General features: G+C 44.0%; 12 protein-coding genes and 1 long non-coding RNA gene across 20 annotated transcripts; 10 read left to right on the forward strand and 3 right to left on the reverse strand.

The window, feature by feature from the left end:
• Window positions 1-24,621: 24,621 nt before the first annotated feature.
• On the reverse strand, window positions 24,622-76,524 carry ntrk2a (neurotrophic tyrosine kinase, receptor, type 2a). Of its 2 annotated transcripts, XM_018759435.2 has the most exons (18): window positions 76,049-76,524; window positions 73,913-73,987; window positions 73,745-73,816; window positions 73,391-73,459; window positions 72,718-72,866; window positions 69,710-69,846; window positions 68,785-68,917; window positions 68,068-68,367; window positions 67,857-67,883; window positions 67,188-67,199; window positions 66,330-66,370; window positions 65,582-65,681; window positions 43,422-43,610; window positions 34,492-34,622; window positions 32,699-32,871; window positions 31,572-31,812; window positions 26,793-26,951; window positions 24,623-26,533 (listed from the first exon to the last, which is right to left on the reverse strand). In XM_018759435.2, exons 1-18 carry the CDS (start codon window positions 76,249-76,251, stop codon window positions 26,348-26,350), a joined length of 2,397 nt encoding a protein of 798 aa, XP_018614951.1. In that variant the 5' UTR covers window positions 76,252-76,524; the 3' UTR covers window positions 24,623-26,347. The 2 variants fall into 2 exon arrangements, with proteins under 2 accessions (XP_018614952.1, XP_018614951.1); XM_018759436.2 differs by lacking the exon at window positions 67,188-67,199 and having other exon boundaries at window positions 24,622-26,533.
• A 226-nt stretch (window positions 76,525-76,750) lies between these two features.
• Window positions 76,751-91,143, forward strand: LOC108938534 (uncharacterized). The gene is made up of 4 exons (XR_001966424.2): window positions 76,751-76,937; window positions 88,987-89,205; window positions 90,540-90,663; window positions 91,049-91,143. It is a non-coding gene; the product is annotated as an uncharacterized LOC108938534 (long non-coding RNA).
• A 26,720-nt stretch (window positions 91,144-117,863) lies between these two features.
• Window positions 117,864-120,457, reverse strand: rmi1 (RMI1, RecQ mediated genome instability 1, homolog (S. cerevisiae)). Its single transcript, XM_018758994.1, has 2 exons — window positions 120,423-120,457; window positions 117,864-119,675 (listed from the first exon to the last, which is right to left on the reverse strand). The coding sequence occupies exon 2, from the start codon at window positions 119,634-119,636 to the stop codon at window positions 117,864-117,866; it is 1,773 nt and encodes a 590-aa protein (XP_018614510.1). The 5' UTR covers window positions 119,637-119,675; window positions 120,423-120,457.
• A 166-nt stretch (window positions 120,458-120,623) lies between these two features.
• On the forward strand, window positions 120,624-132,672 carry hnrnpk (heterogeneous nuclear ribonucleoprotein K). 2 transcript variants are annotated; one of them, XM_018759142.1, is made up of 17 exons: window positions 120,624-120,686; window positions 121,532-121,612; window positions 121,699-121,810; window positions 123,036-123,133; window positions 123,227-123,283; window positions 124,330-124,373; window positions 125,397-125,469; window positions 125,635-125,748; window positions 126,468-126,596; window positions 128,006-128,307; window positions 128,631-128,684; window positions 129,160-129,202; window positions 130,375-130,387; window positions 130,627-130,659; window positions 130,783-130,850; window positions 130,941-131,110; window positions 131,715-132,672. In XM_018759142.1, exons 3-17 carry the CDS (start codon window positions 121,750-121,752, stop codon window positions 131,743-131,745), a joined length of 1,290 nt encoding a protein of 429 aa, XP_018614658.1. In that variant the 5' UTR covers window positions 120,624-120,686; window positions 121,532-121,612; window positions 121,699-121,749; the 3' UTR covers window positions 131,746-132,672. The 2 variants fall into 2 exon arrangements, with proteins under 2 accessions (XP_018614658.1, XP_018614659.1); XM_018759143.1 differs by having other exon boundaries at window positions 120,678-120,755.
• Window positions 132,673-132,858: 186 nt separating this feature from the next.
• qng1 (Q-nucleotide N-glycosylase 1) lies at window positions 132,859-136,490 on the forward strand. 2 transcript variants are annotated; one of them, XM_018759148.2, is made up of 6 exons: window positions 132,859-133,243; window positions 133,774-133,823; window positions 134,560-134,916; window positions 135,018-135,274; window positions 135,634-135,829; window positions 136,239-136,490. In XM_018759148.2, the coding sequence occupies exons 3-6, from the start codon at window positions 134,580-134,582 to the stop codon at window positions 136,469-136,471; spliced, it is 1,023 nt and encodes a 340-aa protein (XP_018614664.1). In that variant the 5' UTR covers window positions 132,859-133,243; window positions 133,774-133,823; window positions 134,560-134,579; the 3' UTR covers window positions 136,472-136,490. The 2 variants fall into 2 exon arrangements, with proteins under 2 accessions (XP_018614664.1, XP_018614663.1); XM_018759147.2 differs by lacking the exon at window positions 133,774-133,823 and having other exon boundaries at window positions 132,861-133,243.
• A 1,286-nt stretch (window positions 136,491-137,776) lies between these two features.
• Window positions 137,777-157,277, forward strand: LOC108938547 (kinesin-like protein KIF27). The gene is made up of 17 exons (XM_018759141.1): window positions 137,777-137,830; window positions 138,447-138,781; window positions 138,988-139,185; window positions 140,108-141,027; window positions 141,344-141,487; window positions 142,893-143,087; window positions 143,901-144,076; window positions 144,232-144,350; window positions 144,774-144,977; window positions 145,320-145,453; window positions 146,154-146,339; window positions 146,789-146,890; window positions 148,414-148,590; window positions 148,796-149,011; window positions 150,031-150,231; window positions 155,955-156,153; window positions 156,445-157,277. The coding sequence occupies exons 2-17, from the start codon at window positions 138,493-138,495 to the stop codon at window positions 156,819-156,821; spliced, it is 3,837 nt and encodes a 1,278-aa protein (XP_018614657.1). The 5' UTR covers window positions 137,777-137,830; window positions 138,447-138,492; the 3' UTR covers window positions 156,822-157,277.
• A 1,056-nt stretch (window positions 157,278-158,333) lies between these two features.
• gkap1 (G kinase anchoring protein 1) lies at window positions 158,334-167,398 on the forward strand. 2 transcript variants are annotated; one of them, XM_018759145.2, is made up of 14 exons: window positions 158,334-158,575; window positions 158,716-158,781; window positions 159,594-159,621; window positions 160,722-160,951; window positions 161,610-161,768; window positions 162,042-162,119; window positions 163,275-163,407; window positions 163,533-163,558; window positions 163,715-163,867; window positions 165,556-165,642; window positions 166,084-166,147; window positions 166,309-166,379; window positions 166,492-166,572; window positions 166,980-167,398. In XM_018759145.2, the coding sequence occupies exons 4-14, from the start codon at window positions 160,730-160,732 to the stop codon at window positions 167,019-167,021; spliced, it is 1,116 nt and encodes a 371-aa protein (XP_018614661.2). In that variant the 5' UTR covers window positions 158,334-158,575; window positions 158,716-158,781; window positions 159,594-159,621; window positions 160,722-160,729; the 3' UTR covers window positions 167,022-167,398. The 2 variants fall into 2 exon arrangements, with proteins under 2 accessions (XP_018614661.2, XP_018614660.2); XM_018759144.2 differs by lacking the exon at window positions 159,594-159,621 and having other exon boundaries at window positions 158,335-158,575.
• A 1,884-nt stretch (window positions 167,399-169,282) lies between these two features.
• On the forward strand, window positions 169,283-180,464 carry LOC108938641 (ubiquilin-1-like). Of its 2 annotated transcripts, none has more exons than XM_018759429.2 (11): window positions 169,283-169,566; window positions 173,029-173,180; window positions 174,424-174,536; window positions 174,965-175,227; window positions 175,338-175,496; window positions 175,582-175,780; window positions 175,936-176,078; window positions 177,477-177,560; window positions 177,735-177,850; window positions 178,907-179,093; window positions 179,383-180,464. In XM_018759429.2, exons 1-11 carry the CDS (start codon window positions 169,447-169,449, stop codon window positions 179,533-179,535), a joined length of 1,689 nt encoding a protein of 562 aa, XP_018614945.1. In that variant the 5' UTR covers window positions 169,283-169,446; the 3' UTR covers window positions 179,536-180,464. The 2 variants fall into 2 exon arrangements, with proteins under 2 accessions (XP_018614945.1, XP_018614946.1); XM_018759430.2 differs by having other exon boundaries at window positions 175,939-176,078.
• A 497-nt stretch (window positions 180,465-180,961) lies between these two features.
• Window positions 180,962-184,222, reverse strand: LOC108938642 (probable gluconokinase). Its single transcript, XM_018759432.2, has 5 exons — window positions 184,114-184,222; window positions 183,652-183,682; window positions 183,468-183,554; window positions 182,958-183,001; window positions 180,962-181,686 (listed from the first exon to the last, which is right to left on the reverse strand). Exons 1-5 carry the CDS (start codon window positions 184,149-184,151, stop codon window positions 181,350-181,352), a joined length of 537 nt encoding a protein of 178 aa, XP_018614948.1. The 5' UTR covers window positions 184,152-184,222; the 3' UTR covers window positions 180,962-181,349.
• A 599-nt stretch (window positions 184,223-184,821) lies between these two features.
• Window positions 184,822-239,697, forward strand: frmd3 (FERM domain containing 3). 2 transcript variants are annotated; one of them, XM_018759420.2, is made up of 14 exons: window positions 184,822-184,879; window positions 212,298-212,402; window positions 214,847-214,889; window positions 217,100-217,178; window positions 223,552-223,649; window positions 223,949-224,072; window positions 225,005-225,092; window positions 226,313-226,401; window positions 226,762-226,825; window positions 229,011-229,099; window positions 230,825-230,899; window positions 231,371-231,439; window positions 231,694-231,818; window positions 236,504-239,697. In XM_018759420.2, the coding sequence occupies exons 3-14, from the start codon at window positions 214,883-214,885 to the stop codon at window positions 237,169-237,171; spliced, it is 1,575 nt and encodes a 524-aa protein (XP_018614936.1). In that variant the 5' UTR covers window positions 184,822-184,879; window positions 212,298-212,402; window positions 214,847-214,882; the 3' UTR covers window positions 237,172-239,697. The 2 variants fall into 2 exon arrangements, with proteins under 2 accessions (XP_018614936.1, XP_018614933.2); XM_018759417.2 differs by lacking the exon at window positions 184,822-184,879 and adding an exon at window positions 185,381-185,641.
• A 1,581-nt stretch (window positions 239,698-241,278) lies between these two features.
• On the forward strand, window positions 241,279-249,995 carry LOC108938437 (uncharacterized). Its single transcript, XM_018758992.2, has 6 exons — window positions 241,279-241,326; window positions 241,884-244,308; window positions 244,986-245,100; window positions 247,379-247,443; window positions 249,661-249,729; window positions 249,916-249,995. The coding sequence occupies exons 1-6, from the start codon at window positions 241,300-241,302 to the stop codon at window positions 249,993-249,995; spliced, it is 2,781 nt and encodes a 926-aa protein (XP_018614508.2). The 5' UTR covers window positions 241,279-241,299.
• A 9,324-nt stretch (window positions 249,996-259,319) lies between these two features.
• LOC108938436 (F-box/LRR-repeat protein 2-like) lies at window positions 259,320-260,798 on the forward strand. The gene is made up of 5 exons (XM_018758991.1): window positions 259,320-259,451; window positions 259,603-259,730; window positions 259,922-260,038; window positions 260,236-260,343; window positions 260,684-260,798. The coding sequence occupies exons 1-5, from the start codon at window positions 259,320-259,322 to the stop codon at window positions 260,796-260,798; spliced, it is 600 nt and encodes a 199-aa protein (XP_018614507.1).
• A 1,119-nt stretch (window positions 260,799-261,917) lies between these two features.
• Window positions 261,918-280,594, forward strand: rasef (RAS and EF-hand domain containing). Of its 2 annotated transcripts, none has more exons than XM_018758876.2 (17): window positions 261,918-262,546; window positions 267,789-267,935; window positions 268,090-268,180; window positions 270,741-270,836; window positions 270,923-271,000; window positions 271,116-271,231; window positions 271,762-271,830; window positions 272,178-272,262; window positions 273,450-273,532; window positions 273,924-274,140; window positions 275,063-275,191; window positions 275,679-275,829; window positions 277,210-277,291; window positions 277,628-277,742; window positions 279,026-279,145; window positions 279,544-279,620; window positions 280,011-280,594. In XM_018758876.2, exons 1-17 carry the CDS (start codon window positions 262,200-262,202, stop codon window positions 280,114-280,116), a joined length of 2,109 nt encoding a protein of 702 aa, XP_018614392.1. In that variant the 5' UTR covers window positions 261,918-262,199; the 3' UTR covers window positions 280,117-280,594. The 2 variants fall into 2 exon arrangements, with proteins under 2 accessions (XP_018614392.1, XP_018614394.1); XM_018758878.2 differs by having other exon boundaries at window positions 275,682-275,829.
• Window positions 280,595-286,162: the final 5,568 nt, after the last annotated feature.

The raw sequence follows: 286,162 nt of genomic DNA on the forward strand, positions 1-286,162 counted from the left end.
GCCTGCACTTCTGCTAGCACAAGGGAAGCACATTTTACAGGACTTTGTTGATCATTAAGGAAACTAAACGCTCTGATTGGGGGGCAAGTGGATGTTTGTGTGAATAGGGAGCATTTTGTGCCTGAATAGTAATCTTTGCTTATAAGTGTGTGTCTCCTGCTTGGGCACCGTAAATGCAATAAAAGCAGATCTCTAGGAATCACTCGCCATTATTTGGAAAATGGGGGATTGACTTGAAGCACGTTGCCATGGTAATGGCAGACTGTTTTCCAAAGGATATTTTGCCGGGACAGAAAGGAGAAACAAGAAATGATTTCTGTTAGCCTCCAGATATCTGTCCTTCTGTGTTTTCGCTGATGACTTTGCTAATGTACATCTGATCTTCCCTTAATCCGCATGTTTATCTGTTTCCTTTCGTAAATCGTACGGGATCCGTTCATCTAATCCATGTCCAGCCGAGCCTTCCTGCCTGCATGCGAGAGCGATCCTTCGCACCACGGTCATTTAAATACCTCGCTGAAGGACTGGATTCAGGTCTTTTTATCGCCAGTTGTCATGGCTCGGCTGACGTCACACGTGAGGCCGGTGGAGAGAGTGGGCGGGTCTCCGAGCGCCGCTTCTGCGTAAAGAGCTGCAGTAGAGGCTCTTGTTGGGGAGCAGCGGACTCTGAAAGCTTGCACTCCTTTTCACCCTCAGAAATGCAGCTCTTCCAGCCCGTCCATAAGTACTGGCCAAGAACTGAGGTTAGGGACAATAGAGGGAAGGAGCTGCTCCTCCTTGCGCTGCTTGTGGGAGTGGAAAGCAGTCACAGAGCCAGCAGGTTTGGGGTAGCTGGGGAAGAGAGTCAGTCCTCCTTCCGATTCTCTCATCGTACGATATCCATTTCACATAATGACAAACCCAGCCAACATTTATTCATTTTGCTGACACTTCCCCCCCCCCCCCAAAGCAGCTTGCAATTATTTAGCCATTTAAACAGCTGGGTAGGTTTACTGGAGCAGTTTAGTGTTGGAGGGCACAGTGGCGCAGCAGGTTTGACTGGGTCCTGCTCTCTGGTGGGTCTAGGGTTCAAGGCCCACTTGCGGTCCCTTGTGGTGGGTGGACTGCATCCTGTTCTGGGTGCGTCCCCTCCCCCTCCAGCCTTATGCCATATGCTGCCAGGTTAGGCTCCAGCTCACTGAGACCCTGCCTAGGGCAAGCAGCTTCAGTCCATGTGTGTGAGTGCCTTGCTCAAAGGGACTACAGCTGGAGGTGGGATTTGAACCTGTAACCTTCAGGTACAGAAGCAGTAGCTTTGAACACTCCACTACCAACTGCCTTGCTGAACCACGTACCCATTGTAGCTCTTGAATCATTAGCAGACTCCACAGTCTATAATTGGCACCTGGGAAAGTGCTCTTGTTCTCAAGACTGAAGAAATAAACTGGATTCTCCAAAGAGGAAACTTATGGTCTAAAAATAAAGTGTGTATGTTTTGAGGATTTAATCCGTTTTTAAGCATAGATGTAGTGATTGTCATTTGAACAGTCCTGCCACGGGGGTTTACACGGACACACCGACCTACTACGCGTCACTTAGGCCCTTTTAGAGTAATGGGTCATTTCAAGGAAAACGTCTTCGGTGAGACCCTTGTCTTCGGTGCGGAAAAGGTTAAATGAAAAATCCACAAGTGGAAGCAGCGGTGTGTCTCAGGCCAGTGGGGTTTCTCAAATGTCCTCTGGTATTCTGTGGAAAGTACTCGGGCCCCTCCGGCTAGGTTCTCTTTTCCAGACCTACAGGACAACTTTGGGAGAAAATATTCCCTCGTCTAACTTCCAACTCAGGGTGATTTCGGTAATAATTTCATGTGTGTGTGTGTGCTCTAAAATGACTTTGCAAAGAAGTAGCAAGGCCATTTGTAGCTCTGTGCAGGTACAATTCAGTATCAACAGGCAGACTAACCCTGACCTGCCGTTGAACTGTAAAGCAGCCCCTCCGCATTCCTGAACTGTAGACTCGTGCCCATCGTGTTGGGGATATTTTTATTCCCATTTAACGGAAACGTAATTCCATCCTGATTTTGATGTAGTTCATCTTACATTTCAACAGAACTTTTGCGTTTCCTTTCCATGCCTACTTCTACGCAACGAATTTGTGCCAGAAGAGTGGACTCAGCCACCGTTTCCACACACCGTCATTGACTGGATGACACCACCGAATGCTTTGGCCTTAATTGCGCTTGTAGATATTTTTAAAAGTCTGTTTGATAGTCCAGGAGTGCACTGCAAGCTCTTTTCTTTTCTTTTAATCACACAGAGTGCTTGTGATGTGTTTTTGTCCCTAAATTACAGGTTTCGTGTTTAAGGGAAGTGATTTAAATCACAGCTCCGCTCTTCTCTTATCCCCAACTCCATGTTCTCATCATCTGACTCACACTTGAATGAATGCATCTTCCCTCTGTCTCTCTCTTTCTCACACACACACACACACACACACATTTTGCACTTTCAACTACTTCCCAGTAACGCTGACGAAACACGGCGCACGGATACACACAGAAACTCACGCAGACGTGAGTTACGCTAAACTGAAAGGACTGCAGTTTCAGGGGTTGGTTCCGCTTGAGATCTTAACCAACGAATGTGTAACATGGTAGAAACTGATAGAAATTTTCAATCTTCGGACAGCGAGTTACTCATTTACCAGTGCAGAAATATATCTCTCAGCACTGCCTGTAATTTACTTGTTACGATGAAAGACTGCAATGATTCCCCACTCCCAGGCAATGACAGTGGCTCCATGTCCACCTTTTCATCTTTAAACAAAGAATGTTGATCTCATCTTTTACCGTCACTCTTTTTAAGCCGCGGAAGAAGGGTATCGAGCTACACGGAGCGGAATGTACACTTTTGGAAAACGGGACAGGTGTTCGACTGGGAAGAGGTTGCCGACTGATGCGTACATACTGAAGCTTGTATAGAAGTGGAAATGGATAGCAGCAGAATGCAGAAACACATTTACATTTACACACACACACATTTTCGGAACCGCTTGTCCCATACGGGGTCGCGGGGAACCGGAGCCTACCCGGCAACACAGGGCGTAAGGCCGGAGGGGGAGGGGACACACCCAGGACGGGACGCCAGTCCGTCGCAAGGCACCCCAAGCGGGACTCGAACCCCAGACCCACTGGAGAGCAGGACCCGGTCCAACCCACTGCGCCCCCTTCATTTACATTTACAATTTCATCTATTCGTTTCGCAGATGCTTTTCTCCAAAGCGACGCGTCTCTGACAACGATTCGAAAAGTTCAGTACGTTGGCAGAAGGAGCGATTTGGACGCCGATGTTCACGGTGCGAGTCGCTGTACAACATACACAGCGGTCAAAATAATCAGCAGAACCATAAAATGTGCACAAAGACACACGTGCGGTAGCACAGGTCCGGCAAGCGAGACATTTCTTCTGAAGAGAGACGTGAAGGGCACAGCCGGACGCCAAAAGCGGTTAGTAACTGTCCCGCAGAGCTCACACAAATGAGGGGTGGAGGAAGAGAAGAGGAGCCGATGGTCCCCTCTCTTTGCCTTACAACAGCGAGCTGAAGATGTTTGACAGCAGCATCAATTTATTGGGCCCCAGTTAAAACCTGGTGGCTGCTGTTGCGCGCTTGGACACCGAATAAAAGAGACTGAAAAACTTATTCTACGAGCTACATCGTAGCTTGTCATGTTTGTGCTACCGCGTCTCTGCCTAATATCCACGTAATATCCTTCTGTTGATGGAATGCACGCGTTGTGTTTTTCTCTAGGTACGTTGCTTTGGAGAAAAGCGTCTGCTAAACGAATAAATATAAATGCGGGGACAGTTGGTGGCGTAGCGGCTAGAGCGCTGCCTTTGGATCCGAAGGATGCAGAGTCCCTGAGCGAGGTACTTACCCTGAATTGCTCCAGTAAAATTATCCAGCTGCATAAGTAGGTAAATAATTATAATCTTAACATTTTTAGTTGCTTTCGAGAACAGAATTAGGCAAAATAAGTGTATACTACTGACAAACACATGCACCCAAAGTCACACACACGATGAAAAATAAACACACCCTTCCATGGCTCCTTCTTAACAGGATGTTAAGCTTTCCAGATTGTCCCCCCGAACTACTCAGCTGTGTTTCTGGGGCAGGGGACGTGTTTTGCTCGACTGTGTTTATTTTTCATAGCCAGATGATGTCTTGTTCTTGGGTGAGGTGCAGACAGAGAGGGGTGCGCTGTGTGGTTCCGCAGGCTACAGCATATTGCTGCCTGGGGTATAAGGCACTCCTAATGGCGAGGTCAGACAGGTCAGCCGTGATGAACCCTTTAGTGGTCATTTGAGGAAACCTGGCAAGGAAACGACTGGGTACAGCTGGACCATTTATCACTAAGGGTCTGCTGAAAATCAGCTACCCCCCACACCCCGACGACCCCTTCTGCCTCTCATCTCTTTGCCAGAGCTCAGCATTCCTGTTTGAAAGCCCTTCGTTGAGAGATTGCAGTTCAAGTGGGGTTCTGAGAGACAAAAAAAGAAACGTGGTTAAGTATGATGGACCGTCATCAAAAATGACTGATGTAAGCCAAAAATAAAGCATGGGGACCAAAACAATAAAACTGAATTCGGTTTTCGTTCCGGTCAATTCAGACAAGCCAGATAAGTAACGTTAATAGGGGTGCCGTTTGGCCGGTACCTGCAGTGTGGTGGGTCTGGGGTTCGAGCCCCGCTTGGGGTGTCATGCGACCAACTGGCATCCCATCCTGGGTGTGTGTCCCTTTGGCCTTACGCCTTGTGTTGCCGGGTTAGGCAACGATTCGCCGCGACCCTCCTCGGGGCCAGCAGTTGGTTGGCGTGCTGATCAATTCAGCATTATATGTATTAATGTTTGTGTACCTGTCCCACACCTTTCAGAATTATGGGGAAAAAAATATATTTATGCTGCATGTTACTTATAGCCTGCCGTGAAACAGTGCCGCCTCATCATTTTGTCACATGACTAATTCTATATGGTTTTACAATGTAGAGGCTGGATTTAATTCCAGCCAGGTACAAGTTATTCGAACTCGTTCCAGTTTTCGGAAGCCTTCCTGTTGTCATCGTAAGGCAGGTGTTGGATAGAACCCCAAGAAGTGGAAATGATGGTGGCGATCACATCCTACAGCCCCTGCACCGGGCGGGACCGGACAGCCTTTTATGTTTCCCTCTGCGGGACCCAAATTTTCAGCTGGACCCTGGTCTGTCATACATACACCCGCTAATTGCATAAGGGTTTAACCAGCGCAGGAATAACAGGCTATTTTTCTCAGCTCAACATGCCCAACTTCCCATAACGAACCTTAGGGGCTTTCACAGGCTCACCAGAGTGCAGAAAGGTCTGCCTTGGATTTGTGAATTATTAAGCTGTCTAACCCCTTAAGAAAAAGCAGTATCGATTGGTCATCAATAGGATTAATAATTTAGATGCATAATGCTTCAGGAGAAAGCGGACCGGCACGCTGCAAGCCTTGCGGGGAACCGCCGTAAGAACTGGCCCGCTCCGTCTGCTGCGGGATCGGCGCGGTCGGGGCATTTCTAGGTACGTCGCGATTCGCAGACGGCGCGGTCGCCAGGGATAGTGAACAGAAACAGTTCGGCTTCATGTCAACGAGACCATTTCGACCTTGAAAGGTGAGACTGGAGACAAAACAGCCGTATCAGCATAATACCTTCGAAGCGCAGCGCTCCCGTTCGAGGCGACACAAAAAACTAGATCTTATTTTAGTCGCACGTTTCGGCTCCGTTCGCCTTGATGGCGCGCGGCAGCCTGCGCCGCCGTGCTTTAAGAGTGACATAATGCAAGCGATTGCTTTATACAAGAGGCAAATTAACAGGATCCAAATGGAGCAAACGCTTAAAAACACAGGTGCTTCTATTTATACTTTAACAGGCTATTAATGACGTCTTCAGTTCCTGATCTAAAGTGTCTTTCTCATTAAGGACAGCTGCTCACTCTAACAAAATACATATGTAACTTGTACTACATGCCAACATTATTAAGAAAATTTTCTTTTTACTGAACGTATGTTGTGCAGCTTGGATAAATGTAACGTATTTCAAAACACGGGTTTTAGTTGTTGGAACGAGACTTTGCCCACTAATATCGCGAATAATTTTTGGGTGCGTCTCGGGACAGGCGGTACAGCTAATTTTGGTACGGCTGCTGACTCCTTTCACCCGTGGGCGGAGCTGTGTTTTGTGCTCTGGGCTCAGATTGCAGGGTTTCGGAGGATGCCGCGCTGGTCCTTCTTCCGGACAATCTCTCCTTGGATGGATGGGGAGTGTGTTTCGCAGCAGATCTGGCTCCTGGAGGCGAAGGTACAATGCACGCACAGAATTATTTTAACCACACATAATAATACTTTCGCGCTGAACCTTCCCATAATGCGCTGCTAATTGCCCACGAGCCCAAACCACCACCGAGGTCGAATCCTAGGAGGGATGGTGAAGGCCTGGAATGTGACACCCGGAGGCAGAGCAGGTGCCAAACAACACGAGGGTCCTAATGAATACACTGCGGCTCCAGTGGTTTACTGTAAGTCCCTCTGCCCAATAAATTCCATCATCCGTCACTACTTGGGGATGCTGCTGACCACAGAGCGGTGGGGCAGGATAGGTCAAACCTCCCAGAGAACGGCTTCATAACCAGTCAGGAAGCCCATTTTGGAACGCGGCGCTGAGCACGTCACGTGACTTGGGATCATATTTTGTTGTACTGCGACGACCTTTTATGGTTTCTTTGGATTTGCTTTAAAAAATGCATGAGCGCAAAGAAACTGAAAGAGGATCCATCAGTTCTCCAGCGCCGGTGCAGTAGGCTTAAAAATTCATGACATCATGATTTTTTTTTTTTTTGTTGCAAAGTCAAGCCTGTGAGGAATTTTTGGCAGCGAGAATCAGCACTGACCTCATACATCTCCAATTTTAACGTGGAAACTTTTAAACATTATGAACTTGCAGGAAATATTTCTTTAAGCCACATAAACACCTGATGGATGTATGAAATATCAATTTAAATAATCAATACAAAGGAATATTTATGGAACTGAACTGATTTTTTTTCCTTTAGAAATTCACAAGCTGTTCTCATAGAATTTGTGGAACTAGCAGCCTAAGGTTTGTATGATATTTTTTACACATCCTCACCGCAACGGCATACAAGATGAACTGTCACTGACCGCCAGCACCATCCCTTCCCGACGCACGCACGTGTTCTCCGCTCCTCACCTACCGTACGTCTCTTCGCATCTTTCTGTGCATTAGTATTCCTTCCTGCTGAAAACAAATTTACTGCATTATCGATTCCCAGGAACTGTTTTAAAAAAGCATTTGCCAATCATGCAATTAGTTACTGCTTAATGTACAATGTCAAAACAGACCCTTTGATCCATTAATTGATCGATTGATTTGCCATTTTTTTTTCCTGGTGTGCAGCTCAGCCCGAATGAAACTCCATGTGTATGTGGGGGAGGGGGGGCGAGAGCGAGCTTTTCTCTCATTTAGGAGATTTGTGCCCCCCACCCCCCCCCCACTTTTGCTGCAGAACAGAGGGAGAATGCGAAGAGCTCCGCATCACCAGTGTTCGGTGGTATTGCCTTTCTCAGGAAGGCTGAAATATGAGACATTGACAGTAAATATGCCTGCACTTAATGCTGTCATCCTACTTACGTTATTGCATTTGCGTGAAAGACGGCGCTAACAATATTGTATGGTGTGGACAGACTTGTAACTGTATTGGACAGAGAGCGTCTGTGTACCGTATTACACCGGCCTGCGTGTAACAATCTAAGTGACTCCCGGCATCGTTGAACCGCAATTGTTCACTTCAGTCTTGTTTATTTTTCTGTCTCACACCGTCGGTCTAGAGAGTTTAACGCAAGAAATGGCACCGACTGGCAAAATTGTGATGTGATGAAAATGGGAAGTGCGAAAGTGGACAAAGTGAAAAGGGCATGAAAGGGAGTTGAAACATGGATGTGGAAACACAAGAAAACAAGAATATTCCTGAATACTTCGCAGGATTTTAGTGAAAGAGTGAATAGGACATTACGTTTTTGCTCACATAAGTTATGAGTCATGTTATGGGTTAACTGAGTTCTAAATACACTAACATATTTCACACCAATGAGACTAATATCAGTTTCTGATTATCATTCGCAAAACATGTTATTTATTCAATGATTTATTAGTTCATTCACTTTAAGTAATAAAATATGAAGGACTCACCCAAAAACACAGGCAAATTTAACTCGTACAATTCAATTCTCACAATGCAAAAAGTAGAGCTAGCATGGTAAATTTACCGTACTGCTACCCACCTCTGAGTTTTACTGAGTAATTATTGGAGGAAACTGTCATGTTATGTTGTTTGATAGCAAATTTAAGTATTGAACTAATTGTATCAATTTCAATTTAATTAGTGATTTTTAACATATTTACATTTACATTTATTTATTTAGCAGATGCTTTTCTCCAAAGCAACTTCCAATGGATACTATGTAGTGTTACCAGCCCACACACCTTATTCACCGCGGTGACTTACACTGCTAGATGCACTACTTACACTGGGTCACTCATCCATGCATCGGTGTAAATTTTTGAGAAAAAGTGTTGCTGTGGAAACTAGTGATAATTATGTCATCAATTTACATGAATTCCCCCGATGTAGGTGCAATATTACTACACAGAATACTATGTTTGGGAAGAACAGAAGTGAATAAATGTAAGTGAAGGGTTTTTGAGGAACACAATCCTTTTGTAACACGGAGGAAAACTGTTATATTGTGCAAAAGTGAATAGTCTGAACATTTAAAGAGAAGTACAGAATATAATTTTAAGTAGTTAAATACTGTATCTCGAGCTGTTACTAGTGTAAACTGTGTGTGCATTTCTTTTTGTAAACCAAAGTGAAAAGGAGGCCTGTGAGTAAAGAACTGATGCTTCCTCTCTATTGCTTGTCTGTTCTCCGCAACTGCTTGATTCTTTGTTGTAATATTGCGTTCGTATTCATTTTGTGCTTAACAGAATCTGACGTTGAGTTTATTGTGGAATTGTGTTAAAAGAAAAGTATCCGTTCTAGTTCTTTTCTGTACTTCAGCCTTTAGATGGCCGAGGGAAGCCGGTGTGTAAAGATGTCGTTTCTCTTCTGCTGCTCCCACTGAACGGTCCCAGCTCAATGAGTGTTGTTGCTCTGCTCTTTCCGGGCAGTTCAGTGTGTGACTGGAAACCCTCTACAGAAACCGGCGCCACGATTTGGATCACGAAGATCCGGGCAGCAGAATTCAGGAGAGGTGCTCGCCGCAGAGAAGGGCTCCGACACAATCATTCTGGACACTTTGGGAACAAACTGCATCCATTTGTTGCAGTTGGGACATGTGGACATTCACATTCCAGCGGTGAGAACGGTACTGAATGAGGAACGGATTTCGTTTCGAATTATCGACGAATTTCGGTTGAGGTCATCGCTCTGCTCTTTCTTGGGGTTCCAGGTGTGAACGGAAATCTGCCGCGCTGAGGAAAACGAGACGTTATAGATATGGTTCATAATGACAAGCTCATGAATTCTGTCCGGATGGAGGGATTTTAACTACAGCCGCTTCTGCTCCGATTTTCGGAGCACCAACTGGCTCATGCGCCATTGGTAAACAAGGGAACGATGTCAGTAGAACGCGAAACCCTTGTCAGCTTACATGCGGCGTTTACACTCATGTCACTGAGTAAATGAGCTGGACACGGCGGCTCGTGGAGAAACACACGTGATGTGCTTTTTTTCCCAGATGCTTTGTTTCGGAAGTGCTGACCGCAAGCATCTCCTCAATTTTCCTGTTATTTTCACAAAATCTTTTCTGTTACCGAAAGAATGAGTAAGCAGGGTGACCAGAATGTGCCGAAGAAGTGTGATGGTGATAAAACTTCAGATGCAAACGTGAAAGGAAGGCTTCGACACTTCAGGATAAGTTTCATGTTAAGTATTTTGAAGGAAGGGAAAGAAGACGTGATATGGCTCGCACGACTGGCCTAAGAGTCAATGTTCCGTTGAAGCCGTCTTCACTTTTTTCAAGGTAAAGTCTTAAATTTGCTGTAGTTTTTCTTTGAATTTCCTAACGAATTTAAGATGTTTTAAACTGTGCTGACTTTTTTAGCGTTGTTATTAAAATCTGTAATGCCTTGGTTATGAAATTGTTAGGTTTTAGTGGTCCGCCCCAACCCGATTTTGCCCACTAGACCCCGTTATTTTGATGGCATGATTTTCCATAACACAAAGTTTAACATTACACATCTGTCACATTATACCAGAAATTACTGCATTTGTCATTTGTTCAAAACAATTACTGTTGTTTGTATTGGTGCTGCTGGAAAATTAAATGTGGCTTCCACAGCTAAACGAGTTATTTTCGGACGCAAGTCCTTTCGAACCACTTCCAAAACCAACACCAAGGGTGACACGTCCTTAGCCCTTATATTACAGGATAGGTATCAAACATCCCTGTAGAGAAGAGCAGGAAGAAAGAGAGACGGGAGAAGGCGGAACCAGGAATATTTGACTCAACACGCCGTCTCGCAGCTCGTGCAGGCTTTACGTTCCACGGAGCATGACGGCGTTTCAACACTCTAACAAGCACCTTGACAGCTCAGCCATGGGCCAGGAACGCCCTGGAACCGACAGCCCGGGAATTCCTTCCTTCCCTCTCTTTTTCCCATAACCCTGACTCTGTTGCTTTTGTTTCTACATACAGCAGCCCAGTCTACTCAATCTTACAGACGAGCACTATTATTTTCAAAATCATACTCCAAAGTGTTTCGAAACCCCCCCCAAATTTCAGTCTGCTTCGGTACATTAGTTGGGCATGGATAATCGACGGTGTAGTTGCCCTGCCCTTCAGTACATTATTTCACTTTCTCCATGGGTTCCCCCTGTATCCTGTTACATGCACTTACAGCCAAAACATCCTGAGCGCACAGAACAGCTCAGGGCTTCCAAATAAGAGCCTTTCGCAGCATGTCCCAGCTGCTTCAGCGCTAAGAAAATGTGGCGGATATTATGATCCGCAGATTAATCCCAGTAATCCCAGCCTTGACACGGCAATGACTGCAAAGGTTCCTTTTCTGTATTTATCCATAAAGTGCATTCAAATGCATTAGATGCACAGAGTACTTTGTTATATATGTATTCACTTGTGTCTTTTGTGTATATACTCAGTCTTAAATTAGGCAAATGGGGCATAGAGTTTCCATTAAAGGTATTTGAAAATCTGTCAGTTAATGACAGCAACCATAATTCAGCGACGGCGGATATGTTGCAAAACATGCCGAGACTGGGGGAAGACTTTTTTTCCGTCTGTCAAAGTAGCGTTCGTGGCAGCAATGAAAACAATGTTTAAACTGTCATGTAGGTTCCTCAATAAATCTTCTTTTCAAGCTAAGTTGACTTGCAAAAAAACAGATATGTCTTGTAGTTGTGGAAAGCAGGACGACAAAGATACCAGAGTACAGATTCCACAGATATAAAAGAAAAAATAATTGGTCGTTTATGTCAAATCGATGAGTCTGAATTTTTTTTTTTTTTCCCCAGTAGGTCTGGATCCTGGATCTGCCATTATGTCCCATCCTAAAGCTTGCCTTGATATACTCTCTACATGCAGATTTACCAGAATAAAATCCGTCTGAACATGCATATGTGTATGAGCTGTACAAAATTAACCGTAGTAAACCTGCAGTTCATCGCAGAAAGCACCGGCAAAAAACTGACCTTTAATTTTAATTCAATTAAAGGAACCTGCTGTGCTGTATATGCCAGTGCAGTATGTTTTATGAGCACAAATGCATGCATAGTCATACAGTTCGCTGCAATGTAAAGCGAGATCACTTTTGTACATCTTTTTTACCTTTCCATGCATCCAGGTTTTGGGGTTCAGAGAGCCAAAAGGTTTGCTCCAGATGGTACCAGCATCATACAGCATAAACTGCTACAGCTGGGTTCTGGTGCCAACACGTTGGCATATGCACATGAACACACCCTCACATTCACTCGCACATATGACTTTTCAACAGGCAGGTGCAGCTGCTGGTGGTTTGGCTATGATTAATTGTTAATGTATAAATGTCAGAAGTGTATACCAATCGCTGATATTCTGGGAACGTCTCTCTCTCTCCAGCTATCGATCCGCCTTCTTCCTCGTTCCCCGGGAATTTAATTGTAGACATCAGGAGGACCCACACTGGAGCCCTGCTTCTTTTTTTGTGCCCTGCGAGACAAAAGAATCTCAATAAAATCGGTCTAATTTCCATATCAGTCTTCACACTGTTTTACACCTCTCTGCATGGCAGTTTTCAGTACACCGAAAGTATCCTGCTGTAAAGAATGGAAGCTCCCCTCTTGTCTGGAAAACAATTAACATCACAGCTGAAAGATCGGAAAGGTTTTATGCCTTTTAAAAACAGTTCTGAGCATGCATAGCTTTTAATATATTATATTCGGATATAATTTCTCGACAAAGGTAAATCTTGTTTTACACAACCTTAGTATTTCAGTGACTTAGCTGCTCCTTGTCTCCCCACTCCACGATGGCCATCTGTATGAAAAAAGTATGCTATCTTATAACGTTCCAAATGTAAAAATGTTGACTATTATGACCCCTAAGACTAATGAAAGGATATTTGATACTCAAATATCTTGATGATGTGTCACTGGAGATTGAAATTAAATTTAATAATGCAATAATAATACAAAATAGCATATACATTTTGTTTAATCTTATATGCAAAATGGATATTTCTAATAACATTTCAAAAGGAATCTTGAAAAGAAAATATTTTTGGGGGGGAGGTGCTATATGCATATTAAAAACAATGTTTTCAGTCAAGTCAAACTTTTTAAAGTCTGATAGTGTTCTAAACCAAAGAAATCAAACGGAATAACATGAATCCTCAAAGTCTGTTCTCACTTTCATTTGAAAACAGGCTTATTTATAGTCATTTCTTGCCAGCAAGTAAACAGTTAAAGCACTAATGGAGTTTTATTGCCGTTATCGTTTATTCTTTTTCCTGTTATTTTATCTCTAAACCTATGCAAATCAGTATAGTTTTAAATAAACAGAAGGACGTGTGTGTTGTCACATTTAAAAGAAAATTAAAGGTATTAATTATACAGCATAAACAAACACATATCAAAATATTATAAATGACAAAATAACGTAAGACAGATCATTTATAGCCAAAAAATTCAGTTCGAATTTTTCAGACCCCTTGTTGTAAATTTTTAAAAGGTTGGTCAAATTCAACTTGAGTGCAAATGCCTACCTGGTTATTGCAAGAGGTGACTGACTTGTGAATGCACTATTCCACTTTCTTATTTTCTCCTCAGTACTGTACATCTTCTTCTTATATATGCTGCCCCCCATAAAAATCTTCAGTATCCGGACACTTAAATAGAGTACAAATCAGTCTCCATTGAGCGCACAATTTCATTACAAAGAAATTCTAAAAAATAATTTGCAATAGCGCCCAGAAGTATTGATGCAATTGCAAACAGAAAGATTAAATATAAAAATTTTTTTGTGTTTGCAATTACATCAGTGCTATCCATCTATCTATATAGATATATAGATATAGATATATGTATATATATATATACATATAGATAGATAGATAGATAGACAGATCGATCTATGGAAGAATATAGAAGATTGAACTGAAGACAAGATTTTGGCAACAAAAAATTTTGACTGCAACAAGATATATATAGATATATGTATATATACATACGGAGGGGGGTGTGGTGGCGCAGCGGGTTTGGCCAGGTCCTGCTCCCGGGTGGGTCTGGGGTTCGAGTCCTGCTTAGGGTGCCTTGTGATGGACTGGTGTCTTGTCCTGGGTGTGTCCCCTCCCCTTCCAGCTTTACGCACTGTGTTGTTGGATTAGGCTCCGGCTTGCCGCGACCCCGCTTGGGACAAGTGGCTTCAGACAATGTGTGTGTGTGTGTGTGTGATATATATATAGAAGATTGAACTGAAGAGAAGATTTCGGCAACAGAAAATTTTGACTCTGACAATTTGGACAATTTCTGACTTCGACCAGCAGGTGTCTCCTGTCCCTTTCTGCCCCCAACAGACAGACCTCACCTGCCTGTCTACAGCACTCAGGTTAAAAATAAGAGCCCCACATTTCAAAGCCAGTTCCACCTGAAAGAAATACCGAGAAGCTTGAAGGCCAGAAAGTTTCGTGTCATTTTACAGCGCTAAAGGATTCCGAGAGACTTGCACACTTGTGCATCGCCAAAGGTTGCGTCTGTCTTCCGGTCAAAAATCTGTTCTCTTACTCTGCCAAGTTCTGTCCCCCCCCACACTGTCATTCTAAAATGATCCGAATTCTCATGCGGAAAAGGTCAGTGTCGCACGATGGTGATTTTAAGTCTGCTTTTCACGGTAATGAAGCTGCATGCAAAAAGTGGCGAACTTCATCTTCTGTGGCAAAACCGAGTTTTAGTCGTGCTCTTCGGAATATTTCACCTGAAATAAAAAATAAAATATGAAACCGACCGCATTCTGCAGACTGCCGATAATAAGATTGCCGTGAACATTAATGGCGGAGCTGGAAAAAAAAATAACCAACTGCTGTAATGTCTATGTGTCACAAGTCAATTAGGGCATCATAATATGGTCCATTCATGGTCCTTAAGGAAGGTGACTAAGAAGATTTAATTCTGTTCCATTTCCTTTCTTTCCACTGAAACTCCAAACCAGAAGGCCTGATGTCGCCATTGCCGCACGGTGACATACGCAACGCGCGATCCGAAAGCAGCGCAGGTGTCGGCATTGTCCGTCAACCGGAACGCCGATCTAAACGCACGACTCCGAAGCATTCTCCGTCCCTCCGCTCGGAGCGCAGCCCAGCTGCGACGGGGACAAAGCGCGCAAGCCGAACACAGGGCGGCGTGGCCGCGGACATTGTGCGCGTTCCTGGAGCGCACGCTGGAATGTGGCCCCGTGAGCCCCACGCTGCATTCTTGCGCCTGCGGAACCGCGCTGCCACGGGTCGGGGGTGGAACCGGGCCACCGGGCAAGAGTCCCTGCTTAAAACAAAGCCCTCCTTAATGCGCGGAGGAGGACGGGCCCGCTTAGATGTCGTTCGAATCGGCTCATTGCTGCGCCGTAGTAGTGCGTTTCCAATATGCGCGTGCCCATGTGAAGCTTTTGCGCTGAGACTGATTGGGATCTTTTCTCGGGGGGATTTTGGGGGAGTTGTGTCATGGGTTCATTCAGGATGTTTCCGTGACATAACAGTATACGAATGAGGGCAGGGTAATCCCGTGGATCCGTCTATGAATGTGCTTTTCCACTCATGTAAAACGGCCCTCTGCAGCTACGCAAGGAAATCGGGGAGGGAACTGCTGGTAGCGTAGCGCATGGAGCTACTGCCTGCAGACCCAGAGGTTGCAGGTTTTATTCCCACCTTTGGTTGTAGTACCCTTGAGCAAGGTCATCTGAACCACTTGTCCCATACAGGGTCATGGGGAGCCAGAGCCTAACCCAGGAACACAGGGCGTAAGGCTGGAGGGGGAGGGAACACAGCCAGGATGGGACGCCAGTCCGTCGCAAGGCACCCCAAGCAGGGCTCGAACCCCAGACCAACCAGAGAGCAGGACCTGGTTCAACCCACTACGCCACCGTGCCCCCCTTGAGCAAGGTACTTATCCTAAATTGCTCCAGTAAAATTACCCAGCTGTGTAAATGGGTAAATAATTGCAAGTTGCTTTGGAAAAAAAAAAAGCATCAGCTACGTGAATAAATGTGGTACACAGGACCAGCGTGTTTACTTCTGTCCCCATGTGTGTCCCCGGCGTGTTTGAGAATGAGCGTGTGCGTCCACATCTGTATGAAGTGGAGAAGAAGATACGTTTGGTGTGTGTCCCGGTGTACGGCAGAGACAGCGTCTCATGCGCTCGGCTTGCATGCCCTGAGGTTGGGATTTGTTTTCCTTCCAAGATCCTGCTCCCTCATTTTCTCTTCACTTTGAGCCTCTCACTCACTCTGGGAGTTATTCATTCATTCATTCATTCATCAGGACCTTTGTCCCACTCTGGGAGTCCTTCATTCATCTATCAAAGTCTTTGTATCTTTACTGATCCATCTGGAGGCTTTTTCTTTGTTCATCATGTTTCTGCAGCGGGGGGCGCGGTGGTGCAGTGGGTTGGACCACAGTCCTGCTCTTTAGTGGGTCTAGGGTTCAAGTCCTGCTTGGGGTGCCTTGCGATGGACTGGCGTCCCATCCTGGGTGTGTTCCCTCCCCCTCCAGCCTTGTGCTCTGAGTTGCCGGGTTAGGCTCCGGCTCCCCGCGACCCCGTATGGGACAAGCGGTTCAGAAACTGTGTGTGTGTTTCTGCAGTGGAATGTGATTCCTGTCTGTGTGCGATGCAGTCTGTTTTCCGCAAGTCATGGGCTCTGACATGCTTCTACAATCTGTGGATGCTGACATGACAAGTGAAGCTCTCGCAGGTCGTATAGGAACCCTCTGGATATTTCTGTATCAGGAGCAATAATAAGTAAAGCTTGAGTTGCTCTTCTTTTTTAATCAGTCAGTAAATCATCCAGCATCTTTTCAGCCATCAGTGACACAGGTGATGAGTTTGGCTGAAATTAGCAGGAGTGCACAAGCAGACATATATATGAACAGAAAACATTCATACAGTATGCGCGCACACACACACACACATAAAGAGCCCAAACTACAAATTCTTTGGCCTGAAAGCACTGGGCAAATGTTACCATGGAAATCAATTAAGCTTTTGCCAAGCAGTTTCAGTGAAATTAAAGTTGATCCAAAGTGGCTTCACTGGTATGACAAATAAAACATCCGCATCGCCAAGGCACTTGTACACATGCACGTTACATAAAACAAATGAAACACACTAGTACATCACTAATGGGGCATGTGGTGGTGCAGCGGGTTTTACTGGTGCCTCGCTGTTTGGTGAGCACGGGGTTCAAGTCCTGGTCGGGGTGCGTGGTGGTTCTGTGTCTCTCCCTGCGTGTGCCTCCCCCCAACAGACCGAAGAAGGCGCTGGCAACCCGTTTCTGTTCCTCCCTTGCCATGAAAATCACGTGAGTGGTTGCTGTGTATCAGGTTTGACTCAATGGCATCAACAACAACATCACTAATCCACTATAGGCAACAGTTGGACCTGCTAAAGAATCTTTTCTCCTCTATGTTTTTATTAGAGAGCTGCATCCGTACTCATCTACTCATAGGAAGTTTAAAAAGGGGCATTTAGTGTGAATTTACATGTAGAAATGCACATTACACCCAGGTGTGGCGGTAGCACAGTAGGCCCCTTTAAGCTCGTAACACCTCCTAGATGACAGTGCAAATCCGACATGTCCTGTCTGTCCAGCCGGGTCTGTCCGGGCCACCTGGTGCCAACAGCAGGTTACTGCTCGCTCACAGGCTCATGCATCCTCTTTACCTTTGTTCTCATCTACAACGGCAAGACCAACTTTATGGGTGCAGACCGATCGTTCAACAACGACGCTGGAAAATTCATTAAAATTTGCCAGTTTAGTGTGTCCTACTGCGAACTGCTGACCACAACATCATTTTAAACACCTGGACACATGTTTCATTTTCAATTTTCAAAATAAATCCGATCGACGATACGAAAACCGTTACTATAACAGATAACGGTAACGATGATTTCTTCGTTCAGCTTGCAGCCTCGTGCAGCGCTCTTCGAAAGGGAAACGCGACCTTGCTACATCAGCAGCTATGACAGCGCCGAGGTCGCGGGAAAAAAAGGGAGCCGACCAGTTGCACAAGGCAGGACTCAAGCGGGACAACCGAGGAGAACCCAGCTCAGTTCCGGAAGGAATGTCGCCGGGTGAGATTTCCAGCGCGGGAAACAAAGGTCCGCTTCAGCACCGGGACTGGGATGCTGCACAGAAAGAGGTGTCTTTACGCGAGACTGAAAAGCTGAATTACTGTCACGCTGCTTGGACGACTGAATCTGATTAAGGTTTTCAAAGCAACGAACGTTTGGCTTTTATGAGGATCTTGTCTCAGAAGAAGGTGTCATTTATATTACGCGAATCTACAGCCATAAATACTGATAAGCTTGCTACAGGATATGGCTTAGTATTTAATGGGACACTGTAAGCCAAGAACACAGAGAACAGCATTTAATCCTTTTCTTCTAGTTCCTGCAACTTATTGAACTTGTAACTATACTGCAAAACACACTCCTATTTTACAGTGTACTTCACACAGCACGTGCATTTTATTAATTCGACAATCCTTATCTAATCGGACGACTGCATTACGCGTCTCCTTTCTTACTTGCAGCCTTGTTGGAATGTGTCGATCGCATAAATCACAGGAGTTAAGTAAATATGCATTATGTGCTATGTTTTGGTGGCGTAAATCGACCAGATCGACTGCCTCAGCCCCTGCTCTTCCTCGGCCCAGCTGCTGTCACTCCTCCGGCTGCTGCTTCGCTCGCTTCCTGGGGCGAAACGCAACCCTGTCCGTAATTAAATGGAAAGCGAACCGTTGTGGCTTCTCCGCGATTTACAGCCTGGCGAAGGCTGAATACTGCCTTGTGCGGACAGAAAGCCCTTCCTGTATTTATTGTACGGGTATTGATGGGCTGCTCCTTCGATTGGCCTTTTCTTTACGGCAGCACCGCGACAGAATGTAAATGTTCGCAAATGGCAGGGCCCCCGTGGCCACGCGGAGCCGAACGGGGTCGTCTCATCAGTTCGTACGGAGCTGCAGCGGCGTGTCTGCGTCTCAGCCCTAAACTGAAGGGAACACAGCTTGCGTTCGCCATGCGTCATGTCGCGTGCGCCGCCTGTCCCCGTGCTTGACGTGCCGCGCTGCCGCGCTTTAAAAAGAAAGAAAAACAGGGTTAACGGGGGTGGCGGGCCGTTCTGCAGAAACACCTACTTCTCCCCACAGTCCCTTCTGTACAGAACTGATGACGGACTGACATGTGATTGGGAGGGGCATGGAAATTTCGTTTAATTTTGTTCTTTACCTGTTTTCATCAAAGTGTCCCGAAACCTGGAGAACACCTGTCCGGGGAAGTGCCGCTGCGCCGTGGAATGGGGACGTTCGCTAAGGACTCTAGGCGATCGTGCCGCATCCGCTTGGGCTTTCAATCCACGCAAGCACATGGATTTAGGCCACCGAGCAGCCTTATGAAATCCGCAGTCATTTCTTGCCTACCTCCACATACCACGCGTGCATTCGTCCATTCAGAACAACGCAGAGCTTCAGATCCTTGGCTGCGCAGAATGCCTCTTTTCAAAATCTCCGCGTTACGAATACAGCGTCTGCAGGTTATGGAATGGTTACGCACGCGGTCTTGAAGGTATGCAGTCCGAGTCCAAACACGAGCCCTACTCTTCTACTCTTCGTACTCGACCGGCAGTACTCCAGCAGAACCCCTAGCTGGATATGTAGTAAGTCGATTTGCACGACGGCCCTGGCAAAGTAAGAGAACGTAAAGAACTGCCAAGAATATGAATATGTAGGTAGCTGTACACGGGAGAATACCAGTCATCATTTTTAGCACTCAACACTGCTCTGCTCCTTCTCTCCTATTTGTTGCAAAGCCCTCACCCTCCTTTCCTCCCCGTGCTCTCTAAGATACCCCAAACCACCATATCCCTCTGTTGGACTCCATTGCTCTTGGGCTCCTATGACCGCTTTAAGACCCCATGGCTTCCTGTCACTGGCTGTGGTGGAGAACAAGTTATCCTGATAAGGGTAAACACAGATGGCTTGAAGAATGGTCTTGGTTGAATGGATCATTTCAGCACTTCCTTCCTACACAAACCACCCATATAAGTATGGGACCTGCTGGCAGCCTGACGCACACTGCAGAACTGTGCTTGACACGCACACACACACACACACACACACACACACACACACACACACACACACACACACACACAATGTGGACATTTAAACATTGAAATCTGATGTGAAAAATCACATCACAGTAGTCAAAGGTGCAAGAAAAAAGGCCATAAACACCAATCACTATAAAAGAGATTAAAATGCAATTGTTCTTTTGTACTGTATGACTGGAATGCCCATGATCACTCTTTATATTGTCTGAATATGTTAGAACAGACAGGAAATTTTGGGACTGAATGTTGAGTAACCTATAGCCAAGCTCTACAGACCTGTCAGTCATTGCAGCTCAAATTCTCTTAAAGGAGTTGTGAAGGAAGTTACCGCTAAAGCAAAGAGGAGACAACCAGAAATGCTTATTACAGTAGGCCACTTTTTATTCTGATTTTTCAGCTTTGTGGAGAGCCTCTAGAACTCTTACATTCCTTAAGTATAATGAAGAGACCACCTAGATTACTTATTCATTAACCTGATGATTTCCTACAAAAGAAATGAATACATGGAGGCACTGATTACAATTATTTACCCATGTATGTAACTAGGTAATTTTTACTGGAGCATTTCAGGGTCATTCAACTCCAAGGCATCTAACCACTACACCTCCTGCTTTCCCCTATATATAGTATAAATCACCCTTTTCCCAATAGTTAACATATATACGTAATTAAGTTATTTTGTACTTTTGCATTTTATAATAAAATATTTTGTATTTTGCATGCATATTAAAGAACTTGTTGTAGTGTACCATGGTCAAGGCATATGCATAAGCTGCATTTGCATTTATTTATTTAACAGACACCTTCTGCAAAGCAACTTCCAATGAACTCTATGTAGCATTATGAGCCCACATACCTTATTCACCGCGGTGACTTACACTACTAGATACACTACTTACACTGGGTCACTCATCCATACATCAGTGGAACACACTCTCTGTCACTCACACACTATGGGGGAACCTGAACAGCATGTCTTTGGACTGTGGGAGGAAACCAGAGTACCCGGAGGAAACCCACACAGACACAGGGAGAACATGGAAACACCTCATAGACTGAGCGGGGATCAAACCCAAGTTCTCTCGCACCACCCAGGCGCTGTGCCAACGTGTCACCCGAACTGTAACTTCTCAGAATAGCATGCACCCTCTTGTGTAATAATGGCTTTTTAAATATGTTGGACAGCAAGAGAAATACAGAACCTGATCGACCCCTACACCCCAGGAAGAATATTATAGTCTTCCACATCAGGGCTCCTGCTTATCCCTCTCACAAGGTATTCAAAATCTAAAGCCCATGGCTTCCCTTCCCTTGCCTTGATGTGGTGGATTGAACTCCCCCTGTGGCTCAGAACTGCCGAATCCCTTCTATCACTCAAAAATGGTCTCATAACTCATCTGTTTCAGATCCATTTCTACCCCAAGCTCCTGACACTCTCATTGGATTGTCCTTCACCGCCTCTTACTTTATCCCCTATTTTCTTCATTTGTACGCCACTCCTACAGGTAGCTAATGGAACATGTGTGCTATGAAAACGGTGGTATCAGACAAACAAGATGTGCCTCAATATTTGTGTGCCGGAAACAAAGCGTATTTTTGCTTACTGGGTTGTATGTCATTTTGGAGAACAGCTTCTGCCAAATGCAAAAATGTAATGCAAAGGTAAAAGTGCCTTAGTTATTGGTTATTCACACACTTTTGTCCAGTGCTGCTTTGCCGTACCAGGTTACCACCGTTTTATCATTTGACAAACACTTCATTTCCAGAAAAGCACCTTATGGTGTTTTGCTGAGAGTCACAATAGTGCTTCTTGTTCTCATTTTACTTACGCGTGTGGATTGGATACACCTCTTTGTACAGCATATAAGACATATACTGTACTTTCATTCACTGGGAAAACCAAGGCGAACTTCATACCAAACAAGGCAGCAAAGTTGACATCTAAGTTGTAGTCAACCCAATGTGTACTTGCTGTGGAAATGAGCATTCCCTGTGTATTGTAAGACATAACACTTTTATTAAATACACTGTATTACAAGAGACTTTTCCATTTCATTAGAGAAGCTGACACATGATACACAAATAATCATCATCATTATATACTGCCACTGTGGCGTATGAATCAGCCTGCCACACACCAAACAGTGACAAAAAAGCCGGCACAAAGACATCGCACAGCTAAGAGTACAGCGCTTGGAACCCTCTATGGATGGAATAGTAATGCCTTTCAAATTCGGATTTTTTTCCGTAGTTATTAAAAAAGAATCAGAGAACACAATATACATGTACATTCAAAAAGAAGAGATTGTTCATTATGCTGAGTCACAGTTTTTTTTTTCTTTCACTTCAACATAAACAAATATATTTAAAAAAAACCATCTGCCCCTTTGAGGGTGTGGCCATCAGTCTTCCCTGACCCCCCCCCGCCCCGCAGGGCCCATACCTCGCTCAGACAGCGTGGGCGCTGGAAATACAGTCGGTCACGCCCAAATCATGGCAACACAATCATGGCTACGATCCAGCTAAACACCTCGTGGTGCCCCGGGCCTAGGCTACGGGGGCAGCAACATCAGTATTGGGGGTTTCCCTCTACTTCATCTTAAAAGAAAAAAAATCATTCATTTTTTTAACCACAGGCAACCCTGACCTCCTTTAACACACTGATAGTTCCACATTTTGAATTGCAAATCATAACCTTTTTTGTGTTTTTTTTTTTTTTTTTTTTTTCCTCCATTCATTTTGCAAATGCAGTTGATGACCTCACTCAGGCACTTGCTTGCTTGTGGTCCAGATCTGTGGTCTGTCAGCGGTACGACCGCACTCAGTCTGATCAAGAAGTGTTGTAAGCCAGCGGTTTTTCGCTTACTGACAATACCTTGACTGCTGATGAAAGTTATAACTGCAGGTTTAAATACTGTACATCAGAAGCTGAACCTAGAGGCGGTGCGTGTTGTTCAAATGCTGTAGGATCCTCAGTACCACAAGGCCGGCGATAATACTGTGGCAGAGCCCCAACCCTAACCCTTGGCCTGGCGAAGAAAAAGTGCTAAATACTCATTAAAAATGGGATACATTTCTTTTGTCAGATGTTCGGTCTCATTAGCAATCAATATCCCACAGTAACAACATCAATTCCATTCATGATCATTAATCATGATCGCATTAAACAAAAATTAAAAATGCATTAACCCAAAACGAAGTCTGGTGTCCGCTTGGTAAAGATTCAGCTCATCTCTGGACATGTAGGCACCGATACTTAAGACCATAATGGGTAACATTATCGTAATCGTGGATGGATGCGGCTCCCTCTATGAAAATATGAGTTGGAAAGATGAGATGCACAGAGACGGGACTGTATTCAGTGTAGCGGCGTTGAACCAGTGGGGTCACCACTAGAAGTGGAAGACTCACTGAGGGCGGAAAACGACTAGAACTGTACCAAGCAGCAACAGAAGCATGAGCCACGATGAGTTCTGCAGAGACGCCCTTTTCGGCGTTGTGGATTCCCTGTTCTCTGGCAGAACTCGGGGAAGTTGAGTTCCGCTTGCTTCCTGGCGACTCAGCGAGGCAGCCTTGCTCCCGCCCCGTCCTCCGCGGAGAAGGGGAACTATCTCGGGTACCACGTCGCGGGGCTCCGCTGCGCTCAACGAGGCCGGCGAATACTTTCACGCGTCTCGCTCTAGGTTGGATGAATGGCAATAGAAAAAAAAAAAAAAAAAAAAAAACTGCCCACATGTCCAAGATTTCCTTTTCTTACATGGGAACGATTTAAAATGGTGAAGCAGACCCCTTGCATGGCCCCCTCAGATCCTGAGGGAACTGGTTTGTTTTTCTCCGGACGCAAACCGCTTGAGATTATCGCAGTCTCCACATTATTACACAATCTCGAGAAACAACGCGAGTCTGTCATCTTTCTGTTCCGAGGTCATCCGCGTTGGACAGGTACTACTCCGTTCCCAGCATTCCTCGGAACGAAGGCTTCCCTCCCGACATGCTGTAGCGCACGGGAGGGTTTCTTTTAATTCCTCTAACGTACAGGTCAATGCTGAAAAAACAAAACAAAAAGGCTTTGATTGTCGTCTCTTGTCATCTCCGTGACAGCCGCTCGCCGTCTCCGAGGAGGCTCGATTCCCTCCGCCGGCTCGCAGGAGCTTCTGAGGGAGAGGGCCGTGTTTCGTCTTTGCTGCGACTGAGTCAACGAGGCAGCGCCGGTAACGTCTCTCACCCCGCCGGGAGCCGCGATGTGCCGCGACGGTCGCTTCCTGCTCTCACAGCACAGGTACTTTCAGGTGTCTTTTGAACAATCGCATCGAAACGCATTGTTTGAAGCTGCCGGAGCAGTCGACTGTGGTGGCGACTCTCGCTGTGACTGGACTTGGCGAGAACCGAGAAACACACAGCGGGTTCAAACCGCATCTAAGATTCTGGAATGTCGCTTATTGTGGATTTACGTGAAGCCCTGGATTAAGTCGAGAGTAAAGCAACTGAAAAAGTTAGTAAGATAAATGTTCGCTTGTATGTTTTTGTTCAAGAAAGACCAATATTAATCGAGAAAACAAATTTAAAAGTGCTTCAAGTCAAATAAATTAAGTATAAAAATATACTTTTAAAAAAGAACTGCTGAAAAAAACAGTTTACTAGGACTACACTGCCACACAGGCAAAAAGTTGTAAAGGAAGAAAATTAAAGGATGATATAAAACTATGTTACAATGGCAATAACATCCAGAAAATAAATTCTACCGTTTGGTTTTTTTTCCACACAACTCATTCCGTCAGTTTTCATTTCAGTCTCTCAATGGCCCAATAAAATTTCAGCAAGAGATGTTTGCGTGTCGTGTGTGTGTTATGTGGTTATTTGTGTGTGTGTGTGTGTGTGTGTGTGTGTGTTGCCACAGCTGTTTGGTGTATGCTGCAGGCCACTGAGATTTCCCGACTATGGAAAACCAAAAGCATTGATGGCTGAAGTGTAAAAAAAAAAGGGAGGGGGAGGGGGGGGGGTTCCAAACAGTATAAATCAAACACTAATAAATCCCATCTCCCAGTCTCCGGAGAGATCCAGTCCCGTTTCTTTTCCCATAAAACAATAAATCTTAAACGTCCATGTTGCAGAGTTTCTATCACCCCATCAAATCTGCGCTCGGCTAATGGTCTGCATTAGCCTCCTTAATGAAATATACATTACACCATTACAGAGAGCTTGCTCTGTTCTTAAACGGCTACATTACTCAAGTAGTGGACAAAAAAACATGCGGAATTTAATTTTAAGCCCACAAAATACTGCAAGGGTCATTAAGCAACTAAAAGTCGCACTGTGATAAGGACGCGATTTGGGTAATTTCTCGGGACATTTACATCCCTACCGTATGGAGGTCCCTCAGTCTTGTAGCGAACCCTGAAATAAATATGTGCATTAGAGGCCCGTAATTCACACCGTGATTGTCAGCGAATGTGAGGCCTCCCCACCCTCGTACATGTATAATGACAGTGCTTCAAAACATAATGACTCGACGATTTTCTCCTGCTTCGGTCATTTACATTTGATTTCGCACGAGATTGCTTCAGGGCAAGAGCACCCAAGGCTGGAAAAGAAAGAACAGAACCAACCAACTAATACCGAAGCTCCGGGTGGCTTTCGGCGAAGCCCCGCCCTCGCAATCCTGGACGCGAAGCTAAGCGATGCTCCTCTCCTCCTGCGAGGCATCGCGGCATTCGCTCGCTTCCGTCTTTGTTACATCGCACGAAAACATGAGAGCTTCACCAAGTCCTCTGTAACCGGAGGTGAAAAAAACAGGGCTGAGCTTTGAACGACACTCTGTGACAGAGGGTATTTACAGCAGATTGCGAAAGTCTGTTTCCCTTTGTTCATCCTGGCAAGGACAGAAGAGGGTCATCTTCATTTAAAAGGAGGGATAGGAACGTCTTCAAAGGAAGGAAGCGAGTAGAAACGAAGAAAAGAAAGCACAGTCAGACATACAGGTAAGGCGTTTAGTCTATGGCAATCCATAATGTACAAAAGCAAGAGGGATACCGAACACAGAGAGGTGGAGAGAGGGAATACTGAATACAGGGACAGACCGATAGAGAGCGAGGATCCCGAACGCGGAGGGACGGAGACAGGAAGTAGGGGTGAGCGGGGGTCAGAAATGTGCTGGGGTGGGCTGTGTGTGGCTCCAACCTTCTCGTCGTCTTCCTCGACAGTACCGTCAGAGTCGAGAGCGGGATCGCGGTGACGCACACATGCACTCTCACGCATGCAACACGCAAACACACACACGGCCCTTATTCTTGTACGCACACACAGCTTCTAGCATACGCCGCTCTCATACACGCAGGGAGGGGCGAGCGCGCACGCCTGTACACGCACGTGGCGCGCGCGCCGGGGGTGGCGACTGCAAGGTCAACCCAAGATGTCCAAGTAGACGGGAGATGCCTTTGCCAGGTTCTGCAGCATAGTGTGGATCTCCTTGATATTGAGCCTCACGTGGGGCTCCCTCTGCCAGCAGCCCAGCATCAGGTCATAGACCTCCTTGGGGCAGGTGCGTGGTCGCTGAAGGACTCGACCCTGGGTGATGCACTCAATCACCTGTAGGAGGCAGGATATCGGACGGAGGTCAACTCGGTCGCCCTTTCGGTCTGATACACGTGCATGAGACGCGAGTTCCGCTTCACACCGGTAAAACTTGGTTCACGTTCCTCTTGAACCATGCTTAAGTGAGGATAGCGGGCATTATTACAACGCAACGATGATGATAACACAAACCTTTGATATAGCTTATGTGTGGAGTTATTTAAAGGAAGAGTTTCATACTTTGAGGTTGTTGGAGGTTTGAGGTGGCACTGACCTCATTGTTGGAGAGCTGGTACCAGGGCTGTTTCCCATAGGTGAAGATCTCCCAGAGGACCACACCCAGACTCCATACATCACTCTCAGTGGTGAACTTTCTGTACATGATACTCTCCGGGGGCATCCAGCGAATGGGCAGCATGGTATGTCCTCCCACCTGGAAAGATGAGCATGAACAAGGCTAGAGTCGTGCGGTCACGTGCAGCCTGCCGCCAAACACATGCTTTACACCCGCTTTGTATCCAGAGTGCAAAAACGCAAGTGAAAATGCTAAATATCATTGTTTGTTTTGGCATTATAATACCAATAATACCAACAAAATAAGCGTAATTGAGAACAATATTTTAAGACATTGGTGCGGGGACCAGTGGACGTGCATGATTCCATTAATGACAATAAGCAAATGCATTTTACAGTTGCGGTTAGAGATGGACCTCCCTTCCGTGGAAGTGAGGTTCCCCCAAGAGAAAGTCTGGTGTCTCAGATGTTTAGTATGCAATTGGAAGGATCCAGCTTATTCCAAATGGACTGACTCTTTCTTAATCCACAAAAAGTGCCTCTCACCATTTCCCGGAATGGAATGCAAATATTCGGATAAATATTTATTTGGCGTAAGCGCAGCCCACCGCATTTTGGAATATTACTCATGTTTTTCGTTATCCAAATCATTATTCTTTAGCCACTCAGCAGAAAGAGAGACGGGTTGCGAGTCAAAGCCGCAGAGTGAGTTAACTGATTATTTTCTCTTTTAAAAGAATCTAATTTGTTTTAAATATTGATGTTTCAATTTCAAGCAAAGGGCTACATCTTCTCAAAACTCATAAGGGAGGTAGGGAACTCGTGATTAATTGTTATAATGTTTTGGTCTCATAAAATATTAAAAGCCAGGCTTTTAGGCCTGTTTGTAAGGACCCTGATTGTTAGAATTACTTGTTTTAATTGAGAAAAAATACTGAAAGCCTCCATATCTCGCGGGAGAGACACCGTCCATAAATATCCATAAATATTAAACCAGCAATTCCATTTTTACCACAGGCCACTTTGAAGACAAGTGAGGGTGTTTTGTGGTGAGTTTTGAGGTGTCACGCAGAGCGCAGCCCGAAGAAACCGCAGCTTGAGCCAAAGTCTACTTTAACCAGGGAGCTGGTCTTCGGGGAGCCTGGGTCCGCAGGTACCGCGGCCTCTTTCGACTTTAAACAAACTAGAGCGCCATCCGACGCGGTCGGAGGGAAGGAAGGCGCACGACGAGGGAGGTCACTGTAGCGTGTCCATCTCCTGCCTCTCTCTACCACAACAAAGTCTTTTCCATATTGTACTCCGCTGCCCTCAGTTTCTATGGGAACAGCAGCTCTATGGAGGGATTACAGAATTTGCATTCAAATGGCAGCGAAAACAGAATACTCTGCTTTCTAAAGAAAACAGACTTTTTATTTATGCATTATTATTATTTCCCGTTTAAAAGGATGAGGAATAAGCGATAATTGTGCTGCCGCTTTAAGTCTCATCTTAACAAAGGCCGCACGACGTGCGTCGTTTAAAAAATCCTCTAACGTTCGCTGCTCTGGATCCTTGGCGGTGCCTATCAGCGGGGTCCTAATAAAAATCATTTGTTGAAAAATGTTTTCTAGTGTGATTAAAAAGATTTATGTTTGACACTGGGCGGCACGGTGTAACGGGTGCCACGGCGGCAGCGTCCCACGGTTCGGGAAATTGGATGACCTAGTTGAACGCTCTGACATGACGTGACATCACTCTCAGACATTCGATGAAAAGTTGGCGTCCTCAGCCAAGCCCCAGCGCGAGCCACGAGACCAGACGTTGCTGGAAGCTTCCTTAGGCACAGATCCTTATGGGTGACCGCTGAGGGGATGGGTAATGCAAGCAGCACTTCTGTCTTTGGTAAACACCTCTCTGTCTCTTTGACACATCTCCTCATTTCCATCACTAACTCATCTTGTGTTTCATTCCCTTCAGAGTCATTTGATTCTCAGATTTTCAGTTCATTTTGCTTTCTTGGTCCGACAAACCGACATTTAAAATAACTGTAAACGGCTTACGGGGGGGCGGTGGTGCAGCGGGTTTGGCCAATGCCTGCTATCCGGTGGGTCTGGGGTTCGAGTCCCCGCTTGGGGTGCCTTTTGACAGACAGGCGTCTCCCTCCAGCCTTGCACCCTACGTTTCTGGGTTAGGCTCCGGTTTGCTGTGACCCCACTCGGGACAAGCGGTTTCAGACAGCGTGTGTGTAAGTAAATGGATTTTTAAGAGACAGTGTACCATCTCTTTCACCTAAGTGGTTTGCTAAATCCAGTACAACATCAGTGTCTCTTGCCTCGTTGTTCCGTCTTTCTCTGCCTCTTCCCCTCCATATTTCTCTTTCTCTCCCTCCCTCATTCACTCTCTCAGATTGAAAATCTGGCACTAAGAAGGTCAGCCCATGCTTCCTCTCTCTTCTCTTCTCTTCTCTTCTCTTCTCTTCTCTTCTCTTCTCTTCTCACCTTCCGTTCTCTCCGAGTGAGTGCGTGACGTGGAGCGCCCGTCGCAGCCGCCTTGCTCACTCCCGGAGTGAGCGGTGGAGCCGCATACTAATCACTCCACTTTAATGACTTTTTTTCTGGGAATTGTCTGATATATTCCCAGCTCCGCACAGCCCATGTCCGCTGCCATGGAAACAAGGCCTGTGAGCACAAAGTCCCCCTTTCCTCCCCCTGCCAACTCACTCTTACAGTGGTGAGCACAGAGAAGGGAGGGTTCAACACGCTTGTCACACACTCACAAAATTCTGCCATATCAGAGAGCCCATATCCTGATCCTGTTATATACGGAAGGAAGGTCGAATTCTGATAGCCACGCCATATTTTATGCTTAAGCAAGGTGCTTGGCGGTCCTTGCCTGTCCTCGGATATAGGACCGATTGACAGGTCAGCAACGTGCCGGTCTCTGTCACTGGGTCACAACAGTGATCTGCATACTGTTAGCCGGTAGTGTGCGATATTTGGAACCCCTTTGGATGGAAAATGCTGTGCAGCTCAGGCTGTCGGATGCCGGGGGATGCTGGGGGGGCTTCCTTAAGACTGACCAGAGAGAAGAGCTGCCAAAAACAGTACTGTCTATCATCTCCGTGTTCTGGTTCATAGTGGGGTGAGAGGCACGATGCATTTCAGTGCAACGTACTATAATAATATATAAAAAGATTACGCAATTTAAAAAGATTAAAAATAGGACCACTGAGATTTGAGCTGGAGGAGCACAGTGAAATTCTGGGAAAAGTGTTAAGCTCAAGAAGCAGAATTGGACGTGCATAGAATTTAGTCTATTTACAATTGTCAGGAGCTCTGGGAAACAATACTCCAGGTGACCATAAGAGATGCCCCACTAGACAAGTCTCAGTACATTCCAATTACCTGTACCTCACCAAACACTCTTTAAAAGAACAACTTTCCACCGAAATAGTTGCGGAATCTCTTTTGACACAACACGCCTTTCCTCGCCATCTTGCTAGTCCCTTGTTCTGTGATCGTCACCTTTTGAATTACGTCCTCCCGCCCTTCGAATATCGACCACGGCTCTTTGGATCTCGACCTTCTCCTTTCGGACCACGAACCTTTTCACGACGAACTTCCTCGCTTCGGGCCACAGCTCTTTGGGTCACGTCCCCAAACTTCGACCTGCAACTCGGACCTCGACTAGCCCTTCGGATCAAGATCTTTCTCCCTCGGACCTTTAAGCCACTCCCACAACGACATCTCCTACCTCCCGTGCGTCATTCCCAGTGTCGGACTCCTGAAACCCCTGTCCTGTGTGTTTCCCTCTCTGCGTTCTCCCACATGGCCACAGCTCCCTGATGTGCTCCAACTCTGCCTCACCAAACACTCTCTGCACTCGTGTCCTGATAACAAATAACCCACAGAAAACCGTGACAACAAGACACCATGTCCTCTTAACACAGAGAGGGGGTAGTAGTCAGGCTGTGGCAACCCTTCAATCAGATCATCATTCTTCGAGACTGAAAAATAAACATGAATATCCGGGGAAATGCCTTTCGGTTTTCGCTTTTGTTTCCTTCCACCGGTTATGGAAGCAATGCACACAACAAAATATTTCCTGATGGCTGGTGTGTTATCGAGGATGCTCATTTAAAACAAACTGTATTTACAGTTCCGTAACAACAAGGTTCAGCCACAATTCTACACTGTTGAACTGCATGTTTTTCACCCCTTTTTTATAGGATGGAGGAAAGATCTGAAAGAGCTTCACTTGTACCAAAAGTTTCCCAGGACCAATTCCAGCAGGACAACTGCCTTTGGTCCCATGAGTACTACAAAAACCTAAATATCCTTTAGTAATATATTCAGTGGAAACATGGTCATACGTATGTAAAACTGTCCTAGATAAAAGTGTCCATAAATGAATCATGCCTGCTGCTGTGTAAGTGCCTTGGGGTTAAATCTGACCTTTTGTATTACTAAGCTAATTGATAATAAATAAGGGATATGCTGGGCACTGGGTATTCACAGGGTTAATCCTGGTTTGGGTGAAGGGGCGCAACGTAGCTGGTGGTTGTGATGCCAAGCTGTGGCTTTGCTGGTGCCCAGGTGGCCTGGTCAGAGATGTAATATTAGTAACTGAGCCACCTTCCTCGTCTTAGTCCCTTGCCACAATGTCTCCTTTCTGCCTTCCGTCCCCCTGGCCCTCGCAAAGCTCCCATTCCACCCCACGAGGGGCGCGGGGCCCACATGCCCATGCAGAGAGGGAGAAAGGCTATGACACATACACTTACCCGGTAGTAGTCAGTGCTGTACACGTCCCGGGACATGCCGAAGTCTCCGATCTTCACCAGCAGGTTCTCGCCCACCAGGCAGTTGCGTGTGGCGAGGTCGCGGTGAACAAAGTGCTGCGAGGCAAGGTATACCATGCCTGCCGCAATCTGCTGGGCGATGTGGAGCATCTGGGACAGTGTGAGTTCCACTGGCCGGTTGTTCTGGCCGTCCGCCATCAACACTGCATCCGGGCCATGAGCCCTGCGGGGATCATTCAAACGTTCAAAGTGCTGGATGGCTGCATGCAGGGAACATGGACCTTCTCCAACAATCATACACAAACACACACTCATCCTTTTCAAGCAGAGGCATCACGACACCCACTATACACATACACACGACATACGCACTTCTCACATAAAGACATCGTAACAAAACAGACAGGAAGCCTTTACGCTATAAACCAGTAGCAAACACTGACCGGTAAAAACCGCAGCTCACATATGGTCACCTATGATCACCTTTGACAATCTCATAGGCAGGCAAGAGAAAAAAGCCACATAGATGGGATCCTCATAGAGCCTCTTTTATCCAAGTGTATTTACTGGTGATTCATATTTTATTCCATATATTTCCATTCATGTTTTTTTGTTAATTAGAATCTGTTCCTTTGGTACAGCGCTGACGCACATGTTTTCGTCTGAACCCTGATTCCTAGAATACCTTTATGAGGACATCCAAGTGGCTGATAATGAAAGTACATTCTAGACATATGGCTTGAGTCTTCCATGACGGGTTTGTCCCTCAGCGTTTGTGAAGGAAAGCAGAAAAACAACTTTGATTTCTTGCTGCAACTACATTGTCGTTCGGATTTCTACAAAGCTCAGCAGATAGCATTAATTGCCAGCAAACAGGACCACGGTTATTGTGCAACAGAACTTATCAACAAGGAAGTACATCTGATAGCCTGTAAGGCTCATAATCTGCAAACAGGAGGCTATGATAGTATGAACGAACACCAGACACAGACTTTCTTTCACTTTTCAAATCAAGAGATCGACATCGGGTGAATTTACACACACACACACACACACACACACACACAGTACACATATAATTGCACAGATCTGTTGATGCTGATAGTCACCTAAGGAACTTATTGAGGTCTCCGTGCTTCATGTACTCGAACACCATTATGAGGGGTTCTCCCTCCACACATACGCCATAGAAGGTGACAATGTGTTCGTGCTGCAGGTTGGTTAAGAGCTCTGCCTCACGGTGGAAGTCCTTGCGGGCGTTCTCACTGGCCTCCTTCAGTGTCTGCATCATAACACACACAGCACATGCTTTTAGTCAACACACATTATAAAGTTGAAAATGTGCACCAAGGCAGAAGGTCCAGTCCAGATTGCTGGGGCAGAATAACACTGAAATCAGAAATGCTATTATTATTATTATTATTATTATTATTATTATCTGACTCAATTTCAGCTGTTTATACAGAAAGAAATTTTAAAGGATGATTTTAAATACCTTGTTATACTATCAATTTCCACAGTTTGGTGGCAAAATCCCAATATGACATTATTATTAATGTTTTGTAATAAACAAAACAAATTTCATCCACAGGAAAACACACTCATTAACATTAAACTATTGTAAAATACTGGATGTATGAAAAATGAATGTTTATTATACACTGTGCTATTTTTAATAAAGATCAGCTCATTCCAAAATCTCTGTCATTTCCGTTGTAATATCTCCTCTTAAACCCGTAAGAATTTATGGGAAAATGTTAAGCAAGGTCTTCCGACAATGCAAAAACCCAAGAGAACATGTCCTTTTCCAGGATAAATAATCCTCTAATAAATACATTTTTGTGTGAGTGAGAAACATTGTCTCCCTGCGGTGTGGCTTCTAAGACTTTTTTACAGTGCAGTCCAAACAACCTCTGAGCAAGGTCACACTCCTCTGTTTCCGGTGCAGTTGCAGAGAAAACGAGATCTGTTCGAAGAGTTCTGCTTCCAGGGGGTCAATCCCCCACCCAGGGACAGTGTTTTAAAGCTCACCACACACCCTCTGCTGCACACCAGCGTAGGTAAGTAAGTTTGCAGGGTGTATTATACAACGAATTAGGTTGCTAAATGTTGGATTCATAAATAAGTCATATTATAACTGTAAATGGTGACACCTTTTACACGATAACCGAAACAACAGGATATATAACACAGGAACGTGCTGTATTTTTTGTAGTATTGCTTTTTAAAATATCCCGATAGATTAAACCCCTTGGATCAATTTTCAGTGCATTTCATATAATGTCATTCCAAGCACTGACTGGCTCCTCTTTCAGAGGTTGCCAAGGTTGCCACACCGAGAGCTGCAGTAGCCCTGCGTGCAACCCAACCCTCTATGAAATATTGAGATATGTCGAGATGGGGAAATTTGAGGCATTCACCATGCGCAAATAAATAAATGGCTAAATGCGATACCAAGGGCAAGTGCAGGTTTGGTGAAGGAGCACAGCGCAAGGCCATTAGCGTGTGGGACGGAAGAATCCAAGTGGTGGGCAGCGAAGTCTCACGAGCAGCTCTGGCTACAGGGCAGGTTAGATGCACGCTTTTCGATCGCCTCACTTCACGTGGAGCGTACGTTACCATTTGCGGGACCAGTCTGATTGTGCATGTATTTTTAATGAAACTTTAATCTTTACTGATATTCCATTTCATGTCCCTGCTATGCTTCCCCCTATGGGCTCTGAAGGTCACCTGCAGTGAGGTCATGCAGCTGTCTGTCTATTGCCAGCGGTCCACTGGCCTTAAGCCTCTCCACTTGCCTTCCTACCCAGACTCATTCAATGTGCAATACAAATAGGAGAGCATGCCGAAATTCACCGGAAAGCAGGTGCTGATATCACAAGCATAGTGCTGAGCTCAGTACCTTCACAGCCACTAGGATCTTGTCCTGGTCCGGAGACAGGTTGTAACACTCGGCTAGGAAGACCTTCCCAAAGGCCCCCTCCCCAAGCTCCCGCTTCAAGACAATGTTGTGGCGCTTGATGTGCTGAACAACTGTGGAATGGAAACGGGAGAAGATCTCAGTGCTCCTTGATCCAGCAGCGGCACACGCAGCCACCGCTGGACACACAAAGCCCCGAACATGTAGCAACGCTGAACAGTTTAAAGGGTTCTACATCAACAGTTAATTATAGCGCTTCTGGTTACAGGTAACACACTCATTGCTGGGAAGGCTCTCAACTCATCGTGAGATAGATCTATGTGGTCATTCTATGCCACAAAGTGCAGAAAGAAATTAAGTTACTTTGTGGAACAGAGATGCACGCTCTGCTTATTCCGCGGCACCAAATTGTGGGAGTTCACAGAGGCGTAGAAGCAACGTGTGATTCGACCACAGACCCGGGAAAGCTGTGTGGGCTGCACGAGTTTGCACGCGGAAAAAAAAAAGAGACCTGAAAAGGTGAAGACCGTAGCTGTTGTAACAGGAGAAGCATGGATCGCAGATCAGATCAGAGAGGAACTGACCTGCAGATCATCGATCAGAAAAGGACAAACCACATAGTGCTCTTACAGGGAGGCTATGGATTATCAAGCAGGAAGGAGAAATTCACGGATACCACAGGACTCCTCGCCTTTGAAAATCAAATAATTTCCACGTCTATGAACTTTTGAAATGGCCAGCAATTCACATCGTAACGCTGCCTAAATAGAACAGATTTATGTGAGTACTTTGGTCCACATGCTTCTCAGGGCAGAGAAACAGAATCTCAAATATTTGTTGACAAAGACACACAAATCTCACTACTCTCAAGCCCCTTTCTCTCGGAGTTTCAATCCAACAGGACACTCAGCTGCTTCAAAGAGTGCATTAAAAAGGACAAAACGTTGACGAAATGGGCGTATGGAAACCGTTGTATACGTTGTAATAGTGCAAGTCTGCAAGTTTTTCCGTTGAATCGAAAAATGGATTAACTTGATTTTGTCTCAGAATCCATCGGGCCATAAGGAGAAGAGAAGGCAGCATAATGTTACAGAGACTGCAGTGTCAAATATGGAGACAGCGAGGTCCTCCGGGTGAGTTTATAGATACCAACCATTCGACTTCAGGACTAGCAATAAGCCACAGGCAGTCTAGATGCCCACCGTTTGCATGATTTCACACGGTGACTCGAATGCTTCCGACAGTATGAGAGCGCTGACAGTTAAGGGCTTACCTACAGACCTTGCGGACGGTAAAGTACATGGATAAAACAATCCTTGTGACAGCACACTTAGTGGTGAAGGCTGGCAAAAGCCACAACTCTGACAACTCTGATGTAACCATGGCGACGGTTTACAGAAGGAGACTGCAGCTCTGAATTGCGATGGCCTTCTCTGTCTCTGCGGTCAATCTCCATCCTGGGTAAGTGGCTCATCTAAGGACATGCTGCTGACAGCAAGATCAATCTGAGGTCACAGGTCAAGTAAAGTGCAGGCACCTCTGACATCGTAGCACATGGCATGCGGCCATTTGGCCCCCTGGCAATGGTAGAGAAGGGGGATGGGTGTCACTGCTTCCACGGTCACTGCTGCCCTTTGACACAGCAACAGCTTGTGAAACATAGGACGTGGCGGGTCGGCGGGCTACCCGGCCCGATACTAACACCCTGACAGAAAAAGATTACATTTAGATTTGATGCGATTAAGAAATGCATTTGAAGAGAGAGCTACCTCTCAGCCTATTGCATTACACGCAGTCTACGCCGGCATTGATCTGCGCTGACTGACCGGGCGACATAACCCAATATTACAGAGATGGGGAAGCGAAGCGCTTGATGCTCCCCCCCCCCTACCCTACCTTCTCACAAAACCAGCTGAGATAAAGGGGACTTACAGGCTGAGGTCACAGGTCCTGGGGTAAAAACATGCTCTCCAGCGCAGCTCGGTGAGAAACTATGAGCCCAGGGGTCAAACTCATCCCAGTGGCACAATTTATGCGGTCAATAAACAGACCTCTACTAGCACAGCAGTCACATCAGCAGCTACACTGCAGCATCAAGCCGTTTCCTGTTACCTTTACGCACAATTCTCTATTGTGCGACCAGGATTGAGGAGACATTACCATCTATTCCCTTCGTTGCATTTGACTTCCACTCCACTTATACGCAGTCAATAGATGTTCCACAAAGGAGGACAGGTATGAGTGAGCATAGCCGTATGATGACAGCTGTAAGGTGTCACATGATGTTCTCATCACCACATACTTCACATGGCCCTGTTCCCAAGACCTCGTTCTTCAGTAGACATGTTCTGAAATCATCCTTCATCCTGACTGATATTTTTCAGGGTGATGGCCAGCCAGTAATCCCGTTTAGGCTTAAGTCTGTTCTTTCAGCGCTTCCCTACACGTTAACAGTTTGGAATTTAGCTATTTTAAATCCAAGGCGAGTGAGTAAAAGTCTTTTCCCAACAGTGCAGTAGAACAAACTGGAGAGAAAGAGAAAAGCATGTGGAGACATTTTCCATTCACCTTGCACCAAGGGATCAGAGTACATTTATTTTTTTTCCACGTAATTGCATTTGGATAATATTTTTGTAAAACATGGAAAATATGATTGCATTACTCTTTCCTCAGAACATGTGAACATTTTCAATGTAAAACAGATGAAACTGTTCAATATAATCACAAGAATATTCCCTGACTGACCCAGCAACTGACTTCAGCTGATGCATCAGCCTGGTTTTAATAAGTGCTGACCACTTAAAGAGCAACATCTTCTTTCTAGCTAATGGAAATAATTGATTTGTTTTTTAAAATATTTCCCCCTGTCAGAGAGGTCTTCAACTCCCACCTCCGACAGAGTTTCAACCAGGTCCCGAGGGAGGTGGGGGACATTGAGTCCGAATGGACTATGTTCCGCTCCTCCATTGTCGGTGCGGCGGTTCGGAGCTGCGGCCATAAGGTCTCCGGTGCCTGTCGCGGCGGCAATCCCCGAACACGGTGGTGGACACCGGAAGTAAGGGATGCCGTCAAGCTGAAGAAGGAGTTCTATCGGGCCTGGCTGGCTCATGGGACTCCTGAAGCAGCTGACAGGTACCGACGGGCCAAACGGAGCGCGGCTCTGGCAGTCGCCGCGGCAAAAACTCGGGCTTGGGAGGAGTTCGGTGAGGCCATGGAGGAAGACTTTCGGTCGGCCTCAAAGAGATTCTGGCAAACCGTCCGGCGACTCAGAGGGGGGAAGCGGTGTTCCACGAACACTGTTTACAGTGGAAGTGGTGCGCTGCTGACCTCAGCTGAGGATGTTCTCGGGCGGTGGAAGGAGTACTTTGAGGATCTCCTCAATCCCTCCGACACGCCTTCCGTAGAGGAAGCTGAGGCTGGGGACTCGGAGGGGGACTCGTCCATTACCCTGGCTGAAGTTGCTGAGGTAGTCAAAAAACTCCTCGGTGGCAAGGCTCCGGGGGTGGATGAGATCCGCCCCGAGTTTCTCAAGTCTCTGGATGTTGTGGGGCTGTCTTGGCTGACACGCCTCTGCAGCATCGCGTGGAGTTCGGGAACGGTGCCTCTGGACTGGCAGACCGGGGTGGTGGTCCCTCTTTTTAAGAAGGGGGACCGGAGATTGTGTTCCAACTACAGGGGGATCACACTCCTTAGCCTCCCTGGGAAAGTCTATGCCAGGGTACTGGAAAGGAGAATCCGACCGATAGTCGAACCTCGGATTCAGGAGGAGCAATGCGGTTTTCGCCCTGGCCGTGGAACACTGGACCAGCTCTATACCCTCACTAGGGTGTTGGAGGGTTCGTGGGAGTTTGCCCAACCAGTCCATATGTGTTTTGTGGACCTGGAGAAGGCATTCGACCGTGTCCCTCGTGGCATCCTGTGGGGGGTGCTTCGGGATTATGGGGTTCGGGGCTCGTTGCTACGGGCTGTTCGTTCCCTGTATGACCGGAGCAGGAGCTTGGTTCGCATTGCCGGCAGTAAGTCAGACCTGTTCCCGGTGCATGTTGGACTCCGCCAGGGCTGCCCTTTGTCACCGATTCTGTTCATTATTTTTATGGACAGAATTTCTAGGCGCAGTCAGGGAACGGAGGGTGTCTGTTTTGGTGGCCGCGAGATCTCGTCTCTGCTTTTTGCGGACGATGTGGTCCTGTTGGCTTCATCAAGTCAAGACTTGCAGCGTGCACTGGGGAGGTTTGCAGCCGTGTGCGAAGCGGCGGGGATGAGAATCAGCACCTCCAAATCCGAGGCCATGGTTCTCAGTCGGAAAAAGGTGGATTGCTCCCTCCGGGTTAGGGGGGAGTTGCTCCCTCAAGTGGAGGAGTTTAAGTATCTCGGGGTCTTGTTCACGAGTGAGGGAAAAATGGAGCGGCAGGTCGACAGACGGATCGGTGCGGCATCTGCAGTAATGCGGTCATTGTACCGGTCTGTTGTGGTGAAGAGGGAGCTGAGTCGTAAGGCGAAGCTCTCAATTTACCGGTCAATCTACGTTCCTACCCTCACCTATGGTCATGAACTCTGGATCATGACCAAAAGAATGAGATCGCGGATACAAGCGGCAGAAATGAGTTTCCTCCGCAGAGTGGCTGGGCGCACCCTTAGGGATAGGGTGAGGAGCTCAGTCACCCGGGAGGAGCTCGGAGTAGAGCCGCTGCTCCTCCGCATCGAGAGGAGCCAGTTGAGGTGGCTCGGGCATCTGTTCCGGATGCCTCCTGGACGCCTCCCTGGGGAGGTGCTCCGGGCTTGTCCCACTGGGAGGAGGCCTCGGGGCAGACCCAGGACACGTTGGAGAGACTATGTCTCCCGGCTGGCCTGGGAACGCCTTGGGGTTCCCCCAGAGGAACTGGAGGAGGTGTGCGGGGAGAGGGAGGTCTGGAGTACTCTGCTCGGACTGCTGCCCCCGCGACCCGGCCCCGGATAAAAGCGGAGGAAGATGGATGGATGGATGGATTAAAATATTACAGTGTCACAAGGGCTTTTAACAGTCCCATCACCTTAGACCTGACATGCGATGGATGTCTTTATGTTCTCATCATCAACAGTGGCACAAACACACAGAAACACGGGCACTGGCATATGTGCGCACACAACCACTCCGTTCTCTCCTAACTCATTACCAAACCCATCACCTCTGGGATGCTATTATTGACAGGTGGTAAAAGAGGTTCGAGTAAGAACCGCTTCAGTAAATTATTTACCTGCTTGGTCACCTAACAGACACATGGTTTTGAACAAATAATCTTCCATGCAGCAGAAGTCATGTTAGAAATGCACTGAATTAGTAGATCCTAAAAGTCAATGAGAATAACCGCATCTTGGCCACTGTGTTGAGTTGCTGAGAAACACATTTTCAGGTGAGAGAGAATGCACTCTGAGATGTAACGCACTCCTTGTGTTGTTCTCGGAAGTACGTCACTTCGGAAAAAAAGTGTCCGCAAAATGACTAAACGTAAATGTACATTTATGAGGAACCACTAAAGAAAGGAACACAAAGCGAATGCTTTCCCTCCCAAAAATCGTTTATCGGCGAATTGTCATTAGAGAGATTGTTGGACGTATAAGAAATATTGGAAGTGGTGCATCTGAATCTCGGAGAATCTCTAAAGCAGCGCTGAATCCTCTGCAGCTCCACATTCTCTGTAATCTTCTGCCAGTTTTCCACTCTTCACCAGTTCTCCTTCCCTTCAAACCACAGTCTAATGGGCTAATTCCCTCTCCTATGGCGTCGGCCTCAAAAACTCTTCTTTTTCAAGGCACACAGAGTGGGACTGCCCTTGTCTGGCCCCGCCTCATGCGAGCCATCTTGGCCTATTTTCTTGCTCTCTGGTGACAGGGACTCTCCTGTCTGTAGTACAGCTGTGTGCTGGTCAGCCCTTGTCCGAGACAGTCGAGAGCATCTCTGCGTCACGTTCCACCCAAACCCATTACCATGACATTTGTTCAGTTCAGCCCAAAATGAACACAGACTGTCATGTGCTCCGAATATTTCTTCTTTAAACATTATAACGAGACCTAGAAAATCTCACTGCATTTGGGGCAATCCACATTTCTAAAAATATGGTTGATCGTAACCCATTCTGTGTCACTGTAGGACAGAATATACGTTCTGCTACTTCAGCAACCAGCTTTACGAAGTAGACACTAAATGATGGGTCATGCTCTTAACCAATCCCAGTTCTACAGTTCTAACAAACTGATCTCAACAGCTAGCAGACTTTTGTTTCTAACTTTTTTTTTTATTCTATTTCAATCAGACATGGAATTTTAACCTACCCACAATACATTACAACAATCTGTTGCCTAATGACGGGGGGGGTGCGGCGCTGCAGCAGTGGAGCGGGCTTGGCCGGGTCCTGCTCTCTGGCGGGTCTGGAGTTCGAGTCCCGCTTGGGGTGCCTTGCGACGGACTGGGGTCCCGTCCTGGGTGTGTCCCCTCCCCCTCCAGCCTTGTGAAAATACACCCTGTATTGCTGGGTTAGGCTCCGGTTTGCCGCAACCCCACTTGGGACAAGCAGTTTCAGACAGTGTGTGTGTTTCCTAATGCTTAGTTGAAAGATGCCCATGGCGTTCTCACATTTGCTACTATGATTATTTTTTTAAAAAAAAAAACGTAAGGAAAAGCAGCAAAGCTGAAAGACAGCACAAATGCGCCTAGAGGAGATCCAGAGGGACAGTTGCTTTGGTCACATTCATAGCAAGGAGCGGTGCACATGAGGCCCCAGTATTCAGCAAAGAACAAATGATTATACACAAATTTCCAAAAGGCGTTTCTTATAATGTATGTGTAAGGTGACATCTTTGTCCATGCCATAAAACCAAAACAGATTCTTCCTTCGTTCACCTCCGTCTTCTGAAGAGCAACACAAGGGTTGCATGCATCTCAAAAGGGTTGGATGAGGTGTTTCTTGGGGCCCCCAAGACTGAGAGCAAGCAGTGGATAGTGGACTTAATGGGGTTTTGGCATAATGTACGCTTCACTCCAGAGTAGCTGATGGTTGTATTCCGGTCTCTAATGCTTGCAGTAAGTGATGGCTACGGTCCACTCTCCAATATTCCCAGTGTCTAATGGTCATGCTCAGGTCTCTGTAGTGGTCATTTTTCTCATTCCGCAGTGCATGCAATAACTGTTAAATATGAGCTGAAGGATTATTTACGTTACAGGAGCTCTTGTGTAGATATTATTGCATTAAACTTCTACATATACAAGTGTTTAGAAGAAGTTTGAAGACAACTAAAGTGTCTTGTCTAAGTATTCAGGACTCAGCAGTCACATCTAAAGCTGCAGCAGTGTCTATTTTTTGTTCTGCTCCACTCCTTCTGAGAGCATGTTCCACAGCACGTCAGCAGATCCCAATTCTCATTTACGAGGTTCTCATCAGTCATTAATTTGTCCATACTGCAGGTTAAACAGCTTACAGGCATTAGGGTCTGCTGTCATACAGAGCAAGTTCTTCATAACTGTCCCAGCCAGTGTCCCTTTACTACGACATATTGATTTTTATAACAAGATCAGAGCTCACGTCTGTCCAAATAACCAGCGGTCTTTGTCAGTAAAAACGAAGCATTTAAAACGCAACATTGAAAATTACATTTTCAATGTCACGAAGGGGACAATATGCATGTATTCAAAGAACATGAAGCACTAAAATCACTCCGAGCTGAAAATGGACTGACTCTGGGGGAGCTGTTTTTCGGGCCTGGCAACAGTGCAAGAGCGCAAAATTTGCAAAACAGTCAATAATGATTAAGTAAGAAACGCTGATAAAATGCTCTTTTACACGAGGAAGTTTGCTATAAAAAATGACAGTATTCCCATTATCTCTTTAGGTTCTTACTGGAATTTGATGGTATTTGACATTTCTGTAAGGGTGACCTTCTGAGAAAGTACAGTGACAGATTCTCACTTCCTCCCACAGAAAGATTAGCATATCCAGGATCTGTGCTGCCGGAGACTCCGCTTTCAGACAGCGCTGTGTGGATGTTGGCGCGGAGCAGCCAATTAAGGAGGAAGCGATTCCTCTAGGGCGAAGCCACCGCGGTGCGCGCACACAAATGTGTACGTGCACACGAACGCAAGCACGCTCACAAGAATGTGCACCATCGCTTACGTGAACACAGGGACACACACTTGTATGCAGACACACACACACACTGACTTATTCACACGACCACACATGCTCTGGCATTCCACGTTCTAGGAAAGCCGCATCTTTGTGCCACGACTGCGCCTCCCTCTGCCGCGCAGAGGTTTAGTCTGCTGGAATTTCTACATACAGCTCATCAAGACAACAAGCCAGGCGCAGCCGCCATCCAATGTCATCACCATGGCAGTGGCAAGAAAGTCGCCATGGCAACGACCACGTGGGAACGGAGACGGCAGTTAAAATGGCGCCTGCAGAACCTCAGAGTAAGGACATCACAGTTTCAGATAAAGCTCCGCCGTGAACCATCTACTGCAGGTTCACGCAGCTCTTACACAACAGAGCAGGTAAAAACGGCGCAAATTCACGAGCTGAATAAATCCCGGAGAAAGCTGCCCAGCTGTTTCAGCACAACAATGGAGAAGTGCACTGCGCAGTGTTATAGTGTAGAAGACACACCCTCCTCGCTCATATCGACAGACACACCCCCATAACCTCCTCTACATCACCAAGTCACACCCTCCTCGCATCGACGAAATCCTTTCCCTTTTCCGAAACGCCGACCTCCGTTACATAACGTTCAAGTCGTTCTTCCATGACTCACAGGAGTCCGTTACTTTCAAATTATTTATAACAAGGAACTTTCCAACTTTGTCATTATTACTCTCCCAGTACTCGCAGGTATGCGATACACCTCCGTTGAAGAAAGGTGTAAGTCACGCGTTGTGGACTTACAAGTGTCAGACTTGAGCAGGCTGCTGGTGCTGCGGAAGTACTGTGGGTTCTCGATGACGGGGATCTTGGTCATTCCGATAATGACCGCATCGGGGCCCATCTCTGAAGAAGAGGGCGTGTTGCTGCCGTTGGACACGTGATGAAGAGGGCTCGCGGAGTCGTCGTCATTGCTGATAACTGAAGAGGGCCCTGAAATAGAAATCACAGTCCTATGAGTGCGGGACCAACAGAGAGACACGGAAAGGTGCTATAAGGGAGTCGCGAAGGAAGCAGGAGTAGGGCAGCGAGAGAGAAGGAGCGATGGACTTCCAGGACAGTCTCAGCGAGACCTAAAAGAGAGACCGCAGACAGACATACAGAACCCAACAGAGAGGAATAATTAGTAGCCGATCGGAGAAACACGCAAGAGAGGAGAAAACAGAGACAGGCAGCATGAGAGCAGAGCACAATGACGGACGTTTACCGAAACGCAGCACTGAAGGAGCGAGAAAAACAATTACAGAAGGAGAGTCCAGGGAGCGAGAGACAGTCAGAGAAGGGGAGCACAGCGGCAGACAGACAGCGTCGGGCCGAGGACTGAAAGAGAGACAGTTCACAAGCCGTCGGTTCCTCGCGGCGGGAAGTTGGTCTAAGTCACAAAGACGTTAAAACAAAACGGAACTTGGATCTCTCCAAAAGCACAGAATGGTAAAGGTTAGTACTGATGACAGCAGGCATGGCCAGCACTGCACACTGAGTGTGTTGTCCTCGAAGAGAGCGGCGGTAAATTGAGCCCGAGAACAGAGTGGCCGGAAGGAGCTTGGCCACAATAGAGCAGTTGTCTCTCGCGCCTCTCGAGTCACCGAGGCCTGGGCCCTCCTGCTAGTGAGCAAGGTCGCGATGGCGCGCCTCCAGATCGCATCATCACAGCATCGCTCCGAGAGCTGTTTAAACTCGTACCGCAACACTGACGACAGCTAACCATGCGGCAAAGAGATCTCTCCAAAGCCAAAGCGGGCTCGGGGTCTCTGTGATGCGGGTGCTTTTTTCCCTACTCCAAGAGCCCGGGATCTCCTCTCGCAAAAATCGGCCGAGAACTGAAGCTGTTGCGGACTTCGGCACGTTCCGTATCGGCTCCGGAAGGACCGAGTCAAACTGCTAGGACTGCCGCGCAATTCTCCCCCTGTCTGTGGAGCGGAGGAGGAATTTAAATGTGGCACGTGGCAGAAAAGCACATTCATGCCGCTCTGTCCTTTTCACATTTTGGTTTGATCGTGGGTAAACATACTATACCAACAACAAGCTGGTGCTGAGAACGGGTTTAATTGTTGCATGCGGTTTCAAACGTTTACATATGTCTTACAAGTAAGCTTCCTGTCATAGGTCCCGTGCCTCAAGAACCCACAAACTCCTTTGAATGGCAATCTCAGCTCTGAGCCACGTGACCTGCGTATTTCAGATTGCATGCCATGGCTGCTTCGTACCTCAGACTTATCACGATGTCTTCAATGCAGCAATCTTAAACTTCTGTGCACTAGATATTTATCTAAATGTACACACGGTGAGTGTGTTTTGTTGTCATTTTAAGTGCAATCTTAAATGATTGCAGTTCTAAAAAAATTTCAAAGGGAGCTATGTATTATTGCTTTACTTTTCCAGTTTGTGCTCTCGATAACTTGACGTTATCAGTTTGTGGGATTCTCTTCAGCTGCTCTAGGTGCATGTATCCACATTTCATCCCCTAAAGACAGGTTATTTTTAAGAGCAAAACAGGTTGTTACAAATGCTAAATACCATGATTACTTGTTGCTATGTAATATAGAAATAAAATTATTTGATTTTACGACATCCTCTAAAGGGAGGTGTGGTGGCGCAGTGGGTTTGACCAGGTCCTGCTCTCTGGCAGGCCTGGGGTTCGAATCCTGCTTGGGGTGCCCTGTGATGGACTGGCGTCCTGTCCTGGGTGTGTCCCCTCTCCTCCAGCCTTATGCCCTGTGTTGCCGGGTTAGGCTCCAGCTTGCTGCAACCCCTCTTGGGACAAGCGGTTTCTGTGTGTGTGTGTGTGTGTGTGTGTGTGTGTATACATTAACATTTCTCTAATAAATTTGTACATATATGTGGTCTATGTACACTAAGATATAATAATCTGATGAACAGTACATGACAGAACAATGTGAGCATGTATTGACTACAGTAAGGTATACAGTACACAGGGGTCAAGGGTTAACCCTAATAGTACACCTAAAAGTTTTTCTGAATCTCTCTCATGTTTCTCAGTCTTACAACCCATTTATTTTAGAATCACTTCTCCGTTGATCTCCAGTGTTCTCTATAAATTTAATTACATTATCTGTTTAAAAAAATAAATCAATTCTACATACAGCTATTCGCGTAACGTATGCTCGGAAAAATTATCTTATTGGACCAACAGGCTGTACTTCATGAACTGCATGTCTGCATTTTTACCTCTCTATCTGTTAGTGAAATGCACTTTTGTTTACTCTTGAGTTGTATGTCGCTTTGGAGAAAAGCATTTGCCAAACGAATACATGTAAATATAAATGTAAAGTCAGTCTTGCAGCGTAAGCCCAGCCCAGCATTAGCTCAGAGCGCAAGATAACCCAATAAGAAAAGAAAATTAAATAGATGGTGACAGACGGCCCGTTATCACTCAGACGGGATAATTCCTCTTTTTTAAAACGTTACCGCCATTACTCCTGCTTGAGTACAGGCCATTTTGTTCCTGCATCGATACACAATTATGGATTTTCTCCAGCCATACAAAACCCAGGACAGACTAATCTGATTTGTTAATAAAAGTGTCAACTAAAGCATGCATCAGGATTCCATCAAAACAAATCCCTGGATCGTTTGATGCACCTTCACCTCTGAGTGTGTTACATCAGACGGCAAGAAATAGCCTTGTAGTAGCATGTGCGATAAATTAGTGGCTGCCTTCTGGGCTGAGGAAGACTCCCACAGCAAAGATACCTTCCCCATTTGGATTGAGACTCCTACAGTTCCAAAACTTGTCTTTCATTAGAAAGAATCATAACTGCGACAGCACAGTTGACCATTTCTATATCTAGTACATACACAACGACATACGTTTTCGATTACTTGGCAAAATAAATTCTGGAACTACTCGACAAATCAAGCAATCCTAAAGGCGTTCACTGCATCTTGATAAATGGGAGGTTCATGTTCGTCAAATACTGGATATCTATTAGCTGAAACTCTGAGCAGACATCAGGGAATCTTTCTCTAATATCTGTTTAAATCACAAAGACGTGCTACGCAGGTGCCAAGAGAGAACTTCTGGGAAGAAGAGAAACCCACCTGAGCTTTTTCTTTGGACAAGGTATGGCACCTGATCCTTTAAGCATGTAATAAAGCGTTTTTGATTGAACTTTCATTGGAATCTGATTATTATGTGTTTTTAACTGAACCCATTAATGATTAGTTTTGTTACCTGTTTGGAAAAAACTTTGCTCAGAGTCTAATGTCAACGTACTGCAACTACAAATGGTTAAATTCTGTACATTTTGCAAGATACGGGTGCATGGGTGTTCCAACATTCCAACATTTGTTAGAAACACACATACACCCATGCCTGCATGCCCTATAACCTTCTGCACTGCAACTCCACAATTCTGCCACTTATTTACCAAGTCCAACGCAGTCACCTCAGTCCTCATCTTACATCTGGATGCAACCTTTGTTGCTTGATCCAGCTATATATCTCACCATCACTATTCAAAGGGGTCTCCCCAGTGCACCAATCCATCCAAACAATGCCTGAGCAGAAGAAATGGGGAAAAGGCCAGGGTAAATCTGGACTGGAGAACAGGTCACTAACAACGTTCATGGTCAATGGACATTGTCATAAACTGTGTTAAGAAAAGGGGTGAATACAGTCTGTCTTTTTCAAGTGTAAGGAAGACTTTTTGTTGGATTTTTCATATGGTTTGACCTTATTTGGGGCTATTTTGGGGTTACATTTACAACCTCATTATCTGGGGTTACTTATTGTAGCTGAAATGAAAAATAGTGAGGACTCTGTGTCACATCATATTGATTTTAGCCCTCCTTATAATCATCAAGGAGAGGATAATGACTGATGTTTTACAATTTCTATGTCTATATGAGGTATTGAAGCAAGAGGGTCTTACACAGGACTGGATATAGATGTGGTGTTGTGCTCAAGTGACAAACAGGTTTGCTTTTGGTGATTCAACACTTTTTTCTTTTCTACTTTCAGGACAGCAAAATATAAACTAAAACAGAAACACACACACACTGACTGAAACCACTTGTCCTGAGCGGGTTCGAGGCGAACCAGAGCCTAACCCAGCAACACAGGGCGCCAGGCCAGAGGGGGAGGGGACACACCCAGCACGGGATGCCACCCTGCAGCAAGCCACCCCAAGCAGGACTCGAACCCCAGTCCCACACACTGGGACTAAAACAAAAAGAGAGGACAAGAAATTGTGTGTTCTGATTTCTGCATGTGACTCTTAAAATCCAAGCTGAGCTCTGATCAGCGTCTGCAGCCAATGCCTTGTGAAGTGTCTTGTATTTTATACGCCTACTCCACTGTAATTATTAAAGAAAGCCAAAAAGCAGTATTAACAGTTAACAATTAACAGTGACAAAAGGGGCAAACAGTAAAAATGCCACACAGAAATAAATTCTGTGCAGCTCTATGTGCTCCACGAGATTTTATTTCATATGACTGGGTTTCTAACAGCAGAAAAAACACAAATCCTTAAATTAAGAGAAAAAGCCACAGCCTGATGCGAGATTGATGGGATCTTGGAATTTTGCATGCCAGAGAAAGGCTTGGTTGTTGAAGAAATCAAGGTCTAACCAAACTAATTATTGACTGTAAAGCCACAATGAGGCTTACAAAACATTTCTCAATCATTTTGAAATTACCACCTGGCTGTGTGAACTATACTATGATTCAGAGGCCAAAAATGGTGCTGCAATACATTTTTGTTTCCTTTGGATTAGTTCAGTACTAATTCAGTTTTCCCAGAGAGCAGACTGATGATCTGCAGTCGATCATCACACAAACACTCTCCTTGCAAACAGCTCCACCCAACTCCTGAGAGGGTAACTCAAGCCTTCTGGTATTTTAAACACTGTGGAGATCTTCAGAAGTGAAAGGAGAAGAGGATGTGATCTATTGATTTCTTAAAGAGTAACAAATGAGAGCTGAGTGTTGGAAAGAGGACCTTGTGATGGGAGCATGAAGGAAACTGAATCCACATCCTGATAGGATTTCAATTACACAGCGATATACACTAGCCTAGGACCACTGAAACTGCACAGCAGCAGAAGATAGTATTCCTATCATAATAACCGCCACACAAAAATAGATTTTTTTCTATTTATATAAAACCAGATTTACCTTCAGACACACAGAAGCTTCTTTCCTACTTTTTCTACGAAGCAGAATGCAAATGTTGAAACGAGAGTATTTCTTTTCACCCTTTGCAGTTTACCATTTTATACTTTAATGTGGCATTGTTAAAGGGGGGGGGGTACCAATGCCATGAGGAAAATGATGGCACAGCATGTAAAGGCAGTGCCTCCCAGCTTCTGGACCGCTCAGTGAGCGTGTGTTTGAGTCCAGCTCAGGATGTGTGGAGTTTGCATGTTATTCCCTATGTTTACATCCCGCAGACATGCACAGAAGAAAGCACTTTTGTTTGTTTTGTTTTGGTTGCTATTAGTTGGACTCAGCTCAATGGCACTTCCACACTCCATTGCTGCCGGTAATGAAAGAATCTATCAGGTAACATTGCGCAATCTCTAAGCAAGACTGTCCCAAACTATCCAAAACACCAGATAGAAAAATCTACGTTGACAGTTTACATAATGCTGCAGAAATAACACAAATGCTTCAAAACAGTCCTTAACCCATGTTACACACAAAAAAGACAAGTAACGGAAGCTGTTACTTATACATACACATGATAAACACACATAAATGCCATATGCCAAAAAAATGTCTTATACAACACTGTATGCCATATATTACTTATGCAGTCGAGTCTCACCTCAATGATAACATATGAAGACACACACACACACACACACACACACACACACACACACACACTGTCTGAAACTGCTTGTCCCATGCAGGGTCACGGGGATCCGGAGCCTAACCCAGCAACACAGGGCGCAAGGCTAGATGGGGAGGGGACACACCCAGGATGGGACGCCAGTATGTCGCAAGGCACCCCAATCGGGACTCGCACTGGAGAGCAGGACTCGGTCAAACACACTGAGCCACCACGCCCCACCAACATATGAAGAAAAAAGGGCTAAATGACAAGACTGCCTAAACAACACTAGCAGAAATACAAATAATGGTGATCTGAATCCAAATGCCACATTAGCCTGCTGCAGAAACCTTGCCTCATAGTCCACATGCCCCAGAAACCCCTAGTAAGAATAGATGTCAAAAACAGAGATGTGTGATGGACAGTCGTACACTGATGGTAATCTTGAGGTTGTGATCCTGACGCTCTGAAGGTCTTTTTTGATCATCTATCAGATCTACGACTGTCATGGTACACAGTGCTGTTAGAAACGTGGGGCACTCCTCACGCCACAACGAAAACTCCCCACCCACGGGTCCTCTTTACGCTTTCAGCCAAACTCCTTGATTTTCCATGCTTCCTCTAATCCTGAAGGCTGTGTTTGTGCTCCCATTACTGTGAGCAAAGCCCACACCTTTCCCAGGTAAGGACAGGGGTTTCCAGTCTGCTCTTGCTTTTCTTTAGGATTATCAAGAATTGTCACCTGTTAAAACACTTGTGAAAATTCCCTAAATTTGTGGATTGACTGATTTTTCACATTTTCTGTTACCTGTCATATACATTCAAAATCAAACAACAAATGTACAAAGTATTAGGTGAAACAAAATATCAATGTGTCCTTTAACTTAAATGCTGGCATTGCTGTGTCTTACACGTGGTGTTCGGAAGGATACTGGTTGGTGGTAAACAAACTGTTGAGTGCTAACCTATGACTTTGATGAAATTTAGCATGTAGAACATAAGTTAGAAAAGCATACAAGTAGAAGGACCATTCATTTAAAATGACAAATAGTTATAGTGTGCATTCTTCTTATATACGTATAGTAATATTAAGTCTATAAAATGGGTCTATGTTAAGGATTTAAACATGCTTACATTTGTGTTACATTTTGACTATAACCTCAGTAGAATTGTTACATCATGTATAGGATTATGACAAATGCCAAACCATCATATTCACAGGATTACAGCAAGTGAGACATCATCTTCTGTCTTCTGTGTCTCACAGACTTAAGGGATCAGATGCTGGAAGTCAGAGCAGCAGCACATCATGTTTTTGGCATTTGGCCCAAAACACAGAGGACCGGGTGCTCAGAGTAGTGAAGGGAGTTATAAAGTAGAGAGCGAGGTAAGGAGACCCTACAAGAAGGGAAGGAGCTAGAACATGGGGAAAAAATAAATAAAGTCAAAAGAAAAACAAATATAAAATTCCCTACCGTCTTTTGAACGGCTCCACAAGGCAATGTTTTTTTTGGTTAGTTTTTTCGTAAAAAGAGGAACGCCGACATCCGTGACAGATTTTAGCAGTCAAAGTGGCAAGAGAATGTTTACTTTTCTACAAATTTTAAATTAAACCTTGCCTTCATAGTTGATGCTTGGGAAGTCCACCTACCCTGGAAGTATAAATCTGTCTCATGGAGTTAACCGGGCATTTATTTTGTGTAGTCACAAGGTTTATTTGAAGCTGCAAGCACTGTAATTAGATGGACCGATATATCCAGGCCATGTTCTCCTACTTTAAAAAGCATTGGTGATTTAATTTGCAAAGCGGGCCTGAACCTGGTCAAAGCTGCACTTGGACTCTTTATGAAGGGTGCTGACAGTGATCAGAGGGAAAGCATGTCCCACGTAAGACAGTAAGGACCTCATCTCATTAGCAGTGGCTTCAAGCTGGAAATTCACCCCATCATGTGGTTTTCTGCAGAATTTTGGGCTTAGAATTTTGAAATCCAGCCCATGGTTTGCTTACAAAGAAAACAAACAGCGGAGGAATAGACAGAGGTCTGACCCAACCAATATGACAGATATGTGCTCTTTGGTCATTCAGATGAAACCTGTACTGTAGCAAAGTGGTTCAGTTCCATTCTCAGGAACTAGTGAGACTTAAGGATAAGCCCTTGGAGCCTATGAATTAAATTAAATTTCTGAGGCCTCAGACAAGCACTGAGCACCGCTTTTCTCCACAGAAGACAGCTTGATCCGTCAACATTTAGGCTACTCCATCCCTCAAAACCTAGACTAACTGTGAAACCTGTGTGAAGACGTGGCTGGGTATATGCAGAACCTGCTGACTTTGCTATTTATAGAGGATATACAACAACATTCATTATATTAATACAAAATACGGATAATCAGGTAGCTTGTGTAGACGTCCTATTTCGGCACAAAATCTCTAAGAAAGGTCGGACGGTTAATATTAGATTAGCATGTAAACCATATATAAAATAGTATTGCTATATATTGGCACCAAAGTGGATTTCAGTGTTTGTACACCACAGCCCATGCCAATAAGTAAATATATCTTTATTATTATTTATTTATTTCAGTTATATCTTTCTACAAGATTGCGAACAATGGTGTGCGTTCTGTTTATAGATTTTGTAGATGTTCTCGAAAAGGCTAACTAAAAGTAAAACACACAAGGCCACACAGCAAAACTATATTTCTTTCCTTTATTGCTTTAATATTAATAGATGATGCTTACAAACTTTTTGCTTATTTAAACCTACATTTAAATGTACCACATAGTCAGAGCTAAGCAGCAGGTAAACACAATATTTCACGTTCACTGAAAGGATACCTTAATGCGACATTAGTTTGCTTAACACTGGAAATAAAAATAAAGAAAATAAAAAGTAGCCTCTTATACCAGTTAAAGCAGATCTATACATTTAACTTTCCAAAATACTATTTTCTAAAAATACCTTCTCTAATGAAGTAAATATGTACGACTTTGCTTATCTAAAATAGAGTTTCATTCCGTAAGGTACAAAATCAATCCTTTCAGTGCTAATGTTATGATGCAATAAACATTCATATTTGCATTTCATTCCCAAGTATCCCTACGTCTGAAGGTGGTAACTTTCTCAATGCTATCATTAAAACTCAAGTTGACATGTAAAGGTAGTGCCTTATTTTTTTTAAAAAAAAAATCCAGGCTATTTTGAAAAGATTGTTAAATGATGCAAACTATATCTTTGTTTCCAATGATGGATATGTAAGGATTTATCACCCAGGAAAGCTATATACTAAATTCCACTGACAAACTCCAAAGCAACTCCAGAATGTTACAAACAGAACATGTCTAAGACAATGAAATATAAATTGTATTTTATATGTGTGCATACCAGTGCATTTAAAAAAAAAATTAAAAAAAAAAAACAGTCAGCTTTTCGTAAACCTTTCAGGTATTTCAGTCAGTGCACATATAATCAGCTGGGCAAAACAATATAGAAAAAATAACACCAGTGATATGAAAACTTACAGATAACATTAAATGAATGGACAAACTTGACAACAGCAATGAAACGTTGAAATTAAAAAAATGCGAGGGTTCGATTCAAGCAAGATCTATACGTGTGTTTATATGGAGAAACAAATGTAGGCAGAAGAATCCTTGCACATGTGAGATGAATGTGCACTCGCATAGAAACATGGCGCTTTCTTGCAGGTGAATCTCACTGCCCACACAAGACGATTCCTCAGCACACCACAGGAGGTCTGGGTTAATTGGATGCGGTGTCTCTTGGCATCACTAAATAATTCATCCCCAGACCAGACTCTTACATGTGGATGCACGGTACAGGCCACTGAACAAGCGGAAAGGATTTGGCAACTACCTTTCTCTTCAACACTGAAAAAACAGCTCTTTTTTATATTTCACATTTATACCTCGGTAAAATGGAGAGAAAATCTGCTAAGGTTGGTCTAAGTCCCAAGTGAGAACCTTTTCTAAATTGCAAGGATTAAAAAACACAAAGGCAGGATGTGAAATCTAGAGGAGGGTTTCACTGCAAAACTTTTAAGACATAATAAGGGCTATATGTGCTATGAGGGCAGCAGGGTGTCCGAGGAATGACACAGTAATCCAATCCACTCCCAGGATGGGGCCAGTGGCGTCTTGCCGATTCCTCTCTGAGACCCCCCACTAAGACAATGTCTGGTCTAATCCATTGACTTGAATTCTTCTTCTGCTGCAGTGTGCAAGAGTCCTGCGCTCAAAGGGTTTGCATCCACCACCTGATTATTTTTATGATTGTCTTCACTCAAGCGAAGAATTTATATTCAATTGATTTTGTACAGCTTGGTTCAATAAACCCAAGTTTGTAAAGAGAAGGTGATGTCCACACACCTGTATTGTCAAACATGACGGAATACTTTCATTGATAACGGCAGCTGCCCCACGTTGTGTGTCGCTTGGCCACCAGTGTGCATGATGGAAGGGATGACATGAGCTTCCACCATGTCCTTGAGCAGCGTACATGAACAACAGAAAGCAAGTTCCAAAGGGTGAAAGCAAAAAAATTAAGGGGTCATGACTGGTGTTTAAAACATCCCTTCCCCTCACTCCTCTCTTTCTCTCTCACACTCTCTCTCTTTTATAGCGATGGTTGGTTGGCGCGTTGCTTGTCTCCTATCTGCTCAACACCTCCACCGGGATATTATGAAATAAAACAAACCCTGGGGGGAAGGAGACACACAGACAACACAACAGAACAGGGGTGAACAAAGTAAATATGCACAAACATGTCAAATAAAGAAAATGCAAAGAAACGGCGGGGAGGGGGGTTAACGCATGGATGCTGTAAGTGTCTAGTTCATTCTTAGCGTCGAGTGCTTTGATTTCATTCAAAGGGTGCTGGTGCTGTTCTGAATCAGGCAACGCTTTGCAGGGTTAGAGACACACACAGAGACAGCGGTGTGCTGTAGCATACTGTGCACACTAAGGCCCTTTAGTACGATTCATTACAATCCCACCTCCTACAAGGTAAGCCATGTGCTCAGGAAGCTGGAAAACAGAGACCGAAACAACAGGCAAACTATTTTTTTAAATCATTCCAAGCAGTGAGAATTAGTCATAGCCATGCAGGCTGAAACAAAGCGGAGCAAGATATGGCGAGCCAAAGCCCTTCTCGTCGTGAGCCCTGAATGCTCTCACTCTTTCCAGACGGTTTCGTGGGAAGAGGTGTGCATCGTGACGGGGAAAACCTTAGTGAAGGAGGGGATCAACGGCGTGGGCGCACCCAGCACAACACGGGGCACCCAAGCATGTCATCTCAGATTTACTGCAAAGTATGCTGGGAAAGCCTTCAGAGTGTAAAGCACCGTGTCAGCCTGAGACTGCACTGCGAGCCTCAGACTGGTGACTGACCCGGTGCGACGCAGAGCGAGTGATCAGACGCTGCAGTTCAGGAGGGCAAACAACTCCCCAGCAGTACCTGAGCTCAGTCATCTCGAAGGGCACCGATATGCCGTGTACTGTTAATTTATGAACATCGGTTGCATTATTACGATCTGACAGGAAGCCGGGGCAGATCGAGGGAAAACTGGTCTGATGTCTGTAGTGTTCATGTAATGTGTCCTGTACACCCCTCACTGTGGCTGCTTTTTTTTCAGCTGGGAAATAATTCTGTTGTTAGCACAGATGCTTTTATAGAGCTCTGAAATACATTTCTATTTTGCATGACAAGCAACTAAATACGGAGTTGAGCTTGTTTTTTCAATTTTTTTTTTTTTTTTCATTTTATCAGCAGTTAGTAATGTTAGAGGTGCTATACCAAGTCATTAGTTGCATCCTGTGGGTCTAGTGTACTTTATAATTAAATCATTGTCCACAGGGGTACCTGCTAAATAAAATAAGCTATAAACGAACAAATTACCATTTTGACTAGATAAACAGCTAAATTTATGCAGATTAGCCACTACAGATTTGGGTTTTCCAGGACATGCCACAAAAGCTGAAGAGAACACACACCTACTCATCCTGAAGCACTTCCTCAACTTGTACCGACTTGAATTGATTCTGAAGAAAGTCGAAATTCAAATCTTATACCTGTCCAAGTACTATCTGCTCACTTAGTCCTTCCAAGATCAAAGTAAGTGAACATACTTCAAATAAGAGAATAATAGTACTGTTTTTATGAAACTCACAACAAACATGCTAAACACACTTCAGATTATTATGTGCTCATGGATACTGCTTTCCAATCTCCCGGACATTCTCTTTCATTAGGGTTTTGAACACCCAGACGTGAACTAAACAGAGCATTGTAGTTAAGAACGTCAGATATCCTACTATTACAGAATACCCTGGAGTAGAGGTTGACTATGATGAGACTGAGCATTCTCGAAGATCTCCTACATCAACTGTTTGTGCACTGCATGCACGAAAATAAACGTAAGTTAATTTTGTTATTCAGAACATACATCAAATTCAACAGAGGTGTTCTTTGATCTTCACTCTCCACGCATCAAAATCAAATTCAATTGGGGTGATTTTTGCTTATTATACTCCATTCAACAAAATCAGCTGGAGTGACATTTGGATCTTTGTCACAGTCAAACAGGGTAAACTTCTAACACTAAAAATCACAAAACTCCAAGTTGTCCCTTGAGTGTTTCAGGAGCAACGTTTGTTGAGCAACAGAAGATCTTAAACGGAGGGATAAGGATGAGCTCCTGTAATTCATGAGAATTAGATGTTTCACTGAATCATCAAATCAGACTAAACTACATTCCACCATAATGTGGCTCAGCACTTCTGCAGCACAATGTATACTCATTGTCAGATGACTATTATGGGCTGCTAACACTATGAAAAGGAGACATGAGGGACTGAGCAGTGCTTTTGTTGTTCCATGGTTCCACATGGAATCCAGCAAGCAAAACGCAAAGAACAACTTGCGAAGATGAGCAAATGATTTAACAGCTAGCCTAATCTGTTGTTGTTTTCATTTTTACAATGATCTTTGTGATTAAAACAAGTTTCCACTTGATGAAAAACACAACTAAACCACATTGCTTATGTTAAAGCATGCCCAGGCCCAGTTTTTTGTGCAGAAATTAAATCGGGAAGCAAAATTGACAGTCAGAAATGTGGCTCATTAAAATACGCCATGCTCTCAACATCTTGTCTAAACACAATGGTCTATCAGTTTTATGGGTGTGTTAACAGCACATCATCTGAGTGAAGACCAAGCCAACAACAACAAAAGCCTTGATTTAATTAAAAATGGAATGTGGCCACCTTTATTTCCATTTATATCCAGGCGAAACTTGCCATCTTCTCACGCCTGTCTTAGATCAGATCTGATATGGTTCATCTCATTTCACCTCGGTCCACTTAAGCCAACAGACTATCAATAAAATGTACATGTAAGCATAAAACATTGTGTACATAGGTACATACAGTACATGGTTTTATTGTCGTGCTCTTAATGTTTCTCCTGTGTGTATAAATTGTGAATAAATCCTGACAAGAATACGTAAGTACAGTAGCATTACCTGTGTATTTTTCTGTTAGAATTCCTGCTTTCTAATAGTTATGGTTCATATTCTGAGCTACAGTGTAGTACAGAACACTAAAACCATGGCAACAGCATGGAGTAGGGAGGGGGCACCCTTCTTCCCCTTCCCACACAGTGCATCGCTGATGGAGAAGCTGGCACCCCACTGTTTCACACACTTTTTACCACTGAATTCTGAGCAGCGATGCTCTACACAGTGAACACGGAACAGATCACCACTGTTCACACTGAAGGGTCAAAACTGCCAAACTGTTCACTAAATGCTCAAAACTGTCATACACAGGTCACTCAGCACTGCAATGCAATGCTATGATGTGAGAGCTGTCAACACACAAATTAAACATTGATACAAAAAATACGCTAATTCCAGCACTTTGAAATTCAGTATTCCAAGAAAAGGACCTTCTACCAGGTTCCACTAAGTACTTCCCCAAATTGTATCTGCATTACTTAAGAGAGAAATACAAAAAGGCACTGCCATACTGACTCCGCATAAAACTAAAATGTCTCTTTCACACACACACACACTCACTCACAAAAACATGCTGGCTGAAACTGCTTGTCTGCAGCGGGGTCACGGCAAGCCAGTGTCACGGAGTCAAAACTCACAGGTCACAGGAAAAGTTGTGCATTTATCAATAAAACACACACACACACACACACACACACACACACACACAGAGACACTCACACACAGAGACACTGGCTGAAATCACTTGTCCCGAGTATGGTCACGGCGAACTGGACCCTAACCCGGCAACACAGGACTCAAGCCTGGAGTGGGAGGGGACACACGCAGGACGGGACACAAGTTCGAGAGAAGGCATGCCAAGCAGGGCTCAAACCCCAGAGCCACCAATAAAAAAAGCATTTTACTTAAATTTACTTTTGCGTTTGTTCATTTAGTAGACTTTTTCTCCAAAACAACACACAACTCAAGAGCAAATAAAAGTGCACTTTGCAACAGGCAAAAAGCATTAGATGCAGACACACAATTGCCAAAGCAAAATTGGTTTGTCCAGCACCACAGCTGTGGTGGCACACATCACATTAGTACCTGTTTGTAAAATTAAGGGATAGGAATGCAAATGCAGATTTATAGAGCTATTAGCAGGAAAGGAGAGAAGTGGGCTCAAAAAAGAATTCAAAATTCATAAATTCTCGAAAATCTGAGAGAAACCTTTTTTGATTGAAAGGGATTCAGCAATACTGAGGGTCGGGGAGGAGCGTTCATTACACCACACTGGAGCCAAAACTGAGAACCCTCGGGCTTTCCGTTTTGCACATTTCAGGAGTGAAACCACTAAGCAACCAGAGTTGGAAGAAAGTAGCGCTCTTGCTAGGGTATAGACAGTGATTGGTTTTGTACGCATCCAGGTGGAAATCCTTTAACCATCTTAAAAGCTGTAACCAGTCTTATTTAGACAGACAGCTACAGGAAGCCAATGGAAAGAGAAAGGGTGAGAAGATACACCGGAACACATCTGAAGGTCAAAGTCTGCTTATGTGGGAGCATTCTGGATCAACTGGAGAGGCTTGATGCCACAGGCCAGAAGGCCAGACAAAAAGGAGTTGCAGTAGTCCAGGCAGGATATCACCATGGCCTGGAGGACCAGGAGCTGCATAGAGTTGTGACATATATAGATGTCATACAAGAGTTAGCTTCAGGATCAAGTTATGGCTTCAATGTGTTGGGAGAAGCAGAGCCTTGAGTAGATTGTTAATGCCAGGCTCTTGATCAATGAAGCCAGACTGATAGAGATTTCATAGGGAATTCCCAACAGGTGAATCCACATGCTTGGTGATGGAGGATCTTGGGAAAGACAGAGTTGTAGATGGTGATCAGTCATCCAAAAAGAAATATCTAAGAGACAGGGTGCAGCACGAGAGAATACATCTGCGGCAGTTGGAGGGAAAAGAGAAGAAGGGCTAAGTATTATCAGTGCAGCTGGTAAAGGAGAATCAGTGTGAAACAATGACAAAGCCAAGGGAAGAAGTGAAGATGGACAAGGGTATGGGGTGAAGCGCCAAACCTTGTGAAATACCACTTCAGAGATACTGAGGGGAAGATAGGGGGCCATACTAAACTACGTGGACAGATCTCCCACATAGGTAAGACTGAAACCTTTTCAATTAAATGCTGCAGGGAGGTCAAGAAGAATCAGCCCCAAAAGGGGGGAACCGGCTCTAACTGACTGGAGAGCTTCTGGCACAAGGAGGGCAGTCTCAGTGGAATGGCTGATCTTAAACCTGGATATCCATCAAGGAAATCTTTCTGGACAAGAAATGATGATAACTGGCTTCCAGCTGTACGTTCACAAGTTTTGGAAAGAAAAGGGAAAAGAGAGATTGGCCTGTAATTTAACTTATAGCTTAAAAACTGAGTGGAGATCTATTAACCAACTCTCTGTTAACCAAAATCCTGTTTAAGACCCTTCTGTACATATCTCTGTAAAGGCAGCGTTATCGCTGACAGCAGAGTGCTTCAGATCATTCTCATTAACAGGAAGACATTGATCTACCCTCATCTGAGATGCTGAAGAGGAGCTGTTGACATGTCACCCGTTTTCAGCGTGCTGGAACAAAGATCCACAATTAGCCCAGTTTGGGGTTTTTTTGTTGGGAAATGTTTAAAAGTCATTATACAAAAATGTGATCAACGGAATGAACACGAATACAAGCATACAATGAGGGAAGTGGAACCTGCTCGTAATATGTATGGGAAATCCTCAAAAAAATATATGATGTAACAACTTAGCATATTTACATACAATCCTGCAATAATTTTACATTATATTACTATTTCATACAATATGATGATAATGTAGGCATTAGAGCAAAATAACAAACTGTGACCTTTGATTCAATTACTGGTGCCAAAGCCCTTACATACCTTAGCTTTTGCATTTATTCTAAAAGAATATTTTAAGTTAAATAGTATGTGATGTGGAGGAGATTCATTTTATTCTTGGGATAAAGTAAGAATACTAGTTCGGGGACAAGCTGAGGTATGCGTTGATTAAAGGGGGTATTTAGTCCAATTCTTTACAATTGCGAAAATCTGGTAAAAAGGTGAAACATCAGAGTGACCCAAAAAGCACAATGATGTTATGCACACACACACACATTTTCAGAACCGCTTGTCCCATACGGGGTCACGGGGAACCGGAGCCTACCCGGCAACACAGGGCGTAAGGCCGGAGGGGGAAGGGGACACACCCAGGACGGGACGCCAGTCCGTCGCAAGGCACCCTAAGCGGGACTCGAACCCCAGACCCACCGGACAGCAGGACCGTGGTCCAACCCACTGCGCCACCGCACCCCCATTATGATGTTATGCAAAATGCATAAATGCATAAAAATAATACCACAAATTTAGAGTAAGGAGGAGCCTTATCTGGTCTGCTGCTCTTGTTTTTTCGGGTTTTTTTGCCAACAGCAGCCCCCTTGAAGGAACAGCAAGCCAGTGTGCTGAGCGCAAGGAGTGCGTCTGTAACCCAGTATGTTCTACCAGGCCCTGCACTTCCCGGAAGGTTCCTAGGAGTCTAAAGCCACTGAGTGAAACAAATGCCATTCGCTTAATCAGACAGTGAAAACGCCATCGAGGTAAATCCACTCGTAATTCAGCGAACCTCCGACGTGAAACACCTCAGAGACTTGCTGACCGTGGAAAACTATGACAAAGCAGGCCTATTTTGGCCTGTGCGGACCAAGCCGATATACGAGCGCAGGAACGCGACCGTCAGGAATCCGCATCTTTTCAGATACAACCGACGATACAAACTCAAATCCTTCTTAGCACAAAGCAGCAACGAATTCGCTTCGGGCCAGCAATATCCCAGACGTTAGCTACAAATGATCTGAGAATGACCGCTGCTTTCTGTTTTTACAGGGCAAGGCTGTTCTTGGTATTTCTCCAGACTGCGATGAAATGCAAGCAATAAGCTAACAGATAAGCAAAATAATGAGCAGCGCTGCTATCAACCGCTGAAAATTTCCCACAAAGCTAATTAGAGAAGCGACCCCCCCCCCTCCTTCCCGCCCTCCGCTGGTATCCTGACCTCTGAACAGCTGAGCGGGTCGCTACTTTCCCGCACGTCTCCATAGCCGCAACCTTTCAAAGAGGAAGTAACCCGTCCCACATAAAGAGTCGGAACAGTAGCGGGGCTCTGCGAAAGAGATCTGGAACGCAGCGTCCTGCGAGAGAGACGCGGATCGGCGAGAAAACGCTGTCGGAGAGATCTGGAACGCAGCGAGGCCCGAGAGAAGATCCGAAACGCAGAACCCCGAGAAAGATCGGCAACGCCGAGAGAGCTCCGAGAGGGGTCTGCGAGCGTGAGCAAGCTCTGCGAGGGAGCTGTGCGCAAGGAAGCTATTGTTTTTGACCTTGAGGGTGATTTATTGATCGCCCGTTCCCCCTTCATACTGACGAAAGCTGAGACCTGCGCTCCTGAATCATTGATAAGCATATAGTTTCGGTCTTCCCCTTACGCACGCAGTGACACACTAGTGTATTTCCAGAAAAATGGCTGACAGGCAGACAAATTCACACAGACACAACTATGCACACAAAAGGTATTCGGTCTCCCTATTACACACGCTCTCAGATGTACATACGCAAACAGATGCTGCGTATACACACAAACATTCCACTGCATTTCCAGAAACATACAACGCGCATTCATCTCCACACAGAGACACGCAGGAGAGCCATCAAATAGCAGAGAGAGACGCAATAAAAGAAAAATTACAGACCTGCCGGATCCGTCACCAAGGGGCACGCAGAGAGCTACCTCTGCCTCCATTCCGGCATGTGACGACGTAAATGTATCTCCGCTACGGTGCGTTTCGTTTACCGTCTGCAACAATAACCCCTGGTCATCATGTCTTATTTATGCTGCTGGCTCAATGCTGCATGGTCAGTATGAATAATGCAACCTTCGACAGCGTTTACAAGAGGATGCCTGGGTGCGGGCCTGACGAGGCCTTGTTTTTCTCACTCTCAGTCACTCCCTGCTGACCGTCGCACATGTTCCTCAGCACACCATCAGGGCTGAATGAGCACAGCCTCTTGCTCCGAACCGGACCTTTGGTTCTTACCGTAGCTGCTGCTCACGATAACAATTGTAAGCTGCTTTGGAGGAAAGCGCCAGCTAAATTAATGAATGTAAATGTGGCAATTTCTGCGATAAACACTGGAGCCATACTGATTATTACAAGAAACTTTCGAATAATGAATTATGGATAAGCGGAATACAGAAAGTCTGAGAGTTTTCTAAGCAAGTCTACCTTTACGTGTCAGCACATCTTTGTGTGTCATTGCTGAGGCATTCAGTACCTCCAGGTGATCACCAAAGGTCCTGCTCCAGTTCACCAGACAAAACACAACACACCTGTGCTCCATCACGCAGGTCTGTATAAGAGAGAAGCGAACCCACAAAGGGAGTGTAATCTCAATGAGTATAGACTTTGACTAGTTTCTACTAGTTTCTAGATTAAGACCCTTGATTTTTCAACCGCATCTCTTTGGATCATGACCGAATATTAGGATCTAGACCCCAGCTCTTCAGACCACAACCCCCTGTGACGACCCTTACCTTGTCTGTGTCTAACTCTCCAAAGAGCCATCTTGTGTCTTCACTTTCCCGAATTCTCACCAAAAGCAACAGTGGTGTGGTGTGTGTGTATCTGTGTGCATGCACACGAGCGCACCTGCTTCATCTTTAGTTAACTCTGCTCTTGCATTCCCAACATGATCCAAGAGAAAACATGAGTGTATTTAGGACTCATAAGGTACACAGAATATAAGCTACTTGGTGGATGAAAAATCCCTAAAACATCATTATAACAGACTAAAAGATGGAGTAAGTTTCCTTAATTCAAAAGCCACGGTCAACCACTTCCAGCATCAACCATAAACTGAGAACGCCTAACGCCAAAATGATTGTGGGAAGAGAGGTGAGCCAAAGCCATTGTCTCCTTGCTCATTAGACAGGAAGCGGGAGTTGGGTTAATGTGGTGGCTCAAGGTGAAAATTCCCCGGGCTGTGCTGAAATCCTATCCCCCCCGCCCCCCCAGCCGCAACGGAGGGACTCGGTGGCCCTAACTGCATTGAGGGAAGCCGATAAGTGGTTTGTGAGGAGCCTGCCGCCCCCGCGGAATCTCATCCCCTACTTCCTCTTTCGCACCAGCGCGCCCAGGGAAGATCAGTCAATCAATCATCCCAAAATTAGTGACCGCACTTCCAGAGAGCTCACCTCTCAGCCCCTTCCTCCGTGTTTAAGCAAGCAGAATTCTTTCCGTGCATTAATCTTCTTCATCATCTGTGCCCCAAGGGAGGTCGCATACTATGAGATGCATACTATAAATTCATAAAACTGCAAAAAATTGCTCATCCAAGGCTCCTGAAACACATGCAGAACATGTTTTTCATTTTCAGATCATTCGACACGTTCCCGCTTTACTTATTAACTGGGTCTCCACTCTACTTGCCAGGTTTTTGTGGAAGCATGAAGACCCTTAAAGTCATACGCAGCACACAAGAAACTTCCGGGAGAAAAAAACATAACCGACCAAGGGAGACTGGTAACACAACTGCCAGCCCACTGTGACAGAAACACAGCACAGTCAGCTCATTCTGACTGTGGTCTAAAACCTTCTACTGAAACTTTGGAAGTTTTCAAAATTATTTATTTAAGAAACAGTAGCCATAATCTGTTTGTATTGATCTAAAGCAATTAAAATGGATAAACACAACTTCCCATTAAAGGAGCACACCACGAAGGCACTTAGAACAGCAGTGTCTGACATCTTATGCACTTCGTGTTCTCATCATAAACTAGGATTAAATGCAAAACACGTTTTGTCAGCAAAATTAAAAAGATATAAATACAACAAAGAACAAAGACAACATTATTTCATTGCACACAGAATTGAAAGGCAATTTTAGAAAACAACGGATGAATCTGATTGATGGAACATCCAAATGACCTCTGCTCTCTGCTTCTTAAAAGTCTTTCAGACGAACACTTCAGATTTCACCCAAGAATTGACCCAAATGTTCTGCTAATCGTATTTAACCCTCACCCAGGGGAGTGATCCAAACACTCCTCACCACAAACCTATAAATCTTTAGATTCTGGAGATTAACACAGAGCAGTTTTGTATCCAACATGATTAATGAGGGTGAAAACCATAATAGAAGGAAAGAAATGATACTTTTAAGGTGTCATCTGTAGTTTTATTAACAAGTTCCATGTTACTCATTCCGCATAAAATACTGTGTCGAGGCGAGTAGTACTGTACTATACAGTACACCAGCATACTGTACTGCCTTCCACCAACCCATGTCACACAACCAACCGACCAATTTCAATAACCACTTTGTCCCGAGTGGGGTCGCGGTGAGCCGGAGCCTATCCCGAAGACACTGGACATAAGGTTGAAGGAGTGCACCCAGGACGGGATGCCAGTCCATCACAGGGCCACAACTAGGTACCCAGGCACACAGCCGGGCGAAGGTATTGGAGCAATTGCAGGGCAAGCACCTTGCTCAAGGACACTAGAGCTGGAGCCAAAGGCAGTTGCTCCAACTACGCCACCAACCGCCCCCTTGTCACACAACCCGATCACCTAATTAGCACCACATTTTGGAGTGGGCATTACACTGTTCAAAACTCCATCACAATAAACATCCTCAACTTCCGCTGACCTACACCCCTAAATACGACGTTTCGGTCCACGTCTTCCGTGCCAAATTCCATTTCCCTGACCCTCCGTTCATTTTCACACTACAGTTTACAAACTTACATTCATTTTTGTGTGACCAGCTTTCTCACCGGCTGCTCACTCAGCACAAATCGATAACTTTTAGAGGTTCGGTGGCTTTCGCGTGATTTTGCTTCCCTTCAGCGCCGGGTCCCAGTAATTCACTTCATCAGATCCTACAAAGCCTAAGCCGATCCCTGCGTGTCTCCTCACAGTCATGAATATAACAGCTTAATAAAGGAAAAAACTAACTGATACACACAGGTGTGGTGGCTGCTGTGTGCTACTATGAGAAGCTAAGCATTATGTGCAGTGCTCTTGTAAGTGCTTATAAGAAGCCCCAGAACAGATTAATAGCCTGTTAGTACATACAGGGTTAAAGAGAAGTTTGCAAAGAGAAGAGGAAGACTTTTTAAGGACACATGAAATCAGACTGTGGTGTTTGTGAAGTCAGCTATGTTTCAGAAAGGCACTGAAAACACACACCGCGCATGCAAAGGATTAACCTACATTCGCTTAAATGGCACAAGACGCAGACTCCTTCGGCGCAGTAGTCCTCGACAAGAGAATGTACCTCACTTTTGGAAATGCGGTCGAGCTGCGTCTCACACGAAACGACTCACGATATAGTTCAGTTTGGCTTCCTTCCTCGCTCACTTTTTCATCTTAACGTACTCTATACTCACCTTTTTGCACTGCTGTTCTGACAAATCTCTAAACGTTATCCCGATCTCTTGAAGAACCGCACAGCATTCAAGACAAAGGAGCTTACCTTTGATTCCAAACTTTGAATTTCTCCCAAATTTGAGGAGGACCAGCATCAGGATGAACCCGGTGAAGGCCACGGCCGCAATTCCAACGACCACGTACACCTGTGAGGAGAGAGGCGGCTTTTTGCTTAACAGCGCAGCAATGAACCTTTAGTGTCAAATCATAACAGCAGCGTTTGCGCTGGGATCCTCCATCTCAGTGTTACTCTGCCCCAACCTCACAGCTTGAACAGTGGTGTGTGAACCACAGTGATTTCTCCTGATTTTCACGAGGGGCTAATTTAGGCCTTACGGTAATAAACGAACACGTAGGTATGATTTCCGTCTTTTTGTGAAAAGGATCATCAGTTTGCAGTTAGAAAAAAAACATTCACTGAACTAATGGAAATGTTATTGCACCATTACTACTGTCAAATCACTTAGCTGCTGTTGTATAACTCTGAAATACATTAACACACAAATACCAGTGTGAATGTAATCCTCCAGCATTGTGGAGAAATTCCTTGATTCTCTAGTGTCAACTGTTGCAATTCAACTTTATTTCCACAACACTTTAGGCATGAAGACATACCCACTTTATATAAATATGATGGGAGTGTCCAGAGCAGTGCATTCTGGGAAGCTCAACAGAACCACCCCCCACAACCACCCATCACAAACTTTAACGAATCCCCAATACTGTACTTGTTTCAGGGCATCGTTTGTCAGCTATGACTATTAACTTTACAGGACACTGAAAGCATCACTTACAGCAACGCTGTCTTCATTTTCTGGATCAACAGGCGTATCTTCTGTTTTCAAAAGGAGAAAAACACTGGTTGGAATTCAGTGCCTTGATTTAGTTTTAGGAGACAGGTCATGCCATTTAATGTGGTGCATCTGCAGCAAATGCAGGCTTTATCAGAATACATCAATGGTACGAATATCACATTTTACTGTCACCATTACTCTTAAGGTTTATGTATCTGAAACTGGCTACATGTATTAGTTTAAATTTCAGCTGAACAATAGCATTAATGAAGTGTGCTTCATTAAATAGAAAGCTGCAAGTAAAGCGTCTGTCAAACCAGGAGTTCACAAACTTTACTTACTTAGCATGATACATGCTATGACACTGTTCAGTTGCTTAACTGGCTCTTTATCCAAAGCAACCAACACAGTGTAACGTGTAACTCATTGATCGATACAGATTTAACTAAAGCTAATCAGATGAAGGGTACAACAGCAGTTTCACCTCCTGGGACGTAAATCTACGATATTTTGATTGAAAGCCTATTTTCTATGCTATCCTAAGACCAATCATAATTAGTTCATTCCTACTTTAGTGTTACATTTTTTCATAATCATTATGAAAGCTATACTCCTCCCTCTCACTGACTTACTGTTACGTTGTATTTATCCCTCGCTAATAGCCGCTATCGTGCATTTTCTGGTTAAGAACACCTGTATTCACTAATTGCTCGACCGTAAGTGTCCTTTGCAGTGAAAGGAAGGATCTTAGCCAGACATCCACAACCCAAGCAGGGCAATGTGGAAGGGCACACTAACTGCATGACTTGGTCTTTAGCTTCCCCTGAGTCAAGGAAGTGAAACTGCAGAGGCACGTACCCGTGGTCGGATCTGCGGGACATTACACCAGCAGCCAGCATGGAAAAAGGTAAATCCACAGAAAACAAAAAAAGAGACAGGTTGGTTAATCGTTGTCACAAGGAGAAGCCACGGAAGACGTTTAACTCATGGGATAATCCATATAGGGGCTGTTTACAGACTGCCCACATATAGCAGTAATGTTCTCAGGTGGTGTAATGTCCTCAGGGCACCCTGAGGCAGAACCTTCGCGGTAAAACCAAGTAAAACTAGTTGCTGGATAACTCGCCTTCCTGCAATAACAAATTCTCCCAACTAATTCAGGCCAGACCAATTAAAAAGCTTATGTTTGTAAACCAGGGCAAGAAATCCCCTTCCTTTAAAGAGCCAAGCCAAGCAACCCAGGTGGAGGAAGCTCACGTCAAAAAAGGGCAAGCATGAGTCACGGAAACACAGCAAAATGGCATTTATGGTGGATAATGTGTTATTCATTATTTACTAATGAATATAAAGCACAAAACACTTCAGACCATTCAAAACATATTCAGCTTGTTTAAAACAATACGTGAAGTATGTTTTAATGAGAGTAGACACGTGCCACGGAACCACACGTACACACGATGGCCAAACGCAATGCAGTCTTCTCTTTCGTGCCACCAAACTCTGATGGTAAATTAATTGATAACTCACCATAGTAGACGGGTTCAGTCACCAGTCCTAGAGATTAAGAAACACATTTGACAACGTAAATACTGTCTTCTTTTCGAAAATATATGCATTCGCTCTTAAATGAAAAAATAAAAACAAAAAGTGGTTCGAACAAAGTTAATTCGGAGACCAGTGGACGTCACGAACAGCCAAACCAAATCCGGTCACTTAAGCGAGAAATCGGCACGCTCACCATCCCACGGCCTACGCATGAAATGTGCGTCGATGGACATCTTGTCTTCGCCAAACTTGTTTTGGGCCACCAGGGTGTACTGGCCGTTGTTGAGATGTGTCGGGTTGTCCAGCTGCAGGCATCCGTGGAACTCGCCATCGGCATACTCGTGGATCATGGTTTGGATATATTCGTCTTCTGCCAGCTCCACCCCGTTAAACAGCCAGCGCAGCTCCGGCTGCGGGTTCCCGGCCACGCTGAAGGGGATGCACCAGTGGTGGTCCGATACTGCGTCCATAAGCTTGGTTATATTCGGAGCAACTGAGAAACGGGAAGGGAAGTGGAGAAATGGAACGTGTTTTCTAAGAACATCAAGAAACAAAATCTATTTGATATTGCAGTTTTGCAAAATCAGACACAAATCACCACAGAAATACAGTACATGAGACACAGCAAAAATGCTTTAATTACGGAGAAACAAAGCCTTGAATGGCATAACTCAAACTGGACTAGACCAGGTTCGCAAAGATTAAGGGGCTGCTCAAATACCACCGTTTCTCCTTTATCGTGCCTGTGGGGGTATTTAAAGGAGCTCCTTGTGTCCTGCTTGGTGTAGTTTTTACTGTGGTACACTTCCGAGGAACAAAACATCAACGTGCACATCTAGTGACAGTTTACCACCACTATTCCTCCTCATCTCCGGCCACAAGTGCAACATTAACATAAACACGAACTCACAGAAAATGTTCAGCAGTACAGAGGACTCATTTTCCCCAACAATGTTCTCGACGCTGCAGGTTATCTTATGGCCATTGTCGAGAGGAGAGACGTTGTACAGATGTAATTGCGAGCGCTGCTCAAAGTCGTTCACCTACCGGGTCACACAAACAAACGTTACTTTCGGATGCTTAAATACAAAACCTACACGTGAAACCAACCTGCGCTGATGTCACTCTTCTCTATACCCTTAGAATAATTCTTCTAAATAATATGAGAGACTCATAAAAGAGCTGGGGTCACCAGGGGTGCTGCCCAAGCAAAGCAACCACACGTGTAATTTCCGTTGGGTGTACGGAACAAGTAGAGCTCTCTAATACGGGATGGGGATAGCTCCGAACATTCAAAATTCAACATACTTCGGCAGCAAAATAAACGGAAAGCACTTTACTTTTTGTTTCGGAGAACCGGCAACGGTTATGTTGCATTCATGATGTGACGACCTGCGTTACTGTGTTTGAGCGGGAAATGTGTTTATTGAAATTGGTTGGATTTGGGTGACGTAGGAGGAATATAAGGGGTGATTGCGTCGGCCCAGGGGAAAAAGAGAAGAGAGCTTGAGGGCGCTAAGCAGGCTGGCTTGAGGCGCAGGTCCTGGAGGAAACGAGGTCCTCGGACCGAGAGCGTTATTTCAATTAAACGTCCGAGATGAACGCTGCCTGCGTGTCCTTCTTCGCCCCATCCAAACCCACAGCGCTGCGTGCCACAATAATAAGAGCGCCGCGGTGCATCACACGTTACACAACGGTGCTGCGGATGGATGGCTCATCTCTCATCAGTGTGGTTGGTAATCTCGATTATAAACCAGTGTCGCCGGTGGAAAGTAGTCAGAGAATATTGTAATTGCCCTTCTTGTTCCACGAAATGGCTTTGCTGCCAGTTTTACCTTTTTAATGGAAACTATGCTGCTGAAATTCCAAACAAGCTCGGGAGGGGGCGCTCCGGAGGCATTGCACTCCAGCACCACGTCTTCACCCTTGATTACTGTTACTTTTGAAGGGCTCAGGGTTGCCATGGGAGCCACTGTGAGAAAGAACAACAGAAAGAAGAGGGGGATGAAGCCAGGTGAACACACACACACACACACAACCATTTCAAATATAACTTGAGCTGAAGCATAATGAGCTGGAGTTTAAACACCGCAACGCCGCTCTTCGAGCAGCGATGCAAATCTGTGCAAACATGCTGCACCGCACATATTAATATAACTAAACACTAAATAATTAGTGAAAATGTAATGTAAGCAAATCTAGAGATTTTTCCATTCACACACAATCTAGTGCTTTAAAGATGAGGGGAGAGTGACTGCCAGTTATCATAAGGTGCTGGATTCATTTAAGTTACATTATTCACTTGGCAGACATATGTATTTATTTGTATACCTTAAAGCTGTACATACATTCAAAAACTGAGGTCACGGTCACTTGATTCCGGTCACAAGTTTGTATTTATAGGCAGTACATTGTTTTCTGCAGCATAGCCCCATCACTTACAATCCAGTTAAAACCATTAACAGGAATAAAACCAAAAAAATAGGATGGCAATTCTGGACATGGTACATTTTTCAGATATTCATAAAGTTGATGGACTCTATCCCCATATGAATCAACTGCTGGCTCAGTTATCAACTGTATCTTCCATCACTCGCCAAAGATTGCCGGAGTGCATCAGAAACCTCTTCAAATCACTTCTTCGCTGTACCACAAGGCGTTTAAATATGGCTCATTATAGCGTGGAGATCTCCCATATTAACTCTTACCTCAAGGAGAACTTTGATGTCATCTCTCAAAGATGTCAAATGAATAATATAAGCATTTAAAAGTTGAGGACTTTGCATATAACCTTTTACAGAATTAAGATTTTCAGTATAATGTTCTATTATAACAGCTCACCTCATAACACAAAAGGTTTCAGCAACAGTCCTTACAGTATGAAGAGCATCAGTACGAACACGGACCTACATGCTACCACCTACCAGCCAGAAGAGAACCTAAAAATCCAAAAAGAGCTTCTGTGACATTAGCTATAGCACAAAGAGCTTCGCTAATCCTGCCAATTACAGCTACCTAATTTATACCACAGAGAGCATCAATAACACCATCCCTTGGAACCTCCGGCGTGAAAAGCTTCAGTAACACTCCCAGCAACATTACGTGCTTCCTCCTTCATCGCTTAAACCATAAACAGCTCTGCTACGAGCGCATCTGCACAATCCTTGAGAAAGGTTGACCGGAGGGCCGGAGGCAATCACCGCTGTGGCAGTGCTGAGATCAGCCATGTAATAGTCCAAAAACACAGGGCCCACCTTGGCTCTAGTAGCACAATCAAAGGCGTGCGCTTGCGACTGAGCTTTTCCATAGGAATCCCCGATTTCATAAACGCATTCCCACTAGCATTCATTTTCCAGGAGAAAATCTCGTCCACGCCGTGTTCTCACAAACACCCGCTGGCAGGGCTTCCCTCTGCATTATAGATAAGTGCTAATGTCTGTTAGCATGTGCACCGAGCAGAAGGGGAGTCTCCACAGTCCTGCTGATGGGAGGCCGGCTGCACAGTGCTGCCAGGGGGAAAGCCATTAAACAACGACATATCAACTGACCACATCAACAACACGGTGAAATGATGCATCCAGCAATCTATTTTTATTAGTCAGATGCTGATTTCCAATGCGGGAGATAAAGGTCTATCGATCTACCACCTGAAGTTCTCTCTACGTGGTGGTTAAAAAAGACATGGACGCATGAAATCTGTGCCAGTTTACTGGGCTGGAGCTGACGACCAACGGTTGGCTCTAAGTCTCTGTTTGCGTGCGTGCATTTGGTCATAATTTCCACCCGAGACCAAAACAATAAGCAATCAAAGAGCCTGTGAAAACTTACACCTATCTGGAAATAAATATTTTATTCATATTTACTCATGGGTCTATGGCCAGTTTGCATGTTCTCTCCATGTTCACATGGGTTTTCTGCAAGTACACTGTGTTGCTTCCACAGTCCAGTGACATGCAGTTTGGGTGAACTCATACATACACACTGGCTAAAATCGCTTGTCCCAAGTAGGGTCGCGGTGAAAGGGAGCCTAGCCCGGTAACACAGGGTGTAAAGCTGGAGGGAGAGGGGACACACTCAGGACGGGACACCAGTCTGTCTCAAGGCACCCCAAGCAGGACTCGAACCCCTCGAACCCCAGACCCGCCAGAGGGCAGGACCCAGCCAAGCCAGCCGCACCTCCGGGTTGAACTGTTGAATGTAAATAGTCCTGCGTATGTATGTGTGCGTGTCCAACAGTGGACTGACATCCCACCCATCCTGTACACCGCCTTGTGCCCTGAGCTTCCTTGGATTGGCTCCAAATTGCCGCAAACCCTCTTCGGACAAGCCTGCTCCCGTTCACAACAACGAACGGATAAATGAACGGCCCCTGTGTTTTTTAAACATAACCTCGCTTAATAAACTGCTTGATACTAATGACAGGCTCGCTACTAGCGCAGACAGACTATCACCATTTAGGAATTGCTAAACCTCAATTGTTTCATTGTATATTCATATTTCCTCAAATGCAGGAGTCAGCGTAGTATCTGTTTTGTTTGAGAGCAGGGATACGCAGCTCCGGTGCTCATAGTTAAGCTCTCGTTCCACCGAACCTTACTTAATTACTCTATTGAAATAATTATTTGGATAATAAGTCACCACACCAGGTGTTTCCGGTGTAAGTCACACCCTCATTAAAATGTGTTTCTCTAAAACCTACAGAAGTCCAGCCCTCAAGGAGTGGAGATCCGCCCTCCTCCCCGGGTTATAGCGACACTCTGGCCGAGAGAGGCCATCGTCCCCTTGCAGATTGTGGGGTCAGCAGAAGGAATGAGCAGAAGGGTCTGGATGGGGGGTGACTTACTGCAGTTGGGTGGGGAGAACTGCAAGAGGGGCTTCTCTCCCCCACTGTCTTCCAGGCATCGCAGCTCCTGGCTGTCGGCCTCGTCCCCCAGCCACAGACGGATCCACATGTTTTCACAAGAGCACCGCAGGCGGTTCCCTGTCAGGATGCTGGGGCACAGTGCAGATGCCCGCCGTGAGCGAACACTCTCTGGCACACACACTACGCACAAGCTCACGCGTACCTTCACAAAGAGAAGGTACGCCTTGTAAAAACTCTTAGTGCACAGTTGAAATTTCCCCAAACTCTGATTTATGAAATTTCAACATAGCAGCTGTACTGTTTGGAAACACAATATGAAAAGTGGGAAAATATATAAAGTGTTTTTTTTTCTTCATAAATTGAAGTTTTTTTTTAACGAAACAGCCGGTGTTTCAAAGCATCATGAAGTCAAGCCGCCACTTGCTGTGTATAAGAGTAGGATAAAATCCCCAAAATGCACTTAAATGGATAAACAAATATTCACCTCAAACACCTTTCATTCTATTTGTTTTATAAATTCTAAGGGCTGCTTTCTTGATTGATGTAAAATCTACATTTCACGTTGCGAAGACGTGCTGCAGGAGCATCTCCTTAAAAAGTCTATGTCTACACAGAGGGTACAGAAACAAAGGCTTCTGATAAAATTACTTACAGATATGATATGTTCAAATGGCGAAAAATCTTCCATGACAGCGTGGACAGCTTGTTGTCTTTTAGATTCCTGGAAGTCAAAACAATCAGACATTACACTACCGTTGCATCAGTCCAAAGTCACACTATGTTATACGTACAACATCAATTATTTCTTGATCCATTAATTGAAAACCTATAGTCCTACTGTACTTTAGATACTAGCTCAAAGGTAAATTACTTCTACCATAAACAATATGCTATGTCAAGCTACCGATATGGTTTAAGAAAATACATTGAAATTAATATAGTAATTACAGAGAGCCATGGGAAGTATTAAAATGATGACGTTTGAACTGACTGCTGAAAAACTTACAGATATTGCAGTTTGGCGTTGTTGTGAAAGGCCAGGCGAGACACATGGGTCAAACTAGTATTTGTCACAGTTCTGCAAGGGAGAAATAACACATACTATGTTACTTTCAGCCTTTACAATGGTGTGCCATTGATTCCATCATAAAGCAAAAAATTGGCTTTCACTTACAAATTCCGAAGGTTCCTATAGAACTTCAAGTCCATATCGTTGATGGATTGGAAGTTACTTTGATTTGCAATATATCTGTCAAAAATTTAAGCAAAATTAGCCGAATGTTAAAGCTCATAAGATGCAGGCAGTCACTTTAACACATCATCTTAATGTTCTTTACATGTATTTGCATATATGTAAAATTAGTTCCTCTGCGAAGGATTAAAATGCTCCCTATCTATTCAGGTCTTGACATTGACACACTGTTGGACATTATAATCACACACACACACACATTGGCTGAAACCACTTATGTTATTTTAATCTTCATGCTCATGAAGTGTTGATATATGGATGCTTAAACGCCTTATCATAATCATCTTTCCATATATGCCCATACAATTAAAATTGGTTTATGGAGGGGGGGATTAAAAATGAACCCAACTTCTTAGTTTAGGTCGTGTCATCGCCGTTGGGCATTACGATGGCCTTTTTACTGCAACCACTTGACTGTCTTTATTAAAATTGAGGCTAAGCCACAGCACACTGCGATCCAGACGTGTGTTTAACCCTTGCTGCGGCGGCAGGAATTCACAAGCTGTCACTCACTGCCTGTCAACGACACTCGGCTGTGTTTGTACGTCGCCCGGCGTGTGACCGTGTCACTGCAGAGAAAGATGAGTCAGTGGGGGTCCGTGCACAGGGTCAGGGGGGTGTCAAGTGTCGAGTCCCCGTGCGATGTACAGCAGATTTCGGTCTCCACTGTCCTCCACCCTGCTGGCCCCTGTCCGCCATGCAGTATCTGAGTTACGTCTCGGTGTCAGGAGAGCGCGATTATTGAAAATTGGAGGTGACTGTCACACACGAAACACAGGCGAACCCGCAGCCGACGAAACCGCTCGCTCGCTGCCCGCGATCTGTGGCGGATGGACACGCGACGGAAGGAGACATTCGATCACATGATCGGTTTTATTATGTAATCGCAGTCTGAGCCGCGGCGTTGGACGTGACGCCACATCAGACACAAACGGTGTCGCCGTCTGCGCGCGACACCTCTGAAGGCTCTCGGAAGGCGCGCGCGTGTGAGTGTGCGTGCGTGTGCGTGCGTGTGCGTGTGCGTCCTCCGGCTGAGCGGCATCACCTCCCCGTTTCCGCGGTGCGCGCAGATCTACACGGTCAACACTGTGATCATCATCGATTCCGCAGTCCGGTTTCACAGCACCGGCTCTATCCAACTTGCTCTGCTTTTGTCGTGCATTTTTATTACCGATAAAAACGGTTTCAGGGTAAAACAAAAATCACAGGTGGTGCTGCTGAGCGGGTGTGTCGTGTGATGTGTGTGTCGCGCTGCTGCGTGTTCGGGCTCCCGCTTACTTGACGTCGCCTTTTCGAGAGACTGTCGGTGCCCTGCGCCAAAAGCCCAAAAGCCAGCGATCGATCCTCAGCGATCCTCACCTTGAGCGCCCCACACACTAGGCTCCCGTTCGAACCCGCATCACAGCACACGGAGCCATGCCTCCTACATGTGATCCTATGGATCCACATGGGCCATGGGTGCGAAGGTCTCAACCTCAAAAATAAATAATTGCGATTTGTATTTTTTTTTTTTTTGTAACGTTGCGTTTATTTATTTATTTATTTATTCCGCGCAGGCTGGTCGAACAGTCGAGAGCCGTCACCTCGCAGCATCAATCTCCCCCCCTGATGTGTGAAATACCAACATTTAAAGATCAATACAGACCATGTACCTCAAAACATAACCGAAGGGTCATTTACAATCCGCACTGTATTCCTTCTGACTCTATATTTCTGTTGAATCCAAGCCAAGGTATATTTAAAATAAGACAACGTCACGTTTATTATCAAGACTTGTGTTAATTGCTAAATGTTACACGTAAATCGTAATCCGTTGTTATGGATACAAACAGGAACGACTGCTACACTTTGATCTGTATGATTGCGCCTATTTATAGTGAGCCCGAGAAATGACTCAAAAGCGACCATCCGTAAATATTGCTCTTAATTAGTTTTTGAGCTGCGATTTCAGTACAAGAAATTCAAATTGTAGCTGCTTTATTCGTCGCGTAGAGCGAGGCGCGGGTGTGCGCTGTCGAAAGCGTTTCATTCAAAGCCCATGTAATGTATCGCACTCACATTTCTGTGATGTTCTCCATGTCACTCGCGGGCTGCATAACGGGAAAAGCGACGATTCCTCCTCGCTCTTGGCCCACGCACGAAATCCTCGCGCTGCTGCACGAGCAGAACGCGGGGCACGCGCCGCCGAGCCTCCAAAGCGCGAGGAAAAGGCAGCAGAGCCCCCACGGAGCCATGCCATGCCGCCTCCAGACGGAGATCATCGCAGATCCCTCGGTGCCCAATCCAGGACTGCCTAAGTGATCCTAATTCCCTCGGAAATCCCGTGGACCGTGTGTCGGGAATGCAGCAGCCGCAAATGCACGTGAGGAGCCCTTCTTCGGCGCGAGAAGGGAGCTGCTGGAATCGTGTTGCCCGCTGTCTCCACAGAAAACCAGTCACACAGCATCACACTTAGACTGTAAAGTGTGTGACAGGCGCTCCTTCTCCCCCCTCCTCCCTCCCCCTCTCTCTCTCTCTCTCTCTCTCTCTTTTTTTTCTCTCTCTCTCTCTCTCTCTCTCTCTCTCTCTCTCTACCCCCCCCCTCCCCCCCAAGAGGAGCGGAGTCCGGCTGCTAATTCTCACTGCCGTATGAAACGCTGCTGTACCTCTTGCTGTGTTGCAGCGCTGGTCTGTGTATGTGTGTAAAACAAGGCAGATGCTCAAGTGCGTGTATGTGTGAGTGAGAGAGAGAGAGAGAGAGAGAGAGAGAGAGAGAGGTGATGCAGTGACTCAAGCGCGTGCGTAGCGATGCACGGGTACCAGTCACCGCTGATCCCGCACCGGCGTCGCGAGAGCGGAGCGTTAAGTCATTGTTTTAATTGCGATAACGCTGATATCGTTGAAGGTGTCCGCGGGGAGAGTTTCTCTCGTTTCCCGACAGCCCTCGGTGATGCAAATTCAGAGCAAGGTGCGTGGCTGTCACGCGACAAACAGGATCGATCTGTCATCCACGAACGAGGGCGCGCGCGCACACACTGGCGCTGAGATATGGCGAGGTTAATTCGCGGATGGGTGACGCGCGATAAGCATGTACGTAGTCGTTCAGAGCACAACGGAAAGTGGAAGCAAGATTTTTATTTATTTTTTATTAATTTTTCTTTCAGTGAGTGAGGAGGGGTGGGGGGGGGCAGTGGTTAATAATTTGAAGCGGACTCAGTCCGCCACCCTGTTGTCCACGTTACGAGCAGCACACTGTGTGTGAAAAGCACATCCTTGTCAATGTGTATTACCGCACCCATTACAGATGCGGTTAGCAGTCACCAAATCCCACCAGAGAACCCAGCACACTCGTGTGGTGTCGTGCGCGGACACGCTCGCCCCCGACCCGCTCTCTGTGTCTCTCTCTCCCGCTCGCGCGCGCGCGCTTCAGCGCTGCTGTGTGACGTACGTACTGACGCACGCGGCGAGGAGCTGAATCCACGAAAAACAAATATTATCCGGGGGGAAGATGCCCAAAGTGTCGCTTTTAAATTTAAATAAAAGAGAACAGCTGAAGCACCGGCTGTGAGATTTATTACATGTTTAGTGAATAAATTTAAACAATGGGAGAAAAAAGCCCAAACAAGTTAGTGTTGTGACACAATTTTTCTCACACCTGTCTCTCTCTCTCTGTCCTCGTCGTGTCTGTGGGACGGACACGCGGACGGTGCGTTAACTCATATCCTGAGAGACAGCAGGATATACCATTTATCATTTACTTGCACAACTGTATTGACAGTGTAACTGATAATTGTGTTTTCGCTCCAGATCTCGTCATTTCGCTTCCAATTCTCGTCCGTGCGCCACATGATTCCTGTCTGTTCCCCGTGGCGTTTTCTCGAACGCGGGTTTATCCGTGGGCTCTTGCTGAGTAACTGGCAAACCGCACGGCCTCACTGGGAAAATAAAGTGCCCCTGTCGATTACAGCGGTGCCGCTTGCCAAAGGGTGAGGGGGATGCATTTTCTGGGAACTGGTCGTTTCATTAGTGCCCCCAGACAGCGTTACCGCAGCGTCTGAAGGAGCGGAGGGCGACGCGATGAACGAACTCTGCCACCTAGTGGCGCCTCACGCACCTGCAACTCCTGTGCGCTCGAAGGGCGCCTCGGTCTGTTCATCGGGCACCTGTGTTATCCAAGGCGACTTAGTGCGTTGGGTACACAGCGGGTTTTTATTATGTAAATTCATGACACGTACTTGAGCAAAGTATTACAGCAGGAGTGGGATTCGAACCAGCAACCTACACCGAGGTCTGCCAGCTTGCAAGATGTCTCTTGTAACTGTAATCACTGTGCAACCTACTTGTACCCACGTTAACTTCATATTTATCGCATTTACATTTGCGTTTATTCATTTAGCAGATGCTTTTCTCCAAAGCGATGTACATCTCAAAGAATACAGTTTGTGTGTTACATTAGGAGAAAGGCAGGCATAGCTGCAGACGTGTGATTCTTAAGTTAAAGTTATTTTGACCACCATGGCCTGGACAAGTAGTTGGGCACGGTCAGTTGTGAGGTAAGGACGGCTCCAAACAGATCTCCTCACTTATTATGAACACCGTTTTCAGTAAACTTTAATACTGCTTTGCCCCGTCTTACAATTAGAACTCTCCTGGTCCAGGTCATTGTGATATCCTGCCTGGACTACTGCAACTCTCTCCTGTCTGGCTTTCCGACCTCTGCCATCAGTCATCTAGCTGCTGTAGGAGTTGTAGGAGTGTTTGACTTGCCGAAGCGTTCCCATGTATCACCCCTTCTTGTCTGTCTGCACTGGCTTCCTATAGCTGCCCGGATCAAATTCAAGACTCTGGTTACGGCCTACAAAACCATCAACAGATCTGCTCCCCGACATCTACAAGACCTGATCAATCGCTATACCCTAACCAGACTGCTACGCTCCTCCACCTTAGCCCACTTGATGGTCCCATGCACAAAAGGTCCCAAATCAAAAGCACAAATGTTTTTGGTTCTGGCTCCAATATGGTGAAATGACCCCCCCCCCAGAACTGCTGAATCTCCTTCTACATTTAAGAAGGTCTCAGAACTCACCTCTTCTGAACTCACTTTTCCCATGATCTCTTAAGTGCATGATAAACGTGTAGGTGTTTATGTTTCGGGGGCATGGTGGCGCAGTGGGTTGGACCGGGTCTTGCTCTCTAGTGGGTCTGGGGTTCAAGTCCCGCTTAGGGTGCCTTGTAACAGACTGGCATCCCATCCTGGGTGTGTCCTCTCCCCCTCCTGTGTTGCCAGGTTAGGCTCTGGCTCCCCGTGACCCTGTATGGGACAAGCGGTTCAGATGATGTGTGTTTATGTTTAATTGCTTTTGATAACAGTTTGTTTAATAATGGAAAAGCCTTTATGCAGCTACTCTCATAATGTACACTGATTTATATGGTGGAATATGACAAATTGACTGTACACAAGAATCACGTGTCTCCATCCAAATCTCTTCTTCTGTTGATATAGTGCACTTTTTGTATTGTTCTCGGAGATGTACGTCGCTTTGGAGAAAAACACCTGCTAAATCAATAAATGTAAATGTAAGAACTTTAAAAAGCAGGTCAGTGATGTGTTGTCATCATGTGTCTAATTTACACACACACTGCAATAATGAGCTTTGTAAATGAGAAGTGCCCGTGCTGTCAAAAGCATTTACTCATTGACTTGCGTAGAGATGTGTGGTTGTTAGTTGTTTGTCATGAATGTGACTCATGGGTTGTGTTAGTTCAACAGGTCCTCCTCTTTGAGCGCATGAAGAATAGCTTCATACCATACAGTTCCATTTAATAAATGTACATCAGCTGGAGCAGTGTCATCACAGTTCAGTTAGTAATGTGCTCGTGGCTGGATTATCCAGGAACAGCAAGGATGAAACAATAGGAGCTGCATGTCGCCCGACCCCCGTAAGTCCTTTGTAATTACCACTTGCTTTATTGAAATATTGAATGTAACATGTTAACAGAATTTATGAAGTCAGCAAAACTGGTTTCAGTTTATTGTCCATGGAGTTTGTTTTCTTCTTTAAGTCTAGAGTCCTGTTTTGTATCCAATCACAGACTCCAGATCTGGACCCCTAATATGACTAATATGACTTGCAGGGTAACTTGCTGCAGGAGACATGAATGGCGAGATCAGGCAATTTGAAGTGTGGCTTGGGGGTATATTGTAACGGGGGAGCAAAGGATTGAAAGGGAATGTGGAAAAATGCATGACTATAAGATCCAAAAGAAAAGTGAACAAGTTTCAGATGATAAAATTACAAAGCCAAAATGAAAACAATTTTCAAGGAAAGGTCCAAAGATGATACACATGAATCCGAAATACATTTGGTTCCATGTGAGATTCTGACCCGCCACAGGAGGGGGAATGACTTTATAGCATGCCCTTGGTGAACTGTCGAAATATGGCAAATTTTACAGCCACTGGCAGAAAAAAGGAACAAAAAACAACAGTATGTCAGGCATTTTTAAAATAAGCACAGAGAAAGGGAGCCAATCCAGTGTTTGTGTAACAATACATATGTTTATAAATACAGTGCATTTCTAGTGGAGATAGTTTGGATATCAATAAATTCTTGACAAGCTACACTAAAAATCCAGATTTTTGTAATATTTGCTAGTTTATATTTCATTGTAGCTTGCTGCAGCTGGAGAACTTGCTTGTTTCCTGACCTGGCATTATAACTGGCCAGCTGTGTATGTGAGGCAAGTTGTTGAGTCATTTCACAAGTAACTGCACAGGAAAACCCTTTATATATTAAAACTTAAAAAAAAACCTTTCAAATGGGAGAAAGATCAGTTTGCACAGGGTCACTTTTTTTTTCCAAAAACTTATCTTTCAAAATTGACGTGGGCTGTTCCTTGTCTGGGAGGGGGTGCGGTGGCGCAGTGGGTTGGACCACGGCCCTGCTTTCCGGTGGGTCTGGGGTTCGAGTCCTTCTTGGGGTACCTTGCGACGGACTGGCATCCCGTCCTGGGTGTGTCCCCTTCCCCCTCCAGCCTTGCGCCCTGTGTTGCCGGGTAGGCTCCGGTTCCCCGTGACCCCATATGGGACAAGCGGTTCAGAAAGTGTGTGTGTGTTCCTTGTCTGGGGGGTGCAGCGGTGCAGCAGGTTTGGCCGGGGCCTGCTGTGTGGCGGGTCTGGGGTTCGAGCCCTGGTGAGGGGTGCCTTGCAGCAGACCACTGTCCTGGCCAAGGTGTGTCACCTCCCCCATCCAGCCTTGTGACCTGTGCTTCTGGGTTGGGCTCCAGTTTGCTGCGACCCCACTTGGGACAAGTGGTTGTAGACATTGTGTGTGTGTGTGTTTTGCTTGTCTTGCTCTGGGTTCACACCCATTTATACTGGTTTTTGTCTTTACTGCTTTGCATTTTATTAAGACTTGAATGGGTTGTTCATTGGATGAATCACTTTAATTGTCTGTTCTTTTAAATGTAATTTGTGTTGAGAGATACACTTTATAGTGAGGATATAAAATGGTCACAGGTGCATTTTTGCTAATAAAATGTTGCATTTTGTTCATTATTTGTCTAGCTAAACAAAGGATAACAAAATCTGACAAAAGAAGGAAGGAATTCATTGGGTATTACTTAGCTAACTAAAATGTTTTTTTAATTCATTTATTTGTAGGAGTTACGTATATATTATTAACTGTTATAGGAAATTGTGGGCTAAATTAAAGAGTAATTTAAAAAGCTTTTAATTTAAGACCTCACTTGCTATACAATAAAGCCCAAAGCTCAGCCTAAAATGGAAACACTACATGAAGAAGGATGTAGTAGATAGGTAAGTACATCGATAATTAGCAAACGCAGTATGAGTTTGTAAAGGACCTCTCATAGTATCTCTCAGATCCTCATTTTTAAGGTGAATACTTCTCCTGTTAAGTTGAATCACCAATACTGTGAAGCTGTGTGACAGGTGCTGGGTCATCTGCACCACGTTACAGTCAAAGCTGCAGGTGCTGAGTCAGTCACTGCAGTAGGGATAGTAGGAGGAGCTGAAGCATGGCATGGTAGGGATATGTGAAGGGGCTGAGAAGAGGTATGGGAGGGGTGGCACAGTAAGTAGTGCTGCTGTCTTACAGCCCCTGGGTGGTGTGAGAAGATGTGGGTTCGACCCCTAACTTGGCCTGTGTGGAGTTTACATTTTCTGCCTGTGTCCTCCCACAGTCTAAAGATCTGCTGTTCAGGTTCACCCATAGTGTGTGAGTGACAGAGAGAGTGTGTTCCACTGATGTATGGATGAGTGACCCAGTGTAAGCAGTGTATCTAGCAGTGTAAGTCACCGCGGTGAATAAGGGGTGTGGGCTCATAACACTACATAGTATCCATTGGAAGCTGCTTTAGAGAAAAGTATCTGCTTAAATAGATGGAAATGGGCTGAGGAGGAAGATGAGAGGGAGGAGGAGTATCTGTTATTACTGTATCATCATATTTCCTGTCTGGACTGAGTTTGGTGATTATATATTGAATTCAAGTAAGAATTGAGTTTCTTTAAAAAATTAGGTGCAATTTTTCCTGAACATGATTTCAACAGAACATTTTTACAGATCAGACAATTTCCAGCGTGTTTTGCAATTAAAGTAACAAGGCTGCTGTTATTACTGTTATTATTACTATTATTATTAGTAGTAGTGTAGTAGTACTAATAATAAAAAAATTATACAATTTTTTCCGAGACATTTTACCAAAAATAATATTCTAAAATTAAATTTAGGACAGCATTCTGGCATGTACTAAACCCGTTCTGAACTGTAAAAGATGAAATCGCTTCAATTTCCCCATGAAAAGGCGGAGTAATCTTGGGGTAATCATCAGTGTCCCCATAGAGAGGTGTAATGGTAGTCTGAGTGTTATCATCAGTGTCCCCATGCAGATTTTGAGGGACAGTAAACAAAGCTCAATTACAAAGGCAGATTTGGGCAAGTCAGATTAAGTTCACTGAATTTTTTGTCCAGCGTAAAAGCAAGCTGTCAGCCAGTAAATTAAATTAGGGTATTTCCAGGGCATGGGGGATGCGGTGGCGCAGTGGGTTGGACCACAGTCCTGCTCTCCAGTAGGTCTGGGGTTCAAGTCCTGCTTGGGGTGCCTTGCGGCGGACTGGCGTCCCGTCCTGGGTGTGTACCCTCCCTCTCTGGCCTTCCGCCCTGTGTTACCGGGTAGGCTCCGGTTCCCCGTGACCCCGTAAGGGACAAGCGGTTCTGAAAATGTGTGTGTGTGTGTGTGTGTGTGTGTGTGTGTGTGTGTGTGTGTGTGTGTATTTCCAGGGCAACAGAGGTGGAAAGAGGCTTAAAGCTGGTGGTGGAACTGCAGGTGTATCGGTCACAAAAAGTCCAGAATGATTTAATGCGACAAAATGAGTGTCAAAAATCATGCCAGCATATGCCAAACAAGGAAAATTTTCACTGTCTGAAAGAGCTTAATTGCAAATATTTTGCATTCTGAAGTTTACACAGCTGATGGTAGGTTTGCCGTTTGAAAACAGCTTCAGTCCAAAGCTAATCTGCAAGAATGCATGACCTGAAGTAGCGTGGACACAACCTTGGAATAATGAAGAGTACTGAGCAGTGGAAAGGTCATATGGCTTGATAGTCTCTCTTTGACTATCTGGACAAGTTAATGCCTTTCAACTTTACATCAGCTGTTATCAACTGTAAAACATGGTGAAGGATCTGTGATGTTATGGACAGATATCTCATGGAAGTCCTTTTATCTGATGATCGCCGTGCCTGATCATGTAACGCTCCATGAATATGAAGGCATTTTAGGCAACCAGATGCGTTTAATGGTTTCTGCATAATGTTCTCACATTCCAAGATTATAGTATCTCCAGACACATTGGTAAACATACAAAAATGGTCTCATGAACACCAAGATGAGCTAAAATGCCTTCCCTGGCCTTCCTAAATAGCAAATTTAATAACTGTTATTGGAAGTTCTGGATCACAAAGTTGGAGGATAGATTTGCACATCTGTCCAAACTCAAAGAACTTGAGGGTTCTTTCTTCATGTAGAATTCCACCTCCTGCTCCTGGTCATTTTGCAACTTTTTTTTTTTTTTTTATCAAAATGCAAATTGTTCACATTCATTCATCTGACGGTTTTTCTCCAAAGCAGTTTACAGTGTTAATTAACTGAGAACTACTTATCCATTTGTACAGCTGGGTAATTTTACCAGAGCAATTTAGGGTAAGAATCTCACTCAAGGGTACTACACCCCAGAGGTTAGATTTAAACCTGTGACCATTAGGTCCAAAGGCAGCAGCGCTAACAACTACACCATCAGCTGTCTTCCACTTTGTTTGAATATCATTCTATCTGTGTGGGACTGCCTTAATTCGACTCAGTAACACAGTGTTTACAGTTCCTGTGTGTAACCAGTAGCTAGATGACATGATTGATTGGTGATTAATTGGAACTCAATTAGATGTTTGTGCACGCACTGCAGCGTATTTTCTATTGTTCCTTTCTCTTTGTCCTGGTCAGCGTTGTGGTTTTCAGTAGTATTGAATTAACAACCATTTCAATGTAGTCAGGCGAATAAACTTGTATTAAAGTGAAATGTTTGACAGTGTACAGTTACGTATGAGACGTACTGAACGGTTCCTACCCGGAAATCAACCAGCGAATGTCGACATTATTCGTCTTTTGTGGAATGTTTCCCTACACAAACCAGCACCTTGTGATGGCATTTTCATAAACTAACTGGACTACATCTGATCTGTCAGTGTATTAATGTTTCAGCTGGTAATTCTGGAAGCAAATATGTTTACAAGAATGGCTAATCGTGTTTTTTGTGCCAAACCAGCGAAAACAGTGCTTACACACACACACACACACACAACCTCAATTTGCGCTACCTTCTTTAACACTCTTTCACTAGCGCTCTGTCAGTTTACTCCTGAGGAATTAATCGTAATTTACCATGTTTAAAAAAACTAAATGACTGCAGTCTTAATATAGCGCTGTCGTCGTAGCAGTTCTGACGAACACATCTACAGTCAGTCAGTGGCACTTTACGGGGTTTTACTCTAAGCGGTGGCATGATGACACAAAAAAAGAACTAAACAGCACCACGTAAGCGAGAAAGAGGACGAAGAGACTGGATGTGTAAGAAAGAGACAGTACGTGTGTCGTGTGACCATTTTGGAAAGTTCTCGTTCTTTTCCGCTCTCTAGACTACTAGAGACAAACTGGACTGTCAGGGAAGGAATTTTCCCTTCTGTGTTTTCTTGTAGCGTGAACATCTTACCATTGTTGTTTTATTTCATTTATGGAATACATTTAAAAAAAAAAACTGTTTAACAGAAGACTATAGTAATTCATCTTGATATGCCGATTAGTGAGAGCGATTATCGTCAATGTGCGAGATGAGGCAGCAGGGGGCGCTGCAGCAGTTCGTTTTCGCGGTGCCCCTGGAGCGGCCCTGGGGAGCGGGGGCACAGGAGGGGGAGGTGACTCCTTTATTTTAATCAAATAGAAGTTCAGGAAGAAAAAGTTATACGTCTTTTAAAGCAAACTGAGCGCAAGGGTTATTTTTTGGTTCCGCTGAGTCACCGGTGCTTGTGCGTTCTACATGGTGGATAGTTGACAAGGCGAGTAGTTACCAAGTGACATCTCCATCTGATCTGACCATTTTTTACTAGGTTTTTCGAAGGAGGAAAATAGAGTGGAATGACACTATCTCGAAGTCCACCTGTTTTTGAAGTGTTTGTGATGTATGTCATTTCTTTCAATTTCCAGTGTATAATTTGTTTTTCGCTTTAGGGCCAGCGGGTGGTGTAGCAGTTAGAACTGCTGCCTCGCATTGAAAAGACGCAGATTCCAATCCCACCTCCTGCTGTAGTAGGGTTAGGCAAGGTACCTGGAGGTAAATCATTGTGAATGTCTTCGCATCGTGAGCAATTTTAGAGAAAAGCACCAGGTAAAAAAAGTACATGTAAATACCCGCAGCGACCCATTTGTCAACCGAGCTGTTTTAGAACAGATGATCCCTGAATGAGGAGCTGGATGAACAGTTGTATGATGAGAGCAGCGGTCCAGGAAATAAAGCAACATGTAATATTCAGAGCAGTTCTCTGTTAGGTGTATTAGTAGTGCTACGAAGGGTGCGGAAACTGGCTTTGGTTCTCCTCAGATGTCCTTTCCGTTTTTTGTCTTTGCCTGGCTGTCTAAGGCTACATCGCCATGGTGATTTTAGCTTGCGAGCTGAACTTCCGGCAAGCCTCGGTGCGCTTCGTCCTCAAGCTGGCACCCATCTGCCTCCTGGCTGAGATGTTAGTATGAGGATCGGGTTCATGTTGCCTTGTGACTGGTGAGGAGGAAAGATGTGCAGCAGCAGTTTTGGATGAGATAGTTAGATTTTGATGAAATAACTATGAAAATCAAGTCATTTCAGAGTATTTTGTCTACCTTTATTCATTTATCTGATACTTCTCTCCAAAGCAACTTATGATGTTAATCTGACTCCAATTATTTAACCAGCTGCTTTATTTTACTAGAATAATTTAGGGAAAGTAGCTTGCTGAAAAGTACTACAGCTAGAGGGGAGATTTAAACTTGTGACCTGTAGGCCCAAAGGCAAGAGCTCTAACCATCATGCTACTAGCTGCCCCAGCTGCCTACTCTGTAATACTTTCAATAGTCAGTAATCATTATTTACCAACCTCACCATTAATCTATATAATGTTGCCGTCAATAAAACTGTTACCATACCATAGCAAGTAATGTTCAAAGGCATAACTGTCATGGTTGATGAAAGGATGAGTGTATTCCTGTGTTGCCTGGCTGATGTGACACTGTCAGAAGAAGCACTGAGCAGCTGCTTTCTCTTTAGGGGTGATCACATTTCATCTCACGCACTGATGGTCCTCTTCAGGGTAGGTCTCCAGTCAAGAAGCTTTATTGCCTTGTACACATTCAGTGCACTGGAAATCCCACACAGCTTCTCAGAGCCAGAACAGTAAACATCACAAGGAAGAGCAGAAAGTGCACAGGCTGTAGATGCATGACCATTAACTATACACAGTACAGCATATACTTAATCAAACTACACAAATTAAGAATGAATTGTGGGAGAAGGATTGCACATAACCAGGAACAGTTATTGCACATACCATTTTGAGATTTCAGACTGCACACAGCAGGGAACAGTAATTGCACAGAGTGTTTTTAAGAGGCAATAAATGTGGGTGTAGAGATATTCAGGTTTTTTTTGTTGTTGTTGTGCTGGCCTGCATGTCTTTGGCGATGAGACCCACTATCCTGAAGAAAAAAGCTCTTTATAAGCCTGCTCCTTTGGGTCATGATGCTCTCAGCCCCGCAACATCGATAGTTGCATTAGGAGTCTTGCCAGGTGAACAGACTGTGAGCAGGGTGATGTGAGTCTTTGAGAACAGTGTGCGCCTTACTCCTGCATTGCGCTGTGTCGAGGTGCTCTGTTAACGGCAGTTCTGTTCCAGTAATGCATTTGGCTTCTCTAACTGCTCTCTCGAGGGTGCATTTGTCCTTTTGGGTGGCACTACCAAACCGCTCCGTAATGCCTCCAATCAGGATACTCTCAGTGGCACCGCAGTAGAAACCGGCCACTGCTTTTTTTGTGGATGCCATTGTTCTGTAGGCACTGGAAACGGTACATATCAACGTTGCAGTTTGGGTCAGTTCTGCAAGGTTGCTCAGCAGTGGAGGGTCATAGTGTCTGTGGACCATACTTTGGACAGTCTAGTAATGAAGCGTCAATGAGTACAGCTTAAAAAAACAACCTGTAATACATCTATTTATTATGGTGATTAGCAGAACCCAAGATAAATATTTAACAGAATGATTCTGCCCTGCAATTTTTTTCTGCTTGGGAAATTTAAACATGCCAGATCTCTTTATTTATTATATTTATTCATTAGAATGATTTTTAAGGGTTCAAAATATATAATCAGTTTATGATTCTAGAGAATGAAGTTTCTTAAGGTTGAACTCCATCTGACTGGCCAAAAGGTGCTCTGGAACATGGGCTGAAGTTTGACATTCTACTCCCGACCCATGGTTGTCTTTGAAACTTTGGATGACTGAGAAGGAAAGCGGAAGAAAAACAAAAACCATACTGTTGGCCCTTTGTGTGGAACCAGAAGGACAGGAAAGGCAAAAACATCTCCTACTCTAACATCCCTGAGGTATTCCTGGCCTACACAGATGCTGACTCACAGTTTGTTCAATGACACATTTGGAGACCATTTCTTGGCATTGAAGGTAGGCTTTGTGGGAGGCCAAGAGATGTTCTGCTGCCTTAGCCTGAGCTCTGGGCCTTTCTGAGGGTGAAGATGTTCTTTTTGGTCGATGCTGTTTGCTGTGCACTTTTCCAGCATGGTCATCTTGATGCTCTACTACTTGGGCTTCGTACCATGCTGTGTCCAGAAAGTCCCTCCATCACCGTGGAGTTCGACAGTCTCAATGCAACAGTGGAAACTGCACTGGGCATGGCATAAAAGTGTTACCAAAATAATACAATTGTGATGAACCATTCGCTGACATAATTAGTTTAACATTTTCAGAATAGTTACGTAGGTATTTTATTACTAAATCTGTTTTTAGGTCAGTGTCCTCATGCATGTCACATCTAAAAATCTACACCTGCAATGGTTGTAAGCAGGTGGAAAACCAAACAGGGATAATTTGTATTGCTCTACTCTTTACCCTGAATAAATTCACTGATAAATATGCTTTTGAAAACTATGTTGAACGTAAATTATTCTTTCTAGTTTAAATCCCGACTCCAAATCTGAAGTGTCCAAGCGTGCAACAAGGGGAGATTAATGCTGTTATGATGGCAGCTTTGACAACCATTGCAGGTTCCTTCATGGGAGGGTTACATTTTGCCTGAAGAAACCTCACAGTCCGTGACTCGATGATTTCATCTCAGTCTAAGGAAAGTAAGGTTGTAATATCAGTGTGATTTTTTTTTTTTTTTTTTTTTCCCCCTTCTTTTTCAGCCAGCAAAATAAAGGATAACTTTTTTTATGGAAATGGTTCTGCCAGATGACTCCCCTCCCCCCACCGCCAAGTGCATTTTCCACACAGATCCCAGCGTCCCCCCTGCTAACCGACTCAGCGATGCCTGCACCCGCCTCACTTGCCATCGCCAAAATATTCTGGCCCAAAACAGAGACACAGAGGAAACCAGCCAAGAAGGACTTCAAACTGGAGAAAGGGTAGGATGCTAAGCACATACAACATGCCACATTTGCATCAGGCCTAACGTGCCTGCTGTGGTGTTGGGAAATTCTCCACAGAGCATTGGAGATCATGTATAACAGACAGATGGAAGCACATTAGCATCAAATCTGAATAATGGCAAAAGCTAAAATATTTACCAATGTAAATGAAGTTTTAGTCACGATATTATGTATGCAACTGTACGTATGATTCTGCGGAAGTAATATATTTAACCATTGTCTTTGTCCAAGGCGACTTACAGAACGTACATCGTAATACACAAGGAGCTGGATTATTATGTGAGGAAGACTGCTTGTTGCACTGACTGCTGAAATGATGCCATGGTCTTTCCTTCTGTTCTTGGATTTGACTGAGAAATAATTACAGACAAGTTCATGCAACGCTTTGTGTTTTTCGTGCAGTTTAACGAAAAGATCCAGGAGGACTGTTTTCAGCAGTGTGTTTTGTATGTGTGTGTGTTGGATCACTGGGCTCTGGTGGTCTCCTTTCCTGCTAGACATCACCTCTGCCATTGATGAGCCCCGGAGGTGAATATGGCTGTAAACCACTTTGCATTTCTGACCCTCAGATCCTTCCTTTCTGATCTCTCCTTGCCTGGGTACAAGTTTGCTGTAAGGAGCAGGGGAAAAGGCGGAGATTTTGGTACTTATATCCGTAAACATACATGGCTTACAAATTGAATACATGTTACCGAAAGTGACTTTTTCTTAATGAAACAGTTAGCAATCAGTACTTTTCAATACATGCAGCACCTTCATTATATATTACAATTAAACATTTTAGGTGGATTTTTATTTTACATATCGCTTCACAAAGACTGGCATGGGCTGGATTGCCTTTCTTAGGTTTCCAAGGTATACTTTGAAACCGTAGTAACTTATGAGCCATATGGCTTTTTTAAGGATCACTTAGGGTGATTGCTGGAGACTTGTCGAAGTAACACCCACTTGAATGTTAACATTTACAGTAGGTGAACGGCACTCAAAGTAATTACAATTCCAAAAGTGTGTTTGGAGAACTACTTGCCGCCCTGTCATAATTCAGGCGTCTAATTTCCATTTTTTTGGGAAAATGAAATTCTGACGGATGTTTTAGTGGCATTTTCTGTAAATGTCAGACTAAAGATTATTAGAACTTTCACATGCTGTTGTCGTTCCGAAATGAAGGACAGCTCTGCAGCTGCTTTTTAAATTGCAGCGGTACAGGCGTGTTATCCAGCAGGTGGCACTGGTCTGGCCTGTTATTATTTTAACGTTTCTCTAAGGTTGTCTGTTCTGCAGTTCCGACTGTTGTCATGTTGTTCTCACAGGGCTGCACCGCCACGTCGTTTTTAAAGTCGCAATGGTCCCCGAGAGCTGAGGCGACATTTCAGGTCTGCGATCAGAGCTCGTCTCTCTGGGAGACTGTCTGCTTCGGGGAAGCGTGCACAGCAGGTACACAGCACGTGGGATGTTTGCGTGCGAGTGTGTGTGTGACAGATAAGTACAAGGCACAGTGTGTGAGAGTGTGCATGTATGTAGCAGGAATGTAGAGAATAAAGTTTATAGTACAGCGTGTGTATATGTGGCTGATCTGCACAGAATGAAGTGTGTGTGGCTGTATAGCAGGTGTGTACAGAGTGCGAAACTGCGAGTTTGTAGGTTGCGTGCATGGTACTTTCATACTTTATTAATACACTTACTTTCCCGTAACTCATGGAGTACACAATTATTTTATGCAACTTTTTTTCTTTAATTAAGTATCTGCAGTGTTTTAATGACCATGGCTCTTTTTCTGGAATCTTGAACATACCGTAACCAGAGCATCATTTGTTCCTAGAATCAGTGTTCAGCATCACCTCAGTGACGATCAGCACACAGCTAATGAGCTGCTCCTCAGATGTCTGCGCCACGTACGGACAGCTGACATTTCACCTTCCAGCATTTCAGTATATTTCTGATTCAGTCTTAACAAAATGCTGCAAAGGAGTAATAATTGAACATGCTGATTTTGTACTCAATACTTCCTAAGACTCGGATATCGGATGTGTAGTGGTTAAGTGTCACTCATATTACACTAGGTCATCAATCATTGTTATTTGTACCTGTGTGAAAGTACAGATGATGTTTTTGCGGTAAGAATGTTTAAGATGATGTGTAAGATGTATTAAGAAATTTAAGCAGTTATATTTGGATTCACCAGTTTTTATAATTTCAGCACTATAAACTGAGTTACTCAATTTGAACAAATAAATGACATAACAAAGTAATTCCAAAGTCCCTGTGCTGTTGTTTTCATCTTACACCACCTTACTGAAAACATAGTTACTTGTCAAATGCAAGTTGAGGTTAATTTTTTAAAATTCCACCACATATTAACAAATATTTTGCTGTAAAGCCATCCCATATAACTGTGTATTACTAACATCCCTGAGCCTTTTTTTCAATTGCTTAAACCATTTACTCGTGATAGAACAATTGTGTTTCACCTAAGCTTTTAACAAATACTCTCTCCTGCTGCGTTTTTAGGGAATGTTCTGTTACTGAGAATGTTATAAGAAATAATTACTGTGTGTTTGGAAGGGGGTGCGGTGGCGCAGTGGGTTGGACCGCAGTCCTGCTCTCCGGTGGGTCTGGGGTTTGAGTCCCGCTTGGGGTGCCTTGTGACGGACTGGCGTCCCGTCCTGGGTATGTCCCCTCCCCCTCCGGCCTTACGCCCTGTGTTGCCGGGTAGGCTCCGGTTCCCCGTGACCCCGTATGGGACAAGCGGTTCTGGAAATGTGTGTGTGTGTGTGTGTACTGTGTGTTTGCACCTGTGTTGTTGTTATTACTCTGCTGCAATTTTTGGCAAAAACTTTCCCAATTTAACACATTCACGGGTAATATTCACATAGATGGGTTCTCTTCAAAATTAATTAGAAACACAACGGTGTATGTCAGGACATTTACTAATGATGCCAAATGATATTTACATTTATTAGGTAACCGAAGGAAACTTCCTTTTCAATCTATGTTTGTCTTTGTGTGTGCAAATTTTCTATATGCATATGCATGGGGTTTTGAGTTGCAGAATGTGGACAGGGAAATTAAAATAAAGTTCTAATAAGATTTTTTTGAAGAGGATAAGGTAATTATAACACTGTTGTTTAAAGATACTTAAAAATCAGCCGATAACCTGCTAAAATTAAAGGAAGTGAACCAAAACAGATTGTGGCGGAAGACAACAGACCACAGCATACTCTATTATGGTTAACAGGTTGAGGAAGTTTTTAGACCTACTCTAAAATGCATCAACCAAAACACATCTACATGAAACATAAAAGTATTGTGTTTTCTAAACCTTCTAAATGTAAGAAAATTCAGTTTTCTATAAAGGTAAACAAATCTTGCACAGAATTACTAAGCTGATTATTATGCCTAGCCTTTACACTATCATAGGGTTATTATTCAAATCAGAATAGAACTGGTAGAGGGATCAGAAGTACAGTAATTTTGGTTCTGTTGCAGACACATTAATTGATTAACAATCCCAAACCACGATCTATTATTCTTTTCTTTCAAAATTTTATGGAGGCTCTTAATAGCTTTCTGGCCCATAAACCTTAATAAACAGTAAAGTAATTGACTACACTTCAGTTCTCTATCGTAAACACAACTTGGGAACATGTAAGATAAATTGAAAATCAGAAAGATATTAAGTTAATTAAGCGGAATGAAATTCTCAGTTAACAAACTGAGTCCATAATTTCCTCATCTCAGTAGAATAATACTGTAACAATCCACATTACTGAGGAGTGTTGTGTTCAAGCGGGAAAAGACGTTTATTGTAAATTGTTGAGAATTGTGGAGAAAACGTGAAATAGTTGTTCAGGGGCTCACGGGGATTATGAGTGAGTGTCAGCTGGGCAGCGTGGAAGGAGAAGGAAAGCTTGAGAAAGGCTAAGCAGGCTGCGAAGGCTGGCTTGAGAGGCAGGTCCTTGAAGAAAAGGGCTCCTCGGACCGAGAGCATTATTTCCTTGTGTTTGCGCTTATACCTCCCACTGTGTCGGCGTTCCAATAAACGTTCATCATGAATACTGCCTGTGCCTCCTTCTTCACCCCATCCGAACCCAGAGCACAGCGCCACAGTACCACTGGCAAAACACCCTTATTATTCCCCGTTTTTAAAGCTGATGTATGCCTAATGCTGTAACGTTGCAGTAACCATTTGAAATAATAATGGTGAATAAGCAATGGCAAGATGAGCGACGCTGAAATGACCCTGTATTCCACATGACACGAAAGCTGTTTCATGCCAGATTTTTTTTTTTTTTTTTTGGCCTGTACATTTATTTAAATGAGTTTTTGAATTAATGTCATGGCCTGGTCACCTGTCGTCTTTTTTAAACTCTCTCCGGAAATTATGGATTAATTCTTGCTGAAGAGCAGGAGAATTAAGACGTGGGCCTTCTCCAGCAGAGGTTGCTCAGCGAGAGCCGTGTCATGTGTTTATTCTGTTCTCTCACCAGGCGCCCTCAGAGCGTTCCTGTTCAGCCAGTTCAGGATCAGTTCTGTTTCTGTTCTGTAGGAAACGCCACATCGTTCCCTGATGAAGAGAAGATGACCACTAAAAGAACCTCTCACACGCTGTAAGGGCCTAGTTTGTACCGCAGCCCCGTTCGACTCATCTCTTTACGTTTATCCAATCCCTATTAATTAACATGTGGCTTTCTTGAAAAAAAATCAAACAAATAAAAGACAGGAAGTTTATGGTATGTCAAGTGCACATTCTGCTTGACTTTTTGTTTGGGAGAACTTCTCCCAAAAACTACAGACTTGTGCCGTTATAATTAGAATTTGTGGTCTCAGGTGAGAGATCCTTTTCTTTCATGTTCACCCATGATAAAGGTCTGAGTGGTTGCAATGTATGGCTTTGTCTTGAGCAAATGAACTAACTGTTCAGTTAATTTTCGGGAGCTGATTTTCTGCACTTTAATGCTTACATATATTACATTTTGTTATATTGGTTGCTAAGAGCAACAGTGGAGTGGCGGGTTTGGCCAGGTCCTGCTTTCTGGTGGATCTGGGGTTTGAGTCCTGCTTGGGGTGCCTTGCGATGGACTGGCGTCCCATCCTGGGTGTGTCCCCTCCCTCTCCAGCCCTGCGCCCTGTGTTGTCGGTGTAGGCTCCGGGTCACCGCAACCACACTCAGGACAAGTGGTTTCAGTCAATGTGTGTGGTTGCTCAGATAAGCGTATCAGACTTCAGGTGTATTTCTTGACCATGGCGACAGTTTTTCAGGGTATGCTTTAGACAGGTATTGAATGAACTGATGAACCTGCCTGTGAAATAAGATGTGCTTAAATATAAAGTTGATGTATTTTTTAATCTACTCTACTATACTTGTAGCATTTTTGTCATAGCAATATTGCATGAATCACCAGTACAGAAATGTTCTTGTGTGATTGGAACTTGTTGATAAAACTTTTGAATTTTTAATTCTGTGAATTGGATAAAATATCTTTTTCTGTTTGTGCTGTCTTTCAAGAATAATGTTCAGCATACAAATTCAACATTAAAATTAAAATGCAAAATGAACTTGCCAGACCTGATTAATGTGCTTTAAACCTACAAACAATTTGATGATCCAACACTACTATTGTTTATTTTTAAGCACAGGACGGTACGTGAGAATTCAAGTCAAGTAGCTAAAAACAAAAGAGTGTCTCTTTAGCTGGTTTTCATTTATGCTCTGGAAAGGTACTTTTATTCCAACTTCGTTCCATTGCATTTTCTTCACAGATCTTCTCTTACCACAGTCAATTTCCCAAGAGGAGTGGGCAGCCACTACAACTTGAAACCCCCCTCTTCCTTGTAGTTTGAAGAGTTTTTTGTTTCTTCTCCTGCCTGCCCAGATGGCTCTGTCTATTAGTTATCTATCTGTCATTGTGCTCTGTGTGTGTACATGTCTAAGTGTATTACCATTGAACTATATAGCAATCTGTACAGCTCTCCGTGTCACCCTGGTAAGAAAAGCCCTCTATGGAAAATAAATTGAATTGAGCTGAATCAATCATAAATGTCCTTTATTCTATCTCTGGCCACCAAGGGGCATTGTTGTTTGGTGTAACGTTACACGTTTGCTCTGCCAACTTAATATGTAGGTTCAACAGGTAGTTGCATTCTTACTACCTGTCCTTGGAGATCCGAGTCTCCAGCTCAAAAGAGCCCAACCAAGACCGCCACATATCCTGGATCCTGAGACCTGCTGGTCCACAAACAGTTACCCCATTGCCCTAGTGGCCCTCGTTCTGGATGAGCCTTTTGTGCCTGTAGACAAAGAATTGCTGCAGGGGGTCTAGTCCATCCTTACAGAATTCAGGATTTTCGCTGAAGATCTGCAGAAGATCCAAGCTGGCTGAGCTCCACACCCAGCCCCAAAGAGACCCTTCAATGTTTCTCTACTTTTTTTTTATTTCATAGAAAAAAAAGCAGAAATAGCTGTTAGTCTAAGAACATGAATCCTGTAACATTTTTCCAAGAGGCTGAGAGTGGTAACTAAAAGTGCTGATCAAAAATACCAATTTTTGCAAATATATTAATGGGATTGCTAAACCTGTAAGTATTAGACGATTAACCCACAAAACAAACTGGACTGGACTTCTCGCAGGGTTTGATCTTACAGGGATGAGAAGAGGTTTGATTGCGGTGTATGCCCTGGCTACATTTAAATACAATCCTCCACTATCCTGCAACAGGTTAGAGAAGTAATTATATTAATGGAGAGTTTAACTTAATCTTTTTCTTAATCGTGTCTTGAACTGTTTATTGTTTTATTTTCTTCTACTTTTTTGAATAATTCTGCTGTCTTCCTAGCCATGGTTGACTTGGAAAAGATGGAAATGTGATGATGTTGTGATGATGTCCTGTTTGAACATAGGTGGATATGGTGAAAGAAATAAACTAACTGTACTTCAGAATCACACGTCTGCAGCATTGTCTCTTTCTCCTAATGTGATGCACAAATTGTATTTTCCATGAGACATACGTCACTTTGGAGAAAAGTGTCTGCTAAATGAATGAATGTAAATGTAAATGATGTGTATTCTAATTAAATAACAGTTAAGAAGCATCCAAGACCAGAATTTAAAAACATTTAGTCTGATATTCAGTGACATTGTAAAATCAGATTGAACCACAATACAAAATGAACATTTACTGTTTCTCTGGCGTTTATCAAGATCGTTGAAGAGATACTCGCTTAAATTTGATTTTTTTTTAAGCTTACACTCCCTTTTGTGTACATTGAAACAAAAAATGATGTGTATTCTATCACATTTATGGCCTTTCTTATCACATGAGCTATCTGAAAACTGTTGAAAATCTACTACAAAATCAAGTTATTGGTGAAAATCTGGCTGTGGCACTGTCTAATCTCCTGTAAAAGATATTCTGATATTCTGATGAGAATCTAATTAAAACCGAAGAATAATCATATAATTGTACTTCCTCTGAAGTGGTTGTCTGAGACTTCAATGGTAAATTAAAGTGAAGGCTGAATTTCTAGATTTAATTAAATAACAAAGATGAGCCCATCAGGAATCTATTGTATTTTAATAATTCAGCCTATTCTGTGAATTTATATTCGGATGAAAATGTACCGGGGAGCGAATTTCCCGTGAGAAGCTCACGCTCAGAGATACAGGTTGATCACAATGAACAGGCAGAGTGAAGGCAAAGCAGGCAGTGTACAGGTGGAAAGACATATGGACAAGTGTTGGGGAAGCCCTGCTATTCTTGAAAAGGTAAATGATCTTAATTACTGCAGTAGACAAACCCAGTTGTATAAAGGGGTAAAATTACAAACTGGCTTTGGTAGCGGTGTGACCAAAGCAGAAGAATAATAACTACTGAGGTCCATGCAGTTGCTGGTCCGAAGTTAATTGTCCAACCTGGTAGTAACTCATGACAAATTTTCTGATATTTTACTGTCCCTTAGAGTACATGGAAACTAACGAGTACTACAATTTGGATACTGGTTTGTTTTATAGTTTAGACATTTTTAAATATGTACAACACCATTCCATATACTGACTTGTCCTATAATACACAGTGAATGAAATAAAATAGAGAATGAGTTATAGGGATTATATGTGTTAAACTGAAACACTGAGGTATAGGGACAATAGACGTTCTAGTTACAAGGAACTTGACACATTATTAAAATGTTGAACTCTTAAGCACAGTAAAAAATTATTTAAACAGACAATAAAATAAAATGCATAAAATTTCCATGAACCACTTTGGATGAAGGTGTTTATTAAGTAAAAAGTCGTACCGTATATTGAATAAACACTAAGTGGTGGTTTTCACCAGAACCCTTTTTTCCTAAATATTTTATTAAAGGTTCCAGACAGCAGAGGGGCGGGGTGGCACAGTGGGTTGAACTGGGTCCTGCTCTCCAGTGGGTCTGGGGTTTGAGTCCTGCTCGGGGTGCCTTGCGGTGGACTGGCATCCTGTCCTGGTTGTGTCCCCTCCCCCTCCAGCCTTACGCCCTCTGTTACTGGGTTAGGCTCTGGCTCCCTGCGACCCCCGTATGGGACAAGCGGTTCAGACGGTGTGTGTGTGTGTGTGTGTGTGTGTTCCAGATAGCACATCTGACTCCTGATGTCATGCACAGCAACTAGAAACAACCCACTATTTGTAAACTTGCTGCAAACACAACATGCACACTCTGTTCAAGGTGACAGAAAAGACACAGTATGTCAGTATGGTGCTTGCGACATGGGCCAGATCTATCGGCCTTTTCCTACACGTATGGTGGAGACGTGGCGGACTCGCATGTCTAATGCCTTCTGAATGCCATGGAGAATGAACTCTGGTTGAGGAGGAGCAGCAGAACAGGTTGTTCCATCAATGAAAGCTGTTGTGTAGTATGTGCACTTACAAGCCAAGGGTGCATTACTTTCACTTTCTCCAGAAGCCATAAATCAAGCATGTATATTCTGGCCCCGAAGACGTGCCTCTGTGAATTTGCTGTGTGGGTACACACATTTAGCGTAATTGGTCATCTCCTGCTGGGAGTCTAATGTTTGCGCCCATGGCTGGCCGCACGTTGTGCAAAACGCTGGGGGACCAATTTGAAGAGCGGCATTTCAATCCTCTCTGCGCCGCAGTTGTTTTTTTGTTCCTAATGAACATGGTTGTACTAAAAGGCCATTACTGGCTCTCGGAAGCTAACATCAATGTAATTATTAGCTCTTATCATTATTATTATTTTTTTTTTTTGTTGTTATTTTTGCTGTGCACTGAAATATGCTTTTTTTGGGCTGATGTCCTTTCTTAATAATGCAATATGAAGTGGGTAGAGTGTCAGAAAAAACACAGCTCTTTGTTGTGTCAATTAGTCAATTCAGCCACAGACCAAATAAATAAATAAATAGATTTTATATGTGTGTGTGCGTGTGTGTATAAACTGGCATCCTTTACGTTCCATGATTCTAGGAATCTAGTCATCGAAAGATGTCCATTCTGATAAGATTTTTTCCCCCACTTTGCTGATGTATTTATGTAAGACAAAGATTTCAGCTCCTGGAGACCTACTGAAGATGTCTTCTGGAACACATGACATATCCTGTCACCCTGCAGACTCTTTTAATGTTTTGAAAGAGAAAGGGGAACAGGAGCCTTTGGGGACAAGTGGGAAAGAAAGATGGGTGCAGAATGGGAATGGTTACCTTAGACCACAATGCATCACAAGCACAGTTGCCATGGCCTCCTCGAGTGTTTACAGATTCTTGCCGAATTGGTCTACAAGAAAAGTACATAAATTCCCCTCTTTAGGTCTAAAGAAATATCACAAGCAGAGCTCAGGATGCTTCAATGGCAGCATATAATTATCGAAAAAAGACAAGAGCACTCAGTGTTGTTTTCATCCTTTAAGACTTATAATTTGGGTGACCAGTGCTTTTCTAACTAAATTTAGTGTCATAAAAAACGGTATGCACATAAACTCTTTTCACGAACTTAAAAATATAAAAAAACCCCATTCCCTTATTTTTAATTCTGCTTAAAACCTGATCTGTTCCATAGTTACAAAGTACACACTTGCACATGTCCGCGTCAGACATAAACTTTCCTTTATTGCTTTATAATGTTTTGTTTCTGTCGAGCTGAGTTCAAATCACAGTCAAAAACTGCACTTTTTTCCTATAGGTTAAAACCAAGTTTTGATGTAAAAAGGGCAAAAGAAGAATACTCTGATCCCGATAGTAACTATGCATGCAATAGCTGAACTCTTGGAGATCCCACCAGCTTCAAATAGTCAAAATCACCTTTTCGATTGTGTTTCTGGCTTCACCAGTGGACATTTACAGAGGAAGAGAATTTACTGGGCCTAAAACAGCAAGTGCACATCAATAATGGGAGAAAATTTTATCCTAGAGAGAATGATCAGACTACCGAAATGATGTAAACTTTGTCAATCTGAGCCTTGACAACAGCAAGCGATACGGTGTGTAGTACAACCTGGGAGCAGAGTATTTTTCTGTAGGAGTCCTAGTGCAACTAATAAATTCGTGTCTGGATCTGTGTTCGGTGGGTTCGTGTGAATGCCGCAACGCACACTAAGGCTTCCAGCTGCTTTGCTCCTCAGTGGACAATGAAAGGAAGACCTGACTGATAGGCCGACGCTTCATCGGCGGACGCTCAGCTGTGCAGCCAGTCATATCTCATGAGTACCTTGTTCGACGTGTTCAGTCGGTCTGATTCTGAAATGGGCTCACCGGGGGAGGAATTTTATTAGCACAGATGTTTTCAGATGGAGTGCATACAGTTCCCTTTTCAAATCCCACCTTTAAGGCACCCGTAGTCTTTGTATTCAAATTTTCACTCAGATGCTGTAAGGCGGTTCCGTACCGCAGTACACAGTCTTATACACTCATCCCCTACACAACATCGTCCTGTAGAATAAAAAAATTCCTGTAACAGCTTAAAAAAATATCCAGTACCATTTCATTAATATAAAAGCTTGTTATTCAGATCCACAGCATTTTTGCTGGTCACATTGCTGTTTTATTTCCACAGTAGGTATTTTTATTCTGTATGATGACATTGTTCCTTCTGTCAGGCATTTGGGGACAGAGATACACACTTGGTGTTTCAGACCCATAAGATTGTTTTTCTTCAGTGGTGTAAGTTTAGCTGTTGTCTAGCTAAATCTAGAGTATTATCCTCTACATTGGGGGTGGGGCGCGGTGAGTTGGACCACAGTCCTGCTCTCCGGTGGGTTTGGGGTTCAAGTCCCCCTTGGGGTGCCTTGTGACGGACTGGCGTCCCGTCCTGGGTGTGTCCCCTTCCCCTCTGGTCTTATGCCCTGTGTTACTGGGTAGGCTCCGGTTCCCCGTGACCCCGTATGGGACAAGCGGTTCTGAAAATGTGTGTGTGTGTGTATCCTCTACATTACTCTGGAAACACTGGTTGCCTTCAAGTGATTTTTGTTATGGGGATGTGGTGGCACGGTGGCTTTGGCCAGTGCCTGCTGTGTGGCGGGTATTGGGTTTGAGCCCTGCTTGGGGTGCCTTGTGATAGACTGGCGTCCCGTCCTGGGTGCGTCCCCTTCCCCTCCAGCCTTGCGCCCTGTGTTGCCGGGTTAGGCTCCGGCTCGCCGCGACCCTCCTCGGAACAAGCGGTTGTGGACGTTGGTTGATTGGGTTGATTCCATCTATCCATCTTCCTCCGCTTTTATCCGGGGCCGGGTCGCGGGGGCAGCAGTCCGAGCAGAGTATTCCAGACTTCCCTCTCCCCGCACACCTCCTCCAGTTCCTCTGGGGGAACCCCAAGGCGTTCCCAGGCCAGCCGGGAGACATAGTCTCTCCAACGTGTCCTGGGTCTGCCCCGAGGCCTCCTCCCAGTGGGACAAGCCCGGAACACCTCCCCAGGGAGGCGTCCAGGAGGCATCCGGAACAGATGCCCGAGCCACCTCAACTGGCTCCTCTCGATGCGGAGGAGCAGCGGCTCTACTCCGAGCTCCTCCCAGGTGACCGAGCTCCTCACCCTATCCCTAAGGGTGCGCCCAGCCACTCTGCGGAGGAAACTCATTTCTGCCGCTTGTATCCACGATCTCATTCTTTCGGTCATGATCCAGAGTTCATGACCATAGGTGAGGGTAGGAACGTAGATCGATCGGTAAATTGAGAGCTTTGCCTTACGACTCAGCTCCCTCTTCACCACAACAGACCGGTACAATGACCGCATTACTGCGGACGCCGCACCGATCCGTCTGTCGACCTGCCGCTCCATTTTTCCCTCGCTCGTGAACAAGACCCCGAGATACTTAAACTCCTCCACTTGAGGGAGCAACTCCCCCCTAACCCAGAGGGGGCAATCCACCTTTTTCCGACTGACTGGGTTGATTTTTGTTACAAAACCAACTATTTACTTGCTCTGTATTAGACTGACAGCCTCAACTAATCACAACCATCAATTAAGGCAAATATCAATTGCAATTAAATTAGCAGATTCAGCAGTACTATTATTATTATGATGATGAATTCATTTAGCTCACCCTTTTATCCAAATCAGCTTATAATTTTAAGATACCTACAACAGTTTACTCTTCTACACGGCTGGGTAACTTTAGTGGAGCAATTCAGAGTAACTACCTTATTCAAAGTTACTCCAGCAGTAGATGAGATTTAAACCAGAAGCCTTTGGATCCAAAGAAAGTAGTCTTAACCACTACACTATCAGTTTCCCAGTTGTTTTAAGGTCCTTTCTTACTGGAGCAGCTTAGTGTAGCAACCACTGTGCTACCTGCTTCCCTTTCATAAGAGCATTTTAAAATAAACTATAAACAAGTAACTATGAACTCAAACACAAAAATTTAAATCGTATCAACATCTTTTATGACATGAATACAGTATCCTTTGTTGCGAGTAGCTACTATTTTTGGGACCCCTGACAGCATGGTGTCTATTTGCTTTGCACAATAAAAGACATAGGCAGTGATCCTGTGAACTTTGTTTCTTCATATCATAAACATCATGAGTCTCATTATCAAAATGCACCCTGTGTTGTTCCCTATGATTCCTTGATAGACTCTTGACCTCTGCCATCCTGAATTTGATAAATTTGATAAGCAGTTATTAATAATGAATGAATACATGAATAAAGATATAACATTAAAAGACAACCTAGAAATATTCTTAGAAATATAAAATATTTTGGTATTATCATTACTACGTATAAAAATATCTTTTGCTCTAGTATCTTAATGAATTCTATGTGACACACTTTTTTTTTTCTAGGAACTCAGTTTTTCAGCCCCATAAGAAATTATAGTAATTTGATCCCCTCACAACATGAACTTCACTAAAGGGGTGATTTCATGGAACAAATTAACCCCATTATATGACTGTATTTAAAACTTCTATTGAAGAGTTACCACATCTTTGGAGGCTGTGATTTCAGTATCTATGTTTTATTAAAATATAGATGCTCGAAACTATTCTAACCTCTCTGTTATATTTACAAAGCCACTTAAACTGACATACAATGGGTGCAATTAAGTTATCTTTGATGCAGGTCTGTATCAAGGCAAATCATACGAGAACAATACACTGCTGACTGGCACAAGTCGCAACAAGCTGTGAAAAAGGAAAACTACAGCAAGGATTGTTCTCTCAAAAAATAAACAAAGTAGGGCTTTAATGACACCTGATGTGTACAAACAGGTTTCTGGGAAAAATTAAAATTCAAATGAAATCATGTTATTATTAATTTTATCACCTAACTGTGGGAAAATTACAACACAATCTATACAATAGATTTAGCAGTGGTACCATTTTTTCTAGAACCTACCAAAACCCCTGCTCAACAGGTGATTCAGATAAAGACATAGAAAGGGATGTTTCAACAGAATAAACATGTAAACTTCACTCAGCTTATGTATTCTTTTTTCTTGGTCAGTGGTTAACATACTGTAGTTATAAAACCCTGACAAAGTCTGTTAGAATTTTATTAAGGAAGTTGGTGCCACTGATAGTTGAAATCCCAAGAACCTCATTCTTCTCCACACACCAGCGGAGTTCTGCTTTTTAGAGACTAAACATCTTATTGTATCTGCAAATGTGATGGGTCACTAAATCCGCAGTCCAATTCTGAACCACCTCCCATGTTGAATTTCTCGTCGTCTCTCGAGTATTGGTCCTTCCTCCACTGAGACAGAAGAGGATGTACAACCTCTCACGCTGATGAAGATACACAACAAGACAGGGAGAGGTAAGTCATAAAGGAGGATAGAAGAACAGTTAGAGAAGTAAAGGATAACTTCAGTACTTATCCATGAAGGTAAAGAGAGGTAAAGTACCAGCACTGGCTTTGCGGTCCTGTCAAATGATGTCCACTCACTGAAAAAAGGTCATCTTGAAGGATTTTGAGAATTCTGGGCTCTTTGAGAATTCCAGTAATTTTCTGCTAACTGTGAGACAGAAATTAATATTTCCTTGATTCCCAAAGTACCCCATTCCAAAGAGTGCTCCTTATACTGTATGTTTTATTACTGAATTCCAGCCTCAGACCCATCCATCCACTGGGCCAGAAAATATGAAAGATACATCTTTATATTTAAAAAATGTCAATCCACTCCATCCATGCAGGGTAATGTATTTGTGCATGCCACTTAAACCCCTGCGATAGTGGAGTGCTCTCAGTGGGTTCCGGGCAGAGCTTTCAGCGCTCCGTCTCTCTCGGAGCAGCCCTGATGAGCTCAACTCAGACGAAAGCACGGGGTGAACACAACCCCGAGGACCAAAAGCGCACGGGTGCAGGGAACAAGCTGTGCCGTCTCTGCCTCAAACCTGTCAAAAGGGATTGGCAGAAGAGCGAACCCTATATCGAACTCCATGCTTTGGTAATACATGCATTTTTACCTTGGTTCAGGTGCCCAATTTACACAAGTGTTACACTCCACTCCAAGTTTCCAAAGAAATAAGCTACCTAGAATTTAAAATTTAACCCTAATGTAAAAACTTCAACACAGTCATGGGGGCTTCCTACCAGGTACTGTGTTCTATCATTTTATTAATTGAAGCGTTAATAAATGTCTTGAAATAAAGTAACTCTTTCCACGAGGTCAAAGAATTTGGTTTTATCCAACTGCATTTCCATAACTCAGTTCACGTAAATAGAACCTAATCAGTTCCCGAGTTCTTTTTTATCCATGGATTGTCAAGGCATCACCACACTGATCACAGATAGTTAAGGCTGTATCTCACTGCGCAGAGTGTATCATTTGAAGGAAGCGGCCTACAAGTGTGACATCTGCTACGGTATTACTTGTTGACTCACTTTACAGCTGCCTTCTATTCCTTTTCATCTACTCTGTATGTGTCTTCGGAAAAAAACGAAAGCATTGTTCATAAAGGGAACGAGACATAAATAAATTCATTTTTATCAATAACCACCTGTCCAGCACAGGATCAGTGTGGTCCTGATCTTATTCCAAAGCATGAGGGGCTGTCAAAGATGGGGCTGTCTCGCAACTCCTCTGACCAATACAAAAATGAGAATTTTCTGTCTGGAAAAAAGAAATGTTTTGAGGTTAAAGGAATTTTTACTGAAGCTCAGTATATGAATGATGCAATTCCAGAGAAAATTACACAGAAGCACATTTTTAGACCAGGGTCAGCAACACATTTGCCAATTATACAAAATCACAAAAAAAAAACATAGGCAGTTGGATTTTTTATAATCGGGTATTGATACCAAACAATGATTTTCAATTGTTTTATGCTATTTCTTACTGTTATATAACAAAATAATATAAATTATCTGCAAAAAATAGACAGGAAACACATTGGCATTGCCATCTTGTCCTGAAAACACAGAAGGGTAAGTGTACTAACACAATGTGACTTTGCAAATTCATATTTTCTTTAGTAGCTGTTAAAATACTTTAATCCTTGACATTTAATTCTGAGCATGAATTTAGAGGAGCTTCGATGTGGGCCAAATTCAGATATTTTATTTTGACTTTCTGGTCAAACGGAATTATCAAGATTTACACATTTTTGGATCACTGAAAATCCTATATTTGTGTTAGACCCAAGAGTTAGAATAATCACACACACACACACACACACACACACACACACACACACACACACACACACACACACACACACACACAGAGTCCAAAACCACTTGTCCCAAGTGGGGTTGCGGCAAACCGGGCCCTAACCCGGCAACACAGGGCGCAAGGCTGGAGGGGGAAGGGACACACAATGTAGAAGTATAAGCTATTAAATTTATTCTTTTAGCAGATGCTGTTGTCCAAAGCAATGTACAATGTTTATGTTCATTTAGCATTAGGTTAGCTAGCATTTAGCTAACACCTTTATCTAGTGTGATGCACAGTGCCGAATGCAGTCATTCACCCATCTATTCAGCAGAGCAGAACACTCGCTCACTCACTCACATACAGATGCTCAGGGTCTTTTTTTTTTAGAGTTAACTATTCACCTGAAGTATATCTGTGGGGGGAAACCAGAGCACCTGGAGGAAACCCACACAAACACCGGGAGAACATACAAACTCCACAGAGGCATTGTGCCACTCACATTACAATTTTTCTCGATCGATTTGACACATTACTCCAAACTCCGGTCACTGCTCTCAAAACAATTAACACTGCCATCTGAACACTTCATTCATTGTCCTAAATAGATTGTAAATTCTTGTCTATCTCATACTACTTTCAATGACATGCATACTTTTCCCAAAACACTGTGCACAAAATTCTGCAATGTTTACACAACAGTTCATACAGCTAACCAGAACTGTAATATATCAGGAAAAAAGCAATTGCATGTCTTTCATTGGTTTAGCACAAATCACAAACATTTATGTACCATTTTGCTAAGCACAACAAGGAAAACTCTGTCATTTGTTCAATGCTCAGTTACATATGGTATGTTCTCAATGAGCCCCAAATTGATATCACCTAATTTAGTAATACACACAACACAGGAAATGCTAATTTCCTAATTGATTACACAGTTATCACAATTCCTACAATTATAAAAGGAGAAAAGAAAAAAGACAAAGAATAAGAATGGGAAAAGGAAGACATGTAAAAGTGAGAGGTGGTAGAGGGGGTAGAGGGAGATAAGGGGAGAGGTGAAGATGTAGATGTAGATGTAGATGTAGATGTAGATGTAGGGAGAGGAGTAGATGGAGAAGAGATGGGTAGAGTGGAGGGCAATGGTGTAGTGGAAAGAGCAGGAGAAGAAAATGTAACAAGACATAAGCAGCGAGGAAGGGGACAGCAGAGTGGAGAAGGAGGGAGGAGAGGCAGAAGGAATGGCTACAGATGGGTTTCAAATGAAATGATGGCCACCCTAATTGACCATGTCATAAATCATGGTCTCTCCTTCAGAGAAGCTGGGCAGAGAGTTCAGCCCAACATAACCAGATCCACATTAACTTCAATTATCTGCACATTTCAGAGTGGAAAAACTGGAAAGTAACCATACCATTGTACTGCGATGGTTAGACTCTAGTACTTTAGTTCTTTACTATAAATGTTTGTACTCATCCAAACATTTGTCAGAATGGAAGTTTGACAACATTTAAGTGGACGAACAAGACTCTTTTCAATTGAACAAGCGCATGCCATTGTTGACATGGTGGTCCAGAACAACACCATCTGCCTCAAAGCAAAGAATAATACAGGACAACCAAGTATTCCAGAATATTCAGCAATGCAGCCTTGCCACAACTGATCGTGTTGTGAGGAGAAATGCCATCTGGATGAAGCAGGTATACAAAGTGCCCTTTGAAAAGAACTTTATCAGAGTGAAGGAGTTGCGATTCCAGTTTGCTCAAGTATGTGTAAGTCACACAAATACTGCACTTTTACTGTAAATACAAAGATATTGTCTATATACTATTCCACTGTAAGTGGAAAAATTCAGGCGTCTCTGGGCATAGTGCTGTGTCAAAGGGGAACTGACTGTTCTGTAACAACTACAGTATAAACTTTGCAATCAATACCATTACTTTGAAAAACACTAACTTATTGTACCTTGTGTTCTTACTCTAGAGGATTTTGGAGTTGGATAGGAGTACTACTCATTTTGAGTACCTGTGTATTGATAAAGCTGGCTTTAATCTTAACAAAAAAGGAGAAGAGGGAGGAATGTGACTGTGGCACGATGACCAATGTCCTTAGACAGCAGGGGAGGCAACATCACCATGTCTGCCGCAATTTCAACTACTGGTGTTGTGGCACACAGTGTTGTCTTGGGGCCATACAACACCGAAAGGATACAAATTTTTTTGAACTCCCTCAATGAAATCTTCTTCCTGCAGGTTGACCAGAAGCAAATGGCTTGAGACTTTGTAGTTTTGGGACAATGTGCCATTCCACCATTTGGCGCGGGTGCAGGAGTGGTTTGAGCATCACCCACGTTTCACAATGGTGTTCCTTCCACCATATTCTCTCTCCCTGAATTCAGTTGAGGAGTTCTTCTCCTGTTGGAGATGGAAAGTGTATGATTACAACCTTTACAGTCATCTTCAAGCAATGGAAGAGGCCTGTGGAGATGTTGAGGCAGTAGCTTCTGTTATACGGAACTCCTCAATAGAGAACTTCACGATAAACGTGTATTTGCATTCATGTATTTCTGTGTGTACATCAGACTACATTATACAGTCAATAGACCACACAATTGTACATTTGATAATATTTAATTTTAGTAAATGCATTAGTAGAAGAAAAGGCAGTACTACTTTATGCAGTGGAATTGAACTGTTTGGTCAAGGTAAGAGTGTTTAGTTGGCTGTGTTAATTGCTTTGAGAGCAATTACATTCATTTGGAGTAATGTGTCAGATCAATCAAGAAACTGTAATTTACTTATTTTATCAAGTGTAGCAACATTCCTGCTTAATTCGCCGCGCTTCTAGCCGTAGTTGAAATCCTGGTCATATTGTATGTAATCACATTAGGTACATTGTTAATAAAACTGAGGAAGCAGCATTGCCTCTCCAGATCTCCAAGGTTGTACATTCAAAGGTTCAGCTCTGTCTATGTAGTTTTCATGCCGTTTCAGGTTTTTTTTTGTGGATTCCCCCCACATTCCAAAGACTTGCTTTCCAGGGGAAGTCTTCGACATATGTTTGAAGCAGAAATTATTGGCAGAGCAATATGAATTCTGATACTTCACTACTAAAATGATTAGTTCCATTAGTGCACTGTTTCCCAAGAAACTGTTACACCTGGACCCTCTATTGATGCAAACTCTTCCACCCACCCTACCTTAGCATCTCTCTTTGACAACCTGTCCGCACCCTACCCCAGCGCTGTTAATTACATAATGCTGCCCCCAGGACCCTCTAAAGGAGCGGTGTTCAACCTTTGTTTTTGACGAAGGGGAGCAATCATTGTCAGCTGGTCCAAGGTCTGCATACTAAAAGTCTGAAAACTGAATCTTAAATGACTAAACTGATTAATTATTTAATTGCATCTTATTTGGGTACGGTGCATGTTCAAGTATGTATGTCTATAATTCTATTACAATGTAATTCAATAGTTTATATCACTCAAGTATAGTGTATATATCATTGGTTCTCAATGGGGGGGGGGCGCAAATTGTTTCCAAGAAAGCACAGAGACAGGTCATCATTTGGGTACTCAGTGTATTTTATTGCTTTTCAATTAGAATGTGCATAAAAATGAAAAACCTGTAAAAATCTCTTCATTATTTAAAAAATATTTAAGAATAATTATAATTAAAAGTTTTAAAGCGTTCCTACTCCCTCTGCATTTTCTTTCTGAGTTGGAGAGGCGGAGCTTAAGCCCGCCTTTTATGTATAGCTGGCAGTGTAGACACGAGTCAGAACCTCAGAGATACCAGTCAAACTAATCCATGGTGATAAGTTGGTATGGATAAGTTCATCACACGTGCTAAAAGGAGTTGTGGCGGTGCTCCGTCGTCAGCACCTCCAGCTAAAAAGTCTATAGCTCTTGCTCTCTGCCTTCATTTTGGTTGACTGTGATGACAGAATATCTTCAGTTGTCTGACGCTTCCGTTAAATTGCTGCTTCCATTCGCCTCAGCTTATTTGTGCGAGGCCGGGTTTTCAAAATTGACTGCGTTGAAAACAAAATACCGAAATCGCCTGCAGGTGGAGAATGACCTCAGGCTTGCGCTGTCCGACATTGAACCGCGCATTGCGCTTCTTTGGAAAAGAAGCAAGAGCACGTTTCCCACTAATTTATAATGGCACGGCTAGCGAAACGCACCCTACGTCCCAGTTTGCATATCACATTAAGGGTGTGTTCCACTATTGTCCTTCATATAGTTTTAAAAGAAAAAAAAAAACATAAAAGTTAAAGTACAAAAAATTTTTTTAAAAAATGATCTATCTAATCATGGGCGGGGGGGCTTTAGTTCCAAAAGGTTGAGAACCACTGGTATATATTAATGATTTTATAAATGTTCTGCAGGCGATGTTATGTAAAAAGGCAGGCCACATCCAGCCCTCAGGCTGCACTGTCACAGCTGGTCTAAAATCCAGGCCCAAGGGGGAATATATAGTGATATTTCGTGCTGAATTTATAATATTTAAAGTTTACCTGCAGCCTGTGTGTAGTTAATAAATAAAATCTATTGGCCACATTTTGTAAATACCAAAACCAATGCAGCTCCTTTGCTGCAGACAGCATACTCTCGCTGTTACCATGGCATCAGTCCTATTAAAATAATCTTAAATTAAAGAAAAATAATTAGGAGCGTGCTGTGCGCCATAAACCTGACGAAATGTAGTGAGGAGGGACAGCTGCCTCCTTTGACGCATAGTCTGGTTACATTTTGGTGTTTCTTAGTGCTCGGTGGTACCTCATCCTCCCATCGGCCTGTAGGGTTCTGTTGAGGAAGACTCCAGAAGCCCAGGTCACTGCAAATTCATCTCTTCACCAGGATCAAAATTTGCAGGCCTATGAATTAACTGTGTTTTACTGTGTTTCTGTGCATCATTCACGGTCAAACAAGCAAACCTTAGGAGAGAAATAGGGTGTAAACACACAGTTTGCGGGAAACTTTGTTTCCGCATCCAGCACAGAGGTACGTGGTCCTATCGACATGCACAGAGTCGTCTCTCCCTTGGAAATTCTCGTGTGTTAAGAAACATCCTCTTATTTACCGTGCACTGCTCGCCTTTGTGTGAACCCCTGGCAGACGTTGCCTGAGGAACAAAAAAACCTTCCATCATTGTGGTGGCGTCAGCAGTCAACGACATGCAAGTCATTTTGAGTGATGCTGATTAGACCCCCCAGTCCCCCTGACCTTCGGTGGCCCTAATTTCTCCTTTTTTGCACCTTCTCCCTCCATCATTGTTGTCTGATTACATGGTTTTCCTTTTAGCCCATGGCCTTTTCACTCATACCCTCCTTCATGAATAAAAGACGTTACAGAAACCCATAAACACACTTAAATGCTGTGCTTTGCATTCAGGGCAGACAGCTTACTTGTGGTCTTGGTGTTATTTGTTTTTAGGGAAGGACAAACAAGGAGGGTGATCTATCTGCCGGGTAAGTGGCGGGGTAGCACCGCACATATATTGGCAACATCCTCTTTGGGAAAACATTCGTTATAATCCTGTTGGACTGGTTGTGGGTGCATACAAAGGCATACGTGTGTTTTGTGACCAGCTGTAGACATCCGAGAGCATCGAGAGGTTGTCCCAATTGAGAAGCTGTGGGTTGGGAAGGTCTGCGGTCAGTCCATAAAAAAGTAACAAAAAAGGGGCACAATTTAGAGGTACTGACCTCACTCTCCAGGCTAAACCTTTTATTCTTACTTTTCTGTTCTTATTAATAACCATTTAGTCTTCTTTCTTTTTCATTTTTAATCCGAAATGTTATTAGACTGGAGCTATTAAACTATTCAAAATTCAGGGGACCAAAGCTGTTGTCAGGACGGAAATGGGGTTTTACAATTTGATCAAATTACACTCCATTGGTCATAAAAGAATGATGGATTCAATTCTGCTGACAGCCAGTGCCTGCGAACACGTTGCAGAAGTGGAGGCCAGACTGTTCTTTTCTATTGGAGCTGGCACTGAAATACATTTCTTTTGCAGAATATGTTCAAATTGATGTAATTATTTCATATAGAGTAAATGAACCCTGCTATAGAAACGGGTCAAAAGAGATGGCAGCAATTTTTAAAATCCCATTGTGAACTTGTCATCCTTTATTTCTCTCTTTGGAGGTAATAGCCTTTTAACTACTCCTGGGTTTGTCTCTGAATGGGGGCACCAAATTAATTTACTCTGTAATTCTCACAGTTTTTTTCGCCAAAGCTTACCATGTCCATGCAGAAGTTCTTAAAGATGCTGTTGTCGCATTGTTCCACCGTTGTTTACGAATAAAAAATCTCCACCGATGGCTTTTGAAGGTGAAGGGCCTGAGAACATCAGTCTGTAGATCTGTGCTGGCGGAACACATTCTCATATCTAGAAGATGCTCAGCGTTGCCTTGCAAACAGACGTTAGCTCAAGAGATGAGCCTCTACAGATTGTTCAGCAGGTAGGCGGATTACAAACGTTCCATCTACTATGAAATATTCTTTAGTCAATTTAAATATAAAATGTGTATTTGTTAGATAGTCATTGTCTTAGTTGCCATGTTCATCCTACGCGATTAGTTTGTAACTAATAACAAACCATGTATTTAATCAAGCAATTCTGGTTCAGCACTAGGCCAGTTCCTTCAGTGTCATGGAGGATGTCATCCCTGGGGAGTATCTAGTATTCACTGCACATTTCACCAGATCTCCACTTTTGGTTATACAAATGAAGCTGAGCGTATATTCACAGGAAAAAACCTTGTTTAGCACACGAAATACTGCAAAATACCTTGAAGCAATGGAGCAACAAGTGAAGCAAGGGGAATTTTTTTGTTCCACTGCGATTTACCCAACAGAAGGTCCTGGAGAGATGTTTTCTTGGGATTTGTGTTGTTTCTGGCTAGGAGATTTAAGTGCATACATAGTCATGACATCAGTTTTTAATATTAAGTTGACCTGGACAATGTACATACCCAGTCTTGCACAGTCATAAGGCGTTGCTTTTAGAACCAAAGGTCGCACATGTGATTACCGCCTTCGGCTCTAGTACCATTGAACAAGGTACTTACCCTAAATTTCTCCAGTACAAAAAAAATACCTCACTGTATAAATGGGTAAATAATTGTAGGTAGTTTACAATTGGAAAACCACCAGATAAACGAGTAAACGTAAATGTTTCGCAGTCGACTGGAAACAGGTTGTGCATTCACTCAGAGGGCTATTTTGTATAACATTTCAATGTTTTGACATATATCAAAGTCTTTTTTTTCCATTTTTACACATTAAACATATGTAGGACTTGAAAATTTGGTTTATTAAGCTGAGATTGGATCACGTAATGCATGTGTCTGTGTTTATCCCCATGGGCACATCTATTTTTTAGGGCCTGATGCAAACATCCAAATGAGGACTTATTATGAACTTTCAAAAGAATAATTAAATCCTACAAATTGGTGGAATTCAACATTAAATTGGCCTACATGACTGGATGTATTGTTCAGAGGATAAACATGGGTTGAATTAGCACTACAGGCAGAACTACACTGAAAGGACAACATCTCCGTCCAAAAAATTAAAAAAAAAAAATCAGACATGCATTTTACAAATAAACTGAAAGCACCCTGATGACCAACATAAGCCCCTTACCCTCATTGTGCCAAATGAGATAATTAACTGAATGTTTCATAGTACCAATTTCGAAGTTACTTCTCCTTAATGGCTGCTGCCATCCCCATGTAGAGGGGCCATTTGGAGAAGTACACAAAATTAGACAAAGACGAGCTTTAGTGAAAGCTCTTTTCTCTCTGCATTACAGCACACAAATTGGGGTCACAGACATTAGTTTAGATTGTCTGAATATTTTTTTCCTAAAAATACAGACGATGAAATACTCTACATTGAAACATTAGAGAAATTAATGCGCTACTGTCCCAACTTGTCCTTTCGCTCATTTGCAATTTTCTCCCTCAGAGTTAAGTACCCCTGTACAGTGTCTGAAACAGAGTTCATAATAATAATAATAATAATAATTACACACACAAACAACGTCTACAACCGCTTGTCCCAAGCGGGGTCGCGGCGAGCCGGAGCCTAACCCGGCAACACAGGGTGCAGGGCTGAGGGGACACACCCAGGACGTGATGCCAGTCCGCTGCAAAGCACCCCAAACAGGATTCAAACCTCAGACCCAGCATTATAAGAACGATGAGGATGATGAAGAATTGAAGGTATTGCAGTTTATTTTCTTGTAAACTGATTAAACTTCCCGAATGCTAAAAATGTGAATTTACACGAATTTTCAACAATTCAGCGACTTTAGTTTAATGACGGTAGAAACCATTGCTTTTAGGGCCTATCATTTTGAGAATAAAAGGAGCACTTAAACATGGGACTTTGCGGCTAAACATAGATACTGTGCTGTACTTACATTTTCACTTTATTTTAAAGATGAGTTAAGACCCCATTAGAGCTATATTAATTACTTAGGAAAAGCATTTTAAGTTGTTAATCATAAAGTGATTAAGTAATCTGTCCCATTTTAAACCAACAATTTTTCAGTTTTTTTTTTTTTCTTTTCCGGTAGGACACTACAGCCATCTCTGTCATTGTTGCCTGGATAATATTTTACTGTGTAGCAAATTAAGTTAAAAAATTAAACTAGTAATCAACATTATAAAAAAGGAATACTTGGTTATAATATTTAATGTAAAAACATGCACTTCACTGAATCCAGTATAGTGCATATGGATGCATAGTGCAATGGATATAATGCTAAAAAGCATAAAGTTGTGCGTTGCAATGAATGCAGTAAAATTATAATGCAATATATTTTGCTCTCCCGCTTCCTCCAGGAGAGCCGTTTAGTAACCCCTGGTCCTGCTATATTGCCTCTTTCCATGTCCATCTGCGGATATAATTTCACAAGATTATGTGCTCTCACTACCTGCCATTAGCTGCTCTTATACATGGGGCAAGTAATTACCAAATAACAGAGTAATGAAATGCAACGCAGGTTACTAATTAAGATGTTGAACCTGATTAGCAAATAATGAATTCAGACAGTGAATTCTATTGCACGGGCACAACGCTGAATGTCAATGAAGCTGAACGAGGCAGCCGGCCCTAGAAACACATCACAATAAGGAAAAAGGTAAACGGGTTATGGAATAGGGGAATTCTGAAACAAAGTGTAGAGGGCATTCATTTGCCATCCAGAAGGCTGCCCGGGGACTGCTGGCGCTCCCTGACAATGTGCAATTTATGAGCCACTGAGTAATTCTACCCCCCATCTTTTACCACTCAACCTGCTAATTAGAAAAGTATAATCTCTCATGGCAAAATCATGTAATTTATTAATTACATCTCAGTATGCATATGTTTAAATTGCTTGTTGAATTACCAGCACCGGTGTAATGCTCTTGGACACATACTGTAATGTTTACATCACAATTATTTTTATGCAGGGTGTTTTCTAATGCTCCCTTGAAATTTGTTAGCAGAGAAAAAAAACTCTAAAAACTTTTAAACTGATGAATCCACTTTAAATATTTCACTCATCTATGAACTCTCAATTTAAAAGGACAGCAGGTGTTGTAGTGGATTAGGACATACACTTGAGAGTAAAGGCTGCATATTCAGATCTCATCAGGAGACTAATGTTGAGCCCTTGACCGGGATACTTCTGCTTTCATTCAATAAACAAGCAAGCAGTTAAAAAAAAGTTCAAACTATATGAAGCAAGTTGCTTTGGACAGATGTATTCGCAAAGCAAGAATATATAAAACAGAAGACCACAGAATAAATATCAAAAATACACAGCTGAATGCTAAATGCTGCAGCTCCCACACCACTAAAATGAATATTTTGACCTTTTTTAAGGAAAAGAACACAACAGTGCACATACTCTTCCTTTGCGCAAATGTTTTGCTGAGATTAAACAATAAAATATTCAAATATATGACAACTTTTAGATGAAGCACAAAAACATAGTTACAGAAGTATGGAACAGTGTGCTACAAATGCAAACACACACACAAGACATTTTTCTCCAAAGGACTATGTAAATATGTAATCATATGACAGAGTGCCCTATAGCAAAACAACCACAAGCTATAAATTGTTAGTTACATTTTACTTCCACAACAGGTATTTTATTCTGTACAACAGCTTTTGTTAGACATCTTGGAACAGAGACCAAATTTTTTTTTGTCCCTCAGTGGTGTGAATCAGGCTATTTCTATTCAGTTTGTTAACACCATCACATTTCTTCCTTAACAAAACACACTATGTATATATAAGTGAGTGTATAGAAGTAGTACGTATAGAGTATATACTGTGTGTGTATATATATATATATATATATATTATACATACACACCATATATAGTTCTTCTCTATCACATTTACAATCTCATCCAATCACAATCAAGGTAAATATAAAATTCAGCTAAATTAGCAGATTCAGTATTTGTTTTATTATAAACTCATTTACTTGATGCTTTCCTCCAATGGTAACTTGCAACTTTAAGATACAGCCTTCCCTCACTTATCGTTACTAATGCGTTCCTGAAAATCCAAGCATTACCAAAAAAAACATTAGGCGACAAAAGAAAAGACAGTTTTCAATGGAAAAAAATTAATGCGTTCCCAAAACTCCCCCCACTACCAACCAATTTCCTACAAGTCCAGTAACACATAGTAAAATGCCTGCTCATGAAGGAAACAACAGTTTTCAAACATTAACATGGTTGACAAATTTTGTTCTCCAAAAAAGAAATTAGCAGTTGTAAAAAAAAAAAAAAAAAAAATAGATGACATTTTACTAACAAATAAGCTACTGACAAATCTTTAACGACAAACCAGCAATTTCCTAGCGCTAACAGTACTCAGCAAACACAGTGAAATCTTCAATACAAAAAAAGAAGTCAGTCATCAGCTGATTGTGAGGCAGAGGTTGACGGTCGTTTGTGGCGGTGTCATCTCTCTCTCCATCCACTGAACCAGGTATTTTTCAAGTGTTTCCATCACATGCCTTGTTCATGTAACTTTTGTTTATTCTTCATTAGCTTTTTATTACTATTGACCAAAATAGTGTGCACTGTGATGGGCACGTTCAGCGACATTTCTATATCTTTGCATGTTCACCTTTCTATATGTTTTATTATTTCTAAGCCCTCAACTATTATTGATATTCTGTTTCGCTTTTCTTCCTTCTCAGCAAGTTTCTGTAATGTTTTCTGTACTTTCCTGAAGCTCATTTTGTCACAGTACAGAAAATACCACTAGAAAACAATAGAAGACAAACATTTAGAAGCAACCGCATCACTACAAAACTAGTGCATTATGGGTAATGTGTACCCAACAAGGCAGCATAATGGTGCATGATTCAGAATATAGATAACACTATGTTTTTGTTGACGACATTACAGTGATAAAACGGAACATTAAACAGGAAGTGTATTAAAAACCAAGAGACTTTGCAGCAAAAAAATTAACTAAACAGATGTTAAGTGAGGGAAGACTACTTTTTTTTAATGGAACAATTGTGTAGTAATCACCACACTACCTACTGCCAAATATTCAAAATTAATAACTTGTTTAGCTGGTCCATCCTTCCACCAGTCCAACCATTTTCATTAACTGCTTGTCCTCGCCAGGGTCTCAGGTGTCCAGACCCTATCCTGGAATCACTGGCCACAAGGCTGATGGGGTGTACACCATGGACCCTGTGAGCAAAATCTCTGCCTACTGTGTACTCTGCTTTGCGAGTAATGATTCCTAGTCTACAGACCTCCATCACCTGCATTTGACAAGGGGACATTGATAATGAAAGTATAACATTAAAATACAAGCTAGAAATCATTTTTGTTGCAAATATTGTACAATTTGTTGGTGTTATCATTGCTCCTCTAGAAAAATAGCTTCAATTAACATTAGGTCATATTTTTTGTCCAGGAACCTATTTTTCCCCACAAGAAATAGTGGTAATTTGACCCCCCTCACAACAGAAATTTACCTAATGGAATGATGTCATGGAATGTTATTAACCCCTCTATGATAAAGAGGTGTACTACTAAGAGATCCAAATGGTCTATCCATTTCATTCAGTCATCTAAGAATTGGAACTGTACTGTGACCAGATTTAGGGTGTTCAAAATCTTACCAAAATCTCAACAAGTACTTCCTGGCAGTATATGTTTATTATGGTCAGATAATATATCTTGACCATCTCCCCTTCTAGAAGGGGAATACAAACATTTTTTTCTTTGATGAAACTCAAGTACTGTAACTAGGGTCTTACTACCCTCCTCAAAAATCTATTTTTTGTCAACCAAAAGACACATTATTTCAATTAAGTGATTTTCCTTTTACATAAACTTCAATTTTAAAGCTAAAGTTATTTAATTTCAGAAAATTTGGACAATAAAGAATTCATTATTTTATTTCAAAAGACTATTAAAAACTGAAATATTAATACAAAATTAGATGGCATTACATACTAAATAGAACTAAATAAAAATTAATTTTATATCATAGCAAAGAATTTTAGCACCGCAGCCTGCTTTTGACTCGGTTCTCCAAGTCCCTGTAGTCCTGCACAGAGACCTCTTCTGCACTGAGGACAACCGCCTTTGAGCTGACAGAATCGTACTCAATTGTCATGAGGCAGCACATGTCCACTAGTTTCTTCTGGCAATTCTGAAGCCCTACAGCGACCTTTTTGCGCTGTTCTGGGTCTTTCTTCAGAGCTTTTGATTCTGAGACTGAAAAGCCAATAAGGCCAACAAGTACACTGTCAGACAGATCAGCATCCAGATAATCAGAGCCATCAGAAATGGTGACCTTCACCTGCCAGTTTCCAGTATTACTCAAGAGGCTTCCAAGAAGAGTAACTATGAACGCTTTCACTCTCACCAGTCTAACGGCAGAGGTTTTTTCTGCTCGCAATACAGAAAGGTAAGTGAAAGGACGCAAGTCACAGTCCTTGGCCGTCATATTGCTGCAAGGTACGCAGTCTGTCACAACTTCACTAGAACCAGTTCCAGGAAGCTGACATGTCGTATCTACTGTGATAGATGCATTCACAGAGGCTGAGCTGTTGTTGGCTGTTCCAGATTCCGCAGAGTCCATTTCCTCCTCTGAGACTACACGTACATCATCTGAGGCAGCTACGTGATGTCGCCAGCCTCTGCCAGTTTTAGCACTTCCAGGGGACATCAGTGGCACAGCTCCTCTGCTGTAGATTTTTGGATCATTTTTGGTTAAATTGTAACCTTGATCCATGCCATTGCTGGAACTGGATTTTGACAATGCTGTGCTGGAGCTAAGGCTGACATAAGACAGCTCTGCATTTGCTGAAAAGCTGGGATTAACAAGAGGCTCACTTTCCAGCTCCTCAAAAGGAATATCATCAAAGTCTTCATCCACAATTTCCACCACCTGTGGGCTATCAGTAAAGGCTTCGAGGTGCGAGCCATTGTTTTGGATGGAAGGGTCTTGGCGAGAACCACTGTCAGGCTCTCTCCTGCTAACATATCCACTATCGGCACTTGCTTCCACACTCACAATGACCTGGTCATCTACTTCTAAGCTGGCAAGTAGAATCTCATCGGTGAGGTCCTCATCACTCTCCTGAGACTCAACTGGCTGTTCTGCACTTTCTTCAGTGATGTCTTCAGGTAGGCCAAGTAAACGGCAGAGGACCTTACCTTGTGAATTCCGCTCTACTAAATTCTCTACCTCCCCTCCAAGTACCTTAATATTCTCTGGCTTGAGCAGTAGCACCCCCAGCCGACACGGCACGGTCCCTTGGAGGAGGATCTTGGTGCCAGGTCTGAGGCTGGTGTTTAAGGCTGGGATCGGTTTATATTCCATTCCTTCCAGGTTGTGCACTCCATCAGTCAGCTGCAGCATGAGCATGCGCATTGGCTTAACTTCCCAGGGCCTCTGGGTGGCCTGTGTGACAGCTGACACACTGTCATTGGAGCAATCTTTCCTCCTCCATTGCTGAAGCTGGCTGTAGGCTGGCTGGCTGATGTCCACCACAGAATCCATCTGAAGGCAATAAAAACCACTCACCTCTGTCTTCAAAGCCTCCGAGGCGCCGGGAGGCAAGACAGGGTGGGAAAGATCGCGGAGGTCACAGAGCAGCCACTGCTCAAAGACCTGCTGGTTCACTTGGACCTGTGTCATATGAGTACTTCTGTTTTCATCCTGGATCCACTGCACACAGGCCTCCAGCCAGGGCAAGGGCACCTGGATGTGCCAGGTAGATGTGAGCCATGACTGAGCTGCTTGTGACATACGCAAGGGGTCCATCTTGTCTTCGCTGTATGTACACTTTCTACATGCTCATATCTATATAGTAGTGAAAAGACACAAAACACTGACTTCAAACAAACAGTTGTGTTTTTTTCCTTTAAATTTCATTAGTCAGTTTAACAAACTGCAAACTTAATTTCTTCCAATTTCAAATTAATTTATTTAAATTTTAAATAATTTCAATTAGTCAAGCCAAAAATAAAAGTGACATAAAATGAGTGGAAATTTGAATGTATGAAGTGTATGTTATGTCCTTTTAAAAGGCTTTTTGCTCACCAGTATATATATATTACAAATGCCCGGCTCATCCAGTGCGAATGGAATGGGGGGCCATTTGTTAATTCTAAATTAATACGTTCCTGTAAAGAAAAAATTTTGTGTATAATTTAAAGCTTTAAAACGCGCTGCTGCTTTCAACGTATTTAAACACTTGTTAACTTGTAAGTAAAGTAGAGAACAATGACCGTTTTACAAATATTGCTAACACCGTGACTCGCAAATGCTATATGAATACGGCTGCTAGCAACTGAGCGAGATCTGTGGTCAGCTTTAGAGCTTCGCGAGCCGAAGCTACAAACGCGCCAAAAACGCAGAGTACAGAGTAACGCGAGATCACACTTATCTGCAAACTTAGGGGCGTTGCGTGACTTAAGCTGTACAAAATGTTAAAACGGATTAGAAAATGTAACCGCCCGTTAAAATACTGTCAGTAACTATTATTATTTTTTATCATTATAATTTTAACAAAACCAGACAAACCGTTGTCGTAAATAATTTACTTACTACATGTTGCCCGGTTCTCCACTCTTTTACAAGGCAACCTAACTGCAGCTGAAATTTGCATTTGGTCACGGTTTCGACAGTTGAGGGATTCATTTTTAATGACACATTTTTTGTCCAATTACTCTCCAGAGTTGTTCGCCCCCCTAAAAATGCAGCCAATGAGAAAATACGCCTTGTGACGTGAGCTATTACGTAGTGTCATCCGGTTTGTCTGCATTTTCTCCCCGAGTTGGGGCGAAGACGATCGAGCGAGTCAAGCAGAAGGTTAGTCATTAGTGCGTTGTAAAGAAATTAGACGAAAGTGTCTGGGTTTGAAGAGTTCGACAGGCGACGGTATGGCCGAAACCGTTTAAATGCATTTACGGATCGCTAAATTTCCTTTCAAACAATTGCTCAGTGTTTGAAGGCCGGCGTTTCCGCAGCTTTCATGTGAAAGTGTTGGCTAGCTGGTAGCTAACATCAACATTATTACTACGCCATGATAGAAAGAGCACGCCATTCGGCTGTGTTGAGCACTACTACTACTAGGATAAGTGAGTGTAAGCACATCAATCAAACATTTACCCTACAACAACCGGATGATTAACTCTGCTGCGTTCTTGCTTGTATTTTGTCAGAATTAATAATTGTGCGGGTTGGAACGGGCCTCGAAACGCGGTCGGCTAGCGGTGGTTGTCAGTCTGAGTCTTTACTTTCAGATCCACTTCTCCGCACTGTTGGCGACTAAATTGATTTCATTCTCTGTACAGAGGAGCAGTATTTATTTCCCCCAGGCTTTGGTGTATATTCGTCGCTTATTGTGAACGAAAACCTGCTGTGTGTATAACCGTCGTCACCTTTTGTTTGTGGGAGGCTGGTTAGGCCCAGTGGACAGGAAGTCTATGCAGCACATCAAAAACAGATGAGTTGTCACAATCTGTTCACTATGCAGTATTTCTAGTGTGTGACTAGTGTACATCGGGACAGCTGGTAATTCAGCGGTGGAAATAAACGAGTCGCCGGTGTGATGTCGGTTACTGAGTGTATCTTGTGAATTGGCGTCGTTGTCTGTGTGCGGAAGACTCTCGCGCTGGGGGATCCGGTAACGCGCTCTCTTTCCGCCCGCGCAGGCAGGTCTGTTTGTTCGGCGGTTCCTGGAGGCCCTCGGTAGATCCGCCCACGACACGCCCATTCGAGCGGGATAAATAGCGGTAAGTGCGGGGCTAGAGCTTCAGAGGCTCTGTGAGACGTCGGGCGAGGCGGTGCAGTGTGTCATCTTCCCGATGCTGTACCGCAGCTGTCCGACGGAGAGAGGAGCCCGATTTCGTCTGACTGCCGCCACAGGACGATGGAGACTGAAATCGAGCAGCAGGAGGAAGAGAGCACCTTCAGCAACACGGAAACCAACGGTGAGAGAGCCCTTGTCTGTCTCCTCCTACTGCGTGTTGCTGGGGACTGCTGCATACAGACTTTTTAAATTTCTTCTTCCTCAGAGATTTCTCTCATGGACCTGGTGCTGTTAGTGAAGATTGCACAAATGTCTAACCTTACAGGTGGTCCCCGATTTACGATGGGGTTACCGTTACGTTCCGCAAAACCCATCGAAAATATCGTAAGTTGAAAATGCATTTAATACACCTAACCCTACCGAAAATCATAGCCTAGCATATGTGCGATGGCTATTACGGACTTGCCGCCTTCATGCTGGGCAATTATCTTGGGTTTCTCCTCAACAGTAATTGCCCTCCTCTTCTTCTTCCCACCAGTAGCAGGAGACGCAGATGGGTGTTTCTGTGACCTTATGGATGCGCAAAACACAACGTAGATCGGGGGGTATCTATCTGTATAACGACCGCGTGACAGACCGGGAGATGCGGATTGCTGCCGCTGCCCAGCATCGCGAGAGAGTATTGCACCGCATATCGCTTGCCTGGGAAAATAATGAAAATTCGAAGTATGGTTTCAACTGAATGTTTATTGCCAGCTCACCATCATAAAGTCGAAAAAAAATAGTAAGTCAAACTATCCTAAATCGGGGACCACCTGTATTTTCATCAAAGGATTAACATTTAAAGTGAGATTTTCATATTGGATTTTTTTCTTTACTGTGTAGTCTAAAAATATCTGCTGGAAATGGCTCTTTCATGGTTAGTATTTCAAAGTGATTTGGGGTCTTGTTCCCATGGTGACAGTGTGAAATACATTCTCCTATATCAGACATCAGTTCTCAATAAAGTGTCTGTAGCCAAACAGTGTCTCCCCCCTGATGAATTTGCTAAAAAAAAAATTGCCAGGAATTCTGAAAGAATGGCTGGCTGTTGGTAATCAACCTTAATTTTGCCAGTACCATATTGCCTGAAGTCATAACTAGCTTTTGCAAATGAGCCAAGCTGATTTAGTGTTTATTATGTATAATAATGTTGTAGCTGTCTATATTTATTATGTAGTAATACCTATATATTTAGTGAAAAAACTAACTTGAATGGGGTTTATTGTAAGGATAATTTTTAACCATTAATGCATGTAGTGTACTGTATATGGCTGGTGAAGGAATGATGCTGTGGTATGATTTATGCAGAGTGGCAAGCTGTCACTGCTGTTGTCATGTAACAAGCCTGTCCTGCTGCTCCACAGGAAAGCGACCAGCTGAGGACATGGATGAGGAGCAGGCATTCAAGCGGTCCCGCAACACAGACGAAATGGTGGAGCTGCGTATCTTGCTGCAAAGCAAAGTGAGAACCTCTCGCAACAAATTCATACACGCACTTTACGGTCTGCAGACTGTAAAATCCATTTTTTAAAACACTACTTTTCCCCTTAAATAGAATGCAGGAGCTGTGATTGGGAAGGGAGGGAAAAACATCAAAGCACTACGAACAGATGTGAGTATGATGAGTTCAGATTTGTAATATTTTTATTTTTTTTTAATCTGAATCCCTGCCCAACATTGGTTTGTGGAATTGTGGAGGGGCATTAGTTTATTTTATGAACAGGTTTGCAGCTCTATCCAGTTAATCAAATGTGAGTCTCTCATTTCAACACTGGTGACACCCAAAGCTTATTTTGTGCTTGTTTTGTCCTTTGAGTGTTTTTCTTAGTTCACTCAGGTTTTGTCATTTTTTCTACTTTAAAATATTGAGAATGGTGATTTAATTGATGAATGTGCTCCACCCAAATATTAAGGGATTTTAAGATAGACTGTATCACTTTTTCCTGTTCAGTATGACAGTCATGGCAAAGATCAAATGTTGCATGCTTGTGATTTCCCAGTAGGCCACAAATATTTCATACCTTTAGACTCTTAAAACACTTTCCCCAGTAGTTTCCCTGCTTACCATAAAGTTGGATCATGTGAAAGCTCTTCGTTTTCAGCGGTGACAGTGATTCTTGGTGGGTGTCTACAAGACAAGAACCACCATGGTACTCCTCAACCATAAACCTTGCGTCACTGTAGTCAACAATAGCCGTCTTAACAATTCTCTCTGCCCTTAAAAAAGACCTATGTTTTTTTTTCCTTTTTTTTTTTTTTGAACTTCTGAACGGTAGCTCACCAGTCCATTATAAATTGTTTGTGTACATCCCAGAGAAGTAACCCTTGTGCATTTTTCAACAGCTTAAAGTTTCTCTTTTTTTTGGAGAATCTTAGTGATGGGTATAGCTTGTATTAAATTAAAATGTATTCCTTCTCCCCCTCTTCCCTCTCCTTTTTTATTTATTTTTGGCCACCTTCCTCCGTTGCCCATGTACTGGATCGACATGCCCCTCCTGCGTTGCCCACCTTGACGTTGGCCCAACATCCGCCCCTGAACGCCCACCTGACACCCTGGTTGGCCATGCCCATAAATGTGCCCCTTCCCAAACGGGCACCTTACATGACAACTTGTGATTGAATGCCCTTGCCCAATGCCAACCTCCACGACCAATGCAGTACAATGCCAGTGTATCAGTCCCAGACAGCAGTGGCCCTGAGCGGTATGTCCCACCAGTTATTGCCTCACTGCCTGATTAGAACAGCAGACAAATGTCTTTTATAACCTGCCTTTTGTTTCAGTTAAGTTTACAGTATCCCCTTCTCAGAATGGTGTACTGTTCTGTTTGATTTTTCTGTCTTATTCCCCGCCCCCTCCCCCATCGAGTCTTTTGATTTTGATCTTTTTTGTCACTGAAAGTTTACATAAATGTACAAGAATCTGCGCGCACAGAAAAACAACTATTTTGAATGGAAGGAGCACAGCTTGAATTGTTGCATCTATTTTTCTGTGTGATTAATCATGAGTTGTTGAGAAGCAGTCTTTCTTGCCCTGTCCTTGTGGCCCACCTTGCTCCTCCCCTTCCCCACATCACTGTCCATGTCGTAAGGAACCGCTAGCGCTCTGCCCACTCACTCATTAGTATCGTCTCTTTTTATTTCTCCCCCGTGCTGCATTCCTGTTTGGTTTCTCACAGGGTCCATCAGATTGACCTTTATCTGCCAACTTTTCATGGCCTTTCTCCTGTCCGCCACCTCTACAGCGTCCTCCACCTGCATAAACTCTTCTGCTTACTTTTGGTTTTGCTCTTTTCTCCCCTTTCTCTGTGAGAGGGTGTGCCAGTGTCACCATTGCAATGGCCTCAAACCCCTGACCCTGCCAACCCCAACCCCTCCGAATTGCTGGTGGAGGGATAGGACTGGAATTTCTCAGGCTCTGCTCTGTCAGCTGTGTGATATTTTTTTGCCCACTTTTCCTAAGCCCTTCCAAGTTGCCCATCGTCCAAGACCTATCATTCTTTTTTGTCAAATTTGAGTTAACGGTTGCATGTTAGTAACTCGTACAGTGAATCAGTTCAATGCTGTTGGGAAATCCTAAACATGCATCTCGCTCTTCCAGAATGTTGTTTTATCTGACTGTATTTACTTTTTAGTAGTCTTTGTTGTCTGAATTTTTTTCTTTTTTTAATTTTGCTATTTTCACATCATTGTGTGGGATTATCCTCGGGTGGCAATGATATCTAAAGGATTCTGAGCATCAGTGCAGACATCGAAACTGTCGGAGACATCCTGCTGAAGATCATCCCCACACTGGAGGAGGTGAGGCTCATGTCGGAAGCACAAAGCCGATGGTAGTTATGCTGCCATTTTAACATATGGAAGTACTGACAGCCTATGGTAGTAACCTTTTGATTGTATTTTCTATTATGAGTTTGGGAATTGGTTCCAGATGGAAGAGGTTTATTCTCTTTGTGGTTCATACAGTACCAGCATTATAAAGGGATTGATTTCGACTGTGAGCTGAGGCTCCTGATCCACCAGAGCCTGGCAGGGAGCATCATTGGTGTAAAAGGTGCCAAAATCAAGGAGCTAAGAGAGGTATGAGTTGGTCACACAGAGTGGAATCGCACCTTTTATCATCTGTTGTAAATGATTCCATTTCACCTTTTCATATAACAGTGGTGCACTTCATTGTCTGCAACTAATACTGAATAATAATATATCACACCATAATTATCTTTGATAGCAACGTTACCAATCGCTTAGTGAGCTATAATTGTATTGCTTTATATTTTTTATATTTATTAAAATATGAGACCTTTATGTGAAGGTAGGAAGGAAGAATCAGCATCTGTTACCTCTTTCCGTTGTCTACCGTTGAGTGGAAATGTGCTTCTACTCTGCTCATTACGCTTGATGCATTCTGAACAGGGCTAATTAGCATGTGTCCATATGGTAATTCATACAACTGTATGGTGTAGACTGTTTGGTTTAGATAGACATTTTTTTCTATCATTGGATTTTACAGCAGCACAAAAGTGTCACATGTCCATGACATTCATATTTGAGACCAGCTCATTTAATCTGCAGTATTGGGGATAGCTGCTAATGACTGCTAATGATGTCCTGTGGTTTGTCGTCATGCTCCCTTGCCCCTTTTGCAGGTTACTCAAGCGCATACTGCTCATTAACCTGAACTTGTACGTGTGCGTTTGAGCAACAAGCTAGCACCCACCCCCTGACAAACGAGGGTCCCTGCTGGGTGCTCATATCGAACGCTTACCTCCCTCACAACTGTCTTCTTGGTCTGCTTTCAGAACACCCAGACAACCATTAAGCTCTTCCAGGAGTGCTGCCCTCACTCTACGGACCGCGTGGTTCTGGTCGGAGGAAAACCAGAGCGAGTCGTCGAGTGCATCAAGATCATGCTTGAGCTGATTGCTGAGGTAAGTTCTGTTTTTTTTTTTTTTATTACTTCTTTTGAAGGATTTTTTTTTTGTTATTGGTTGGCAGGCCAGTGTGTCCATGTTTAAATTATTTAGGTATAGCATGTGTTTTTATTATCGAATTCCCCCACCTTACAAACATGATGCGTTACTAAAACGCCTTTAAGTTGAATTCTTATAATTATAATGTGTTTGTGATTAGTTCCAACGATGGTCATTGTGTTCCTCAGTCAAAAATTGGCACAATTTATGCCGAAATCACCGAATCCCGTTAGAATGGACCCAGTTACTCCAGTAGTTAACATTAGTTATAACGCAACATAACGAAGCAATTTCCTTTCATTATTTACCCTGTAATACTGTTTTTCTATTTTTCAAGGTGATTGTTCACCTCTTTTGTAGCTGTTAATCACAAATAGGACATGGGTATATATGATTCTCATGTACAGTCATGCACTGTTTAACGACTGACCGCTTATGCAGTGGTGGTTTCATAAGATTATAATGGAGCTGAAAAATTCTTATCAACTAGCGACATCGTAGCCGTTTGTTGTGCAACGTGTTACTTGCGTGTTCGGGGTGGTGCTGGTGTAAACAAACCTCCTGCACTGCCGGTCGTAGAAAAGTATAGCACATACAATTATGTACAGTATATAATAATTGATAAACACCTATGTCACTGGTTTATGTATTTACTGTACATTTTATTATTTTAGTGTACTCTTTATACTTATAAAAAATTACTGTAAAACAGTATGCTCTACTACACTGGCAGCAGCATCATAAAGCTCATGTTTACTAGCATCTCTTTATTGCATTGAGGCTATACCAGCTAGGTTTGTGTAAGTACGCTGTATGGTATTCGCACAACGATGAAATCACCCAACAATGAATTTGTCAGAGCATATCCCCGTCATTAAGAGATGCATGTCTGTATTAAATATTATTTAGTGCAGAAAACCAAATGGTAAATACAAGAAATAATGGAAAAAGGTGATGGGTCTGTACGTTTGTATTGGTCAAGTGTATAGAAGGGACATTGTTTTCAGGGAGTTATGTCAGTATATCGGGCATTGTAAGCCACCTTGGATAAATGTGTCAGCTAAATAACTGCATAATTACTTAAATGAATAAATGTAAGTTTTGTGCGCCACTCAGCTGTCTGGATGTGTGTGAAATCCAATTTCAGTATTTATAAATGCAAAGAACCATCTTGTAGGCTTAATAAACTGCTTGTCAAGTCTTGTAACTCAAATAGGTGAGCATCAGGTGTATTGATGGTCTGTACAAATGGCATGCAGTCAACTTATGAAGGATGCGGTTCCTAACTGGGGAAACAGCTTTATAATACGAAGCAAACTTTGCTCAAAAAGGTTATAAACGTGATGTGACCTTGATGTCTCACCCAGGCTCCTATTAAAGGACGAGCTCAGCCATACGACCCTAACTTCTATGATGAGACGTATGACTACGGTGGATTTACAATGTTTGAGGAGCGCGGCCGGCGGCCAATGGGCTTCCCAATGCGTGCACGGGGTGGCTTTGACCGTATTCCTCCTGGCCGTGGTGGCCGACCCATGCCGCCCTCCCGCCGGGACTATGATGATATGAGTCCACGCCGAGCACCACCCCCACCACCTCCTGGCAGAGGGGGCCGGGGTGGGAGCAGGGCTCGCAACCTTCCCCTGCCTCCGCCACCTCCTAGAGGAAGGTAAGGATAGAGCTTCTGCAGTCTCTTTATTGCTGTACAGCCATTACCTGCACAGTTAAATATAGATGAGGAAGCTAAAAATGGCGTTTTAAAATATACTTGCTGTTTAATCAGTTCATTAGTATTTATCATCGGTGTAGTATCTCTTAAAATATTTCTTTTAAGTGCATTTTATATGTGGTTCACCTGCCATCTTTGTGAGTTGTGTACTGTGCTGGTTTGGGCAATCTGTCCTGTCACAACATCACACTGCAGAGTTCTCTACATTCTGACACACTAAATCTCACACGGCTGTATGTACCCCATTCTCAAATTGTTTGCAGAGATGACGGGTATTCCTACGAGAGCTATCATGGCAGTGCAGACGACAGACCAAGGTAAGTCTATTTACAAGATGGGTGACAACTTTTTTTTTTTTTAGTTCAATTGGGGCTGTGTGTGTGTCCGTCCAGAACTGTGCAGCTGAAAGAGTTAATTGTGTCGTGTCAACATAGAAGTCTTTATTGATGGGAGAATATTTATGAAAACTGTCATCTGCTTGGTCATCTGTACTTTCCTATGCACCTCTTGCAAATTTCACTAGCCTTTTGCACGTTTAACTCACGAACACTCCCACGCTCATCTTAATGTCTGTTAATAGTTTAGCATTGTAATTGTCAGTATATTTTAAAACTCCCAGTCTCCAGGTCTGTATGTAATTAATTAATTTATAGGGGTGCTTTGCGGTTTTCAGAACTTAAGCATGCATCTTTCATGTGCAGTGGCGTATTCTAATGATTTCAATTTAGGAACAGCTTGTATGTACGGTTCTGTGTGTATGGATGTGTGAACATATGTTACCTTTTTTCAAAGTAATGATCGGAGAGGGAGACCTAGTGATCGCTACGACAGCATGGTGAGTGTTCGCGGCAACTGTCAAAAGATAATGCATGTTTTAGGTTTTGAGTTGACTAGTTTTCATTTGTTTTATGTGATGTCTTCTGAGACAATTGAATTGGACCTGTCTGAGTAGTTTTTATAATGCTCTTTACAAATGTCATGAAATTATAGTAGGAATAGCTGGTTTAATTAATGCCATTACCAGAAATAAAATTTGATAACTGGCTCTGGCTTGTCCTAAGGTATTGAGTACCCAATGCTTTGTGGATTAAAGCACCAGTGGGCTAAAAACTAAGTTGTGTGCTTTTTGTGAAGAATTGCATGAACGCACACTCACAAGAGAAAAGGTTAGTTACAGGAGTTTGAGTGCGAGTAGTGTCCAATGAAGCAATCAAAGTAAAATGGCATCAGTGTGCGAACTGCTCCCATCTGCAGCTATTAGACTCCACAAGCCATTCAGGTTCCTAGAACAATAAGCCTTTTTGCCAAATCCATTTCAAAAAGCCCCCTTCTTTTACCACTCTTCGGCCACAGTTGCTGAAATGGCTGCCCTCTTAGGAAACAGTCACCGTATGTGAACAAGACCAATTATGCGACTATAAAAAGTACAATTACCCCAAACGGCCGTTGTGGTATAATCAGAGTTTAAATTTGCTACCACAAAGAGGCTGGGTTATCTAGGGCATTGGGATTTTATTTTAACTGTACCATACTCTTTGAAGGGGGTGGTCAAGCACGAATGCTGCCGCTCATTTACCATTTATTTTTCAAAATGTGAAGGAAAAAGCCCTGCTGACAGACAGATGGCTCATTCTGCAATCTGCAGTGCTTTCAGCGAGCAGGCCGCCGCTGCTTGGCATTGCTAGGCAACAGATTTTTGAATTGTCTAGGCTAACGGAGAGCCAGTTGAATACGTAGGTGAAAGCCATTAGACGGCACAATGAATGCTCAGTACACACAAAACATGGGCCTCTGGGAGGGCTTGGAGCCCATTATTACACTTTAGAACTGTATTTGTTAACATGCTTATGAGTTTTTAAACATTATAGGAACAGTGGCTTATCAGCATTGTTTTTATCGGGCCATTTTTATGTTTTCATTAGACAAATGTGTGCACAGTGCATGCTTCTGTAAGTAATTTTTCTCTCTCAATCTTTCTTCCCATGTCTTCATCTGTGGCATATGTAGAGTGGAGGATATGGTGAGTGCACTCCTGCTTTCCTGTTAGCACTGCACTGTAATTGTTCTTTCTATGGGTTTCTCACAATAGGAATAGCCCATACCACCATTTCTAAGGTTCTGCTTTACAATTTGTATGTGGCAAGATAGACCTTTTTATATCTGACATCTTTTACCTTTTCATATTTGCGTTTTTAAAAATCCAGTTCATGTAGTGGTCTATTTTCCTCTTCACTCTCTCTTCTCCTGTTGGTGATGCAGACAACAGCTCGTCCTGGGAGCCGTTCCAGTCTGGTGAGTCATCTAAGTAATTTCCAGTTTAAATGGCAGGCTGAGGAACAAATGGCTCTTGATGCAAATGTTGTCGTATGTGGTTCTGTAAATGCAGATTTTCTTTTTCCTTCTCCGCTATACCAGGTGGGCGTGGGTCCTATGGTGACATAGCAGGGCCCGTCATCACCACCCAAGTGACAATCCCCAAAGATGTGAGTACAGCCCTAGAGATGGAAGAACTCCATCCTGCTGCAACCTTTGGAATGTTTAGGGGATAACCCTGTGCTGTTCATTTCTTGTAGCTGGCAGGATCAATCATCGGGAAAGGTGGCCAGAGAATTAAGCAGATCCGTCACGAGTCTGGAGCATCTATCAAGATTGACGAGCCCCTTGAGGGTTCTGAAGACCGCATCATTACCATCACAGGCACTCAGGACCAGATTCAAAACGCACAGTACCTATTGCAGAATAGGCAAGTGCTAGACGCCTTATATGAGTGATTTTTATCTTTGCCAAGACAGTCCTTACCTCCTCCACCCTTTTGTTTTTTTTTTGTTTGTTTTTTTTGTCCCCTCCCCACAGGTCTATTTGAAACATTCCATTGTCTTTTGCTAATGTTTACTAACCTCCTCTGTCTGTATTCTGGGGAAACCTTTCCAGCTTTCTTTTTCCTTGTGAAATTGCTGTATGGTTTTTTTTAAAAAGAAAAAGAAAAAAAAAAAGATTATGAATTGATAAAATGCAATTGCACAAAAAAATGTGAACACGGGAATGTGAGTAAAGTGGGCCTAGTTCTGTGTGGAAGACTAGTGATTTTGTTGTTTTTAGTCCCATAAATTGACAACAAATCACAGTCTGCCATATGGCACAGGCTGTGCCTCATCTGACCCAAACCGTGAAGCAGCATTTCACACTCTAACCAACCCCTGGTGACAGTCCTCCCTCCTAGTTCTCCCCTTTTGCGGAAGACGGGACTAACCCCCTCTCTTGGAAGTCTCCTGCTTGCTCTGTCTTTGGTTCTCTAATTGACTCTTGTAAATTCTCTCCTGTTTTATTTTTTTACTGTTTTATTACAGTGTGAAGCAGTACTCTGGTCGGTTCTTCTAAAGGAGGAGAGTAAGATGGAAAACCGCCCTGCTTATTATGGCCCTGCTTCTGTTAAATGAGCCAACATTCCTCTACTTTAGATAGATTTCCACACTTGGGGCATTGCCCCTGTTCTGCCTCTTCACCGCCTGGTTGTCATGTAATTTTTTTTTTTTTGGGACACCTACACATTTAAGTAAATGTGTGAGGTTTTTCAGCAGCAGCAGAATGAGTGTCACTGCATTCTTATTTTTGATTTTTTTTGTATTGTATTTTTCAGTTGTCACTGACTTGGACTGTGGTTTTTCCAAGTAGGTTAGACCCATCTGTGTGAACACTATGTGTATGGGCTACAGTGTGCGTACCATCAGTGGACACAGGCCTGGCATCCCAACAGTACAATAAGCAGAATTTAATATTTTATTAAAGGAAAATTTGGGGTTTTTTGTTTTATCAAGAATTGTCATTTTTTGCATATTTTTAGTTGTCAAAACTTGGGTGAACTGTATAAATGTAAATATACAGTCATTAAGGATTTTATAAAATTTGAATTGCCTTCCAAATGACTTGTCCTTGGGTTATTCTAGTGCGCTGATTGGACCAAAAGATTTTATTTTGGGTTGGGCTTGCATCTTAGCCCATTGCTCTTTTCATTAGAATGGAGCACAGTTCGCTGCTTGCTGTCCGTTTGAAAGATGTCAATAGTTAGGAATTCATTTATTGTCCATCTCACTGTATCACTTAACGCTGGCCTAAACCCATTAACAATGTCTGTTCCAATCACTTTCAAAATCTAGAGACTGCTTGTGAATCAGGGCATTGATACAGTATGGGCGGTAGAGGGTTGTATGTCCCCTTTTGTTTTTTTAAATGCAGAAGTTATGTCATTCCTTATTGAAATCCTGTTTGATTTGCTTGCCGGTGAGTAATAAATTCAATGCCACTTTTTATTCGGTGTGCTTTCTTGGTGTGATGAAATTTTACTTGAACAAGTAACATAAAATGTAAAGTTTTAATGCAGTTTTTTTAATGCCACTTTCTTCTGCCTGGTGTCAGTATGTCCACTTGGCTAGCTGCATGGGCTCATATTTCTAGAGGCTGGGGTTTTAAGTAAAACGGGCTCTTTCGAAACAAACACTATTTCACTTAAATCAGCATCTTTTCAAGGGATGTTTGTACAGATTAAAGAATTCTTTGAAGAAATTGTCACCAGTATAAGATCCATTGACTCTTGATTTGTATGGGCGCTGAACAGGGGGTCTGCAACGCAGGTTGTGAGTGTGTGAGGTTCAAAACCACGTTTTTGTCAAAGACGCAAAAGACACGTCCGTTCCAACAGCGGTCTCTATTCTCCCACAAGACTAATAAACAAGCGTTGAAACGCGCCACGGAAGTGCCCCTGGAGCCCGCGCTGTGTTCATTGGATAGAATCGTGTTGACCCGGATGTAATGGTTCGTGTCTCGTGCGAGCAAAGTCACCTGTGGTGAACGGCTGTACAGATGCTTGGGGTCCCTGAAGGTGTGTTCTAATGCAGCATGAGCACTTTTTAACCACTCGTATGGGGATTTAGAATCCCGCGCGCAGCTGTCCTAATTCTAACGGTAATCGGCCCCGACAGCTCCTAAGCTAAGTCTGCTTACACAACGTTTAAGAAAAGAGCTTTAATTAATATAACGTTAATATAAACTTTCAATTTCATCATCATGTTGTTCTCCTGAACATGTCGAGTCGTGTCGTGGCGGTCCCGCCGCGGCGCGGTGAACGACGTTCACACTGACTGACAGTGACACTGCCGGTGTTCGCCGGCATCTCTCAGTGCTGCAGTCCGAACGGTTCTCTGAATTGTCCGGTTCCTCCAAGTGTCACGATTCTTTACCATTTCAGGTGACCGCGGACGTGTTTGTTTAATTATGTCACGCGGCGGGTGTCAGGCTCGTGGTGCCCGTCGGTTCTACACCTTTCGACATCATCATGTTGTTCTATTTCATATATACCGCGCAACGCAAGCTTAAAAAATATACAGTACCTATATATATCATGTCTTTCAGATTTTTGCTCCGTACGATTTACCTTTGCCGATCAAAGGTCTTCTTTGAAGGTTTGTACTTTACTACCTACGACGTACGCGTGGTCCCAAGTGTATGATGCGCTCCTCCTTAAACAGCACGTTACACACAGTTAACTCCAGTTCTTACAGGACACACACACAACATGTACCGGTGTATGGGTGGCACAGCGAGTAGCGCTGCCGTCTCACAGCACCTGGGTGGTGCAAGAGGACGTGGGTTTGATCCCCGCTCAGTCTGTGTGGAGTTTGCATGTCCTCCCGTGTCTGCGTGGGTTTTGTCTGGGTGCTCTGGTTTCCTCCCACACTCCACAGACATGCTGTTCAGGTTCCCCCATAGGGTGCGAGTGGCAGAGAGAGAGAGTGTGTGTTACACTGATGTATGGATGAGTGACCCAGCGGAAGTAATGTACCTAGCAGTGTAAGTCACCTTGGTGAATAAGGTGTGTGGCCTCGTAACACTACATATTACTATCCATTGGAAGTCACTTTGGAGAAAAGTGCCTGCTAAATAAATCAATGTGTTGTATGCTGTCTGTGCTGAAGAGCTAGCTGCCTGACTCAGCTGACTGAATGTTATTAAAGGTAGTGTGTTAGTGAGTTGTTCTCGAAGTACTGTAAATAATTTTAATGTATTTTGATGCGTATGTATGTACGCACGTCTCAGCTGAAAACTGCACCTTTGTTGATTTTTTTTGTTTTTGGCAACCTGAATTAAATGTGCCTTATGCTGCCTTTCTAAGTTTTATGGTTTTGTGCTGTTATAAAGCCTTTTTCTGAACTGCACCGATGGAAAGCCCTCTGCCGCCGAGAGAGTCCGGGCAGTTTGTTGCAGAAAGGAGCCGCGATGTTTCTGTCGAAGAGGAGGGCGTTAGGAGGATTGCAGAGATGCTCTATGCTTTACGTGGCTGTGAGGAGTTCACCCCCCAGGGCTGGAAGAAGATGAATCCTCTGGCCCCCTCCTGGAGCTCCGATGAGGCTATCAACTGGGTTTTTGTTGTGGATACCATGAATTTCTCCTTCTGGCATCCCTGTGGTGAGAAGCCATGCACCATCACCTACAAGGGCAAAACCTACAGTGGGTACATGGCTCTGTGTGCCGCTGTAACCAGGGCCATGGATGAAGGTGAATCTGTGACTTGTGCTTCTCTGTCTGCAGTTGGCAGCCCTGAGCTGTGCATGAAGGTTTGAAGGTGATGGATTACTCTCAGGTCTGTGCTCTGTCAGGTGTTCCCATCACAGATGCCGCATACATGGCCAGTGTGACTCTGGAGGAGCTGAGGCAGGTCCTGCGGTCTGACAACAAGACGCCCATGCCCATGCTCGAGGAGAGGCACCGCGTCCTCAATGAGGCCGGGAGGGTGCTGCTGAAATATGGCGGCTCCCTCCGTAGCTTCATGGGGAAAGGCGACAACGATGCAGAGAAGCTGGTCGGACACATTGTGGACAGTCTGCCATCGTACAGAGATGAGGCAGTGTTCGAGGTGAGTGTGGCCTGGCATCTTCATCTAAGATCTGTCTGCTTGGTTTGATGACATTTGCAGGTGGCCGTATTTCACCAGATTTCATCACTAATAGTTGAGCTTGCAAGCTTTATTTATTTATATACTTAATATGTGGCATACATCAATCCAGTGACTTGCATCACCAGGCCGTGTATGTGTCTTCTCACAACCTACATTTGGCAGTTGTTGGGTGTGATTTTAATGAACCTTTCTTCTCCTGGCTGAGAGCAGAGCGAGAGCGCCCTCTACTGTAACAAATGCAAAAACACATTCCCTCTTTTGTCCTGTGCCTTTACTTTCTTTCATTTTTACCTCTTCCTCATGTTTATGTCCGTTAGGGTAAAAACATATCTTTCTATAAGAGGGCCCAGATCCTTGTGGCAGACTTCTGGGGTATAATGGAGGCCAGAGGAGAAGCCAGTATTCCAAATATCAACTACCTGACCATGTTTGCAGACTACAGGGTACCGCAAGCTCTTATATACCTGGGAGCGCTGCGGTACTCAGAGGATCTCATGAAAACTCTTAATGAAGGTTGGTCCTGAACCTGACTTGAACACACTTAGTTCTGTGTGAAGTCATGGACATATGAAGACAAATGATTTGAGAGTAGGAGAATACGTGCAAATTTCCTCCCTCTAATGATAGCCTTTCTTTTAGCACTTCTCATACAGTTGTTTTCCTCACTCATATTTTGTCATCTCCCTTATTTGCCAAGTCAAATATCACAAAGACGGATTAAATTAAGAATTCACAATTCAAAGAATAAGGGCTAAGACATTTAGCTTTACCACTAATAAAGCTAATTTCTGTGCATATATAAGTGACTAGCTCTATACACATACATGCATGCAAACATATTTCTGTGTGTGCATAGGTATGTGATTTTATTTTTAGACAGTTTGACGTATATCAGTAGAGTAACTTCATCTCCCCTTACCAGGATTGCAGCTTCCCTCAGGAGACAGAAGGGAAGTGGAAATCCGAGGCTGTTCCATTTGTTGCGTGGAGAGGATCAAGACTCATTTGTGGTGCATTATTGAGGAAAAAGAGGGGAAAAGAAATGAGGACATTAATTCAGCTGTCATCGATTTCTTCTTGTGGTCCTACGCCAAGGAGCACCACATGGAGATGTCTCACATTCCCATTCATCTCACTCGCTGCATTTATTACTGACAGGCACTGGCCTGCTGTCACAACACTGCCTTCATTAGGCCAGATGGCTACTAAATAACTCTTTTAATTCCTTGAATTGTGTTCCAGTTGCACTTCTGAATAAAAAATGTGCATTTGTAGTAGTATGTTTTTTTAAATTGTTTTATTTGGCTGGTATTCAATCAGTAAGTGCTTAGTCGCCCTGGTGTACGTTTCATAGCACTGTGTAGTAGCGCTTTTGCAGCAATTTCTTGAGGAATCGCACCGCGGGAGGCCAACGATGGGGGCGCTGTTGCACTGTTGCACTGTTGCGCTGTTTAGGTTCTATGTAGGTCTCTCTTGACCGGAGTGATGACGCTCTTGTTGACTAACCCAACGTTCGATTGTTGCTAGGTAACCGTGGAACAACAAAAAGCTTGTCTAGAAGCGGGGGAAGGAACGGTAAAGTGTTTTATTTGGACCGTTACGCTTTCAGCGCAGTGGCACGTTGAAGGTGAGAAATATTTTCCTTTCTAAAACGTACCGAATTACAGTTGGTGCTCATTGATTTTTGCATAACTAACGTAAGTAACTAACTGGGTGGGTGGGTGAGTTACGTTAACGACGCCGAACTTCCTCAGTTGCTACAGTGCTGTGCAGCACAAAACACACAATTGCATTGATTATGGAGCCTTATTTTATATGGAATGAAGTCGCACCTTGAGCCACGATGATGTTTTTGACACGGACCATGGGCATGGCATGTGCTGTACGCAAAGTAAGTGGTGATCTGGTCTGGTGGTGGGCGCCGGTGCCGCTTCTCCCAGCTCATCGGGAGTCATGATCCTCCTCCTACGGCGCCTCCGAGTTGTTGTCCGCACTTGGCGACCGACAGCGATTTGTTTTTGGAGAAATTCATTGTCTTGCCGATGGATTTTACAGCAGGCGGGTGGAATTCGGACCTGCGATCTCCAAATTCTCCAGCCTAAGGAACAGATTAAATTTATTTAAGCGACTAATTATTTACCGGGGTATTTATTTAGCTGCTGGGTAATCGTAATGTTAAGTAAAGTACCTTCAAGGGTACTACAGCCAGAGCAGAGGTGCGATTCGATCCTGCGGCTTGTGGATCCAAGCCGGCAGCTCTAACCACTACCCTACCAGCTGTCCCTTGTCAGCAGGTACAGCTGGCCTGCCTGGTGCTCACAGATCTCTTGAGCTGCTGGTAGGTGTGGGGTTCGAATCCAGTTCAGGGTGTGTGGAGTTTGCATGTTTCTCCTCGTTTGCACCCTCCCAGACATGTGCCCGAGAGGACACTTGCAGGCCACTTCTGCTCCTCCCTTGCCTTGGAAACCACGCCATCCATCCACGGGGTATCGGTGAATATCTTGTGAGCTGCAGGTAAGCGCCAACGTCGCGGTGTAGCTCTGTAGGGCTTTTTTTCTTTACAGCTTGCTATGAAAACTCCTGTCGGGGTTTTAAATGGTGCAGGCACGTGCACGAGGCATCCCGGCTCACCGGAGAGAGAGGCCGTGTCTCCTCTCTTGTCGAACGGGACAGGAGTTGTCTGCCGCGCTGCTCCTGTTCAAAAAAACCTTCACGCTGCCTCCCAGCCCCCGTGAATCTGTCGCGTTGCTTACGTTTACGCTACATTTATACGTGCAGGAGATGCTTTTCTTTACTCTCGAAGAACAGTCACTTGTCCAATACGACTCTTTCTACTAGCACTCATTCCAGAAGTAGCTGCATATAAAATTGATGGCAAGCCTCCAGGCCACTCCGTGTCACATTCAACTTATGACCTTTTTGAGTAATGAACCAATTCTCAGTCTGAATTAAGTTTGCAAGTAGGGAACTCATTGTACTCTGCTTTGTGTGTGTAGTATGGTACCATGGTATATGGCAATACGGTATATGTGATAAATCAGTGATACACGGGTTTTTCTCATCTTCCCAGTCTTCACTTAAGTTCACCATCTTCTCTATGTCCTGTGCTCTTTTTTTTTTTTTTTTTTAGTTTTTTTTGCTAGAAACAGTAAACAGTGTGCGGACTCACAGGGGAGATGAAGGTGAAGGTGGCTACGCGCATCAGACCCCTTCTGCCTGCAGAGATCCTGCAGAACCAACAGGTGTGTGTGCGCGTGGTGCCCGGCGCTCCGCAGGTGCTGCTAGCACGGGACCGTGCCTTCGCATTTGACTTTGCCTTCGGACCAAAAGCCCAGCAGGATGAAGTCTATTGCACTTGTGTAAAACCCCTGGTGGCCTCTCTGATGGATGGCTACAACGTCACAGTGTTTGCATATGGCCAGACAGGATCTGGAAAGACGTACACCATTGGCGCAGGACACTTTGGTGAGTAACAAAAGAAATGTGTTGTACTGATTGGGAAATAGTTTCAGACTTCTTTGTTACTTCGGAGGAAAGGACATTGCACCGATGAAGTACAGTAGGATGGTTTGTCCCATGCCATGTGGAGTTGTGTGTGCTGCATTGGCATCTTTGATACCAACCCAAACCCACTCCCTTGCCTTTCCGTTTTCACTGGATTTTCCCAAAAGTTTCCAGCGCCGAAGAAGAGAGAGGAATCATCCCTCGTGCTGTCCAGGACATCTTCCAGTGCATTTCTGAGAAACACAACATGGACTTTTCGGTGAAGGCTTCTTATATTGAAGTGTATAAGGAGGAGCTGAGAGACCTTTTGGAGCTGGAGACATATTCAAAGGACATTCAAATACGTGAAGATAAGGGCAATACCGGTAGGTAGAGCAAACAGGTATAAAGCACAGTTAAACACACTCTAGCGAGGCATTCCATGTCTGTGCTTCATCAGATAGCGTTAAGCAAATAACACGTGTCCCTGGTGGTGGACACACCTTCCAGACTTTTTGAATGTGTGTTGGAGTAGCAGCTGTCACTAGTATCAAATGTCAGTAGAGTAGTCCCCCCTTATCTGCGGGTTCGCTTTCCACGGTTTCGGTTACCCCGAAAATATTAAAATGGAAAATTCCAGAAATAATTCATAAGTTTTAAATCGTGTGCCATTCTGAGTAGCGTGATGAAATCTCGTGCCGTCCTGCCCGGGACGCGAATCATCCCTTTGTCCAGTGTATCCATGCTGTATATGCTACCCACTCGTTTGTCACTTAGTAGCCGTCTCAGTTATCAGATCGACTGTCGCGGTGTTCAGACCTACTCCTACTATTCCTACTACTGTGTTAAAGTAATTTTTTTTTTTTTTTAAATTAAATAAAAAAACTTTATTTAAAAAATCAATACTTATGAGGCCGTGGGAATTGGTCCTTATTTTTCTTTCTTTTTCTGTATAGGAAGAAAACATAGTATACATAGGGTTCGGTATTATCCACGGTTTCAGGCATGCACTGGGGGTCTTGGAACATATCCCCTGCAGATAAGGGGGGACGACTGTATTAATAACGGAATTGAGTCCTTTGTTAAAATATGAAGATGCATCTCTTTGCTTACGCAGTTTGTCTTATATGAGCTGCAGTGAGGAGGGTTGGATAAAGAATGCAAGATCTCAAAGGTGCTAAGCTCTGATTGTGTAGCTGTGGGGTTGATTATAGAATATAGATGTCTGCTCAGAGGATTCCTTCACTGGGTGAGCTGTAGTGACAGAGGTGTCAGTTTGTTCTGAAGATATTCTCCACTGTGTGCCAGTGTTGGTTGGAGCACGGGAGACTGTGGTGGAATCAGCTGATGAGCTGCTCGGTGTGCTGGAGGCAGGTAACGCAGTACGTCGCACAGGCACCACCCAGGTCAATGAGCGCTCCAGCCGCTCCCACGCCATCTTCACAATCTCTCTCACTCAGCACAACCCTGTGGCCAACCACACCCTCTCCTCCAAGTTCCACCTGGTGGACCTGGCAGGGTCAGAGCGGGTTGCCCGGACAGGCAACACGGGCCAGCGCCTCCAGGAGTCGGCTCAGATCAATAGTGGGCTGCTAGCGCTGGGCAACGTGATCCGTGCCCTGGGAGACTCGCGCAAACGTGGGCATGTGAACTATCGTGATTCTAAGATCACCCGTCTGCTGAGGGACTCCTTGGGTGGTAATGCTCAGACAGTCATGATCACCTGCCTTAGCCCTTCGTCTCTCAGTTTCCATGAGACTCTCAGCTCGCTCAAGTTTGCCAGCTGCGCCCGTGCCATCCAGAACAAGCCTGTGGTGAACTGGGATCCAGGCCAGGAGAGAATGGGGGAGCTGGAGCTGGAGGTGCGAACGCTGCGGGAAGCGTTGAGGGACCGAGAAGGGGGCAGTCAGGTTTCTCGGGACAAGCGGGAGCAAAGCCAAGCTAAGGCTCGAGTCCTGGCAGACCAGTTGGCTAAGCAGCAGCAGGAGCTCCTCCAGCTCCATAACCTCACAGAAGATGCTGCTCACCTACTGTTGGAACTCCGAGACTCTTCCTTGAACCCCTCCATGAACCCCGAGCAAAGCCAGCGCCTGCAGGAATGGCTGGAGACACACATGAAGGTGCTGAATCAGAAGTCCACTCATCAGCCCAGTTCTTGGAAGGGTGCAGGGGAAGAGTCGCAACACATCACTGTTGTGCAGCTCAGGCGAGATCTCAAAAAGTGCCAGGTACCTGTCCTGTTGTGTGTGTGTGTGTGTGTGTGTGTGTGTGTGTGTGTGTGTGTGTGTGTGTGTGTGTGTACGCGTGCTCTGTGTTTGCATGAAATGTGAGAGAACATACTACTTTTTGCAGCTATTAGAGAACCTGCTTATTTATAGGCTTAGGGTTCTGTGTTATCAGCAGGTCTGAATTTACCACTATTAACCAACTAAATGTGACGGAGGATTGTCAGACTTGAATATTTTTATTAATGAAATTAATACTTCTTACATTTTTCAATTCTTTCTGTTTTTCTGTGGCTGCTGGGTGCGGTCCTGTCTCTAGGATGCCTTGTCCATAGATGAGCAGGTACTGTCTCAGAAGGAGGAACAGCTGCAGCAGCTGCAGGAGCAGGTGCACCAACTGGAGCAGGAGCGCCAAGGGAACTTCAGGGCTCTGCTGGAGGAGAGGAGGAGGAGTCGTCTGCAGGTGAGACCATTGGGAGTGAATGCCCAGGAGGAGGCTTGAAAGAGCTTCTGAACCAAAACTGACGGTAACACCGAAGTGGTCACGCCGGACTGATCAACATAGATGTGAGGTTAACAAGGGAATGCGTCTGCCAGCACCAGTAATACCGATGACTTGAAAGTGGTGTTCCTGAGATAATGGAAGAGATCATATTCTCGGATGACGTTTGCGATGAAAGCAGTTCAGCAATTTTATGGTCAAGAGGGGATTTCACAAGCGCTGTTTACTGGAATCCATTGCAGAGAGGTAATATTTTGTGTTTTCATAACACTTGTGCAAAGTAACCTTCAGTATTGTTTCAGATTACCTGGGTGTGTCATTTATTTGATGAATTTCTAGGATGACTCTTATCCAAAGGAACTTAACTACTGTTTGATTACTTTTTGCACCGGATATACAAATACAGATGCTCCTCAACTTACGACTTTTCGACTTTACGATGGTGAGCTGGTGATAGACATGCAGTAGAAAACGTACTTCGAATGTTGAATTTAGATTTTTTTCCCGGGCAACTGATATGCGGTGTGATACTCTCTCGTGATGCTGGGCAGCGGCAGCAATCCGCATCTCCCGGTCTGTCACGCGGTCGTTATACAGATAGATACCCCCCGATCTACGTTGTGTTTTGCGCATCCATAAGGTCACAGAAACACCCATCTGCGTCTCCTGCTACTGGTGGGAAGAAGAAGAGGAGGGCAATTACTGTTGAGGAGAAACCCAAGATAATTGCCCAGCATGAAGGCGGCAAGTCCGTAATGGCCATCGCACATATGCTAGGCTATGATTTTCGGTAGGGTTAGGTGTATTAAATGCATTTTCGACTTATGATGGGTTTCGCGAAACGTAACCCCATCGTAAGTTGGGGACCACCTGGAGATACCACTCAGTTTGCAGCATGGTGGTACAGTGAGTAACCCTGGTGCTTCACAGCACCGGGGCTGTTTGGGAGTAGGTTTGAATCCAGATCACTCAGTGTTGAGCTTACATGTTTGGCCTGGTTTGCGTGGGTTTCCTCCAGATGCTCTGGTTGTCGCCCACAGTCCAAAGACTTGTGTTTCAAGTGAATTGGTCACTAAATTGCCAGCAGTTTGTGAATGTGTAAGTGCCCAAGTGTTTGTGTGGCTGCTATGCGGTGGACTGGCATTCTCAGCCTTACACCCTGTGCTTCTGGAATAGGCTTCAGACCGCTGCGACCCTGAGTTGGACAAGTGTTTACTGATCGTGAGCGAATGACTGTGTACTCCAGTTGTACAAATACTACTGAATATTGACCAGTTATGGCAACAATGTTTTTTTTTTTTTTTTTTTTCCCCCCAAGGATTGCAGTATTCTTCGTGTTTTAGTTAATGTTTTAATAATGTTACAGAATGAGAAACTTGAGGAACAACAGATGTTGATCAATCAACTGAGAAGTGACCTCAGGACCTCGAGGACCTGCACTTCTGAAGTACCTGTGGAAGTCGGGACATCTGGGAACTCTGTGCAGAGACCACACAGTGTCCCTTTACCCAACTGGCTGCTGACAGATTCACATAATCATGGCATAACAGGCAAACGGAAGGTAAGTCCTTCACTCATGGACATAGATGGGACTGGAAAACATAAATACACACACACACACACACACACACACACACACACACACACATTTTCAGAACCGCTTGTCCCATACGGGGTCACGGGGAACCGGAACCTACCCGGCAACACAGGGCGTAAGGCCGGAGGGGGAGGGGACACACCCAGGACAGGATGCCAGTCCGTCGCAAGGTACCCCAAGCGGGACTTGAACCCCAGACCCACCGGACAGCAGGACTGTGGTCCAACCCACTGCGCCACTGCACCCCCTCGAAAACATAAATACTCCCTCCTATACCTTGTTTTCTTGCAGTTAGAGAAGAATGGTGTTTAGAGGAAGCACTGGCTGACATTGGGATGAGATTACCTTCGTATAGTGCTGTTTATGGATCACTGTTGGATTTTTCTGGATAACTAGGAGAGTTTTTACAAATATTGCTATTTATGGAGAAATCAGGAGAGAAGGGAATACTCTCCTTAGTAAAGACTAGGAGCATATAGGGGTGCAATGTGCGGTTCTGCTTTGCATGCCCAACACGTCGTCTCACTTTATGATTAATGTACACACACACACACACGCACACAGGGGGCGTAAGGCTGGAGGGGGAGGGGACACATCCAGGACGGGACTCCGTCACAAGGCACCCCAAGCGGGACTCGAATCCCAGACCCACCAGAGAGCAGGACCCGGCCAAGCCCGCTGCACCACCGCGCCCCCTAGTAATTAATGTAGATTTATGTATATGTTTGTATGTGTCTTTACATGTGCATTTCTATACATATGTATCTCTGTGTGTAGGTACACACTAGTCCACCAGCATACTCTCTGGAAAGAGTGGTGGCAGCCTTCAAGACTCGCAGTCAGTTACTCCTAGCTCAGATTGAGGAGAATGAAGAAGTACTGACCCAGGACATGGCCACTGACTTTGCAGAAGAGAACAATAAGGAAGAGAAGAACCACCCCAAAAGTTTGAGGTGACTGGCACTTTAGAAGTAGTGTTCAGATAGGTTTCTGTCTAAAACAGGGTGATGACAATCAACACAAGGAAGGAGTGAGTGGTTGTGTGAAAGTGAGTTATTTTGATGAGTCAGTACCAGTGAATGAGTCTCTGTTCCTTTGGGTCTGGTAGGCGCTCCAAGAACCGCACCTGGACCCGTAGGCACAGCCAGAATACACACACTGGAAATGGCGTGGATAGACAGCTGCCGCTGGAGTGGGGTATCCCTCGCCATGTTGAATACTCTGCAGGTACACCCACTACACCAACTTCCCGAGAGACTCTACTTACCTATTCCTCCATTACAGGGATGGCCAAGCCGGCACACTTCCAGGGCCTCCAAAGTGCCAGATTTATACCCAACTCACCAGCTGATGTAACTAAAGTAATAACAGTAAAGCAATTAGGATCTGAGGTTTAATGAAAACGAACACAACCCAAAGCTCAAGTACTAGGACTTGCCTAAGTTTTGTTGTTTTCTTTCAAATTCTGTGCCAACAGCCCATGTGCCGTACGAATTGATTCAGTCTAGATTAACAGGCGCTCGAGTTGACTTATCCATAGTGAGCACATTTTAATCTGATTGAGAGGTGGCAGTCTTTGTTGGATAGAAGAATGCAAACCTCTTAGCTTTGGAGGGTATAACCTTTCCTCCGCACTTTGCCTCATGACAGAGCATGTTGAGTTTTGCTATGGATCAAATCCCGACACTGCGGACGGTTCCATGGAAGAGCATGCTTTGAGGAGCAGTAAAACAGTGCACTTGCAGCACTTAAAGGAAGCAGAGCTACGTTATTGTCATGCCCAGCAGAGGATCAAGGAGCTTGACTTCAACATCCGTCTAAAGGAAGATCTCATCAAAGAACTGGTTAAAACTGGTAATGTTGTACCCTAAAAAACAAAATTCAATGAAGTAATTCTATCATACGTGAGGAGACGATCTAAAGTTATGAATCACCTGTTAACCCAGGGTGCTTCATAGATTTTCTGACTAGGTGACACTTCTGTTTTTAGCTATGCAAATGTGTTAGTTTTTCCCTCTTGATTAGTGTAGTGCCGACGCATTGGCTGGTGACAGATGAGCTGTATTTAAATGTGTGCATGAGATTTGTGTGTGAGGCATACAGCTGTGTCTGCATGGGCATGCAGATGGTGAAAGAGGTGCATGTTTGCATGTTGGTGTATGGCACTGTAAGTTGCGTGTGTCCTGTCTGATCTAGGGAAGGACGCGCAGGCTGTGAACAGACACTACGCAATGAAGATCTCGCAGCTGGAGAAGGAGGTCGAACAGGGCAGAAACAGACAAAGACGCCACAGTGAGGGCCAGGGAAGCTCAGAGAATGCCTGCAACATGGTAAAACGCCTCCGTGTACACTGAAAGCATGAAAGCATGTTCCCAGTAGATCAGAATGCTGGTAACATCCACTTGGTGCTTTCTTGATATGTTTTCATGTGTCACTGCAATTAGGACAGGTTATTGTGATTATTTCTACTCCAGTGACTGTGTATGTCCCTTACTGACAAAGACTGAGTGCCTGTTCAAGGTCCTTTGTGATGGAGTGTGTCTGTGTACCGCTAAATGGAGCAGCAGATAACATAAGTGGTGAAGGACATGGGTTTGTATCCTGAGCACTACTATTAAGTATGGTACTTAGTCAGAATTGTTCTGGTAAATGCTTAATTAAAGCCTCTCTTTTAATACCTCCAACAGTCCTTGCACTGCCAGAAAGCTGTTTTACACTCTCAACACTTTGGCTAACCGTGTTTAATAAATGTAATAAAGTAGGCCGAAATTAAACACTAAATGCAAGAGATATGTGGTGCAAGTTAGAACTTTGCAAATGGGATCGTGTGATTCTCAAATTGCGTTAAAGTTTGCTTTAACGTAAATTGTATTTACGTTTAATTTCTTCATTGCGATATATCCAAATCACATAGTTATAATACCTGTTTTGGCAGAACTGACTGTGAGTGTGTACTCCTAAGGAGGAGATGTATACGTCTCTCTAAAGGTGAAGGTGAGACCGTGTGCATTTGTATCCTTGGCCTTGCAGGACCAGTGTGACGCACAGGCTTTGACTGCCTTGTCCTCCCAGAGCGAGCGCAGTCGTGTGGAGATGGAGCTCAGTGTGGACTACATGAGGAGGCAAAGTGAGCGGCTGCAGGAGCAGCTGAGGGAGGAGGCAGATAGGAGGAGGAGCCTGCAGGCAGACATCACCAGGGACCAGCAGAGAATCAGGGTAAGGCTTTCATAAAGCGTATTTGCATTACCCTTCTCACACACTATATTACATCACCTTTTTCAGTGTTTTCCAGACCTTAAAATCTGAATCACATTGCAAGAGAGGAACTGGGTTTAAAATGACTGAGTACTATTATTAGTATTTTGTTTCTTAGGTGATGATTTTATTTAAAGCAGGCTAGTGTTGTAGCCAAGAATTGCATATTTTACTGGAGCGGTACAGGGGTTAAACAGTAGCCCTACTTGGAACTTGGAACTACTTAAGCTTTCGTTAATCAATTACGCTACCTGTACCTTTGTTTTGGTGACCATGAAAATGTGTTTTCATGACGTATGAAACATGTAATGCTTGGTTTTCGGACTTCTCAGTGTTACTAGTTCAGTAAGAAAGTTTGGTAAATGGCATTTGATGGCATTGCTTCAGGAAGAATTCTCGCTGTGTTGCAGGAGCTGCAGTTGAAGTTTGATAAGCAGAAGGAAGCACTCTCAGAGAACACAGAGGAAACAACTGATGGTAACAATTTGGAACTGAAAGACTTGGAAGAGCAGGTACACAATTTCTTTAGTACTTTACGTTCATTTATATACATTCAAAATACACAGGAAAAGATGTTATACCCCGTGCGTATTTTTCAACGGCTGTACACAAGGACCCAGTCCAACCACCAACCTGAAACTACAGAGAACAACACCCAGCATAGCCAACATACATCTTCATGCCCTGAAACCAAGATGCTTAACTGACCTAACCCACCCACCAAACCGAAACTAATCCCGCCAACAAAAACCAAACCAACAAATCAGATCTAACCCACCAACAAATAACCAAACCAAACCTAACCCACCAATACAAAACACCAAACCACACCCACCAACAAAACACCTAAAGCAAGCTTAACCCAACAAACCAGCCATTCAGCCAACCCACTAACAATAACCAACCACCAAACCACACCCAACAAAGCCAAACCTACAGACCAAGTCAACCGCCAACAGAAACCAACCAAGCTTGCTCCCACCAACACAAAAACTAACCATCAAACCAAGCAGACCAAGTCTAACACATCAACTCACAACCATCAACAAAACCAAGCCAACAAACAAGCCTAACAACCAACCATCAAACCACAGCCACCAAAGCCAAACCAACAAACCAAGTCTAACCCACCAACACAAAAACCAGCAAACCACACCCACCAACAAAACCAAACCAACAAACCACATCTGATCCACCACCAAAAAAGCAAACCAAGGCTAACCACCAACACAAAAAACCATCAAACAAACCCAACAAAGCCAAATCAACAGACCAAGCCTAACTCACCAACAAACCACACCACCTACAATCTGTATTGATTCCAGTAGTCTTAACATAGCTATGAACATAAAACGGCAAAGTAATAGATAGTAAAGGGTAGCACAAATCATGATCAGCCAAATGTAATGTACAAATATAATAAAAACACGCAATTTCGTGCAGCTTGAACATAAGTAAATGTCTTCTAGATGTCATTATGAATGAATCAAGGTTTTTCAATTGTCCGAGAAAATATCTGTGAAGCCCAACAATTTTTCTATCTGAACTCAGATCTGAGTTTCGCCTCTACGTTCATGTCCAGAATCTATATTTTAGCTTGATCAAAGCTCTGGAAAAAAAATACTGAGTTGCAGAGGCAGATGAAACCAACCATTAAAATAGAAATCTGGAAATGGCCAATTTCCAAATGTCTGTTGAATCCCAAGGAAGTGCCTTTAACGTTCTGGATTTTTGAAATAGGTTGAAAATGCCAGTTTTAAGTTTTCCAGGCACTTTTTCCCCCTCAGGAATTTGCTGTTCTCCTTTCTTGTTTAACCATTTTGCAGCACCAAATATAGCATAGTAGCATCAAACCATTTAAGACTCTTGTTGGGTATCAATGCTTTATTTTTTTTTTAAAAAAAAAAAAAAAAAAGCCTTTCTGTACATTTCTCTTGCCAATTCTCCCCAAGTGGCCACTGTGGAAGGTGTTGCAGGCCCCAGCTGTAGATTAACAGTTGTGTTATGATGCAGTAATGGCTCCCTCTTGATGCAGAGACTAGAGGAGCAGCGTCAATGGCTCGACCAAGCAGAAGAGATGGTCTTACAGCAGAGAAAGACTCTGGCTGAGCTGCAGGAAGAGCTCAGGCAGAGGGAGGAGATTATCAGCCGCAGAGAGGCCTTTTTTCAGGAGAAGAGCCACCTTGAGATGAAGAAAATGCGCTCTAGTCAGGTGAGATGTGCCCTCATGATAGCAGGGTTGAGCAGTAGCCAGTACGTCTATGTGGAGCAATTGTAATTTCAGAAATGCAGCATGGACCAGTAGTCAATGCAGTGCTGTATATACATACTTGTAACAGCTGTTTACTCAGCAGTATTGGAGCATGCCATTTTGGTTAAAAACATGACTATTACCCATATTCACCTCCTGTGGTCAGGCTCTGAATAGGGATCTGCTCCAGGTCTCATCTCGCCTGGCCACAGTAGACCAGGAACTGGAGAAAAAAAATGCCCAACTACAGGGCAGTCCGTTGGAAGTCAGGGCCTCCCTGTCCTGCGAACTGGATAGCCTTCAGCAGGAGAGGGAGCGTCTGCACAAGAGGAGGGACAGTCTGGAACTGAAGCTGAAAGATGGCAGCGTGCTCACTCCTGAGGTACACTTGTAAAGTATCAAACAGCACTGCATGGTGGAATATCAGCACCAGGCTAGTTCTCACACGTCATTACCCTCCTTATTTCTGCTAAAACTTTGACTGACTATTTAGGACACTTTATATATAACGGTGGTTTAAATTATAGGGGCATTGTCATAAAGGATATGTGAAGGATGCAGTAACTACTCATTGATTCTTTCATAAACCTTCATGCCAGTTGTAGGTGGATGTGATTTGTACTAGTTCTCATTCTGCATCAAGTATTTACTACCTAGTTTAACCTGTAGGGATGCAGGGGTGGACCAGGTAATGGAAACACCACATGAAAAGTGAGTTAAACTTTGAGGTAACTTAATCACAGTTACAAACCCATTTGCAGTAGGTAGACATACCAGATTGATTGCTCATAGTAGTATATGTCATTAGTATATGTCAGCTATAAAATTTGAGTTTTCAAAGCTACATAAATCAACTTGCAAAGTTCCAAAGAGGCCAAATGGTGCATCAGCAACTGCAGAAATCACAGGTCTGCATCCAAGTCTTTCCTTCTGTTGATATAATGCATCATTTCCCCCCAGTGGGTCAAGGGAAGGTGTCAACAATAATGACAGCATATGCCAAGCATGGACAAACTGCATTGGAAAAGAACAGCAGTGGTCGCCAGTTGTGTTTTGTTACAATGGTCATAGAATATGAAGAAGTTTTACAGGACGAGGTGCACCGCAGTGCTTTTTTTAATGACAGTATTCCAAGGTGACTTGGAGCTCTTCTGAAAGTTAAATGGAGGCCTTGCTTCTAAGTAGGTCCTTGTTATTAGTATGTTGTTAGACATTTCCATTATTCTGTTCACGCCTGTAGGGAGTCAGGAGTTTTTTCCCTCCAAGTTTGATTAGCTGGCTGAGACTTGAATCCACCTGGTCACATTTCCATAAAATAGGCGTAGGCCCTGATCCAACATAATGAAATTGATTGAAAATGTGGATAAATCAATTTAAAAGCTACATTTTTTTCTCCTACAGGAAGAACATACTCTGTTCCAGCTGGAGGAGGGATTGGAGGCTCTCGATGCTGCCATCGAGTACAAAAACCACACAATCAGTAGTGCCCAGAAACTGCTGAAGGATACGTCTCAGGCTACCTGCTCCACTGACATCATGGGAAAACTTTGCACCCTTTCCTACCCACAGGTCAAGGCTCTGCTCCTTAAGTACTTCAACAAGGTATGTGGCTTAAGAGAGTCCTAAAGAATGTGACACTGAGTTAATCACTTACAGTATTTGTGCAGCGGTACTGTCAAAGGCCCTGGCCTCTCAGACGTGGTAACTTTATTGGTATAGATCCTTATTAAAAAGACCTGTACCTTTACTGTTTTATCAAAAGCACTTGTGTTTTTTAATGGTCCAAAATTTACAGGTGCATGTGCTGACACCAAACTACAAAAAGATGTTGGTTTTATGAAGTGAGGTGCCAAAATACAATATTATTTCAATAATTCAGTAACTATAGGTAACATGTGTTGAGCATCTTTAGGCATTGGTGAATTAAATAATTATGCTGACAGTTTCCTTCATGTTCAGACACAGACTATTCTGTTTTATAGTGACATATAGTAGTTACATGTTAACCCAATGACTTGAATAACAAGGTTAATTAATTCTAATTTATCTCATTAATAGATAAACCTTTATGCAGCTACTTGTGTTCATGTATAATATGGTTCATATGGTGGAATCAAGTTAACTGTACCTTAGAATCACTTGTCTGCATCCAAGTCTCTCCTTCTGTTGATGTAATGCATTATTTGTATTTTTCTCTGAGGGGTACAGTATGTTGCTTTGGAGAACAGCATCTGCTAAATAAATAAATGTAAATGTAAGTGCATTTCTGCCGTGAAGCGATTGAATTAACATTTCTTATGAAAAAAATCAGTTCCCAGATGAAAATTTTTCACCTAAAATTAATTAAATAACCAAAATAAAAGATGTTTTTATCCATAATGACAATGCCAGTATATTTTATATTTGTAGCAAAAATTATTTTTAGCTTTTTTTTTAAATATTGTGGTTTCATTAATGAATGTATTATCAACAACCACATGTCAACTGCAAAGGGGGCGCGGTGGCGCAGTGGGTTGGACTGGGTCCTGCTCTCTGGTGGGTCTGGGGTTCGAGTCTCGCTTGGGGTGCCTTGCGACGGACTGGCGTCCCGTCCTGGGTGTGTCCCCTCCCCTTCTAGCCATACGCCCTGTGTTACCACGTAGGCTCTGGTTCCCTGCAACCCCGTATGGGACGAGTGGTTCCGAAAATGTGTGTGTGTGTGTGTCAACTGCATGTTTGTGCTGGTCCAGAGTCTACTTCAGAAGCAGAGGGCATAAGACATGGCACTTTGGATGGAGACATTTAGATAATTTGACTTATGCATGTTTGTGATATCAAGAAATAGCCCCAAGAAGACTTACGTCAGTCTCCAAAGCACATAGACTGTGCTGTTAGAGGCACTTCCTAGTGTTACTAAGAATTGTTAGGCGCTGGATGATCTCTATGTGATTGTGAAATAACAGTTTTATTTATGCTAGTGTAAGGATATTCATGTTATTAAAGCTGCTTATACAGTTGTTCCATGCTTGCATGTTGGTGTGTGTGCACGTAAGCTGCAAAGATGGACAGTATACTCATCATTGTTTACTTAACTTTTTCCCCAAGAGTGAAAGGGTATGTGATCCTCACAATTAGCACTCTTTGGCTCTCTCCACTTCCTAGACTTTCCCATGTCCCATCCTTGTGTTATCCTTCACCAGTCACCCTTTATGTAAACGATACACATTTGTCACAAGTTAGACACATTCATTAAATCCGTCCTCATTCATGCTCCCTGAAAGAACACACATTGTCACAATGATTTATGTAACTGACTTTATAGTTACACATTTATGGTTTATTTCCGTTGTCTATGTGAACTCAAAGGATCCAGGTGTTCACAACTCCAGGTACTACAGCAGCAGGTGGAATTTAAACCTGGATCCTTTGAGTGCAAGGCCCTGCAGCTCTTACCTCTGCACCACCTACTGCCCCTTATATCGCACAAATGTTGAAACGGCAAAATATATCAGCACCCATAAAGACCGATCCCTCACATATAAGGTGAATTGATTTATCATACAGGTATGTGCTTTAGAATTGTAGTTAAGAGCAAAAAAACGGATTAAACAAAAGCTTCCTTTGGACCAGAACTGCGCCCCCTCACCTGTCATGTCCTTGCTCAACCAGGTATAGAAATGACTGAAGAATCCAGTGCATCAAAATAGCCAGAACAAAAACTGTTAATCACTTTATTTCAATATATGACATGATTTACTTGGACAATATTTTTTAATAACATAAAAATATTTCATTATAAATGCAAATTTGGTAAGGAAGTGTCTTGAGGTGTGGCACAGAAGTACAGTATTATTAGTTATTTGATTACTATACAAATCCCTCCGCCAAGGGATTCCTTCGGGGTCCCCTGCCGGTCCCAAGCCCGGATAAAGGAGGAGGGTTGGGCATGGGGCTAGCGACCCCATCCCGTAAAAAACCCACACCGCTACAGAAATGCCAACAAGTACTCAAGACATCTCGGTCTTGGGCGAAGATGGACTTCCAGCTGGAAGTCTTATGGCGCGGAGTAGTGAAAGCCAGAAGCATCTGGAAGCTGCTCAGCCGATCACCATCCTTTCAACCAAGGCCACCCTTAATATCGGGACGTGGAATGTGAGGACCATGTACGAAGCTGGAAAGGCGGCACAGGTGGCCGCAGAAATGAGGGCCTACAGACTCACCATCTTGGGAATCAGCGAGTCACGGTGGACTGGCTCAGGCCAGAAGAGGCTATCATCAGGAGAGATGCTGCTGTTTTCAGGACACGAGGAAGACAACGCCCCCCACACCCAAGGTGTGGCTCTGATGTTAAATAAGACAGCCCAGAGAGCTCTTACCGGATGGGAGGCCCATGGACCATGCATCATCACAGCAACCTTTAGAACTAAGATGAGAAGGATTAGCATGAATGTCGTGCAGTGCTACGCCCCAACTAATGACAGCAATAAAGAGCAGAAGGAGGACTTCTACAACAGACTGCAGACCGTCATCCAGAGTTTGCCAGGAAGACACGTCACCATTGTCATGGGAGACCTCAATGCCAAGATTGGTAGCGACAACAGGGGCTATGAGGAGATTATGGGGCAGCAAGGACTAGGTGAGATGAATGACAATGGAGAAAGATTTGTCAGCCTATGTGCCACAAGCAACCTGGTCATTGGCGGAAGCATCTTCCCTCATCGAAGGATTCATAAGGCAACCTGGGTTTCACCGGATCTATCTACAGAGAACCAGATAGACCATGTGTGCATCACAAGGAGGTTCCGGAGATCCCTGCAGGACGTACGCGCCAAGCGAGGAGCAGATGTTGCCTCAGACCATCATCTCCTTGTGGCTCACCTCAGGCTCAAGCTAAAGAAGACATGGACAGGAGAGACAAACCAACGCCAGAGATACAACACCGCCCTTCTCAAGGAGGCGACAAAGTTAGAGGAATACAGACTAACCCTCACCAACAAGTTCCAGGCTCTGCAGGAGCTTCTGGATGAGGAGACTATTGATATGAAATGGAAGGCAGTGAAGGAGGCAATGATAAAAACATGCCAGGAAGTACTAGGCCCCAGGAAATACAGCCACAAGGAGTGGATCTCAGTGGAGACCATGAAGGAGATACAGGAAAGGAAGGAAAAGAGGTTAGCTCTTAACAACAGCCGTACACGGGCCGAGAAAGCCAGAGCACAGGAAGCATACAGGGAGGCCAACAAAAGTATAAAGAGGAGCATCAAGATTGATGAAAATAAATACTTTGACTCTCTGGCTATTGAGGCTGAAGAAGCAGCTCGACAAGGGAATATGAAAGATCTATACACCACTACAAAAAAGCTGTCTGGAAAGTTTAACAAACTAGAAAGGCCTGTAAAGGACAAGGAGGGAAGGACCATCACTGGAGATGAGGGACAGAAGAAAAGATGGGTAGAGCACTTTGACGAGCAGGACCCACCAGACATCCAGCCAGCTGCTGTAGACCTGCCTATCGATTGCAGGGAGCCCACCAGGGAGGAGATCCGTAAGGCCATCAAACTGCTGAAAATTGGCAAGGCAGCAGGACGTGACAACATTCTAGCAGAGGCATTGAAAGCAGACATCGAAACCACAGTAGAGATGCTATACCCCCTTTTCAAGAAAATCTGGGAGGAAGAACTTGTCCCAACAGAATGGAAGGAGGGATACCTCATCAAGCTACCAAAGAAAGGCGACCTCAGCAGCTGCTCCAACTATAGAGGCATAACACTCTTGTCGGTTCCAGGCAAGGTGTTTAATAGGATCCTCCTCAACAGAATGAGGGACACAGTTGACCAACAGCTCCGAGACCAGCAGGCAGGATTCCGGAAAGAGCGATCCTGCACAGATCAAATAGCCATGCTGCGTATTATATTGGAGAAGTCAATAGAATGGAACTCACCACTCTACATAAACTTCATTGACTATGAGAAAGCCTTTGACAGTGTAGACAGAGACACCCTGTGGAAGCTGATGAGACATTACGGAATACCAGAAAAGTGTACCAACATCATCAGGAACTCCTATGACGGGATGACCTGCAGGGTGGTGCATGGTCAGCAGCTCACTAGCGCTTTCCAGGTGCGAACAGGAGTTAGACAAGGATGTCTCCTGTCACCATTTTTGTTCCTGCTTGTGATTGATTGGGTGATGAAGACCTCCACAGCTGAGAAGCGACTTGGGATCCAATGGACACCTTGGGAACAGTTGGATGACTTGGATTTTGCAGATGACCTCGCCCTTCTCTCACATACCCACCAACAAATGCAGGAGAAGATCAGCACTGTGGCAGAGAACTCAGCACGAGTAGGTCTCATCATCCACAGAGGGAAAGCAAGATACTGAGGGTCAATGCAGGCAAGGACTCTCCAATCATACTTGATGGTGAAGCGTTAGGAGAGGTGGACAGCTTCTCCTACCTAGGCAGCATAATCGACAAGCAGGGTGGGACAGACGTCGACGTCAGAGTCAGAATAGGCAAGGCAAGGGCAGCTTTCCTGCAACTGAAGAACGTGTGGGGGTCCAGAGTTCTGACAGTTAAGATCAAGACCCGAATTTTCAACTCCAACGTAAAGTCAGTCCTACTTTACGGAGCAGAAACCTGGAGGACCACCATCACCACCACAAAAAAGATACAGACATTCCTTAACAACTGTTTGCGACAGATTCTCAGGATCCACTGGCCCGTGATCATCAGCAACCAAGAGCTATGGCAGAGATCAGGACAACAACCAGTTGAAGATGATATCCTGCAAAGACGCTGGCGATGGATCGGCCATACTCTGCGAAAGCCAGCTTCAAACACTACAAGAAGAGCCCTCACGTGGAACCCCCAAGGCAAGAGGAAGCGAGGCCGGCCAAAAAACACATGGCGACGCCACCTGGATGCAGAAACCAACAGGATGGGCCACACCTGGGGAAAACTGGAAAAACTGGCCCAGAACAGAGATGCCTGGAGAGCCCTTGTTGACGGCCTATGCCCCAAGAGGGGTAGTAGGCATTAGTAGTATACAAATATTGATATTGTCTTATTTTGTCATATCATGCTGTGTTCAGTTATAGCCTTTTACGTATAACAAGATTACTATTACTATTGCTAAGGTTATTTTAGATATTACTAAAATTAAAGTAAGTCACATAACCAGACCCCCTTCCATTAGCCTAGTCATGCAAGGAACTGCACTATACTTTTATGTTCGTAATTATTGTTTTAGAAAGCCTACAGCTGTACAACAGAAGTTAGAAATATATATGTCATTTAATTTCAACTGTTGAATAAATTTATTTTTTCCTTTCTCCGTTTCTAGGTGGTGTTTTTGCGAGAGGCGGAGCGACGACTGCAGCTGCGCTGTGAAGAGCTGGAGCTCCAGGCTGTCGAGCAGGAAGGCGTTGTGAGGGAACTTGAGGCTGCCTTACAGCGCCTGGCCTTGGACGCAGATCGCCGTCTCACGGAGCAGCAGAGGGAGCACCAGCATAGCATGCAACAGCTCCTGCAGCAATTCCAAGGTGATTTAAGACCGGAAGCTGATCTCTGCTGATTTGCATTTGCGGTGTCAGCTATGGCAAGGTGTCTCACATCCTGCCCTTGCGGCCCGTTCTGTTTTATTTATGCAATCAGGGTTTAAATGAATCAACTGGTTCGTGAAATTAACCAGCCTAGCCTTTTCTTCCAGTGTTAAGTTTGGGAAGTTAACACTTGAAGAACAGCGTTTAACAAGGGGAGCGAGAAAACCCATGTTGTTGCAGACCTGCAGATGAATGTTTCTGAAGAACTTTGAATGTATCTCTGTTCTCTAGGGAGCCCCAGTGGTGGCATTACGGAGAGCATGAAAGTGAACGAGGCCAAAATACAGCAGCTGGAGAAGGACCTGTTCTTCTACAAGATGACAAGTCGAGAGCTGAAGAAGAAGCTCAAAGAGCTAGTGAAGGACTGCCAGATCACGCAGTGCCCTTCCAGTCAAACACAGAACCAAAAGCCGGTGGACGGGATGTTGCACAGATCCGTAAAGGAGGGCGAGGATGATGGATGCAGGTGTGAGTTGGTTCCAGTGAGGCTGTCCCGCAAGGAGGTGTGCCAGCTTTCCACAGTGGACCTGTCCAGAAGGCGCACCATGTTGGCAGCCAGTTCAGGCTCTTTCCAGGAAGACTCCTTAGAGCTGTCCCAGAAAAACTGATTGATTGACTATTTTCTGATTGAAACTGATGAAAACTGTTCTCAGCCTCAGGTTCATAATATTATTAACCGTTTTACCACACACTCGTATTGATATAGCTAACGACCATATACAGCCCATAAATATGGATAGTCAATATGTGTGTTAGTGTGTTGTAAAAAGAGTTTGGTATAGCTGGAATTTTCTGCAAGTCATCGTGACAAAGTTAGGTCAGTTGTTTCTGATCCATTTCTAACTTGTGTCATAAAAGCTCATCCATGTGAGAAAACAACAAAACATGATTTCTCACAGAAATGCGCTACCTTAACCACTTGGTATATCCAGCTGTGCCACATTTTCCTAATGAGCATGGTTTTAATGATCATTCAAAGATCCTCTCCTGTAAAAAGTCACTTTTATACAAGCTGTCTTTCTTTTCTGTGCATATTTCTCACATTAGATGTGTAATATATTTGAAATGGCTTTTTATATGTTCTGTATATATTTGTTTTAGTATTTTCCTGTTTTTTAAATAAACATTTGTAATCTTTAATCTTAAATTCAGTACTTTATCCTACTGCCTCAGAACGATATGGTTGCATCTTTTATTGTTTGTACTCATATCAGTAAGATCCTATGTCCTACAGATTCTCCGTATGAAAGTAGCTATTAAATTTTATACGTCGCATTATCATTAGCTCTCAGAAATATAGTATTGAATTACAAACATTCTGCGTTACCAAGCAGGAGAGATGAAGCTAACACTGGCTGCCAGCTTAAATGTCTGCTCAAGGAGTTGTGAAAAATTCAACTAGACATTGGATTAAATAATATAATAATAATAGTAATGTAGTTTGTAACAAAAGTAGTAATATAAGGGTTAACAACACTGTTTTTAATACAGTACAGTAATAGTTAAGTGGTGTATGACAAAATGTATTAATTTCCCATGATGATACAGATTACCAAATGTGCATTTATATGTTTTTAATAGCAATTGTGTCGCCATGTTACAGCCAGTTAACTTAAGGTGTTGCATTTCTAGTAATTTTGTTTAATAAAAGTGGAAAAGAACATTCATTGTTTCCCATCACAGTAAACTAAGGTCATTATGCTGAAAGCTGTACCACGTTCCACTGGGACAAGCGTACCATGAACCAAGGGCAGTGTGACACATTAAATTTACAAAACAAAGTCCTAAAGAGCTGAGTGTTTTGGGTCACTTAAGAATGTAAGAGTCTTCTCGTAATGTAGCAGCACAGTAATGGCTTGAAATCCATGTTAACGCAGCCAGATTATCATAATGTCTTACAGCTGAGGGAAAAGATCATTTAGAAAGTTCACGGGAGAATTATTTTTACGACGATTTAACAAAACACCAGACAGTACAAATAGTTCACACACAGTGAAGCTCAAGCAGGGGAATACGTGTTCCATAATGTTTACTCATTTTATTAACGTTGATGTTGACCTCGTGTGCTTGACTGAACACCGGACGAGTCTGTAGATGCTGCTCTTTTCCTAATTTCACTGGCTCTTTCCAGTGCCTTTGGACTCGAATTTCATGTTAATTATGACGTCTGTTTACGGTTTCGTGTTTTGCTAAACTATCTCACGGAGTTTCTGGTTCACCGGTTCTTTTTTTCCGCGATGTGTCTCCAGTTTCACATTTTGAGAAACGCAACTACGAGCTCACAAACAGTCGCTCTTTACAGTTACTCCATTTCGGACATTTCTATCGCCGTGCCGAAAACTTCCCCTTCCTCGCTCAACAGGTAACTAAGTTTAATGGCTAGATTAAATATGAAATCGCATACAACTGTGTGAATCCCAGTGAATTGTGGTACTTTGGCAATTATTCCCGTGTTTAATCGTCTAACTCGAGTCCCTTTTTTGTCCTCCACGGCTCCCGTAGCCGTGTTCGTTTTCCGAAGTGACGGGAGGCAGCAGAGGGAGGGCGCGCAGACAGCCTCGCGAACAGGTCCGAGTGCCTTTTAAAATTATGAACACTTTTGCACATTGACACTCACACAGTCGAACGCTTGCTGTCGACGTTGTACCGTTTTATTTTCCGTTCCGGATTCGGCCAGTTTGTTTACTTCCACAGTTTGAGTACTTATTTATAATTTAGCCTGCTAGCGAGGTCGCCAGTGAGTGTGAACATGATCACATGAATGTTCGGGAAGAACTCACTCACGGTGCTGCTGTCCAGCCCGCGCGTGGCCAGAATATCTTGATTCTCTTTACGTTACATTTTACATTTATTCATTTAGCAGACGCTTTTCTCCAGTCCAAAGTGACGTGAAAATACAGTTGTGTGCATGATTTGATTTGGAGAAAGAAGAGTTGCACAGACGTGATACGTGCGATTCTGAAGTACTCACACTTTTTTGTTTCCATCTCATGAACCATGAATGTTCATAATATAGTAACATAACGCGTGAGTGTTTACGCTGATATGATTGCTTCCTCGTCTTCTGACTGTTAATGTGACTCGGTGAAGTAGCAGTGTGCTGGGGTGACGAAAGTGCAGCCTTGCCTGCGCCCGGGACTCACTCGGGGTGTGTGTGTGTGTGTGTGTGTGTGTGTGTGTGTGTCTCTCCTGTCCGCGCTTCACCGAGCCGCAAGTTACTTCCACGAACTCACAGTAAATCCATGTGAACGACGCGTCAGGAAGTGTTGATCAATCATGTATTAACTTTAGTAATCACGTGTTTCTCTCCTCCTGTATGTCAACCTTCGTGTTCTTCTTTCTTTTCTTTTTTTTTTTTTTTTTTTTTTTTTTATTAACAGTTTAGGAGCTCATCGACAATATTTTAAGGTATGTAATGACAGTGACTGTTACTGACCAGAGCAGAGATAATTTAATCTGGAAACTTCATGCAGATCTACATTTGCAATTAAATGCTAAAAGTTAACTTCGCTACATCCTTTGCCAACCTTTTCCGCCTACATTCTCGCATGGTGTAAATACGTGTATTCTTTTTATGTTGTGTTACAGCCTGTATTTACTCATTTAGCTGATGCCTTTCTCCAAAGTGACTTCCAGTGAGTCACCCCTTTATTCAGAGGGGTCCTTCTTTACTGGAGCATATTAGTGGTAAGCACCTTGCTCAAGGGTATTACAGCAGGAGATGGCGAGAGATCCAAGGGTGGCGGCCCTAACTGCTGCGCTCCCTGCTGTCCTTTTATTAGGTACCTCTACGCTAGGGAACCTGATAAGTAATGTGCTCCTGAATTCTGGCTCAGTACATAGTAGTCAGGGGGCGCGGTGGCGCAGTGGGTTGGACCGGGTCCTGCTCTCCGGCGGGTCTAGGGTTCGAGTCCCGCTTGGGGTGCCTTGCGACGGACTGGCGTCCCGTCCTGGGTGTGTCCCCTCCCCCTCTGGCCTTACGCCCTGAGTTGCAGAGTTAGGCTCCGGCTCCCTGCGACCCCGTATGGGACAAGCGGTTCAGAAAATGTGTGTGTGTGTGTGTGTGTGTGTGTGTATACATAGTAGTCTGAAGAACACATTTTTAAACAAACAGTTTCTCCTCCAATGAGTGCACAGATTTTTACGAATGAGCTGTTTAAAAAGGGAAATGTTCCGGGTGCAGTTTTTCCCTCACATACACTCATTTCCCTGTCAAGATAGTCTGAGGTATAGATGATGACATTTTTTTTTAAAGTGTCTGACACTGGATGGGAACAGATACATTTAATCTTCTAATTAAATGTTACATTGTTTTATTAAAAGGTTGATGCTAGGCTGTCAGTATTTTCCTCTCACTCCATTACTGATTCTACGCTCTCATTTTCAAAGTACATTTTTTGTGTTATATACTTTTTTTTGTCTCTCTTGCATGAAACCAATCCAAAAATATTGTTAGTTTGTGTTTCATTTTGTTCACTAAGATGTTTTATGGTCATGCACATGTGCAGGTACCCAGATGGCATCTGCGGTGATCTCCGTACCCACTACGGCCTCACGTTTTGCGCTACTGCAGGTGGACAGTGACTCAGACTCAGAAAGTGGGAAAAACAAGGGGAGTCAGGACTCGGGCAAGGCCCGAGCTAGGAAGGGCTCAGGGGGCAAGTCCAGCCAAAACAGTGACAAGAAGAAAGACAAACGGAAGAAGAAGAAGGAGCAACAGCAGAGTGAGGCCAATGAGGTAACATCAGGGCGCTTGCTGTCTGGGAGGGGAAAAAACTATGATGTTAGAAATGGAACCCAGTGGAAGGCCTAAACATTTTGAAAATTTTAGTGATGTAAAACAAAACTAAGAGGTCAAAAGGTGTCACGTACACAGACCTGAGCTTTAAGCACATGAAACAGCTATTTAGAACCACACAGTCATTCACCGTATGCGTAGATCAATTACTTGATGGGTATGGTGATGATCATATTGCTGCCTGTGCTCACACAGTGCTTTCATGCATTAATGTATTAGTTTCCTTGTATGCTGCTGAATCTCTCAGTATTCAGTAAGGGTCTCAAAATACATCTCTTATGACTTCACTTCTCCTCTGTGCTCGATAGACATGCATTATGTTATCTGTATTTATTTAAAGAAAAAAAACATTATGCAACTACTTGTGTAATGTATGCTGGTTAATGTGGTGGAATGAGACAAATTGACTGCACTATAAAACCTCATATCTGGATCTAGATCTCCACATCTGTTGGTATAATGCACATTTGTATTGTTTCCTGAGACGTACAGTACTTTGGATAAAATGAAGAAATGAAAATGTAAAACGTAAATGCTCTCTTAAGGTGATGTGCAGATGTTTGTTAAATGGTGTTTTTCCTTGTTCCTCTGGTGACAGCTGAGAAATCTAGCTTTCAAGAAACTTCCCCAGAAATCATCTGTGCCTCAAGCAGCTCTGACGCTACAGAGTGTGGCCAACGAGTTGCTGAACCCCTCAGCTGGGGAACAGGCAGTTCCCCAGGAATGCTGGCAGCAGTGGAAACGGAGAGATGAGCAGGTATGCCACCACCTACCCACTGTTAACAGCCACACAAATGCACTTGTTTTGTATCTTTAAGTAGTTTCTTAGTGCATTATTCCCAGTAAGATTACATCTTTGATTTGTAGAATGAAAAGACCCAAAGCAGAAGTATTACCACTATGCATAATACATTCACAGCAATGACACACATCTGTTAGATTTACACAGCAACAGATACTGCCTAATTTTGTTTTGATATTATATTGTCCTTTTTATTAAGGATTTTTTTTCCCATTTTTTGCACTGCAGTTAACAAATGAACTGTATGAGGCAGACCTGGAAAAGGCCTTAATTCTGAGCAAATTGGAGTATGAAGAGCACAAACAGGTACCTTATCTTTTGGGAAGAGGAACGTTTTCAATGCACATTACATGAATGCTTAAGAAATGGGTTTCTGAGATGACCACTGATATGTGTCTCCTTAAGGCTTGTTTGGTTTCCAGTAGTGGCTGTTGTGTCATTCCTCCAAATAGCAGAATCTCTTGTGGCCATTAGAAATTAAAAAAAAGCTATTGATTTCAAAATAATATAATTTAAAAGGTAATAAGTCATCACAGAAAGATTTTAAAGCATTAACACGTGTGAAATGGTGCGACAGTATCTGAATATCTTTCACGTACATTTATATATCTGAATGTCAGATTCACGTACATTTATTTATTTAGCAGATGCTTTTCTCCAAAGCGACTTCCAGTGAACTCTATGTAGTGTTATGAGCCCACACACCTTATTCACCAAGGTATCAGTGTACTGTACCTTTGAAGATTCTTATCTGTACCCCATTGCCAGGGTGCCCAAGTTATGTGGAGACGAGCACTGCACAAGACCATCTTTTAGGAAAGCTGCAAAAGTTGGAGTTCATGTTACTAACAAATAATAAGTGTTTATACAAATAGGCTAAATGCAAAGATATTTTAATCTGTTCATGTTCAAAATTAGTGTCATCTTTCCTGTTTTTCCCAGTTTGATCATATGCAGTTCCACAATATTTTTCCAAATAATCTCCTCCTGAAAGCACAACACTTATTTCAACTCAGGAGCAATGAACATGGGAATACAGGTTCACATTTTTGCATGCTTTGCTGCTATTCAGAACCCTGGAGAATCTTGGTTGATGGTACTTTTGCAGAGAATAATGGGGGGGGGGGGGGGGAGGACCCCAACTGTCTCACCAACCCGAGAGAACATGGGCCAATTTGTGACCAGTGGGACTCCTTATAACAGATGGTGAACATGGCATGGCAGGGACTTAAAAGTGTGTCCCTTAAAGCACACTTCTGGTGTGATACTAAAGCTTAGCTCGCACAGTAATCGCACAGGCTCCTTTCCTTGTTTAAACTGTAGCCAAAGGGTATTACAGTATAATAGTTTTACAGCTAAAGGAAGAGTGCCATTATAGTTGGTTGAATGTCTTTTTGTAAGTTGTCTGATTAGACATGCTGCTTTAATTTAAAGTTGATTTAGCAGTGGATTTATTTCCAGGATTATGAAAACACTGAAACTACCTCACCTAAATCCAGAGGAGGTGGCAAGAAGGATAGAAGAAAGAATCACCAGGGGAAAGAAAAGCGTCTTACTGTGTCTCTGAAGGACTTCCAGACAGAGGGAAACATTGGTTAGCTGCTATCTTTACCTAACTTCCATCTTGCATTACTTACCGTTTATAAATTACAGCAGTTTCTTTAGACCTTTGCTTTTGTATAGCACATGAAAGTTTGAACACCATTTCTTTTCTTTCAGATCATCATAAGAAACATGAAAAAGAGGTGCGGAACAGGTTCTGTATTTCCATAATTTTCTTGACTGATTTTTTTGGAAATGCAATACCGTGTAAAATATCTCTATTAAAGGGAAGTGACTGCTATACTGCCCAGTCTTGGCATTTGGCATTTAATTTATGAATAATTTTTGTTGTATTTCAGGACATCAGAACTATTAATCCACTGTCCCATGATAGTAGATTTTTTGACAAATTGGAAGATGATGTCAGCAAAATTGTACTAAGGGAGAAACGACGGGAGCAATTCAGCAACAGTGGTAGTACAGAAGCCACCACATCTGTAGAATATGAGCCTGTAAGTTTTCCTCTTGGGTGGTGGCATGTATTTGGGTCGTGAGTTTTACTACATTTAAAGCGCTTACTTGAGCATCATTAATTTATTGAGGTAGATGAAATACAGTCATTTCTCAATTTATGAACACAACTAAGACCAGAAGTGTGTTCATAAATTGATTTGTTCGTAAATCATTGAAGCTGATTCAATCATAGTCAAAGAAAGTACAGATTTCTCAATTTACTTCTGTGGAAAATAACAAATGAAGCTACAATGAATGGAAAAAATTGTTGTAAGACATCTATTTATGCTGTTGTCATCAACTTTTCACCCAGTGCAGGGTGTCAGTCTTCTAAAGGCTGTCCTGCAAACTTAGGGTATGAGACAGGAAACATTGTGGATGGGATGCCAGTCTATGGCAGAACTTTTATTAACTTCAAGCGATGTTAAAATTTTCTTCTTTAAAATAAATAGAAAAAAAAACTTTTCCTAAGAAAAGGATTCCTATTCAGTATAATGGGTTCTGCTTTATAAACGGAAGATGGTGTTATTTTCCTCTTGCACATCAGATGGCATCAGAGTGTGACAGACGACAGTGTTGGGAGAATGTATTAAGTATTTTACCCTAAACACGTGCCTCATTTGTGACAGGACACAACAGAACTGTCTGCGAGGATGGGACTAATTATCGCATGAGCAACATTTGTTAGAATCTGGTTGCTTTCACTTTATTATCTTTACAGTCGTAAAAAAAGTGTAAAATACACTGACCTTGAGTTATCCGCTGGGTACTTTCTTTGAAAGCCTTGGGTAATTTAAGCCTTCTGTAATAAAGAAATGTGCTGCAAGACTTAAGATTTTATTAACATTAAAACTTAACTAAAAATGGCTGAAAATAAAATACTTTTTCTCCATAAACTCCTGTTCAATGCTGATTTTTGTCCAGAAACGAGCCATGTATTTATCAGAAGCAATTAACATGAGCTGCAAACACCATCTCAGTTAATCCAGTCTCTCATTTTTACCCAGTTTTAATCCTCTGTACTACTAACTAACGCAGGTGGTGTTTGCTCCTCAACAAACAATTTTTTGGAAATAGATAAATGACTGCTATGGACTAGGGACCCATCCAAGGTGAACCCTGGGCTAGCTTTGGGCCTTATGCTTCTGGTATAAGCTCTAGACCACAGTGACCCTGACTTGGACAAGCATTTACTGATAGTGAGTGTGATAAGTAAAAGAAATACAATTAAAAGTAAATAAAATGTTTGTATCTTTTTGAAAATTTGTAACTCAAATGTTTGTAGCACAAGGTGTATCAAAAGTGTAAGGCATATTGTGGACTGGGGACTGTGCACTAGCAGAACTTTTTTCCCATCCTATTCTCCAATGGGGGGGTGCGGTGGCGCAGTGGGTTGGGCCGCAGTCCTGCTGTCCGGTGGGTCTGGGGTTCGAGTCCCGCTTGGGGTACCTTGCGACGGACTGGCGTCCCGTCCTGGGTGTGTCCCCTCCCCCTCCAGCCTTACGCCCTGTGTTGCCGGGTAGGCTCCGGTTCCCCGTGACCCCGTATGGGACAAGCGGTTCTGAAAATGTGTGTGTGTGTGTGTGTGTGTGTGTGTGTGTGTGTGTGTGTGTATTCTCCAATGGTATTAAACTATTATACTGTGTTATAGATTCCGTAAGACCTAATTAATGTTCCGTTCTTTTAGGATGTAAGAGCGGAACAGCTAAAATATGAACTTGAGAAGAAAGACTTGGAAATTGAAAAGTTAAAGAAGGTTATATCCCAGTGGGAGGTAAGTCCACAACAAGAACATCTCAGTATTGTATTGTCCAACTCTGGTCCTGGGGACATTTTGCTGCTCCATTTGTACGTTTAGGAGGAGTAGTAATGAGTCATTCAGTTGTATATGTGGGCTGGGACAATAACCAATTCAGCCTCACACACATTAAATAATTTAGTACAACTACAGTCTGCCCTCTGTTATTTCATTAACTAAAAGAGGCTATTCTTTCAATGTTCTTGTGAGCTCAGTTGCTCTCAGAACATCTGTCAGTGAACTCAGAAGTGTCAAATAAGTTGTTGGCATTCACAGCTCATACAAAGCTTGTCAAGTAAAGGTTTAGCTGGTACAAAAATCAGTGTAAATGGAGGATCCCAAAGACCAGGACTCAGTGGCAGTAAGGAACAAGGAATATAATTTGAGCTGGAGGTCATCTCCTACCTTTATTCTCAGGCGAAGTACAAAGAAGTAAAGGCAAGAAATGCCCAACTATTAAAGATGCTTCAGCAAGGAGAGAGTAAGTATACTGGCATCTCCTGTGTAGGCTGAATATGTTTTGACATTCTGTATGTGGTATTATAGATATATTAATAGTTAAGTTAGCCTAATGGAATGGATGAGTGCCAGCCTTTGCCATATTACGTCATGCATTGATTGACCGCTTTTTCTCATTTTTAGTGAAAGACAAAGCAGAGATTCTTCTGCAAGTTGAAGAGCTACTGAACATAAAAGAGGAACTGTCTTCACAGGTGGGTGTCACTCTTCGCATTTTTGATATATGTCTGTTTTTGAGTTGATTCCTCTTTAGAGTTATGAGGGCATTTATGGTCTTAAGTTAATGGAAATTTTATTTTTGTTTAGGTTACATTATTGCATGCTTCCCTTGAGCAAGAGAAGTCAAAAGTGAAGGGTCTGCAGTCTGACCAGCCAAAACACCACCAGGTAATACTTTTGTTTTCATCAGACAGCTTTCCATAACAGCATAGAACCCAAGTTTTGAAGAATCATTGCATTTCAGATGATTTTTGCCTCCTCAGTTAATTCCTGTGCAATGGGGCTGGATGTCACCACTGCATTGTAAAATGTTATATGTGTTTTTTCTTTTCATTTTGTAGACTGGAATGTAAATTCTTAAGATAATTGATTTTTGCAGATTCAATTTACTAGGTGTTAATTTCATTTTAAATGTATGTGTGCAGATTAGTTACATATTGTCAAATTAGAAAATGAATTCAAATCTTTTAAATCAAGGTAAAATGAGCATGTAGGCCTTCTGTATTTCAGCTTAAGGTATTTTCCTGTTTTAGAAATGTTTGATTTAATTATTTTCTCCCCTTTTTATTTTCCAGGGAAACAGGAAGGGTAAAAAGAACTCAGAATCAGATCTATGAAGGTGTGCATAGAATATACCATTCATGGCAAAGCTGCTGCTCTTCAGGAAAATTAATGTTACTATGTTAAAAGTTAACACTGACACGTGTGCCACACACTAAGACAGAAGAACAAAGGCGTGATAAGTCATTCAATCGGCCTTACCCTCCATTGGTGCGAGACTGTCCAGAACCTGTCCACTGACTTTGACTCTGTAACTTTGAGTATTCTTTTTCGTTCCATTTTAAAGCTCATCTAATTTAATTATTTTCCATTAGGAATTAATGTCTTTTTTCTGCATTGTTGGTCAGTGAGTGCTGTTCTGGACTAAATCCTTTTGAAGGACTTCTCAGTTTGGTATTGACCTTTCTTCAGTAATAATAAAAGAAAAATTTGGTATTGTTTGTTTCTGTTGCAATTCTGTTATAATTCATATGCTTTTCTCCATTCTAAAAAAAAAAAAAAAAACTTTCATAGGAATGAATTTTGTTTCCAAATTGGTTCTCAGTGCAGGCTTTTTAAGGTGTTGTACATCAGTGTGAATTTACTACAGTGTAGTGTAGTGTAGTGTAGTGTAGTAATGGACCATCCACGTGTACACAGAGTTGGTGAGTAAATTTGGAAACTCAAAGGGCAGTGAGAAATACAAAGGACTTTGTTCTTTAACATAGAAATAAAATTTCACAGTCGACCTCATCTACCATTTCAAATGCAGAACTGATCCTAAAAAATGTTATAGTTAATATCCATCCATCCATCCATCTTCCTCCGCTTATCTGGGACCGGGTCGCGGGGGCAGTAGTCTAAGCAGAGCCCCCCAGACTTCCCTCTCCCCGCAAACCTCCTCCAGCTTCTCTGGGGGAACCCCAAGGCGTTCCCAGGCCAGCCGGGAGACGTAGTCTCTCCAACGTGTCCTGGGTCTGCCCCGAGGCCTCCTCCCAGTGGGACATGCTCGGAACACCTCCCCAGGAAGGCGTCTAGGAGGCATCCGGAACAGATGCCCGAGCCACCTCAACTGGCTCCTCCCAGGTGACTGAGCTCCTCCCGGGTGACTGAGCTCCTCACCCTGTTATAGTTAATATATTGCAGAAAAAGAATATCATCTCCTGGACTGTGTCTTCATGGTTTTCAATAGATATATTTGAACAAATTACTTATAATCACATATTTCAATTTAGGGTATTCAGTCCAGTCCATTGTCAACAACCGCTTGTCCCAAGCAGGGGTGCGGTGAGCGGAGCCTAGCCCGGGGAGGGAGGGGACCCAGGAGGGGACCCACCCAGGACGGGACGCCAGTCCGTCGCAAGGGACCCCAAGTAGGCACCGACTGAACCCGCCGCACCACCACGCCCCCCCCCCCCAGTTTACGGTATTGAAATGTGTAATTACACATTTGTTCAAATATCTATTAACCCTTGAGGTTGAACAGCTGGTTGGCCGGTGCAGTCGAAACAACTTGGGGCTGAACACGCTCAAAACAGTGGAGATGGATGATTGATTCGATTGTGGAGTTCAGGAGGAATCGCTATCCGTCTTCTCCAATTCTGCCAGTAGTAGTGGAGCGAACACCTGCGATAACCGCTGCAGTACACGTGGTGACGTGCCCATCCGGCACAGCGGAGACAACCGAGAACACGTCTAATTCCATCATGATGTCTTCGTATTTACTCTGTATTGGTAAGTAATTTAATTTAATTTAATTTAATGGTCTGACACAATGCTAAGGTGCATAAATCGATTCCAGTTCGGCGTTAACAGTACAAGCGTAGTGCCACCTTAGTTCACACTGCATTCCAAGCTGAGAAAAACCACTACCTGATGCTACTGCCTTGAAATTTTAAATTTACGCTTCACGCTAGCATCGAGGCTCACAGCTCGTCCGCTCCTTTGACGTCATATCTTAACTCCGCCTCGGTTACACGCACGACGTTACGTTGTGACGCATTGGGATGCATTCTACGCGGGACCTGGGTCGGGAACTCGATTCCACACATGCGCACTGTGGTAAACGCGAGACAAGTCAAAACGAGGGGCGGGGAGGGGAAGCGGAGGGAACGTGGCCTTCGCAGTTCTAGTAACTTCCTATAGTACCTACGTCACACATCGACTAAAGAGATAATGACATGGAAAAGAGTCAATTTCATTATGTATTTCAAAATAAAGTCATCCTGGTTTGTAAAATCCACAAAAGTAACTAATCGAAACATATTAATGGTCCTTCCAGATAAGTCACGGCTCCCCCTTTTTTTTTTTTTTTTACCCATGATGCCTTGCGCACAGTTACAATCAGGAAGCGATATACCGAAGTGATCAGTTTCGCTGGACGTTCAGCATTACGTTACACTATTTAGTTTTTTTTCTCCCCCCACCACCAACTTTTAAACGTCTTGTTTGTTTACCGCGTCACTGGCCGAGGGAGTTGGTCAAAAACGTAAAAAGGCGGAGATGGCGGACAGTGGGGAGACTGGGGAACCGTCTGCTGATCCGAAAATCATCAAAGTGACAGTGAAAACTCCGAAGGAGAAAGAGGAGTTCGCCGTGCCGGAGAACAGCACCGTCAGACAGGTCGGTCTTCCCTCTCGTCTCCCGTAACCCGGATACAGGGTCTCCCTGACAACCGGCCACAGGCACTTGCTTTTGTTTTGTCAGCAGCCTGGCTGCTTTCAGCCTTCCTTGGGGGAAAGAGTAAAAAAAAAGATGCTGGGACGCACGCAGCAGGTTTTAGCCACCACCATCCGACCTGTTTCACTCGCCTCAACTGACGTGCGAGCGAGCGGGCTGTGCCGGCTCAAAATATATTGTTAGTTATGTCAGTTACGAGAGGAGTAAACATTTCAGCCCGTCTGTCTGCTTTCGCTGGGGCGGAGTTGACGTGACATTGATTGTGTTCATCTTGTCTTGTGTTGTCTGTGTGTGTCGTTTGCGCCCTGACTCAGCTTTTTGCAGCTTCAAGCTAAAAGTGTTGAAATTCCACATGTAAAGAGCCGGTTTGTGAGCAGGAGGAGCATGATGTAGTTCATTCTTCGATCTAATTATGACAACATAGTAATGCAAAATGAAGAAACGATATTGTCACATTCTAATGCTGTACAACTACTGGATATCCTGATGTCGACTTACTGTTACTATTCGTATTATTTATATTTTTTTCTTTAAAAGAATCAGTCCTTACTGCTGCACCAGCTGCTAATCCCTACTTGATCATCATGTGTTCTGTTTGGCTTGTGGTGGTTTCAGATGACAAGGGAATGGTGGTAAAGATGAAGGCAGGGCATGGAACCTGGAGCAGAGGAAGGTCACTTGTACGGTCCTTTCAGCAAAACCCTCAGATCACGTGGGGGCAGCAGGCAGTGCAGCGGTTGGGGTTTGTTTGTGATGGAAAATCAGGACCTTGCACACATGTATTCTCATCAAAACAATGTTTTATCTTATATCTCAAAAAAAATAAATAAATATAATAGGGGGCACGGTGGTGGCACGGTGGGCTTGGCCGGGTCCCACTCCCTGGTGGGTCTGGGGTTCGAGCCCCGCTTGGGGTGCCTTGCGACGGATTGGCGTCCCGTCCTGGGTGTGTCCCCCTCCCCCCTACAGCCCTCCGCCCCGTGTTGCTGGGTTGGGCTCCGGTTTGCCGTGATCCCGCTCTGGACAAGCAGTTTCAGACTCTGTGTGTGTATGAACATCGGTGCATATGGTGAAGGAAACAAACTAAATGTACTTAAGTCACACATCTGCTGCTATGCTCTTTCTCCTAATGTAATGCATAAATTGTATTTTCTATAATACATCACTTTGCAAAATAGCATCTGCTAAATGAATGAATGCTTTTTAAGGACTAGGGCATCTTGTTTTCCCATGGGACTGTTAGCAAAAATATACACACACACACACACATTTTCAGAACCGCTTGTCCCATACAGGGTCACGGGGAAATACATTTAGTTATATGTGAGAATGTGATTCCCCTATGATATTGTTGTTATGCGACATGTGGATACCATAAATGATTAAAGGTGTTGTGGTACTGGACATTATTTACTCGAGGCACAAAAAAATGGTATAGCAAGTGGGCAGGTATAGTTTTGTAGCTGTGCTAAAAGTGTTTGGAAGAATATTTCACACAGTTTGTGTTGCCTCCCCTGAATACTCATGATAGAATTTTTAATTTAATGCAGAAGAGAGATTCAGTGTATCCACAGTGTACTTACTTTTTGCTGTTACAATGTACCGTGACCTGAAGGGAAGATTTTTCTGTTGTATTTTTTTCATTAGCTTTGCTCAGGTTTGCAAGCGTGACACTTTTCTGCTATGCGGAAGTTTGAGATTGCATATTGCATGTTTTTTTTTTTCTTCTTCTTCATCTTTAGCAGTTTTATAGCTTATCTGTGCAAGTATTTTGTGCATGGGACAAATGAATGGAATGCAAATATTGGGGGCATGGTGGCACAGTGAGTAGTTCTGCTGTCTCACAGCGCCTAGGTGGTGCGAGAGAACATGGGTTCAGTCCCTGCTCAGTCTGTATGGAGTTTGCATGTTCTCCTTGTGTCTGCGTGGGTTTATTCCGGGTGCTCTGGTTTCCTCCCACAGTCCAAAGACATGCTGTTCAGGTTCCCCCATAGTGTGTGAGTGTTACAGAGAGAGTGTGTTTCACTGATGCGTGGATGAGTGACCCTTTGCAAGTAGTGTATCTAGCAGTGTAAGTCACCTGGGTGAATAAGGTATGTGGGCTCATAACACTACACAGAGTTTGTTGGAAATTGCTTTGGCGAAAAGCATCTGCTAAGTAAATAAATCTAAATATAGAACAAGTGCTTTTGATTTTTTTTTTAAATATAGAATTTGGACGTTCGGGCCATAATCCAAGTTTGCCAGTAGTCCATCTTTATCGTGTTTTCATATGAGACTTCAAAACATTTGTGGGATGGTTCGTTCTAGTAATGCTGTAAGTTATGCAACTCATTTAACTAATGGTAATTGAACTTGCTTGCTGTAGAAAGGGAAATTAATAAAAGCATAAACTGACTGAAACTGGTACTTGTCTTGTGGTATGTGGTAAAACAAGGCAACTGTTTTCAAGAACAACTTGTGTGATCAGTCACTACATCCTGGTTTGTCAACAGGGTTTTTAAACCAGTCCCTGGTGTGTTAAATGAAGCATAAAATTTATCATACTTGATTAAAAAAAATCAAACAACCAAAATTATTTTATTCAAGCATTCCGATAGCTTTTCGACTTAATCACTAATCCAAAGAAATTTCTGTGAACAATGGTCATCTGTCAGCCTGACCAGCATATAAAATTTTGGCTGAATGTCTGGGTTCAGTCCATATCCTAACAGAACCTCTAAATTGGGGTGCACCTCTAAATCTCTGTAAACTAAGGTATTTTGATATGATCAAATAATGAATAAAGAATAACTAATGAAGAAAGAGCTATATCCAAAATATTTGGAAACAACCAATTTCCATAGGTCTGTACTGTTCGTTTAGTGTAGAATTTACTTTTAGTTTCTCTTTGCATGAGGTTTATTTAGTGTCAGCATAAAAATGGTAGTAGTACACTACACATTGTTGCTTGAAAAAAAAAAAATCCAGTTCACCACACTTTAGTTGGTGTTATGCCATGTGGTAAATGGCAGAAGTGTTGCTGAACATGAGCTGGCACTTCAGGATCTATGAATGAATGTTTTAGTGAATGCTGACCTGTACCTGGAAGAACAGAGGTCTCATGTTTTCCAGTATAGTTTTCAGAACTTTCAGTCTGGTTTTTAATTTCCATCTGCTCTAGTAACCTCTTTCTAGGCACTTACCATAAATTGAGGCAGTAAAATACTCTGCTCTATAAATGGGTAAATCGCTTAATCAAGTTGATGACCTAACATGGCAGAATGACCTACTCATACATATTACACAAAACATAACATCTTCTTTTGCTTATCAGAGCAATTTCAATATGTGATACTCGTATGTTTCAGCAGCTAAACCGGACAGATGTTCCTCTTATTTATTTCATGTCTCTCCTTCTTACAGTTTAAAGAGGAAATCTCCAAACGCTTCAAGAGCCAGACTGAGCAGCTTGTGCTCATATTTGCTGGGAAGATCCTGAAAGACGGTGACCTGCTGACACAACATGGCATTCATGATGGGCTCACAGTTCACCTAGTCATCAAGACACAAAGCAGGTTGCTTTGCTGCATCTTTCCCTGTCTCATTACACACAAAGGTGTATGTACAATAGATGGGCTAGTGTTTAAGGACATGTCTTTGGGCTTGAACCAGCATCCTTCAAGTAACCTCTTCCCACTACTGCTGTAGTACCCTTCAGCAAGACACTTACTTTGAATTGCTCCAGTGAAAAACCCAGCTGTATAAATGGATCAAACACTTTGGAATAATTTTGCATAGAATTGTAAGCAAAGCAGCAGGATGATTTTCAGAATTGTGTAAAGGGATGCATTCTTCCCTGTTATAAGAAAGGGGGGCACTTTCCTAATCCAGGCAAGAGGAAGGACCTTATACATTTTTAGGACTTGGCAAAGAATGGGCAGCAGTCTGAAAATAAGCAGGCAGACCATGTCTGCCTTTCTTGGCAACTCTACTACAGTATGTTGTCATCGTGTGCTAAATATAAGGAAGCACTGCTCAAAGATCCATTCTCCGTCTTCATGTTATAAGGTCTGGGAAAGTCCTGGTTCTTGGCAGGATGGAGGATTTGATTCTCCTTCAAAGAAAGGCCTTTTCAGAGCAATATTACTAACATCATCTGTTTTACTTGTTGCCACTCATACATAAAATGTTGCATTATTTATCCATTTTCATAATGAAAGTGTGTTTTAGTGGTGCAACTCAGGATGAGTATCTTGCACAAGGGTGCTGCAGCAGTTCAAGTCACTAAGGAGGTTGAGTTCATGACAACCTTCAGATTATACTTTGATGTCCTTCACACCACACTACCTCCCACTCCATTAGAATCTGTGATATTATGACTGTTAGTGTTTAAATCCTTCAAAAATGTGTTCTTTGTTCAGCGTATATCTGTATTTGATAGATGTGTCCCATGGAGGCTTTGTCCAACAATATGTGGTTTGGTCTGTGAGCAAGGGCTGTGGTGGGCTGGGTCCTTTGACTAGCATTCATGCTGGGCTTGACCCACTTCCACTGTCTGCTGTGACAGGTCCTTACTCTTTTTCTCATATAATGAAGTCACTATCCAAGAACCCTCTGTCAATTCTGGTGTCTTGCCACCCAGACTCGTACTTTCTGAAGGAATGCTGGATGTGACAGACTCTGCTTTTTTTTTTTTTTTATCTTTATATACATCCTTAGGATGAAATGTTTGAAACTGGAAATTGAAGTGGAGTCTACATAAAAGTAAACTGAAATGAGATGCATTAATTGATGGCTGTGTACTCTGCTTGTTTTAAGGTCCCAAGAGCCATCTGCTCCTCCCCCTAGCAGCAGTGCATCTGTAGCAATGGGAACTGGAAGCTCTACATCAGCCACTGTCCCGCCTCCCTCCAGTAATCCTGTTAGTCTGGGTAAGATGTGAAATCTGTAACATTCACAGATGCATTCCCAGTAGACACAGAAATGTTCCTCACTACAGGACTTTGGGTTCAGGATGAGATCTAAAATTGAGGAAAAGATGGTTAAATGTGAGTTTTGTATTCGTTTTGTTAACATGATACAGAAGCAGATCTCCTCCAGGTACCACAAGAAATGTTGGTGAGGAAAAGGAGAAAACCCCCACATCTATGCTGGCACTTAAAATCTGTGATCCAAATCAACCCTTTTCATCGGGTCTGTAGTTCTGTGGATAATAGCTCTTGTGAGGGTCATGTGAAATGAGCCTGGTCCTAGCAGGTTTTGTTTGTTGTAGGATTGGATAAAAAGGTTAATTATTCCCTTTTTATGTCAGTCACCAGGATGAATTGGTAAGATTGGTTCCTATTCTGATATGTTCCAGGTGGGCTGGGTGGGCTTGCTGGCCTTAGCAGCTTGGGGATGAGCTCAACAAACTTTGCTGAACTTCAGAGCCAGATGCAACGGCAGCTGATGTCCAATCCAGAGATGATGGCCCAGATCATGGAGAACCCACTGGTCCAGAGCATGCTGTCCAACCCCGACCTTATGCGTCAGCTCATTCTAGCTAACCCCCAGATGCAGCAGCTCATTCAGCGCAACCCTGAGATCAGCCATATGCTGAATAACCCAGACATCATGAGACAGGTAAGCTTTTTTCCTTTCAAGTTTAAATATTTCAGAGTACTGATGGACTGTTTATTACAGAAACTTTCTTCACATTTTACTGTTGAGCAGTAACAAATTTTCTTCTTCAGACTCTAGAGCTAGCGCGGAATCCTGCTATGATGCAGGAAATGATGCGAAACCAGGACAGGGCACTCAGTAACCTGGAGAGCATCCCTGGGGGTTACAACGCCCTCCGAAGGATGTATACAGATATACAGGAGCCCATGCTCAATGCAGCACAGGAGCAGGTTGGACATGCATGCATGCACACAGAGGTCTTGCTAAATGTGTGATATAGAACATTTTAAACCATTCCTTTCTTTCAATGTCCAGTTTGGTGGGAACCCTTTTGCTTCGCTGGTCAACAATTCCTCTGGTGGGTCTCAGCCCTCACGTACAGAAAACAGAGACCCTTTACCCAACCCCTGGGCCCCACCCACCTCATCTAACAGCTCCACACCACCTGTAACGTCAGCTACGCCCACCACTACTTCAGCTCCCACTGCACCGAGTTTGGGGTCTACCATTGGAGGTATATCATTTGCTTTCTGCATATGTGCTCATGTGCAGGTACATGCCAAAGGTAGTGCATGTATTTGGACATTTTTTGAAGTGGTTTTTTTTTTTTTTTCTTTTTCTTTAAGTTAAAATTTGAATTTAAAAGTGTGCTGTTTTTTTCCCTTCCAGCAGGGATGTTTAGCACCCCTGGAATGCAGAGTTTGCTACAACAGATTACGGATAACCCACAGCTGATGCAAAACATGCTGTCTGCCCCCTACATGCGTAGCCTGATGAACAGTCTAAGCCAGAACCCTGACCTAGCTGCTCAGGTACAAAAAGAACACTTGCAGCCACATATATTGTAAATCTTAATGTGTTTGTTCATATAATTTAAAAAAATCAACATTGCTTACATTCTATGCTGCTGTAATAGAAGTAATTGAGCAAAGTGTCACCATTATGACACTGGTAACAAAATGTCATAAGGTAAAGCTGGGTGAATATATAGGATACGGTGTCACAGGACTTTTTTTGCCAGAAGCTGTTGGGGAGTGGTTGGAGGGTTTCTCCATCATGACAGTGCCCCTTCACACAGTTCTTTCTGTTCAAGAGATTTTGGAATTTAAAAAAAAAATAATTAACAATCAAAGTGAAGCTCAAAGGAAGGACATTTGCTGACATTCCAAGAATCCATGTTGTGAAGGAATAACCTTGTCAAATCAGTGCAAGAGTTTCAGCACTGTTTCTGAAAGTGGCAGGAATGTTGAGGCAGATGCATATCATCCATGAGATATTAATTTGAGGGGACAGCTTGTAAAAATGGTGTACTGTATGTACATTATTCTTTGATATAAAGTTTTAAAGTCATACCCTGAATTTAATAACCCCTAAAATTTGGCTTTCTGCATACCATGTAATATGGTTCATGCTCAACAAATGATTTTTCCGGTAGTTTTAATTAGATAAAGTGTTGAAAGGGTTGGTAGTCCAACCTGGATCTCCACACAGTGTTTGCTTCTTTCATACTAAGTAAATCTATCAGTTGTCATATGTCATATGTCCAATGCTTCTTTGAAAATACTCTGGTGTCTCAAGGGCAGTGGGCCTCATAATCTGTTATCCGTCCCATAAACAATAAGGTATCTGAAATAGATGTTTTTCCACATATGCACTGTTGAAAAATCCCAGGTGCAACTCAGAGTAGTTGAAAGTGTGAAGAGGCAGCATCAGGCAGTGTGAGCACCAACAACGGCATCTCTGTTGTCTTTGCAGACATGGCTGCCTTGAGATTTGTTTCCTCACGTATTGGATTTAATTTTTGTTGTAATTTCCTCTTAAAACAACCAGTGGCAGTGGGCTGTACCAACGACTAAAAGTACTGAGAGTACTCTAGGTAGTTGGATACATTATAATCGATATGGTATCCTTCCTGCTCTCAAAATAAGTGTTGGTCTGATACAGAGGGCCCACTGTGTCTTTTATGTTGCATGAACAAGCACAGTGCAGTTGTCATAATACACACTAGGGGTCACTGTTGTGTATATTTTTGGTAGTTGATCTATTTTTTTTTTTTTTTTTTTTCCCTCTCTCTTCATGATCCTTTCATAGTTTGAACTGGATGTGGTCTTTGTATAATATTTAGTGGGTACTAGATTTTTATATAGTAGCTCTGTGCAATGGCTAATGTTCCCGCTTCAGTGGATGGTTACTTAGCAGATGTTTTTCAGATGATCCTGAACAATCCTCTGTTTTCGGGGAACCCCCAACTGCAGCAGCAGATGCGACAGCAGCTCCCAGTTTTCCTGCAGCAGGTCAGTGACCAGGATGCAAGCAGCTAATTTTTCCGTATGACAGAAAATCATATGTAAGCTAGCATTTTCTCAACTACAAAGACATCCACAATTACTCACTTTGTCTTCTATTTACTATGATCAGTACATGTAGGTGTAAAACCTATAGTAGTTGTTTCTTGCTATTTATTCCAGATGCAGAATCCAGAGATGCTGTCTGCAATGTCAAACCCACGGGCAATGCAAGCACTATTGCAGATTCAACAGGGGCTTCAGACACTAGCCACAGAAGTACCTGGCTTCATTCCTGGGTAAGTTCTTGGCCACATCTCTTTTCCTTGTGTAATTTTTAGATCCAAGAGATTTATTTTAGTAGCTTCCCTTGCATAAAGACCCTAAGTTTTTCCTCATTTTTTAAGGGGGCAAATTATGTTTTACTGAACCATGAAAGGTTTGCTGGTTTTCTCACCAAACATGCAAAATTCCTGCCTTAAATCAGAACTGCTCTGGATAGCTTTAAATCCTGCCTTAAGACCCACATGTTGAAATTGTTTATATGTAACACATTTTGAAATAAACAAACAATCTTCATATTACAAGTATCCTGCTGTGACACACATTAACCACACAAGATTCCATGTTACCTTGAATGATCCTGTAAGCTGGTCCAATTATGAACGTATATTAAACTAATTTGAATCTGCAGAATATGTACATTTTACACTTATTCACTTAGCAGACACTTTTCTCCAAAGCAACTTCCAATGAACTCTATGTAGTGTTATCAGCCCACACACCTTATTCACCAAGGTGACTTGCACTGCTAGATACACTACTTACAAAGGGTCACTCATCCATACATCAGTGGAACAAACTCTCTCTTTGTCACTCACACACTATGGGTGAACCAGAACAGCATGTTTTTGGACTGTGGGAGGAAACCAGAGCACCTGGCGAAAACCCACATAGACTAAGAAGGGAGAACATGCAAACTCCACACAGACTGAGCAGGGATCAAACCCACATCCTCTCGCACCACCCAGGTGCTGTGAGACAGCAGTGCTACTCTTCTAATATTGTAAATATATACATTTGTGACAAATATCTAAAAGTTACAATGCCTTCTTGTGAAGCAAAAATATATACCGGTACATGTTTTTCTGTCCACGTTGAATAACGTTGGTGCCTCGTAGGTCATGGGCTGTAGTTTGGGCAAATGAATGATCTCTGCTGAAGTTCTCTGCCTTATGACATGTTACAAGGCTTCCCTTGCAGGACCACAGTGATGTCTGTCAGATGGCTTTTGAGTCTCTTGGTTTTCCACTACCTGGCTCCTAATGTCTATAGTTACTGGATTTCATTGACAGGATGGGACTGGGAGGACTTGGAGGAGTAGTTGGAGGGGTCAGCAACACAGGCAGTAGCCCAGCCCCAGTCCCCGCGTCTGGTCTCGGCTCATCAGATCCCAGTGGGTCTCAGACCACCTCAGAGGCTGCTCGACAGCAGCAGTTTGTACAGCAGATGTTGCAGGCACTTGCCAGTACCAATGCACAGGTGAGATGCTGCTCTGGTGCTCTGAGACATCTGCCTCATTGGTTTGACAGCCTTTTAAGTGAGAAATATAGGTGATGTCCCATGAGAAAAGTACTTCTGCTGTAATGTATAGTAATAATGCGTTGTAGCTTAATATGTAGCATTGGTCTCATAAAGACCACAAACCAGTAATATATGCAGTTAATTGGTTGTAATGTGGTTTGTGATGCACCATCTACTAGTTTTGAACTTGTAGGAAACTGTTATTCTCTTTCACCTCTTAATTTTCTAAATGCAATTTTCAAACCAGGTTCAGAGCCCAGAGGTACGGTTCCAGCAACAGTTAGACCAACTGAATGCCATGGGATTCCTGAACCGTGAGGCTAATCTTCAGGCCCTGATAGCCACAGGAGGCGATGTCAATGCAGCCATTGAGCGTCTGTTGGGTTCCCAGCCTTCATAGCCCCACACCTCTCACAAATGTCATTTATTTTTGATAACAGCTGCTGCATTGATTCAATACCGGCTTTACTGCACCTTCATTTGCAAAGTCACAATACACCTACCCACTTGGCCATCCCCATCAAGACACCCATGTAGGAAAATGCAGATCTTTAATGATTATAGGGCTTTACTCTTTTTTTGGGTATGGGACAGTGTTCTCCCTCCTCTCATAAACAAAATTACTGCATGATTCAGAGATACAAGCAAGGACTCATTGTTTGATGCCTTTCTTGTTTTTATTTCCTGTTCCAGCAGCTCTCAGCTTTTTCCAGTGGAATGACTTGGTGGCTTCTGACCTAAAACTGATTTTCACAGTTGCTCTTAGCCTTCAGTAAAATATATTTGAAAAAGATTACAGATCAAAAGGTAGCTGCAGAAGTGCGGCGCTCTGTTTATTGCAGATAAAGGTCATTGTCACTCGGAGCTTTAGACTAAATGCAGGCCGATGCATTTAACAAGCTGTGTATGATAAGACTGACATGTAAAGTCGAAAATCACCACATAGAACAGTGCAAAGATTCCTGCAAAACAGTTGGTATGCGACTGCATAGAGTTAAGTATAAATCTCAGCCTTGCTCATATTAAGATCTTTGAGATTAAAAAACTCATAAGAATAATTCAAATACATTTGTACATAAATGGCTGTTTTTCTTTTATGAAATAAAGCGATAGTCTAACAGTTGTACATTTTTAGATCTGTTTATCGGTGCGTCATAAGAGGGACTCCTTCGTATGTTTAGTTCTACCAGTAAACTGATTTTCAACCAATAATTTTAAAAATGGCAGTTTTCACTAAATATCTCTGGATACAATCCCATTATTTTTAACCACGGTGTGAAAAAACAAATAATTACAGCGTCCATATTCAGTCTTTATTCATTATCAATTAACGTTAGCAAATGCATAAGGAAATTGTGACAGTTAAGAACAGTTTTTGGGGGTGACCCCCTGCACTGATGATTAGTGTGAGGTTATATTTAACAATCTGAATAATTGGTGTTAAGTCCAGCACAGGTACATGTGTACGTGTGCAGTAGAACACCTCCCTCCAGTCTGTATCATACAAGATGGCTGTAAAATAAAACATGTCTCACTTTCAGACCTTTTTCCCCAAATGATTTTATAAGGTATAAAGTGTCTGTGGTTACTAACAGTGGTTTGAGGACGTTGTTGCTGTGTCTCCAGAGGTGTCATACTCTGTCCCACTGTCCACTTGGGAAGGCACTACTAACGGCAGACTTCATGTCACCTGGGAGCATATTCCTTCACTGTATTTGCTTTGTGTGTGAAGACCGTATCTCCAAGATGGTGTGACGGGACACCCCAGCCACCTTGGATGCTCTTCTACACAGCTGCAATCACACTGAGTTTGGCATCTTCCAGGAGCACTCATGGCAGATTTTATGGGGACTGAAAGTATGCAGAAGAAATTGCAGCAGCCTGTTGTGGGCAAGAGCATTTACACCGAGGCAGGTCACACACTGCTCACATATATATGGTCCACAACACAGTCCAAGACACTTTGCCATCTGATGGGCTATGATTGAATCCACAACTGGAAATGAAGCCAAAGAAAAATGTGTTGCAAGTGATGTCAGCTTCAAAAAGCCATCTTACCTATGAATGCCTTCAATACTAAATATTCAATTACAATGCAGCAGAATATAGATAGCACCTTTGGTTTTATTTTAACTTTTCTACAATCATCTCAAAGTTTCTCGCTTTAATTACAAATAATTAAAGTAGACGGGCTCGTTCCGCAAGTCTCCATGGTTATAAACGTACAGAAAGCGCACTCTCGATATCAGAAGCCACTTCTGGAATACTCCTCTGAACATCCACGCTGAATGCGTTTTCTGTGTCCACGGGAGGCTCGAGGGTATCGAACTGGGACTGGAGGAGGGCTGCAGACATGTAATGACCCTCCCTAGCTTCAAGCCGCTCCTGGATCAGCTTAAAGGGGCCGTGGAGGAAGGCGAACCAGACGCCATCCACTGCAGTGGGTGAGTCGCTGCTGGGCAGGCACGTCCTTCCGAAGAGAAGCATCTGTCGATAAGCTCTCTTCAGGGCAGAGCAGAGTACGATGGCATTTGCCTTAGAGGTAATTTCTCTGCATAGGAAACATATACCGAAAAGTGCGAACTTGATTGCGTGCCATTGCAATAGTGCTGTACAATAAAATTGTCTGGCATTCCAGTTACAGGTGGTCCCCGATTTATGACGGTTCGACTTACGATTTTTTCGACTTTACGAGGGGCGAGCTGGCAATAGACATTCAGTAGAAATCGTACTTCGAATTTTGATTTTTTTCCCGGGCAATCGATATGCGAAGCGATACTCTCCCGCGATGCTGGGCAGCAGCAACAATCCGCATCTCCCAATCTGTCACGCAGAGGTGTGTATTACGTGTATTTTTGACTGACGATATTTTCAACTTAAGATGGGTTTCGAGGAATGTAACCCCATCGTAAATTGGGGACCACCTGTGCTTATTCTGAAAAAACTCATCATGCACATTTTTAAAGCAGAATCAGTGGAGACAAAGAACCATTAATTCATTCCACAGGCATTTAAATCTGTCCCCCTTCCATCTAACTAGAGTGGAACATGGTCATACTTTTCCTTAGAAACTGCATATTGATGAAATCGGTTATAGGTACATACTGAGTGTACCGTACTTGCACTTTATGTCATGATCCATTACCATTGTCGGGGTATTCTGAACATCAACATTTGGTTTCACTGTCAAACAATTGTTTTAAATACTTGATGTATATGGATTCTAGACAGGGCAAAGTATTACCGCATGTGATTTACGTACCCTCAGGCATATGGATAGGACCAGTGATAGGATGGAGAGATGGGCAACAGTGTTTATCCATGGTTGCATGGATTTGACACAAACAAAATTTAAAACCTGTGGTAATACTTCTTATCCCAATGAGATATTTGCCCTTGTGTGTTTCAGCCTTGGAGGCCCTGTGAGTCACACAGGATAAGGATGTCAGGAAAATAAATGTTTCAAGTGGAGCTTTCTTGCCCTCCTCATCTGCCTCCACGCTGAACTGATAATGAGCAGGGCGCATAAACTCTGGAGAAGAAGAGACTGTAGGCTGAAACTGGCTTGGGCACCATGGATATTCGGCACTGTCCCCAAGACAAAGTACGCTGGCACCCATTTTATGTTGCTGCGTAGCTAACGAAGTGCCATCAAACATCTAAAACTCAGCTATTATGCATACATTTACAGTACTTGAAAGGAAGGGATCCACCGCGCTCATCTCCTTTTGCCATTCATCATGATGTTCTTAGCATAAAGATTTCATTACGTGACCCTTATATTGGGCGGAACGTTACATTAGTAATGTACAAACGTGTTACCTTTGAATTATGCCATGCAGTTGGAGCAACCATGGTATTCTATCCTAGTGATATAAACAGATATCAGTGAAAACGTCAGTATTATTTTCACAACAGAGTTCTAAACTCACTTCCAGGTGGGTATTTTGAACACTGGTTAACTAGTCAAAACATCTAGTTTTAATGTTTATGTTGATATAAATATGAATACTGTATGTCCTGACCGCTTGGTAATGTTTCTAAAATTGTCAGATGTGCTAATTTATTGCCAAAAATGCCAGGCGTGAAAATTAATGCAGGCATTTGAGTTGGATGCAATGCAGCCCGTCCACAGCCCACAGGGAACTGAGCATCGTTCCACTGCTTTACAGGTTCCAGCGCTACATTGTCAGGGATCTCAGGCACACTTCCACGTGAAAGATGAGCTTCGGATCCCCGCGATCCACAGCCCGGCGGATTCGTCCACTGGACGAATTGCGCCAGGCGCGCAACGGTCGAACTGGTCAAAACCCACGGTGTCGGACCGTCCACCTGGTCAGTGAGGGGTTCTCCACGGGCCATTTTGTCAATGCTTTCCTTCGAGTGGTAATCATCTCCTTCGTACAACGTCCATCCCAGCTGGAGAGAGAAGCATTAGAACCCGTGCCATGCTGAGTGACGTACACTGATGCATTTACTCATCACGTCAGAAGCAATTCACATCTCATCTAGCTACCTTCTCTGACAGATATGTTCCCACACAGGTCCTGTAACACACGACAGAACAATATTATTACAATAACTTCAGCATTTCCTCGTAACTACTCGTTACATAAAGACATTTATGTCCTCAGTCGTTTAATCAGTAACTGCACATGACATTTGTTCATGGAATCTCTGCGCGGATCATACTGCTGGTAAATCAGTGTTACGAGGATCTAGGAGCAGTGAGTAATACACACACACACTACCGTACGCGATTGCTCGAAATCAAGTAAAATACACAGCTTTTTCGTGCAACATACTAACTATATCATGATATACCGTCCTTCCCCATGACTCATGGCATGATGATGAGCCATTTACCTAACACAGAGACGTACATATGCCAAAACAAGAAGCAAAATAAGCCGCAATTAAATGCTCTCGGTAGAAAAATGCGGCAGAGGGCTGTTAATCAGAAAAAAGGACAACGTACTTCCCGCTCCCGCTCACTCCCATGATAATAAGAATCATTCTGCCGAGCTGCAGCGGCGGCCGCACCGCTTACGGCGCTCGAGACAGGCGAATGACACGGCGCTTCGGCGTGACGGCGTGACGCCATGACGCACTGCGACGTCACGAATCCCTCGATCCCGCCCCGTTCTATTTAAAGTTACAGTTCGCCATCGCGTGCCCGTAAATACATGCATTTTTAATAAGACGCTTATGTACGAACGATATTTTTAGCATTATATCTGATATACGTATATATTTTAAGTACAAAAATAAATAACTTTGGGTTACATTTTGTCAAGCCCCGCTATCACTGAATTTGTGTGAAACATTGATTTGAGAAGGTTTCATTAGTGGAACTAAGATACGAAGGCAGGGAGATGCGGGTGAATAATTAATAGAATATTAATTGTAATTAATATCACTTTCCAACCTAAAACGATGAACCTTTGTGTGGCAGTTGTGTCATTGAATGTTATTACAGTAAAAACGTTTATTGCAGGGTTTTCTTCCAGTAAAGCATGAATGATGAAGCAGTTGTTCATAAACAAGCCCACCCCCCCACCACCCCCCGCGATGCCGCGACCCCCACCATCCTACTGCACTGTCGTTTGCGACTGTTTATTGGTACAGGTACTTAAAATAACAGTTTGTAGAAAGAAATCACGTGGCATAATATATGAACCAGAGACATACATCAACACCGGCACACACTGAATGTATTTATTGAAAAGGATGAATTTTTAGATGTGAGTATTTTCTCTCTCTGTTTGGTTGGCTGTACCGCTACTGGTATCACGTGGTCACGCGGTTCACGCTCGAGTCCTCGGTGTGAGGTGTGTGTGTGTGGTGCACGAGTGAGTGAATGGAGAGTCGGGGACAGTGACCTGTTCCTTATGGATAAGAGTAAGAAGAAGAAACTGTCAGTGTGTGCAGCTGGCAGGACAGAGTGACACACACACACACACATACACACACTTGTTCGTACGCTAGCAGTTTGTTACTGCTTTATCCATTTAGTTCTCTACTCTGTTTATTTATTTATTGTCGTTGGTTGCAAAATATTTTTGTTTATAAAAGTGTCACACCATACCTTCGGCAATACACGCGTGTAAAAAAAAACTGTCGTGCCAATAAGCACACAGAAATTGAGAACAGGGAAAAGCGTGTGTGTGTGTGTGTGTGTGTGTGTCTCACACAGAGAGAGAGAGAGAGAGAGAGAGTGAGAGGGAAAGAGGGAAAGGGAGAGCGAGGGCGAGAGAGGCATTTCCCGGTTGAGAAACGCACGGATGCCGAATTCTCCGCCCGCCAGACACCGTCCATCATCTCGCCGGAGCTCCGCGGCGCTTCCCTGTGACCGGCGGCGCTGCTCTGCCATGTAGTACAAAGGGAACATCGAGAGAAATATGAAAATGCTCCGATTCCGCACTTCGAGCCTCCGGTCTCTGGACCAGGAGATCCTGTGCACGGTGAGACTGCTGGACGACTCGGAGATCTCGTGCAGCATCCAGGTACGACACGCTCGTGCTCGTACATGTGAGGGTCACACGTAGGGATGCAGGAGCGGGGCCGCTGAGAGCTGGGGGGGGGACTGGAGGGGGACTGGAGGGGGACTGGGGCACTGTCACTGGGGAACGGGACTGCACAGCGTGGACAGAGCGCGTCGTTTCCAAACGCGCCCTCGTGACAGAAGCATAACTGTAATAATAAAATAAAGCGCACACTGACTGTGACTGTGCGGCGGCTCCGTCCGACCGTCCATCGTGTCCAACACGACCCTTTCCTTCGCTTCGGCACGAGTGTTGCACATTTTTTAGTACTACAAGTTACACATTGCTGTTCTTATCTTAAACTGAATTGACCGTTCGCGGATGAAGAATCAATGCGGGTGCGAATTATTTGGTTAAATGGCTCCAATGAGACATTCTGTGGAATTTGTGTGAGCGCGTCACGTTACGCCTCATTAATATATATTGGAAGTGTGAGTTTCGAAGGCCGGAGCCATTTTGCAGTTCCTTAATTTTAAAGAGGGTGATAAAAGAGGGTTAGTGTTGTCTACCATTTTGAGAGCAACAAGCTTCCCGGAGAAAAGTTGTAAGAGGGAGGAGAGGCAGGTTGTCATGGGTGTGGCCCTGCTTTGGACACACACACACAGAGAGAGAGCTCGGATTAGTGTTTCCTTACACGCCGAGTGTGAATGGCGACAGGAGCACCCTGACAGGACACGTTGTGATGCATCTGGACACACTGGCGCTCTCCTCCTGGCGCTGCACCCACAGCGGACCCGAGTTTGTGCTTCTCGGGGGTCACCCAACAAACTGGGTTTGGTGTACTTGTTGGAGAAAGTCCTGTATTACGGTGTGCGGAATAAGAGAAATGCACGATAAGCGGGACGACGCAGGCCGGGCCTCCACGCCTTCGATCCGTACTGTGGTACGCGGACGCGTGTCTTTGGGCGGAACGGCCGCGGACCGGATCTGCCGTTCGCGTTTGAGGGTTCGGGTTGATGACCCGCCAGGCTCTTCGCTGGGCTAATCCCTTCTCTCGTGTTTTCGTGTCTAACGAAAGACCTGGATTATAAGTGCGTATCCTCGCGTAATTCCCGATACGCGACGGAACGAGGCGTGCGAGAGGTCAGCGCCGAGCTCCTGTCGTCTATAACTCTCGAGTTAACGGGACGTCTTTGCTCCGGGGGCCCCGGCTTAATGCAGTTAGGCTGGAATTACTGGCGGTCATTAAAAAACCTTACTAACCCTTTCGGGCTTTGCAAAACCAGCCCGTTCGCCGCCCTCGGCAAGATGCTCTTCCGCTCAGCATCGAGACCGGTGGCTTTAGACGTAACGCTCGTGAGTTTTTCTCCAAAGAGGTGCGCTAGAAAGGGGTGCTTGGGGACACGGTAGCTCCAGCACAGAGGAGGGGTGTTAAACTGAGCCTGTGCGCGCCGTGTTTGCGATGGACGCCGAACAAATGCACGCGCCAGGCCTCTCTCTCTCTCTCTCTCTTTCTCTCTCGACGACAGAGGGCCGACGGTCTCCCTGGACACGACTGGTCCCGATGCGGTCCGCCGCGAGGCGGGAGACCCGCAAGTCTTTCTTCGTGTCCGGCGGCGGACTTCACGTGGGCCGGACGGCGCAAGTTTGGAGCGGAATCCGGATACGCGCGCCTCATAAATCTTTAAAGCGCCGTCCGTCCGTTCCTGCTTTCTTAATGGGGGAAAGTTCTGTTTAGTCGTATACATTTTTTAAGCAAAGCCTTAATGGTTTCCTGCTCCGCGGGGAAGTTGCAATGTATATTTTATGATCGTCCACAAAGACACGGCAATTTTACTGACAACAACAGCCTATTTTATGTTGTAGTGGCTTTCCCTTGACAAGCAGGGGAGAAAAAAGAAAAAATTAAAGCAAACACAGTCACGTCTCCTCAGCGGTGCAGTAAGGGTTAGGGTTTTGGTTTCCAAATATTTAGCTGCGGCTGTGTGTCTCGATGCTGGGATGGGACTGTAAGGTTAGGATGCTGAGCCGCCGTGGGCCTCGCGGTCTGTCCGCAGCGGGTGTATCGCCGTCCCCGGGCCGTGCCCTCTCAAAGACGCGTCTCCGCCGGCGTGAAGGGACCTGGCCAGGCAAGTCGAGTAAGGACCCGATGCACTCGCGTCACGGGAGAAACGAGACGCGACGTGGGAGGTCAAGTGGAAGGTGCGCCGCCGCAGCGGTGCTAACAGGTGCGTGGCAGGTTTGCCTTAGAGCAGTGCCACGCGTTTCCACCCCGGGCTCTCTGGGAGTTATCAGGCAGCAAACGCCTAACTGGCCTCAGGATTTGCCGGTACGTCTGATACCGTTCCAGTCGCCATGGACACTTATAACCGCCCAACACACAGTGGCTGCAGTGAGCCGATCAGGCTTTTGTGGCCATGACCCGGGCCTCCCAGTTGTAGTCACTGAACTGAATGGTCTCAGGTCATGACTCGCTGCAGTACTTCAGTTAATGCATGAAGTTTAGACCAATAATGCATCCTTTTCAAAGAATATCTACACCACTGCTTTTAGTCTTACAAACAATAAAAATGAAACTTTATTGTACGCACACACATACATTGACTGAAACTGCCCATCCCAAGTGGGGGACGCGGCAAACCGGAGTCCAACCCGGCAACACGGGGCGTAAGGCTGGAGGGGGAGGGGACACACCCAGGATGGGACGCCAGTCTGTCGCAAGGCACCCCAAGCAGGATTCGAACCCCACACCCACCAAAGAGGAGGACCTAGCCAAACCCGCTGCAGCACCGCACCCCCTGTATCGTACACACGTTATTTAAAACGCAACTTTGTCATGGCCGTTTTAAGGCTTTCGTTAACTGGGCATTGATGGTGTAAACTGAGGGCAGGGCTTTGCTTATATTGCTTTAAGTGAGAAGTACTGTTTACACTTACAGTGCCCTTCTACAGCTAAAAGCTGTCTCAAGGTCGGATGATGCCATGCACTGGGTGTCTAAAAAAACATGACACTCCTGAGATGAGAGTGAATACACATTAAATAAAGACAAAAGAATTTAATCCTATGCAGTATGTAAAACACACACACACACACACACACGTAGTATATCATATACATACATAAATTCTTGTTAAAGCATTTATTTGACCATTTGAAAATACTGATGATTCTCGGATGGATAATCAGCCTGTTCCTCCTACACCCAGACAGGTTTCCAAAGCGAAACTTTTACTTTCAGGAAAGCTAAGGGTCTGAATGTTGAATTTATGATCTGTTACTTTTTAAAGGACCTTTAAAATGGGAGTAAAAATCCACCCATCCTTTGTCGGTAACTGCTCGTCCAATTGAAGGTAGTTGTGTGAGTGAAAACAGCAGATTTTTTTTTAAAGTGTTGATGCTCCTTATTATGAGCCGCGGTGCTCCGAGAAACAATTTTACGCAATGGCACGCTTCTGTACAAATTATGCCATTCAGTTCATTTAACAACCCGTGTTTAATAAAGTATTGTATAGTATTTTGTATATATTATGAAGACCTTCCACCTTTTTTTTTTTTTTTTGTGATTTGCTAGGCAAAATAGGGGAGGCTATTATCCAAAGCACTGTGTTCCAAAGTTGGCCTGCTCTCTGTCTCTGAAACGCGTTTCTGCACAGTGGATTGTAGTAAATAACGTGTGCTTCATGGTGTTTTTCACTCCGAAGGAGCAGTATTCCACAGAGCTCCGTGGTCGCTCCCACTGCGAGGCCTTGGGGGGGTGGGGGTTGGTGGCAGCTGCTCATGGACGGTAACGTCAACGAAAACAACGGCGAAATCAACGCGCTCCGCCATCCCTGCACTAGGAGCTGTCGGAAGTCAGCAGTGCGCAGACAGGCACCATCCTGCAGACGCACACATACACGCGCGCGAGCATTAAAGAGCGGCTGTCCTCGGATGCCACGTCGAGCGAGGATCGCGAGCGATCACGGGCCTCGGCTCAAGTGTTCTTGTTACGTTTCCATCTGCGCACGCTGTACAGTGTTGTATCATCTCGTGGCCGTCCTCCAGCAGAGACCTTCTCCCGCCGCCTGTCGCTGCGCTACTTGTAGTAGTACCAGAAATAAAGTGCATGTAACAGACTAGCACCGCGTCTCCAACTTGGATCAGTTTAAATGGGAATTATGTCATCTGCCGCTCTGCGACGGATGGAATGCATGCTAAAACGTGTCTAGGCCGCGCGCAGCCGGATGGACTTTGATGCGTACGCAACCTCTCTAGTACACAGATATCTATATAATATGCATGAGTCCACGGTCGCACAAAGTTCTGATGTGCTTTTTATGCAGACCATTTGGTGTAGCGAAGGGTGAGAGAACTTCAGTTCATTTCTCTTCCAGTGGTCCACAGTAATGCATCAGAGTTTGCTTTGCAGATGTTCTCTTGTTTTCTTCGTCACTATTTATTGGCATTGCGAAAGAGCCAAGATTTACACTGCTTTGCGGACGCAGCTCGGTCGCTGAACTGCTACGGCGACAGCGAAAACGTTGTTGTCGGCCAGCGTAACGCGGTCGACCGTTGTGTGTGTGTGTGTGTGTGTGTGTGTGTGTGTGAGCATGTCGAGGAGTTATGGCTGGGCTGTGCGCCCTCCTGGGCGTGCTCATTTCACTGTGCTGGAACCTACTGAAGGAGCCAACATGCTCCAACTGTGAACCCGTACGCTTTTATTTATGCACTCTTGCATTTACGCTCTTTCGGCTCCAGTTCCGCAGGAGTTTCCAAAAGGTTGTTAGTGCTCCCGTCTTTTCCAGAGCTTTCCGTGGGGAATTTCAGTTTTTGGAGGGATGATGGAAAGTGTACAGGGCTCTTAGCAGCAGGGACACACACACACACACAGAAGTCACTCATGCACACTACGCTCTCATTTAGCCTGGCTAAGAAGGATCAGGTCTCCACATTGCATTAATGCACATTCCTGTTTGTAACTCCATCCACATTCTTATTACGTAGTGTAGATCCATGTCTGTTGCTGATTCCTTGTCCTTATCAGTGGGGATTCATACTTTTTATTGAGTTCAGCTGATTAATTCAGGCTCACACTCATTACCGTGCATTGCTGATAGATCCGTGTCCTAAATTCCGACTCTGAGGAAACAGGCAAAATTTTTTGCTTTATAGGATGTTGCAGTGTCCAGTAATGCATACATTTCAATAGATACACATTGTCTGAACCGCTTGTCCCATACGGGGTCGCGGGGAGCCGGAACCTAACCTGGCAACTCAGGGCGTAAGGCTAGAGGGGGAGGGGACACACCCAGGACGGGACGCCAGTCCGTCGCAAGGCACCCCAAGCGGAACTCGAACCCCACACCCATCGGAGAGCAGGACCCGGTCCAACCCACTGCGCCACCACGCCCCCCGTCAATAGATACATTACTGCGAAAATTATTTTAGTATTATGTTCCAGATGAAGCTATCTGCTCGTTAGTACTGTTCCTCAGGATTTCTGATGTTTTAGATCATGTGGAATTAATTGTAGTTTTCATTTTTTCCATGTCATTCTTTAGTGTTATGGAGTATCTGGAAAGAACTATTCTCTTTCTCAAGCTCTTTTTCTTGCTCAGGGCTCTGAGATTAAGATTAATTAATTACCGTCAATGACGGAGAAGTGCTGGTTAACTTCTTTCGTTTTTCTGCTTTTTTTCCCCTCATTCCTTACTTGAGAAATGAATAAGCGCAATCAAATTGTTTCGAAAGTGGGAAGCACTGTTTCAACAATGAGGTGTTTTGCAGAAATAGGTCAGGCGTGTTGCGTTTCAGGCGGAACCTTCCGGGCTCCTGTAGCCGAGGAAGGTTTAGTCAGCGCCGTGTTTCATCTACAGGCCAAGTGATCATACAGAATACATGAGGAGTAATTTGCAGCGGGCTTTGTTGGTCTGATTAAGCGCAGCACTGGTGTTTGAAACAGGAGCAGACTGGCACCGTTTCTATAGTCTGAATTCCAGAGGGAGCACGTTTGGCCGTCTTTTACTTAATCGATACGCCCTCCTCCCTTCCTTTCATATACTTGTTTCGTATCCTCCTTCTCAGGCTGAGAGGGATCGCTACAAAAGCAGGACGTGCTGGCACATCTTCGTAAAGTGCCACGACTGTATATCCGCCCCTGCTTCGATGCCAGCTGTACAAACAACCGTCCACAGGTTGCCTTTGTCCTTCCAGCAGAGCATCGAAGCACAAGAATCACTGCCTAGGTGAGGATCTTGTCGTTGGGTCACGGTTGTCCTGTCTATCACCGGTGTCTGCTCTACATGGGTTACCAACACATCCAACCGCTGCCAGCAGGAGATCTCGGTTTGTGCCAAGCAGACCGTCCAAACACGGCGGTCACTGCAAAAAGGTACCGCTCCAGCTGGTGACGTGCCTTGTGTGCTCATACAGGTTCCAAACAAGTTCTGAGAGATCATCTTGATCCCCGTGTGCTCTAAAGAACTACTTGAGAATCAGCGCAGCTCTTAGAGCTGATTTAACTGCTGGTTTCGCTGTGTATGGGGGAAAAAAAATGAAGTGGCACAAGCTGCTTTGTTGCTATGACTTATTGAGAATGTTCGGCGAAGGCGCTTACAAGAGCCGGTTGGCTTTTTCGTACTTCCAGAGATCCAGAGCTGTTGCAATTGCGCTCTAAAATATTGAGCATTCAAGTAATTAAAACAAAATGAGAGTGTTGTTGACGATGGAATCTCAGCATTTTTGGAGCACGTGCTTTATATAATATAAACAGCTCATAAAATGTGAGTAAATGATATCAATCCAATTGGTAGAGATCTTGCCGTCAAGAAAGGCTAGTGCCGTGTTGATGCGTGAAGGGTTTGTTACGTACGGAATATATACGCAATAATCCTCCCAAAGGGTTGGAGCAGAATGTTGGCTTCACGTATTGAACTGGATGAGAAATTAAAGCACTGTTAACAGAAGACCTGTAGCTTGCATAGTGTGGCCGTTCCGTCCGTTACGTCGGTCAGGGGACCGACCTCCAGGTCGAAAGCGCCCCTTATTACCTTTCGCTGCTGAATGTTGATGGTTTAAGGAAGATCCGTGGCTTGCAGCCCTGGACACTGGATAAGCACGCGGGTGCGCAGACAGGGTGTATTGTGCATTTGCCTGTCAGTGAGCGTTAGTGTGTGCCTCTGTGTTTTGTTGTCCGTGGGCATGTGTCCTCTATGAGTGTGTTCGTTGCGATTATCGCTGGGTTGCGACAGCGTCGTGCCTCGTGTCTCACTTGTCTATCAACACAGCTTTGGTTTGATTAAATCTGGGAGAGGGTGGAATCAGAGAGGCGCTGGTGTGCAGCTCTGGGAGTCGGTCACCCCCTGACCTGTTGATCTCCGATGACCTCTGACCCTTCCACGTGCAAAGTGCAGACATGTGACATACTACTCACTCACTTCCTCAGCTTGTCCCTGAGTGCAGAAAGACTCCATCCTGCTCAAACATTTCTTTACTACACCTTTCAGACATCCGCTAATTATGAAGAGCATCTCTTACAGCATGTAGATCCATCCATCCATACAGTTTCAATAACTGCTTCTTCTGGGCAAGGTCACGGTGACCCAGAGCCTATGCCAGAAGAATCAGATGCAAGGCTGAGGGTGAGTACACACTGGACGGGATGCCAGTCCATCACAGGATAGCCACTCACACGCATACATGCATACACCCTCATTCACCCACACATACACTAAGGGCAATTTAGAGACACCGGTTCAGCTGAACTGCATGATGTGGTACTAGAGGAGGAAACCAGAGGACAACCACATGGACACTGATAGAACATGCAAACTCCACACAGACTGAGAGAGGATACAGCATCTACAGTGGGCAGGAAAATTATTAGTTAGTTAGTTGCAGTCATCGCAGCTAAAGGTGACGCAGCCAGTTATTGATTGTGAAGGGGCATTTACTTTTTCCGCACATTTCGTGTAAGGAAATTACACGAAACGGCACAGGTGTCACAATTTCTCTCCGAGTTTCCGCCGATATACTACTACAAGTAATAAAAAGATCTGATAAAACAGGCAAAATTGGGCGGGGGGGAAATGCTTTTTCACTGCAACCAGCATCCCATTGCTCTCGAGTGCAGACAGTGACAGCTCTGCTGCTATTTGCCTTTCCGCTGCGTGGGCCTCGGTGCATCGAGCAGACGTTTACTCGGAGCCGCTTGGGGTCCTGAGGAGCCGGCTCAGGGGAGCATTTCCCGCTGTCTCGTCTTTAGCCTCTGTCATACAGGCCATCGCTGGGACGGAAACACGGGAGGGCAAGCTTCTCCCCTATGGAGTGGCCTCTACTGGAACACGAACTCTGCGGAAAGCTCCTTTCCGCTCATTTACACCGGGAAGCTCCTCGTACGCCGGGGTTTCAGTTACTGTCGACTTGTACGGACGCAGTCGGTATTTCTAAAGAAACGTAAGGCAGCTACCTGCTTCAACAGATGACTGTAAAACTGAGTTTGGCACACAGGCGCTGCTTGAGCTAAAATAAATGATGTCATGTCAAGTAGCATACGCTGGCTGTGTTAACCTGTTTGTACACATTATTTATACCATCTCTTTATTTCTGCTTCTTCCAATTAGTAGAAAACAGGAAATTAAAAGATGCTGCGTGAAATGAATTTGTTAACGAACCAGAGTCCGGTTTAGGTTAATTGTACACGTACAGAAAACGCAAAGGGTTTGGCTTGAAAAGCTGCCAGAGACAAGACATGCAGTATTAATGAACAGGACTTCTCATTCGGGCTGGTGTCGCTCTGCTGTTACTGAATCCGTATTTTTGTGCGTGTGCGTCAGTGAGTGTTCCAGTCTGTTTGGTATATGTGGTGGTCACAAGCTGGTGTGAATGCGCTGTATAATGGAGAGTCCAAGAGAGCGAAGAGGAGGAGTGAGAAGGAGGGCGAAGAAGGAAGGAGGAGACCTGCAGGGCTGAAAAGGCTGACCTGCCCAGCAGCAGTGCTGATGCTCCTCTCGTTGATGCTTGGCATCTGCTGACCTCTGCTATACTCAGACTCTTCACCTCTTAATAAACCCAACACTTACATTAGTCTTTGCTTCCGTTTCTGGGATATTTCCATCGCTGAGCCGTGTTCCCTTGCAGGTACATTTCCACTGGAGTAAATATCTCGGAGTGCAGAGGAGACGGTGAGCTGCTGTGCTCATGTTTCGTGATGATAGGCATTCTTTTGTTCATAGCTAGAAATAGCTCTGCTTCTATTAATATCCTTTTGGTGTCCTTTGAGGTTGATGAATATGACTGAAGGGTTTTCTTTAGTTCGCTTTCTCCGTACTGTGATGAAATTGCCTGCATATGGAAAATTAATCACTTATGAATCAACCGAGAAAAGGAGCTGATGAAGTGTAGATACTTCGGAGCTATATTTAATCTCGGATGCAAGAAATCACTTTTTACAGTCGAAATATTAAAAATCCTCATTCCCACACAATCACGGGGCCGGGTGTGAGGATGGATGATTTACAGTTCGACCCTGATGTTTACTGCCGTGGAACGAGCCGCATGCCGATAGTACAGCGGCTGCGCAGGACTTATAGCGGGGAAAAATCACTGCTTCGGATGGAAGATGGACTGAGTGCGTGGAAAAAGTAAAATTGCTAAACTCGGGGAACAAAAAATAACATCTGTTCATGCATCCATTGTCAGTAACTTCTCGCCCGCTGCCGGGCTTCACGCCTGAGTTTCAAGTGGTTAACAAAACACACAGCAGCTTGTCTTGCGAGGCTTACCGCTACCTAGCTACCTAACTGACCACCAGGCAGAAGAATGAAAAAGAAATTAATACTGAGATCTGGCAGCCTAAAGAAATCCACATTCCTCTCGCAGGTCGTTTTCTGGTCTGTTTTTATGTTAAAGCCACATATTTCCCTCGCGCATCTCTACTCCTATTAAGTCCGTGCATGTGTATTCACACTCTAGACGTCAAGTCCTTGTTCCTATAACTAAATATTCACTGTGCATTCACGTTTTTATGAGCAGAGTCCACGTCTTTTTTAGTGGAGCATTTTTCACGCCGCTCACTCGTGCATAATAGTGCTCTGGTGGTAGTTTCTTCCTTGCCAAAAAGAGACAATTGACGATAAAGCTCTAATGAGGGGGACTGCTGTGAACTGGAGAAGGCATCTCCTCTTTCTGGAGTGTGTGCAGTGCTACGGATTACCCTGCCCCACTTGTTGCCATCATTTGTACTGTCATCATTAGTCAATCTGTCAATAGAAATGTTTATTCCATATATGTGTTTGTAAACGGTACATGTACACGTCTGTACCGATTTGTTTATCTGGATTCCGAACAACAAATATCTGTAGCTTAGGCTTCGCTACCAGATCCAGGTCACTATATCGTTCTGCATTTTTTTTCAGGCTGATGTCTGGCCTAAAGACCACCTTCTAATTAAACTGCCTTTTTCTGCTTTCTAAAGCAAGTGTAAATGGAGCAGACTCATGGGGACAGGGAGAGAGGGGTGGGTGAGGAGATGGAAGCCCGGAGATGCTGAGAAATCGCACGCTCATGTTCGCTCGTTTCCACGTTACGTCAGGCTGGCTCAGAACTCGCATGAGAATGATGTTTGCTATGACTGCTATGCATGTGTAGGGTCACATCACATCTGAACAACCAATAGGCTGCAAAACATCTATCCATCCATCAGCAACTGCTTGTCCATAGCAGGCTCACGGTGGTCCGGGGCCTATCCTGGGAGCATAGGGCGTGAGGCAGGGCACGCATTAGAGAGGACGCCAGTCTATTGCAGGGCAATTGCGTACTCATCAGGTGCAATTTAGAGTCACCAAGTCATCTGAATCTCATGTCTTTGGACTTTAGGAGGAAACCAGAGCCTCTGGAGGAGACCCACACAAACGTGGAGAAAATGTGAATTTCAAAAACACTCAACGCAGTTCAAATCTACAACCGAACCCACAGCCTAGGAGCTGCGAGGCACCTGCGCTGAACATGCCAGTATGCACAGAAAAAGACATGGAGCAAAAATATACAGACAGAAAACCCAAGCATAACAGTTAGAGCAGCCACTAGACACAGAGATTTCAGGGTGAAATCCCACCTCCTGCTGTAATACCCTTGAACTAGCTACTTACCCTAAATTTCTCCAGCATAAATTACCATGCTGTATACATGGGTAATGCATTGTAAACTCGGGAAGTGTCATGTCCACGCCCGCACCACAATCGACAGCACCTGACGCCAATCAAGCACCTGACTGAGCGCTCGCCTTTAAAAGATCCTCTTCAGCTCCCGCACAGTCGCGGAATCTCGCTGAGACAACCGTCCCTCCCGCGCTATGTCTAGTTCTTCCTCTCTCCGTTTCCCGGCTTCGACCCTTCGCTTCGTCCCCTGACCACGTCCTTGGATCCTCGCTGTCACTCCGACCGCCGATCGACCGACTCTTCGCCCGTCCCCGACAACGAGAACTTGCCCGATCCCTTGGTTCCTGACGCCCGATCCTGCGCTTGGATCCAGCCCCGGTTCCGCATGACAGGAAGGAGCTGTTTTTGTTATAAATGTGAAGATATATATGAATTCATCGTACCGTTTCTTTGTTGTAATACACATTATGCATATTTTCATTAATTTATTACTGTACATTCAGCTTACAGCGTTTTCAGGCGAACGTGGAGTCTTGTGTAGTTAATGGATATCGCAGCAGGCTCCTGGTAGCATCGAGGTGCCTGCTTCATATCCCAAACTTTGCTGACTTTTGTTCCACATGTATTGCAGTCAGCTCAGATGTGATACTTACCCTAGACTGTAAATGATCCAGATGTGAACGTGGGTGAATTTTTTTCAGTTGGTTTAGATAAAAGTCAGTATAATAACTAAAAATGTAAAGAAATAAATGGGAGCCACAGGTTAATTCAAGCATGAAGAAATAAGCATTCATTTCCAAAATGCATCTCAACACTGAAAAATATGTAGCTAGAATATGAATCAATCAGTAATTAGAATAACTCAACAAATTTCAGGCCCACTTTATGTAAAATGTCTCTATTTATAGTCGACTGAGCTGGAATTGTCTTTTCGGAGAGAAAAGCTCCAAGCTGCCGCCAGTGACCGGAACTGGGCACTAGTTCTTTCTAGTGGTTTCCAGAGAGGTGGTGTTGGATGCTTTACAGAGGGCTTTTAAGGCAATTACTTGTCTGTCTGGCACGTAATGGACACTGATTCAGCCGACAGTACCAGACAGCGGCAGGAAGTGAGCTGCCTCGGAGCGGGCGGCTCCCAGCTGAGCCCCGGTCCCCAGGGGGCGGAGAGCTCCATTGGGAGCGTGACGGCCAACGAGGACAGAATGGCGGGTGGCTTTGCACGTCCAATCTGTTTTCGCTATGGATGTCCAGCGCATTCGGGGAATGAGCAGAAACGGCAGCAAGACTTGTCTGAATCTTGGAAAGCAATGTCAATAAAAATCTGGGGTGAGACGACCAAGCAACGCAAGTTCTAGTTTCCAAACCTGGCACTTAGAACAGTTTTACTATGTGATACCCAGGACTCTTTTCAGAATATGTTTTTATGAGTGCCTTCATGGGTGGCACAGCGAGCAGCACTGCTGTCTCGCAGTGTCTGGGTGGTGCGAGAGGACATGGCTTTGATCCCCGCTCAGTCTGTATGGAGTTTGCATGTTCTCCCTGTGTCTGCGTGGGTTTCCTCCGGGTGCTCTGGTTTCCTCCCACACTCCAAAAACATGCTGTTCAGGTTCCCCCATAATGTGTGAGTGACAAAGAGAGAGTGTGTTTTGCTGATGTATGGATGAGTGACCCAGTGTAAGTCACCTTGCTGAATAAGCTGTGTGGCCTCATAACACTACATAGAGTTCACCAGAAGTTGCGTTGGAGAAAAGCGTCTACTAAATAAATATGAGTTTAGCTGACACTTTTCTCCAAAGCATCTTACCATTATTTACCCAGCTTGGTCATTTTACTGGAACAATTTAAGTAAGAATCTGGCTCAAGGGTCCTACACCTGGAGGGGAGACTCAAATCTGCAACCTTCAGATCCAAAGGCAGCAGCTCTAACCACTACGCCATCCGTTACCCTCTGAATATGTGCTTCTCCCGACATAAAATTTTACAATAAACACCGAAACTGTTTGCTGTTAGTGAAAAGCAAGTTTTCAGCTTCGTTGCACTTTCAGACGTCTAGTTGAAGGAACAAATGTTCTAAGGAAAACAGCCATCAGTTTTTGCTCGTACCGTACATTTTCGTCGAATTTTTATTTCATAGCAATGTTCGGGCACGGTTCCGTGGCGAGCTGTGCACGTTTAAAATGCATTTATGTAACGCGTATATTTTGCAGTAAACGGGAGAGTGCTGCAAAATGAATTATTTTAGCCTGTGATCTCAGTCCAAGTCCAATGACATTAGCCGTTTTGTCACAGTCGCATTCGGAGACTGGCGGCGATGCGTCGGTGGTGGGCTGTGATCGTCAAGGGCTGAGACAACCTCAGGGCTCTTGCACTGAATCGGGTTGCTTTCCTGGATTATCTGGTCACACGGCATCTTGATTGTGGACTCTTCACACCGCAGCACACGCTAAAAGCTAAAAAGAGAGCCGAAAAGAAGTCGGAGCTCACAAAGAGCTTGAATTTTGTTTCTTTGTAGTAATGTTCACCCGAAAGCTTACCCTTTGATAGTTGGGTTTATCATGTACTTCTTAACCCCCTCCCTTACCTCCATAAGGTCTCCTACACACTCTCGTATTTAGTTGATTTTATTTTTTTTTTCCAGTATGGCTGCCCCGGCTCACTTGGCTTCCTTTTATTCTGGATCAACTGTCGTCTGTTCACTGATCTGATGCCAACAAACCGCCAGGGGAGATGTAGCTCAACTCCTTGCATCTGTAGGGAATGACACAGACGCGCTTGGAGAAGAGCATGCCGGGAGAATCTCTGCCCACTCTCCTTTTCTGGCCGATAACAGTGAATAAAATAAAGTATTTCTGATTAAGAGGAATGCTTGCGATGACTACTCCCCGGGGGGGGCAACCCATCAAAGAACGGAGATTTTTTGGCCGGACTGCCAACGACTATTAGCCAGACCATTTATTTTCTGACCGTTTGTCTCCTGAGAAGGTTGGCTCCTGAGAAATACGCATCGACTTTGGTGGCTGATTTTGACTGCTTTTCTCGTGAATTGGAAAGAATGCTTTTTCTTTTTTTTTTTTTTTTTTTGCTTTGCAGCGGACTGTATGCGCCACAGCCAGATTTTTCTTTGTCTCTGAATGGTAGTTGGGGAGGTGCGGTGGTGCAGTGGGTTGGACCGGGTCCTGCTCTCCGGTGGGTCTGGGGTTCGCATCCTCCTTGGGGTGCCTTGCGACGGACTGGCATCCCGTCCTGGGTGTGTTCCCTCCCCCTCCGGCCTTACGCCCTGTGTTGCCGGGTTAGGCTCCGGTTCCCCCTGACCCCGTATGGGACGAGCGGTTCAGACGGTTTGTGAATGGTAGTTTAGTCACATGGAGGTGCTGCACTTCTTGGGAAACCGACAGCACCTCTCGGGCTGTTATAAGCGGCGCAGTTCTCTTCGAGGGTCACGTTGATCTGCTGACTCCATGGGTGCTGTGAAAAAGCCGGCGCGCGTCCGTTTCCTTTCTTTGGCCTCACATGCATTTCCTCGCTTCGCTTTAATATGGTCCCGCAGACACGTGAGGGAGCTAGGCGGGGGCGGTGAAGGGATATGAGGAAAGGAGATTAAGAGAATAAGAGAGCAAGAGAAAGAAAGAGAAGGAGAAGATTGAAAAGCTGGCTTGGATGTTTTTTTTTCGGGGGAAGGGGGTGCGTATGGGTTCGCTGCCTTTAATCGCGCTATTTCTTAGCACTTGTAGACCCGCTTGTGTGCCTCAATCTCTCATCATCTAAGCCAGCAAGATCCTTTCTGAATAAGTCAGTACATCTGATCACACGGAGAGGGGCCGACTTGTTCAGTCTGTATTTTTGTGCTCTCATCTTGCCGAGACGCATCAGGCAGCATCTGCTGCCTCCCCTACCTCTCTCCCGCCGTTCATAATTCCAAGACATCAGTAATTCTTTTGGTTCTTTATAAGGTGCTTGTTTTGGCGAGTGAGAAATTATTTAATGCTGTTTCCCTGGGCTTTGCTGAAGCAAAGCTGCAGGACCACTGACTTGGTAGTGAAAAGCCTCTCATTTGCTTCACCTTCACCGAGAGATCATAAATATGAATAAATACTCTTAAATTATGTTTTCATTAATTCATGGCTGTCTCCATCTTAAGTTGCGCATAATACATGCAAAAACAGTACGTCTGATAGAAAGTAAATTCGTATTTTCATACCGCATCTGAAATGTCGGCTTAAGAAAAGTCCCGCGGCTCAGAAATGGGGGGGGGAAGAAAAAAAAAAAAAACGGCAGCCGAAAAAATACTCGCGTATTTTGTCAGGCCGAAGCGGCCTTAATGAAATCCCTTTAAAGCAATTATATTTAATTTGTTCAGTGTCTAAATCATAACATATTTAAAGGCTTTTAGTTATGTAAAATATTTGGTGTTACTTCTTGCGTAACGAGGTTAAGAAGCTCCCCAACGCACGTTGAGGTACGTGTGCCTTTTTCTCCTTAAGCCTCTTTCCCCTCGCTCGCCGCGCAGCTTCGATAACGCCAGTCGTCTCTTCCCCGCGCTCCTCATTGTCCTTCTCCCTCGGGGCAGTCTCGTCTCTCGCCGGGGGACAGAATCGTTCCCCTTCTAGATGACCGGAATGTGACGAATCGCGGCTTTGCTCGCGGATCGGTCATGGATCACGGAGCACTAATTTATGTATCTGGCGCTTCAGCGGTTTTCCTCGTCGAGAGGTTTTTAATTGCTTTTTTGTCTTCCCCTCATTAGACGAGGTCACCACGCGATACCGTGGATAGATTGTGTAACGCTGAGAGAACCTCGACCGCGGGACGTGCCCTGACGACACAGATAGACAGCTGTCTATAGCGCGATAATCATTGACTGGAGACCGCCATAAAGATTATAGGGAACTTGCGGAGCGAACTCGTCGCTGCGAACGCAGTGCTGATGTGTCGGAACGAAAGACGGGAAAGGGAAGTGAGGCCGCATGTTTATTTGTGAGAGATTTTGGGTTAGAAAAGGGGTGCCAGTAGGGAGGAATATAGGGGTACACAGGACCAGCGCACCGTTGGAGACGGGCTATCAGATGAGGGAGCAAGATCCAGGAGGCTTTTATTTTTCATACCAAAAAATGGATATGTCATCCGCTGACTCTCCTAAGTCAGGCTGACACAGATAACTTGCAGGCCTCATCAGACGCGTTTAATTATGCAACAAAGCGAATGTCAATACGCTGCCTCTTTCACACTGAAAACTTGAGCCCGTCCCATACTCCTTCGCGAGTGGCGGCACAGCGCGCTCGAGCTCGCCGGCCGTGTCGTTTGTCGGTTTTTTCCGGCAACCCCTCTGTACCGTCAAGGTGTGTCTGCCGGACAGAACGGATCGCGGCGGCTTCGCGGTGACTCCCTGACCTCCGCCTCCTTTGCCCAACCCTAATCATGTGGTGTCACTTCCAAGCATCTCCGACATTATGGCTAAAAAGTCTCATTTTTTCTCCCAGGTCTGTTACACCCAGGTCAGGAGGTCAGTCTCACACACACACACACACAGTTACCCTCTTAAGTGCCGCTCCGACTCACCAGCTCACCTGAAACACGTTTGAACCGTGAGGGGAAACCCACTCGAACGCAGGAAGATCACACAAACTCCACGGGGACCGAACCGGATTGAAACCCACAGCGAAACTGACTGTACGCAAATGAAATGACACCGCTGCATTGAGGAAATTCTGTTATGTCGGCAGAAAAGATGATTACTTTGCAAAAAATTCTGGTAGTGTTTTGTAAAGCTTCTATTAATTTCTATTCGTACGGGAAAGTGATGTTTTCAGCACGGAAAAAGGACACCCCAGTAGTTGATGCATTCTGAAAGGGTCGGTGGTCCGCTCGCTGGCCGTCACCGGTTTCTCTGCCCCGTTTGGTTGACGCAGACGGAGGCCGGTCCTCCGTTGACGTCGCATCCGTTGCGCAGCGGCACATCGATCGGCGTTCTCCATGGATCCGTGCGCGGGGCCACATTGATTTAGCGAGACTGAAATAAGTAGGTCGGCCGAGCGCTGGCGGGGGCTAAACCTGGGGAGGGGGTCCTCGTTTAGTTTGGGTGGGTGGAGAGATGGGCGGTTGCTGGTTGGACCGGACATCGGCCATGAATCACCTGCGGGAAGACCTCTGGGGAGTCCGTCTTTGTCTCCTCACGGGTAGAGAGCAGCGCGAAAGAACGGCGACGGCAAACTAACCTGCGCTGAGAAATACCAGCCGTTGCAGCTTCAGGACGCAAACGGCCTCGGGTGATGATTCCTCGCACTGACCGCATTTACCGGACATCCTCGTGGGATGCCTCCGAGTGGGCACCTGCTGGGGAACTGCCCGCTCCTCACAGCCCATGGGTGCTGCCTGCGCTCTGCGTTCTCCAGCAGCTATTTCATAATGCACTTTTACCTTTGCTCAAGTTGTGGGGCTGCCCTCTGTGGCTCCCATGGCAAACCATCATTACCCTCCCCTGTGCTTTGTAAACCTCTTGTATGCTTTCTAGCTGTAAACATCATTTATCATTAGACTCTTACTTGTACAGTTGTGTTTTTCCTTTCGAATACTAACATTTAATTTACATTTATTCACTTAGCAGACACTTTTCTCCAAAGCGACTTCCAATGAACTCTACACAGTGTTATGAGCCCACACACCTTATTCACCACGGTGACTTACACTGCTAGATACACTACTTACAATGGGTCACTCATCCATACATCAGTGAAACACACTCTGGGGGAACCTGAGCAGCAGGTTCTTTGGACTGTGGGAGGAAACCAGAGCACCCAGAGGAAACCCACACAGGGAGAACATGCAAATTCCACACAGACTGAGCGGGGATCAAACCCATATCCTTTTGCACCACCCAGCCATCGTGAGGCAACAGCACTACTCACTGTGCCACCGTGCCACCCATTTAACTGACAGTGAAGTCTGGAATGTCTGGACACTTAAACAGTGCTATATGATCATATCTGTGGTATACAGGTACTCCTTGACTTACAATGGGGATCTGTTCCGACATAAATTGCAAACCCTTTTATATTGTATTATATGAACCAAAGGATATACACACACACACACACACACACACACACACACACACAGGACCACTTGTCCCATACGGGGTCACGGGGAACCAGAGCCCAACCCAGCAACACAGGGCATAAGGCTGAAGGGGGAGGGGACACACCCAGGACGGGACGCCAGTCCTCCACAAGGCACCCTAAGTGGGACTCGAAACCCAGACCCACCAGAGAGCAGGACCCGGTCCAACCCACTGCGCCACCGCCCCCCCTCAGTATTACACAATATTACAATATTGTATAATACTGAATTAATACCGAGTACAATATTATAATCATGTTTTTATGCTGCACTATTATTTTTATTTATATGTGTAAATGTTTGATTTTGATGTTCCTTTTCTGCTCAGCCAGAACAGTCACGCTTTTGCCCACTATTGATTGCAAAAAAAGCAACTCGAAGGGAATCACCAGTTCTGTAAATAAAAGAACGTTTTCGTAAATAAAATGCTGTGCTGTTCATAAGACAAAACAAAAAATGCCCATGCTTTCAAACAGTTCTGTGAGCCACCTTTACCTTCTTCACTGGGGCAACATCGTACGACTCTCCCTGCTGGCTACCATTATTTGTCTCTCTATATGATGTATGGACAAGTGACCCATTGTAAGTAGTGTATCTAGCAGTGTAAGTCACCGCGGTGAATGAGGTGTGTGTCCTCATAACACTGCACAGAGTTCGTTGGAAGTCGCTTTGGAGAAAAGCGTCGCTAAATGAATAAATTTAAATGTAATGTTGCCTCTGTATGTTGTGCCTCGTGTGGAGCACTTTAGCAGGAGGGTCATGACTTTTAACGCTGAGGTCGTCTCTAAAATCCTCATCATTATGTTCCTCGCCAAGGCCGTCCTCGGCAGGTCCTTCTCCCAGAAGGCAAAGCAGAATTTATTTCCTCGTTCTGAATAGACTCGGGGATTCGTACCGATCTTAATTCTTACTGCTTGCAAATGACCCGTTAAAGTAGCTTGCGCAGAAATGTATTCCGTTATCCCACATCTCCATAATTGAGCTTGCGTGCATATTAATGAGGAGTTAGGTCAGATAGTCATAATGTGGCTTTTGCAAATGTTAAGCGGTGAGCTTTTAAGGAGGCGGTGGGTCGCTGGCTGCGATCAACTCGTAGATCTGCCTTCCCGTGCGGTTGACGCTGTCCGTTAGCACCAAGCAGGCCTGCCGTCGAGTCGACGGAGCCTCCGGAAAGAGCCTCTCTGCTGCCGTCGCACCCGTTTCCTGGCGATTGTGATGTTCCCCGCACCGATGGAGTCGCCTGAGGATGCTGACGGAGATCTGTGAGATATGAAGGAATTCATGTTCGCTAAATGAGGGGCAGTTGTTTTTGAAATATATCTTTGACTAGCACGTGTACATTTGTATTAATACGGATTAGTTCATCCTTGGCTCCTGATTGGTTTCTTGCTGCTGCTCGGCAATATCTCGAAAGAGCAGCATCTCTTTTTCCTGAAGACATAGTCGCCCCGTGGAAGACCCCTAAACGAAGATGTTTATGTTCCGTTTCACCAGGTTTTGCGCACGGGAAACGTCGAGGGAGAGAGAAATACTTCATCTTTTGGACCTCAAACATTTTATTGAATGCGTTTGTATGAAAACTTAGAGGTAGCCGACCAAAGAAAAAAAAAAACATCCATCGGTGTTCTCGTAGCAGTTCCTCTGTACCTGCTACTCTGTGTTTGTCGGGCTCCGGGTATCAGTTGACATACTGCCACATGTGAACTTTGTAAGAGTAATAGCAGAGTACAGATAACTGAACTTGGTAGAACCCCAGTACTGATAATAAAAATATTATTATTTTATTATTCTTAAGCTTTTTACAGTTTCAGTCCAAAGAAATAGTTTCAGGGTCCACTTCATGGACCTGCATTGTACTTTATAATTAAATTTTATTGCCTGTGACAACAAACTCTTCAGCTCGCTGTTAATGTTGCCTTCAGAGGTAATAAGACCCTTATATTCCCACTGTGCACTCCAGGGTGTAGAAATCCATTTCAGTACAGATACTTTCTCGGTAAAAATCTGCACTCGGATAGGGACGGTGATGAAAGTTTCTTTATTATTTGACTGATCAGCCGAGATTTGTCAGCACCGCACTCTCGGTTTGTCTCGGCCGTCAGCGAAAGTCGGGAATCTACATCTTGGGACGTATTTAATATTCCTGTTGCGTCTCTTCCATTTTCCATGCGCGTCCTTCTATTCAAAGTAGTAGGTGATGCAAAATGTACTTAATCGCGTCTTCACTTTTGCCTTCTTTATGACCTTGCGGGAAGGCACTTCTGAGAGCAGACGGTATGAAAAGCTCTCAGTAAGACAAAGAAAGGTAACTTGGTGTAGAAGTAACTGATGGTGTTTCGGGTTTTGTCTATTTTCAACTGATCGATGTTGCTTTTACACATGAAATAGAAAGTGTGCATTTTGTCCATGGATGCTGACATGTGGGAGCCCGTCTGCCTGCGTGATGCCGTACACTGGGAGCGGAGGAGCTCATCAAAGACGCGCCTGTTCCTAGAGGTACTTTTAAAGCCCACACCACTGATGGAGTCCCCCATTTGGCGAGTCTTTATCTTCTTAGGCAATTAGCTGCTATCAAAAGGGAGACAATGTGCGTTCAGATAACCCTCGGAGTAACTTGCCCCTCGGCTGTTTCCGAATGCCGGCGTGCTGTGTGGGAACAGTCTGGTTCCTCACATGCCTTAGTATTGACTTTTATGTTATTTACTCAACAATGGCTCGCTTTAAAAGGACCAAAATCTACTCTGCCCTGGACTGGAGCTTAATGTCTTTGCATCCTGGGATCCTGGGATCCTGGGCCCTGGATCACTGCCAGCCCTGGTAACATAAGGCGTTATAGGGAACATATGAATGGATGGATAACATCAAGTGCTGATGTTAATTTCAGATCCTTGGAATGACTTATTTTAAGAGCACACATCCATTCCTCTAATGGTAGAGATGTTGCTGGCATTTTAGGTCAGGGGGTGATATATGAAGGAGGGGATGGAAGGGTATTTTACAGGGGATGCCCTCATCTTTCTTCCTCTGGTGTTTTTTTTTTTTTTTTTTTTTTTCCTGGACAAAACTGCTGCCTTGCAGGTACAGTAGAGGAGGCAGTTAAGTCATGTGTTTTATGTCTGTACCATGGTATGCTCCCCTGCTGTGTAGTATGCGAGAGGCAGAGCATGTCTCATTGCGTGCGGTCAGTAAATCACAATTTCGGGAAGCAGGCGAGGCCACGGGCTCCGAGGGGGTACCGTGTTATCCCGTGGAATGATGAATAAGGGGTTAAGGAGGGGTGCGGACATACAAAATGGTGCTAGATACTGAGAGAGAGATCTGGGGCTGGGAAAATCTGAAATCTCCCAGAGCTGCAAACCAGGACATTTTAATATTCCTATTACTGTAAAAGAGAAAAGGAAGAAAACAACCACATGCATTTAAGTTGCATGTTGGTCCTTTTATATAGTCAATTTGACATTTTTTTTTTTTCTTTTTCAAATCAAATCTAGTTATGTAACTATATAAAAGCAATTTAGAAAATTGCCTCTCCGGATGTTCTCAAAGGAAAACTTCTAAAGTTGGAAGGCGTCACAGAGGAGTAAATGTATTGATCAGCTTCTGGAAACTCTGGGCTTTGGGATGTAATGGCAGGTGCGGCACTCGCCGTCGAAATAGCTGTTTCTTTATTTACTTTTCACGCTTTAGCCTTAGACTAAGAGGGCAAATAAAAACAAGGGAAGACAAAAAAAAAAAAGATTCCCTACAACATGCAGGCTCCTTGCGCTGAAACCCAAGAAGTCAGGAAGAGAAATGTTTTACATAAGCAGCTTTGGGAAATGGACTTTTGCATAATACCAGGAAAGGAAATGAAACTGCATGAAACAGCCACACAAATGCAGCAAAGCACATATATGTGGTAGGAAATGCACAAATTCAACCAAAGCACATATTTCAGCTATTTTTCGAAGTAAATGGAGAGCAGGTAGCTTAGTAGGTGAAGGTACAGATGTGTAAAATTGAGCTCTTTTAATTGCCTAGTAATAGTCATACCAAGCGGGGGGGGTTGGCTGGTGCCCACTGTGTGGTAGGTCTGGGGTTTGAGCCCCGCTTGGGGTGCCTTGCGGTGGACTGGCATCCCCTCCGGGCTATGTCCCCTCCCCCCTCAGCCCTGCGCCCCGTGTTGCCGGGCGGGCTCCGGCTCGCCGCGACCCCGCTCGGGACAAGCTGTTGTAGACATTGCATTGCATAGTAATACCCTTTGTAGGGTATTGCGTCGACAGAGTACCCAGCTGTATAAGTACTGACAAATTCGAATAGCAATGATAATGGAAAGAATCAATCATAATGGTTTTTATTAACAGTTTGCCTAAAAGTTCAGACTTTGTTGTTGCTATTTCTATTTTAATTCAGTAATTTGGAACGTTCTTGCCATCCAAACGTGCCACCCTCTCTAGATGCTCGCCATGTTTTTTGCATTAAAGCCGAGTGAATATCTGAGCATGCTCTAAGCGAGATCAAGTGAAAACATCACAGCCAGGTTAATATTTAATCGAGCACATTCGAAAAAAGATGACTCCTCTTCATGTTCGTTACCCGATGCTCCCTAGCAGATGCCATGGCAGAAAACTTGAGAACAAACCTCTCAGCTGTCCGAAAGGAACGCGGGGCACGAGAGGGCTGAGCTGATTCCAAGGCAAACAACGTTCATAAAAGTCATCTGAGACCAGCTTCACATGCGGGCGTCACGGATGCATGAGGTCACTCCACGAAGGTGTTTCGCCGCAGGACTCGGATCCCTCAGTTGAGCATTTGATGGGACTGGCACCGCCTAAAGAAGTCTCCTATGAGGGGTACATGCGATGACGCTGTCTACGTATGGCTGGTTTAGTTTTTTCCGGATTTCTTTAGATGTTTCTTTCTTGTCAGGCGTTGCCGTGTAGAGGCGGAGATTTTCTACATCGGCACTCGGTAGTCGACGGTGCTGGGCTGCCCGGGGTGGGCCGAGTTGCCATCGTGCCGACAGCTCCGCTGCGTCGAGCACGCATGCTCCCGTCTCCTTCCTCCGTGGCCCTCTCATGGCACGTGTCGCCGTGGCGATGTACGCGTGGTAGCCTCCAGCTTAGGCTGCGTGGCTGATGTAAGAAGCATCGGCGCGTGTTCCGCATCGCCGCTACTACAGCGGGGTCCTCACTGGCATATTTGCATTTGTGAGGTTGTGTGATAAATTTTCACTCGTCTGCTGTAGAACGGTTAGCTGCACTGAACAGGAATGTGTCTAGTTTATTCAAAATCTGTTACCAGAAAAAAAAAAAAAAAAACAGCCCTGACTCGTCTCTTGATTTTGTCGAATGTATAAATAATTGGCAGAAGGAGAGGGGTTCTTGCACAAATAGAATAATAGCTTTTTAAGACAATGACATGGCTCAAACCCAGCGTCTGGAGAAAATCGAGTAGATGTTCCTCAACGTTATCGTAATAATGTATAATGTGAGGGGAAACCAAAAAAGCGTTTCTAAATGCCGGTGCAGTGTTCTTGTTGTCACGGAGGCAGGGAAGGCTGGATGTTAGGGAAGTTTGGGCCACTGTGACATCAAACTAAAGAAAGTAGCGTGATGGACAGCTGGGGATCATTGCTGTCACTCCGCCAAGCTCCTCTCAGCCTGCTCTACAGACCTACGCGAGGGTTCTGACGAATCCTGAATATGGGCATTTCGGTAACACACTGTAGGTATCATGTCATACAGCTTCATGGAGCAGCATCTGCTGAGCGAAAACTGATACCTTTCAAACAGCCCTGTTAATATTCTGAAAACACAAATCCAAATGAAAAATTATGCAAAAGCAGATACAGGTGCATGGATTGTTCCCCACCCCCCCCCAAGATGGATTCATTGCAGGGTGGGAGATGAGTTCGGGAGGAGGTCCCAGAGGAGGCAAAGGTGTGGAGCAAAATTAATGGCCGTCCCAGTCAAGGTTCAGTGACCCTCATTGACTTAGGGGCTGGGTGGGGCTGTGGGTGCAGGAGGGATGGCGTGGCATTTTGCTATTGACTGCATAGCAGTAAATTGATGGCATCTCACAACGAGCGATCATGACTGCTGTGCCCACTGAAACAGACCCCATACTGCTGTGGGGTTCTTCATACCGCCTACCTGGAATGCGCTCAGCTCCCCTACCGGACATCGTTTCCTTTAATTTAAAAAAATTTCATTTTGTCTAATGTGAGTGTCACGTTCCATGGACATTAGCAGGAATGTACCAAAGGTGAAGGATACAGCTGGGTCACAGGATACTGGGGTGGCTCAGAACGTGTCATCCGGAGTGGAAATGGTTGAGTTTTGTCCTTCCCTTTGATGCGCTGCAGCATCCATGCGGCGGCGACACTTTGGCTCACCTTTGATGCTCGCTGAGCCCTGGCGTGTCACCTTGGCTTGTCGCACTCAATCGGCAGTCACGTGGGAGGAGCAGAGAACGTGTCCCTCTCACTCGCGTGGTGGGGCGTCTGCTGAGCGCCACTGCTGAGCGCGGCAGCCCAGTAAATTGACCCGCACGCTGACGTCTGCTATGAACTCCTTTACTGCCAGCCGGAACGAGCAGATCGATGAAACGCAATTAATGGTGACTCTCCATGTAGGTTTTGGTGATAACGTCCTCCCATTAAAGGCAGTTTATTGTCACATCACCAAGAGGGACATTCGTTTCAAGACAACAGCAAGACAGAGTGGCTTTATTGGACTCATGAACATGTTTAAATCACAATAACAAAGATTGATTCTGCTCAGTAAAGAAACTCAAACGATCCTGGGACCAAGGGTTACATTGTGTTACAGTATCTACGGTGAGGGTTTGCTTCAGTGACTGTTTTGTCTACAAAAGGATGTGCTGGTGCCTTTGGTGGTGCCGCCTGTGATTGCATTTTGAGTTGGCATCCAAGATGTTGTGTTGCTTTCTTTAAGCAATGAATACAGCATCAATACAAGTCTTCTACAGTAAACATTAAGACACTTTTTTTTTTACAAGCTTAAGTTGAAGCTAATTTTTTTTTTTTACTTTTTGAAAAGCATTATTGCAGATCATTTTTGATTCACTCTACTATGTAATATATTTGATCATTCTTGCATCATCAAATTGAATGGCATGCATGTCCCATGGTATGATGTTGAAAACTAACTTATTGTGATCAGAATGAACACGCACACACACAGACTGAAACCACTTGTCCCATGTGGGGTCGCAGCAAACCAGAGCCTAACCCGACAACACAGGGCGTAAGGCTGGAGGGGGAGGGGACACACCCAGGACAGGATGCCAGTCCATCACAAGGCACCGTAAGCAGGACTCGAACCCCAGACCCGCCAGAGAGCAGGACCCGGTCAAACCCGCTGCGCCACCACACCTCCCTCAGAATGAACGTTGTTGCTCAAAACTTTGCATAGACAAAGTGTTGGGTGAATGGTATTCTTCAGTCGTCCCAAAGTAGTGAATCTTGGGCAAATATTAACAGCGTATAAGCTGTATTTGCAATATGTTGTTTTTTAACTGTCATAATGTAAACTCGAGTACTTTACTCAAGGGTGCTATAGCAAAGTACCTCCTAGGACTTGAACCGGCAACTTTTAGGTTACGCATCTACATGTTTAGCCACCACTTGAGTAGCTGAACAATAGAATATGGAATGAACAGTGACATCAAGTATGAACATAACTGCAAAAAGCCAAATCGATTGGCCAGGTTACAAGAATTGATTTTAATATGTGGCACAGATAAAAAAGAGTGCGAAATGGTACAAATCTAAATACGTTTTAAGGGACTTGTACAGGTTAAGTTGGATCACAGTATGACCTGTCTGTATGTAATGCTTAATCATACGTGTGGTTTGGGGAGGTGATTGCAAGGTGACGCGATGAGGCCGCAGTATGTATTTCCAGATGCAGTTTTAATGAGCGGAGGCCTTGTCTTCTCAGGCCATTGACTCCCATCACTGCAGGTGATTTGTTGTGCTGACAGTCAGTGTCAGGGCCCTGCGAGACCGCTGTAGGGCGGGCTTCCACCAGGGTGCTGACCCATCACACCCCGCACCTCCCATTAGCTCTTTGTGCTTACGCGAGCATCCCCAAGCACGAGGCTTTGCATAGCCTCGACACTTTCCCCATGGCGGAGTCCTTGATCAGATGTTTAATGAATCGTGGCAGTCATTTAGCCAACAAGTGAAAGAGGTTTTATTGTTGCAGAATGAAGTACTTTGTGTTCAAATATGCATTTATTTTATGGCTTCTAGTCACCGAATTTTAACGGCTGCTTTAATATACGTAACTATCAGAAAATGATGAGAATAAGGCGCTGACGGAAGTTACTGACAAAAACAAAGAAAATGCACGAGTATTTCCAGGTGGAGAAGTTGAGGTAGGACTGCATGGGAAGTGGCCTCCAACCTTTGCTGTTCCTGCAGAGAGACACCAAGGGCCAGTTCCTGCTTGATCACGTCTGCAACCACTACAGCCTCCTGGAGAAGGACTACTTCGGCATCCGCTATGTGGACCAGGAAAAGCAGAGGGTGAGTGGGATTCGGGGGGGGGGGATCCGACCTACCGCCGCTACACCCGCGGCGCTCGGGACGTACCATCTAAACGTATACGCGGTAACTGAACAACGTGGACATGCTGGCACACACGTAGAGGTAAGTGAGCAAAACCCATCGCTGGGCCAGGGTCAGATCATAGCTGGAACCAGGTGTGTTTCCTCCCCTTGTGCTGCTTACTATCTGAGAAGAGCAACCTGCTGTCTGGCAGGGCTTGTGTCGAGCTGATAGCGTGTCTGTCAGAATACTGGCGCGAAGCTCCTTAATCCCCAAGGAGTGTCCCCTCTGTGTCGAGGGGAATATATGCAGAAATCTGAAAACACAAAAATAGGCACATGGAGACACTTACAGACAGAAATGCACATGGAAGCAAAGATATGCATAGAAAAGTGTACACAAGCGCAGGTAGGCAATAAAACAGACAAACACACACATTAGGACTTCTTTCTCCCACGCGGAGATGCTGCTGATCGCCAGGACCTTCTCCTCGCCCTGGAGAAATAAGTGCGTGTTTCTGACCCTTTGATCCGGATGAAAATCTGCACCAAATAGCAAAGCTCGAGATTCCTGACGTCGCGAGGGCTCGCGGGGCTGAAGGTGCGTCTCCGAAGTGAAGTCTAGAAACTGCCACACCTCGATTCCCGGTGGTCGCAGATCTCCAGGAGTTGCGCCTTTCGTTCCAGTTCACCAGTCATCTGACCTTTCGCTCCAACCAAGTACAAGGATCACATTTAAGAGCAGCTTAAGAGAAACATAAGAGATTGACTGATGACTGACTGATGATTCATCTTGCCAGATGAATTATGTTTTGCACAGGGTTACCATAGCAATTGCCTCTGATTCGTGGCGGTTTTCTTTCACCTCTTTCTCTTACGCCGTTTATGGAAGAATTCCCCCAGTTATGGATGGTCAGTAATAGACTTCTCTTCACCAAGAAATATCCTTGCTTTAATACACGGGTCGGACGTGCCTTGCGCACGTGGACGGCCACCGAGTGGTCGGCGTGGAGATGCTCCTTGTCTTTGTTCTGGCTGCGCGATCACCGGGCTGATCATGGTGATGTTTTTAGTAAGCCAGCAATCACGTAAAATTTAACGTGACGGCTCTGATGGCTCGGATCTTAACATCTATTGCGTTCTCGAAACGAAACGCTCTGCCTTCGCATCCCTGCGGTGACTGACTCAGTTAGAGGAGAACACAGTGAAGACACAGAGATGTCTTCATACACTGTGGAGGGAAAAAAAAAAAAAAAAAAAAGAAGAGACTTTTCTGGTCCGGTTTGCAGTGGGACTTGAGTCAGAGAAAGATTTCCACGTTAATATGAGAGGCATTGTATTTGGAAGAGGAGCGAAAGGGTTAAAAAGGCTTCGGAATGTAATCCACTTGATAATCCACGTGTTTCTTTCTGGCAGAGAGCAGCTTTACTCTCCAGCTTTCAGTATGAATATTTTTGGAGCTTAGACATTTATTCAAACCTTAATTAGCTTTCATGGGACTTTAGTTTGCTATTATTACTCAGTTTCACTCGCTCTTAATGCCGCTCTCTGCGTTAAAAATTTTAGGATTCCCCTTGTCTAATTCTCTTTCTTTAAGGTTTATGCATCACAAGGCAAGTCCAGAAACCAGACTGGACAAGTTTAGTTCTGAGACTGGGGAAAGAAACCCAGCAGGAAATTGTATTATCGAAAATGGAAAGACTGCTCTTCCGCAGGCCTGCTTGGAACGTAAGATGTGCCACGGTGCGCCGTGGCCTTTGCCGGGGTGTACTTTGCAAGGTGGGGTACTGCGGCGATGGAGATGTATGTCCTTGCAGCTGTCACTGGGGACGGACTGATTCCGTGAGCGTCGGCGCTTGTGCCTTTCGGGGGTCTATGCGAGGGTGCGGCTCAAAGTATCGGGGGGGAGGCAACATAAAATAAGGGGGTTGGGCGGTGCAAACGCACTAAGGCTCGCAACACAAGACCATGTGCTCACAAAGAGATCCTCACAAGGTCACACACACACACGCATGTGCTCGCACACAAGCGCTCATAAATGTTGACATTTTAGTCTTCTGCTCAGTTTCATACATGACTTGTCTCTCTATTCGTTCCGCACGCAGGTTCTATTCTTCTCCCCCCGCTAGATGTCTAGCCGACTCGAATGTTTGGATTCGTAATCCAGAGGTTTTCAATTCAAGTCCCAGGAGAACACCTGCTGCCGCACTCTTAAATAAAGCAGACTGCAAAAAATCCTGAACCACTGAAATGAGTCAAGTGTACAAGTCGCGAGCTATTTATTCCATGTTGGAGCTCCTGTCTAGCTAAAATAATGATAATATAAATAACAACTGTTTTTCCCTGCCTTGTGCTTGATTCTTATTGTGCGAAGATGGCCCGATTGTGAATTTAAAGAGGTGTCCTGCCCCTTTCTCTTGGCAGCACTGGCTGGAGCCCAACAAGTCCATCGTGAAGCAGATGAAAGGTAAGGGCCTTGGTCCAGGGCGGAAGTGAGATTCATCCTCTGTGGTTCAGGCAAGTGTCTGTAACTGGATTACAGGATGCTGTCCAGTGGGGTGCTATGGGCACATGTAGGCTGATGTGTTCCAGGCACGTGGCTGAGGTGTTAAATCCCCACTATGCATCACACTCACGTACGACCTCATCCCCAGTTGCCCTTGGGGACGAATCATCATGTAGGCCAGGGCTTTATGATTTCTTTGTTTACCTGGGTTGTACAGAGAGTAGCAGCTGTGACGTGTAACCCTACTGTAATGGAAAAAGCGTGTTGGACGCAGCGGTCCAGGACTGGGGGTGGGGGACTCTGACTTGCAGACACGTGCCCAGGAGTGTTAAACTTAGAGCAAGACAGAGGGGATGGGATTGTAGTGATGATGCAGGAAAATCGAGAGTTGAATTAATTCTCGAGAAACACACCTTCTGTCACGCGGAACACAAGGAGCCGGGACGGCTGAACCCAAGTGCAGCGTTGTTCGTCAGAAGTTGAGGCCTCGAGTTCTCGAAACCAGGGACGGGCGAAGGGTCGGTCGGTCGATCGGAGAACAGGACAGGAACGAGGATCCGCGGACGTAGTCGGAGAACGAAGCAAGGAGTCAAAACAAACCGGAGATCGTGAACAGAGCAAGAGCGCGTGTAGTAACACGAGGAAGGGCGGTTGTCCCAAACGAGATTCCGCAGCGGTACGGGAGCCGAAGAGGGTCTTTATAAGGTGAGTGATTACTCATGAGTTAGTGCAGAGTCAGGTGTTGTTGCTTGTGCTGTGGGCGTGGATGTGACACCTACGTATGCTTCCTTTTGTCACTGAGCAGTCACACGCTTACGTATTTACATTTACATTTATTCGTTTATGAGACGCTTTTCTCCAAAGCGACGTGCGTCTCAGAGAAAAGAGATAGACATATGGTACTTATAGACATGGGTTTCTTTCTATATCTCCGCTACATCACACTTTTAATGAAAAAGTCATCTCTATTAATATGAAGTCATTATCCGCTGTGGCTCAAGAATGTTTCAGAGGATTTAGTTCAGTAAATGGATATGAAGCCAACACTGGTGCATAAATAGGATTTAGCAGATTTAAATGGGGGATTCTTTTAATGCTCTGTGAAGTTATCAATCATCCTCTCTTTCGGCATAAATTAATAAAGAATCTATTACTCACATGCCCGGAATGGGATGTTATAGGGTGAAAATAGACAAGGCAGAAAAGGGGCGAATGAAACGGGGACGGCGAGAGAACGTGCGTTCGGTGCGCAGGCCGTAGGGATCCAAGTGCCTTTACCTCGTTTAGAGCTGACAGCATCACAGAAACCATGTTTTCTGCCCACCTAATAGGACTCGAAGCAGAGGAAACGGGGAGATCGGGCAGATACTACTGAGTAGAGTGGAGCGGGCTGTTATTATGAGAATTTAATACATTTATTCTTGTCCTGGTGGCCCCCAGGCTTGGACCTGGTCAACCACTAAATGGTTCCCTCAGTGATTTTTTTTTTTTTTTCCTCTAAATAATTTTTTTAATTAGCTCACAGTATATAGTTATATACGTGTGCCTTGTGATCATTTTTTGTGCAGCAATTTTAGCTGATAAAATTAAATACTACTTCTGCAGTCAAGTAACATAATAATGTGTACCTCTGTTACATCATTTATCCGTTTGGTTTATAAAATCTTCCCTCCGTGCAATTGGTCATCATTATTTGATTAATGGTTGCATTCTAAAGACTGAATTCTTTTTTTAGTCTGAAGTCTCCAGTTGATCCTTGGCTTTTTCTGCTGCTCTTTGTTTAAGCGGATGCCCAGGATTTCTTTAATTCTTTGGATTTTCCTTAAGTGTCTGCATCCTCCAAATTTCCTCTGTCGGGGTTAAATCGGCGTACTGTCAATGCAAGCAGACAGCCCGCTGGCTGAAAGAATTAACGTCCAGACTAGTAGGCTGTACGCTGTTTCTGCAGCTCATAATTAAATTCTTTGTGGATGGAATGTACCGTTAGATCAGATCCTCTGTCTTGGTGCAGATTTAAGCACTAACTGCGGAACACGTTCCCCATTCATGTGTAGCTGTTGTCTTAATCTCCCTTTAAGGAGACTTAACTGAGACATCACAGGGATAAATCGGTGTCCGGATGCATTTCCTCCTGTGCTTCTTCACCTTCTTGTTCTGTATTTGTATTGCAGCTCAGCCACCGTACACCATGTGTTTCAGAGTCAAGTTTTACCCCCACGAGCCTATGAAAATAAAAGAAGAGCTCACCAGGTATTGACCTTCTCACGCCGTGTTCACACGGATCTGTCTCGGTGCGATTTCCCAAAATACCGTTGGCTGAAGTCTGAAATTTTCGTGGCCGGGGGTCTGCAAGCGAGGACGATGCCCCAATAAATGGGTGTTTTCTTTGTTGCCGGGTGTTCGCCGTGTGCTAACGTTGACACTGTGCAATTGCGGTACAACCACTGGGTACATTATTGATGGATGCCTTCAAAACTGCTTCCAATGTATTAAATGAATGTAAATGTAAAACTTGGAGTATTATGTGTGACAGTTTGACACTGTTAGAAGAAAGGAAGCAGACTGTTTGTGTATTATTAATTATACTGTATAAATATGCTCTTTCTTTCCGTTGTGTCATATTATGTGTGCAGTAGCTTCCATAACACCGACCTCCTGCAGATTCTTCCTCTGCATTAATATGTGCTTGTGTTGGCCCCCCTCCTTAAGGTCCAGATGGTGGTTGGGTTCACTTGCAGGAGTAGGGCTAACACTTGACAGATGTCAGTTTTCCTCTTTAAAATTGTAAGTGCAGGAGACAAGCATATGGCGAACGAGTGAGGAGAGATGTAAAATGCGCATACGGAGGTGCCCGCAATCAGTGCACTTTTCTCCCTTCCCACGTCTTTGCTGTGTCGTCCGCTGCCTGTAATCGCCAGTGCCCACCAGATAATTACACATGTAATTTTTACTTCATCGCAGGCCTGTTCTGCAGTTCATAGTCTTGAGGGGCAACAGGCTGTACATAAAAATGTGTTTTTAAGAGGAAGGTGCTTGAGGAACAGACACTGAGTTCCTGGCCATGATTTTCTAATACATTTGGAGAATTTGATAGTGTGCATCTGTAGTCATGTGACGGCATTCCGTATGAAGTTATATTTTACGAATTCCAGCTTTATCTGGTTTCCTCTGGCTTTTCTTCCAGGTGAATTGGGTACTCTAAATTTCACAGTATGTGTGTGTATATGTGAGCGAATGTGTGTAATTGCTGTGTGATGATCGAGCAACGTATCCTTGGAATACCCTGTTTAGGTCTCTGTTCCCCCAAGATAGACTCCAGCCCACCGTCACCCTGCATTGCACAAGTTGCTATCAATAATGGATAAATGAACGCGTTTTATTCTGAGTGCTTTTTCAAGTATTGTACATGAAAATGGCACATTAAATATTGTAATGTTCACATGACGTATTATGTAAAAAATATTCCAGTGTCAGAAGTAATTACCTGAGCTGCCTGCACCAAAATTTTGTTATGGACAAATCAATAACTTGGATGATAAAGCCAAAGCCAAGACAATAATTGGAATGTAATACCGTTCAGATTAAACCTTAATTCACTACCAACTCTTGCAAATGCGATGAAAGTCCACATTGTGCCTGTTCTGGAGTTCTCAAGTTCATGATTACAGGTATGGCCATAATTACTGCAGCATGTTCACATTCCCAGATGTTCATGCTCACAGGCTGGATGTGATTAAAAATAGGCTTGAATGGACAGCACCCCCCCCACCCCACTCCACCCCACCAGCCCACCTGCTTGCCTGCTGGCCACATTTTTATTGACTGCAGAGCTAAGTGTTCTACATGCATTATACCCAGGATCACTGTCATTTACTGTGCTGCCAGGGTGTTGGCCAGACAGGGACAGCTAATGAAATCCAAGGTTTCCCCGTCTGCCTTTACAGTTTACTGAGAAACAGAGCTTTGGGGTCTTTCTCCTGCACTCCTTTATGTTGCCCTGACGAGGGAACTGGTTCACCGTTTCACACAATGGTACATTTCCATTTTGGGCTCTGATGGTCAGGATTCTTTTAGAACCACCGATCTACCAGACCTCCGCTTTCAAGAACACACTTAATCACTTGGGCGATGCTGGTGGCACAGCAAGTAGTGCTACTGTCTCACAGTACCGGGGTGGTGCAAAGGGATGTGGGTTCAGTCCCCACTCAGTCTCTGTGGAGTTTGCATGTTCTCCCTGTGTCTGTGTGGGTTTCCTCTGGATGCTCTGGTTTCCTCCCACAGTCCAAAGACATGCTGTTCAGGGTTCACCCACAGTGTGCGAGTGACAGAGAGAGTGTGTGTGTTCCACTGATGTATGGATGAGTGACCCATGATTGTAAGTAGTGCATCTAGCAGTGTAAGTCACCTTGGTAAATAAGGTGTGTGGGCTCATAACACTACATACCGTTCATTGGAAGTCAATTTGGAGAAAAGTGTCTGCTAAATACATAAATGTAGATTAACCACTGAGTAACTGTCAAAATGCATGTAGATAAATTCATGCCCAACCTCACTGTGGTAACTTCAAGACTGTGAAGACTGTGCATGTGCCTTTATTCACCCTAACAAGGTCTATTGCACCATGGGTCACACAACATTGCTCATGCTGTGAGAAGCAGGGTGGTTTTATCAATGAGACTATGGTGTTGAGGACATGTTCGGTGACATTGCTCTGCGGACTGCTGCTCCCTCTTGTCCTCATCGATTTGCTTCGGGAAGATTTCCTCCATGCTGCTGTGGCCTGCACATCTCCCCTACTCTGCCCCCTAATTTACCACACCTCGGAGCGCTGGGCCAAAGGGAGGCGTCAGCGTGAATTGACGCTGTAGAGCGCAGTTCCCTGACAGGACCGATTTCAGCAGGATCCACAATAAAGCCCGCGACAAATTAATACGTCCTGTGCAATAAAGGGCCGAGCCTTATTAACTGGAGGCGGCTGGTGATAAATCGTCAGGGAAAACCAAGGGAGAAGCATGGGGCCCGCTGGGCATCTCAGTCCTCTCCTGCCGCCGTAAATTCAGCATTATGCCACTGTCAGGTCCGCGCCAGCTTCGTGGGGCTGTGGCGCGAGGGGGCGGGGGTGGTTCGTGCCGAGCCAAGAAGGCGCAGAGTGGAGCAGGGGTGGCTATAAAGACGTTCCTTGCCCTCGCCTGTAGAGAAATCGCCTAAGTGGCGCTCATCGCATTCGGAGTCTTCCTAAGTGCCCACAGAACGTCTTTTTGTTGAGCCCGCGATGCATTAGGTCAGCCATTGTATCACAGTCCTTAGCATCTCCTCGGTCGTCGTCCTTTTGTTGCGTCCTTAGCCCAAGGTCCCCAATTGGAGTATCCTTGGGCGTGGGACAAAGCGTCAGCGTGTACCCGTACAAGGTCGTACAGCGCATGCATACAAAGGACCGCCACTCTAGCCTTCCTGCTGGGGATGGAGGAGATGACTTTGAGGTGATCATCTACATGCCATTTCCGATCGGTCGGCCAGAGAGGCATCTGTGTTCTCCGTATACACCTCCGTTCTGATGTTCTGTGGCATGCTCCTTTTAACCCTGGTCTTCTGGACTCCTATAAATAAGTCTGTTCCAAGACTAGATGTTTTAGTTCACTTGCAATTTTAATGCTCTCAAAGTCTACTGCGGGAGAATGCCATTTATATTGCCATTCTTAGGCCGTAAAGGAAAGCGCCGCCTTTGTAATGCATTAATAAAACATGTATTTGACTTAATTTAACTGCCCTGCCCAACCCATTTGCAACGTTACTGTCTTTTGTGCGTGCGCTGCCGACGAAACATGTGGTTCCGAAATATTACAACACCTCGTTCGTGAACGTGGAACACCGTGGGGTTTGTGATTTTGGTGCGACCCCAAAGTACCCATATTCCCGTGAGCTCCAGCCCGATGCTCGGTTTCTTTCCCTTTCCTACGGTCCATCCGGTCAGTTACAGTCCTGGATGTGATGTATGTGTGTTATTGTGTCGCTTACTGGGTGAAATGCTAAAGGTTCGCTCCCTCGTCGTCTGAGGGATGGAAGCGCACACGGTCCAGCGCGGCCGCGCCGCTCGGCCGTCTCATCAAGGGCATCCGTTTCAGAAGCATAGGTTTTCAGGGATACAGACTGCCACAGCGTGCGTCACCATGGCACTGCTCCCCATAGTGCTTATCTCTAGGGTGCTGGTCTCCATAGTAACCCTCAAACCCTGAGTGGAGTCGAAGGAGTCTCAATGTGCTGACACATCTGTGCTGCCATTTGTTCGAACTCTTGTTTCAGCGGAGCCCATCTCTCCTTTCACCTTTTACATTGGGGCTTATTTATGCGGCTGATCCGAATGCAGTTTTGCTGCGAGCAGCACTTTTCTTTTGTCGTTTCTTTAAAAACGATTAAACTGGCACTGTAAGGAAACGGCACTGTTCCGTTTACATCAGCACTGCCTCCATTCAAAGCTGCGCTACAAGTGGGAAGTATTTCATGTGGCTTAAAAGGGAAAATGCACTCAACGAAAATGAAGGGCGACGGCCTCTAGCATCCTCGTTTTTGAGATTTCTGCATTTTATCAGTGTGTTAAAATGACAAACATCAGTGTCAGCTGTCATCATAAATCGACGCAATTGCACTCTCGAGTTGTGTGTCGTTCTTAACTCTGCTTCTTGATCCATCTTTTCTGAGCGCACGTGGTGTTCGGTGTTTGGCAGCATCAGTGGAAAGTCAAAATGTTGCAGAAGATGGTAGACCTGTAGGATGGGTGGGCTGTTCTTCTCATCCCCTGGAACGATGATACCGAAAGAGCGGATTCACCCCAGCACCGGTTCGTTGGTGATGGCATAAGATCCACAGCTGATGGTCAACTTCCGAAGGAAATTAGATGTCTAGTCAACATCTCGCCTCATTTATGATGCCAAACATTGTCCTGCTGTCTGGAGCTTCCAGATAAGAGATGTTGTTGGACCTTACAGTGCCATGGGAAGAACATATGCAGGAGGAAAAAGGTGAAATATGAGGAGCTGGTGGACCAGTGCTGCTCGAGAGGCTGGAGGGCAAGGCGTGTGTGTCCATGAAAGCAGGCTGGAGAGGCTTTGCAGGAGGGTGACTGTTTAGGGTCTACAGTGTGTTGGGTCTCACAGGCAGTCATGGGGGAAGGCTAACAGAACTCTTACTGAGGCTGCAGGACGGCCGTCTAGATCGGGAGAGGTGAGCGATGGGCTCTAGCGCTACCTGGGTGTACGCTCGGTGTCCGATGTCGAAAGACCTGCAACGCCCAGTGACCCCAGATTATCCCCAGGTGCAGTGCAAGATGTATGACATAAACGAACAAGGTTCAGACTTCAGGCTGCCCTTGGTCTTTTCATCCTCTGCCTTATAAGTTGGTGCTGTAGCAGGAATCTGGTAACGTATATTTATTTAGCCAAAACCTTCCTCCACAGCAAGTTACAGTGTCAGGTTTGTGTGCCAAGTCATGTGTACTGGAGTAATTCAGGGTTAGTATCTTGCTGAAGGGTACTGCAGGGGGAACAGGGATTCAAACCCACAACCTTCTGACTGGAAGGCACTCCTAAGGCAGAACTTTATCCAGAGCAACTTAAATAGCTCACACTTTGCATCTGTCTGTGCAGCAGAGTAAATCTTGTGCTGCAAACTTTACATTACCCAGCCGTACTTATTTCCATAGTAATGTCCTGCCCGTATGCGGTCTGCGTTACAAGTTAGTTTATCCTTATTTATTCCTGTTAATCCTTATTGTTGTTATTTAATCCTTATTATCTGAAACGCTTTGAAATCCTGCTTAGTAACATTGGAGAGTCTTTCCGAATATAAATGAATGGCAAAACATCAAAAAATTGGCATATTTTAATTGAAGCTTTTGAAAATCTAAAGGTTCTTCATAATTACACGCCGTGCACTGTACAGACATCAGAACGTAGTTTTTCCGGCTCTGACACAACGTCACATGTACCTTTCATCGTGGGGATTGTTTTCTCGGGAGCTTCAAGGCTGAAGGAAAGGAGAGGATGTCTTACTCTGTGTGTAAACAAGCCTTTGATTCCACTGACATGTGTGACAGCGCCGAGTCCTCGAGGCTAGCGGCATCGTCGCTGCTCCGTTTTCATTGGAGGAGGAGGAGGCTGACAGTGGTCCCCACCTCTCATCCAGCTCTGCTCCTCGAGTGGGGCTCACATTGGTTCACTTGTTACTATGGAGATGTGTTGGCAGACCAGTCAGGGGTATTAAACTGTGGATCTGCAAAATAGTCCCTAGTGACGAAATGCAGAGAACTGGTTAATTCCGTCTCTCTTTCCTCATCTGATGTACATGATGACTGAATCCTTGTATCCATTGTGCATCAGCCTGTCCGGTGAGCCAGTGGGCAAACGATAAGCTGAACTTTGTCGTAGCGAAGTATGGTTTGTGCGTGTGTGTTTTTGGTTTTTTGTCTTTGTGTGTGTGTGTGTCTGTGTTTCTTCACATTTTCACAGAGGCAAATTTGAAACGGGCATGTAGATCGCCCTCTCGTGGCAGCACCGGCTACGACGCAGGGTCCTGGAGACCTCTCCCGGTTGAGTCGCATTCACCGACCCCTCTTCCCCCGTTTGCCCAGGTACCTCCTGTACCTGCAGCTGAAAAGGGACATTTACCACGGCCGCCTGCTGTGCCCCTTCGCCGAAGCGGCGTACCTCGGGGCCTGTATCGTGCAAGGTGAGCCTCCGAACCCTCTCCTAAATTCCACGTCCGCAGCCTCGGAGAGAACCTCGCACTTAATGACTCGGGGGGGGAGGCTTTGAGCAAACACTGGAATAACAAATGAAACCGAATACATTAATTTACTTTGAGCTGAACAAAATACACCTTGTGTTTTGTGCCGTTCCTCTGAATGAAGATGGCGGGCCTTGCCCCCACACACCTCTTCCTTACTACTGCCAATTCGCCTAGTCTGTGATTAAGCAGGCTCTCCATGTCACTGGCGCTCACGGTGATGCCCTCTGTTTGCCCCCCAGCCGAACTAGGGGATTACGACCAGGACGAACACCCCATGGACTACATGAGCGAATTCAAACTGTTCCCCAAGCAGAGTCAGAAGCTGGAGAGGAAGATCATGGAGATTCACAAGAACGAGCTAAGGCAGGAGACTCGACTGTCTCCCCGGCGACACTACGATAAACACAGTGAGGCTGCATAATCACAAGCCTTGAGCTATTCGATAAGCCCGCTCCGATGCACGCGCTTGCAAAATTGGTTCCGTTTGTAATCCCTCCGTGCTGAGTTGAAGGCACTAAGTGCGGACTATGGTAATTACACCTGCGTTCGCTTGTAGGGAACTAGAGGAGGCCGTTCAGTGCGGACGACGCCCCTCGACAAATGTTCTTAACCGTGGTAAAAGTATGAAGACGTCCGTTAAGACGTTCAGTTTTCTTCTCGAAGTAATTGATTTGTGTTTGGCGAGTCTGGGTTCCGGGTGTGATGAGTATCGAAAACGCAGCTTTAAATCCTGATTTAAGAAAAAATGTCCTCGGTGCCTACAGGAGGTGTTTATGGCTGTCGGGACATGGGGCTTTTCGTCTGATTGTGTACGTCACTGTACAAAACGCAGCCTTCCAGCCGGAAAAGCTGCACCGTGACTCCGTCTGCCAGAGCACGATGTTAAGCACGGAGCTTTTCGGTCGCAGAGCACTCCTCGCCGAGGCATCAATGTACTCCCCTCTCCTTTGCGTCCTTGTGATCTCAGTGTCAGGTCCTTGCGGGAATCCTGCAAGCAGAGTCTCTTTCGGTGCCAAGCAACGTTTTCCCTCCGCTGTGGCACCTCACTGGAGTACGTTACCAAAGTCAAGTGATGCTATAATGCTTTGGTTAGCGCTCTTTCGTGCAAAAACACAAAAATCTGTTGCGCAGCCAAAGAGGAGCTCCAATAACAGTGCTTAGACTGGCTCAGTGTGACTCAGATTGGCAATATTTATGAAACGACGCATGTAAACACACTCTGCTTTCCAACAGAAGCCTGTGGAAAATGCCAAGTGCACACTGTATAGCTTGTTTTGTGTTCTCCTTCCCTACAGGGGGCAGTCTCCTGCCTTGGCCGAACTCAACCTCCTTCAGAGAGCACACACGCTGGAGACGTACGGAGTCGATCCCCACCCCTGCAAGGTGACCGCTCCCGTTCAACGCTCTCACATCCTGCGGTGTACGTGTAGGAGGCTTGTTGCGGTAGAAGACAGGTTTTAGACGGTGTGCCATAAATGTCAGGGCCTGTGTGGCTGAGGGTCTCCAACAGCTGATCCATGTTCCTGATCAGAGGTGTTGTAGCACTGACTAGAAATTCTGCTCTCAGTCCAATGGTGCAGATGATCACTTGTTTTGTTCCTTCCTGTTCGATAGGTACCATGTGTAGTAGTGCAGTATCCAGTGACATGCTGCCCGTCATAACTACTTTCACAGTGACTGTTGGGTGTCAGTTATGGTACATTTGATTTAACATCCTGTAGTGTTAGGTGTGTGTGTGTGTGTGTGTGTGTGTATACTGTACAAATGCATATATATATATTATATATATATATACACACACACACACACACACACACACACACACACACATTTTCAGAACCGCTTGTCCCATACGGGGTCACGGGGAACCGGAGCCTACCCGGCAACACAGGGCGTAAGGCTCGAGGGGGAGGGGACACACCCAGGACGGGACACCAGTCCGTCGCAAGGCACCCCAAGCGGGACTCGAACCCCAGACCCACCGGAGAGCAGGACCCGGTCCAACCCACTGTGCCACCACACCCCCTGTGCGGTATATATATATATATTTATAAAAGGGAATGGTGTCCTTTTCCGCCGGTCGGATCTTTTTTATCCACCTCTCGGTTCCCCCCTTTTCTCCCAAATTTTGAACTATGCCATAGTTCGTATAAGTCCAAATTAAACTGCTGCAGTTAAATACATTCTTTTACTTTTCTCATCTGGGACAATTTCCTGGTTACGTTCATATGAGAGAAGTACTGGCAAATGAGTCTGCTGGTCCTCCCCGTGCTCAAAAGGCAGAAGGGCCTTCAGCTCGCTGGGAGTCGCAGGGTCCGCTGTCTTTTACCTTCAGTCAGGAAAACTTCTTTTGTAAATGATAGGGGGCAGAGAGCAGTTTACACAACACCATCGATGTCTCTTCTGATTCGGATTGCCACCGAAGGCACCGAATGCTTTACAAGTACAAGAACACAATGAAACGTGTCTCTGAAGGCCACGCACGTAAACACAAACAGCAGTGCTGTAAAGCATGAGCTCTACTACTGCCCTGTATAGATGTCTTGTTTCTGTCTATATGAACTATTGTGATGTTTTTCTCAGTATGTTTTATTTCTTTAAAGGACTTCACAGGATCCACAGCATTTCTCGGGTTCACAGCCACCGGCTTCGTGGTGTTCCAGGGAAACAAGAGGATCCATCTGCTGAAATGGTAACCGCTGACTCCTGACTTAGCCAGGCTGCCTCAAACCCGCGGAACCTTTGCAAGAGAGGAGCGTCAAATGCATCAGTTAGTCATAAAAACCTTGAGGAGATGAAATGTGTTCTTACATTAAGGCTGCAGTTACTGTAAAACAGAGAAACTTTTGCTGTCTGAGTAGGAGACACGTAATCCTTGGCTTTTGGGGGGCAACCAGTCAAGACCAGTCCCTCAACAAGAAGTCATGACATCACTGCCTTTCAAAGATCCTGTCCTGCCTCAGAATGTCCTCCGTGACCCCAGATTTCCCCGCTGCTTGTCTACAGGTGTGCTGATGGTAGCCTCAACTAAACCATTGTGTTTTTCTTCTAGGGCTGATGTCAGCAAACTGAAATTTGAAGGGAAGACATTCTATGTGATTGGGATTCAGAAGGAGGTGAGTCAGAAAAGCCTCTTTCTTTCATCTCCAGCTCTTTGCTGGAAAACATTTGAGCGTGGCTTCACCGTGTTGGCTTTTTTTAAAAGACATGATCATTTTCGTGTGTAAGAATGTGTCGCATAATCGAATTATAATATTAATTCTCATGAAACGTGGCTCTACTCAACGGGGCATGGATGCTTCTGGCAATCTGATGTGAAGTTTGAGATCGAAATGTGACTTTCTGGGTCTTGTACATTGTGAAATTCTTGCTTACACCATTGTGCCCTGTTCTGACACCGTGCCAGTCCTGTAGGGTGTGTTGTGTAGCATCTCTGTACTCCATGTGTGTCTCTCTATGCCATCTAGGCTGGTCATACTGTAAACAGGTTTCTCTGTCTCCTAGGCAGGGTCTCTGCTGTCACTTTAACTTAGCACCTGACCTGTGTGTGTTGCAGATCTCTTTCACAGGCAGGATGCAATGCAACACACTGGTGGGTGTGTGCTCCTGAGCCAATCACCCTCCCCCCACCCTGGACACTCTTGTAACCCAATGATGATGTCATCACAGAGAGCAGAACTGCAGTGGGTCAAAGCTCGTGCGGGCGGGCCATCAAATTAGAGAAGAGAACGTCCGACATGCCCTTGATCGATGCTCTAAAATCGATCAAATATCTCATTGCTGACATGTTTATTTATGCCCAAGTTCCCAGACACCAAATCAACAAGTCAAGGCTATTTCCTTCTGCAGTTTCTGCTCTATGATCAGCATGAATTAGCTGCACAGTGGTGGATGGATGGTGAATGAACGGCCTTTCATTTGATGTCCACTGCCTCTTTGCTGTCGCATTGCCTCTGTCTTCATTTGCCGTGTTTTCCCGAACGCCACAAGCACAGAAAAGCGCCTCTGATGTTGACATATTCACTAATGGCAGATGTTCTTGTTATATAACCACATTGCAGTGTATTTCTCTCGAGATAAATGGAATCCATGTGTTCAGCCGCTCTGTGAGATCCAGGTTATATTTGTGTTTTGTTTTGCTTTTTTTCTCTGTGTGTACATACCCATCTCTGGTGAGTAAAATCTTGCCATCGCAGTTTTGTTTTCCTGTCTGAAGAACGCCTCCGTTCTTCACGCACCGTTGTGACAATGACCACGCGAGGTGTCTGCGGCCGGATGTGCTGATCCCTCACTGTGCCTGGCCATCTGAGCCCGAGAGCTCAGCTCTGCCCAGAGACCCGGGGCCACCGCAGACCCCGGGCCCCCACCCGTTCAGCACGGCCGCACTGGCATGCCACGCTTTCTGAAAACTCCTCATGCCGGGCCTTTCAAAAAGACGAGGACTGCCTTTTGTGAAAAGCGCGCACGGTGCTGCCGGTGAAGGGAGCGGCTCCCCTGGGCTCCGCTGTCCCTCGCTGGAATGTGTGAAATGTGTGAGATGCTGTCAAGTGTTGAGCGTTTCGGTCTGCACACTTGATCGTTTTCAGCGTTCCACTTCCACTCGTGTCCTTTCCTTGTTTTCTGCATGTACACCTCTCCTCTCCAAGTGCTTCACTGGGTATGGTGTGGGAAAGGAGCGATAGGGTTGCGGGCCCTACGGTTCACCGTACACATACCCAGTGCTCACACGCTGTGAAATGCATGACGCCGTCCCGTACCGAGAGGCTGAGTCCTGACTGAGCCCTGCCTCCCCGGCCCCTCCCATCTCTCCTGACCCCTCCCATCTTTTCTGCACCTCCGATTGCCCCTAATCTTCCCGCTTCCCCAGCCCCTGCCTCCCATGCAGGGATGAATTAAAGCTGCAAACAGGGTTAGTAAATCATCCAGACTTTGCTACTGCAGCCTGCGTGGTGTCATACACACTCCAGGGCAATAGTCTCTTATCGATTTCAGCCAGCTCCTAGTCTTCTGCTTAGTCTGGCATTGAGCTCTGAGCATTAATCTAGGGGATCATATTACTCTACAGTACCGATGACTGTACTTCACTGTGACGGAGTGGATAAATGTAATTCACTTACCGGATGGCACTCATGTGCCTGTAAATATTACAAAGCTCCTCAGCTACAAATGGAACAAAAACCCCCAGAGTGCCCCCTCCCTCCCCCACCCAGGAGCATGGGTTTTGATCGGTCAGCGGGCAGCTGCGCCCTCCCACTTTCCATAGCGCTTACCACCACCCTCCCTCTGTGTCTGTGCCCTCAGAAGAAACTGGTGCTGACGTTCCACACCTCCACGCCAGCCGCCTGCAAACATCTGTGGAAGTGCGGGGTGGAGAACCAGGCCTTCTACAAGTGAGTTACCCCCTGCGTAGAGCCCGCCGGCGCCCCCCAGAGGACCACTCACACATGAGGCAGGCAGAGTCCTCTTTCTGTAGACTGAGTGCTGGAGCACAAGGCCACCTGGTTGCACGGCAACATTCCCAGTCATGACTGAACAAAATTCTGCAGCGTGTAACGTTACTTATGATAATAACTGGTAAAATGTGATAAGGAGGTGAAGTTTGTGTGTGTGTACATATATAAAGTAGAGTTCAGTATAGCACATCCTGCTTCGTTAGTCACCTTGGACAACACACGCGCGTTATCTGAAGCCGCTCGTCCCATCCGGGGTCACGGCAAGCCAGAGCCTAACCTGCCAACGCAGGGCATAAGGCTGGAGGGGGAGGGGACACACCCAGGTTGGGATGCCAGTCTGTCGCAAGGCACCCCAAGCAGGACTCGAACCCCAGACCCACCAGAGAGCAGGAGTCGGTCAAACCCGCTGCGTCACCATGTCCCCCATCACCTTGGGCAACGGCATATGCTAAATTCTATGTTGCTTTGGAGAAAACCATTTAAGCAGGTGTAAATCTATCATCTATTGCCATTCTGGCTTATATGTTGGTCAGTGCAGGCTGGAAAAGACCGTTTGTGGTGCTTTCAGACGTAAATTGCAATTTATTGCAAATTGTAACGCACCTTGTATAGCTGTTCACCCTTGGAGCTCATTGTAATCTATGGTAACAGCTTCTCGCTTATCGCTCTATTTGTCGTAAATAGTGTATTACTTTGCCTTCATACCAAAACTGTGGCAAAAAACAAAAGAGTATTTCATCCAGGTGTTCTCAAAGTTGTTTTTCTGTCGCTGTTTATTTGTTATGGTTATTGTTTAGTTCTTGATGTGGGTCCTGTGACGGTTCATGAGTCAGAAGCACGAATCAAGTTACTGTCGTTTAAGTGCCGCTGTCGAACGACAGGGTTCATCAGAGCACTTAATGCACATTCCTGCATTCGGGAACACCCGTTTAACCGGGGTGGTTATCGAGTTCTGCGTGTCTTCAGCACGGCGTCGCAATCCTGCCAAGCCGTTTCGGTCAGAGCTCTTTGATTAATTGTAGAAATGTCAGCCAGCAAACAAGGACAAGCAATGGCTCCATCTGTCAGGACTCCAGCAGCTGCACAAACAGTCAGCAAAACGGCCCACGGGCACAGGGCTCGTGAAAATGCTCCATTTGTGCCCTTGCAAAGAAATGTGCCGTCTTATTCGGACACACCGCCGGTTTGCTGACCTCTGCTTTAGCAGCAAAACAAAATTATTTACAAGCACAAATAAGTGTATGGATGCTTCGGTACCAGGTGCAGCATTACAAATAAGCAGAATTGCTTAGACGTTTGCTAAAATTCAAGATGCACTTTCTATGCTGGGTAAGTAAACATTTAGCTGATGCTTTTCTCCAAAGCAACTTAGAGTGTTGAGGTTACAATTATTTACCCATTTATACAGCGGGGTAATTTCACCGGAGCAATTTAGGGTAAGTACCTTGCTCAAGGGTACTACAGCCAGAGGTGAGGCTCAAATCTGCAACCTTTGGATCCAAAGGCAGTAGCTCTAACCATTCTACTACCAGCTGTCCCAGGCACAGGCCTAAATCACAGCAATACTTTTAAATGTGTTAAATGTTTAAATTTTTACAGTTAACAATTGCGGCTTTTTAACCTTCAGCCTTACATAATGCTGTACTTTTCATTCTTTGGTAGGTGTGCAAAATCAAGCCAGATAAAGACGGTTTCCAGCAGTAATATCTTTTTCAAGGGCAGCAGATTTCGGTACAGGTAAGCGTACTGTCCTTTGCTTCGCTTCCGTTGTCTGTTGTAGGTCAGAGGGAACGAGTCACTGAAATACGTTATACACATTGTACGCATAGGCATATTTCCCACATAATAGAGCATATATTCATAATCCTGCCAAAAATAAGCATTCTAATTATGATGATTTCAGCCATCTGGTTGTCATTCAGCCGTGAATGTTTTTAACACCTTGATGCAGTACTTGATACCTTGCTACTGCTGTGATACTCATGTTCCAGAGAGAGTCCCAGATTTGATGCTGCTATTATTGCATTTTGCTTTTAAGAGCAAGTTTACATGTGCCAGTGCCCCTGGTGAGATTTACATAACATTATAAATGTAAATAGTATAAGACAGTGCTTGATCCACTCATTATTGCTACATTGACACATTGCACTGTATTTGTTGTGGTTTTCTTTCTTTATTAATTTATTTATTTATTTATTTATTTTGCAGTGGAAGAGTTGCTAAAGAGGTTATAGAGGCCAGCTCAAAAATTCAGAGAGATCCCCCAGAGGTGCACAGGTTGGAGCAAATTTTTCCAAGTTCAATCAGTTTTGTGTTGTATTCATGAAACAGTCGTCACTGGTGGCTGAATGAAGCCGCCATTGGTAATGTTTACTAGAACATTTAATTTCCATGACTGCAGCTAGTATGGCTTGCATGAAAAGTGTGGAAGAAACACACACACACACGCCGTGTTTGTGATAAGACGGACCTCGAGCACTCCAGCACCTGAATGGTGGATCATACAGGTAAATCTCAGTCCTGTATTTCAGGTCCAACTTTGGCCAGAGCAGGAGCTTTAACTCCCTGAGCAACAAACACCTCATCATGAACATGGAGCCTCTGTTGCCAGCACTGCCCTCTCCCAGGGAGCACGAAGAGATCCCCACAGACTCCAGTAAGATCAGAGGCTCCCAAATTTCGCTGAGCGTCACTTTGTTTATTTCTCAGCAATGAAAGGAAACTGCTTTTCTTCTTTACTGATGTGCGATGTGTGTGGAAAAACAACCAGGATAGTGCAGGCCCAAGCCTGGAGGTGTGTTACGCACCAAACACGGTGTAAGCCACAGTTCGAAGCCACCTTCAATACAGGTGACACGTGATTGAAGCTCAGCTTTCTGGGCCTTTGTGAAAATTGAGCAGCCGATGCATCTCTGAGGCTTTTCGCCCTAAAGACCCCAGGAAAGGCATCTCCAACCAGAGAGTTAAAAATATCAGTGATTGCCAAGGTGACAACATACTAATGACCCGTCAGAGCACCGGCTGACATCATGGAAAGTCCTCCCCCAGGAGGCTCGGAGTTCACGTTAATAAAAACCTAATTAGCAGTCTTAATTTGGCCCGGGGGTTCTTAGCCTGGAGGATGAGTTCAGAAACAGCTGTACGTCTCAGCCCTCGATGACAGTTATTGCTGACTAATCGAGACCTTAAACGACACGGGCTTCTTTCCTCCATAATGCGCTCTCCTATTACCACGACTCCTACCACAGTGTGGCGAAGGGCGAAGAGTGCGTCGCCGAAAAGGACAGAAATGGCCACAATAATGTTTAGCGGCAGCGACTGGTGCGTTAACTATACAGCTGCTGCTCGCATGGATCTGCAGCGTGCGTCAGCTCTCCGCTTCTGACTGGTGGCGCCTGCTTTTTGGACACGGTTCCCTTGTGTCGAGTGGGAGTTCCCCTGCATGCTTCCCCGGCTCTCTGACTGTCTCCGGCTGTGATGCCGCCTGTCTCCTGGTGCTCTTTGGAGAGGGGAGGGATGTGACCCGACCCACTAGCACGTCTCACATTTTGCTCCCAGACCATCCGCACCCATTGTCCCGAACTCCGTCGGGATCGCCTTTCCTCGGTTCCACCCTTCCACCCTGGGGCCGGTGCTGGGAAAGGGCTGAAACCTGAACTCCCTGTTTCCTGTGCTGTACCACCAGCCATCAGCTGCGGAGCAGGGGTTTGAGTGCAGCGAAAATGTCCGACCTCCAACCGTTTTCGGCGATTTCAGAGAAATGCTCTTTCCTAAAAATGTAGTTGGTCTTGGCTCTGTGTCAGAGAGCTGTCGGTCATCTTCGTAAATCTTTACCTTGATTGTTTATGTTGACAGAAATGGTGCTTTGGACACATTCAGAGTTTTCAAGGTTCCTCTCCTGTTCCAGCAATTTCTGGGACACTGGAAGTTTTCACTGTCATATCTGGGTTACTGATGTTTGATGTGTGTCCCTATAAAACCTGGAGTAATTTTGCAAATGGCTGATGTCACTAATGGCAGCACAGCGGCGCAGTGGTATTTCACAATGTTTGGGCTGTTTGGATGTAGGTTTAAATCTGGCTCATTCTGTGAAGGGTTTGCATGGATTTCCTCTCAAAGTCCAAAGACGTGCTTCAGGTAAACCGATGATCTAAATTGCACCTATTGTGTGAAGGAGTGTGGCTCCTCTCCAATGGACTGGCTCCTGTCCAGGGTGTTTCCTGACAAGCTTAACGCCCTGTGTTTCTGGGATAGGCTCCAGACTATCACAAAGCTGATTGAGGACAAGGGGTTATCAATAACGAGTGAATACATCTGAAAAACACAAGGTTCTCTACCCAAAAAACCTGTACAATCCATCATAAGTGTGACGCAACCCCGCCACCCATGGCTTGATTCTGACAAAATTGCCTTTATTCCACTATGGGCCTCAGGATATCTCAGAGTTGACGTGTGTGCGTGCATGGAGACGTTGAGACGCTAAGAGTTTTCGGTCAGTCGTGGACATCGTTGTTCCGTATGAAACCAGCCAATGCCAAACACCTTCTCATCAGAAAACTGTGCTTGTGATGAATAACATCCATTTTTAAGATTGATTTGTTTTAATATTAACCAGTGTCATGATTTTTAGGATTTGGATACCAGACCATGTGCAGCGATCAGATTCTTTGTCCTTGGAGCATTTAAGGAGTGGGCTGAACTCCCAGCTGAACTTGCTGTGCTCTAAGAGGCCTGTCCACCAGTAATCAGATGAGAGATTAGGTGGGCCCAGCAGCCAGGGTTAGAGGGTATAAATAACTCTTTTGCGTTTGGACTCATCCAGTCCCTAATGCCCTGTCTTTGTGAAGGCTCGGAGGGGCAACTGCTGACATTTGATTCATCCGGAGGGATTGTGAGTGTAAAACCCAGCACAGAAGTTATCGGAAGGTCGGTGCACAGAGGAGCAGAGCGGGCCTCCATGACCGAGGGTCTGCAGAAGGTGGGGGGAACCACGGCGGTTCTGGACGAGCAGGCTAGCGTCCTGGGGTTTGGGGGCGAACCACGGGGGTGGACGGATGTGATGAAGTGCCAACTGAAGATCACGACGCGGAGGAACCTGCGTCTGCGCCTGGCCAACTACACAGCGCGGGATGTGTACGTGCGTCTGCTGGCCCACGGAAGCCGCGTGTCTGGACCTGGTACAGACGTCAAGCCATGCCCACCAGCCACCATTGTTGCATGCCAATGGTGTGGTGACCACATCCAGAACAAGGGTATCTCTTTCAGTCTAGGCCAGATTGAGAGGGTCATTGATGTTGCTGTTTCCTGTCATTTTTCCTCATCGAGGAGTGTTTGTGCCGGTTGTGTCGCACATAGGTTTAACGGTCATGTTGATGTTGAAGGGACCTCACAGTTTAGGGTTAGGGTTGTTGTCTTCTGTATGAGGCAGTGGTAAGTTAAAGCCCTGAACAACTACAAGGTCTGGCTTCAGAATAAGCGGTCATTAGCTGTTCTCCCTCATGAGCATTTGGTGACAGGACGCTGGCTGAAATCTAAACTAGAGCAGTGGGCCTGGGCCATGGTGACGCAGGGCTTCGCAAAACAGCCCAGAAGTAAGGGAGATGAATCATGAATGAATCAAGAGCAGTTTTGTGGCACAGACCTCGCTGCAGTCCGTACGCTCGGGCACATAGTGGTGCGATGTGAGGGAAACCAAGCCGCCACTAATTCCCAGGCGGGAGTTCTGCGGGGGCCGGCTGTCCGGACAAGGAAAGAGGTACGCAGGAATCTGACAGCTCGAGGTGCGCTCTACACTGTGTAATCTGATTCCACTTCCTCTAGCTTTTACATTATCTATTGCAGCCCCATCAGGGAAAAACGTCTTCTGCACAATGGGCCAGAGAGCATGATTCCCCGGGGTTTCTCATGCCATTAAAGCAGGAAAATGTTGGGCTTGTGAAAGATTCTCGGCATTTTAATGTCTCCAGTTACCAGAAATTGAGGCGACACAGTTGAAACATGCTAGTGTCTCTCGGTTGGGTCCATGGCTGGAAACGCATTGAAATTAATTGATGCATCAGATGTTTTTCTCCAGTGTGCAAGCTAGAAAGAGCTTTGGATACAGACAAATGATTACTGAACCACAATATGTGCAGGCACACATTACTCAGGTAAATGCCTGTAGTATTGAGTCTGATAGGAAATACAACAGTCATCATGCCAGATGTAATGCAAGTTTCTTTAACTGTTCGGAGACTTGAATGCTGGAAGGGCAGTTCTGAGTGAGAGGGAGCCCATTCCACCATATAGAAGCCAAAACCGAGAATGTGGACTTTTGTGACTGGGGCCCACCGAACAGCCAGATGGAAGAGTGCAGTGGTGTCCTTCCTGGGGTGCAGAGAATGATCGTGTTGTGAGGGTATCAGGGTGCTGATCCTTTGTCTTCCAAGTCGTAACCAGAGTCTTGAACTTGATACAGGCAGTTACAGGAAGCCAACAGAGAGATTTATCTCACTTTGGGATAAAAAGCAGCCAGTCAAATGGGGAGGCTGTGGTTATTGTGGAGTACAGCCTTTCTTTAAAAGGGACATGGGAATTAAAATGAGAAAACCAAAGCTGCTATTTACATATGATGCATCAAGACATGTAGGACATAACAATGCTTTTATGCTAGCTCAGTTTTTCAGATACAGTATAAATTATCATATAAGGAAAGTTATAGAATAGCGTCACTCTTCTGACTCCAGTTTGTCTCTCATAGTACTTCACACTAAAAAAAGGTCATTGTTGACACTGTTGGGTGTTTCCATAGCAGTGGTTACCCTTGGTTCCTCAGTAGTTGTTTGTAGTTTTTTTCACTCTGGTCCCCTTGTGCTAATGCATGTGTTGGCATGGTTACAGCACTGTTTCATGTTTGCTCTCCAAGATGCGGTTGCATGTTTCACGGTTGCATCATGCTGTTAAATCTTTGTAAGCTGTTTCCGGCACTTTGTCATTTCCATCCGTATGTTCTGTAATTGACAGCAGTGATTTTGTACGCTGAATTTCTGTACAACGAGCACAGTTCATTTTAAATGTATTCGTATTCAAAGTAACTTACGTCTGGAGCATTGCAGCAGGATCTCAACAGCCTGATGCAACTGTGAAACAGCTTAGCTAACTGGAGCAAACATTAAACAATGCTGTAACCATGGCAACGAGCACGTCAGCAAGCGGGAAATGGAAGAACAACATCGCCGCTGCCCTGAAACTAAGGGTACCAGATGTCCCTTTAATGTCTTTGGTGAATGCTTTGCCCAATGCCATTCTGAACCAAATACAAAGTGCCCTCATCTCCCTCCTGCTGTGTGTCCCCCGCTGCAGGTCTATTGGCCCTGAAGGAGTCTGTGCACCTCTCCCCCCTGAAACTGCCCATCTCACAGCTGGAGGCAGGGGAAGAAGCGGGCGAGAGGGTCGGTGATGTTCCTCTTTCGGAGGAACAGGCTCTATGTGAAGAGAAGGAACAGGAGGAGGACGAAGAAGAGGAGGAGGAGGAGGAGGAAGAAGGTGCCCTGACCATCTCTGAGTTGATGTACAACCCATGTGCCAGCCTCCTGCCCACTCCAGTGGAGGATGGAAGTGGCGTGGACCACCTCTTTGAAAGCCCTGTGAAGCTGTTGAAAGAACTGCATGCTGACCCTGAGCTGCAAGAGGAGCTAGAGGTGGAGCGAGTGCGTCAGAGAGCTGAGGCAGAGCAAATGAGCGAGGTGCGCAGGGTGCTGGGCTGTGGGTACAGCCTGCTGACGGGAAACAAGCAGGTGAACGCCTGCCTGCGCAGCCTGGCCCGCCTGCTGGCTGTGTGCCTGGGCCTTCTGATGGTGCTGCTGCCTCTACTGCTGGTCCTGCTCGAGTCTGACATCGACATCTCCTTCCTGCACGAGATCCGCCAGACCCCTGAGTTTGAGCAGTTCCACTACGAGTACTACTGCCCTCTGCGACGTTGGGTGGCTTGCAAGATAAACATTGTTCTGGAGAAACTGGGGGTTGAATGAGAACTAAGGAGCAATTAAACTTCTCTGACGACTAGTACAGTGGGCTGAGCTTGGTTCGGTTTGAAGGGTTGCTTTCATCTGCAGGTTATTTCTGTGTGGTCACCTTTTTGCCAGCTTTGTGGATACTGATGGTCAGGAATTGCGGTCGATTTACTTGGAGGCATTCACAGACACACACACACACACACACACACACACACACACTCAAGAAGATTGAAGTAGAAGATTTGCTACTCAACAAGGTAGCAAAGTACTGTAATTTTTCTGCCAGATTACATTTTATATTAATATTTAGCACCAGAGATAAGTCAGTGCTTTCAAGCTGCATGAGGTAGCAAGCAAGGTGCTAACATGACATCTAAGCAAAGAGAACTGATGTTCTAAAAATGGGAGTTGAACCTGTATGGTGTTGCAGTCAAGAAGAGGTGCACTTTCAACTGAGCAATGGTATGTGTGAAGGCTCCCACTACTGAGAAACAGGAAAGTACGGAGAGGTAAAAACCAACCGAGCTGTGACTGTTGCCTTTTAGTACAATCATTGAAGTAAACACTTAAACTGATAACTGATGTCTGTATGGAACTACTCATTATTAGGGTCCTTAAATTATACCAACAGAATCTCATATATTATCATTGTGTAAACCAGCAGCTGAATAAATAATTAGCCAGGATCTGTGGTACAAGCGTGCCTGTTATTTTTTAGCAGTACTGATGTTTAATTACATAGAAATAGCACCTATTTGAAAGCAGCCCTGATTTTTAGCATCAATCCTTATGTTTAAAAGACAACTACAGCCTATAGATATATGTATATTTAAAAATAAAACTTTAAGCTGTTTTTAATGTTTTGTATATTTTTATGTGATACAAGAATTTCAGGAATTTTTCAGTCTGAAAATCTACTTCACCTTTAAAGGTACAGATATGTTGGAGACGGGGGCACAGGGAGAGGTAAGATATTTCTATGTACACTGTTAAGTTACCTAGAAAGGTAGCACTGTGGGTTTTTACAAGATACAGCACAATGTTTTAAGATGAAGATATACGGTATTGCCTGGGATTTTGTGCATGGTGTTACAGAGGTATTGCCAGAAGTAAATGAAATATGTTTTGTTTTGTGTTGAACTGTGAGTCCATGTGTACTGCCCTGGCTGTTTGAAGTCCAGGAATCTGGTCTGAAGATGGAGCAGTGGTGTCCATTTGCAGTACATTTATGCCCAGCTGACAATGAAAATGTCCACAGCTACTGTGGTCCTGCCATGGAAGTGTGAACCTGGTAGCATTAGGAATCTGACAGCAGAAATCCCCATATTCTCAGGTGTGAGGCTTGCTGTGTAACATGGCAAAGAAGCAATCTGTGAGCTGAAGAGGAATTCCCAGTTACAGTACAATTACCCCGCAAACACAGCGCCATACAAAACTGCACTTGGCTTCAGCAAAATACAGCCAGAGGCTAAAAAATTTAAATTATTCAGAACATTGGTCACAATTTGGAAGCCCAAGTGCTTTAATGATATCTTGTTGGACATTACTCTCAGGAAAGGAGGAAGGGCAGTTGATTGATGTCATCTTTGTGTGTATGCACACGCAGAATAAGCTCTATTAAAATATATATGCATTAGAAATGTTTTCCTACCCTATCCATCGTTCATTGTTTTCTGTGTGCTCTCTGTTTCACTCAGTCATTGGTGGTGAGGTTCAGTCATTGGATAAGCCTTCACTTAAGTACAAGGAAGTGCATTCCAATAACTGCAAAGCGCGAAGCACTTGAATACATTGACATATCTCTGTACCTCAAATTTTTACCTTGATCATAACAGCCCCTACTGTAAGTATGTACAGTTTTACTACATCAGTTACTTTATTTGAAGATGTCAAGATGACCACCACACATACAGAAAGTGATATGTCACTTCAGTAAAACCAAAGTATCATTTAAAATATTAATCATATATGTAAATATGCATAAACTGCATTAGAGTAATTGATGTCTGTTGTCTATGCTCTAAACCCAGTTCTGGCCATGTCATTTACTTCTAGTAAGATATCACCATTTTCCCTCTGAGCTAATGTATATTAAATACTACATTTGGAATCCCAGTGAAGAAAAATGAATACACTGTGCTCTTGTTTTGCAACTTCAATTTTGATTTTCGCCATTTGCAGATATGTACCACAACTTGGGTGAATTTTATTTGTTTTCACTTGAAAATATTAGTAAGATTTTACCTGCATGTGTATGTATGTATATAGTGTATCAATACAAATCACAGCTTACAGAGAGCAGTAGACTATATTGTAAAGAAAATGTTGTTTTCTGCTGTATAATGAAACGTCCCCTTCCTGTCATATACGTGCATGGCTACCACATAAAAAACAAACATGAACATTGTACTTTACTTTGCCTTCCTTCTTGTAAGGTACATATAGAGTATTGTGAGGTTTCTTTTTTGTTTCCAAAAGCATCTCTGTCAGGGGGGCACCTGTAAAAAAAAAAAAAAAAAAATGCAAAAGTGGTATTAAATCCAGACATCTCTAGACAGAAAAATCCTGTTATAATTCATCTTAATGTACATACTCATGACTGATTTACAGTATAATTTTACCTTGTTTTCATCTGTTTGACATGTCACCCCTGTAAATTAATAACTGTAAATCTGAGACAGTAAACTAGAGGACTAGGGTGATGTACTGGTAGATGCCCTGCTTTTTGTAGCTTCTTGAATATTTTTATAAAATAACATCCTATAGATTCCTTTCTGCTTTACTGTTGTAAGGAAGGGGACTCTGTGTATAGCCATAGTCCAAGTACAATATTGGCACAGCTTCCCTGTTAATATCATACCATTTTACGTATGCAGCCAGGTTCTAACAAAATATTGTGGCACTTTCCTAAACATTCAGTGAACAATGTAAACTTTGCTCAATTTCAAAGAGCAAAGTTAAGGGGGGGAAAAGCTAGTGATTTGTTGGAATCTGGAGGAAAGCCATATTTCATGAGGTTCCTGCAAGGCAAATTCACACAAAACGAAAATTCAGAAAGCCTTTACATTCTGTGCAATAGCTGATCTGTTTAAATGTATTTGACATTAATACAATTAATATTACCATTCATTGTGAATTTTTTCCTAGCTTTCTTTTCCTGTTGCATGAAGCACACAGTTAATACACAATATTTAGTTTGTTCTACAGGGAATTTGTGTTCCTTCCATTGCTTTTACAGCATACTGAAGTACTAGGGACAAATATTGACTCTCGAACCACAATTGTTTTAACCACAGAAATTACACCTGCAAATCTGAGTTTACTGCTCGGTACAAATGCATTTTGTCAACAGTATAATCATTCATTTTAAGAAATTGTCAAGTAAAATTTATGTACCACAATTCGATGACTAAAAGTAATGCAAACTCGTTGAACACTTCACTATGCGATTAAGTGTGGAAGTGGAAAAAGAACCGAGAATGGCTCTTGTTCTTGTTTCTTCTTGAATGAGCATGTACAGCGTACACATTATGTTGGCACGGATAACAGCATTTCTTTGTGTTCCTGTGTTGCGATGAGTTAGTAAAAGTTATTTTGTCATTCAATCTGTTCTGAACTCAACTCTGGGAGGAATAATTAAAAAAAAAAAAAAAGTTTCCTATGCTCTAACCAGTGCAGGAACGTTAAGCCTTATGAACTTTGTAAAGTGTATTTTGAATGTTTGTATGTTCTTCAAAGAATTAATATGGATTGTTTTCTATGTGAGTTACAACCCACAATAAATCCCGAAATTAATATATGCTGACAAAGTGACTGGACGTTGTATTATTTCCGGTAAAATACTTTCCCATGCAAATTTGCTACTAGTACTACAAGTCTGTTTAATAACCCTGAATTTATTAAACACTAAAAATAACAATAAAACATTCTGAAAACAAATTAACTTTCTGTATTTTTAAATATTGTGAATTCATGAGAAACAAAATTCAGTTTAACACCTTCTGCGCCAACGAACCAAAACTGATGAATCCGAAAAACTTAAGGGCGGCCGACTCCACGACTGAAATTATCGCGGGACTTCCGCTTCCGCCCGGTTTCCACGGCGCCAGTTTGTGAGCGCTGCGCTGTTCAGAGCTCGAGACCATGACGCCCGAGAACAAGTTCCGCTCGGTACGTTCTACGAAGCCGAACTTCGGCACGCTGATAGAATTGGGTGAATTAAAGTTGTCGAATGCACGATCCTTTTAGAAAACAATTTATACTGGCTAAAATGGTATACAAGTAAAAATTGTTTAATATAACAAATTATAAGAAAAATTATCTTTGGATGTTGTGGGGCAGTGCAGTGGTTTAATAACGGGTTGAGTAATTTAAGAGGGTTCTTTGTCTTTAACTATGATTACAAAATCTACTGCTGAGCGGCTTAATAACAGGTTCTTGACGGTAACCGTAAGGTGTGTGTGTGCGCGCGCGCTCTTCATAGACTGCAGTTCCGTCCCACTTGCTGTATTCTGCATTATGACTCGTTTTTTTAAATAGTGTTCTCATAACCATGAGCCCGACTGAGTAAGTGGCCGCTGTCAGTTAATGGGTACATGATGATGTGCAAACACCTATATTAGCATTCGCTGCGGCTTCTTTGTAAAAAAATAAGATATTGATGCGCAACAGGTGACCTTCCAGGTGTGTGTCTATTCACACGTGCTCTGTGATGTTACCGTCCGTAGGATCTTGATCCCTTCGCAGTCCTAAAGTCGGGGTGCCTCAGGGCAGAGTCATCCATTCCCACAGACAGCCCCAGGACTCAAAATCTCAAGTTTCTTAGGGAGAAATGCTTACAGTACTTTAGAGTCATGCTAGGAGCCTCAGATACATCTGAAACAGGAGAACGTCCGCTGCCACAGAATAATTTCACCCCTGAGAATAGCACTGTCCCATCAAATTCTCCTCAGCATCTCCGCTATAGGAAACCCCAGGGCTTTTTTAGTGGGACATCTGGAACTCTCGCTCAGATGCCTGGAGGAGACAGGTTAGCCCTGGACAGTCAGCTGCTGAATGACTCGTGCCTTCCGGAACACCAGAAGCTGAGGCATGTGCTAACCTGGGCTAAGAACTTCACCAGGGGGCAAGAGGTGAGTGCACGATGCCATGGTGAGCAGAATGTTAGCCAAGCCCAGAGAATGAACGTGGGCACTGAAGATGGGAAGCTGAAGGACTCTATCGAAACAAATCCAATGAGAGGATACAATAAGAAGGAGGAGAACTACATCAGAACCTGGGATGATAAGGATGGTAAAGACATAGGAAACAAAATATCCATTTTGGCTGAAGAATGTCCGGATAAAATGCTGGGAAGTGGTTATGTGGACTTGTCCAACAGCAAACGGATCACTTTTTCGAAGACTCTCTGTCAGACCCTGCCCATGACTAGTTCTCCAGTATCTGCTGTCAGCCACAGACTCGGCTCTCCTGTTGCGCACTGCAGCCGCTTCCATGTGAGCGAGAAGCAAGACTCTCCCAGAGATGAAGAGTTTATCCCGCATAGGGATTTGTATAAGATGCTGAATGGAAGTGAAGACCAACCAAGCTTTGCATCCTGTGACAAAGACATTTTCTTTCAGTCTGACCTCTCACTGCTGAACCCAAGAAACACTGCTATCTGCAAATCAACTGCTTCCTGCAACTGCAACAAATACGGTGTTTTGTGGCTCTCTAGGTCTGAAGATGCCACTAGGACACATAATGTTACATGTATAGATGAACTGGTACTGCAACCTCAGAGCAGACCTTCAGCAGGAATGGTCTTTGAAGCATCTGGCCCCCAAATTAATATGGTCAGCTCTGAGGAAGATGAAGAAAAGCCAGCAATTCAGAATCATCTGCTGAGCTCTTATAACAATTGGCATTTGCAGCAAGACACTGAGGCACAGGACCTGGCTGTCATGCCAGGAAGAGTTTTAGGAGATGTGATGGCTCTGACTTGGCTGAAGGAGGGTTCCAATTTTCTCCATGAAGTCCACACTGACCAGCCTTGGAACCCATCCCTGCTAACTCACTCTGTCTCCCCACTTGAGAGTGGCCATACGAAACCTAGCCTCCACAAGGAAGTTAAGGAGGGCTGTTTTCTGCATGAAATCCTCAAATCCACTCATATAACCCCCCTGTCAGATAAAGAGAGCGTTATAGATGGACGACACAAAGGTCCTGCCAACTTGAATATCATCATAGGTGACACAGCATTACCTTGTAAGCTTCTGGGATCTACTATTCAACAAGAGGACCCTACAGACCTGCCTGAGCCACTGGGATACCAAATGGGCCAGTATGGCCTGTTCTGGGGTGAGTCACACCAAAGCTGCTGTGACCAAACCACTGGTGGGGCCTGTTTTTGTTTCAGAGCCTCTGGTCAAAGCACCCAACAAAGCTTTCAAGTCCCACAAGGCTTGAGTGTCTACGAGGAGTACCTTCTCTATGTGGCTTGTATTGAAGACCTTAAATCACAGAAGGCCCACCGGTGTCCTGACCTGACTATTATGAGAGAAAGGTGTGATACTGACAAACGATGGGATGGAGAAGACAAGATTACTGTCAACAATGCACAGTGTGGAGGAGTCAGTGATTACTCTAACAGACAGCAACATGGAGAAGACAGGGTCATGATGGACAACGTAGAGTATTACACTAATGGTATTCTGCAAAATTCTGGAAATGATAATACAGATGAAATATCAAGAGCAGGAAGAAAAAGAATACAGCATAAAGAGAACATGAATGGAACAGAAGAACTTCATCATGGGTCTGCAGCTTCTGGGGTAAACCATCACCAGTGTCAAGAAGGTGGAGCAGCACATGTGCGCCCTTCTTTTAGTTCTGAATTTGTGAGATGCACAGAAGTGAGTGCAGATCCCATACTGCCCATGGCTGAGCATCACCCTGGAGGAACCCCATTTCCTCCGCCCTCCTCCTCTAACTCCCACACAGCTTTTCTGAGGTTGAGGGACAGTGTTACCTCCTCAAAAGACTGTGTGACGATGGGAACACCAGTAGCCCCGATGTGCTCACGTCTGGTGGAGAAGCAGGTGGCTCCTGACAGACAAGAGGACAGGAAAATGGTACGAACACAGAGTGGGTGGAGAGGAAAGAGGCCACAAGGTAGTGTCCTTTTCCAGTATTTATGTGTCTTACCCACATTCACAACATCCAGCCTAACAGACAACCTCAGTCTAGAAGAGCATCACAGACACCTCTAAGTGCAAAAGCAGAATTATAAACTGAGCTTGAATTTGGTTAGGTATCTAGTCATTAGATGAGGAAATTGCTGTTTTTGAGCCGGGATTTACGTTTACAGGCAGGTGAGGACGACCCAGGCCCTTTTACGGAGAGTTCTGACCCACCTTACATATTAAAGTGATGTAGCGCTTATGGAGGCCTGTTGGACACAGTAAGACAGAGTTTGCTAACAGCAACGAAAGGCATGGCGCAAGGGAGCATGAAATTTGATTATGCCGGATGTCCTGTCACATTCAATCTGGTGTCTCATCTTCCCAGAGACCTAACAGAGTCTGTAAGGTTTGGTTGTGCAACAAACAGTCTGCTTGGGGTGGTTTTGCATCAGAGGTGCACTCTTTAGCCTGACATAGAAGTGCTTCAGAATTGCAAGTGATAACATTGAATCTCTCCACGATGTGTCGCTGTTAATCATTGAAGGAAGGAAAAGATTTTTTGAAGATGGCTTGTATCAAAATTATTTTTACGATGCAGCTTTTTATAAATGATGTGGTGTGATTGTCAATGTTATTAGTGCGTTTTGTGTGATTGCTGCTGTTCAGCACAGAGGTCTACACAGAAGTGTAGCGAGCGCTCTGCCCAGGCTGGGCCCAGGAGGCACTGGGAGACATCAAGCCTACGCTGGTCATCCTGCTCCAACGGGGAATCGCTGCCAAGGTGGGACCATTTTAGACATCTCCCCCAACATGTCCCAGCTTCACCTTCACGCATCAGATACACCAAGTGTTGTGTGAGCTCACTGACACATGCCACATGATTTCCTTAATCCTTGATAAAAAAAAATAGAAGAGACTTAAAGTGTAAAGTTTTCTTATTCTGTGACCTTTCACAGTCCACCGCAAGAGGCTTGTGCAGTGCCGGTCGATTCTCTGACAAATACCTTCCTTTTTTGTGCCAGTAAGCTTTGGTTACTTCAGCAGAGCTGTTTAAACCACCATCTGTATTATTTGGAAGCATCTTGGGAATTTGAGGAACATGTAAAAAGTAGTAATAGACACTACCCTTGCTTCTTTATGTCTCATTTCTTTTTAGGTTAAACTTTACGTGTGTTTGCGTTTTGCTCTCATTACCGCTGACATGTCCCTAGGGTAAAACCTCAAAATGAAACACCGCTCTAAATGCAATAAATCACAGCTCTAGTTGCACCCTGTGCTCTATAGCCCACATTCTAAGGCCTTTAAGAAAAAAAACTCATATAGCTCAGGTTCAGGGCCAGGTTGTATTCAGTTGCTTGAACTGCACAGTGTGTTTCACAGAGATGATGATGGGAGCTAAAGGCCACAGAAGGTTCAATACAAAGCAGAACCTTTAGCTGCTGTGGCTTCCAGCTTAGGTCAGGCCCTCAGTGAAAGGATGTGTGCCACTGTTTCCTCCAGAAACCGCTTACAATCACGCCGTTGATTGGAAACAGGCCGAGAGCCAATTCTTCATGAAATATGGAACTGTCTCCATGCTGGAGGTTCCCAGTTTAAGGTCCAGGGCAGAAGAGGTAGGGATTCTCCTTCCTAGACAGGGTAGGTGGAGCAGGGTGCTGCTTCCCATGCAGCACACCTGCAATGACAGTTGTCGGCCACAGGGGGCAGCACTGAAGAATGACGTATCGCACCGTGATGGAAGTGTCTCTCTACCATGGCCAGGTGCGCTTGTATTCGTGTGTGTGTGTGTGTGTGTGTGTGTGTGTGTGTGTGTGTGTGTGTGTGTTCTGCTGGGGTTCACACTACGGGCTTAGGTGAGGAAGTGGCTGTGTTGCCTGTCCTGGTCCGTGATCACAGGAACAGGACTCTATGTGACCTTTCGTTTTCATGGTCTGTTACTTCTTCACACTGAGGTAGCAGAGCTTGAAAACACAGAGAACCAATAACATTGAGTAAATATTAACAATTAAAATACACCAAGCACATCGTGGAAAAGGTCATCAAGGTAACTTGCTCATTACCATTTTCCATTAATGTGAATTGTGTGACTGTTAACATTAAATCATGCAATTTGTCGAATGAGAACAGTTTTATCAACTGAAAGATGTATCTCTCCCCGATCTCGTAAGTGCATGGTAAATGTGGAAATGTTTGTTTATTGAACAAGCCTGTATACAGCTACTCATGTAATGTACACTGCTTTACTATATATAGTGGAATTACGTTTATTCATTTAACAGACACTTTTCTCCAAAGCAACTTCCAATGAACTGTATGTAGTGTTATGAGCCCACACACCTTATTCACCACAGTGACTTACAGTACTAGGTACACTACTTACAATGGGTCACTCATCCATACATCAGTGGAACACACTCTCTCTGTCACTCACACACTGTGGGTGAACCCAAACAGCATGCCTTTGGGAGGAAACCAGAGCACCCAGAGGAAACCCCTACAGACACGGGGAGAACATGCAAACTCCACATAGACTGATCAGGGATCGAACCCATGTCCACTCACACTACCCAGGTCCTTTGAGACAGCAGAGGTACTCGCTGTGCCACTGTGCAGCCCATTATTTACCCTTTTATACAGCTGGGTAATTTTACGGGAGTAATTTAGGGTACGTCCCTTTCTCAAGGGTACTACATCTGGAGGTTAGGGTCAAACCTGTGACCTTTGGGTCCAAAGCCAGTAGCTCTTTAATAATTGACTGTACTCAAGAACCACGTGTCTGCATCCAGGTCTCTCCTTCTGTTGATGTAATGCACTTATTGTATTTGTCTCAGAGATGTACGTCGCTTTGAAGAAAGGCACCTGCTAAATGAATACACGTAAATGTGCACGTGAAGGCTATGTGAAGAACGCGAGCTGTTTATCCGTGCAGTTACACTGCCCTCTGGTGGCACCCGGCCTCACTGACGTGGGAACGGCACGCGCTCTCGGGCGGGGTCGCTTTGGTTACCTTCAATATAAGGCTGCTGTGTATGGACCAGTGTCTATCTGTCTGACCACAGGTCCCAGTCTCCTCACAGACCATCATCTGCAGCAGCACTGAGGAGCAGATCCTCCTCCTCAACAGGTACCTTCAAACCTGGTGCAATTATTCTACAGAGCTTGTGGTGTGGAAATCCTCGAGCAGAACAGACACATTGTGGGTTCAAAATGTCATACATGAATTCATGGGTTTCCAAGCGCTAGGTGGTGGGAGCGGGACTTGACCAAATGGCCTTTGTTCATGCTACCAGTCCTTAAGTGCTCTGCTGCCCACTTATTGCTTAAGCTGCAATCTGGGTTCCAGTTAGTTGGCAAAGGTACAACCTGGTAACTAAAAGGCTTGAGAGTGCGTGTTTAAAGGAAAACTCTTCTTGTAGTTCAACATTGGTGTTCAGGTTTGCACGAGCTTGTTACTGCTGTTTAAGAAAAAAAGAATTAGTAGGAAGGTAATCAGGAATCGTTGATATTCTGAAAATTTTGTGCAGCTACTCATGTGATACTGTACTTAAGAATCACACAACTGCAACTATTTCTCTCTTTCTCCTAATGCAATGCACGCATTGTATTTTCTCTGAGATGCATGTCGCTTTGGAGAAAATGAATGAATAAATGTATTTTGTTGCTCATCCAACATTAAATCCATTACAAGTTTCAGTTTATACAGCTGTATATTTTCTGCCGGAGTAAATCTGGTCAAGCATCTCGATCAAGGGTGCTATAGTAGTATGAGTGAGACTTGAACCACCAACCTGTAACATACACCTTACGTGTTCAAGTCTTTAACAGCTAATCTATTTGTATTTCATTATATTGTTTTTATTTAATGTCAGAGTAGACCCAGTTCTCTTGTCTAGTGAATCCCTCTGCACATGGTTCGAGTGGTGCAGATTAACCACACACACACTCTCTGAAACCGCTTGTCCCAAGTGGCATCACGGTGAGCCGGAGCCCAACCCGGCAACACAGGGCATAGGGCTGGAGGGGGAGGGGACACACCCAGGACAGCACACCAGTCTGTCGCAAGGTACCCCAAGTGGGACTTGAACCCCAGATCTACCAGAAAGCAGGCACAGGCCAAACCCGTTGCGCTACCACACTCCCTGTAGATTGAACATGTAGTGTATAAAGTATACACTTGTACATGCCAGTGGCTCTGATATTTAGAGATAAAAATATATGTCTGGATGCAGATGGTGGGCTTTCATCTAAGTGTCTCCTTGGTGTGGGGGCTCCTGGCTCTCCTCCCCAGATGCCTTCTCTTTTTTGTGCTCTAATATTAGACCCTCTTTGAAATGGATTTTATATCTTTTATCAGTCATAAGACCAGCCCATTTTCTGCAGGGGAGTGAAGGCTTGTGTTGTAACCCATGCCCATGATCCACCTTACCGTGGTGCTGAAGTCAGTGAGCTTATATTTCCATAACTGTCAACAGCCAGCCATTCCTGTTTGTCCGTACGCACGCAAGGGGCAGCGGGAACAGCAGGTGCTGTAATGCTTATACCTGCAGCCAAAGGACTTGGATTCGAATCCCTGCTCCTGCTGTTGTACCTCTGAGAAAGGTTCTTGCACATGCTCAACACAACCTGCTCTCTGCTGTTCTGTTCCTACAAAACCCTTTGGCGCTGCGATTTTTGAACGAAATGTTGAAGCCAAGCCCTCTTCCTCTTAAAAAGCGATATGTTTTAATTTTCAAATGACACCTTGTACCCTAAAGGCACAGCTGACTGAATTCTAAAGCGGACACACTCTCACATCTGCAGCGAAACACCGCAAGCTCGTGTGTTCAATGAATGCTGGCAGCGGATCTGACATGTTTTTTGGAGCATTGCAGCGAATGTTACATCAAGATGGTGAAGCTGCTAAGATTAGCATCATAAAACGGTCCTTTCAAACGGACGGACCCTTTGAAGCGGCCGTATTAGACGTGGACACATTCATTCTCATGCTACATTAGCACACGGTTGCAGCGTGATGCTCTGTCCCCACTGGCAGTGTCAGACGCTTTCACCGATATGCTTCCCCTCGATTGTCATTCAGATGTGCAATTAATAGAGTTAAGAAAGGAAACGATTGAAATGCTGCACCTCTCGGTGTTGTTCTCCGAAACGGATGCAGCTCCCTGAGTTGATCCCTGTTTCCTGAGTATAAGTGGAGCTCAGAAACATCCTTCAGGATCAAACAAGATGACAACGGTGCATCCACTAAGAGCTGTGCTTTGAATATACCTTGAAGCAAAGGAGCACGTGGTTTTCCTGAGATATGCTGACACTGACATTCGTTTTTTTGCTGCGGGGGTCACAGGGGTCAGATTGTTGAATACCGCACCTGTGGGCTCGTCCTTACCGAAGGCCACCCAACAGTGCCGGACGGGTGAGTCAGAGGCCCTACTAATGATGTCACTTACTGTGCCATGATCACAAAATTCTGCATTATGGTTTTGAAAATCAGTTCATCACCGCTTCATCTTTCCGTTGTGCTCTACTGTTTTACAGTGAAGTGTTGTTGTTTTAATTCACTGTTCGGAATATTGTTTTCTTTCCGCCCATTTTTTTTCAGACACAGAAAATCAGGAAATATGTACTCATCTGGATGCTGGATATTGCACACAATCTGTAAGATCCTTCTCATGCTTTTGAAAATCTTCTTAAAATAAAAATCAAGAAAGCACAATGGGAAGTTATTTTTTGAAGCACTTTTTTTTTTTTTTTGCCACGGGGGGTGCGGTGGCGCAGTGGGTTTGACCGGGTCCTGCTCTCCAGTGGGTCTGGGGTTCGAGTCCCGCTTGGGGTGCCTTGTGATGGACTCATGTCCTGTCCTGGGTGTGTCCCCTCCAGCCTCACAGCCTGTGTTGCTGGCTTAGGCTCCAGCTCCCCGCGACCCTGCATAGGGACAAGTGGTTTCAGAAAATGTGTGTGTGTTTTTGCCACCTTTCTGAATTATTACTGTTTAATAAGTGTGTAGAGTCTGTATTAACCTCTGTTACGAAAGCAGAAATCTGCTGGTGGCGGAGAGCCGTCCTTCATATCATGGCTGATGGAAACTGTCCTGTACCTCCAGAAGACCGGGGCCAATGTTCTCGTCCCATGGCTCTCCCTCCCTGGTGAGGTATGGCTGTCCATTCTGGTGCTGTTGCCACATGTTGACCTGTCCCGTGTGGCACAGTCCTGCAGGCAGCTGTGCAGTCTGGCCTACGACAGATCGCTCTGTGAGTCACCCGGCTACGTCTGAACAGCGCACATGTACATGGGTCTCGTTTCTCTTTTTAAAAAAAAAATCTTAGCATCCTTTCAAATGGCTGGTGGCGACTTCAAGAAGGGAAATTGGTTACGGCTGGTTTTGCATTGCATGTTTCTGTAATTTTATGTTTGGAAATAATTAAACTAATTGCAGAGTGCAGGAAATAAATGGTCAGACTCAAAGCAGGAGTGTGAGCCAGCAGGACCCGGTGTACTCAAGGTGCTGATGGAGATAAAGATTCTGCATCAGGATGAGAATCTGGTTTTGCACAAACTGGAAAGAGCTGCCTGACTGAGTGCTGACAAGTTAAAATAATTAAGACCTGTGTGGTCAGAAAGACGAGTCGATTGACACCTAGTGCCACACGGAACCGAGGACGCGAGGACAGCTGGACCCGAGTGCAGGAACGTTTGTCAGGAACCGAGGAGTCAGGCGAGGATCCGTGGACGTAGTCAGGAGACGAGGCGAACGGTCAGAAGCCGCGGAATGAAAAACTGGGACTGGGAACGAAGGAGATCACGACATGAGCGCAAAGAGGGACAGTTGTCTCAGTGAGATTCCACGAGTGCAAAGGGGCTGAGGAGGATTTTTTTTAAAGCTGAGTGCTCTAATTGTCATCGGGTGCCCGATCGGTGTCGGGTGCTGCTGACTACAGTGCGGATGTGGACGTGTACGTGAAACCTATGTGCTCAGTAATAATCCAAGTTTTATACCGTATTATAGCTCACAATTAGGACAATTATTGCTTATTGTTTTAGCTTAGGCTGCTGTGAAGAAATTTGTATTTAATAACATTTTATGGTTAGGTGTGGTATGGTGGTGCCAGTGCCTCACAACTCCTGGGCAGTGGGCTTGGACATGGGTTTGAATCCGGCCCAGTCTGTGCAGAATTTGTGTATTATTCTTATATTTGTGTGAGTTTCAGCCAAGTGCTCTGGTTTTCTCCCACAGTCCAAAGATATGTTTCAGATGCACTGGTGACTCTAAAATGTTCATGGTGTGTGAATGTGTTTGTGTGATGTACTGCCCTCCTGTCCAGAGTTTACCCTGCCTTGCACCCTGTACTTCCATGATAGGCTCCAGACCAGCATGACCTTGCCTTGGACCAGTGGTTAATGGTAATGAATTACATTTACATGTGCTTTTACATTTATTCATTTAGCATACACTTTTTTTCCAAAGTGACATGTATATCACAGGGAACAATACAAAGAATGCATTACATCAGCGGAAGGAGAGATTTGGATGCAGACATATTAATGAATGATTTTTTATTACTGGTTTTAAGGTGGGGTATAAAGTGTTGGTGTATCATAGTTAACAGCTGTGTTGTGAAGTGGGGCATGTAACTGTATGGAACAGTGTGGCGCTCCTTTGCTACTGAGAACACAGGTAATGGACTTCAAAAAGTTGTCCTGCTATAATAACCAAAACTGCTGTAGGTCCAGGACAATCCAGCCAACTGATCACCATAGCCCTGTAAAGCAGCCCACTGGTGTCATTGATTGATGTTTCAGAGCATCCAGAATCTAGCAAAACATAGAATTTTAAATCCAATTTACTAGACTCAGATTGAAACATTTAGTTCTTGTCCTTAATGTCTTGATAGCGTTGCAGCCCAACATTTACATTTGTTCATTTAGCTGAAGCTTTTCTCTGAAATAACTTACAATGTTAACATACTTACAGTTATTTATTGATTTGTATAGCTAAGTGGTTTTTTTTTTCTTTCACTGGAGCAATTGTTTAGGGGAAGCACTAAGCTCAAGGGTGATACAGGTGGAGGTGGGATTTGAACCCTCAACCTTTTGCCACAGGCAGTAGCTCGAACTACTAAGTTACCAGCCGGTAGTATTGATTGGCACTGGTTTATAATTTTCTTTTTTCATGTGTGATTCTTTAACATTTGTAATGCTTAGCTCTCTTACTCTACAGCTCTGACATCAGCAGCAACACCTCTGAGGTTTCATATGCATGCAGTGGCATCACTAGTTGGTGTCACCCCTCCTCCCATACAAGACCCTACAGAATCCTTAGTAATGTTTTGTTGTACAAATGTTACCTGTAAATCGTAATTCCCGTGTATCACTGAATGTAATGGCAATAGTAGTGACATAAACAACTAGCAAAATTAAAATGACACCTTTAAATTACAATATCATATGCACAGCCTAAATGTATTTACATTTACATAGTTAAACATTAAGAAAACAATAGAATTTGAAGTAAAAATGTTTAAGAACTTCATCAAAATTGTCTCTTTTAACAATATTGACATAGGTTCACAAATACTAATTACCGCAATACACACACACACATTTTCTGAACCGCTTGTCCCATACGGGGTCGCGGGGAACCGGAGCCTACCCGGCAACACAGGGCGTAAGGCCGGACGGGGAGGGGACACACCCAGGACGGGACGCCAGTCCACCGCAAGGCACCCCAAGCGGGACTCGAACCCCAGACCCACCAGAGAGGAGGACCTGGTCCAACCCACTGCACCACCGCACCACCGCACCCCCGTTATAATTACCGCAATATTGTAGCTAAAACACCAGAAAATTTGACAAAATTAGTAGCTATAGAAACATCAGCAGCAACAAAAACAACAGCACGTGCTTGTAACGCGTGCGGACGAAACCACGTGATTCGAAGCGTCATTGTAATTGAGTAATAATGACAGCTCTCATGGGAGCACATTAGAAGGTTCAAAAAGTAAAAGAGTATAGAGTTTTAGCCTTGTAGGTATATTGATACACGTCAGCTGGGTTTATGAAAATCTCTGTTATAGCTAACTACAGTACAGGGATAATGTTATAAAAATAATACATCTGCTGAAACACTGCACAATAATTTTACAGACAGTCATTATGGCGTCACCCGGCGCAGTCCGCACCCCCCGGTGACGCCACCGTATCCATGCAAAAACTGTTTGCGCCACACTCTTCCTGCTCTGCCCGGCTGTTCACACGCAAAGCTCCCGTGTTGGCTCCCCGCTGCTCTTGGGCACATGTCTCGCAGTCGTGACGCTGAGCTTTCGGGAGCCAACACCCTGGGCAAACTCAGGAGATAAGCGGAGAGCCCGAGGTTACAGTTGCAGAAACACGTGCTTTGTTCAAACAGACGCCTTCAACGACACTCCTTGGGGAGCAAGGCATGGGGTAAAGACACAGTGGTGCAGTCCATACCTCCACAGGCCCTGGAATGTGTTAGGCCTGAGGACAAGTGTGTGCGCTGCTGCAGCACTTAGTCATACATTTTAGCTGAGAACCACCGATTAGCTTTCACCAGTTTTGGGACTAAGATTATCAATCGGCACCTGCTGCGACTATTAGGACTTATCAAAGACGTATGAGAATGTTATTGTAGATTTAGTGATGTAACAGAAGTGTATGGAGTTGTTTGCTGACAGAGTATAAGTTGCTTTTATTCATGAAGTTTAGTAGACAGGATTTATGATGAAAGAGGAAAAGCAAGTGAAGAGTCCGTCGGAAGAACGATCAGTGTCTCAAAATGGAGAAAACGATTAACTTTGAAATAATATTTCATTCCACATATATAATTGCCTAGCATAGGAATAGGGCGGGGGTGTGTAGTGGTGTGGTGGGTTAGGCTTGTGCCTGCTGTGTAGCAGCTCTGGGGTTCGAGCCCTGCTTGGGGTGCCTTGCGGCGGTCTGATGTCCCACCCTGGGTGTGTCCCCTCCCCCTTCAGCCCTGTGTTGCCGGGTAAGGCTCCGGCTCGCCGCGACCAAAGAATTAGACATCACAATTGGTATTTGGCAGTAGGGTATTACATCTTGTTGCATTTTAGTCAATAATTTTGGTATGGGAGATGATTTTAAAACTTGTGCAATCTGGTTTACAATCGTTTTCCCTTTGTATCAATATTTTTCCCTATGTATCAATGAAAAATTGCCTTCTTAAAAACCTGCCCTTATTTACATGCAATTTCATTGAAAAAATAACAGTAAATAGGCCCCTTTATGAGAAGGAATATTTAAAAAATGGTTAATTTATGGAAAATTTAAGGGAGAAATTCAACTCGATAATGGTACTGAATGTCAATATAAAAATGTACTGCCCACAGAAGAGATTATTTCACCAAAAAGCCCACGTGTCTCTGTATTCCTTAAACTGCTACGTTTGCCAAGTTTTAATCCAAGCAAACTGAAAAAGAAGAAATTCTCACAAAAATAAAACAAAATATTGTGCTTTGAATTTTCAGTATTCAGGACTGTCTTGATTGCAATCAGTCTTCGATTGGTGATCCTGAAGACAGAGATGAACGGTTTTGCACAAACTGGCACCTTAACACACCGTTCATTTCTCTTGACATGAACACGATAGTCGTAAGAATATTAATTCTATGCAAAACCTGGAATTCTGCCCTCAGGCGACATCTACCTATGTTGTTGAAAAAGACGAATGTCAATAAGTATGTGTCTTGTTCATCTTTTGCCTTCATCTCATTCAGGTGCTTCACTATCACAGCTTTCTTCTTCTGAGGTCATAGAGGAACACTGAAGTCTTGTGCATTTGCAGTGTTCGCCAGCACTGTGTTCTGAAAGCTTACGAATTTTGTCTTCCTTTAAATTCCTGCTTCTTCGGTTTGTCAGTGAGCTTGTGTGCGCTCTCAGCTTCTGCCATTTTGGACGAGTGAAAACACAACACAAGTAAACAATTGGTCAGTTGATGTCACGTGTCATCAATTAGCTGACACAACTCAGACCTTGATAATGTTTCGCTAGGGAGATTTGGACTACGATTGTTCTTTCGAATGAGGCTTTTGTCCTTTGCTTCACCATGTATTACTATGACCGTTTTTCATTAGAAAAGCATTTTAGGAAGAAGCTAGAAGCAATGATCTTATAAGGTAAGGGGGATAACTTCATTTTTTCAAAATTGTGACTGCGATCGTTCTTCCCATGGACTCTTCAAATATATTCATCAGTAAGTCAGTTTTGGCAGGAACAAGGTGGACGATGATGTGTTTCCTGTGGAGAAGAAAACAGACTCTAGTCATGCTTGCAGAAATACTGACTATTGTAATAATGTAGCACATAGAGTTTTTATTGAACATTCTGTTAATGGTTTGGTGAGAGACTATTTCACTTGTAAGACTGTAAAGATGACATGGAAGAAAACCATGTGTCAGAAAATGGTTAAATGAGATCATATCTTGGTTTTCTGCAAGTTTGTTTTATAACACTTCAATCCCATTTCTCATATACCGTCCTTCTTACCAACATTACCTCAGAGTGCTCACCATAAGAGAGAGCGAAAAAGTATAAAAAAGACATTGAGTTAGTGTTGGCGATATCAATCACTTGCATTAGCATTAATTAAAAGATGGGAATATAACCAGTTAACAATACGCAGTTCAATTTTATTTTCAATGTGGGGAAAAAACCAAGCGGAACTGGAGAAAAGGAAACAAATCTTGTAAGCCTGGTATGGAGAAAAAATCTTTGGGGTTCATGCTCTATCTTTTTTTTTCCCCTCTAAAAAGTGTTTGTTTTGATGCATAGGTAGACACGGGGCTTAATGCTTTATTTGCGGATGTTTCGGTATCAATCAAGATGCCATCCTCTACTCAGAGAAAGTGAGAAAAGGGGCTGTAGTGTAAATAGTGTGTTTGTGTATGCTCTCATCTGACACCGACGGGGGGGCCGTATTGATTGGCTGGTCAGTTTGCTCCTGACCTTGACTTTTTGCTATTTTTTCAATAGTGTTTATTTTAATATGGTGTGCTATACACATGACTGAGGAAAATAGTACACAGAGCTTGAAACACAATTTGGATCGCTTCATTCTTTGCCCTCTATGGATAGCCACAAAACAGAGATTGTCACGGATACATCGGATACATGTTCGTTCGACAATTCTGTGGCAATTTCATGCAGAAAGGAGAATTTATTCCTTTACTTCATGATCCTATCCCAGAAAGACATGAATTAATCCATGTTGTGTCAGCTGATGCCGTGGTAAATAATGAAGAATTACCCTGAAATTCACTAAAAGGGTCCTTATTTTAATGAAACTTTAGTAAAAAGTCATGCTACTGTCGCCAGCCCTGCATCTGCATCCAGTGGAACAAAATGTTTGACGCTAACTGCCTAGATAGCTCTAGTCTCTGGTTTCTTCAGAAAAGAGTCTGGAGTCTGGCTTCTCCACTGTGATGCTAAAAGTCCCTCTAGTCAATGGCTAACTTTTCACCTGGGGTTGCAGTCCAAACTTATAAATGTCCTATATGGTAATTCAACCATCATTTCTATTGCTTGGTAAGAAAGTGACCATTGTAGTGTTTCTTTGTGTAAATGCTGTACTTTTTCAAGAAATCAGAGAACTATCTGGAATTAAAATTTTAAAAATGTGAGAAAACATTGAGGGACACTACTAGGCAAGGATAGATCTTGGAATTAAGCTGGAGAACCAAGTTTGCCAATGTCAACCATCCCTCAGAGCTCATAAGAGTGGACACACCTATGGGGCACAGTCTAGCTCTCATCTGTATGAGGAATCACCAGGTCACGAATGCGGAATGAATATTGTAACTGAGCAAATCCACAACCTGAGGTTAGAATTACAAGTCCAACCTGTTCTCTCTTATTCTGCAGGGAAGAAGGTTAAAATTGAGAATCAGTCCAGTCTGAATGACCAGTCTTTGAGCAGCATTGGTAGGCGTAGCCCCCAGAGCCTTACCCTGTTCAGATGCACAGGATTGTGCATTACCTCAAAGGGGCTGGATGAACTGTTCATGCAGTGTAAAGACTCCCTTAAGGTACAGTAATAATGATATTGCCTGCTTGGACCAGAGTCTGGCTTCATGTCAACTGTATTGTCTACAAGAGAAGTGTAAAAAATGGACAAAGTACAAGTGGCAAGGTTCAGGACACACGCAACACATCCTTTGCAAAGCAGTGGATCCACACAGACTCTTGAGAGACAACAGACAGTGAAAGAATCACGCATAGCATAGACTCCAGACTAAAAGGGATGAAAACTCACAAGAACCATGCTGATATCAGACAAACTGTAGTTCAGTCTGATGGTGTAGACTACAGATAGACAGCTGTGTATTATGTCAGAGAGGGCTGGACTTAGGATCTGTCAGGGCAACAGTTGCCTAAAAATGGGTCTAGTTACCCTCATATAAATGACCACAAAGGGTCTGTTATGAGAGGCTCTTTATGTAACCAAGGAGCTGGGAGAGTAGGGAGAAAGGGTGTTGTTTACAACAAAGGGCTCTTTTATTACACTGAGGCTGTTACATCCCATTGCAGCCTATTTCCCATTTTAAACAGGCCCAGAACAACAGAGAAGGGGCAGGTAAGAATGTCATACTAACTTTGCAGTGTATGTCTGGGACTTCTCGCTTTGTGAATGCCAGTGGCAACATTTGATAATCATAACTGTTGTCGGATATCAGGAGCTGATCATGCCCAGCTGCAGCGGTCCTGGTTTCCAAGGAGACAATGTGCTGCTGTCCTGCAGCTGGCACTGCACCTGTCTTAGCGCTCTAGATGTGAGCTGGACAGGAGCCACAGATGTGGGCATCATTGCAATGGTCACTGCTTGCATCAGGTATGATAGTGCCTCAAAATACATTCCTCATGTGTCATTCAGATGCTGAAGAAGCAATGCTGATCACAATACAATGCTATTATAATTATTGTTTGTACTAACCAGTAGAAACCTTACTAAATACCAGGGTTCTCATCATGATGTCTAAAAGTAGTCATTATTTTAAAAGAGACGTGTACATTTCAGTTCCAATCAAAACATATTTACATGAATGTTCACTACATAACAGCTTAGTGGAATGTTAGATGGTTCATTTTTCTAAAGAACACTTACATAATCCTTATCCACTACCAGCAATAGTATCTTTTAAAGCACATAATTTAATTTCACGTTAATTCAAAAGCTTTGTGAGAAGTAATTACATGGCCAATGTCACAGGACGTCTCATGCTTAAGTTAGCAGTACAACCACATGAACTTGTGATATATATATATATAGTAATAATAAGTGTTTTAAAAGAAATCTGAGTGGCACTAATCCTTGTCCAATGTGTGCAGGTTGGAGACCGTGGTAGTCAACGGATGCCAAATGACCGACGAGGCCTTGAAATTGCTCATCAAAGCACATGGGAGAAGGTACACTGTATTGTCATAAGACCCTATTTATTAGTGGAATGGTCTGTGTCACTGGCATCTTTCTTCTTAACACCATACTGACCATGTTGCCACAACCACTTGACTTGAGCCATTTCTTTAGACTCCATATCCTTCTTTCTGTTAACATAAAGAGTTTTATTATTTGACCTTAATTATTTATTATTTGAGGTAAACAAATGAGAATCAAAATAGTGCAGTACTGCACGTAACACTAGTGTAAGAAACTCTGGAAGAGACCAGTAGTTATACTGTATTTACACTGATAAACATGAAAGAGGCCTGCATAGATGGCCTCCTTCTTTGGTAGGGGTTTGTCTGCCCTTACTATTTTGCTGGAGGCTTGGAAATTTTAACATTGGACTTAATGTCGTTGGCTGTTCTCACTACTGTGATAGTGGCTAAAGGAGGACCCCACACCTAACGACATAAAACTGTAATAGCTGTAGTCTCTGCAGGTCCTTGAATAGCTGTGACCGATCTCCTAGTCTTCGCAGGTTGGAGGTGTTTGGTTGCCTGTCTCTCAGCTCTGACTGTATGAGTGCTATGACAGAGGCCTCCCCTAACATGGAAGTTCTGAACATTGGAAAGATCCCAAAATTATCCAACCAGTGTTTGATTCAGATGATGTCCAGCTTTAAACGACTGACTTCACTCAACCTGGCTGGTCTTTTTGCGGTGAGTGTCTTTCATATATTAAAAAGTAGGTCTATTCAAATGTCTCATGGGAAGCAAATTGATCTTATTTTAGGCAATATTCCTCTCATACCATAAGTAATTTTGACCTGTTCTAGACATGAATACTAAACTGTCCTCCCTTGTGGTCTAGGTACGGGATCAAACTGTTCATCACATAGTTAAGCAGTGTCCTAAGCTCCTGAGTCTCACACTCAGCTTCTGCCCTCACATCACTGATGTCAGTCTGATTGAAATCAGCACCTACTCCCCTTCCATCAGGTGAGAGACGGTTGTGATTAACCCTCATCCCTGTTTCCATCAGTTGGATACAACTGCGCCTACATCAGTGCTTTCTTTTCCTTCACTGGGTGAGTGAGGGGTTTAGCTAGTTAACCAGCAGCTCTTCTTTCAGATGAGACAGCTCATAATAATATGGCCACTTGGATGCCACCCTAGCGTCTTTGTTGCAGGAACCTGGATGTGAGTGGCTGCAGGGCCATAACAGATAGAGGTGTCCAAGCAATTGCCATGTCCTGCATCTGCCTCCAGGAACTGGATCTGAGTCTGACGTCCACAGGAAACAGAGGGTATGAACTTCCGTTCATGTATAATGGTACAATGGCTTAGCAGATAGTATTAGTTCTTCACGATTGTCAATTTAATCATTTGTCCATAAAGTATACGCATATTCCCCCTGTGGTTTTTATGTGTTGCAGTGTACATTTCTGCTTTGCATATGAGTTTTTGTGATATTCTACACCATAATTGGTTTTATTCATTGTAGTGTCTATCTCCTGGCCAACTACTGCTACAGAAACCTGCATACAGTAAAACTTAGCTTTTGTTGGGTCTCTCCGGATGCCGTGAGAAAGCTCTGCAAACACTGTAAAGGGTGAGCATTTAAAACTCGATTCTCTCAATTGTCATTAGAGTGCAAGTGTGGATAGGAAAATTAATATAATATGTGCAGGAAAATATTATTTGGATACAGGCCTTAGGAATAAGAATTAATTACCTTGTTATTCTTTTATTATTATAAGTCTTCAGTATGTGTAAGGTGGACAGTTATGACCTAATATGCATAAGACAGCTTTGTGTAAGTGGACTATTAAAATATGTTATTTCTGTCATTAAAGGTGAGTAATAATTGTCTTTCCATGGAATTCTAGCTTTCGATAAAGATCAGTTTAATCTAACTTTCTCCCGTGTCCATTAAACTTTTCTTTTCCCAGACTGAAGTTGCTGCATCTGTATGGCTGTTGTGATGTCTACAAAATTAAAGAATTACAGGAGATAAATAAGAATGTCAAGGTGAAATGTGATTGTTCTGACAAACAAGAGACTTAAAGAATTTGAGAAAGAAAGGAATTTGGTAGTTGGAAAACGGATCCTTCTATGGTCTTGCGGGATAAGCTGATCATTCCGGCAACCTGCAGCCTGAAGAGGTTTGCAAAGAAGTCCTTCTGAGTTTAGCAGTTATCTCTTTTATAAATTATGAATTGTGAAAAAGTATCCATGCAGTTTTATGTGCTAAATGATTGTTTTACTGTGATGAGATGCGTTTTGAGGAGTCAGGGATATTTACCTGTAGACAAAAGAAAAATCTTTTAATAAATAATGTAATAATTTAGGCTGTCTTGTTTTTTATATTGCTGTACAATTCAATTCCATCCATCCATCCATGTAACTGCTTGTGCTTAACAGGGTCGCTGGGAATTGGAGCCTATCCTGGAAACATTGGCGGAAGGCCAGGGGTGGGGGGCACACCCTGGACGGAACACCAGTCCACTGCAGCAATTCAGTTATAGCATGCAAAAAATGAAGAGCAAACTGAGAGGGAATATGTTGGTTTTCAAAGTGTTACAGGAATCGGTAAAGATACCTGCATGACATACATGGAATGGTACACGAATGAGTACGGTTGGCCACACTTGAGGAGCGACACACACTGAACCCTCTACACACACAAGATGGACAGGGCAGCTGTAACTCCGAACTTAGTGTCATCTCCAAACACATTAATTTAGCTCCATCAGAGAAAATATTTAATTAATTTCTTTCAGAAGATAAATGAACAAACCATAATATGCAGTTTTTTTTTTGGGTCACATTTTAATTAACTTCATCTTATCATTAAAAAAAAGCTTTGGGAAAGAAAGCAAATCCCTACTAAAGATCTAAATTAGGCAAAAACTAAGCAATCAATGTCTGGAAATGCATCCAACAAGGCAAAAAAGTTCAAACTGCACCAAGCAGAGTTAAAGCGATCCGAACAATCCGAAAGTCACAGTGAAGGTGCGCTTGAACTTGAAGGTGTGGGAAGAGCGTGACGGAGCAGCTCCTTTAGGTCCTGCAGGACGAGGCTCGCGGTGCAGCTCCTGGCCGCGCGCCCACCTCCTGTTTGCACTTCGCTCCCTCGTGTTCCCGCGCGGCCGAGCGACCGCGAAGCCGGTAAGACAGGTGATCGCACCTGCGAGGCGACAGAGGGCTCCAGTGGTTGCTGGCGGCGCCCATCGCGGCTGTATGAGCTCCACTTGTGCGTTCTGCTAAAAGTAAAAGGACAAGTATCTCCACTCTTAGGGCTGGGCGCGAGTCGGGATTTGAACTGCTTGTTTCTTCTGAATTATTATTATCATTTTTTTAATTATTTATTTTTTTTCTTTGAGAAATCGCTTTGGGTCGATGAATGAATAAAACCTTTGTGAGAGCTGGTCCAGGATAAACCTGAGCATCTGACGAGCTTCCCGCATGGAGGCGGAGGAAGAGCAGTACGGGCTGCTGTCCATGTTCCACGCCTGTGATGTGAATAATTCGGGGCGCATTGAAAAGGAGGACTTCCTCAAGGTCTGCTCAGAACTGCTCGTCCATCCCGCCGAGGTTGAGGCCATCTTCTCCAGGCTGGACGCCGATCGGGACGGATCCGTCAACTTCGAGGAGTTCAGCCGCGGCTTCCAGCGGGTGTCCGCGCTGCTTCGCGGTGGAGACGTGCGGATCATGATGGAGCAGGATCTCGAGCTGGAGCCCGCGGACAGCCTGGCGCGCGCCTGGGACGCCTTTCAGCAGCGCCTCGGGGACCAGGCCAGGTTCATCCCCAGGTGACGCCGACCTCCTCCAGCACCTCCAGCCTTTTGCCTTTGTCCCCGTTTGTCCCCGTTTGTCCCTGACTTCTTACTGTCGCGGGCTCCTTCGTGCCCCTTCCGCCCCCCAGCCCTCGCGCTGTGTTCGGGCCACGCGCGCAAAAGTTCACGCGCGCTGCTGGCAAATCCGACGAGCCGATGTTTCCTCTCATTTTACCCGCCATTTATTAAATTATTAAATTGATTTAAGAGTTCGAACTACCAAAGATTTTCCTCGAAGAACTTAGTTATTGGTGAGTTATTGCTGCCCTAGTGGCGCTTAAATTCGCCTTTTTTTCCGAACCCGTACCGACGGGTACGTAGCAGTACGTTAGGTGTCAGTGGGATTATTTTACTGAGGAAAAAAATACTGGTTTCTACTAAGTGCTGTTTCAAAATGTATTCTTAGTTAGAATACTTCATTCATATGCCATGGGTCTTCTGTTTTTGAACTTGATGAATATGGGCTTCGTAACTACATTTATTTGTGTTTTAAGTATTTTATTCACATTGACTCGAGTCGTGTGAAGTTGTTGGCCAGTTGGGTGTCGGAGAAAACCCGGTTTTTTTTTTGGTTAAGTCGATGTTGAAGGGAGCAGACGAGTTATTCTGTATTTCCCTGTTCGTGAGCTGCGCACACCAGACAAGTGAGAAATATAATATATGATGTCGTAGTAAACATTTAATGTGTCGAAATTAAACGGAGATATTGTGGGGGAACTATAGGAATTTACTTCTCTGACGGATTAAGTGAATGAGACTTTATCGGGACATGATCCAGAGGTGTGTAAACAGAGTGAAGGCGCAGTCTTAACGGCCCTTCGTCGATTCGACGGCTGACTCAGTGCGTAAATTCGCGAATAACCGGTTCACCGTACAGCTCGGTTATGACACCACAACAGTGCATAATAACCAACGTTGTAATTCCTATAACACTGAAAATAGATAATTTAACATTGACAATGCGTATAGTGCAGATTAGTGTTTTTATTGTTGATTTTTTTAAAAAAAAAAATGTATAGCTACATTAAAATTAAAGCTGCTCAATGAATGAAAATTTAAAAAATTGTTGGCTCTACAAGGGGTGCAGTAGTAGTAGCGCAGCGGGCTTGGCCAGGTCTTGCTCTCCTGTGGGTCTGGGGTTTAAGTCCTGCTGGGGGTGCCTTGCGATGGACTGGCGTCCCGTCCTAGGTGTGTCCCCTCCCCCTCCAGCCCTTTGCCCTGTGTTGCCAGGTTAGGCTCCAGTTCGTCGCAACCCTGCTCAGGACAAGCAGTTTCAGACAGTGTGTGTGTGTGTGTGTGTGTGTGTGCGTGCGCGCGTGCGCGCGCGTCTCCATAAATTCCTATTCAGTGCGACTTGTTGATCGCCAGCACTGAGTTACATCACACAGGAGCTGTAAACACTGTGGAACTGAGCTGAATTAAGTCGATCCCAGCTGGTTATTTCTGCTCCAACATAAAGAAATTTTATAACACAAATAGGTGAAGAAAATGCAATTAAAAATAAATAACTAAACTGGATGACCATATTTTTTGTATTTTGTAACTTTACTGTTCCTAACAAGAGTAGGTGGTGTGTCCCCAAAAGAAAGCCCCTAACAGGAGAGGAGACTTAAGTCACACACACACAGTGGGTAAGGATGGATTTAATGGTGAAGTTATACAGGCCATGCAACCTTAGAATCCTTACATTCTGAAGGGCTTTCAATATAAACATTCAGAGAACTGGCCTGAGTCCTCAGGACATTGATAAGTGTGCCTCTGTGTTTCAAGTCACAGGTTTACACACAATTTCCATCAGTTTTTTAAAGTAAAAATGTTGTGATGCAATGCCAGTCTTGGAATCTGTCTCAGAACCCCTGGTGATGGCTTAAACTTAAGAACTGACTTTAAAATAATTTTGGCTATTTTAATGTTTGTCATCGGCGCTTCAGAGTGTGATGTGCTGAAGATAACCTATGCTGAACACATATTGGATGATGACTTGGCCCATTTACTGGGTTGTCAAAATGATGGTGCTCTACCTGATTTTTTATGTTTTTATCCAACACAAAGGGTCATTAGAAACAATAAAAATGCTGCAGTGATGTATAACCCAACTATGAACATTTCTAGAAAAACAGCAGGAGAAAGTGACATAGCAAATCAAGATAATGAGCCAAAACTAAAGAATCTGCGCTTAAAAAGGCCATTACATGTTCTTTGCTTACTGTCCCAGCACTGGGTTAATTTTAACCTCTTTTTTACACAGTGTGCAATGTACAGACCTATTGAATGGTACTTATTGTAAGCAGTGGTGCAGCACGACTAAGTGAAGCAGTATAAGTAACAAAGAGAAGAGTTTCACTGAGCATTTCTCAGTATTTAAATCTGCTCCAGTTATTTCACACTGCATTCTATGCTGTTCCATACAAATGCCTACTGGCAGATTAAAGTACAGTGTTATGCTGCAGACCGGCAGGCTGGAGACAGGTACGTAGTGGACCCAATCGCGGGTTGGTTTTGTTCTTAGTCTCACGATCCGAAAGGCAGGACACGGTCAGGGACAGGCGAAGGTCGTACGAGGTGCAGACGTCAATACACGGGCAAGGCAAGAGTCGTAGGTCGTACAATACAGGCAAGGATCGATAACCAGAAACAGGGAAACCAAACAGAACACGATGAAGACGCTGAGACTGCAAGATCACAGGGGCGATTGCAAGAATCCGCGCCGTAACTCGTTTCCGGAGCTCCTTATGTCCCGGCTGTCATCAAATAGCCGCAGGTGCTGCCGCTCTGCTTGTTCCCGGGGGTGTGACATGCAGTAGTGTCACAGGTTCCAGTGGCTAAAGGTTCAGTGACAGTTATCCTCCCTGCCCAGGCATTTAATTTTTGGTTAGTGTTACATTTTGAGTATTGTTTTGCTTGATTTGAAATAACATTGTTGCTCCTGTCTTCTGCAGCAGTTTGCTAATATAACTTACAAAAGCTACATGATGCTTGTCATTCCACTTTCTGCTCAACTCTATCTTTATGTGCAGTGCTTGTATCTGTCAGGTCAAGGAAATTGGTCAGCAGGAGACTGAACAAACACAAACTTGCAACAGAAGCACAAACGGTAGCTGAACTGATTTACAAGCTTTAAAAGGAGAGACATTTGGACTATTTTTCCAAAATTGAATAAAATCCTTTGGAAAAACAGTCCCAGTTACTATTCACATGTCCACTTTTCAGCACAGTGGTGCAGCAGGCAACACTTGTGCTTCACAACACCTGGGCTGCTTGGGTTTGAATGCAGCCCAGACTTTGTGCAGCTTTTATGTTTCTCCCTGTTTCTGCATGGGTTTGCTTAGGGTGCTCACATTTCCTCCCACAGCGCAAAGACATGTTTCATGTGAACTGGTGAGTCTAAATTGTCCAGTGTGTGAATGCGTGAGACTGTGTGTGAGTGGCTGCCCTGTGATATTCTGGTGTCCCGTCCGGAGTGTACCCCAACTAGCTTGCTCCTTGTGCCTCTGGGATAGGCCCTGAACCACTGTGATCCTGACCGAAGCAAGCAGTTATTAAATGAGAGTGATGTCCACTTTTAGTGACTGGGAAATTTGTTACAAGGCACAAAGTGCCTGCTTTCGTTATTTGAGTAATTTCTCAGTATAGCCTCAGAATTAATCTAAGTTATATCAGGTATGTAGAAACTGATGACAGACTGTAAGAGAGAAAGGAGCTGGCGCCAGATTAAATCTTGTAATTCTGTATGGGAGGTGACATTGATAAGAGTACCAATACCAGTTTAATTTCTGATAAAGCTTGGCTTTGAATATCTCAAATGGGGTTTTAATCTCTCATCATGACATAAATGCACTGTGTATTATGACATAAGAGCACTGTATATGGCTGAACTTGATTTTGATCTGTCCGAATTATGGATTTAGCGATAGCAAGACTGCTGCCAAGATACTGCTCCCTGCTGTGTGGAATTAGGGAAAGTATTACTTTCTTATGTTTGGAGGTTGACAAATATAATATGATATTCTTCTTATGGGGTAAGTACCTGTTCTATTGATGTGGCCTATTTTTTCAATTTAGAGAACAGTGAAATTTTAGTTCCAATTCCAGTTACAATTTATTTTTTCATAGTGCTCTTCTCACTGGAATGACACAGAGCACTAGACAAAGGTCCAAAAAATACAGTACAAATATCAAAAAATACAGCAAAGACCAATAAAGGTATGATAAAATATAGTTAGCTATTAAGTGATCCAAGTGGCAGCTGAGGAAAGGAAAACAAAAAAAACCCCAAAGAGAAAACGGGAGAAAAATAAGCCTCTGGGGGTCCAAGTACCAGTGGCTATACACCTCTTCTGGACATTCTATGTTGTGAATCAGGACCTGCGTGTGTCGTGTAAAATAATAAGGCGTGAGTTTGTCCGAATGTTGATTCACACACCGGTGTTTTTTTTTGTATTATTAGACCATTTATGTCATTGCTTCAGTTGCTGAACAGATCTTTTCACAGACTCACAGTGGAGTCTTAACTGGAGAGGATGTATTCCAGCCACTGCCCCACACATTGCACTATAGTATAATTGAGCTTGGATTTAAATTTCAGAAACTGCCTGTCAGTCCTGTCCAGTATGGTATCGTTTCACGACCATTTGTCCTTTAATTCTTGACAGAATTATTGTGTGGACCCTAAGGGGGAACATTTTTGTGCTTACATATAATGGGAATGACCTTCTGCTTTTTCCCCTGAAGATGACTCTTCTGTCTCCATCTCTCTCTGGTCCATCACACAGGATTTGGAATAAAGAGCATGTTTTCAGTATTGCTGCACAGCAGTGAAACACCTTCGTTTCCAAAACCAGTTTGATACTGTCTGAGTCATGCGCTCATATTTGAAGAGGATGAAAGTTTCAATTTGTGGAATGACCTGAGTGAGAAACCCAAACACACGCATTGTTTGCATTGCCTATTTACCATCCAGGTTCCCCTAATTCTTTTAATCCTTGTCCAAAGGAAAGTACTGTCATCCCTAGATACTGTGTTTTGAAACAGTGGACTAAACTCTGGATCTGGGTTTTTAGATGTCTGAAGGCAGCTGTAGCTTTGTTAAAATTCTTGACTAACTTTGTTTAGGTCAAAATATGGAATACCTCAGGCTCACGAGAATGATAGAGACTCTTTTGGTGTTTGTGAGCCTAAGAAATCGTGTAGTGATGTTAGACGTATTGCTGTGTGGCAGGAATGAGCAGGCTGCCATCTTGTACCAGAACATCAGCCTGACCGAACCTCGGATGGTGCCCCAGTACGAGCGTGTCATCATGAACTTCATCAGAGAGGTCAAACTGCAGAACTCCGAGATGGAGAATTTGGCCCTGGCAGTGAAAAGGTACGTTCTGCCACGCATATACAGTATTTTCAGTCCGTTGCTTGTTCACACATCACACTCACATACACATATAATTTTTATGTCAAGTTATAGCGTAAGTTACCCTGTGCCAGTGAAACAGTGTGTTTGTTACAGTGAGTTGGCATTCTTGTAGGGCTCAGGACAAAGCTGCCATGCAGCTGAGTGAGATGGAGGAGGAGATGGACCAACGTATCCAAGCAGCTGAGACCAGCACACGGCAACAGGTGAAAAACTCACTGATACCTTGTACCTACCTACCTACTTGTACATCCTGCTGTGTAATCTGTACATGTCTGAACATGTATGCTGGACCTCAGTCTGTAGTACTGCAGCTTTCAGAGATCCTCCTGTACGTCTGTCTCTTCTTGTTTTAATTGTAGTTTAGTATATACTGTGAATATTCCATAGACATGATATATGCTTTTGATTTTTTTTGCCCCATTCCTTAATGTAAATGGTTTAAGGAGTCAAGAGAGACTTTATCGTAATTTCAACCATATACAGCTGGTACGGTACACAGTGAAAGGAAACAACGTTCCTCCAGGACTATAGTGCTACAAAAAACAACACAGAGTTACCTACACAGACTACATAAAGTGCACATGTGCAACACTTGTGCAAACAGTGCTAGACATAACAACAATAGGATTCGGCATGTATGATGAAAACAATACATAAAAATAACTGGAGTTCATAGCTTTTGGATCATACAGTGTTCTGCACATCTGGCAAATTTATACACACACATTGACTGAAACCGCTTGTCCCAAGTGGGGCTGCGGCAAACTGGAGCCTAACCCAGCAACACAGGGCGTAAGGCTGGATAATATTTAGCACAATTTTGTTATGAACTTGTAAGGCTAAACTGATGCTGTGTTTGCATACTGACTTACTTGTTAAACAGTTACATTTATTCATTTAGCTAATGGTATTCTCTAAAGCAAGTTACAATGTTAAACTACTTACACTTATTTACCCATTTATACAGTTGGGTGATTTCATGAGAACAATTTAGGGTAAGTACCTTGTTCAATGGTACTACAGCTGGGATTCAAACCTGTGACCTTTGGGTCCGAAAACAACGGCTCTAACCACTACTCTACGAGCTGCTGCTGGTTGTTGGCTGAAAACTAGAACTGCTAAAAATACCACTTGATTTCCTCTGCATTCTTTCCTCTATAATATCAGCTGACAGTTTTATTCTGAAAGTAACATTTAAGTGACTCTCTTTCCTCCTGTTATCTGAAGCAGGAGAAGGACGTATTTGCATAAAAATGCTAACATGCGTTAAATGATTAATTAAAAGTTGATTAATTATATCATGTGAAAATGTGCTTTACTTACATGACTATTTTTCAAAGGCATTTATGGAGCCAAAATGACAGAATATTAACAGGTGTAACATGGAAATTTCATTCATATTTACATTCAACCATATTAATTTGAAAATTCAAACACACCTAAACATATCAGAATAGAGTACACATTTTGTCCATTCCTGCTATGAAAGTGTGTATGCAGAGTGATTACGAAGGTTTATGTATTTTGGGTGAAACCTGTATGATATACTGTAGCGTTACCAGTGCCAGGGGCTACTATTCTTTGTCTGTTCTGGTTACCTCTTTGTTTTCAGCTCACATGCAACTTATGTTCAAGCAAAAATGTCAGCTTAAATATTAATTCTTCATTATCAACAAGTATTTATATGTTGCCCTTCAAGATCACTTTGTTGCCTAGAAAAAGAAACTAAATTTATAGTTTTCTGTTTAATCACAGGTTAAGGAGATGAATAAACATTTAGTGGATGTTTCTTATTTTTGTAACTATTTATTTCTTTGTTGCAGATAAGATTAAACACTGAAAAGAAGTAAAACCATCTGTGTGTTTACACGCTAGTGAATTAGTGTGTGGGAAATCACTATGGCAACATTCCCCTCTGCCTCGCAGTGTGTCCCGGAATGTTTTTCCACCCTGTTCCTGCGCCTTATCAGCAGGATAGAATTTACGTAACAGGATCACCCAAACTGCACAGCACCCGCCCCTAGCGAACCCCTAGCAAGGTTTTTTATGGAGACAATAAGGGTGACAACACTCCCCCCCAATTCACTGTACTGGCTGGGAGGACTTCAGGTGTCCAAATAAAAGGCATTGACAAATAAATGTGCCAAAGGGAAGGGGACAGGTGCAGTGCAGATTTGGACAATGTTTCCAGGGCTTTCCAGTTCAGACAGAGAAGATATTGACAAGGTATATGAAGAATATTAAATGGATGTCTGGGATTTATTTCTAGAAATGAACTGGAAATGTTGAACTTGTGTGGTTATTCTACTTTGGTGATCTGATAAGTCCACAATGGACAGGGCTGTGGTGGGAGTCTGTTTACATAAAGTAACTAGAGGTTAATGAGGGAATATCTCATTGCCAGAGCATGTTTTTTGTATGTTTTTTTACAGTTAAATTTGTGCTTGTTCAGATATAAAAGGCTAAATCGTTTGATGTAACTGAAAGTTCTAAAATCACCAGCATAAACCTGGAGTACTCTGGTCAGTGAAGTGTCTAAAGCTGTGTCCCTTATTCTCCCATAAAATATGGTTTTTGTTACATTCGTCAGTACACTTTATGAATCAAAGTCCTCCTTTCTCCATGCACTGATAGTAATTCAGCTGTCAACCATCTTTTAGCATCCAGCCTATGTCAGTGCAGGTGTTTTGTAAGGAAGAGTGGCATTGTGGATATGAGGGGTCCAGAGTGCGGTTCGAAGTTACTCATGGAGCATTTTCGCAGGAAGCCAAAAAGGCAGAATGTGCCCTTAACGACCTGAAGCGACAGTACGAGTCCGAGGTGTGTGAGCTGCAGCACAAGATACAGAGGATGCAAATGGTAACAGCGACCGCAGCAGATTCGACATTGAGTTTCGCTGTCTTCTTGTTGTCAGTTCAGCATCTGAAATGTCCATTCCTTTGCAGATCGAAGAGCAGTACAAGAACATCAGTCTCAAAGATGAGACTGTTGTGCTGAAAAAGAAAATCAGCGAGTTAACTCTGGTATTGCCACTCTTAACGGAATCACGGTTATATATACAAGTACTGTTTTCTCTTGAAATTATTGCTAAAAGAAATTTATTTATTTACTCTTTCAGTGATTTATTTATTTCCCCAGGAGAATCAGCGGCTGAAAAAGGAGCTGATGGAATCCCAAACAAATATTGCATTCCTTCAGAGTGAACTTGACACTTTGAAGAGTGACTTCACAGATCAAAGCATTAACTGTGAAAGGTTATTTGATCATTAATCATTTAATAATTCATAGTTGCCTCTGTGTTATGTGCTTTCTTTCTGTTCATAACTCTGAATGATCAGAATACTTGGCTTCCAAGTTGTGCAAGCGTTTGTTCCACACCATTCGCAAACATGCTGTACTAAAATATCTCGAGCCCGCCAGCCCGGTTGGGACAAGTGCTTCTGTAAGCATGCTCAGTATGAGACTCGACTGTGATTATGACCAGCCCTGTGTGACGTCCTTGGCAGCAGCTGTTTGACACGTTTGTCATAGTGACAACCAGGATATCCTGGAGTGATCTCAGTTGTACAATGGAACATACAAAAGTTAAGCATTTAGGTGAGGGTTGCCTAGCAACTAAACTCTGGCCGGCACATTTAAACTGTGCCGATGCACCTCAGTGGTGAGCAGTGCTGCTGTGTCTGGTGTAGAGGAAGTTACTGCACAGGAATGTGTCTCCCTCTGTTTGACTAAGTAGTGAAAAGTGAGTTGACATTTGAAATCGATTGATTTTGTCTGTCTTCAGAGAAGAAGCTTTGATGAGAGGCTACACAGATGAGAGGGATAACTTGGAGAGGCAGATTGAAATGCTGCAGTAAGTCCAGTCACACGTCTGACCAACCGTCTTGGTCTTTACAGGACTCTGTGTGGAACTTTTGTTTCGCACTTTTTTTCAAGGCAGCTAAACGAATCTGCCTTGACCCATAGCACCCCGCCTCTTCAAAGAGTAATAATATATGTCACAATTACACTTACTGAAGAGAGAAATGAACGTGAAGTGAAAGTAGTTATTCGTGCAATTATTTTTCATGAATAATTATTTTATGTTGATAAGGGCAAAAACCTCTCTCTTTTGTTCTGTAACTTTTTACCTTCTTAACATGGTGTGATTCTCATGCTTATTCTTTATGTTTTGATATTCATTTCATTTGTCTACTTTAGGTCAGCAAACAGGAAGCTTCATGACAGCAATGATGGCTTGAGAACTGCCCTGGAGAACAGCTTCAGCAAGTACAATAAGAGTCTGGTAAGGGAACATGGGCTTAGTTTCATAGCAGGATCTCAGTTCCTAGTCCTTGTCCTAATATTGGCTGTTTATAGAAACTTCTGCATGTGAATGATGAGGAGGTTGCAGCACCTCCTAGATCTCATTGCTACAGAGATTGTCATTCCACTGGGAAGTGTTCACAGGTGTGGACAGTTTCTTTTATTCATGTCACACTCCACTTCTCCAGAATGGGATGCAGTGATCTGGAACAAGTCTTGGGAAGCACAGTGTGCAAGGCAGGGTTCAAGGCATGGTGCATGTTAGACGGGAAGCCAGAAGGACATTCATTCAGTATAGACATCTATGAACAAAGGCACAATGTAAGAGCAGTCATGGGTCACCTAATATTCACATCTTTGAAAAGCAAGAGCAGCATAGGGAACCTAGACAATAGCACAACCCCACTAGTGTGCCCCAAGTGTCTTTTACTTTTCTCTTATTTGATCAGTTGATAATGGAAATCCAGCATGTTAAACTTATTCCAACCAAAAACTTCACTTTTACAGATAATTTCATTCAGGCTTTCTATGTTAGAGGCCTCTTGGCTTCAAAATCTGAAGACTGGAAACTGGAAATGTAAATAAGGATAAGACTGCAGTTAAAATCCTGCCAAAGGCATTACTTTAAATCCCGTGAGCCAGGTACAGAGTTATTTCCCTTTAGTTCTGTGTACATGCAGTACTTTTGGAAGCAATGTGAAATTCCGCAGACAAGGATGTCTGTTTGACACTAATGCAATCCCTAAGCTTATTAGTGCGAGTATTCATTAGTGGTATGACTGTACTAAGTGGAAGGGATGTGGGACTCATATCAAAGGTCACCAGACCAATGTGAACTGCTGTGCTACTGGCTGTCTCTGCAGTGTGAGTCACAAAATGGGTGTTTACTGCCCCACTGCCTGGGATGTGGCTAAAGAAACCTCTTTAGCTGTGAGGGTTGCTGGGTCCCACATGTAAAACCCAGCAGGACTCTAGTGGCAAGCTGAAGCTCTTCTGTCATCTGGCTTCTTTGAAATGAATGAATACCATTGTCTGCTGGCCTCTGAGATCACAGGGACATGAAGAATTTAAGAATGATCTATGTATCACAGCAGTATGTGGTAACCGCTCTTAATCTAGGGTTTGACAATGGAAAATAAGTGCTTGCGTTAACTTCTTCTGTTTTAGAGGGCTCATAACACCTCTCCAGGAAGCACCATCTCCAGGACCAGTCCCAAATTTGGCACGTGTCACTCTCCATGTTTTGACAGGTAAGTCTGGAAACATGAATGCAGAAAGTCTTTTGCAAAGGTGGACAGGGTCTACATGCATATACAATAACTGAAAGAAAACATGGTATATACTGTACTGAGTTAGTTCGCAGGACAGAGGTAAAAATTCAGCTGAATTTGTATAGCTACAAAGGAGTCAGTTGTACATATACAGGTAGACAGATCTTATGTTTAAAAACTGGAAGAGGAAACAGTGCCTGTTTGTACACAAACACACAAGACACAGGCAGATGGCCCATTGTTGACATGTATCTACTTCGCAACAAGTACAACCGGGAGAAGCAACAGTCAGCATTTTTATTATTTAGATGAAGCGTAGTGGGTGATTTGTAGGCTGTACTTTGAGCACATTGTCCAACTGCGCCTCCAGGTCTTCACGCTCCTCCTACCAGGACGAAGACTGCGACTCTCTGGCGCTGTGTGACCCGATGCGACGGCCGAGTTGTGAGAGCTGCTTCGACAGCGGCCTGTCTACCCTGCGCGACTGCAACAGCTACGACTCCGAGGCTGACGTGAGGCTGCAGAAGAGCTTCCAGCAGCCAGCAGAGACAGCCGAGAGCATAGCAGGGGACGCGTCCGACGCAGACGTAAGGCTCACAAGTGACGTACCTCTATATGTGTGCGCATACGCATAAACGCTCACTCAGACATATGGAATTAGCCTTTACGTCACACACAGACCTTTTTTCTCTGAAGTCTGACCTTCTCTTCACAGGTTCATCTCTGATGGGGTATTACCATAGAGCCCCCATCTGCTGTGACCTTTCATCCCCCACCACCCGCTCCTCTCTCATATCACATACATACACACACACACAAACACATGCAAACAAAAGCACCATCCCCTCATGACCTTTAAACCTACCATGCTGTTCACAATACATTTGCTGCTTTAGGGTGTTGGCACAGCGGGTAGTACTGGTGTCTCATAACACCTGGATGATGCAATTGGACATGAGTTTGATCCCCACTTAGTCTATGTGGTGTTTGGATGTTCTACTCTAGTTTGCATGGATTTTCCACCGGGTGCTCTGGTTTCCTTCCACTGTCCAAACACATGCGTTTCTGATGGATTGGTTACTCTGATTTTCCCATATTGTGTATCAGCTAAAGGTGTTAGTTAAGCACTACGTAGTACTTGTATGTCTCTTTGTAGAAAAGTGTCTGCTAAATGAATAAATGTAAAGGTTTAAATCAGGCTGTGAACCATGAAAAAAGGAAGAGTGCTTTGGAAGGGCCAGTATAAATGATATGATTCATACAACCTGAAACAGAGTAGCATGTATATATGCTCTATATACAACTGTTCTCCTCAATGCTTATTGCAGTTTCAGTAGCTTTTATGGTCTAATTTCAACATCCCATTGCTCTTTGTGCCTGATATTGATAGATGTTCTTCAAATGGCTACTGCTTTATTCTTTAGTTTATGTCCGCTGAACTTAGACACAAAGCTGGTCCTTGTTGTGACACGGAGCTCTACTATCTGTGTTGACCATGAATATTGGCAGGTCCCAGACATCCCAGAAGAGGTGGCCTTTAGTGGTGGGTCGGCCCTGGACTGGAAACCTTCAAACCCAGTCAGCAGAAGCAGCTCTGGTGCCTCAACGCGGAAGTGTCTCCCTGCAATCTCTACTCAGGTACAGGAGGGATCGACTGGTCGAGAAGAGAGACAGTAGGCTAGTGGAGAAATGATGCTGGTGAAGGAGATAAGAGCAGGGGCTGAGTGGTGAAACACAAAAGAGAAGAGGACAGACAAAAAAAGAACAAGAGCAAAACGGTTTGGTACACATGAACAGAGTTTTTTAAGTGTGTCATGTCTAAAATATTAAGAATAGCATTAACTCTTTTATGTATCTTTTCCACTGAACCCTCCAAAGTAATCAGCTGAGCATCAGTCTTTAAATGATATAGGTAACCGGTTTAACCCGTTGTGTTTTACGTAGTTCATAATAATAATGATAAAAGAAGTGAATGAAATGCATAAACAATATTGTTAATCTATAGAAAAATGAGACAGAAACAAGATGAGTCTAAACAACCACAACACACAGAATACACACTTATCTACTAAATGCTGAGTATGCACTTAGTGTACAAGTTAATTTATGCTTGTAATACTTCAAGCAGGGAGAAAAGGATGATGTCACCCTGAAATACCCAACGTCAGATAAGTCATATAAGATAGTTCTTGCTGGAGATGCGGCTGTTGGCAAATCTAGTTTCCTCCTGAGACTCTGCAAGAACGAATTCCGAGGAAACACGAGCGCCACGCTGGGTATGTGCCCTCATTACTCTCCACACACAGGATGCTAAACCCATTAGCCTTTGCAAATAACACTGTCCTCATTAGTCTCAACAGGACTACAATTGTTATTATTATTGGTGTTGTTATATTCCTTAGCTGATGATTTTATCCCAAAGCTCCTTACAGTATTCAAATCGTTTAGACATCTGTGTATAAACTGCAGTGTACAGTATATTTATTACTATATACAATGTAATCTGTTAGACACATACAAGAGATATATTTGATACAGTGTGGAAAATTATTTACATTTTTGCAGCTGAAAGACTTAGCAGGCACTACTCTCATGTGGGGGGCGTGGTGGTGCAGTGGGTTGGACTGCAGTCCTGCTCTCCGGTGGGTCTGGGGTTCGAATCCCGCTTGGGGTGCCTTGCGACGGACTGGCGTCCCGTCCTGGGTGTGTCCCCTCCCCCTCCGGCCTTACGCCCTGTGTTGCCGGGTTAGGCTCCAGTTCCCCGTGACCCTGTATGGGACAAGCGGTTCTGAAAATGTGTGTGTGTGTGTGTGTGTGTGTGTGTGTGTGTACTCTCATGTGCTGTGCATATTAGTTTAACACCTTCCTCATGTGTTTGTTTTTTATATGAGTATATCCTTTGGACACTTTTGTTGTGTTGTGCTTTGTATTATTGCATGTGTCCTGTGTGCTATCTGTTGTGTAACTATATATGACCTATGTATAAAATCATATGTACAGTATATATATAAATTCATATATACAGTACTGTGCAAAAGTTTTAGGCACTTGGGGAAAAAGCTGTAAAATGAGAATGATTCCAAAAATAATGCTCTTAATTAATAAACTTCCTACAAAGCTTAGTAACCATCCATCGTCAACAAGTGCTTGTCCTGAGGGTGATCACCTTGTGTCTTGTTGCTATACTCACTCTTGTCATGGTGTAAGGTCTGAGAGTTAAACTTCCACATCTGGCAAAACCTCACATTTTCAGCATGCTTGTCCCTCGCCTAGTTTTATTGCTTCTATACAGCTCTTTCTACTTCACTTAATCGGTATTTTACTTTCTTTCTTTAATGACATACACAACCCTTACTGTAATACTGTAACAAAAGAAATGCTTGGAAATCTAAAATATGCTCTTTCCCATTGACACTAATGCAGAAGACATCTGTCTAAAACAAATATTTTGTGAAACATCCAAGTGCCTAAGACTTCTGCACAGTACTGTACATATATTCCATGTTCTAAAATTGATATGTATACAAATCCAATGTTCTAGTATGTCCTATCTGTTACATAATCACAAAGTTTTCATGTCCTGTGCATACATGTCTTTATGTTGTGTCTGTTTTGAGTTATGTGGCTACTGATACCCTGTGTATTTGGGTTGTCAGGAGTGGACTTCCAGATGAAGACTCTGGTGGTGGATGGAGAGCCCACAGTCTTGCAGCTCTGGGACACTGCAGGACAGGAAAGGTGAGAATCTAACTGCAGACTTTTTAAAAACTTTTTTAATATCACAACATGCTTTGGAATGTGTTTGTGAAGTTTGGTTTTATTTATTGTTCTATCAAATGCAGTGCTCCATCTTGAATCTTGAAGTATGCTAACAGTAAAGCCAAATGTTACCTTGATGTACACAGGTGTAACAAGGGGGATGTGCATCCCCAATGTTCAAGCAAGCCTAATTTCTATCCCCTGAACTTTATTGAGTACTACCGATATGACTTTTTAGTTTTTCAATACCAAACAAGTTGTTACATCCCTGCTGCTGATATATAAGGTTTTGTGTAATTTTATACTATTTTTCAGGTTCAGAAGTATTGCAAAGTCCTATTTCAGAAGGGCGGATGGTGTCCTCCTTCTCTATGATGTCACATGCGAGAAAAGTTTCTTAAATGTTCGAGAATGGGTGGACATGATTGAGGTATCTTTCTTTCTCAACAATAAATATATACTTACATTTACTAATTTAGCTGATAGTTTTGTCCAAAGCAGCTTACAGTGTTAAGCTGCTTACAGTGATTTACTCATTTATGCAGCTGAGTAGTTTTTCTGGAGAAATTTAGAGTAAGTACCTTGCTCAAGTTACAGTTTTGTCAAAGTTTCAAATATTTTCCATCTTATATACTTATTTTTGTTGTATTTTCTTCACCATTTTAAATTTCTGTCTGTTTGTCTGAAGCGAAAATCCACTGTTTCCACATGCAGACATTACTTGGTAGCAAAACATTCTCAGAATAAAAACACAATAGGAATGTGGCATTGCCTTCATTCCAATATTTACAGCTTATTTGCTGTTCCTCAGTATTGGAGGTGAATATGAGTAGTGTGAATATTCATGGAAGTAATCAGTCAACAATCTGTGTTCAGTTGAAGTTTGATTAGTTTTACAGACAACAAACAGCCGACACAGAATTACAGAATAAATAACATATTTACAGAGTATATAAACACTAGAGTATGAATGGTAGTGTAAGTATAAAAAATGTAAATAAATAAGAAGTAAATTACAATTACATTACATTATTACATAACTGAATTATATAACCTAACCTGTAAATATGTTGAGTGATAACTGTTTTATTAAGCTTTGTGTAAGCTGGGTATACCATGCTTGTGTTCTGTTCCTGCGAAACAGCAGAATACCACAACCCTACATTGGACAGGCGGTTTTAGACAACGAAAGAATGCAAGTGTTTTGAGTATTTTTATTTGTTATAGCATTGTCTAAGGTTTTAGAATCAGAATCTTGCCTGTTAAAAAGTGGCAAGAGGTTTGTCTTATTCAGCTTTTATTGATTATGACATGGTGACGCTGCAGCTATGAACAAATCAAGTTACCAACAGACTTCTTGACCCATTTGAGGATCCAGTGTATATGTATATACGCATGACTGTATCTTTGTACAGTATGTTTTACACATCCTGTGTTTACTGAAAATAAATTCTTTGATGCTCCAGTATAATGTCAGCAATGTCACATTAAGGAACCAATTGTCATTTAAGAATACTGAAACGTATCAAAGTTTGATTGGTTTTGGATACAGAGAAATGTATTCACATATCTATTAACTGTAATCTTTTTAAGAGAATTTTGCCCTTCTGGGATTTATTCTGGGATCATTGTGTGTAATAGTATTCTATGCATATTGTGCTCCTGTAATGACTGTGCTCTGCATTTAAGCTCTGAACTCTGCTGTATCCCCAGGATGTGTCACAGGAGGACATTCCCATTATGCTTGTGGGAAACAAGGTGGACCTCCGAAAACAGGCACTGGAGGAAGGCATCAAGTGCATCCCTAGCAGCTATGGTGAAAAGCTGGCCATGGTGAGAATCTGTTTTTTGCCTGAAAGGGAGTACAGCATTAGTCTACTGGCAGGTGGTAGAAAACCACTTCTTTCTTGGCTAAAAGTCTAACACCTTCTGACACTGAAAGAATCAGCAGTATGTGATAAACTAGCTGATAGCCACAAATACTTTGTTATGGCACTCTTAAATAAGTGCCGTTGAGATGGCTTCATATCGTTACTGCTCATTTTATTGTTGCCTATACTATAATTTTAGGTTTTGAAATTAAGGATTATCTTGGGTACAACAAAGATCAGAGAAAGAATGTGTGTAGATTTATGGATGTGTCTATGGATTATTGTTGATCTTTGACGCATGTTCAACAAGACCCACAACTGTACTTGGATTAGTCTGATCATTTCACATGTTGTTGCTAGACGTACAACGCAATGTTCTGTGAAACAAGTGCTAAAGATGGCTCCAACGTCATTGAGGCGGTGCTGCACCTCGCTCGGTAAGGAGTGCCTGTCTGCACGTCACACAGAGTCACACACAGTCATGCATGCAGCACTAGAGTCATCCCTCTTTGGGAGACACCTTAATTCAAATACATGTAAATGTACAGTAGGCAGGTGTCTGTGGGTATATATAGTATATGGTCAGGTTAGCAGGTATGCGAAGACAGCAGAGAGTAGCTAGTAGAGGTTTTATCCCAGACTGGCTTCTGCTAAGAAAATCTACAGATGACAATAATGGTACATCATTCCAGCAGTTCTTCAGCAGTACACTTGACAGAAGCAACTTTGGAAGTAATGACTCAGAGCTGATAGCTGCTATCACTACCTGAGTTGACTATGAAAACATCACCTTCTAACTCCACCTGTGTTGTTTTTTTCTCTGTTAGGGAGGTGACAAAGCAAATACACGAAGATGAGGATCATGATTCAGTGACAAGCCTGTCTGGAATTAACAGCAAAAAGCTTTCAAACATGAACTGCTGTACGGCTTGAAACCCAGCTGAGATCGCTTTTCTCCAGGAGAAACATTCCAGCTAAAAGCAGGGCTCTCTGTCTGAAGAAAACTGTATAATTTATCTTAAAGTTTTGTACTCTTTGAGGTTTTAAGCAAAAAAAAATGTAAGGTGTTTTCTTGGACAACATATATGCCAGACCAATGAACAAATCAAGACAGACAGGTTTTATGTAACACCATGACAAGGAAACATGGCCATTCCGTTCTGCGTCAGCTCTTCACACAGCTTCACCACATCACCAGTTCATACCTCGTTTATTACATTTACATTTATTCATTTACCAGACGCTTTTGTCCAAAGTGACATACTTCTCATAGGAAATACAATGTGTGCATTACCTTAGGAGAAAGAGACAGCTGCAGATGTATGATTTTTAATACAGTTTATGATGCTTAAATGGGGGGGCGTGGTGGCGCAGTGGGTTGGACCGGGTCCTGCTCTCCGGTGGGTGTGGGGTTCGAGTCCCGCTTGGGGTGCCTTGCGACGGACTGGCGTCCCGTCCTGCGTGTGTCCCCTCCCCCTCCAGCCTTACGCCCTGAGTTGCTGGGTTAGGCTCCGGTTCCCCGCAACCCCGTATGGGACAAGTGGTTCAGAAAGTGTGTGTGTGTGATGCTTAAATGAGGTCGCTCACATACAATACCTTTATTGAAGAAATTCACATATCCCCAGTTTCTTACAGTATAAACCCTTTACATTCAAGTAACAAATTAGTATTTGTTGAATATTGCGTGCATTTACTGAATATCTGTGCCCATATGAAGAGCGGGACATATTTACCAAAGTGATTCGAAAACATTGCTTTGTTTAGGGGTACAATGGAACTTTTCCCTCTGACTGTTTCACTATCATTCTCACAAAAACTTTTCTAACTACATATGTGAGAGTGTGTGGACAGGATTGAAAAACATTCTGCTGTTTTTAATGACTTCCTTAGGAGTCCTTGTTTTGACACAGTTATTATGTCTGGAGCTTGTCGTGTTTGGTTGTAATGCTGTAGACCCTAGTGAAACACTGCTGCCTGACCACAACACCCTTCTGGACTAATTCAACACTTATTCATAACAGCTGGGTGTGAAGAGAACAAGACAACCCAGTCTGATTTTGTTGCTTGAACATCTTCTGTGGATTAGGGCATACTGTGGTTGGTCTTGATCCTGAATTAGAGTTAAAAAAAATATGTGTGGCACAGTAGGTAGTGCTGGTGTCTCACAGTGCCTAGACTCTGTGACTGGGCGTAAGTTCTAATCTGGCTGTCTGTGGAGTTTACCATATTCTTGTGTGTTTCCTCTTGTAGTCCAAAAACATGTGATTCAGGTGAATTGTACTGAATGAGTGTCTTCTGTGCTCTGCTGCATAACTAGGTGAATGACTGTAGGGAGTTTAGTACATCTAGCATTATGTCACCTTGGACAAAAATGTCTTCTCAGCATCATGATAGTACTATTATACTGTGATAATTATTGCATGTTGCTTTGGAGAAGCGAGTTAATGCAGAGGATCACCCTTTAGTCACCGCTTTTTTTAAAAATTTAGGCAGACTGAGTCGCCCAGGCTAAGAGGCCTTGGTTTAGTGAGTGTGACTAATTTGAGAGATTATGTGTTTTGTGACTTATGTCACAACAAAAAAACCATGATAAAGAGTATGCAAAAGTTTGCTGGAGGTGACCCCCTTTGCCCTGTTTCCATGACACAGTCTGGAGCTGGGCATGGTGCCCTGTTCATGTATGGGCGCCAGAGGAACTTCCTGCTCTTGCCAAGACTGAGGGTGGGAGGTCAGTGCATTGGTCTCAGAAAAATGGGCACAAGGGCAGTAAGAGAGGGTGGTATGCGTTATGTATCTGTACCTTTGTCACAAACTGCCCCAGGGGACTGGAGGTCTTGGTTGCTCATGGTAACAGCACCGTTCTGGCCTGGGGTCTCCATGTTATTTGCCCATGCAACTGTGTCTCGTCACTTCTTTGATATTACTCCCTCTAGTGGTGGAGAAAATATTCTGCAATTAGAAATGACACAATATTGTACTGAAATCTTTTTTGTTTTTTTCCCTCGTGAAAGATATGAATGTCTTTCCAGCCCATTGTGTTATGTTTTCTGATAGCTCCATATTTAAGGGCTTGTGATGTTAAGCACTTATTCTAGCAGTTTAAGACCCGTGTACATTGTTACAGCATAGCTGTTTTCTATTGCCTTTTATAATTTTAATTATAATTATTATTACTGTTCTTGTTTAACGTGAGTAACATATTAACATGTTCTCTGCAGTGTACCCCATCAACCTGACATAAAATGGAAGTTCTGTGGGACAGAACTGCCTTTGGCATCAGTTTATCCAGATGCCAAGAAGTGACATGTCAGCAGATTGTTTTTTGTTTGTTTAGTAGCAATTGAGCGTTATCCATTGAAGCAAATGACCTCATGGAAGAAGAACCCAGTGGTTCCTACGGCAATGAAGAGCACCTCGTCCAGTGGAAAGTGCGCCAGCCCAGGAGGATAGTCTCCGTTCTCATAATATTCACTCGCTTTCATTAAACACTTGTCCGTAGGGTCGCGGCTGTCCGGAGCCTGTTCCCTTCAAACAGGTGTATCTACAAGTATTAAATTAAATGTACACTGCAAAATACACTGCAATTGAACTGTTATTTTATAGAAACATACAGTTCCAGTAATAGTTTCTTTAGTGTTTATATGGAGGAAACACGGACACATGATTCTTCGAAGTCTTAGATTAAGAATATACATAGTATACTCATCAAATTTCAGGAGAAAAGATTTAAGTAATATATAAAATATGAACATTGAATTTCCACGTACGGTACGGAGGTTGTAATAAAGAAAGGTCCATTAACCTTTCAGTTGTACCAACAGCGTTTGTTTGGGACGAGTGAAATAGGATTGTGGGGGGTGAAGACCAGGTTAATGTGAAAATGTTATGTGTCTGAACATAATAAAATGTTTGAATAAATTATTTTGGACAATATTTTACCTCAGAAATGAATGTAACGTAAGGCAGCAATGACTACTAATATCTCTTGACGAGAATAAGAGCGAGATACTCGGGAGCACGTGCTCATTGACAACGGTAGCTCTCGCGAGCTCAAACGCACCTTTTGGCGCGAACTCGGTGGCGTGCTGCTTTTTGGTGTTTCACCTGAAGAGGCAGGATGAAAAGAGTACAAAAAATGAAAAGTGCTGAGATGACGACAGATGAACCTCCAAAAATGATTTGCTTTCAAGCGTCTCGGGCCTGACCGTCACTGCTGGCTCAGGTATGCTTGTTTTAGCCTCAGCTGACAGGGTCAACGACGGAGACTGCGCTGTATGTCCACGTACATCATCATGGCCCCCATGATGTTACATGTTGCACATTTAGCACCATCAGGTCTTTGTTGAGCTTTGGGTTTACGGTGACATTGTTCTACAAAGGCCTCATTGCTGACTGCATCCTTCAAAGCCAGTACTGGCAATGACTTCATTTGCACAAAAGCTGTGTAAAAATTGCTCTTGAACACGGAAAGGTCAATGATCAACTGTTGATAACAGGATTAAAGGTTTTTATTATGTAGAAGTAGAATAGAGAAAAATTGTTATAAGATATAAAATATCAGATATGTATGTTAGAATGCAACAGAAATGTTGAACAGAAAGCATATGTGCTCAGAGGTAAATTCAGATCACTACTCTGGGATTATGAACAACACATCAACAACAGACTACTATATAGCCTAGAGCTTCACAGCTGCAGGAAGTATTATATGAGGAGCTCAGATTTTTTAGGACATGAATTACAGTTTTCCCTTGCTGCTTTAGGAAGATATTTTACATGTTGTTCTGTGCCTTGCCCAAAATTCTGTGTACTGGGTCCTCAGCTGACAAATAATACAATTGGGACCAGAAGTCTGTCTGTCTAACTAAATTTATTCATAACTCCAAAGTTAATTTTCAGACGAGGAATCTTAAATCAGTTTGTTGATGGCCGAAGTACACAAGCTACCGCTTTAGGTGAACGGTTGTGTACACTAAGGTACTGTATTTAAATCGGATTAAGTTTTAATGGCAGCATAATATAATCTGATTATAAACTGACGTTCTGTAATCCAGCCCGTTTAATATTATTAATATCAAAATATTTACTGGTGTTTTATTGTAATGGTGCAAAAGTATTTTGTTTGTCCGTAAGGATATTCTTTACTCTTCCTGGTTCAGTAGTTTGCAGCGATGTCCCTCTGCTTTCTCTTGACCTGGTGAACTCCGCAGCCGTTTCGGTCCATCTGTGCTGGGGAGATGTGGAACCATCCGTCTTATGTTTAGGTGGCACTCCTTCAAGCCATATATGTTGTGTGTCCTAACTGGAACACATCAAGGGAGTGCCCATCATGTAAGAATACTGCCTCTGAGGTGTGCCATCAGAGAGAATATTTTCTGTGATGTCAGTGAGACACTGTAGCCCATGAGAAACTAGAGGCTGAATTGCTTAGTGTAAAACTGTCAAGCATTCCGTGACAGTTTGGTAATATACTGCTTTTTAGTTTGTGTTTGGACTGCTGTGATTCCTATTAAAGCTGCATTAGCAAGTATTAGCTCAGAGTGAGACATCACTCTTTGTCGCTAGAGTCTGTGTCCACTACATAAACCTGTTTTCGTGTGCAGCCAAGTTGAACTGTAGTTTAAGGGTTATTTGTTTGGCTCACATTATTGCCCAAGATGGTCCACTCAACCTAGAGACTGATAAGAAACATTTATCTAGAGACAGCTAAGCTCCTTGCAGCCAATTCCAGCACTGCTGTACATCCACTTAAAGGTGACAAGTATTGTTTCCTGCAAGGATGTACTTTAAATATTTCCAAAGAATTTATACTTGGACTCAGTGTTTTAACATGGGCAGTCATTGAATTAAAAACGGTTTTTGAATTGTCATAGTAGTAATTATGAGCATCTTGCACTGCCCTTTCAGATTCATGAATCTGACTACATAACATATGCAGTAAAACTGATCATTGCATAAAAGTGTCACTGCAGTCTAAGTAAAAAAAGAAAACATTGGTTTTTTTTGGTTAAGAGGCAGTTGATGAGGATTGCTGCTTTATGATACCAGCCCCTGTGTAGCCTTTGCTTTGTGTGGCAATTAAAATGAAAGCATAAATCCCATTTAATCGCTGAAGGATGCGTGTGGAAATGTCTCCCGCTGGCAAGCATCTCGGTCGCAAGCCCATCTGTTTACATTGTCACGCGTCTAATGAGCCGCGTTGAGTCATTTGTCACTATGTAAGCGAGGGGGAGTCGGATATTTTAATTATACAAGGCAAACGTGTGTCAAGCAAGGTTAATGTTGGTAATAAATTTACTAATGCAGAAGGACAAATTGAACAATCACCGAACGTTTCACCAGCTGCTCCTCCTTGAGCACAACAGTGTTCTCAATGCTGTTTCATAGACGAAGGTGTGGGCACAGGATGTTTGGCTCTGGGGTGATTTTAATTTCATGCCTGGGTTTAGCATCAGTGCACGTGATGGTGATTTTGGCCCATACAATGGGCTTTGGTACTTCATATTTGGAATTACCATGGAGTAGATTTGTAACTTTTTTTTTTCCCCATTCTGCAAGCTTAGAACTGCATATAATAGGAAATAAATTAAACAGTTATAGCATGTATGAATAAATTTCTAGTTAACATAAAGCAGTTGGCTGTGTGTGGGTTTATTCTAAGACTTGAACAAATCCAGATTATAGCTGGTTGAATGTATGTGGTGACTGTCTTGGCCTTGGCTCTCAGTTTCCCTGTGGGTATGGTGGCAAGACTCCCATGACCCCTACTTTTGAACAAAACAGTATCGCGTGCTGCCGGCTTTCTTATCGTTAGCAAAGCATTGTACCAATTAACTCGGTTCTTGTGCACTACAGCTCAGTGCAACCCGATATAATTGACAGAGGGTGAAATAGCAGTTTCTCAGAAAAAATGTTTCATAGTGAAGAGCTGCTCTTATTAGTCCAACAGCTGCCCTTCAGCGTGGGAGAGCTGTGGTTT

Source organism: Scleropages formosus, chromosome 17 (assembly GCF_900964775.1).
Source record: "Scleropages formosus chromosome 17, fSclFor1.1, whole genome shotgun sequence".
NCBI classification, from domain to species: domain Eukaryota; kingdom Metazoa; phylum Chordata; class Actinopteri; order Osteoglossiformes; family Osteoglossidae; genus Scleropages; species Scleropages formosus.

Excerpts from the sequence above, each read along its gene's own strand:
- ntrk2a (XM_018759435.2), bottom strand. The coding sequence starts at position 76,251 with ATGATCTCCGTCTGGAGGCGGCATGGCATGGCTCCGTGGGGGCTCTGC. Across the intron at positions 69,847-72,717 it reads GTTCTCCCCACCCAACTGCA|TGGCTCCCATGGCAACCCTG; the intron begins GTAAGTCACCCC and ends TCTTTCTCACAG. Across the intron at positions 68,368-68,784 it reads TGTACTGCTGAACATTTTCT|TTGCTCCGAATATAACCAAG; the intron begins GTGAGTTCGTGT and ends CCCGTTTCTCAG.
- rmi1 (XM_018758994.1), bottom strand. The coding sequence starts at position 119,636 with ATGGACCCCTTGCGTATGTCACAAGCAGCTCAGTCATGGCTCACATCT.
- hnrnpk (XM_018759142.1), top strand. The coding sequence starts at position 121,750 with ATGGAGACTGAAATCGAGCAGCAGGAGGAAGAGAGCACCTTCAGCAAC. Across the intron at positions 125,749-126,467 it reads AAATCAAGGAGCTAAGAGAG|AACACCCAGACAACCATTAA; the intron begins GTATGAGTTGGT and ends GTCTGCTTTCAG. Across the intron at positions 130,660-130,782 it reads CTGGGAGCCGTTCCAGTCTG|GTGGGCGTGGGTCCTATGGT; the intron begins GTGAGTCATCTA and ends CCGCTATACCAG.
- qng1 (XM_018759148.2), top strand. The coding sequence starts at position 134,580 with ATGGAAAGCCCTCTGCCGCCGAGAGAGTCCGGGCAGTTTGTTGCAGAA. Across the intron at positions 134,917-135,017 it reads AACCAGGGCCATGGATGAAG|GTGTTCCCATCACAGATGCC; the intron begins GTGAATCTGTGA and ends GTGCTCTGTCAG. Across the intron at positions 135,275-135,633 it reads GAGATGAGGCAGTGTTCGAG|GGTAAAAACATATCTTTCTA; the intron begins GTGAGTGTGGCC and ends TATGTCCGTTAG.
- LOC108938547 (XM_018759141.1), top strand. The coding sequence starts at position 138,493 with ATGAAGGTGAAGGTGGCTACGCGCATCAGACCCCTTCTGCCTGCAGAG. Across the intron at positions 141,028-141,343 it reads GAGATCTCAAAAAGTGCCAG|GATGCCTTGTCCATAGATGA; the intron begins GTACCTGTCCTG and ends TCCTGTCTCTAG. Across the intron at positions 149,012-150,030 it reads GCAGCGTGCTCACTCCTGAG|GAAGAACATACTCTGTTCCA; the intron begins GTACACTTGTAA and ends TTTCTCCTACAG.
- gkap1 (XM_018759145.2), top strand. The coding sequence starts at position 160,730 with ATGGCATCTGCGGTGATCTCCGTACCCACTACGGCCTCACGTTTTGCG. Across the intron at positions 163,559-163,714 it reads ATAAGAAACATGAAAAAGAG|GACATCAGAACTATTAATCC; the intron begins GTGCGGAACAGG and ends GTTGTATTTCAG. Across the intron at positions 163,868-165,555 it reads CATCTGTAGAATATGAGCCT|GATGTAAGAGCGGAACAGCT; the intron begins GTAAGTTTTCCT and ends CCGTTCTTTTAG.
- LOC108938641 (XM_018759429.2), top strand. The coding sequence starts at position 169,447 with ATGGCGGACAGTGGGGAGACTGGGGAACCGTCTGCTGATCCGAAAATC. Across the intron at positions 175,497-175,581 it reads TCAATGCAGCACAGGAGCAG|TTTGGTGGGAACCCTTTTGC; the intron begins GTTGGACATGCA and ends TTCAATGTCCAG. Across the intron at positions 175,781-175,935 it reads TTTGGGGTCTACCATTGGAG|CAGGGATGTTTAGCACCCCT; the intron begins GTATATCATTTG and ends TTTCCCTTCCAG.
- LOC108938642 (XM_018759432.2), bottom strand. The coding sequence starts at position 184,151 with ATGATTCTTATTATCATGGGAGTGAGCGGGAGCGGGAA. Across the intron at positions 183,002-183,467 it reads GAGAACCCCTCACTGACCAG|GATAGAATACCATGGTTGCT; the intron begins GTGGACGGTCCG and ends TTATATCACTAG. Across the intron at positions 181,687-182,957 it reads CTGCATGGCATAATTCAAAG|AGAAATTACCTCTAAGGCAA; the intron begins GTAACACGTTTG and ends TTTCCTATGCAG.
- frmd3 (XM_018759417.2), top strand. The coding sequence starts at position 185,537 with ATGAAAATGCTCCGATTCCGCACTTCGAGCCTCCGGTCTCTGGACCAG. Across the intron at positions 214,890-217,099 it reads CATCGTGAAGCAGATGAAAG|CTCAGCCACCGTACACCATG; the intron begins GTAAGGGCCTTG and ends TTTGTATTGCAG. Across the intron at positions 231,819-236,503 it reads AGAGATCCCCACAGACTCCA|GTCTATTGGCCCTGAAGGAG; the intron begins GTAAGATCAGAG and ends CCCCCGCTGCAG.
- LOC108938437 (XM_018758992.2), top strand. The coding sequence starts at position 241,300 with ATGACGCCCGAGAACAAGTTCCGCTCG. Across the intron at positions 247,444-249,660 it reads CAGATCCTCCTCCTCAACAG|GGGTCAGATTGTTGAATACC; the intron begins GTACCTTCAAAC and ends CGGGGGTCACAG. Across the intron at positions 249,730-249,915 it reads CACCCAACAGTGCCGGACGG|ACACAGAAAATCAGGAAATA; the intron begins GTGAGTCAGAGG and ends ATTTTTTTTCAG.
- LOC108938436 (XM_018758991.1), top strand. The coding sequence starts at position 259,320 with ATGACAGAGGCCTCCCCTAACATGGAAGTTCTGAACATTGGAAAGATC. Across the intron at positions 259,452-259,602 it reads ACCTGGCTGGTCTTTTTGCG|GTACGGGATCAAACTGTTCA; the intron begins GTGAGTGTCTTT and ends CTTGTGGTCTAG. Across the intron at positions 260,039-260,235 it reads ACGTCCACAGGAAACAGAGG|TGTCTATCTCCTGGCCAACT; the intron begins GTATGAACTTCC and ends TATTCATTGTAG.
- rasef (XM_018758876.2), top strand. The coding sequence starts at position 262,200 with ATGGAGGCGGAGGAAGAGCAGTACGGGCTGCTGTCCATGTTCCACGCC. Across the intron at positions 268,181-270,740 it reads AGACCAGCACACGGCAACAG|GAAGCCAAAAAGGCAGAATG; the intron begins GTGAAAAACTCA and ends GCATTTTCGCAG. Across the intron at positions 271,831-272,177 it reads AGGCAGATTGAAATGCTGCA|GTCAGCAAACAGGAAGCTTC; the intron begins GTAAGTCCAGTC and ends TGTCTACTTTAG.